The sequence below is a fragment of the Schistocerca nitens genome, chromosome 4, assembly GCF_023898315.1.
Source record: "Schistocerca nitens isolate TAMUIC-IGC-003100 chromosome 4, iqSchNite1.1, whole genome shotgun sequence".
NCBI classification, from domain to species: domain Eukaryota; kingdom Metazoa; phylum Arthropoda; class Insecta; order Orthoptera; family Acrididae; genus Schistocerca; species Schistocerca nitens.
This window is the reverse complement of record NC_064617.1, coordinates 844,944,478-845,174,021: the sequence shown is the minus strand read 5'-3', so window position 1 is coordinate 845,174,021 and position 229,544 is coordinate 844,944,478. Positions and strand designations below refer to the sequence as shown.

The following is a 229,544-nucleotide window of genomic DNA, read 5'->3' as shown; positions in this document are numbered from 1 at the left end:
GCTCTACTGGTACAACTTTCAAAGTCCATTTCTTGTACTCCAGGATAAGCCACAACAGAAGCATAAATTAATTATTTACCACATCAATGATGCTTTTAAAATGTTACAGTATTCTAAAATGTTTGCAAAAATGAATCACAAAACAGGAATGTATCACAATGATAATGTCAGGTGTCATATTTGATAATTGTGTTTGTAATAACACAGCACACTTTCAAATTCTGTGCCTCGATGTTACGTTGATACTTAAAAAATTAACAGACAGTTGATGTTCGAAGTTAGTCTAAAAGACCGAAACTAACCTGATTTGATGCTTATTTCGTGAGATATTTGGCCCGGTCGTGATCGATGGACCACCCTGTATATAATCATTTAGGCATACTCCTGGTGTAACACTCCATTTCTTCAGCAGCAATTTAGGACAAGGGCCACGATAATGTATCACTAGAAAAATATAATTGATTACAATTATTGCTGTTATGGATTTAGTGCGAATATTATGTTAAGAACATTTAATAACCACACACACAACAGTGTGAACAAGTTGAGAACCTAAACAAGAGAACATGAAAATCAAAGGAAAAACAGAGGTCAGAGAATGAACAGGAGTTAGTGATGACATTGCAGCATAAAATGAACTAACGTCCTTATCAGATATAATCACTCCACCCATCCTCTCCACCACCAGTTTCTAATGGTATTTTCTATTGAAATGGACATAGCATCCAGACCACATGACAGGTGCAGGGGTAGGTGATTCTTCCAGTCTGTTGTAGATTAGTCAGTCATTTTGTCTGATGACTAGTGTTGCTTGTCCAGTTTGCAAGTATCAGCGTAGGAGGTGCAAAAGGTTGGTTTAAGGTGATCGTAAATCGTACTTGAGTTACCATTAACATTGATCTTAAATGTCTTCTTGTCTCGATCAAGAACTGTGTAGGGTCCATCATATGGTCACTGCAGAGGCTTGTGAACCATGTCATGTCTAACAAAACTTGGTTATATTTGCAGCAGTAAGCGAATATGAAAGAATGGCGAGTATGTTTCTCCTCAGTGCAATTAGACATAGTTGTATAATGCGCAAACGTAATTTTTGAACAAAAGCTGATTCATTGATGAGGTCGTAAGTCATGTTGCCAAAGAATTCTCTGGGCAACTGGTTGAACATACCAGCTTTGCTGCTATGGCGTTACGAAGGTCATTGACAGAAATGCAGAGAGCCAGTAGGAGAATTGGCAGTGTTTCTGTCCAATGTTATGATTCATGGGATCACAAAAAAAAAATGGCAGAGCAAACGCTCAGTTACACCATTTGCTGCTTGATTATAAGTTGCTATTCCAATGCACTTCATGCCTAACAAAGTAACGAATGATTTGGATAGACATGATTCAAATCTCCTGCATTGGTTGGTAGTGATATAGAGAGGTGCTCTGAATTGAGAAATCCTTGCACGAAAGAATGTGGTGGCGACTGGTTCAGAGGTGACTGGCCACAAGAAAAATGTAAGGCCAATGGGTGAAGCGTTTGATGGCAGTTAGACAGTAGACGTGTCCTTCAGACGGCGATAACGATCCAACAATGTCTATGTACACGTGTTCAAACACTTGTTTCAGTGGAACAAAAGTGCCAAGAGGTGCACTGACGTGACAGGTGATCTTCTCAAGTTAACAAGCCACACAAAGGTGCACAAAAGCCTTGCAGTCTCCGTCCATATTCGGCCACTCAAAAAGCAACTTACCAGGGTCATCCTACTCTATGGACTACAGAGTGGTACACATAATGCAGTGACGAGATTGCCTGATGACGAAACTTCTTTGTCACGAATGGGGGTGCATTTGATGTACAAACATCACAATGCAACATTACATTCAAATGAGGTATCTGGAAGCAACGAAGTTGTAAACCAGTAAGACATACAACTAAATCCTGCAGCATGCTGTCTTGTTGTTGCACCAAGGCGAGTGCTTCATAGTGACTTCATCTGTAATTGTGTTTATGTGGGTGAGAGCATCTGTTGGTGTATTCAGCTCCCCATTAACATGGACAATACATGTAATGAATTGTGCTATGCAGTCTAAGTGTCACAGCTGACACTGAAGTGTTTGTTTGGTTCCCAACAAAAAGCTTAAATTAGCAGCTTGTGATCACTGAAATTAATAAACTATTGGCCATCAAGCATATGCTGGAATATCTTAATGAGAATGAGCTGCATATAACTCACAGTCGAATATTGACCAACTCTTCTGTTATGGAGACAGTTTCTGACTGAAGAAAGCAAAGGGCTGCCAATGCTGATCTATTTAATGTTGAAGCGCAGCACCTATTGCAGCTGCAGATGTATCAACCATCAAAGTGAGAGGTGTTTACAGAACAGGCAGTGCTAAAAGTGCAGCCCTATCTATGGCGGTCTTAACATTGTTAGAGGCAGTTTTTGCTTCGCTATTCCACTGTTATTTGTCACTTGGCTACAGCAAATCTCGTGAGAAGTCATTCAGTGGAATAGAAAGCAGCACGAAATAGTGATAAAAGTTAGCAAAACCAAGAAATCTTCACAACTCACAAACTTTCAGAGGCTCTGGGAAGTAGTCTATGGGTTTCAGTCTACACAGTGGTGGCCAGATTCCTTGGGCATTAATGGTATGCCTGAGGAACTGAACTTCTAATACGCCAAATAAGCACTTTGAAGGACTGATGAGTAAATTATGTGAATGAAGGTGGGTAAAGATTTGCCATAAATGTTCCAGGTGTTCTGTCTCAGAGTTGGACAACACCATAACATAATCAATACAAACACAGCAGAAGTTAACATAATGTGCAATTTTGTTGATAAAAGCTGGAAGATTTGGCCGCATTGCATAATCAGTGTATTCAATTAGGCTGAATGGAGTACAGAGAGCGGTCTTTGGTATGTCTTTCAGAGCAACAGGAATTTAGTATGAAGCACTTGCCAAATCTATTGTTGAGAAGCTGTCTTTACCTTGGATACTAAATGAGAAATCTTCAATGTGTGAAACAGGATACCGATCGGGAATTGTTATAGTAAGTTGCCAGTAATCACCAGATCGGCGCCATACGTTGGTCTTACTTAGAACTATGTGGAGTGGCAATGCCCAGCTGTTGTTTGACAGATGATACATCCCTTGGCCTAGCAAAAAAGAAAATTCTTTCTTCGTGACCTTCAGTTCCTAGGGAGGCGGTTGATGAGGTCTAGCCAGAATCGGTGGTCTTGAGTTCGTTAGAATATGATGGATTGTTGAGTCTTGTGCAGATGCTAGTCAGGGTAGCTGTTGAGTGATCTCCAGAAGCCGCTTAAGGAGTTCAAAATACATAGTATCACCAGTGATCAAACATATGGCAGTGTTGCCTATATAGCGTAAACATCCATGGTTAGCTGAGGTAGTGGTTGTATTAAGAAGGAAGATCCAATGGCAGGCCATAAAATGCTAAACAGTCTGCTCCAAACATGGGGTATTCTACGCCTGCTACAATTAATACCACAAAAACTCAATACTTAAATTCAGAGAGAGTATCACATGACCATATATCCCGATTGTGGAAACATTAGCAGCATCGAGGCAACAGTCATCAGTATTTTAGCAAGGTAGTCGAGAAAATGGGTACACTGATACATCAGCACCTGTGTCCAGTAGAGACTGCAAATTTGTGCAGTGTTTGGTGACTTCCAGGCACATTTCCCATCTCGCATGGGGAACAGCATTTCCGAACTTCTGAGTCAAATCATGTGTGGTACCAGAATATCTCTGCAGCTGAAGCTGAGTCATGATGCTTTGACGAGCAACTGGAACATAGTGTTTGTAGAGCAGCAACATTTGTGGTAATCTTTGCAACTTGTGTTTTTATGAAGGACAGGTAACAGTCTGATTCTTGGCATATGACTGCAGCACATGTGGAAGGATGTATGTTGGCAATATGGTTCACAATATGTGCAACAGTTTCAAGAACATCAGTGCAACTGAATGACAAGTGCACTAACAAACAATCAGAATTTGAAAATATTTTCAATAATCATTTTTAAATGTTGTGGAGAAAATAGGATCTAGATCTTCACTAGAAGAGGCAAGGCTACTAATAGAAGAGGCCATAACTGTGCAGTTTGAAACAACTGTATTTCCACCAACCTCTCCCTCTGAAATTAGTAAAATAATGAACTCACTGAAAAGTAAAAGCTCTTACGGAATTGATGGCATTTCCAGCAAGGTACTTAAAGCTTGTTCCCCACAGATAAGTAGGATTCTCAGCCACGTATGTAATAGCTCTCTGGAGCAGGGTGTTTTCCCCGATAGACTGAAATATACCATTGCAAAACCATTGCATAAAAAGGGGGATACGCCGGATGTCAACAACTACCACCCAATCTCTCTTCTGACAGCCCTATCAAAAATTTTTGAGAAAGTAATGTATTCAAGAGTAGCCTCCCATATTTGTAAAAAATAAAGTACTAACAAAATGTCAGTTTGGTTTTCAGAACGGCTTTTCAACAGAAAATGCTATACACGCTTTCACTGATCAAATATTAAATGCTCTGAATAACTGGACATCACCCATTGGTATTTTTTGTGATCTCTCAAAGGCCTTTGATTGTGTAAATCATGGAATTCTTTTAGATAAGCTAAATCATTATGATTTGAGGGGGGCAGTGCACAAATGGTTTAATTCATACTTAACTGGAAGAATACAGAAAGTTGAAATAAGTGGTTCATGTAATGTTAAAACAACAGCTGATTCCTCAAACTGGGGGGCTATCAAGTACGGGGTCGCACAGGGTTCCGTCTTAGCTCCTTTACTGTTCTTGATATACATTAATGACTTACCATTGCACATTGATGAAGATGCAAAGTTAGTTCTTTTTGCTGATGATACAAGTATAGTAATAACATCCAAAAACCAAGAACTAAGTGATGTAATTGTAAATGATGTTTTTCACAAAATTATTAAGTGGTTCTCAGCAAACGGACTCTCTTTAAATTTTGATAAAACACGGTATATACAGTACTGTACAGTAAATGGCACAACTCCAGTAATAAATATAGACTTTGAACAGAAGTCTGTAGCTAAGGTAGAATTTTCAAAAATTTTAGGTGTGTCCATTGATGAGAGGTTAAAACTGGAAGCAACACACTGATGGTCTGCTGAAACGTCTGAGTTCAGCTACGTATGCAATTAGGGTTATTGCAAATTTTGGTGATAAGAATCTCAGTAAATTAGCTTACAATGCCTACTTTCATTCATTGCTTTCGTATGGCATCATATTCTGGGGTAATTCATCGTAGAGTAGAAAAGTATTCATTGCTCAAAAACGTGTAATCAGAATAATTGCTGAAGCCCACCCACGGTCATCCTGCAGACATCTATTTAAGGATCTAGGGATCCTCACAGTATATATATATTCACTTATGAAATTTGTTGTTAATAATCCAACGTAGTTCAAAAGTAATAGCAGTGTGCATAGCTATAACACCAGGAGAAAGGATGATCTTCACTATGCATGGTTAAATCTGACTTTGGCACAAAAAGGGGTAAATTATGCTGCCACAAAAGTCTTTTGTCACCAATCAAACAGCATCAAAAGCCTGACTGGTAGCCAACCAACATTTAAAAATAAATTAAAAGAATGTCTAGATGACAATTCCTTCTACTCATTGGCTGAATTTTTTGATATAAATTAAGGGAGGGGGAAAAAACCAACTTAACCATTAGTGTCATGCAATATTTTGTGTAATGTAATATCTTGTACAGACATCTTTTATTAACCTGAAATGTTCCACATCATTGCAAAGTGTCGTATTCATGATCTATGGAACAAGTATTAATCTAATCTAATCTAATCTAGTATTTTCTGTGTGTAAGGCAGTAGGTGTAACAACCAGATGTTTCATAGAATATCTTCATTAATAGCATTGCTTCCTTGGGTAAGGCATTGCAGCAGTTATGTAGGGGTTTGATCACCTAAGTCTCTTATGCAGAGTAACTTTTCTAATCGTTTGGCGACTGATTAGTACAATTTTAATGGCAGTGTATTGATAAGTCATTGATGGTGATCCCAAAATGTTCTGGTCATCCGAGGCCATCTCCTCATTGAGAGCAAAGATGACAAAAATATATTTAGTTTTTTCACTGGTAACCTGAGCTGACACAAACTGACTTTCGAGTTGCACAAACCATAGTAGAGGATTTAGTTGCCAGTATGATGGTACTGTTTTAACTGCTATGTGCTTGATGAGTGAGTTTGTAGGCACATCAACTGTAAGCATCTGATTATGCATGACTGTTAATTAAGATTCAGTAAGTGTAAGATGCGAGGTGTGGTTGTTCTGTATTCAGTAACACTGGCTGAAGTGTCAGTACTTACCAAAATGTTGCAGTTTTAGAATGAATACTTCGTTAGCCACATTTAATATACACACATGTAAGAGCACGAAAAACTCAAGATCCAAAGCATGAAACGTTAAAAGAAAAGAAAAAAATAGTAGGTCCAACAATAGACAAAAATCAGTGATAACATTTCAGCATGTAATGAAATCACACTTCATTACAAATGACTGGACCAAGTCAAGGTTAAGTATGAAGCAAACTGCTACAATGAAACTGTGGTTCTCTAAAACGTTTACTAATCAGAACCAAGGCTTTCTAAAACCTTTACGGACTGTATTTCCTGCAATCAAAACGAACACATAATAAAAAAAAGCACCACTCTCACACAACAGACGTAAATACGAATGAGGAAGAAAGGGTTTTTGTTACTTAAACTTTTATGAAGGACGATGGTGTTTTATTATGATTAATCACTTAAACTGGAGAGTGACAGCTTTGTTTATGCACCTACAAACAAAACGGTCAAAGATAAGGGCAGAGACGAAATACCTTCAAAGTTGATGACTGAATCAATATCGGGAAAGTAAATAATTTCATAAAATTATTCATCATTGACCAAGAACAAAACATACACGCACATGCAGGCTGCTTATCACAATATTCAAACATAATTACATATCGCTATGGAAATTTGACCAAAATTAAATTGTATTGTTTCTTGAAATATGTAACATTTCATACACTTTCCATATATAACGGACGTTGAAATTAAATATTTCCACATCTATGTGTCCATATTTAGGATAATGGTGGTCAGATCTACTGTACTGATCTACTGTACTTCCCTGACATTAGCTTTCACAAAACATGTGTGCACACATCAGAAAAATTACGTACAGTATTTCCACATCTGCTATCTCATCATCATAATCTCTTTATTTTACACACCAAAGTAAATTTCATCTCTTTGTAGAGCTTACTTTAATAGGCAACAACATGATAATGCATATATCAGAACGAATGAAATACTGTAATGCTCATCTGAATGAGAAAACAACAATACAGTCTAATCACAAAGGGAAAACAATTTTCCACTGTGTAACAGTAGAAATGACAGTGTTTCGTGCTCTGGCGGTGATAGGCATTCTAATCATATTGCTACGTTATATGAATTCCAAGATGGATGGAGAATTGCTTTCTGTGATGCTTTCATTTTTTACTTGGCTATTTATCAATGTAAGTTATGATGTAAGTTAGATGTGCAACAGTGTTCTAGATTAATTTAATGTTGTAAACAGCTAGCTGTGTGTATTTTAATAAGTTATGCAGACAGTTTATATATGTAATGTTAAGGCCCATTGTGATTGGAAAGTGTGCAAAATCTTACTTATTTCAAGGACTAATACAATTTAACTTTGTTTGACTTTTCATAGAGATATGTAATTACACCTACATCTACATTTATACTCTGCAAATCATATTTAAGTGCCTATCAGAGGGTTCCTCGAACCACCTTCACAATACTCTATTATTCCAATCTCGTATAGGGCGCAGAAACAATGAATACCTATATCTTTCTGTATGAGCTCTGATTTCCCTTATTTTATCGTGTTGATCGTTTCTCCCTATGTAGGTCGGTGTCAACAAAACATTTTCGCATTTGGAGGAGAAAGTTGATGAGAAGATTCCGTCACAACGAAAAACGCCTTTGTTTTAATGATGCCCAGCCCAAATCCAGTATCATTTCATTGATACTCTCTCTGTTATTTCGCGATAATACAAAACATGCTGCCCTTCTTTGAACTTTTTCGATGTACTCCATCAGTCCTATCTGGTAAGGATCCCACATCGTGAAGCAGTATTCCGAAAGAGGATGGACAAGCTTAGTGTAGGCAGTCTCCTTAGTAGATCTATATTTGTGTATTACGATAAATGGCATGTGTGTGTGTGTGTGTGTGTGCGTGTGCGTGTGTGTGTGTGTGTGTGTGTGTGTGTGTGTGTGTGTGTATGTGTGTGTGTGTGTGGTTGTATTGACCTTGATAAATGATGAATAAATTTATGAAATATTTACTACAATCTAATACCTACAGTCGCGACACTCTCTGGTGTGAAAGTTATTACCTTTTGACAGCTGGAGCGACACTAGTGCTCCAAACAGTGGGAAAGAAGCCACATGTGTCATAGGGGTAATGCATATTTGTAATTGTTTTCTTACTTAACTAATAAATAATTGTTATATTTTTCCATTCATTGCATTAGTAATTTTCCAAGAGACATGAATTACTGTGAAATAAATGTAAAACCAGTAGAATTTCACTGATTCCATGACACAAGGTAAAATTATGTATGAAGAAATACTTTTAAATATGTATATAATTCAAACATACTCCACTGATAGCACGATAATATAAACACATGTTTCACTCATGACAAACATATATTTCTGTCCTTGACTGTTCTTATTACAATAGCCAATCCCATTGAGATGTTATGGGGTATAATGATTCGCCCATTCTTATACTTTACTCGTCTTTCTGATTCACGAATGTTTTTTTAAATGTAATTATGATTGCTGCAAAAGTGAATGCCTTGAATATTTTTGCTATTTGTGGCTCATTTGTAGTGACAATAGTGAAATTGATTTCATCTCTGTTGGGAAACATTTTTATTGCTTTTGATGTTTTACTATGATGTCTATGCATTTTTACCTTCAGTTACAAGTGTGGTAGCTTATATGGTCGTTAAATATTATAGGTCTTCCATTCCATACAGGTTTCTTACATCCCATATTTGGCTGTAAGTGTACCAAACAAAACTTTGAGTTGTTGGATAGATATACAACGTCTTTCTGAAGAAAGTAAGGTCTTCTATTGTTTACTAGCAATTTTTGTTATTAAAGCTAAACAACATTCTCGAGTAAATATCTGTACATCACAAAACAATAGCAATAAACCTCTAATGTAACATTTCATACTTCCCAGGGCCCTCAGAAAACAAAACAATGACAAATGTGGTGTAATTTTTAGTTAGTGTTCATTTTTATGGTCTTACATACGCTCCCTATCATAAAACTATGTTACAAATCAATATCAACGATAGTATTTGCTCTCATCCGATATCGTACTCAGAGGTGTCAATTCTTGCTTGTTCGGTGCCTTGGAATCGCAGTGGATAGCAAAAACGAAATGGAGTGTCACGACTGTTATGCTAGACTGTGATATTTACTCATGAGGTATTGATTGTGTCAGCGAGTTAGGAGATGTTTCGCCCCTGTTAGCGCCTGTGGTCTTCATTCCAAAGACTAGTTTGAAGCAGCTCTCCATGCTATTCTATTCTGTGCAAGCATCTTCGTCTCTAAATAACTACTTCAATACACAGCCTTTTGAACTGTGTACCTGTTTTCAGCTCTTGGTCTCATTCATACTACGCACACATCCCTCCATTACTAAAGTGGCGATCCCTTGATGTCTCTGAATGTGTCATGGTAACTGATCCTTTCTTTTAGTCAAAATATTGCACAAATTATTTCTCCTCAGTTCTATTCAGTGGCTTCTCATTGATTAGATCTTGCACCCATTTTTCTGTAGCACCATATTTGAAAAAGATGTTTTCTTCTTGTCTAAACTGTTTATTATCCCTGTTTCACTTCCATACATGGTTCCACTCCATACAGATACTTTCGGAAAAGGTCTCCTGACACTTAAATCTTTATCTGAAGTTAACAATTTTCTCTTCATCAGAAACAATGTTCTTCCTATTGGCAGTCAACATTTTATATCTTCTCTACTTTTACCTAGTGAATAACAAAACTCATCTTCTACATTTAATGTATCGTTTCCTGATCTAATCTTCTCAGCATCATTTAATTTAATTCGACAACATTCAGTTACCCTAGTTTTGTTTTACTTAATGTTCATCTTATAGTCTCCTTTCAAGACACTGTTCATTTCTTCAGAATTTCAAATGGCATATTCCACATGACACTGTCAAAAGCTTTCTCCAAATACACAAACGCTATAAACTTAGGTTTGTCTTTCTTTAACCTGTACTTTAAGATAAATCATAAGGTCAGTATTGTCTCACATGTTACTATATTTCTCCAGAATTCAAACTGATCTTCCCTATGGTTGGTGTCCACCAGTTTTTCCATTTTTCTGTAAATAAGTCGTCAACCTTTGCGTAGCACTATCTCTGAAACTCTCAAAAACCTTTGGTTCTTTCAACTTACACAAATGCCATCTTATTAATTTCCTACCTTTTTTTCAATTTCTTCAGTTTTGATCCCCAGTTCATAAACAAAAAAATGGGTTAAAATCAGGTTCAAAAATCTCGCTTTCTATTATATGATCAATTTCGAATCCTCTGGTGTCACCAGGTCTCGTCCATGTATACAAACTTCTTTTATTAGTCTTAAACCAAGTGTTAGCGATGATTAAATTACGCCCTGTGCAAAATGCTGCCAGGAGGCTTCCTCTTTCATTCCTTTCCCCGCAGTCCATATTCACCTACTATTTTTCCTATCTTGCTCTACCTACTACCGAAATCCATTTCTCCATCACAGTTAGATTTTCCCCTCCATTAACTGTCCAAATAATATCTTTTATCACAACATAAATTGCATCAATCTCTTCACTGCCTTCGGAGCTAGTTGGCATATAAACTTGTACCATTGTGGTGGTGTTGACTCTGTGTCTATCTTGGCTATGATAATGCATTCAGTATACTGTTCATAGTAACTTACCCACATTCCTGATTTCCTGTTCAGTATTAGACCTGATCCTGCATTATACATACTTGATCTTGTATTTACAACCCTGTAGTCACCTGACGAGAAGTCCTGTTCATCCTTCCACCAAACTTCACTAATCTCCACTACATCTAACTTAAGTCTATTCATTTCCCTTTTTAAATTTTGCAACCCAAGATTAATGGATTTAAGAATCCGCACTCTTGATGTGTAGACTGCCAGCCTTGACAACATCCTCTTAACCAGTCCACCTTCAGACTATTTTATCTCCACAATATTTTACCCAAGAGGGTGCCATCATCATCTGACCATACAGTAGAGCTGCATGACCTCAGAAGAATAACGGCTGTTGTTTCCTCTTGCTTTCAGCTGTTTGTGGTGCCACCACAGCAAAGCTATATTGGTTGTTTTTACAAAGCCCTATCCAGACCTTTGCCCTTGCAACCACCGAAAAGACCAATTTGATTAATAACATTATTATACATGAAGTAAACATTGTGAGAATCGATGTAAACATTGCACATTTTTGCACTGCTGATGCATTTTTCCAGGTATTTTAGAATGAAGTTACATTTGTTAAGCGTCATTGATGTGGTAACGAATTAATTTGGCTCTCTATTGTGCTAATACTACGGTACACTAGTCGGATTTACAGCATTTTAACATTGCAGCTATCTGTTGATGCAGACAGACAACAGTGACAATATAATCAGTTGATTTTATTTGACGTTTTTATGATTTTGCGTAATATTTGAAGCAAAGCTCAAGTTCAACAACTACATGTTACTAATGTGTTAATTACAATGTATAAACAATCGTTTGTTTTCAGCTATTTTAAGTTTTATACTCGTTCTAATAACCCATAGTGAACAATACATAGACACAATCAGTCCATAAACTTTTCCTTTAAGTTCCTTTAAGTCATATTTTTTGTGTCATTTTGTAGAATTTAGGAGAGGTTATGTATTTTAGATGGGAAAGCGTTGAAAAGCAAATTTTCGAAAATAATTCGGTTATATTAGAGAAGATCCAAGACGGAGTTTCATTGTGATTGGCTGTTTCATTTTAACGATGGCTGAAATACTAGGCCGTGATAACAGGAGCGAGGTAGTACAATATCCAGTGTGCATGTGTTATCGTAATATTGGGCAAATATAATGGAAGTTATGCAATTTGGTGTTTTCAATACTATGCTGTGATAAATTGCAAGGAAGGGTGATTTTAAATTTCCCACTAGCACAATCAGAATAGCCTATTGGCTTCTGTCTCGGGTTCTTCGGCCGACGTTCATCTAATGATTTTTCTGACGTTTCGCTAGCACGAGTGGCTGGCATTGTCAAAGCTTCACCCTCCATTGCCGGTGGTGAACTGGAGGCGAGCTCGCGGCCGCAGACTATATGTACCTGGCGCGCCAACGTCCGAGGGCTTCTCCGCGGTCATTTCCGGTGCGGTTCTCCTCTTGCTACCTGCGACGGTCGTTCGCTGCAGTACGGGAAGCCAGGATCCGTTTACCTTAAGGCTTTCCTCTTTCTTGTTGAAACTGTTCGCGTGTTTTTGGATTTCTACAGCTTCTCTGAACAAGCGCGTGTGATAGTGCTTCTCTACAGCCAGAACTTCCGTGTCGGCGAATTTTATTACGTGGTCGGTCTCATTCAGTGCGTGCTCTGCCACGGCCGATTTCTCCACCTGCCCCAACCTGCAATGTCGCTTATGCTCTTTGATCCTGGTGTTAATGGATCGACCAGTCATTCCGACATAAACTTTTCCGCATGTGCAAGGTATACGGTATATTCCCGACATTGCAAGTGGGTCTCTTTTCTCCTGCGCTGATCTAAGACACTCTTTGATCTACCTTGTCGGTTTGAAAATCGTCTTTACGCTGTGTTTGCGCAATATACGGCCGATTCTGTCCGTCACTCTGGGAATGTATGGCAGAAAGGCCGTACCCGACATTTCTTTTTCTGGTTCCTTACTTCGCCGAGTGTTTGGCTCTGTTACACTTCTAATGTAATTTGTGGAGTACCCATTGCTCCTCAGAACAGTTTCCAGGTGTTGCATTTCTCGTTTGAGGTGTTGAGGCTCACATATTCGTCCTGCTCTCGTTACGAGCGTACTAATCATGCCTCTTTTCTGGCTCGGGTGGTGGTTTGACAGTTTGTGCAGGTATCGGTCCGTGTGTGTCGGTTTTCGATACACGCTGTGTCCCAGGTTTTCGCCGTCCCTTGTGACCAGCACATCTAGAAATGGCAGTTTCCTGTCCTTTTCTACCTCCATGGTAAATGTTATGTTGGCATGGAGGCTGTTCAAGTGTCTCAGGAATTCACCGAGCTGTTCTTCACCATGGCTCCACACCACGAAAGTATCATCGACGTACCTGTACCACACCTTAGGTTTGCAAGTCGCCGAGTCCAGTGCCTGTGCTTCGAATTGTTCCATGAAGAAGTTGGCCACCACTGGACTGAGAGGACTACCCATGGCGACGCCTTCCAGCTGTTCGTAGAAATCGCCATTCCACGTGAAATAGCTCGTGGTGAGACATGCATGGAAGAGCTTTTTGATGTCTTGCGGGAACATGGAACCGATGTGCTCCAGAGCGTCGCTGAGTGGCACTTTCGTAAATAACGAAACAACATCAAAACTGACCAGGATGTCGTTTGGCGCAAGTTTCAGTTTCTTCAGCTTCTCAATGAAATGTCCTGAGTCCTTAATGTATGTGTCGGTCTTTCCCACGTGTGGCTGGAGCAGAGAGGCCAAGTGTTTCGCCAGTTTATACGTTGGTGAGCCAGGAGCACTAACGATCGGTCTCAGTGGAACGTTGTTCTTATGGATCTTGGGTAATCCATACAGCCGAGGTGGTAGGGCTTCTGTGTTGCGCAGGTTTCTCTGTATGTCCGCCGGCAGAGAAGACGCCTTGATTAATCGATTCGTATTCCGAGTGATACGCTGCGTCGGATCTGCGCTTAGTTTTCGGTACGTCGTCGGATCTAATAGGTCTCGGATCTTTTGCTCATAATCTTCGGTCTTCATTACGACGGTCGCATTCCCCTTATCGGCAGGCAGTACCAATATACTCTTGTCGGCGTTGAGATTCTTAATGGCTTGTACCTCTTCTTTCTTCAGGTTGCAAGCTGGTGGTTTTGCTCGGCGCAGTATCCTGGCTGTTTCAGTGCGTATTTCCTCTGCCCTTTCACAAGGAAGGGTCCGAATGGCTGCTTCGGTGTTGGCAATGATGTCCTCCATAGGTATAGTTCTCGGGATGATAGCGAAATTCCCTCCTTTTTGAAGGACTGACACTTCCTCTTCGGTCAATTGTCGTTCAGTGAGGTTGACCACTGTGTGTGACATGTCGGGAATCGCCTTGTCGGTCTGCTTCCGGCATCTTTCAAACTTTTTCTTTTGCCGCTCGGTGCAGCGCTCGAGTTCGTTCTGCATGCTCCTGTGAGTGATGCTGTCGATCTTGTCCCAGTCGTCTCGATGCATTCTGCTACTTAGTTGATAGAAAATGTCCAGAAGTTCCTGATCCGTTCTTGCCAAGTCTCTCCGTGTTGTATGTATTCGCTCACGAAGAAAAGCTCGTTCCATTCTGTCGTAGATACGATGTGCTTGGGCGGTGGTGAATAGGCGCTTGCATCTCAAGAACTTCGGTGTAGCACATTCATCTCGGCACCGTGACAGAAAGGCGAGAGAGGACATCAGTCGCGCTTTCTTCTTCCGTCGTTGGTCAAGGCGTCGGTACAATCTGCAAGAAGCCAATAGGCAGTTTGTCAACAAGTGGCCACGAAAGCCTTAACAATTTTGTACAATCAGAATACTTCTGCAATCTTGGATTTTGATTGACTGTTTCATATTAATAATACACTGTGAATGACTGGAGACAAGGAAAGGGAGAATAGAAAGGGGGTGTGGCTTCATGATGTCACTAATAAGAATGATGATATCACTGGTGAGCAGTGCTTTTTTCTGCAAAAAAGATGCTGGTACTCACAAGGAAAACGTTATTCCAGCAACTTCCAAACTTACCACATTCTCTGATGTACACTCATCATTTAAAGACTGCTTCTTGCTTCTGCTACCAATTGCAAACTGATGATGATGGAGCCATGAATCTACATATCTGTTAGATTTGGACTGAGAAAGAGAAGGCCCATACCATCATCATTAGCAGAGTGCAGAATTGTCCTTACAAGCGTAGATGATCTAAATGAAGTAACACCAATATTAGTTTGAGAGGAACACCTTTCACATTTGCTAGAAGATATGGGAATTGTGCCCAAAGTGTATTTCAAAGGAATTAGTATACCTGGGAATGCATTTTCTTGAAGATGTTCGCGCAAATCACTGTCTCTCTTTCAGTTATGTGACATTTGTAGGCTAGCTTTATAATGACGGTTTCACCAAATGTCTGATGCTTCCTAGGATTTTTTGGCCAATACTTAGAATCTAAAGTCTTGACACTTCAGATAAATCAGTGTAATCTCCTTGAAGGGGACGCTTTCCAAGAGGTTCTTGCAGACATTTATAAAAATCAGCTGCACTAATTGCAGGTTTGTGTCTTCCATATTGGTGGAGTTCAATGCTTCTGAAGTTCATGGTCTGCTTACTTTTAAGGGAGATGCTCTAGTGTGGACCAGGATTTTCAACACTTTTTCAAAAATGTGGACTGTATTCATTTTTCTCCTGTGTGGCTGCCATGACATTATTTTTCTCAACAGATTCTAAAGACAGTGGTTGGTTTACTTTCTTTTATCTTCTTCTTTTGCCTCCTGAAAGTGATGAACAAAGCCCTGAACCTCTTGCCACACTGCAGAAACGTAAAAGCTAGATCCACCTCAGCAAGTGTTTAATATTCTGCCAATTTGTGTATCTTATTTTCTAGGTGATTATTAACTGTTGTTTCTGGGATTCTCCAGAATGACCATTTTACCATTTGTTGACATCATTTAAATTTTCATTTTCATTTGTTTATTAACAGATTTTGTTCTTTACACACAGCCACTTATTTCTCTTTCAAAAGTCGTTTTTCTACAACAATGTCCAGCATTATGGCCAGTCATAGTCAGAATATTTCTTGTTTTGATCATACGCAGATTCAACCTTTTCTACTTCTTTGGCCTTCCTTTTCTTACTGGTTGGCTCTGAGCACTATGCGACTTAACTTCTGAGGTCATCAGTCGCCTAGAACTCAGAACTAATAAACCTAACTAACCTAAGGACATCACATACATCCATGCCCGAAGCAGGATTCGAACCTGCGACCGTAGCAGTCTCTCGGCTCCAGACTATAGCGCCCAGAACCGCACGGCCACTCCGGCCGGCCCTTTTCTTACTATGCAGCAAAAAGAAAGTATTTACTTTACTTATTTTGAAGAATTATTGGACTAGTTTAAGGTAGACTGACTCAAAATTGATGTGAGCAGCTCACAAACACCTGCTTGTAGCAGTGGAAACAATCGTAGAACAAGAATCAGTGATATAGCAGGTGAGCTGAGTGCAGCTTCCTGTTTCCAATAACAACACATGAAACAAAAAGTGTGGTGCCAACTTAAGAGGAATAAAACTGGAGATTTATTTTAGGGAAGGCAGTCCTACCTATCGTGATATTTATAGTAAATTTGGCTGTATATAAGTCGAATATGCTTTAAAACATGAGAAAGAACGTGCCAGTATTGCATTCCATTGTGAGCTGCCAGAAAAAAGCGCTGCTGATAAGAACTGTGACATCACTGATAAGGAAAGGCATGATTTGACGACTTCACTGATAAGGATAATGGAATCATAACAATTACATCACTGATGAAGGGTGTGCCTTGTGATGTCATGGGTGTTCATATGACGATCATGTGATCACATTCATAAGTTACAGCAGACATTTGAAGGGTAAAGTGTGCTGGAGTCCTCAAAGATATAGTAAGAGCAATTACTACTCATTTCAATGAAAACGTCTGCAGGGATAAGTCAGTATATGACTACTGAGTAAGTTTTTACACTTCACAAACTTTTATTCCTTGTTCGCTATATATATTTACTACTTGCTATGTATTAAAATGTTACTTCAATTGGCATAGGTGTCTAATTAAGTGTGGCATAGAAATAATAAAATAATTCATACCACATGTTACTAAAAAGACAAGTGAACAATTTTTTAAATTATCAACAACGATTTATTGACATGCAATGAAGGAATACCAATCGCCGTTATTTAGGTTTTATTTTTAGGCTACCAGTTTCGACGATACACTACATCATCTTCAGGCCTGGAGTTGGCCAAGGAGCATGTGTGCCCATAATAATCTTTACGAGACCAGTTAAAAATGCTGCTGTATTCTGTAACGCAAAGGTCACTCGATTGTAGCAGGCCTGAAGAAACCGGTAGCCTAAAAATAAAACCTAAATAACGGCGATTGGTATAGTTTCATAGGATATTGACCAGTTGTAGTCCCATACTCCAGACAGAAGATGGAGTTACATTGATGTATTGACATAGTTGGAAGCATCTCCTCACAGTGCATGGCTGTTGACTCGACTGCAAGTTGGTCTGACACCTCAAAGTAATTACACAGCAGTCTTTAATGAACTATGACTGGAGCCCAAACAACAGGTGTAGATGTACTACAACATGTATAACAACTAAAATACTGGATTCAGAATGGCTGGCCAAAATCTCGACCTGCTCTAATAAAGCTAGAGCAGAAATGACAACTGATTGCTGCTCTTTGTCATTTTGAAGGATTTATCCATTTCTCTATGAAAATAACTTGGTTTTATGTTAATTGTGAAGTCTGCTTTTTAATGTGGAAAATCAACTGTCATGTCAGGTTACACATATATTCAAGGGTGGAAGAATCGCAAACTCAAATTATATAAATATGTTCCTGCATAATTCCATCTTTCTATCCACACTTTGATTGTTTAGTAAAACTTTATAATTCCTTCCAAACAGTTTGCAAATAGTGACATGCTCTGCTGTTACTGCTGTTTAAACAGTTGAGCAGTTCCAAAACATTCTTTATATGTAACTTTTACTCAACTATTATAAAATAGTTCATGTGTTTCCCTTCCTAAACAACTACGTAACAAGATGTTTGCTCAGCCACAGTACCCAAGTAAACTATTGTATTGCTTTGAACTGGTGAGTAGATAGAATTGGATACCAAGTCTTTCACATGCATTTGCATCAACTCACCTCTAACTTTTCACTAAGGAACATGTAAGACATGTTGTGTGGTAAGTAGTATAAATGGGTCAATATTCTTTGCTGTAAAATGTTTTCATTGGATATGTGTTATTGGCAGGTTATTCGTCAGGGTTACAAAAACACCGAAATCAAATCTCACCAAACCACCGCTTTTGATTTTCAGCAATAGGTTGATTATTTGTCTACATCTCAATGGAGTAATAAGGTGCATAATGTTTATTTAGCACAAACAAGACTATTGGCTAACTGCTTAAAAGCTTCTTTATCAAACAACAAGAATTGATTTTTACACTCTTTATAAGACTCAGCACATTTATTGTACCAATCGTTGTACATACAACAATCACATTGCAATAAATAATATTAACAAGAGAACTGATTAAATGTATGCTCAGTCCATAAGTATCAGTATTACTTCTTTTCCATTTTTCATAAATACAGTTAATTACTTTATTTCTACATGAGACATTACCTTGCTTCTACCAATTAAACATGTTAGTAGAAACATTAACAATGTTTCTGACAAGTCTTCATTGCCTATAGTTTTACGCAAGGAACAACTCCAACATAAAAGGATATCCAGTGACGTTTTATTTTTTAAAAAAAAGACATTAATACGTCACAGTATTAATTAATGTAAGTGTTGATAAGTGAGAGACTTGATAAATATGTTTAAATTAGCATCTGAGCAATACTGGTTTATGTCATACAACACATATAAATGTACTTGGAATTAATACAAATTTTGATACTAGAATTTTCTAGGAGAATGCCAGGAATTTATTTTGGATTGGCTGTTATTGGTGTCAGGAGAATGAACCTTGACACTGCTTCGACCTGCCATTCGCCACCAGATTGTCAGGAAAATGGTTCCTTGAAAAATGAACAGGGAAGGCCTTCTGGAGTCTCTCTCACATTTGGTTAAAAATGTAGTACATTGTCTTGATGACAGTTCAGGTTTCAAGTACGGCAGGTTGACAACAGCATTGGATCGATAACAGCAGCAAGCTGTTGACATCATGGGGATGGCAACAGGAATACAGATCGGTATACTTTTCAGTGGCTTGTGATGATGATCGTGGTGTACATGCACAACACACATTGTCTCATCCACAGTAAACAACAACAGGGTCCTAGAAGCATTCACAGTCCCATACAGTCACACTATTCTGGTGTGAAAAACTTAAGTACGAAAGTAACTTTTGCATTATATGTCACTGCCAAGTCGTAGCTCGATCACACTCGGTCCATATACAGAAGTAACTACTACAGTAAAGTACAGAAGGTAAGTCAGAGAAACACACAATGAGATGAACAGAAATGACGCTTTCGTTCAAAGACAATAATTACACTGAAGTCACTGTGATTTATTATGTTCCCCTGGACATTGTAAAAGGCAAGGCACGGTTCTTAATAGGCTGTCTGATCAACATGGATGGCAATGTACAGGTATGCTTTGCAGTATACTCCCATGTTGGTCACAAGGTTGATAAGGAGTTCTTGTGTTAGCACATTCCATTTCTCCACCAGTGCAGCTGACAACAGCTGGATGGTCGTTGGTACATGTGGACGTGCAGCAGTACATCTCCCCATCCCACCCAACACATGCTCAATGCAGCTTAAGGTGAGGTAATGGTCAGCCCATTCCAGTCACCAAATAGGCTCTTGTTCCGAGAGTTTCTGCACCTGTACTGTTTGATGCAGTTACACATTGCCACCTACAAAAATGAAATCAGAGGTGAAGGCACTCATGAAAAGACAAATGATAGAGAGGAGTTGAGTGTCACTATGATGTTGGCTGGTGACTATGTGTTCAAATATTTGGACACAATACAACCAAACAACCCTTTTCCCCCAACACCAGAAAGCCTGAATCACCGAAAAATCTTGTTCAGGGACATTCTTGGAAGCACTAAGTGTTCCCACCTCTTGCATATGAGGCCATACGTAATGCACCCAGGAAAATTGTCAAACATGGCTATTTTTATGGTCCAGGTGAAATGGCGTGGTGAGGGATACTGTTTTATGGACATACTGCCTCCAAATCTTTGAACGCAGTACACTAAACAGTCAACGTCGTCTTGAAACTCTACTCCTTCCTGACATTTGTCTTTACAGAAATGCATTCAGTCCTGACTACAATTTTATGGATGACAATGCACAACGGCATTGAATAATGAAGGTGCAGGAGGTTTTGGAATGAGAAGAGATTTGGAAAATGGACTGGCCTGCTCATCCCCCTGCTTTAATTCACATCTAGCACATATGGGATGTGTTAGGGACATACACTGCAGTACATCCACTGGCACCAAAGTCCATACCGCAGTTGTCAATTGTGCTGGTGGAGGAATGGAATGCCCTATGACAAGAGCTCCTTGCCAAGATTGTGGCCAGCCTTGGAGCACATTGCAGAGCATTAATTGATATCTGTGCTGATCATACATCCTACTAAGAGATGCATTCCACTTTTTGTAACGTCCAGAGTTTTGCCTGCAACGCTAACTATACAAGTATCAATTACAATCAATTAATGGTCTCTAAACAATTTTGTAAAATTGCTTTTCTCAAGAAAATACATTTAATTATGAACTAAACCCAACCTAATTGCACCTCTCAAGTGGAAAATGAGTTTTCACCATAATGAGAATTTGTGTTTCATTCTTCAACATAACACCTGTTCTTGCATCATGATCTTTTTTCTGAGGGGTCAGTATCACACTAGCTCATAATTCTCAATTGGGGAAAAAAGGAAAAAAAATTTCAACACAGAACAATGTCACCAATGAAATAAGCCACATGCAAACTGTTAACTACTGGCATCTGCAAATGCTGTTTCTGTCTTTCTTTTTGTATATGAAATATGAGCAGAGAGTGATACTGCCCCCTCCTACCACAGAATATTGGCTCAGAGAGACTGATATGTAGCGTACCCTCAGGTCTAGGTAGCTAAGAGGTGGTAATTTAATTTGATTGCTAGTCTGTGAATGTGGTATAATTTACATATTCATCTGTAGCATAGCCTCGAAGTTTTCTGCTACAAAAGTACAAACCAATACAGATACAACAGAACAGGCTATAAATATGTCCCTTACTTGGCATACACTCCAATTCCATTTTTCTTTTCTGTGCTCATTTCCCAGATAGGATCTTTACTGCTGCTATTTCGATTATGTATAAGCTTCACACTCTCTTCACAACACCTTAGTAAAGAAACTAGTTGTGTGATAGTCACTTTCATAAAGCAAAACAACTAATACATTATTCATATTTATCTTCCCACACTATGCAGTTAATGTTCATTTCACTAAGCATCTTCGAAATATTTCGTCCATAGCTATCAACTAAAACTAGCACTATTCTGTCTTTATAAGTTTTGTCACAGCACTTCATGTTGCCATGGGGAAACGTGCTGTCCTTGTTATTCAGTTTTGTACAATTCCTTTGTACTTGTGTAACTTTCATGGGAGTATTCACAGTATCTAAAGAATCATATCGTTTCCGCTATGTTTGAATTATCGTATGGGTACGTTTATCACGTGAAATCACTTCAAAGCTGTATTTGGTAGACACAGCCGTTGTAAACAGTTGCTGGTATTGTCTCACGAGTGAAATTGGCACAATGCAACAGTTCTTATTTTCATTACCAGTGCCGTCACTAGGCATTTGCACCGTGAGAGATTTTACGACTGTCTCCTAATTACGAACAAACCTTTTTGCTGCTGTAAGTTCCTGTTGAAGCGCATCGGCAGTACTTTCTTCTACTCCAAGAGAAAACTTCTTAACAGCAGTTTCTTGAAGGTCACATGTTTCCATGCCACAGTCACAGGTTTTATTTATCGTGCCTACGATCGCCAAATATGAAATGTGAGCCCACACGTGTGTCATTGCACACAATCTTATATCTGTGTCAACACTTTTGTTGCAACATACACATGAGACATTAAATACATGTTCCTACAGAACGATTTACAACATCTATACACGACATCTGTTCTTTCGTGCTTTCTGAAAACTTCGCATTTTTGAATACCTATACCTTTCCTCCCCAGCTATTAAAGCCATTAAAATGAAACTTCGTACACACATTTAAGATATGACGCAAAAATCTGTGGAACAGTTACTTTCTGAAGTTGTTTTAAACTGAATTACGTACCACATATGAGTAAACGTGAGTAAATTATTTTTCAAGAACTTGGTTCCAAAGAAAACAAATTCCATCAAAAAATATCAGCTTTGAATAGATTTTGATTTTTCTGTGTATGGTAAAGGGAGATATATTCGTCATAAATGTTATTTTGCTAATTACTTTTGTTGTTTATGAAATTAATCTTTTATGAATGCTTGCCTGTTAGGAATCGGACGTAATACAACGGTTTTATACTGTATTTCTTATTTAAATAGTGCCACTGAATAAATTTGGGCACAACTCGACTAGAAGAGGGGATCAGTTGGTAGGACATGTTCTGAGGCATCAAGAGAGCACCAATTTAGTACTGGAGAGCAGCGTGGAGGGTAACAATCATAGAGGGAGACCAACAGATGAATAGACTAAGCAGTTTAAGAGGGATGTAGGTTGCAAAAGTTACTTGGAGATGCAGAAGGTTGCACAGGATATAGTAGCAAGGAGGGCTGCATCAAACTAGTCTCTGGACCTCTGGACTGAAGACCACAACAGCAACAACAACAACGATAATAACTGAATAAATATTGCGGCAGCTTCCAAATGATAAAAAGTATGCAATTTCGTGACATAGGTAAGTAATTTTGTGATGATAGTAATCTAATTTCGTGATATATCGTAATTACGTAATGTCACAACGAATTTATTTGATTACTTCTTTTTTTTACAAACTAACAATACAAATGGTCATGCATTTGAAAATAGTATTCATTATTGTTATAACATACTGCTAGGCATTGTTTCCTATGATGTCTAAATCCTCAAACAGTTGTCGCATATATAAACGTCCTCCTTTGCGCCGGAATGCTGGCAGAGCACGTAGTATGGTGTTAAGCAAAACGAGCATTGGATCCATTTAGCTAAATTCTTTTGCGAATATCATCTGAGTAAAATTTACGGCATGTCCCACAAGGCCAATCATCTTCTGTCTTGTCTTTTTTCCGTGTGGTTTTTGTGATCTCTGATTTCGATGTAGAGGCTTTTAGCTACACTTCTTTGTTCAGACACTTTGCTCCTGTATCTTTTTATATTCTCTTCTGATTCACAGTAGCCCTATTGAATTTTATGGCTACTGTTGGCAGTGTCCACAGATCGTTTTCCATGTCTTGTGCCATAGGCCTATTTTGTGTGGATTTAACAGGCTTATTTCTTAGCTGTGAAGGAGCAACAGCCTCTCCAGAAATAACATTTCTGTTGAAGGTATAAATTCCAGCTTTTCTGAAGGCGTTTTGGATATTCTTCGCTCAAAAACTCTGAATAAATGCAGGATTAAAAATTGTAAGACAGTTGCTTCCGTCCGGCTTATCAGCTGGCTTTCATGTACTGGTCCATTCTTTTGGCTCAGTGAATCTTCAATGATATATACACACCCACCTCAAGTGGCTGCAGCAGATGCGATGTGTGGGCAGGAAATGTCAACAAGAATATTTGATTGGCTTTAGCCACTGCTTTGACATCAGGGTTATGATGTGTCAGAATCCATCACGACAATGAGAGAACGATCAGGAAGGATGTGACCCACAAAAAAGTTGAACAATTTCAAAAACAAGTCACTATTAATCCACCCTCTCGAAGAGAGTTTTACTAATGAATTTGGAAGACTGTCATGGTTTAGCACATCGCTCCACCGAACTCCTTTGAATGTAATCATAGGTGGAATCCATGTTCCATTGGCACAGATGAAGCCTAAAAGTGTATGCGACTCTCCACGGTCTGCATAAGTTATCTTGTAAACTCATTGCTTTTCTACTGGCGTAATGACTTTATTTGCTTTCACGACATAGGACAAACCAGTTTCGTTACAATTCCATAATCAATCAGGCAGGTTCTGAATTTTTAAATCTTCTGCCAATTTCTTTAATTGAGATAGGAAATCACGAATCATCTCTTCATTCGCCATAGAAGCCTGTAAGTGGCAACGTTCTCAGGAGTTTGCAAAGTCAAAGTAAGGTTGTACCTCGTCTTGTAGCTCAACCACCACTACTTGCTGGCACTTCCTTTTCCGGAGTTTAACAAATTTGCATGACCAGCTCGTTTCGCCAATTCGTATGCCACTTTTCTCACCATCGTAACTGCCAACCTGGAAACCAGTTCTTGCATTTTATAATGTAGTTGTATAGTTCTGTCTCAAGATCTGGCGTTAGAGCAAATGGTCTTCCTAATTTAGGAGGATATCGACTGTCTTTCACAATTCTGTTGAAGTAGCCTTTTAATGTGCTCCACGAAAATCCATTTGCTTTGAAACTTGGTATATAGACACATTATTAACTTTCATTAATTCAGCAGTGGCTAGAAGCTGCTGAACAGTATACATGCGGTATTTTGAATGCTCCCTTGGCATGTTGTATGTAAACTGCAATAAATGTAGGCAGGTGAAGCTGTAGAAAGGGCACAACAAGCTTTCAAGGACTTGAAAAAGGTAGGGAAATTTGTAAAGAGAAAGAAAGTTCTGTTGTTAGGTAATTCCCATGGTAGAGGTGTTGGCCAACTACTGCAGGAAAATCTAGGTCCAGAGTACCAGGTCACAAACTTTTACAAGCCTAGTGCAGATCTGGGTCAGGTAACAGAGGATGTAGGTAATTTATGCAAGGATTTCACAAAGGAGGATTCCATGGTTATAGTGGGTGGTATGGGAAATAGCATTGACAGAGACTCTGAATATTCCATAAAGAGTGACCTGAAGAAGATAGCATCAGCAACGAAGCATACGAGTGTGGGATTTGTGTCTGTGTTAAGACGCCATCATAGGCCTCATTTGAACTCTTCCATTGGGAGGGTGAACTTGGAGTTGAAGTGGTTGCTTAGGACGGATATAGGGTCCCATATTGGTTTGATTCCTGGGGATGCTATCGATAGGTGGGACTACACTAGGCATGGCCTTCACCTCAATAGGAAAGAGAAGGGAAAACCGTCTGGGTTGATTACAGAAAACTTAAGGGGGGACACTGTCACAAGTGGTAAAATACCAGTGGTCACAGGTGTCAGAGGGATGCCTTATTTAGGATAGGGAAGGGGGAAAGAAAACGAGTTTTAAGAGAGATTGGCAGACACACTCAGTTTGAGAAAACAGATAAACAGGAGTCAGATTTTAGCATACAGCCACCATTTAAACAATGTTTAACAGAAAGTAATCAGAAACTGCCAGTTCATCTTCGCCAAAGCAGTTATAATCGCATTAGTATGCAATATCAGTTATCTTTATTACACCAGAACGTCCCGGGACTCAGAAATAAAGTTGATGAACTAATCATTTGTATTGATAAAATGAATTTGTCTCACCAAATTGACATAATCTGCCTCTCTGAACATCAAGTGACTACTGGTATAGATATGTTAGACATTTCAGGATTGAAGCTAGCTTCCTACTTCTGCAGAGTAGATATGGATGGAGGAGGAGTTGCCACATTTATTAAAAACTGTCATAAATTCAAGAACATTGACATTAATAAATTCTGTTTAGAGCAACATTTAGAAGCATGTGCAACAGAAGTAGAGTTCCATAACAGATCCTATATAATAATAACTATTTACCGAGCACCTGCAGGAAATTATAATCTATTCTTAGATCATCTAGAAGCTCTTTTGGGTTATTTAACATGAAGAAACAAAGAAATTTTGATTTCTGGTGACTTTAATACAGATTTTCTAATGCAATCTTCCAGTAAACATTCACTGCAGTTAGTAATGTTGTCTTTCAATCTAACTCACACCATAAACTTCCCAACTAGGATCACTAAATGCTCAAGGACAGCCATTGATAAAATTTTTATAGACAAATCAAAGGAACAAAATCATATCATAAAACCTGTAATAAATGGACTGTCAGATCATGACATGCAGCTCCTTGTTTTAGATGTAAATTGTAAGCAGATTATCAAGACTGCTAAATCTGAGTACAGGAGAGTAGTCAATCAACCAAAAATTGAGAGTTTTAGAAAACTGCTCAAAGATATGAACTGGAAGGATGTTTATAGTGCTCATGACATGAACGAAAAATATAACACATTCATGAACAATGTCAGTACCATGTTTGAAAACTGTTTTCCTCTAAAAGTTACTCAAATTAAACAGAAGTCTATAATAAAACCATGGATTACACAAGAATTAAAGATTTCCTGTAAGACAAAAAGGAAAATGTATCTCTGTCAACCAAGAATAGCTCCAATGCTGATGATTTAGCTAAATACAAGGAATACTGTAAAATATTTAAAAAAATAATTCAGACATCTAAACAAATGAACTACAAGAAGAAGATACCAATGTCAGGGAACAAAATAAAAACAATATGAGATATAGTGAAGGAGGAGACTGGTAAAACCAGAAAGGAGCAGGAGCAAATAGCATTAAGGCTAGATGACTCATTAGTAACCGATGGGCATAGTATGGCAAATCTATTTAACAAGTACTTTATATCCATTACTGATAGAATGGGATTGTCTGTATCAGTAAATCATGCCCTTGAATATCTGAAACTAGCCTTTACAAATAGCTTCAGGTACATGAATAGTCACTCACTTCACCAAAAGAAATAACTTCCATAATAAAATCTTTAAAAACAAAGCATTCTAGTGGTTACGATGAAATATCAACCAAGTTAATTAAGGCATGTTCTTGTGAGTTTAGTACAGTTCTAAGTTACTTGTGTAACCAGTCAATTATAACTGGGACATTTCCTGACTGGCTAAAATATGCAGATGTTAAGCCTCCAAGAAAGGGGATAAAGAGATACCATTAAACTACAAACTGATTTCACTTTTGCCAGCATTCTCAAAAATTTTAGAAAAAGTAATGTACAGGCAGCTTCTCAACCATCTGACCACAAATAAAATATTATCAAGAACACAGTTTGGATTTCTGAAGGGTTCTGATATCGAGAAGGCTATTTACACCAACAGTGAAAATGTACTTAATTCATTAAATAACAAATTACAGGCAGCAGGTATTTTCTGTGATTTGTCAAAGGCATTTGATTGTGTGAAGCACAACATCCTTTTAAATAAATTAGAATTCTGTGGTGTCATGGGTAATGCTGCAAAATGGTTCGAGTCATACCTCGCTAACAGGAAACAAAGGGTGTCAGTGCAAGGGACTAGTGAATTAAGTCATCAGTCATCTTCAGAATGGGACGAAATTACATGTGGTGTCCCACAAGGATCCATTGCTTTTTCTTGTGTACATTAATGATCTCTCATCAGTTACACTGCCAGAAGCAGAGTTCGTTTTGTTTGCAGATGACACAAGTATTGCAATAAATAATATGTCGAGTGTATTTCTAGAAATATCTGCTAATTATATTTTCATGGATATTAATAAATGGTTTAAAGCCAACTCACTGACATTAAACTTCGAAAAGACTCACTATACGCAATTCAGAACCTGTAAGAGGTTTCCACCCAGCCTATGCATAAAGTATGAAGAAGAATAGATAGAAGGTGTTGACAGTCTTAAATTCCTGGGATTACAACTTGATAATAAATTCAGTTGGGAGGAGCACACCACAGTAATGCAGAAACGCCTTAACAAATCTGTATATGAAATTCGAGTGTTAGCAGACGTAGGCGACATAAAAATGAAAAAGCTTGCATACTTTGGCTACTTTCATTCCATAATGTCATATGGTATAATATTTTGGGGAAACTCTACAAATCAACCAAAAGTTTTCAGAGTCCAAAACCGTGTAATACATATTATTTGTGGAGTAAATTCACGACCGTCCTGTAGAAACCTCTTCAAAGGACTGGATATACTAACTACTGCCTCTCGGTATATTTACTCCTTAATGAAATTTGTCCTAAATAATATTTCTCTTTTTCCAACAAACAGCTCAGTTCATACATATGATACCAGGAACAAAAATGATCTGCACAAGGACTTGAAAGCACTTACTTTAGTTCAAAAAGGGGTCCACTACTCAGGAACACTTATCTTCAAGCCGGCCGAAGTGGCCGCGCGGTTCTGGCGCTGCAGTCTGGAACCGCGAGACCGCTACGGTCGCAGGTTCGAATCCTGCCTCGGGCATGGATGTGTGTGATGTCCTTAGGTTAGTTAGGTTTAACTAGTTCTAAGTTCTAGGGGACTAATGACCTCAGCAGTTGAGTCCCATAGTGCTCAGAGCCATTTGAACCAACTTATCTTCAATAATTTGCCACCACACATAAAAAATTTAGTTACAAATAAAGATCAGTTTAAAAGGAATCTGAAAGACTTACTAGTGGCCAACTCCTTCTACTCCATTGACGAATTTTTTAATAGAAACAAATTATGTATTGTATATACTCATACCATTAGTATCGTTATTTCAGCTTAAAAAAATAATGTATTGTATATACTCATACTATTAGTATTGTTATTTCAGCTTTAAAAAAAATTGACATGTTCCACATCCACGAGGATCTCCTCAGCACGGATCTATGGAACGAAAAACTAATCTAATCTAATCTAAAGGTAATTTCGTAATATCTCAAAACAGAAATTTCGAAGTACAGACGTGTAGAACACACTATTAGCAATAACTTTGCTTTAGTACACTAAGCTAATATCTCGCTTACAATTCATACAATTGCGCAAAATAAGAGAGCATGTAAAGACACCAATCTGTCGAGTGGAATTTTTTGATTTTCGATTCCCTGTTTCATACGCTGCTCTACAGCCAAGAGATGAGTTAAACAAACAATGGAAAGATAACAAACAATATAAAAAAAGTCGATAAATGGTGGCTTTGTTAATAACACTAACATGGTGGAAAGTTGCAGAATTTAAAATATAAAAACAAGGCGTTGACGATGCGGATGAAAACACAGTAAGTAGACAGGCAAAATTAAAAAAAATATGGTGACAGTCTGGTGTTTGTTCGCACGAGATAAAAAACACAACAGCCATAGTATAATGGCAGTTCGCACCACTGACAGGGGATGCACAGCACTGAGCATTCACTTAAAACAGCACTATAGGCACACAGCGGCAGATGGGTGCAGGGGGAGGACCCGGACTGATGAGGGGGAAAAAGGTGGGGAGGAGGGAAAAGAAAAAAAGGGGGAGCCGATGGAGGAAGAGGACATAGAAAAAGGGAGGGCAGAGCGGACTCGAGAAGGAGTGGGGAAGGCAGTGGAGAGGAAAGCAAAAGGACTCAGGGTAGAGAAGGGAGTCAAAGAAAGGATAGGTGGGGAAGAACAGGATGGAAGGGGGAGAGGGAGCCCAGGAAAAGGACAGAGGGAGGGAGGGGCAGGTGAGGATCAGAGTTAATAGGAGAGACAGATGGAGGAAGAGAGGGCATCATCTGGGAGGGGGAGTTCGTGGAAGCCACGTCGGGAAAAGAGATGAAGGGTGTAAAGGTAGAGGGTAGAGGGGGCACAATGGTGAAGGCGCGGCAGTGGGTGGGGGTTGGAGAGGAGAGGAGCAACCATGGGATGAAGGGGATCAAGGCAGTGGGGGGTGTAGAGGATGCGGATACGTTCTAGGAAAAAGAGCAGATGGGGAAAAGGAATCAGGTCATAGAGGATCTGCATGGGGGATGGGAGGCGTATACAGAAGACAAGGCAGAGTACATGGCGCTCGAGGATCTGGAAGGACTTATAGAATTTAGGTGGTGGATATCCAGGTGGGAATGGCATAACAGTGGATGGGATGGATTAAGGATTTATAGGTGTGGAGGATGGTAGAGGGGTTCAACCCCCATGCCCAGCCAGAGAGGAGTTTAAGGAGTCAGAGGAGGCTGTGGGCTTTGGATTGGATAGAGTGGAGATGAGGGATCCAGGTGAGGTGATGGTCAATGGTGAGGCAAAGGTAGGTGAGGGTGGGCGAGAGGCAGGCAGGACAGGTGCAGATGGTAAGGTAAAAATCAAGAAGCGGGAATGAGCGAGTAGTACAACCTATGAAGATTGCCTGGATCTTGGAAGGATTGATTTTCAGGAGCCACTGGTTACACCATGCGGCAAAAAGATCAAGGTGATTCTAGAGAAGGTGTTTTGACCGTTGAAGGGTAGGAATGAGGGCAAGGAAGGCGGTGTCATCGGCATACTGCAGGAGGCGTACTGGAGGGGCTGGGTTGGGGCATATCTGCCGTGTACAGAAGCTAGAGGAGAGGGGAGAGGAGAGAGCCCTGGTGCACACCTGTGGAGGGGTAACATAGGAGGGGCGTGGGAGAGGAAAGAGGCAGTCAATTGGACATAAATGATAGGAAGGCCGTAGGTCTGGAGTTTAAACAGGAGACCATAATGCCATACAGGGTCGTAGGCATTTTCAAGGTAGAGGGAGACAAAAATGGTGGAGCGATGGGAGTTAAGCTGGAGGGAGAGGATATGAGTGAGGCATAGGAATTGGTCATCAGCAGAGAAGATAAGTTGAAAATCACATTGGGTGCTGGGGAGGATGTGGTGTAGGTGGAGATGGTGATGGATGTGCAGGATAAGGTTGGATTCCAATAGCTTGCCGAACACTGAGGTGAGACATATAGGGCGATAGGAAGAGGCATCAGAGGGAGGCTTGTTGGGTTTGGAGAACATCAAGGTACGGGAGGTTTTCCACAGGTCAGGGTTGAAGCCGGTGGCAAGGATTACATTGTAGGGGGTGGCAAGAACTGCAAGGAAGGAGGGAGGGCAATGTTTGAGATGGCAGTAGGTAATGCAGTCATGGCCGGGAGCAGTGTTGCGTTTAGTGAGGAGTGTGAGGCTGATGTCCTATGTAGTGATGGGAGTTTTAAGTTCAGATGGTGGTGTGTGGCCCAAGTACTGGAAGCTAGGAGCAAGGGTAGGAACAGAGGTATCTGTATGTTCGATGACATCGGGGAAGAGGGAATAAGCAAATTGGGGATCATCTGGAATGGAAACTACTGCGAAAGCAAAGAGAGCTTCACTCCAAGTTTAAACGCAGCCAAAACCTCTCAGACAAACAGAAGCTAAACGATGTCAAAGTTAGCGTAAGCAGGGCTATGCGTGAAGCGTTCAGTGAATTCGAAAGTAAAATTCTATGTACCGACTTGACAGAAAATCCTAGGAAGTTCTGGTCTTACGTTAAATCAGTAAGTGGCTCGAAACAGCATATCCAGACACTCCGGGATGATGATGGCATTGAAACAGAGGATGACACGCGTAAAGCTGAAATACTAAACACCTTTTTCCAAAGCTGTTTCACAGAGGAAGACCGTACTGCAGTTCCTTCTCTAAATCCTCGCACAAACGAAAAAATGGCTGACATCGAAATAAGTGTCCAAGGAATAGAAAAGCAACTGGAATCACTGAACAGAGGAAAGTCCACTGGACCTGACGGGATACCAATTCGATTCTACACAGAGTACGCGAAAGAACTTGCCCCCCTTCTAACAGCCGTGTACCGCAAGTCTCTAGAGGAACAGAGGGTTCCAAATGATTGGAAAAGAGCACAGGTAGTCCCAGTCTTCAAGAAGGGTCGTCGAGCAGATGCGCAAAACTATAGACCTATATCTCTGACGTCGATCTGTTGTAGAATTTTAGAACATGCTTTTTGCTCGAGTATCATATCGTTTTTGGAAACCCAGAATCTACTATGTAGGAATCAACATGGATTCCGAAAACAGCGATCATGTGAGACCCAACTCGCTTTATTTGTTCATGAGACCCAGAAAATATTAGATACAGGCTCCCATGTAGATGCTATTTTTCTTGACTTCCGGAAGGCGTTCGATACAGTTCCGCACTGTCGCCTGATAAACAAAGTAAGAGCCTACGGAATATCAGATCAGCTGTGTGGCTGGATTGAAGAGTTTTTAGCAAACAGAACACAGCATGTTGTTATCAATGGAGAGACGTCTACAGACGTTAAAGTAACCTCTGGCGTGCCACAGGGGAGTGTTATGGGACCATTGCTTTTCACAATATATATAAATGACCTAGAAGATAGTGTCGGAAGTTCCATGCGGCTTTTCGCGGATGATGCTGTAGTATACAGAGAAGTTGCAGCATTAGAAAATTGTAGCGAAATGCAGGAATATCTGCAGCGGATAGGCACTTGGTGCAGGGAGTGGCAACTGTCCCTTAACATAGACAAATGTAATGTATTGCGAATACATAGAAAGAAGGATCCTTTATTGTATGATTATATGATAGCGGAACAAACACTGGTAGCAGTTACTTCTGTAAAATATCTGGGAGTATGCGTGCGGAACGATTTGAAGTGGAATGATCATATAAAATTAATTGTTGGTAAGGCGGGTACCAGGTTGAGATTCATTGGGAGAGTGCTTAGAAAATGTAGTCCATCAACAAAGGAGGTGGCTTACAAAACACTCGTTCGACCTATACTTGAGTATTGCTCATCAGTGTGGGATCCGTACCAGATCGGGTTGATGGAGGAGATAGAGAAGATCCAAAGAAGAGCGGCGCCTTTCGTCACAGGGTTATTTGGTAACCGTGATAGCGTTACGGAGATGTTTAATAAACTCAAGTGGCAGACTCTGCAAGAGAGGCGCTCTGCATCGCGGTGTAGCTTGCTCGCCAGGTTTCGAGAGGGTGCGTTTCTGGATGAGGTATCGAATATATTGCTTCCCCCTACTTATACCTCCCGAGGAGATCACGAATGTAAAATTAGAGAGATTCGAGCGCGCACGGAGGCTTTCAGACAGTCGTTCTTCCCGTGAACCATATGCGACTGGAACAGGAAAGGGAGGTAATGACAGTGGCACGTAAAGTGCCCTCCGCCACACACCGTTGGGTGGCTTGCGGAGTATAAATGTAGATGTAGATGTAGACATTGGATAAGTCGGAGGCAATGTGGTTGGCCTCACTGAGGTCGTCAGGAAAGGGAAGGTCATCAAGAAGGTGAGGGTATTGCCGAGTAGGGTGTTTTTCTAAGAAATTAACTGTTCCCCTTCAGCATTCTCATGCTTAACTTATGCCATGAGCAAATATATATATATATATATATATATATATATATATATATATATATATATATAATTAATCGAATTAATTAGATTATTGTCATGTTTGATTTTTATGAATTTTGAAGCTAATGAATTGTCTTTCACTTTTAATCCACAAATCTCGTAAATTGTAAGTCAGTGGTGGAGTGAACTTACATCGATTCGTGTATTCTCTATGCTGTTGAGATTTACGCAACTTGGTTATATGCTTCTTATTCCACCATGACTACTTCTCATTTTTGACTGGTAATACAATACTTTATCGGACTTCCTCTCCAGATGCAGGCAGCTACAGTGACATGACATTAGCATAATGCGCAGAAGAAAAGAAAACTTTCGTGGTTTTGCACTAAAAATAACGCTTACACTTCATACTTTCATAAAAATTATTATTCAGGTAACATGATGTCTACTACACACGTCTCACAAGAATACGTCTTCTCCCTACGATAACTAAAGACAGAGTCTATCTAAAAAAATTGAATGGAGTTTCCATCATTTGCCATTTGCCTTCCAGCGTAGCAAAATACATCTTTGCTGACGCTTACAGTGGCTGCACTAGTGTTTATTGTCAATGGTAATAATTTTTATCAAACTGTGTCAGGTTTTTCCTTATGTATTTATACGCCGGCAGGAGTGGCTGAGTGGTTCTAGGCGCTACAGTCTGGAACTGCGCGACCGGTTCGAATCCTGCCTCGGGCATGGATGTGTGTGATGACCTTAGGTTAGTTAGGTTTAAGTAGTTCTAAGTTCTAGGGGACTGATGACCTCAGAAGTTAAGTCCCACAGTGCTCAGAGCCATTTGAACCATTTTATCTATCTATACAACTGCCCCCCCCCACTGTGTGGTGACATGAAATGGAGGCGCACAGTGTTTTGAATACACTCGTAGAGCTGAAATTTAAATTTTGCCGAAAGGGGTACAAGACCTTTATTTGTCAGCGTATTTTTCTTTGTATATTGAGTTGGAGATGTCAACTTGTCTTGCTTACACATTATTTTCCAGGAAATACATAACTTACATACAGAATGATAATTCATTAAGTATTTACATGAGAATACTGCAAGAGCGGCTCCTTGTCGTTTTGGCAACATTGTAAGTCTCTGTGCCAATGCTCACAAAATGTATTTGTTATTGAATATTTTATTCTTTTTAATCATTAACCCTGCAAAGAAAGTTGCTGTGACATCTCCTATGGTATCTTACCTTTTTTTAGCTAACACGTTCTGTATGTTTTGTTGTAACGATTTCTTTTAATTCTAGTTACTATGAATATATCCTGATATTGACGCAACTTCGCATGTTGATATAATATTATATTCTTTCGTTCCCTGATAGTAAATATAGTTGTTACGTGTTATTATTTATTTTGAAATTGAGTTTGATAATTGAGTAGCTTCGCATTCCTATTTGATTGCACTGCGAGTTAGCCTGTTCGCTTGCCCAAGGACAATGTCTCTTCCCTAGTACTGACATGCATTGTTGAGCCCTCACAGCTGAGTCGTACACAGCCCCAGTTTGCATTTCACTTCAAGTGAAGCTGTGTTTTTACACTTCCTTCTAGTCAAATGTTTGTCTTTGCTTACAGAACACACACAATAAAATTTTTTACTTATAAAACTATGACATTACTTATAAATATATTTTCTGACAAGAAAACTGCTGTGATATTTGGTCATTACTCGTGAAAAGCCTTTAAGTCTTTGTGAGGGTGAAAACCTTTGTCTCTCCCTGATCTTTCATATACCAACCTATAAGTTCCAGGATAAGGTATTTTAGCAATACTATGTGGCCCTGAGTATATTAATTGCCATTTTTTATTCAGCTTACTGATCTTTGTCGATATTTGGGATGCGTCCTTAAGAGGACTCGTTGCCCTTCGAAAAAATGTGTAACTCGTTTTAAGTTTTTGTTGTATATTCTCTTTCTGCATTCTGCCCTATTCTCCAGTGTAATTACTGCTTGCTTGATTTTATCCTGTAAAGTTAACTCTTTAGTAGATAATTCTGGTATGAGTGATTCCCATTTGTCAGTTTGCTTTGTGTTAAACATCAGTTCATTAGGAGTGAAACCTGTCGAAGAGTGGGGGAGATTGTTTGCTATTTGCATAAATGGAGTCATATATTCAATCCATCATGAATGTTTATTATAAGCGTATGTCCTTATAAAAGTATTGAATTCTTTAAACACCCTCTTCATGGGACTTGCTTCTGGGTGGAAAAAACTTACCAAAATGTGTTTAATGCCCTGTGTATTCATGAATGGTTTCCATTTTCTTTCTACGAAATAGGCTGTGTTGTCTGTTAATATTACTTTGATGCTTATGGCTGTTGTGGTTTTGATAGCATAAAGATTGACATATTTTGTGAAAATATCATAAAGAGCTATTATTTATTTGACACCTCCTTTTGCTCTGGGATATGGCCCTGGTATATCCAGAGAAATCATTTCCAGTGGATCTTTGGTTAGTATGGCGTGTAGTTCTGAAAACTTTGACATATTGGATGGTTTTGTTCTTTGGCAAATGCCACACTTTCTTAGTATTTGTGAAACAAATCGTCGTAAATTAGGAAAGTAATAAAGTTTGGAAATCTTGTCTGTACATTTTGTTACTCCGTAGTGGTGTATGTTTGATAAATTCGTCGATATATTCCTCTGGAAGGCATACACACCAATGGTTAGAAGTTTCGTGCTTCCAGTGAAACAAAACCACTTTGTGTTGCTGATACCATTTACTTACCTTACAGTTTGTATTCTGGTTAACATTTTGTATTACCTTTTTCCACCTATTGTCTTGATGTTGTATCGTTCAAATCTGTTTACAAAATTTTTTATAGTCAGATTTTTGGTGTGTTACTTTGCATCAATAATGTTCAGATTTCTGAATCGTGTTGAGACAGTTCACTGAACTCGTCGAGTCCCTGTGGTAATCTGGATAGTGCATCTGTGATAATATTGAGACTGCCTTTTATGTATATTATTTCAAAATTGAATTCTTGCTGGTACAAACACCATCTTGCTGGTCTTCAGTGTAACAGTTCACATGTTAAGAGAAAAGATAATGATTGGTGATCACAACAGACTTTCCACTTCTGATATGGAATATGATCTTTCTGCCTCTGATACGGTTCTGCTGGAAAAGTTGATGACTTTGGGTACTGTTTCTCCTTCTTATTCTTGTATCTGGAACAAACATGTCCCCAGCCCCTGAGACAAGGCGTCCATGCTTAAACAAAAGTCCTTAGATGTGTCAGGAAGACTCGAAATATTTCCTTATATTAATGCATTTTTAATTTTGGTAAAGTCCTCCTGGCATCTCTCATCCCATACCCAAGGTTTATTCTTTCTCAATAGGTTAAGTAGGGCATCTCTATTCATAAGTTGTTGTGATATAAATTTTCGGAAAAAAGAGTTTCGTCCTAGATATACTTTCAATTGTTTTTTGTTCCTTGGGGTGGGCAATTATGTATGGCATCTAGTTTCTTTGGGTCTGGTAACATACCCTGTTCTGATACGATATGTCCTAAAAATTTTAGTTGTTCTTTGCCAAAGTTAGATTTTTTAAGATTTACTGTTACTTTGTACTCTGTAAATCTCTGAAATACTTTTTACATTATACTGATGTGTTCTGTCAAAATTGATGTAGCTATTAACATATTGTCAACATACATGGTAACTTCACTGAGCATTTCTGGTCCTAAGACCCTGTCCAAAGCTAATATAAATATGCCTGCACTAATGTTTAAGCCAAAGTGTAGAACATGAAATGTATAACTCCTGCCATTGCAGGCAAATTCTGTGTATTTTCTACTCTCCTAATGTAACTTCATTTGACAGTAGGATATTTTTAGATCGAGGGTGCTGAAATATTTGGTGTTATGAAATTTTAGTAACTGTTCATCTAAATTATCTGGTTTTGTACTTACTGGTACTAGGATTTTGTTTATGCCTCTAGCGTCTAAAACTAGTCGTACTGATCCATCAGGTTTGCTAACTGTTAGTATTGGACTGCAATATGGTGAAAATGATGGTTGTATGATTCCCTATTTGCACATCCTATTGATTTCCTGCTTTACTCTTTGTCCACGATATGGAGTAAGACATAATACAAAATGATCGTGAGTATAGACATTAAGTTTATGTTAATAATCTTTGATTACTCCTGGATTCTTATTAAAAACATTTGCATATTTAAAAAGTAAGTCAGAAAGCTCTTGTCGTTGTGTAGTATCTAGAATATTTGATTTGTTCAATTTTTGTTCTACTAATTCCTGGTTAACTTCAGTGTCAGTATCGTGTTTGTCATCATATTTGTTAAAAAAATACACTGTGGGATATAAATACTATACAGTGACATTGGGTTCTGGGTTTACTTTGTCATACCTCTCCAGTGTGGTAATCAGGCTGATAGAAAATCTTTGGTCTTTTACAAACAAATGGCACTTACCATTCATTACCTTTGTCCATTTGAGTTTTATAGGTTATAAATGTGTCCATACCTATCAAGCAGTTGACTATGATTTTGTCTACTATTAAAAAATTACACATCACAGAAAATCGTTCAGTGTGCACGCTGATAAGAGCTTGGTGTTTTACTAATTTCGTTTTGCCACCAGTCGTGGTTTGTACTCTGCAGTTTTGTGTTGGCAGAACAGGAAATTTATTGCGTCTTTTTAATTCAGTGAAAAATGCTTCAGACATTAAATTAGTTGCAGTGTAGTCTGATCTACTTCTGTGCACGGAACAATTTCTGTTAGTTGTACTGTGTGATTGTTTCTCCAGTTTGAATCATTGCTAGCTCACGACATACTTTCTTGAGTGTTCACATGACTGTTGTGAAATGTTGCTGTATTGTGATTTTGTTGGGCAAAGGTTTGCTGTGGTACAACATGCGGCACGTTATTGTTGTTGCCGCGTGCATGCCATTGGTGTGGCTGAATGTTTTTATTTACAAGCGGTGCATAGTTTTGAGAGGAGGGACTGAAATTAGCTTGTGGATGGCAATCGTTCCTGTTATACCGAAAGTTTTGTTTAAATCTCTTGTTCCTGCCATTTCCATTACCACGGTTAATGTATCCTTGCGGTTGCGTGTACCAGCCTTGCTGTATGTTCGTGTCTGGCTTTTTGTATTGACCATTCGAATTATGTTGTTATGGTGTTTGGTTGTCTGATGCCCTTTTTTTATTTTCTGCTCATATATTAGGTCGATTGAATCTAAAATGGATAGAAAATATTCTGTGTCGTGCTCAGGTGTAGTAATTAATTTTTCACGAATGTGTCATGTCAAATGACTTTTTAAAATTTTTGAAACATCAACATGAGAAATAGGATTCGTCCAATAACGTGTTTTATTGAGATACTTCTCAAAATACCTTCACATGCTACCATATTTGCTATTAAAAGGGTCAGGGTTATAAACCTCTAACCTAAGTCTCTCCTGTACAGCTTCTGACCAGTATTTGTCAAGAAATGCCCGTTCAGATTGTAAATATATGGCACAACGCTCAGCTACCTCGGTCGCCCACAAAAGTACATCGCCTTGCGTGTACCCAGCAACAAATCTGATCTTTTGTGTTTCCGTCCAATTTCTAGGGAACACATGTCGAAAAGCACTAATAAAAACAACAGGATTCATCTTCTTACCATCACTCGTAAACATTGGAACTTGACAGTGAATTAATAGACCTTACTCAGCAAATATAGTGGACAAGCTATTTGCATTTTGTGCTGTGTTTACATAGCTATCATAATTATTTGCATTTCTCGTAGGTACTGGTTCTGGTGTTATGCCCTGTAAACTTACACTCTGCGGTCTGTCATTACTACTGGCATTGTTTGTAGGGTTTGCAACGATCTGTGTGCATACATTAGTTTGGTTTGCTGCTCTTTTCTTATGTCTACAGCTTGTGTCTCTGTAACACTTTCCCCTAAGTAGTTGCATATCCTATTCTCTTTAGCTTGCAAATTGGTGTTCACTTTATTGATAACGTCGTTTTACCTTTGCTGTATAATTTCATCTACCTTCACAACCCTTTCCGCCAAGGTACTGGTTTTGTCTAAAGTACCTGTTTTATCTTGTGAAATGACATCAGATAAATTTTCATTAATTTTCTCTCTTTCCTTTTTGGCACAGACTGTTAAGGTGAGTTCATTAATTGCTATTCGTATATTTCCGTAATCCTTATGCAGTTTTTTCACTGCAGTAGAGATGTTCTTTACTGTGGAAGTTAATTGTGTTTGTGTAGCTTCCAGATTTGTGTGTGTGTTTTTAATCGCTTTTATTTGCTACTCTACTGTATCATTCTGCTCGTTAAGAGTGTTTAATTTCTGTTTTATTTCCGTAATGTCGTTGTTTCCTTCTGAAAGTACATCTTGCCTTAGCCTTTTTTCCATGTCTTTAAATTTTACATTCATTTCTCCGTGAAAATTCTTAGTCAAATCACTGATCTGTTGTTTGACGTTATCCTGAAAATGTTTTAAAACTTATTTCTGCTCTTGTTTTATGTTGTTTATGTCTTGTGTGACTATGGTAAGGTTTTGCGACAAACTGTCAAATTTTGTGTATATGTCTGCACACAAATTGGTGTTTGTATTTTTTTATTTCGGTGCTCAAGCTATCGAGTTCTTGAAGTATCGCGGCAAGTGCGCTATTTTGGTTGCTATCTAATGTACTTTGGTTGTTAACAACTGTACTTTGTAAATTGACATTTGGATTTCGTATGATGGGTGACTGTAAAGTGTCTTCAAAAATCATGTTATCCTCGCTTTCTATGTTTTCCTGTGCGAGCAGAATGTTGCTGCTGGAGACACATGATGTAGTTTCATCTATTGTGATCAACATATCATCAAAGTTAGAAGTCTGTGTAAGCTCACTAGCACTTGTTAGTTCGGTTATGTCTATCTCTCAACTACTTAATACTTCTGAGTGGGGAAGAAATGAAGCTGGTATTTCGGATGTTCTGTCTTGTAATTGTATGCCATCTTGGCTCATTACGTTTTCGCCATTGTAAACAATAATGGAAGCTGATTTTTGTGCAATTTTGATTGAATATTAATATTAAAAATTTGAAAAATAGAAAATTGAAATATATTATTTTTGGAAATTTGAACATACGATTTACGTGTAGTCAAGAGTTAATTGGCTACTTTTATGATGCACTAAATGTTGTGGCACAAAAACTTCAAACTTTTCTCTCGCTAATCATTAGATAACATTTTTGAAAAATTCATTGCAATACATTTTGGAATGGAAATTAAGGAAATATATGTCTAATTACTACACGGGACATGCTATCAAGCATAGCAGAGCAAGCGGTTGTGTAGTGGTCCTACTTTTGCTATGATGAAACAAACAGCGTATTTCCTAAATTTTCTGTAAATTCCGGTTTCACTTTTGATTCCCTTTTGAATTGGTTGCTTTATCCACAGAAATTTTTAGTTCTGGTTATTTTGCTTCCAGTTGTGGTGTTGCACATGCAAATTTAAAAATAATTAGTACATGAAAAAAATTTCATACAATGTCATAAACAACTTCGAACAATTTATACAATTGGTTTCATGGCTATCTCAATGTCCTGTCACAGTCGCCAGTTATGCAAATATATATAAAAATATAATTCATCGAATTAATTAGATTCTTGTCATGTTTGATTTTTATGAATTTTGCAACTAATGAATTGTCTTTCACTTTTAATTCACAAATTTCGTAAATTGTAAGTCAGTGGCGGAGTGAACTTACATCGATTCGTGTATTCTCTATGCTGTTGAGATTTACGCAACTTGGTTATATGCTTCTTATTCCACCATGACTACTTCTCATTTTTGACTGTGAATACAATACTTTATCAGACTTCCTCTTCGGATGCAGGCAGCTCCAGTGACATGACATTAGCATAATGCGCGGAAGAAAAGAAAACTTTCGTGGTTTTGCACTAAAAAGAACTCTTACACTTCATACTTTCATAAAAATTATTATTCAGGTAACACGATGTCTACTACACACGTATCACAAGAATACGTCTTCCAGCGTAGCAAAATATATCTTTGCCGACGCATACAGTGGCCGCGCTAGTGTTTATCGTCATTGGTAATAATTTTTATTGCACCGTGTCGGGGCTTTTCCTTGTGTATCTATACAGCCGCACGAGTAATTGCACTGGATTTTTACGTTCACTGTATCACTGACTATAACATACCGTAAAATATATCGCTTACCTTCAATAGTTTCTACGCAGTATCAAGAATACACAGATGATGCAACAACCGCCACAGTATTTCACGAAACAGCACGAAGACTGAGAAAAAGTTTTGTATTGTTGACTTTACGTGTGGTGGAACAGAAACAGGTCATCTGGCGGGAACGACGTATCTACCAAAACACGGGCCAACCCGCTGAGGGATGTCCGCTGCACACAAGCAAAAAATATCACGAAATTACTTATACCACGAAAATATCTTCCTCTATACTCTCTAACATTTTATCCAATCGTTCTTTATAAATTTGCATTTATTTAACATTATCCATCTTCTTGTATTTTCGTATTCATTGCTCTCTCTCTCTCTTAAATACGTTACACAGTATAATTATTGCAAAATAAAATTGCACAATTAAGCACCTTATTTTATTTCAGCTTTTTTTTTTTTTTTTTTAGACACACTTCGCTTATTTCATTTTCGAGAGTTGGTGACATTGATAATGACTGTCCGTATGAACTGCGACATGGTGGCAGATTGTTGCGATTTGATGTAAGTGTTTGGGTACTCATTGCCACTCGCCAATGTTAAAACATCCACGAGAAAGAAAAATAATGGTTTCGTGAAACTTATTTTCCCGATTACTGCTCAATCTCTGTTTATAACTATCAAATACACCATTTGTGAACACTGTAAAATAGTGAATAGGGAAAAAGGTTAAAGAAGAAGCCACAGCAGTACTGATTTGTAGTAACTGAATGACGACAGACGAGAATGATAAATTTCACGTAGCTTTCTAGGAACGAATATACTGCCGATGTAAACCAAGCTGCAGAGTAAAACAAAAACAAAACATAAAAGCTAACGTAACCCTATATTTGACCCTTCAACCCGTGTTTTAGTTTTTTGACATACTTATTAGTACCTCTCGTCTGTGTTGTAAGAGTATGGACCGGCTAATCCCTGAGGGGACAAACAAACATTTGCGCCGAAAAGCTAGGCGACCATAGCAACGAAATGGTATTTTCAGAAGCCGTTGCTACTAACAACACATTATTACGGCAACGCCGTTCTTTTAACAGGTACATTCTGATTAATCGAATACTGTATCCTCTGTAGTAGGTCCTGTAGTTTCAGGTTTTTATTCCTCACTTTTTGACCTACGAACATTAACTTTTGTATCGTATTGTTTCTATCATGATAGATAAACGCAGTGGTATTTTACACTGCCACATACGAGCTTTCTTCACTACTAGTTACGCCCTACTGAAACATTGTGTACCATTCTATGTAGTCCAACCTGAATAGGGGCGGTATCACACTTCTGTGTAGCCAAGATAATACGATCCGTTGTCGATTTTATTTCATTTGTGTGCTCTCCTGTTATTACTGGATGCGGCAGAATGTTGTTTACATAGTTTTGGTTCTTTTCTTTGCAGTTCTTGTCATATTCTAAATTAATATTTTATTTCTTTCTTGTATCCACAGACATAATACTACTGTATGGTTCCCAAATTTTGCGTACGACTCCATTAATTTACTTTTAGCACTTTTGTTTGTTAATACAGTGATAATGATTCCCAGCTATAAAATTAAATAATTCTGTTACATTTACTCAGAAAGAATAGGTTTGTATACAGGAAGTTATTGCTGTATGACTGGTATTATATTACTTAACACTAGCACTTACTCTGTTATGTATGAAAATTCTGGCTATATATCATTGTGCCATTTGCATAAAGTACTACCTGTACTTTTCCTTGTGCATGAATTTCAGTGTTAGTGTTGCTACTAACTTTTATATTCTTATCTGTTTTGTGTGCTGTTTCCAACTATTGCCTCTTCAGATTTCCAAATAAATTCCTTAAAAGGCTGTGTTGATACAATTTGATCATTTAGTTGTACTGCAGAGCACTTCTCACTGAACACATACTCTCTACAAATAATCAGGCACTAATGACTTATAGGAATACTTTATGGAGAAACTCTTAGCTCAACGTTTTTCAATATATAGAATTTGTGAAGAATTTGTCTGAGTTTAAGTCGGTGTTTTGGAGACATATGTGGTAAGTTATTTATACACATTGGCAGTTTTGTGAGAGAGTACCACCCCAATGATGTGCTGTGAAGGCAATGGTAGTGTGCATAAATTGCTTGTATGGCTCATAGTGCTCTAGAGAGGGAGCAGACTTAGAACACTCGTTTTATTTGTTGAAAAGCATGTTGGCACTGTTAGGATCATTCATATTCCACACTTTTCTTGTATAAGTTATCGAGTGATATGGCAATACTGTCAGAATTAGGTATAAATTTGGAATAATAATTAATTTTGCCAAGAAATGATTGAAAGCATTTTAAGGTCGTGAGCACTTGAAGTTTGCCTGGGGCTTTTATATGTTGCTGGGTTGGTAGCCAGACTGAAGATGTGGCACAGTTGTTCCACTTGGTTTCTGATAAATTCACAATTATTTAAAACTTCCTGCCAAATTAAAAGTGTTTGCCAAACTGGTACTCGGATCTGAAAGTTTTCCTTTTACAGGCAAATACTCTACTGACTGAGGTACCAAGTATGACTCATGATCTGTCGTCACAGCTATACCTCTGCCAGTACCTCATATCCTACCTTACAAAGCTGTGAGGACAGGATGTGAGCTATGCTTGGGTAGCGCAATTGGCAGAAAACTTGCCTGTAAAAGGCAAAGGTGTCAAGTTCAAGTCCCAGTCCAGTATGGAATTTTAATCTGCCAGGAAGTTGCATATCAGTGCATACTCTGCTGCAGTATGAAATTTCATTCTGGGCATGCTTACTGAAATTGTATTTTAGTCCATTCGCTGTAACACATTGAAAGGATAAGTAGGTTTGCCTTGCGTTCCCATTTAGCACCTGTCACAATTATATTATCCAAGTATCCTGTGTTCGGAATCTTTTGAGCTGATTTCTAGTGCCCTATTGATTCCAAAAGATAGTCTGCAACTGTTTGTTAAGATGCGAATTCTTAAACACTGGAGTCTTATTGAGCACTGTGGACAGTCCAACAGTTTTGTGTTTTGAAGACGATTGGCTTCACAAATAGGGGATCTCTCTTTGTAACTTACAGGACTTTTCTAGGTCAGTTTATTAAAATGGTGGCAGCTGGAACATATGTAAAAAAGTTTAATGAATATGGTAAACAGTAGAGTTGACCTAGTGAAATTACGTTGTCTCTACATGTTCTATCATATGTTGTTTCGGTTTCCATATAGATCATCACACACCCAGATGGCTGTGCATGTAAAAATTCCAATTCTTGAATGGGGAGATGCACTTGCCAGAATTGAATACACCTGGAAGATTAACAGTGAGGGTGTATGTGCCAGCCAGCATAGATTGATTTTCAGTTAATTTCCCACATCCCACTAGGTGAATACTGGGCTGGTACCCAATGCCTTCTCAGTTGACCATAAATAATTCACAGACATTTAGAAAACTTTCACTCAGTTTCACATGAATAAGACTACATGCAGATAGTTGGGGTACACATTCTGTCCTGGGAAGTAAGGGGGTGGCGGCAGAAAGGGGTCTGACCATCCCTTAAATTTACTGTGCCATATCCGTTAATAACCATGCTGACCCTGTGCTGATGCAGTACAAAGGCACAAGAAAAACAACAATGTCTAGACGTGCCATCAGTAGATCTGTTCAATATTCATAGTGGTGTTCTTGTAGCTGTCTTACAGTGAAAATTAAATCTGCTATGGGCTTTCCTACTCGTAAGTCATGTTGTTTTTGTCTCATCCTTCCTTCTACTTTTGTCTGAATTCATGTGTCTTCCTCAAAGAAGAACCATGGACCTTGCCGTTGGTGGGGAGGCTTGCGTGCCTCAGCGATACAGATGGCCGTACCGTAGGTGCAACCACAACGGAGGGGTATCTGTTGAGAGGCCAGACAAACATGTGGTTCCTGAAGAGGGGCAGCAGCCTTTTCAGTAGTTGCAGGGGCAACAGTCTGGATGATTGACTGATCTGGCCTTGTAACATTAACCAAAACGGCCTTGCTGTGCTGGTACTGCGAACGGCTGAAAGCAAGGGGAAACTACAGCCGTAATTATTCCCGAGGACATGCAGCTTTACATGCAGCTTTACTGTATGATTAAATGATGATGGCGTCCTCTTGGGTAAAATAGTCCCCCATTCGGATCTCCGGGCGGGGACTATTCAAGAGGACGTCGTTATCAGGAGAAAGAAAACTGGCATTCTACGGATCGGAGCGTGGAATGTCAGATCCCTTAATCGGGCAGGTAGGTTAGAAAATTTAAAAAGGGAAATGGATAGGTTCAAGTTAGATATAGTGGGAATTAGTGAAGTTCGGTGGCAGGAGGAACAAGGCTTTTGGTCAGGTGATTACAGGGTTATAAATACAAAATCAAATAGGGGTAATGCAGGAGTAGGTTTAATAATGAATAAAAAAATAGGAGTGCGGGTTAGCTACTACAAACAGCATAGTGAACACATTATTGTGGCCAAGATAGACACAAAGCCCATGCCTACTACAGTAGTACAAGTTTATATGCCAACTAGCTCTGCAGATGATGAAGAAATTGATGAAATGTATGATGAGATAAAAGAAATTATTCAGGTAGTGAAGGGAGACGAAAATTTAATAGTCATGGGTGACTGGAATTCGTCAGTAGGAAAAGGGAGAGAAGGAAACATAGTAGGTGAATATGGATTGGGGGGAAGAAATGAAAGAGAAAGCCGCCTTGTAGAATTTTGCACAGAGCATAACTTAATCATAGCTAACACTTGGTTCAAGAATCATAAAAGAAGGTTGTATACCTGGAAGAATCCTGGAGATACTAATAGGTATCAGATAGATTATATAATGGTAAGACAGAGATTTAGAAACCAGGTTTTAAATTGTAAGACATTTCCAGGGGCAGATGTGGATTCTGACCACAATCTATTGGTTATGAACTGCAGATTGAAACTGAAGAAACTGCAAAAAGGTGGGAATTTAAGGAGATGGGACCTGGATAAACTGAAAGAACCAGTGGTTGTAGAGAGTTTCAGGGAGAGCATAAGGGAACAATTGACAGGAATGGGGGAAAGAAATACAGTAGAAGAAGAATGGGTAGCTCTGAGGGATGAAGTAGTGAAGGCAGCAGAGGATCAAGTAGGTAAAAAGACGAGGGCTAATAGAAATCCTTGGGTAACAGAAGAAATATTGAATTTAATTGATGAAAGGAGGAAATTTAAAAATGCAGTAAATGAAGCAGGCAAAAGGGAATACAAACGTCTCAAAAATGAGATCGACAGAAAGTGCAAAATGGCTAAGCAGGGATGGCTAGAGGACAAATGTAAGGATGTAGACGCTTGTCTCACTAGGGGTAAGATAGATACTGCCTACAGGAAAATTAAAGAGACCTTTGGAGATAAGAGAACCACTTGTATGAATATCAAGAGCTCAGATGGAAACCCAGTTCTAAGCAAAGAAGGGAAAGCATAAAGGTGGAAGGAGTATATAGAGGGTCTATACAAGGGCAATGTACTTGAGGACAATATTATAGAAATGGAAGAGGATGTAGATGAAGATGAAATGGGAGATAAGATACTGCGTGAAGAGTTTGACAGAGCACTGAAAGACCTGAGTCGAAACAATGCCCCGGGAGTAGACAACATTCCATTAGAACTAATGATGGCCTTGGGAGAGCCAGTCATGACAAAACTCTACCATCTGGTGAGCAAGATGTATGAGACAGGCGAAATACCCACAGACTTCAAGAAGAATATAATAATTCCAATCCCAAAGAAAGCAGGTGTTGACAGATGTGAAAATTACCGAACTATCAGTTTAATAAGTCACAGCTGCAAAATACTAAAGCGAATTCTTTACAGACAAATGGAAAAACTGGTAGAAGCGGACCTCGGGGAAGATCAGTTTGGATTCCGTAGAAATGTTGGAACACGTGAGGCAATACTAACCTTACGACTTATCTTAGAAGAAAGATTAAGAAAAGGCAAACCTACGTTTCTAGCATTTGTAGACTTAGAGAAAGCTTTTGACAACGTTAACTGGAATACTCTCTTTCAAATTCTGAAGGTGGCAGGGGTAAAATACAGGGAACGAAAGGCTATTTACAATTTGTACAGAAACCAGATGGCAGTTATAAGAGTCGAGGGGCATGAAAGGGAATCAGTGGTTGGGAAAGGAGTGAGACAGGGTTGTAGCCTCTCCCCGATGTTATTCAATCTGTATATTGAGCAAGCAGTAAAGGAAACAAAAGAAAAATTGGGAGTAGGTATTAAAATTCATGGAGAAGAAGTAAAAACTTTGAGGTTCGCCGATGACATTGTAATTCTGTCAGAGACAGCAAAGGACTTGGAAGAGCAGTTGAACGGAATGGACAGTGTCTTGAAAGGAGGATATAAGATGAACATCAACAAAAGCAAAACGAGGATAATGGAATGTAGTCAAATTAAATCGGGTGATGCTGAGGGGATTAGATTAGGAAATGAGACACTTAAAGTAGTAAAGGAGTTTTGCTATTTAGGGAGTAAAATAACTGACAATGGTCGAAGTAGAGAGGATATAAAATGTAGACTGGCAATGGCAAGGAAATCGTTTCTGAAGAAGAGAAATTTGTTAACATCGAGTATAGATTTAAGTGTCAGGAAGTCGTTTCTGAAAGTATTTGTATGGAATGTAGCCATTTATAGAAGTGAAACGTGGATGATAACCAGTTTGGACAAGAAGAGAATAGAAGCTTTCGAAATGTGGTGCTACAGAAGAATGCTGAAGATAAGGTGGGTAACTAATGAGGAGGTATTGAATAGGATTGGGGAGAAGAGAAGTTTGTGGCACAACTTGACTAGAAGAAGGGATCGGTTGGTAGGACATGTTTTGAGGCATCAAGGGATCACAAATTTAGCATTGGAGGGCAACGTGGAGGGTAAAAATCGTAGAGGGAGGCCAAGAGATCAATACACTAAGTAGATTCAGAAGGATGTAGGTTGCAGTAGGTACTGGGAGATGAAGAAGCTTGCATAGGATAGAGTAGCATGGAGAGCTGCATCAAACCAGTCTCAGGACTGAAGACCACAACAACAACAACAACAACAACAACCTCATATATCTTTGCACAGTGGCTCATCAATGTCATTCCCCAATAGCTTTTTCAGTCTGTTCTATTACCTTCCTCGAAGAGAAGGACAATTATTCCCTTCGTTACTCATCTGGGGTCCTTCTCTCTTTCCACGCAATTTTCATCACTAAATAGAGCTATTTTATCCCCACCTCTGCTGTTGCTATCATGATCTCTACGCTCATCTCATCAAAATCTGATGGCTTCCATCATTCCATCTTTCTCAGTGCATCTTCCAGTTTTATGCAAATTAAATCATTTTCTGTTTGTAGTTCCTTGTCCTCCTCCTTGTTCGGCTTTCCAATTGTGTTCGAGAGATTTTCAAAATACTCCCACCACATGATCTTGAGTTTCTACTGATATTTTACCTCATGGCCACTTTTGTTCACCACTCATCATATCTTTCCATCTCTCACATTTAACCATCCTGTGTAGAACCTATTTTGCACCTTTGATCTCCTCCTCCTTCATTAAAGCCCATTCTTCCATCCACCTTCTTCTCTCTTCTGCCGCCATTCTTTCTACCTCTTTCTTTCTTGTCTGAGACTCTTCTCTTGTCTCTGCTGACCTAGTCTGGAACTGTATCTTGAAGGCTCTATTCTTCTTCAGCACTGTACCTTCCGTTTCTTCATTCTACCATGGCTTTCCCTTCCATCTTTTTTTGTTGCTTGTCCTCTAACATATAACTTTTGTTGCACTTACTGATTTCCTCTTAAATCTGCTTCATTCCTCTTTTACTGTTTTTGGTTCGTCCATTGGGACATTTCCCTCACTATTCCGAGGTAGTCTACCCTATTTTCTTCGTGTTTTAGCCTCTGTAACTTTACACAGCTGTCCTGATTTTCTGTCACTTTGTTAACTTTAGCCCTTCTCAAGTTCGTTATCAGCTGTCAGTGGTTGCTACCCAAGGCCTCTAATGATATTATCTGTACATCTGTGGTGTTTTTGTTCATTCCTCTATTGTAGAGATAGTTAACTACTACTTTCTACTCAAGTCATTACTGTAACAAGTAATCGTGTGACTCTCCTTTTTCTTGAAGCAGGAATCCCTGATCAACAAACCACTTATTTGGCAGAAGTCCAATAGTCTGTCACCTTCCTTGATTTGACTGTCCTAACCATCTGGTCCAAACACACTTTACTACTTTTGTCTTTCTCTTCCAATATGTGTATTGAAATTCCCCGTTATCGTCACAGTCTTTCCTCCAGTCTGTTTCTGCATCCCCTCTTCAAATTATTGCTTTCTGTGACCTGTCCCTTGAGTGATATTTGTGTGTCCATCATCCTGTCACTTATTCTCTTCATTTCTTCTTTTACCCAAGTCTCACTCCATTCCTGATTCGATATAACGGGTAGTCTTTTTCAGTGTCGCCTCCCTTCTTTACACCTAGTTTCTTCCAACCCCAACAAAGCCAGGTGCCTTCTTTCCATCATATGCATCATCTCCTCCATCTCACCAGTCAATGTCCAGATAGTCATTGCCCTAAATTATAATCCATGTTTACAGTTGGGTTGTTATCTACCTATCTATCTATGTATCCTTTCTGAGGCTTATTCCATTCTTGAAAGGAGAGGGATTATCCACTACTGGTTTGTTGGGTCTATTATAGCTTCACCAGGGCAGCACTGGCCATCACTTTTCAGGTTTCCTGTAGGCATCAGGGCACATGCAGTCCCCACTGTACAATTATTTTAATTGGTAGATTTAATATATTTGATTCGTAAAGTAATGTAATGACAAAGCTCAAATGTAGAGATGCATCATGTATCAATTAATTAGATCAAATGGCTGATAAATAAATACCATCTAAAGTGCATGTTAATTACCATGAGTTGACATGACTTCGTCTAATAGCAGTTGAAGATACGCTTGAGTTAGATCAATTTTGGAGAAATATTGACCATGAGATAGTTTTGTCAGTAATTCTTTTGGTTGTGGAATGGGATTGACTTCAGACTTGCACATTTATGGTTATTTTGAAATCACTGCAGACACGGAGGAAATAATCTGCTTTGCCTAAGACTGTTAACAGAGTTGCTGACTGACCAGATGTAATAAGTATTAGGATATCTTGTTCCCTTAAGTGATGTAGCTCACTTTTGAGGTCTTCTTACAATGCTACTAATAGTGGTTGGGGTTGGAGGTAATGAGGTGTTGTGGGAGATTTCAACCAAATTTGAGCTGCGTAATTGTTGACTCACTCTAAGCCTAGTGAAAAGAAAGCAAAAATTTGCTGGATAGTGAATGATACTACTCAGGGCACAGCATAATGTCATCTATTATTTGAAATGAGAAAGCTGTAAAGGTGTTCATCCCAGATATGTTTTGTCTCTTTGGTGAGGGCATAACTAAAATGTAAATGAACAGCTGTCATTTATCTATGACACTTATTGTGCATTCCTTGCAGAACTGGATGTGGTATTTGCTATAGGATGTTAATGTTTATAACGTAGGCTGTAATGGTGGTGAACCAGTCTAGACATAAGCTTCAAAAAATGGTTCAAATGGCTCTGAGCACTATGGGACTCAACATCTGTGGTCATAAGTCCCCTAGAACTTAGAACTACTTAAACCTAACTAACCTAAGGACATCACACACATCCATGCCGGAGGCAGGATTCGAACTTGCGACCGTAACAGTCGCGCGGTTCCTGACTGAGTGCCTAGAACCGCGAGACCACCGCGGCCGGCAGACATAAGCTTCCTCATTTATGATAGAGGCTGTTGTCAGTATGGACAAGAAAATTAATTCACACATTCTTAATTACTAATGGAAGAGATAACTTATGTGCTCATGCCATTAAAGGACTCAGTTGTGGCTGAAGCATGTTTATGCTATTTCGGTGTTCGTGGGACTTATTTAACGCAGCTGTGTCAGACTTTTGTCAATGCCCCTTTTTATTACACCATCCACAGAGTGTTTCTTTTTAGAGGCAGTAACAATGAGGATACTTTGAACAACAGTCTGGACTACCTCAATACGTAGCCCTTTTTGTTGTTATAATGAGGTTGTGAGTATTCCTGTGAAGACTGAGATGTTCACTACTGCTGTATGAGTGCTGTGTGTTCTTTATTATTTGGACATCAGGGTTTGAACCTCAAGTCCAATGAAGAAAACAGACTTCTCATGTCCTGATCATACTTACTGTGGAATGGAGTGCTGTTTTATAGATGATATCAGGTTCATCGAAAGATTTCTGTACTACAGCTGACATTTCAAAAGTTCTTGCAACAGATAACACTTTCTTGATAATACTATTTGCTAGTATAAGTGTCTCTGTCCATAATTCCTGATTACAGCCTCTCATACTAGTGATTCAGCATAGGCTTGTTTACAAGTTACATTTTCACAGCTGAACTGACATTTGCGCATCAGACCATTTAAATCAGCTGCCCATAGGGCATATGATTGATTTGATTTCTTATGACAATGAACTATGTGAGCCTGCCTACATAACATTAGTTTGCTGTCTATAATGCAAAGAGAGTGTACTGTGTTTTTTTGGCAACTCTATACAATCCACGTTGGTGGGAGGATGCATCTGTATGTGATTCTTTTTCTTGTGTCTTTGTCCCACATGAGTGCAGGGTCAATATGATTTTTAATGGGACATGGTTAATTTAAGGGGCGGCAGATGCCTTTCTTGTTGGTAGTTCATTATCACCTGGGACAGAATTGTGTACCCCAACTGTCTGCAATTAGTGTGATTCATGTGAAAGTAAGCGAATGTTATCTAAATGTTTGTGAATCGTGTACCTGAGGGGGGACTTGGGTACCAGCTTGGTATTCATTTACTGGAATGTGGGAAACTGATTAAAAACCATTCTAGAGGGCAGAGCATCCAGGTTTGAGTCCTGGTCCATCTGACAGAACAGACACCACACTCTATTATGATTTAGTGAGGAAACAAAATCTGGTGATTGAAATTTTCAGTCTGCGGTGGAGTGTGTGCTGATACGAAACTTCCGGGCAGATTAAAACTGTGTGCCGGACTGAGATTCGAATTTGGGACCTTTGCATTTCACGAGCAAATGCTCTATGGGAGAGCTACCATGCATGACTGATGACCTGTCCACACCTTCAGTTCTGCCAGTACCTTGTCTCCTATCTTCCAAACTTCACAGAAGCTCTCCTGTGAACCTTGCAGAGCCATCCCTCTTGAAAGAAAGGATATTTCAGAGACATGGCTTAGCCACAGCCTAGGGGATGAAGCTGTGAGGGCAGATCATGAGTTGTGTTTGGACAGCTCAGTTGTTAGAACAGTTGCCCATGAAAGGCAAAGGTCTCAAATTCGAGTCTCAGTCTGGCACACAGTTTTAATCTGCCAGGAAGTTTCATATAAGCGCACACTCTGCTGCAGAGTGAATAGGGGATAAGGTACTCACAGAATTGAAGCTGTGAGGACAGGTCATGAATTGTGCGTGGGTGTCTCAGTCGGTTGAGCACTCACCCGTGTAAGGGAAAGGTCCTGAGTTTGAGTCTCGGTCCAGTATACAGTTTTAATCTGCCAAGAAGTTTGAAGGAATCATGTTTGGCCATCAGGCCTATGGAAATGTTACCTTTTTATGTGTGTGGTGTCTCTTCTGTCAGACATGTCATTGGCATATGACAAGTTGGGAATGTGGGTCAACCGAGGAGCATCTCCTGATGGCCAAGGTGGTTAAGGCATCCATTGTAGGGAAACTGAGCATCCAAGTTTGAGTCCCTGTCTGACATAAATTTTCAACTCGTATCACTGATTAATTTCAATGCCCGAATGTGGTTGCCATCAAAAAAACTTCAGTACAATTAGCAGTAATTTTATTTTCCATGTGGCCTTATTGTCATGTGTTCTGTTATATTTGCGAAGTAGTAAGCTGTTCATCTTGGAAATCACTTTGCTACAGTTTCTTTCCGTCAATATGTTTCTGAACTTTTTGACGTGCAATAAATGAGCAGCCATCACTAAAACATCTGTTTCTGTCATCTAAATTCTGTAAATCACAGGATTTTATTAATGTGATGGCTAGTGGATTATTGGTAATCAACTTAGAAGTTAACTTAGACAAATGAAAACTTTAGGCCACACCATGATGTGTACTAAATGAAATACTTAGGCATGTCACCAAGCCTAGCTCACGTTCCATAGGAGAGGGGTACATGCAGTTTAAAGCAATAGTTTGGAGCTGATTACTGGTCCAGAATACATTCTAATCCTTGAAGAAGAAGGGGAAAAAAATCAATCCCCACTGCTTAATGAGAGAAGCTCTGGGAACTTAGTAGTATTTCATACATCAGACATCAAGCATAACACTAAGCAAACCAGGCAAAAAACTAGTCACCTTCATGAGACATCATGCTGATCCTATGTAACACTGCCTCACTTCAGCAAGGAAGATATTCCACAAGTTTCTTCAGATATGCCATATCCAGCTGAAGCCACTTATTGGTCTTTAGATACTTTAGAGCTATGACACTGTGAGGATGTTGATTTCTATGTTTCAACTTCTGTTCCAGACAGGCACAGATATTTTATATGGAGTTAAATCAGATGATTTACTTGGCCAGTCAAAGAGTAATAGTGTGCCTAAGTGTTTGTCAAACCAGAAATGTGTGAACAGCTCAGTGAAAATGGCTGTCGTCATCTTGGAAGAAGAGAGAGTCAGCAGTATACTTATAATGAAGATATAAAAGAAAAGACAAAACCTGGTCATTGTGAATGTTCAAATAGAAATCTTAGTCCATGTTCTCAATAATGTGTGGGAATGGGCCAAAATCATGGTACTGAAAGATCTCCAATACATCACAGAACCACCTCTTGCCTGACCTGCACCTCCACAAACTGCAGGTTAAATGCCTCATTGGGCTATTGATGAATTCAAAGCCTTGGATCATTTGAAAAGAGACAGAGATTACATTAGATGTACTTTTTGTTCCAGTAGATCCATAGTGAGGAGATCCTCCATGACATAGAACATATCAGAAAAACAAGGATACACGATAAATACGCACAAAGCAAAACAAATGTGCTGATGTACCTTCCACAGATCCCAAGTGAACTGTTCCTCAAGGGTGTGGAATAAATAAAAAAAATCTTAAATCTAGTTTTGTTTGAAAGATAATAAATAACTTGTTGCAAAACACATCAATGTTCAACACACTGAGGTTTGTCTTATGCTATTGTAGTCATGATTCATAAAACAGAAAAATCATTTCACAACATTTATTTACAATCATCAAATTACTATACTGAATTTGTACGAGGGGTGTTTGAAAACTCTGTGCAAAAATAAAAATACTACAGTACTTACATGTTTGAGGTAAACCTTTTTTATTTTTCGACATAGTCTCCTTTTAGACTTATACACTTCGTCCAACGCTGTTCTAATTTGTTGATCCCTTTCAAATAATAGGAATTGTCCAAGTCTGTTAGTTACTGCAATCACCTCCTTGTTTGAATAAAATCTTTGTCCCACCAGCCATTTCTTCAAAGTGGGGAACAAATAGAAGTCTGAGGGAGCCATGTCTGGAGAATAGGGGCGATATGAAACGAGTTGGAATCCTGTTTCCATTAATTTTGCGACCACAACTGCTGAGGTGTGTGCTGCTGCATTGTCGTGATGGAAAAGGACTTTTTTGCGGTCCAACACCGGCGTTTTTCTTGCAGCTCGGTTTTCAAATGGTCCAGTAACAATGAATAATATGCACCTGTTTTAGTTTTACCCTTTTCCAGATAGTCGATGAGGATTATCCCTTGCAAATCCCAAAGAACACTAGCCATAACCTTTCCAGCCGTAGGAATGGTCTTAGCCTTTTTTGGTGCAGATTCTCCCTTGGTAACCCAGTGTTTAGATTGTTGTTTGGCCTCAGGAATATAGTAACGTATCCATGTTTCATCCACAGTGACGAAACAGCACTTTAAGTCCTGCGGATTCTTCCCGAACAGCTGCAAACCATCCTTGCAACACTTCACATGATTCCGTTTTTGGTCAGGCATGAGCAATCGCGGAACCCATCTTCGGATAGCTTTCTCATGTCCAAATGTTTATGCAAAATATTATGTACCCATTCATTCGAGATGCCCACAGCACTAGAAATCTCACGAACCTTAACTCTTCTGTCAGCCACCACCATATCATGGACTTCTTCCATGATTTCTGGAGTCGTAACCTCAACAGGGCGTCCAGAACGTTCAACACCACTTGTGCCCTTATAGCCACTCAGAAAATTTTGAAACCACTTATAAACTGTTCTAATCGAAGGTGTGGAGTCGCTGTCATGTTTCTCAAGCTTCTCTTTAGTCTCCTGAGGCATTTTGCCTTTCATAAAGTAACTTTTAATCACCACACGAAATTCTTTTTCGTCCATTTTCTGACAATCCCTCGAATTCCTTGATTCACACGAATGCCAATCACAAAGAACTAGACCAACATGGCTGAAACTTGGTGTGCATTCTTTTCAAAGATGCTACTAACTAAACATGACCTCGATATGCGCTGGTACTGCCATCTCTTGGACTTTGCCCGGACTTTTCAAATGCCCCTCATATGAAAGTCAGATTGTACTAATACATTATTTGATATTATTAGTAACATATACACACCAGTTGGTTCTGCTAGGAAATTCATTGATGGAATTGGAGTTGGGCATCAATGAATCTTTTAGGTTCCTCTTAAAACTGAACTTTATTAGTAGTCAAACTGTCTGTGGCTGCTGGCAAATTATTGAAACGTGTGTTCCTATGTAATGGACACTTTTCTTGACCATAGTAAGTGACTAAAAGTGGCTGGTACAGTGGGATGTATCATCTGCCATGCCCATTGCAGTGGTTTGCAGAGTGTAGATGTATACATAGATTTGTGAAGATCGTTCTTATTTGCAGTATTAATTCCGTAAACTGAGCTGTTGGTTTGAAAAAGAGCTATATTTTAATGACAAATTTCGTTAAGAAATAAATATATTAGAAAGCAACAGTTATTATTCCTTGTTCCCTAACCAGGCCTCTGCAGAATGTTCTTGAGTTCATACGACAAATAATCCTTATAACACATTTCTGGGCCCAGAAAAATTTAGCATGGGTTGACAAGTTAGCTCAAAAAATAATCGTGTGTGACATTGTGGAATGAAAGTGAGCATAGTATACCAGCTTTTTTATTTTTGTATCACCAATGTTGGGCAGTATTCACATTACAAATATTGGTTTGTTTAGGCACTTCAGCAGATCTGTGGTATGCTCCTCCCAGCTGAATTTATTATGAAGCTGTAATCTCAGGAATTTAACATTACCAACTTCTTCTATCTACTTATAGCCACATTTTAAGCATACACTGGTGGGAGATCTCTTACAAGCACTTAACTGCATGTAGTGACTTTTTTAAAAGTATAGTGACAAAGAATTAACTAAGATGACATAAATGTTTTCTTGGTTTGGTACCGTATCATAATGTATAAAAGTACTGCTTCATCTACATCTACATACATACTCCGCAGTCCACCATACGCTGCGTGGCGGAGGGTACCTCGTACCACAACTAACATCTTCTCTCCCTGTTCCACTCCCAAACAGAACGAGGGAAAAAATGACTGCCTATATGCCTCTGTACGAGCCCTAATCTCTCTTATCTTATCTTTGTGGTCTTTCCATGAAATATAAGTTGGCGGCAGTAAAATTGTACTGCAGTCATCCTCAAATGCTAGTTCTCTAAATTTCTTCAGTAGCAATTCACGAAAAGAATGTCTCCTTTCCTCCAGAGACTCCCACCCGAGTTCCTGAAGCATTTCCGTAACACTCGTGTGATGATCAAACCTACCAGTAACAAATCTAGCAGCTCGCCTCTGAATTGCATCTATGTCCTCCCTCAATCCGACCTGATAGGGATCCCAAACGCTCAAGCAGTACTCAAGAATAGGTCGTATTAGTGTTTTATAAGCGGTTTCCTTTACAGATGAACCATATCTTCCCAAAATTCTACCAATGAACCGAAGACGACTATCTGCCTCCCCCACAACTGCCATTACATGCTTGTCCCACTTCATATTGCTCTGCAATGTTATGCCCAAATATTTAATCGACGTGACTGTGTCAAGCGCTACACTACTAATGGAGTATTCAAACATTACGGGATTCTTTTTCCTATTCATCTGCATTAATTTACATTTATCTATATTTAGAGTTAGCTGCCATTCTTTACACCAATCACAAATCCTGTCCAAGTCATCTTGTATCCTACAGTCACTCAACGACGACACCTTCCCGTACACCACAGCATCATCAGCAAACAGCTACACATTGCTATCCACCCTATCCAAAAGATCATTTATGTAGATAGAAAACAACAGCAGACCTACCACACTTCCCTGGGGCACTCCAGATGATACCCTCACCTCCGATGAACACTCACCATCGAGGACAACGTACTGGGTTCTATTACTTAAGAAGTCTTCGAACCACTCACATATTTGGGAACCAATCCCATATGCTTGTACCTTAGTTAGTAGTCTGCAGTGGGGCACAGAGTCAAACGCTTTCCGGAAGTCAAGGAATATGGCATCCATCTGATACCCTTCATCTATGGTTCGCAAAATATCATGAAAAAAGGGCGAGTTGCATTTCGCTGGAGCGATACTTTCTAAAGCCGCGCTGATGCATGGACAGCAACTTCTCTGTCTCAAGGAATTCATTATATTCGAACTGAGAATATGTTCGAGAATCCTGCAACAAACCGATGTTAAGGATATTAGTCTGTAATTTTGAGGATCTGTCCTTCTTCCCTTCTTATATACAGGTGTCACCTGCGCTTTTTTCTAGTCGCTCGGGACTTTACATTGGGCAAGAGATTTGCGATAAATGCAAGCTAAGTAAGGAGCCAATGCAGTAGAGTACTCTCTGTAAAACCGAATTGGAATCCCATCAGGACCTGGTGATGTATTTATTTTCAACCCATTCAGCTGCTTCACAACCCCAGGGATGTCTATCACTATGTCCTCCATACGGGAATCTGTACAAGACTCAAACAGCGGTATATTTGTACGATCCTCCTGCGTGAAAGATTTTTCAAATGCTAAATTTAAAATTTCAGCTTTTGTTTTGCTGTCTTCCATTGCCAGGCCAGACTGATCAGTGAGTGACTGGATGGAAGCCTTAGACCTGCTTACCGATTTTACGTAAGACCAGAATTTCCTTGGGTTTTCACCAAGATCTTTTGCTAAGGTATGACGATGGTAGTGGTTGTATGCTTCGCACATCACTCTTTTTACAGCAGCACAAATCTCTACTAACTTTTGCCTGTCCTCATTCTCATGATCTTTCTTGTACCGTGAGTGCAACTCTTTGCTTCCTGAGCATTTTCCGAATTGCGCTGTTAAACCGCAGTGGGTCTTTTCCATCCGAAACCCACTTTTTCGGCACATAGTTCTCCAATGCGTGATTTACAATGTGTTTAAAATTTGCCCATAATTGTTCCACGTACATCGTACCGGAAGTAAATGAAATCGATTCATTTACTAAGTGGGATGCTAACGACTGCTTATCTGCTCTTTCTAGTAAGAATACTCTCCTAGCCTTCTTGACCGACTTCTTAACTTTCGTAACCATAGTCGCAATGACAACATCATGATCACTAATCCCTGTCTCAGCACTGACACCGTCGATGAGGTCTGGTCTGTTCGTGGCTACCAGATCTAAAATATTTCCATTACGTGTTGGCTGTTGATTTAGCTGCTCAAGACAGTTTTTGGATAATGTGTTCAAAAGTAATTCACACGATGGCTTGTCTGTACCACCTGTAACGAATCCATAGACATCCCAGTCTGTACTAGGTAGGCTGAAGTCACCTCCGACTAATATAGCATGATCCGGGTATGCCAACTAGCTCTGCAGACGATGAAGAAATTGATGAAATGTGTGACGAGATAAAAGAAATTATTCAGGTAGTGAAGGGAGACGAAAATTTAATAGTCATGGGTGACTGGAATTTGTCAGTAGGAAAAGGGAGAGAAAGAAACATAGTAGGTGAATATGGATTGGGGGGAAGAAATGAAAGAGGAAGCCACCTTGTAGAATTTTGCACAGAGCATAACTTAATCATAGCTAACACTTGGTTCAAGAATCATAAAAGAAGGTTGTATACATGGAAGAATCCTGGAGATACTAGAAGGTATCAGATAGATTATATAATGGTAAGACAGAGATTTAGAAACCAGGTTTTAAATTGTAAGACATTTCCAGGGGCAGATGTGGATTCTGACCACAATCTATTGGTTATGAACTGCAGATTGAAACTGAAGAAACTGCAAAAAGGTGGGAATTTAAGGAGATGGGACCTGGATAAACTGAAAGAACCAGAGGTTGTAGAGAGTTTCAGGGAGAGCATAAGGGAACAATTGACAGGAATGGGGGAAAGAAATACAGTAGAAGAAGAATGGGTAGCTCTGAGGGATGAAGTAGTGAAGGCAGCAGAGGATCAAGTAGGTAAAAAGACGAGGGCTAATAGAAATCCTTGGGTAACAGAAGAAATATTGAATTTAATTGATGAAAGGAGAAAATATAAAAATGCAGTAAATAAAGCAGGCAAAAAGGAATACAAACATCTCAAAAATGAGATCGACAGGAAGTGCAAAGTGGCTAAGCAGGGATGGCTAGAGGACAAATGTAAGGATGTAGACGCTTGTCTCACTAGGGGTAAGATAGATACTGCCTACAGGAAAATTAAAGAGACCTTTGGAGATAAGAGAACCACTTGTATGAATATCAAGAGCTTAGATGGCAACCCGGTTCTAAGCAAAGAAGGGAAGGCAGAAAGGTGGAAGGAGTATATAGAGGGTTTATACAAGGGCGATGTACTTGAGGACAATATTAAGGAAATGGAAGAAGATGTAGATGAAGATGAAATGGGAGATAAGATACTGCGTGAAGAGTTTGACAGGGCACTGAAAGACCTGAGTTGAAACAAGGCCCCGGGAGCAGACAACATTCCATTAGAACTACTGATGGCCTTGGGAGAGCCATTCATGACAAAACTCTACCATCTGGTGAGCAAGATGTATGAGACAGGCGAAATACCCACAGACTTCAAGAAGAATATAATAATTCCAATCCCAAAGAAAGCAGGTGTTGACAGATGTGAAAATTACCGAACTATCAGTTTAATAAGTCACAGCTGCAAAATACTAAAGCGAATTCCTTACAGACGAATGGAAAAACTGGTAGAAGCGGACCTCGAGGAAGATCAGTTTGGATTCCGTAGAAATGTTGGAACACGTGAGGCAATACTAACCTTACGACTTATGTTAGAAGAAAGATTAAGAAAAGGCAAACCTACGTTTCTAGCATTTGTAGACTTAGAGAAAGCTTTTGACCACTTTAACTGGAATACTCTCTTTCAAATTCTGAAGGTGGCAGGGGTAAAATACAAGGAGCGAAAGGGTATTTACAATTTGTACAGAAACCAGATGGCAGTTATAAGAGTCGAGGGGCATGAAAGGGAATCAGTGGTTGGGAAAGGAGTGAGACAGGGTTGTAGCCTCTCCCCGATGTTATTCAATCTGTATATTGAGCAAGCAGTAAAGGAAACAAAAGAAAAATTGGGAGTAGGTATTAAAATTCATGGAGAAGAAGTAAAAACTTTGAGGTTCGCCGATGACATTGTAATTCTGTCAGAGATAGCAAAGGACTTGGAAGAGCAGTTGAACGGAATGGACAGTGTCTTGAAAGGAGGATATAAGATGAACATCAACAAAAGCAAAACGAGGATAATGGAATGTAGTCAAATTAAATCGGGTGATGCTGAGGGGATTAGATTAGGAAATGAGACACTTAAAGTAGTAAAGGAGTTTTGCTATTTAGGGAGTAAAATAACTGATGATGGTCGAAGTAGAGAGGATATAAAATGTAGACTGGAAATGGCAAGGAAGTCTTTTCTGAAGAAGAGAAATTTGTTAACATCGAGTATAGTTTTAAGTGTCAGGAAGTCGTTTCTGAAAGTATTTGTATGGAGTGTAGCCATGTATGGAAGTGAAACATGGACGATAACCAGTTTGGACAAGAAGAGAATAGAAGCTTTCGAAATGTGGTGCTACAGAAGAATGCTGAAGATAAGGTGGGTAACTAATGAGGAGGTATTGAATAGGATTGGGGAGAAGAGAAGTTTGTGGCACAACTTGACTAGAAGAAGGGATCGGTTGGTAGGACATGTTTTGGGGCATCAAGGGATCACAAATTTAGCATTGGAGGGCAGCGTGGAGGGTAAAAATCGTAGAGGGAGACCAAGAGATCAATACACTAAGCAGATTCAGAAGGATGTAGGTTGCAGTAGGTACTGGGAGATGAAGAAGCTTGCACAGGATAGAGTAGCATGGAGAGCTGCATCAAACCAGTCTCAGCACTGAGGACCACAACAACAACAACAACCGGGTACTTCTGCGATACAGAGTGTAGACTCCCTTTGAATGATTCTAGAACATTCACGGTGGAACCTGGTAGCTGGTAATAACACCCAACAATTAACTTTATTTCTCCCAGCCCTGTTAAACGTGTCCAGAATACTTCACAATCACACACTACTTCAACCTCAGTAGACACAATATTTTTGTCAACTACAATGAAGACACCACCTCCTACGGTGTCTAATCTGTGTTTCCGATACACGTTCCAATCCTCACTAAATATTACAGAACTTCCTATCTCAGGGTTCAGCCAGGTCTCAGTCCCAAGAATAATTTGCGCGCAACATGCTTCCTGGAGGGCAGTAAATTCAGGAACTTTATTCCGAACACACTGAAAATGTAGTGCTAATATCTTGATAGCTGAAGTGTCTTTACACTGAGCGCGTCCTGATTTCCCTGCCTGCACGTCGACTGGTGAGTGTTCATCAGGACACCTTGCACTACTGCCTAGCCTAAAAAACCCCCATGTGCATGCCACAAGTACTCTTGCTACCCGGGTAGCCGCTTCCTTTTTGTAGTGCAGCCCTGACCTATCTAAGGGGCGTCCTACAATTCCCCACCCAATAGCGCAAGTCTAGAAATCTGCAGCCAAGACCGTCACAGAGTCGTTGAAGCCTCTGGTTGAGACCCTCCACTCGGCTCCAAACCAAAGGACCCCGATCCACTCTGGGAATGATTCTGCAAATAGAGAGCTCTGCTTGCACCCCGCGTGCGAGGCCAGCGGTCTTCACCAAATCCGCAAGCCGCCTGTACGAACTGAGGATCGCCTCAGAACCCAAGCAACAGGCATCATTGGTGCCAACGTGAGCAACTACTTGCAGACAACTGCACCCCGTACGCTCGATAGCCACAGGCAAGGCCGCCTCCACTTCTTGGATGAGGCCCCCCGGCAGACAAACCAAGTGCATGTTGGAATTCTTTCCAGCCCTGTATGCTATTTCTCTAAGGGGCTCCATCACCAGCCTAATGTTGGAGCTCCCAATAACCAGCAAGCCTTTGCCCCCGTGTGCCTGCTCGGGCCCTGCTGAAGGAGCGGCCAGCTGGCCAGCCTCCACATTGACCCTCTGCCTCGAGCGATGCGAACGCGTTGCAGTCCGCCACTCACCCTGAGGTGAGGGCGGCCACAACGCGCCGGGTACACTAGAAGGTGTCTAGGTGGCTGAGTCATCGGATGCAGCAAGTGACACCTGGGGTGTCTCAAGCGACGTGCCAGACCCTCCGCTGTCGCTGCACCTCAAGGCAACAGCCTGAAGGTGGCTGACCGTGGCCAACAGCACGCTCAGCTGCTCGTGAACCACGGCCAGTTCCTCCTGTGCCTGCACACTGCTGCTGGATGAAAACCAGTGTTTCGACCGTAGTTTCAGCGGTCTTGTTCTGGGTTTACTGGTGCATTCTAGCTATGCAATGTCTCTTATATTTTGTTGTTACTGTTCACTATGCATGTCATTACATCATAATTTTTAAAAGATAGTTCATTTCATTGGTCACTTAAGGAAGAAGGAGAGGGAACTTTATTTTAATAGGTTATTATGGTGGAGGGAGAGCCAACAGTGAATGGCATCAATTCGCCTACTTACAATTTGGCAAAGTACGTAGCTTGCAAATTAAGATGTCTAGTTGGCAAGACAGACTCTTATGTGAAGAACTCGATGCACGTTATAGAACGCCTAATGGGAGAAGCAATTTTACCTATGGACATCATGGTAAGCTTTGACGTGAAGTCACTATTTACGAACGTGCCAAGTAGATGAAACTATTCACATCCATCAGGAACATGTCCTGCCAGACGTATGTGACCCGGAAGCATTTGAAGCAACAGCTCTTGGTTCAGCTCCTTTACATCCATGTTGCTGGTTCAGATATGTGGACAACATGTTCCATGTTCGCTATATGGTGTCATGCTGAAATGGAGCTACACAAGTTTCACAAATATTTGTACAACATGCACAGGAAGATATGGTTCACGCTTGAAGTTAAGGAGAATGGTGCAATTTCATTTCTAGACATTGAAGTATACAGAACAACGGAGGGCACACTGGGGCACAAAGTATATCAAAAGCCTACACATACAGACAGGTATCTGCACGCCCAATCCTACCACCACCCAGCACACAAGAACTCTGTCATCCACTCTTTGGCAATCCGTGCGCAGCGCCTAAGTGATTCTCAAAACATAGCACCAGAACGTAAAAGGCTACACACAATGTTTCTAGGCAATGGCTACAACTATAAGTCGATCCACACAGCCTTGTCGACGAATACAAGTAAGCAAGATAAGCAAGAAATAGACAAACTGCAGCCAACAGTGCGCTTACCTTATGTGAAAAATGTTACTGACCAAATAGGCAAACACCTTTGCTTGATTGGGGTGCAGCCTGTCTTCCATAGTGGTCACAGGATCCAGGACGTGCTTGGCTCCCCTAAGGACATGCATTACACACTGCAGGCGTGTACAAGGTGGAATACGAATGTAGAGAGTCATAGATTGGCGAGACTGGCAGGCCAATAGCAACATGCATTCGGGAACATGAGTGCTATATTCGTCTCAGGCAACACAACAAATCTGCAGTGGCAGAACATCAGCAAGATTGCACAAAAGATAAAAATTCAGCGAAGTCTGTGTGTTGACCAAGCAGCCGGTTATGATAAAATTTGAAATCAAAGAGGCCATTGACGTCCAGCATTTGGTAAACAGGAGCCAACTTCTCATTCGATGGTGAACACCAGTCTTGGCGCATAACACAAGAGCCAAAAGACGACAGAGTTTACACTCTCGCTCCTCTGCAATAACCTATTAAAATAAAGTTCCCTCTCCTTCTTCCTTAAGTAACCAATGAAACAAACTAACTTTGTAAAATTATGACGTAATGGCATGTGCAGTGAGCAGTAAGAACAAAATATAAGGGACACAGCATAGCTAGAATGCACCAGTAGACCCAGAAGAAGGCCACTGCTACTGTGGCCGAAATGTTGGTTTCTATCCAGCAGCATTAGTTTTATACATTATTATACGGTACCATACCTAGAAAACTTTTATCTTGACTGACTCTGGCTGCAGAAGCCTACGCAGTTAAAATCGGCTAGGAGTCATTTATTAATGTTCATGAAAATTTCATTAACCAAACTTTCTAAAACTATACTATATTTGCTATTTATTGCAATGTTTGCATCATCTGCAAACAAAACAAACTTGACATCTGGTAATGTTACAGATGAAAGGTCATTGATATACACAGGAAAAACTAAGGGGTCTTAACATGGGACCTTGAGGAACACTGCATGTAATTTGTTCCCGGTTGGATGATGCCTGATAGCTTAAAACAAGGCCCTTTCCTGATGACACCATTTGTTTCCTGTGGTAGATGTATGATTTGAACCATTTTGCAGCAAAATAATGATCTGTTGGACTACACTGCACACACCTTCAGTTAGATACTGTCCGATTTCCGTGTTTGGACCACTGAAGACATGTAGCTTTGTATACCACTATGAGCAATAGCCTTTTGCCAGATATGTGACTACAAATGTTCATTGCATGTAGTTTTCTTTGCAGTGTGTGGCGACTGGTTAAGATGGATCTGGAGTCATTGACAGCAACAGTTCCTGTCAGGTTGGAAACTGATTGCCACTGACAAGACATGACATTTGTCTCCTATTTGGGTTGGTTGGAATCTTTTTACAACCACTGGTCTTATACATGGCTGTGAGTGGTATACTATTCCTTAGATATGTTGAACAGTCTACTTTGATGCACGCAAAAATCAGGCAACTTCATTCATAGTGTGGTCATGAGCATATCCCAACACTGTATTTCCTTTATGGCATTCTGTCATGTCTCCACTTTGGACCCACCTTACTGTGCTGATTTTGCACAATTAGCTGGAACACACACACACACACACACACACACACACACACACACACCAATTCACTGCCATGACTCATTTCAGCTGTGGAAGGTCAGTGCAACTGCCTGGTACCATTTTTACACCATCTACAGTGCTCCAGAGTGACAAGTGTACTCTTTCATGGGGATTACTAATACGAGGGCTGATCAAAAAGTATCCAACCTTATTTTTAATTGTTGAAACCAATAATGGTATTGGGGCACATTCATACATAGTAGATTTTTTTCGTAAGTACAGAAACAACCAGTTGCTGGCTAGCCATTGACAAGTGAACATGTGTAAGTGGCAGTTGTCAGATTTTGTATTGCGGGTAGAAAGACAGAAAAAGTGGAAAACGTTATTGCATCAAATTTTCTTTTAAACTTGGCAATTCTCAACTTGGAACAATCCGCAAGATTTGACAAGTGTTTGTGGATGAAGCAATGGGTCCCACACAGATGAAGGAGCAGTATAACCACTTCAAAGATGGCCAGTCATCAGTGAAGAGTGAAACATGTTCAGGTTGTTATTGATCAGGTAAGGACCCTTATGATGCAGGATAGACAAATTATGATCAGAGAACGTGCAGATGCGGTTGAAATTAGTACTGGATCCATTCATTCCACTTTAATGAAACATTTGGATCTCAGGAGGATCTCAGCAGAATTTGTGCCAAAGTTGCAACAGTTGAGTAGAAGCAGCTACATTCAGAAATCACACAAGACATACTGGATATTGTGAACAGTACTCTAAACAAAGTGATCACTGGTGACGAGTCCTGGGTGTATTGGTATGATCCAAAAACAAAGTTCCAGTCATTGCAAGGGAAGCATCCATCATCCTGTGAGGGAGGTCTGTAGCAATGTGAAAGTCATGCTGACCATCTGTTTTGACTCCAGAGGCATGGTCCATCAAGAGTACGACCCAGAAGGTACTAATGTCAGTAAGGAGTACTACCAAGGGTTTCTGTGATGCCTTTGTGAAGCAGTGAGACACAAATGGCTGGACTTGTAGGCAGTTGGTAGCTGACAACTTCACTACAATAACACATCCACTCATCATTCTCAATTAATTTGGAGGATTTTGGCCAAATACAACATGACTGTGGTTTGTCAGCCTCCTAGTCCCCTGGCCTAACACCAAGTTAGTTCTGGATTTCCCCTAACCTGAAAAAGACTCTGAAAGGGAACAGATTTCATAACATGAAGACATCATGCTGAATTCAACAGAGCAGCTGTGCACTATACAAAAGAGGCTTTACAGCAATGCTCCCAGCAGTGGAATTAGTATTGGGAAAGGTGTGTAGAAGATGCAGCTATGAGGGTGACGAGTGTCAAACAACTGTATCTGAATAAAGAGTGATTTTATGAATAAAAGTTGAACACTTTTTAAACAGCTCTTGTATTCTGTTCAGTGATATTATGTATAACTTTTTTTTGTTTGTTCAGATGCTAATGTACTAAAACTTTTATGACACTGTTATCCCACTAACAAGCAATCCAAGTCTGCAACAACATCTGATAGAAATCTCATGAACAAATTATATATTGCTATTTGTTATTATTTCCACAGAGTGACGAGGAAAGTAAAGGTCTGCTATGGCCTTACGAGTTGAAACAAAGGGCTTAACACCTAAGAAAAGTCCTGTTGTTTCTATAAGTGAGAACAAAGTGCAACACAAAAGAAAAGTCAAGAGTAAACCAATTGATGGGAAAGAAGTTGTGTGTTTGATTTCTCATGACATGATTCGAGAACTACTTGTCCCAAGTGAGGAATCTGATCAGCATCCAGCTGTGATGAAGAAGAGTGAACTGGAAAATCTGAAAACACATTTGCAGGTTAGCAAATAAGTGTTTTGTGCATGTACGTATGTATGTATGTATTATTATTATTATTCACTTTGATCTGTATCTCCTCATTTTAGACATTGCAAGAAGAACAATTTCTGTTAAAAGTGAACACTGTCATGTTGGCATCTTTTTTATATTTTTTTACCAGAAGTCAGGAAAGTGAAGAAGAATATATTGGCAGCACTGTTACTTTATAACAGTTTTAGTCTCGACTCACTTATTATCATTTTTTCAACATACACTGATCATCAGTTGCATCATATCATCTGAAATTTGCCTTTATCTCAAGAAATTTAAAGATAAATCTTTTTGTAAAGGTCTTTTGTGATGAACATGATATTTTTGGAAGGAGAATTTGGGTGATGTACATTTTTTACAGTGCCACAGTAGTCATTGTACATAATTACAGGTAGACAGAATGAATGGTCAGTAATTTCCTTGAGGAGGTGAAATCCCGCAAGTGCCAACAGGCACATTTAAAAGTGGAAACACTTGTGGAACTCCAGTACTTAGTGATAGCGAATGATAGACAACACCGTGGTACAGAGTACACAACATACTTTATTTTATAGAAAATTGATACATACAAGGATACATGGCATGCAACATTCGAGTCACAGAGCGAAGTGAACTGCTATCATCAACTGTCGGAGATGAGACCACGAGTCATTTTCTCTGGTCATCCATGCTAACATTCCCAAAGAGCCCCCCTTCCCCTCTGCCATCCAGTAGTGCAGAGCACACAGTGCAGAGGCAATGACCAGGGGGCAGAAGCACTGGTGAGGGTAGCCTGGTGCAGGATGTAGAGATGATAGTCACAGAAAAGGGCGGGTGCGTGGATGGCACAGTCTGTGCCACTGAGCATGGAAGGGGGAGGTGGAGAAGATTTATCCCCTGGTATGTGCATGTCAGGTGCATCTGTGAGGGCCACACTGTCTGGAGGGAGTAGGGAAGTTATGGAGATGGGAAGTTGTCCATCATCGGTGAAATGTGCATGCAGAGTTGTGGGATTAATGTTATAATGTAAGGTGAAAACATCTCGGAAACGGTGTACTGGGGTCTTAGTGGGACCGTGCAGTCATCATGGGCCCCTGTGACTACTAGCTCCTTGCCTGTAACTTAAGATCCTTCAGGCGGAAGCAGCAGACGTTGATTAGCATCTGGAAAGGAGGGGATGCAGTCACAGGGGGAGGAGTGTTGGGAGAAGGAGGGAAAGCCACCATGATTGTGGAGTCTGTATCAGGAGGCTCATTTATTAGATACCAGGCAAGTTTCAGTTGGTTGATGGAGACCGTGACTGGCTTGCAGTTAAGCAGAATGTCATAGCTGTTGGGGCCGAATCGGAGAACTCTGTGTAGGCTCGAGAATGGGGCTGGAGCATGGCGTGGACAGTATCGTCGTCATGCAGCATGGTGTAGTCACCTACGGTTAGGTCTTTGGAGACAAAAATTTTTGGAGGGGGGGGGGGGTAGGGAGAAATATAAAGGTTGGCAATGTGAAGCCACACACTGTCAGCCAAGCCAGGAATCAAGGTTGGCATAGGGGGTGGTTGGAAGAGTCGAAATCATCTACATCTACGTTTATACTCCGCAAGCCATGCAATGGTGTGTGGTGGAGGGCACTTTACGTGCCACTGTCTTTACCTCCCTTTCCTGTTCCAGTCGCGTATGGTTCGCGGGAAGAACAACTGCCAGAAAGCCTTCGTGTGCACTTGAATCACTCTAATTTTACATTGGTGATCTCCTTGGGAGGTATAAGTAGGGGGAAGCAATATATTCGATACCTCATCCAGAAACACACCATCTCGAAACCTGGACGGCAAACTACACCGCGATCCAGAGCGCCTCTCTTGCAGAGTCTGCCACTTGAGTTTGCTAAACATCTCTGTAACGCTATCATGCTTACCAAATAACCCTGTGACGAAACGCACTGCTCTTCTTTGGATCTTCTCTATCCCCTCTGTCAACCCGACCTGGTACGAATCCCACACTGATGAGCAATACTCAAGTATTGTTTTGTAAGTCACCTCCTTTGTTGATGGACTACATTTTCTAAGGACTCTCCCAATGAATCTCATCCTGGCACTCGTCTTACCAACAATTAATTTTATATGATCATTCCACTTCAAATCATTCCGTATGCATACTCCCAGATATTTTACAGAAGTAACTGCTACCAGTGTTTGTTCCGCTATCATATAATCATACAATAAAGGATCCTTCTTTCTATGTATTCACAATACATTACATTTGTCTATGTTAAGGGTCAGTTGCCACTCCCTGCACCAAGTGCCTATCTGCTGCAGATCTTCCTGCATTTCGCTGCAATTTTATAATTCTGCAACTTTTCAGTATACTACAGCATCATCCACAAAAAGCTGCATGGAACTTCCGACACTATCTACTAGGTCATTTATATATATTGTGAAAAGCAATGGTCCCATAACACTCCCTTGCGGCACGCCAGAGGTTACTTTAACGTCTGTAGACGTCTCTCCATTGAGAACAACATGCTGTGTTGTTTGCTAAAAGCTCTTCAGTTCAGCCACACAGCTCATCTGATATTCCATAGGCTCTTACTTTGTTTATCAAGTGACAATGCAGAACTGTACCGAACGCCTTCCGGAAGTCAAGGAAAATGGCATCTACCTGGGAGCCTGTATCTAATATCATTGGGGAGGGGTAGAGTCTTGCCTTATAAAATCTTAGCTAGTGAGGCACTAAAGTCTTGTTTATGCTCCTTGTGGGCACCCAGCAGCACCCACAGGAGTGCATCAGACCAGTCATCCCCGTGGCACATAACAGAGGCCTTTAGGGAGTGGTGGTGGCTCTGTAATGGGCAATTCTGCATAGTTTACAGAGTTTGGCGAACAGGCCTGAATTGCCTACCTTGGTCCATGATTATGGAGGCAGGGCAGCCAAAAGACATGAACCAGGTAGACAAGAGAGCTGTGGCAACTGTTTCAGCTGGAATGTCTTGGATGGGGGTAGCCTCTACCCAGCGTGTTACCCAGTCAGCAATGGAGTGGAGGTAGGAGTAGTCGCCAGATGAAAGAAGGGGGGCCAACCAGGTCCACATGCATGTATTGGAACTGTCATTTAAGTATCTGGAAGGTGCCTAGTGGGAGCTGAGGGTGACATCTAGTTTTACATCACTGGCACAGTACACAGGCCCTCATCCACAACTTACAGTCTCACTTAACATGGGGCCAAATGTATCGCTCAGTTTGGGACCAAATGTATTGCTCAGTTATAAGGCAGGTTGTGGGTTTGACACTGGGGTGGGCAAGGTTGTGAAACAGGTCAAAAATAATTCTGTGGAATTGTTGTGGGACAAGTGGGCGTGTGTATACCTGGGTCATGTTGCAGAATACAGGGCAGTTGAACCAGGGATAAATTTTGTGTCAATGATGAGGATGAAGGAGGCATCTGTGGTGTCACCGCTAGACACCACACTTGCTAGGTGGTAGCTTAAATCGGCCGCGGTCCATTAGTACATGTCGGACCCGCATGTCGCCACTGTGTGATCGTAGACCGAGCGCCACCACACGGCAGGTCTCGAGAGACGTACGAGCACTCGCCCCAGTTGTACGGACGACATTGCTAGCGACTACACGTACGAAGCCTTTCTCTCATTTGCCGAGAGACAGTTAGAATAGCCTTCAGCTAAGTCCATGGCTACGACCTAGCAAGGCGCAGTTACCCATATCTGGAGAGAGTCTCACTTGTATTATCAAGAGCAATGTACAACAAGAAATTAAAGTTAAGTATACGAGAAGCTCCGTTCTTTTCTTTATAGCTTTCATCACGTATCCTGTTTCAGACTTAACGCAAGACGGCGTGAGTTGACGTGTGCCCCTTTCGGCTACTTCTCAGTGTGGCGTAGCTAGCTTGTTACGCCACAACAGCATCGTTTAAGAGGTCCTGTAACTGAGTGTCATCCTGCTGAGTCTGCATGAGCTTGTCGAAGTCAATTGTGGCCAAGATGGCGCCAATGCTTGACAAGCAGTCAGCAACTACATTGTCTGCACCTTTCATGTGATGGATGTCCATAGTGAATTCCATGATGTATTCAGGTCACGGTAACGGTGGTGCACTCGTCTTTGGGTGGGCTATAGATGGCGTTGGCGAGGGGCCTGTGGGCTGTGTAAATGAAAAACGGGTGTCCTTCAATATCTTCTATGAAATACTGCATGGCCTCATAAATGGCCAGTCGTTCCTGGTCATAAGCCAACCACTTGCTCTGTGCCTCGGTCAGGTTGTGGGAGGAGAAGCACAATGGTTGACTGGAGCTGTTGACCTCTTGCTGAAGGACAGATCATATCACTACATTGCCTGCATCAGCGGTGATGGACATGGGAGCTTCTGGAACTGGGTGAGCTAAGGTGGTTGCCTGCACCAGATCATCCTTTATGGCTTGGAAGGCATGTTGCATGTCCATGATCCATGTGAGCTTCCTGTGACTCATGGTATCTTTGTCTTTGAGGGCCTGTGTTAAGGGTTCCTGCAGGGCAGTAGATTGGGGCAAGTGATGATGATAGAAATTGACTCTTCCGAGGAAAAGGTGGACTTCGTGGCAGTCGGGTGGTGGCAGCAGGTTACGAATCAGCTCAGTGCACTCTGGTATTTAATGGATGCCAGAAGTGTGGCCCAAGAAGGTGACTTGCACCTGACAGAGTTGACATTTGTAAGAGCTGATCACTACACCATTGACTTTGAGAGTGCTGAGAAGTTGTTGCAAGTGGGCAGAATGTGAGTTAATGTTTGGCGAAAAAATGAGGATATTGTGTGGATATATGTAACAAAAAGAAAATTTAAAAAGTAGGCTGTCTATAAAGCATTGCCAGATCTATGCAGCCATTTTTAGGCCATAAAGCATAAAAAGGAACTCAAACAATCCAAAATGGCAGTCTTGCAAATCTCATCCTTGTACAACGGTATCTACAGATACACTTCTCGCAATCAATTACTTTAGTACTGGCAAGATAGTATGTGAAGTCTTGGATATTAAGGACTGGCAATTTTCCACGATTTTGCCAGCATTCAAGGCACAATAGTCCCCGCAAAATCAGGCCGAGCCATCCTTTTAAGGGACAAGACAGATGGGTGATGCCCAACTGCTATCTGCAGGGCAAACAATGCCAGCTTGTAACAGCTCATCCACCACTGTCTTCACCATGCAGAGGCAGTCAGGGGACCGACGTCTGGGGTGCTGACTACCAGATGGACTGGGTGTAGTATCAACGTGGTGAGCCACACCATTGTTGATGGCTGACAAGATGAAAAGATGATGTGGGGTGGAGGCACTGGTTGAGCATTTGTCAGCATGGGCTGTGTGGAGGTCAGCGTCCCGAAGAGCAGAAATGACATTGGATGTCAGCTGTAGGCTGGAGCTGGGTTGGCTGAGCAAGGCTGCAGATGAATGGCATAGTCAGTGAGCTGTGGAAGTTCGGATGCAACATGGTTGGCAGTGCCATGTGCAGGTTGCAAAACCGTGTGTAAGTGCTGGCTGCACTTGGAAGGTGGGGATATCAGTGGCAGCTGCAAACTGGAGCTGTGCTGTGCGCATGCGAATGTGCTGCATGGTCAGTGAGCTGTGGGTGTTCAGTTGGAGTGTGGCAGGCAGTGCTGAGTGCAGGCACTGACTTGGCATGGACAGTAGCAAACTGTGCAGGCACGAGTGTGTTGTTGGTAAGGCCATTCGGTGCAGGTGCGGGACAGAATGGGAGGCAGCATACTGGGCAGATGCGGACGTGGCACAGCTGGCATTGTTTGGGATGGGTCCAGGGGCGGTGGAAGTGAGCAGCAGCAGCGCAGCCGCAGAGTGGATGACAGCAGTGGTGAAGGAGTGGGCACGGAATAAGTGGCAGGCAATGTACTGACCTGGGTAAACAGTGAGGTGGGCGACATGAGGTGGTGAGTGACAGATGCAGGTCTGCAAGCATAGGCAACAGGTAAGGAACAGAGGTGCTCGAGGGTGGAATGAGCCGCTGCAGATTCTGCCTGTGCTGTTTGGATGCAACTGCATAGGGATGCATTGTGCTATCTGAGACGAGTGAGTGTTTCTTGCATGCTCATATGCTGTTGACAGATGTGTATTAAGCAGTCAGCGCAGTCCACACACTGCTGTATGTATTGTTGCATGGTCATGTCTGAGGGTGAAGGAGCATTGGTGTTGGCATCAATGTGTTGGGGTGGTTGGGGCACATGTACTTTCAGCAGCATGGTCAGGAATTTGCATGCAGTAAGGTTACAACGTGAAAGGCCATCGGACATTAGCACCCAGGACTGGTTCCTTAAAATTGGCGATGATGAATGACCGCATGGAGGGTGTAACAAAGCTGAGCTCTAAAGCCCATGTCTGGATACCCCTACCAGCAATAGGGAAGCCGATAGCAGTTGTCACGTGAAGGCATGAGTCTTCAGATGTAGGCAAGGCAGGCTTGTGAGGTGCTGTGCAGTCCATTTTTGATCAGAAAACATAGTCTGCTGATGTGGTCAAAGAGGTTCAGAGTGACATCAGAAGCTTGCTGGTAGGCAGTGACTTTGTGTGTGTTGAGACAGCTTATGTGTTGTACACATCTAGGGGCACCTCTTGCTGGCTGTGAGATGAGTTTGGGTAGTCACAAGGTTGATGACAGAGTCACATGGTGCTACGGAAGCAGGTATGGTACCAACAGGGGCAAGGCTGCATGTGCAGTGCCGATACACCGGGATTGACAACTGGAGCCAATTTTGTTTTGTAAACACGGGGTGGTGGCCACTGTGATGTCAGCTTCAGGCAGGGCTGCTCGGCAGCTGTTGGTGGCTGCAGGAGGTTATGTGTGTGGCAGAGCAGCATGCATATCCATATGATGGTTGGGAGCTTTGTTGATGCTGTGCTTATCTTGAGAAATGGTGAAAATGCAGTTAGACAGGTACAGATGGTCATTGGGAGACTGGTTACTAGCAATGAGTAAAGTCATCTGCACCTGGGATGGGAGCTTAACAGTCTAGTTCATTCACAGCACCTCATTGGGAATGATGCATGGGTGTGTTTTGCTCCGAGGATGCTGATACAATTCATCCTGTGTATGTTCATTATAAAGTACATGGTGTAGTGGTTCTTCGGGAGTCCAGGAGGGGCATCATAACAGCAGTGTTTTGGCGGTCCTATACTTCTCCATGGGTGGTATGCCAGGAAGACATTGTAGATAACGTCGGCTTGGTTGCCAAGGTGGCTGAGTAGAGTGATGTACTTCATGTCGTCCATCACAGTGACGCTGGAGGCGAACATGCTTTCGACAATTGTGAACCACAGGTGCGGGTTGCAGTAGCGTCAGCTGTGAAGCAGTTGTGTGACAGAAATGTGATTGGAATATGGCCACACAGCACGGGGAGAACTGCGGGTGGGCGGTGGCCGCTAATGCAGGCAGCCGGCCAGACCAGTGGACTGATAGCCTGCTGCGTGGCATGGATGAGGCAGCATGCATATCGGGCGGACACATGTCTGGTGTGTATGATAATGGCCATGACATGATACAGGGGATGGACAAAAATATGGAAGCCCTGCAAGAAATGCATGCTTGAATATAAATGCAGATGCTAGCCACACTTGCAGGTTGCGCTATTGTGTTGGACCATGAATGGCACCTGCGAAATGTCCTCAATATGTTGTTCTGTGTGATTGTGAGTGCATTATGTTGCATTTGTGAACCCTGACAGCACCAAAACAATATGAAGGGAGCTCCATACGTAGGGAATTGCAGAGCAAGCTGGAATCCCAAAACCACTCATAAGTGATGCAGATACGTGTAACGGGAAAACATTGCACCAATGCCATAAAAACCAGGACCATGGAGCAATGGAAGAATGTAATTTGTTTGGTTGAGTCTTGTTTCACACCTTTTTCGACTTCTGGCTGAGTTTCCGTCCCAAGAGTAAAACATAGTGGGGGTTCGGTGCTGATTTGGGCAGCCATACCATGGTATTCCACGAGCCCCACAGTTACTCTGCATGGTCAAATTACTGCCAAGCATTACATGACCATTTTGGCCAATCAGATCCATCCCATGGTACAATGTTTGTTTCCAATGGTGATATTGAATTCCAAGATGACAGATCCCTGTTCACACAGCTCTCATAATCCATGACTGGTTTTCTGAGCCCAAGGATGAGTGATCACTTCTGTGGCCACAGGTTACTAGATTTCAATATTATTGATCCTTTGTGCTCTACTTTTGAGAGAAGGGTGCTTGAAAGAAGGTTGCCCTCCAATTCCATTACCATTACCTGGACTTGCCACTATTTTGCAGGACGAATGGTGTAAGATTCTCTTGAAAACCTCGTTGTACCTGTATTTATCTATTCCAAGATGATTGGAAGCTGTTTTGAATGCCAACAGTTTTCTGCATCATATTATGCATGGTAATGTATTGTGTTTGTAGAGTTTCCTTATTTTTGCACATCCTCCGGTGTCTTCCAAAACTATTTACAGATCTAAAAATTCTTCTGCAGCTCATGGATTGCACTGTTAAAGTGCAGTGTGTTCAGTCTGTACAGCCAAATCTGATATATGATAAACTGAAGAACTGCACTGTATGTGGCAGGATTGTATGATGATAAACTAAACAATCTCTGATAATGGGAAAAGAGAAGTATAGCTATTCCATTGATTCCTCAGTGCTGATGAACCACATTATCTCCAGACTATGCTTGTGTGTTTGCTTATGGATCATAATGATGCAGCCATGTCCCATCACAAGTTGCTGAAGCTTTTCATAAAGTTACATATCCTAATGTTACACTTAAGCAGTCTTTGCATCTACCATACACAGATGTGGTATGTAGAAGCAATCTGCAAAATGGTGAATGAACTACAATTAGAAATTTTCCATAGTTTTGTCCATCAATTATTCAGCATTTTTCCATTACATTTTTAATAGTTTACATGTTAATATTTAATGTGGAACTGCAATTGTTCTTAAACTATTAGAACAACCAAAATGAAATTGAATTGTCAAAGTATATCTTCATTCAGGTGTCTTCTTAAAATTTTTGTGGTTTTCTACAGTGGATTTCAGCACTGCATCCTGCTCAGAATGAACCATCTCTGTTTTTCATTTAGGGTTGTTTACCTTTCATTGTTTGTTCTGACAATGTGTGCAGGCACATGGTCATGTATTTTTAACTAACTTACAGTAACTACACCAGGGGTAGTGGTTTCCATGCATGAAAATAGTGAAAATATCAAGTTGCACAGTGATTTGTATTTCATATTAAGCGTTAAATTCCCCTATAACTAGCTGGGGTAGCCTGCTGTCAGTTCGTAGCAAGACAAAGTCATACTATCTCCAATACATCATTCTTAATAATTAAGTAAGTGGTGTTGAAAGCAGACTTCCTTGATGAATGCTTTACATTCTTATAAGGTTGATATGCCATTCAATAATGATTTTCCTCAGTATACAACAACTTCTCTGCCACATTTGCATAGATGACTTAATCAGGGTGAAGTAACATGAGTTCATATTGTCTTTGTTCTAAGATAGTGCTTCACCCGGAATATATGAGACACTGGAGGAGGTAATGTGGCAGTTAAAAAAAAAAAAAAACAAAAAAACAAAAAAAAAAAACCCAGAGCATTCAAATTAGCAATGAATACATTACATATCTGGCCTATGAAGATGACATTGCGCTATTGACAGGCACACAAGAAGATCTGAAAAGAAGTATCCAGACCTTGGAGATAATGGCAGCAAGAATTTGTCTACAAATTAGCTCTGAAAAGACTGAGTGTATGACCATGGAAGAGAGATCCAAAACTCTCAAGATTTAATTGCGAACCACACCAGGTATAAACATATGAAACAGTTCATATATCTTGGATCAGTTATTACAGAAGTAACATCAACTGAAGCAGAAATAAAAGTATGACTGCAAACGGGGAACAGATGCTATCACTCTCTAGACCCTATATTAAAATATAGAAGTGTCTTTCAACAACTAAAGCTACAATTGTATAAGACATCAATAATGGCAGTAGTACTTTATGGTTCTCAAACCTGGAGCACTTGAAAACAAGACCTTAACCGACTGCTTACATTTGAAAAGAAGGTCCTCAGGAAAATATTTGGACCAGTCCATGATCAGACTCCTGGAGAATGGAGAAGGTGGCATAACACAGAATTAGAAGAGCCGCACAAGGAGCCCAACATCTTGGGAGTGATGAGAAGGAAAAGACTACAATGGGTTGGACATGTAGTTAGAATGGAGGCAACAAGGTGGCCCAAAATTGCAATGGAATGGATTCCGTCAGGCAGCAGACTAGTAGGAAGACGTAGAAAGAGGTGGATCAATGTAGTGAGAGAAGACTTGTTGCAGCTGGGAGTAACGGAAAACTGGTGATAGATAGCAGAAGACAGAGAAAATGGAGAGCTCTAACTGTGGTGGCACGCGGTCCACTGGGCCTAATAGAGTGAATGATAAATGATGATAATTCTTAAATATCAGCCCTTGCTTGATTACCTTATTTTGTACAAAAGTAATCTTGTTCCGTGTAACAGACATTTCTTCTGGCGAACTGGATACTGATTCTGACACCTTAAATAATGAGTATGACAGACCATATCTCAGGCTTACAACAACACCATCTGACAATCTTCAGAACCGATACTTTCTACTTTTCTAGTTTCCATTTCATTGGCAATAGTATGGGTCAGTTCTTTCATATGACAAAATGATTTAATACCTTTATCCGCCAACATTTCTTCCTGTAAGATTAAAAATTACTCTTATCCCACTTCAACAGCTGGGTACTGTGACAACTGCTTTATGTGCCATTGCAGGCTGTTGTCTTACAGCTATGCCAAACAAGCACAGAAGGAAGTGCTTAAGTTTGCCAATTAGTGTGGCTAAAAATGGCTCTGTGCACTATGGGACTTAACTTCTGAGGTCATCAGTCCCCTAGAACTTAGAACTACTTAAACCTAACTAACCTAAGGACATCACACACATCCATGCCCGAGGCAGGATTCGAACCTGGGACCGTAGCAGTCGCGCGGTTCCAGACTGTAGTGCCTAGAACTGCTCGGCCACTCCGGCCGGCTCCAATTAGTGTGGTATGAAGCCACAGAAAGAGTGCAGAATGATTTCACTTCCACCAAAACACATTTTTTGTAAAGACCACAAAGACAGGGTTCATATAGGTAATCATTTTTCACTTGTTCCATTTGGGAATGGAAAGGAAACGACTAACAGTGGTAGAGGTACCCTCTGCCATACACCTTATGAAGGCTTTCAGCGTTCAGCTGTCCAGCTTTGAAGTCGAACCACAGTTGGCTAATAATAGTGATATTTGTGCCCAAAGGGATGGTTGCACAGCTTGTCATGCATGTGTAGATACAAAAGTGGCAATTAGGATGTTCTTACATGGGTGATGCTTTTTATTTTTCACAGTGTTAAATTGTAGCCCCCATGGACTCCACATTTTTATAAAACTGACAGGAGCAATTGCACCTCTAGGATAAGAAACAAGAGCTGCAGCAGGAACAGGTAAAGGAACTGCTCAAATAGAGTGCAGAATTTCTCCGTATGCACACCATGCTAGTGGCAGTCCAGGGATGTGCAAAAAAGCCTTTCCCCTGACACTATTCACTGGCTGTGACAAATGTACTAGGAAGGTGGGAGAATTACCTGTACCAGTTCTTGCTGCAGTACCTGGTAATATGGATAATTGATACAGTCAATAAGGCTGCCTTGTTATTGCCCAGCTGCGCAGAATTGGATGAAATCAGGCATAAGTTGAAGCGCTGTGCCAAGCCTGAGAAACTTAACTTTGAGAAACCCTATAAGTTGCTCATGTTGTATTTTGATCATCAAGTCCATGTGTCAGTGGCACAGTTTAACCAACAATACAAGCTCCCAGGGCAGTCCTATATTGTGGATCGTTGACCTTCAATGCCTCTTGTGCAAGTGTCATTTTGAGTGTCTCCAATGGGCTGGCTACCTCATGCACACTCGCTGATTAAGAATGTGATCATCTGGTTAACACCCAACCCTCAGGTCCAGACTTGAGCACTGGTTTTGTCTGACCCCTCTCTAGCCAAAGTTGCTAAGAATGCAGAATCACAACATGAAGGACATAGTGTTCAACAACTGTCAGGTGGCAAAGTTACATGCACATGGCAAAAAGACCCCAGTCCCCCATGGGTGAGCTAGGTGGCCTTGCCTTCCACTGAGCTTTTGTGTGCTGATACTGTTGGTGATTTGAGTTTAGTAACATCACAGCGCTGCCCATCATCGCTTGTGTTGGGCTCAGCTGGTGTGACTCAGCCGAATTGTTGTAATCCATGCTCATGATGTTTTATGGGTTCTCAGTGTCACTTCCCTTCTATACCAGTTTCCACTCAGTGGGCAAGACATAATCCATGCTTCAGTCGCCGTTTGGTACATATTTGCAGGATTCCCACATTCAAATGCCATGTGTGGGTAATGTCACAAAGTAGGCCATTTGGCAATTGTTTGTGGCAGTTAGTCATGATCATTGAAGGCCCCCAGTGCTGTCACCGGACTGTATCTTGTAAAGGGACCCCCCCCCCCCCTCCCACTCTAGCATTACTTTTCCTCAACAGGTTAATATTATCTCAGCTGTTTTTCTAAAAGAATTTCATATGACTTTGTGCATGACGTGGTATAATTGGGCTAAAATAAATAAAAAGAAATTCCTTTACTTTCGTTACTTTCTGTATGTACAGTTGAAATTATTTTCTTTTAGAAACATTCCAAATTACAAAATATTTGGCACACTTAAAATTTCTATTTTTAATTATGCAATCTGACACTAATTATTATGTTTACTTCTGATGATGATGTTTGGTTTGTAGGGCACTTAACTGTGCAGTCATCAGTGTCCGGACAAAGTCCCGATTTTTTCACAGTCCAATTTTTTTCACAGTCCAATCTAGCCACTGTCATGAATGATGAGGATGATGATGAAATGATGAGGACAACAAAAACACCCAGTCCCCGCTCAGAGAAAATCCCCAACCTGGTCAGGAATCGAACCCGGGACCCCGTGATCCAGAGGTAGCAACACTAGCCAACAGACCACGAACTGCGGACATGTTTACTTCTGGATTCATCTATAAAATAATGATATAAATTGGTGGAGATTCATGTGTCAAGAGAATCTGTAAACCCTTTGCAATATTGTTACCATACAGTGAAGTAGTAGTGGGCAGACATGCCTCTGATGTGATTGGAGATGTTTTATTTTTCAGAAGTACAATGTAATTTTCAGCTTTGTTGAAGTGGAAATTGTAAAGACAGTGTGATATAGAGAAATGTGAGAGAATAAAATTTTGAGTAAAACAAAAAATACATCGCAGGATTATTTCGAAGTTATTACACCAATTGCAACCATGAGAACTTATAATATCAAAAATTTCAGCTTCAAGAATCAGCCCCTAGATGTGAAGAGAAAAGAAGATAAGTAAAAAAAAATTATTGTAATTCGTACTTCTCTCGAAGCTTATTAAAAGAGTTAACCATAAAGACAGTCAACAAATGATGTGAGGGAGGGGTAGATTACAAGTGTTGGTATCGTCCGGGATCAGTTGACTAATACTACTGAAGCTTTGTCTGCTGCAGAAGAAGGGAGAGTGATTTGTGTCATTTGCAGTTTATGTATGAATGGATTTCCGATCATGCGAAGAAAGAAGACTGAGGGCTGCCTAACAAAGTCGTATCAACAGTGATATGTACTACCAACAATGACGGACTGGATCGAATGAAAGAGAACTTTACAGCTACAACCAGGGAGATCAAAAAGGAAAGATAAGTACAAAGTATTTGTGAAATTAATTTATTTGTGAACTCGTGTGCTTGTTAATGAAATGAATAGAGGTGAGGGCAGGTGCAATGTAGAAGTGAAAGCCGTGGGATCCAGTCAGGACATGTTTGAGCCGAGTGAAATCATAGTCAGCAAAGAAACAGTAAAAACTGATATTTTGCAGTTTATTTTGGCAAAGATAGAGGAAGTGAAGACAGATAACAATATCTGACGTAGGTCCTATATACCTATTTTTGCAATGTAAATAGGGAGAGTATATGTCATGTGATGCGAAGAAGATATTAAACAGCATATTTAGTACACGAAACAATTTTTCAGTATTTGATGTGCATGCTAGACGGGAAGTTACCTATCTGTTGGACCATGTAATGAGAAATCTAGAAAGGAAACTGAAAGATGTGGGTGAATCTACTCCCACACTGCTGTATGGGTGTACCCTGCTGGACAGTCAACCTACAAGAGATCATAGGTGCTGGGTAATGTACTCAAGCATCTGTCAACTACATCAGTGTCATGACTGAGATTTATAAATTGTTAACCAAGAATTTATCCTATATGAAGAATTCATGGAACCATTTGCTTAGACAAATCATCACTGATACGGACAGTGTTAATCCACATAAATGTATGTTTTTTCAAGTAGGGACATTAACTTCCCAATAATTGCATAACATGAAATCAGTATGTATTTTCTATTTTTTATCAATTGTAAATGAATCTTCTAGGCCTCTATGTATGTTGGTTAATTTGTATGGACAATTAGCAAATAGTGTGGAAGACATTTACTAGTATAGACAATATAACAAGATGCATACATGTCTGATTTCATACACTGATTTTGGTCCTCAAGTTACTCAATTATGTCATCATTCAAAGCTATTTATGACTCTGATTATCTGTACTTCTCCTGAGTACTGCAATATTGTATCTGATTGAAACCTGAGTTGTGGGCAAACTCATGCTTTAACTCTTGTTTTGGGTATCCCTGGTCATTATGACTGAGTGTGTATACTCAAGGAGAGTGTGCAACTATTGATTGAGGCTAGATGATTCTTTTAATTACTTTTTACATATGATTGAACTTATTGATTGATAATGAACTTTATTCATCCAGAATGAGATTTTCACTCTGCAGCGGAGTGTGCGCTGATATGAAACTTCCTGGCAGATTAAAACTGTGTGTCCGACCAAGTCTCGAACTCGGGACCTTTGCCTTTCGCGGGCAAGTGCTCTACCATCTGAGCTACCGAAGCACAACTCATGCCCGGTCGTCATAGCTTTACTGGCAGAAGTAAAGCTGTGAGGACTGGGCGTGAGTCGTGCTTCAGTAGCTCAGATGGTAGAGCACTTGCCCGCGAAAGGCAAAGGTCCCGAGTTTGAGTCTCGGTCGGGCACACAGTTTTAATCTGCCAGGAAGTTTCAACTTTATAATTTTGTTGTGTCGAAACATTTTTTGCTGGTCTGTACCTGGTGTGTTTTGGATTCATGGGTCAGTTCCCTAATATTTTTTCATTGTTTTGACCTTTCATGAGTTAACATATCCTTAAATACTCTGGTTTATATGACTGATTGATTTTGTGCTTGCTCATCATTGAGTATAATCTTCTGGTCTGTATATATCGTTGTGAGTTTTTTGAGTCGGCCCACTCGTCATACACTTAGGCTCTGAAGTTTTTCTCTTTTCTTTTGAAGGTTTTGAAGGTGTGATTTTGTAGATGTAAACTTGCAATTTGTAATTCTAGTAGATACATTGGCACTGCACTTGTTTCTATAATTTTGTGTTGATATGTTGTACTTTTGACTTTGTATTATTTGTGTTGTGACAGAATGTTTTGCAGATCTGAAAATCTCAATTGCATGTCCTGTTATATGTATAAATTATGACCTGTATAATAGATAGTTTCTTATGTTTTCTGTAATATGTTATGTATCAGATACTTCTATACATCTGTATTCCATCTTTTGGCATTATTTTGTGCACCATTTGACAAACCTGATTGTAAGTCACAAAATATTTTAAACACATTGTTTCCAAATTTTGTGAGGGGGATACTGTAAAGGGATACCCTCTAGCATTACTTTTCCTCAATAGAAGTAGTTGATACCAAAAATATTTTTGACTTTTTAAACAGGTTAATATTATCTCAGCTGTTTTTCTAAAAGAATTTCATATGATTTTGCGCACGATGTGGTGTAATTCAGACTAAAATCCATAAAAAGAAATTACTTTATTTTCGAAGTTACAGTTGATATGTACTAGCTCTGTATGTTGTTGAAATTATTTTCTTTTAGAAACATTTAAAATTACAAAATATTTGGCACACTTAAAATTTCTATTAATAATTACACAATCTGAAACTAATTATTATGTTTACTTCTGGATTCATTTATAAAATAACGATATAAATTGGTGGAGATTCGTTTGTCAAGTGAATCCTTTGGAATACTGTTGTTACCACAGAGTGAAGTAGTAGTGGGCATGCCTCTGATGTGATTGGACATATTTTTATTTTTTGGATGAACAATGTAATTTTCGGCTTTGTTGAAGCGGAACTTGTAAAGACAGTGTGATATGGAGGGGGGGGGGAAAAAAAAAAAAAAAGAAAAACAAAAAAAAAAAAAAACCAGCGCAGGATTACTTCAAAGTTATTACATCAATTGGAACCATGAGAATCTATAATTCAAAAATTTCAGCTTCAAGAATCAGCCCCTAGACCAGAAGAACAGGAGCCAACTACGAGAAAAGAAGATAAGTAAAAAATTTATTGTAAATCTTACTCCTCTTGAAGCTTATTAAAAGAGTTAACCATAAAGACAAGGGGCAATCAACAAATAATCTGAGTGAGGGGTAGATTACACTCTGACACTCCACATGCATTGCCCTTTCAGGTAGACACTGGCGCAATGGTCAGCCCCATTGACAATGACATGTTCACGCTCATGGGCTGGACTACACTAGTGTCCACTACCACAAGCTGTGTCTTACAGTAAAGAGAGTACTCCTTTGAGGGGACAATTCTCCATCTCTGCATGTTGTAAGGAAGTGGAACAGCAACTTATGTTGTTAGCAGTTAATTTACTATTAGTGCAAAATATTTTTGGGTTAGGCACCTTTTCTGTTTTTCCTTCCAGTTAGTTGACAAAGTATGTTTAATGTCTTAATCACTCCCCTTTCTGAACTCTCCCCTATGGTCATACTGTTTGGGAGAAAATTTCGAGGTACGCATCTCACTTAAGATATCAGCAATACCAAAATTTGGTCACCCCTGCATCATTCTCTTCACCATGTGTGATAAGTCAAGGCCGAGTACAGCATTATCAGTACACTATGGACTCGTATCCAAAGGAGGTTTTGGCAAAGTTGTCAGGGGGCAGTATTTTTCACACACCGACTTTGGCAGTGCATACCTGCTGTTGCTTTCTTAGAATTTTTTAATGCTCACCACCCTCTTTGGGCTTTACCAGATTAATTGCTTGCCCTTTGGAATTGCCTCTGCACTATCAACAATATTTGGAGCAGTTGATTCAGGACATTTCCTGTTGCATCAACCACCTTGGTGAAATATGGGGCTCGGGCTCCAGACAAAAGGAGCATCTATGAAATCTGCATGTGCTTTTCCAATGCTGTTTGGAGAATGGTCTTCATTGCATATTTTTCCCTGAATGTGCATTTTTTGTGACAATGGTTAGCAAAGATGGCTTTTTCCCTATGGATGAGTAAGTCAAAGCCGTCATTAACCTGCTGGCACCCAAGAACTTGAAGAAGGTCCCATCCTTTATGGACAAAATTTCTTGTTATATTTATTTCATTCCCCAAGCCACATACATCTACCATCCTCTTACCCAGCTTTGCCAAAATGGTGTCAAATTCATTTTGTCTGTGAACTGTCTATGGACTTTTCAGTACCTCAAGAAGTGTCTGTGCTCCACTCCCTGTTTGGCTTATTTTACAGTTGGTAAATCATTAACCCTGGCCAACAAAGTGTCACAGTATGGCATTAGTGCAGTTGTGTCGCATTGGAACCCAGATGACACTGAGTAGCTCGTTGCTTGCATGTTGAAGACACTTTCTGTGGTGCAATGTAACTACTTTCAGTTGGAAAAGGAGGCACTGGTTATCATTTTTGGCATTAAAAAGTTTCATGGTTTTCTATCTGGAGCAACATTCCTACTCATTACTGAACATGAGCGTCTGGTTTCTGTATTTGGCCTTCACTCTAAGCACCTGAATTGAACTGCCCACTGTTGCAGAGATGAGCCCTCTTCCTTAGTAATTAGTGTTATGACTTAATAGTTGGTGTACTGCCCAGCATGCTTAAGTGGATGCACAATCACAGTCGCTGGCAGGAGCTGATTCAGAGTCCAGTTAATAGCAGGCTCCCATTTTGGCACTGCACAATATCTTGCCGCAGGCACTGCTTGATTTTCCTTCAGTTTCATGAGAAGTCACAGCTGCCATGGCCGCTGAACCTCCTTTTTTGAAAATTGTTTTGGGATGCAGATGGGATACCTTGAGAGCACTCCTTCAGGAACAGATTTAATGTGGCATACGTTCTGGATCAGTTCTATGTTGTCCAGAGGATCTTCATGCTTGCCATATGGGAGCAAAGCTTATGATTGGTTGTCCCTCTGGCTTTGCATTCTAACATACTTCAGTTGTGGCATATGTCACACTGGGGTATGTGTATGGAGGGTTTGGTCCGGCGTCACATCTAATGACCAGCGATCCAGTGCAACACTGAACATTGTGTGTGGGCTTCTGTGTAAGTTTTCCGCTTGGCCAGTTCTGGAGAACCAGTAGGATAGGAAGAATGTCAACTTTGCAGGCCTATTTTTGTGAAGTGTGTGGTTGTAGCTGGTCAGTGCGTTGTCAGACTTCCCTTATGTTACTGTACTGCCATCCATGATGTTGACAGCAGCTGTCCATGTGTTGTCAATCATTTTTGCTGTGAATGGATCTCCTCAGACCCTCATCTCCAACAACAGTCTGCAGTTCATGTCAGGGGAGTTTGCAGATTTATGCATTTGCAATGGTATGCAGCATCTGACTACCATCACATTTCATCCAGCTTCCAACTCAGAAGTGGACATGCAAATGTTCAAAATTCAAATGAAGAAGTCCATGTCTACTTCATTCTGTGATGGGACACCAGTTAATGGCTGCAGTCCAGTGGAATGCTTGAATGCGTGGCAGCCAGGGGTGTTTTGGATTTGTTGCACGCTGAGTCACATGCCCCAGACTGTCACGGCCCACCATGTTTTCCTCACAGGGCTGCTGTTTGGACCTAGTCTGGCAGCAGGGGTGGCAGCTGGGTGTAGTGGTGAATCACAAACATCGGCACTTGTTTGTGGTGGATGTTGGTTGTGAGCAGCTGAGTTCTCATTCTAGTCAGTTGCATCTGTGACCTGTTTGACCCTTGACACCATTGTCTTTAAGCCAGCTGGGCGACAGGGTTGGTCACAGTGTTTTTCCAGTGGGACACTCCTAATATTGGCAGCATGCTCATTCAGCTGCCACTGCCACCCCACAGTGCCTTCCGTCAACCTAAGTAACCCAAGTACCTCTCGTAAGATCTCCCAAAATATTTACGTGCTGCCTCACCAATATGATAGATGTAATAAGCAGTCATCTTATGAGAACCAAAAATCTCCAATCTGGCAACAGGAGGAGTACTATTATCAGTTCTTACAATGGCAATAGAAAACCACATGTTACCATGACTAAGGTATTATTATTAATAGTACCAAAATTAAAGCTATAGCCAACAAATACACGAGGTCCTTCGAGGATAGAGGTAGATGCAACCCCTTGCAGTTTATTTTTTGTGACACCCATACCAGTACCACTCTCTGTTTCCATGTTTATAATACTCATGAAAACAGCACGATGATGCACATGTCAATGATGCTGGTAGCATGGCATGTATCAGTAGCTCCAGTCAGTTCAGTTGCCTGTGCAGCAATCCCGTCCAGACTGGCAGTGAGACCCGCCATCGCACTGCTTACATAGCAAGAAGTAGGGAGTTGGCAGGAATAACTCTCACAACTACCAATGCAGAGACCATGGAATCTGAACCAATGATCTGCTTCCGTCATTTGCCAGTGGATGAGTCCTGCCGTACAGATGCTAGTGTACTCAACCATTGTCCCAGTCTCCGCAATCTTCCACCCTTCTGGCAGAGCCAGCCGTGCTGGCATTGTCTACTTTGGTGGCTGATTTGGCTGATTGCTGCCAGGAAATCTCATGCCCTCTCCATTTTTGTGAAAGTGGTCACGGCAGAAGGTAGGCCATTTTTGGCCCATTGTGGCCTTTCCAGTGAGTCAGACATGAAGATGAATGTAGATGAGCTGGTGTGGACATTACAACAGAATAATTCAGAAGGCTGTAATGGTATGTGCAGACCCAGGTGTTTCCTTATCTGCATCTACATCTGTATTTTGCAAACCACCATGAGGCATATGGCAGAGGATACGTCGCATTGTACCAGTTATTATGGTTTCTTCCTGTTCCATTCATGTATGGAGCACAGAGAAGCATGATTATTTGAATGCCTCTATGCATGCAGTAATTATTCTAATCTGATCTTCATAATCCCTATGTGAGCAATACATGGGGTTGCAGTATATTCCTAGAGTAATTTATTTAAAGGTGTTTCTTGAAACTTTGTTAATAGACTTTCTTGGGATAGTTTATGTCTATCTTCAAGGGTCTCCCAGTTCAGTTCCTTCAGTATCTCTGTGACACTCTCCCATGGATTAAACAAACCTGTGCTGCCCTTCTCTGTATATGTTCAGTATCCCCTGTTAGGCCTCTCTGGTTCAGATCCCACACATTTGAGTAATATTCTAGAACTGGTCATGTGAGTGATTTGTAAGCAATCTCCTTTGTAGTTTGATTGGACTTCCCATCTGCTTGGTGACAGCAATAGGCTTGGTCCAGCAGTTCTTTCATGGATGATGTGAACTACCTTGGGGCTGCCCTTCGCTGCATTGCAATGCTTTGTTTTCTGTGTGCTTAGTTTGTGAGTCACTCATGCTGGTCGTGGTTTTTTTTTCCCCCCATTTGCACATGGTATTCTGTCTCTCTGCTAACCTGTAGATTGACTTGCATGTCAAGTTTTGTTTCCCTTTTCCAGGGTTCAGCTCCCCAGCTTTGTAGCTGAGCCAATTCGGCTAGTATAGTTACATTTGTGCCGACACTGGTGGTTGCATGGCATTATCACACCTATGTGGATACAAAAACTATAATAATTACACATAAAATTTAACATAAAAACCTCGTTTTAAGACTGTGGGAGAGTTGTTATTTTTTAATGGTAATCTCATTGTGTTTAAATTTAATCTTGAATACCAATTACTCAGTGCTAATACAGCTCAGGACCTTCAGTCCATTTCCCAAAATTTCACCACTGTGAAAATCAGTTACTAGTCCAGAGGAAGTAGTGTTACAGTTGTTGTTGTCGTCTTCAGTCCTGAGACTGGTTTGATGCAGCTCTCCATGGTACTCTATCCTGTGCAAGCTTCTTCATCTCCCAGTACCTGCTGCAACCTACATCCTTTTGAATCTGCTTAGTGTATTCATCTCTTGGTCTCCCTCTATGATTTTTACCCTCCACGCTGCCCTCCAATACTAAATTGGTGATCCCTTGATGCCTCAGAACATGTCCTACCCTTCTTCTAGTCAAGTTGTGCCACAAACTCCTCTTCTCCCCAATCCTATTCAATACCTCCTCATTAGTTATGTGATCTACCCATCTAATCTTCAGCATTCTTCTGTAGCACCACGTTTCGAAAGCTTCTATTCTCTTCTTGTCCAAACTATTTATTGGCCATGTTTCACTTCCATACATGGCTACACTCCATACAAATACTTTCAGAAACGTCTTCCTGACACTTAAATCTATACTCGATGTTAACAAATTTCTCTTCTTCAGAAATGCTTTCCTTGCCATTGCCAGTCTACATTTTATATCCTCTCTACTTCGACCATCATCAGTTATTTTGCTCCCCAAATAGCAAAACTCCTTTACTACTTTAAGTGTCTCATTTCCTAATCTAATTCCCTCAGCATCACCCGACTTAATTAGACTACATTCCATTATCCTCATTTTGCTTTTGTTGATGTTCATCTTATATCCCCCTTTCAAGACACTGTCCATTCCGCTCAACTGTTCTTCCAAGTCCTTTGCTGTCTCTGACAGAATTACAATGTCATCGGCAAACCTCAACGTTTTTATTTCTTCTCCATGGACTTTAATACCTACTCCGAATTTTTCTTTTGTTTCCTTTACTGCTTGCTCAATATACAGATTGAATAACATCAGGGACAGGCTACAACTCTGTCTCACTCCCTTCCCAACCGCTGCTTCTCTTTCATGCCGCTCGACTCTTATAACTGCCATCTGGTTTCTGTACAAACTGTAAATAGCCTTTCGCTGCCTGTATTTTACCCCTGCCACCTTTCGAATTTGAAAGAGAGTATTCCAGTCAACATTGTCAAAAGCTTTCTCTAAGTCTACAAATGCTAGAAATGTAGGTTTGCCTTTCCTTAATCTATTTTCTAAGATACGTCGTAGGGTCAGTATTGCCTCACGTGTTCCAACATTTCTGCGGAATCCAAACTGATCTTCACCAAGGTCGGCTTCTACCAGTTTTTCCATTCGCCTGTAAAGAATTCGCGTTAGTATTTTGCAGCTGTGACTTATTAAACTGATAGTTGGGTAATTTTCTCATCTGTCAACACCTGCTTTCTTTGGGATTGGAATTATTATATTCTTCTTGAAGTCTGAGGGTATTTCGCCTGTCTCATACATCTTGCTCACCAGATGGTAGAGTTTTGTCAGGATTGGCTCTCCCAAGGCCGTCAGTAGTTCCAATGGAATGTTGTCTACTCCCGGGGCCTTGTTTCGACTCAGGTCTTTCAGTGCTCTGTCGAACTCTTCACGCAGTATTGTATCTCCCATTTCATCTTCATCTACATCCTCTTCCATTTCCATAATATTGTCCTCAAGTACATTGCCATTGTATAGACCCTCTATATACTCCTTCCACCTTTATGCTTTCCCTTCTTTGCTTAGAACTGGGTTTCCATCTGACAAGTGGCTCTCTTATCTCCAAAGGTCTCTTTAATTTTCCTGTAGGCAGTATCTATCTTATCCCTAGTGAGATACATCCTTACATTTGTCCTCTAGCCATCGCTGCTTAGTCATTTTGCACTTCCTGTCGATCTCATTTTTGAGACGTTTGTATTCCTTTTTGCCTGCTGCATTTACTGCGTTTTTATATTTTCTCCTTTCATCAATTAAATTCAATATTTCTTCTGTTACCCAAGGATTTCTACTAGCCCTCGTCTTTTACCTACTTGATCCTCTGCTGCCTTCACTACTTCATCCCTCAGAGCTACCCATTCTTCTTCTACTGTATTTCTTTCCCCAATTCTGTCAATTGTTCCCTTATGCTCTCCCTGAAACTCTGTACAACCTCTGGTTCTTTCAGTTTATCCAGGTCCCATCTCCTTAAATTCCCACCTTTTTGCAGTTTCTTCAGTTTTAATCTACAGTTCATAACCAATAGATTGTGGTTAGAGTCCACATCTGCCCCTGGAAATGTCTTACAGTTTAAAACCTGGTTCCTAAATCTCTGTCTTACCATTATATAAACTATCTGATACCTTCTAGTATCTCCAGGATTCTTCCATGTATACAACCTTCTTTTATGATTCTTGAACCAAGCGTTAGCTATGATTAAGTTATGCTCTGTGCAAAATTCTACCAGGCAGCTTCCTCTTTCATTTCTCTCCCCCAATCCATATTCACCCACTATGTTTCCTTCTCTCCCTTTTCCTACTCTTGAATTCCAGTCACCCATGACTATTAAATTTTCGTCTCCCTTCACTACCTGAATAATTTCTTTTATCTCATCATACATTTCATCAATTTCTTCATCATCTGCAGAGCTAGTTGGCATATAAACTTATACTACTGTAGTAGACATGGGCTTTGTGTCTATCTTGGCCACAATAATGCGTTCACTATGCTGTTTGTAGTAGCTAACCCGCACTCCTATTTTTTTATTCATTATTAAACCTACTCCTGCATTACGCCTATTTGATTTTGTATTTATAACCCTGTGTTCACCAGACCAGAAGTCTTATTCCTCCTGCCACCGAACTTCACTAATTCCCACTATATCTAACTTTAACCTATCCATTTCCCTTTCTAAATTTTCTAACCTACCTGCCCGATTAAGGGATCCGACATTCCACGCTCCGATCCGTAGAACGCCAGTTTTTTTTCTCCTGATAACGACATCCTCTTGAGTAGTCCTCGCCCGGAGATCCGAATGGGGGACTATTCTACCTCCGGAATATTTTACCCAAGAGGACGCCATCATCATTTAACCATACAGTAAAACTGCATGTCCTCGGGAAAAATTACGGCCGTAGTTTCCCTTTGCTTTCAGCCGTTCGCAGTACCAGCACAGCAAGGCTGTTTTGGTTAATGTTACAAGGCCAGATCAGTCAATCATCCAGACTGTTGCCCCTGCAACTACTGAAAAGGCTGCTGCTCCTCTTCAAGAACCACACGTTTGTCTGGCCTCTCAACAGATACCCCTCCATTGTGGTTGCACCTAAGGTACGGCCATCTGTATCGCTGAGGCACACAAGCCTCCCCACTAACGGCAAGGTCCATGGTTCATGGGGGTAGGAGTGTTACAGTACTGGCTGATTTTATAGCGTGTTTATTTAGTTATTGATTAAAAGTACTGAACAAATGTGACACAATGTGTTATAAAACTGGACTCTGTACAACGTGGCTTTTCATGATGTGGAAGCATAACATGGCAGTTTGTACAGTATTCTTGCAGAGGAATACTTCTGCTGCGATGAAGGAACTGCATGAAAAACACCTCTCTTGGAAGAATGGGCTCAATCAAAAAAGACAGTGTAGGGTAGTCAAGAAAGTAGTGCAGCCCTTTAAAATGTATTTTAAAAGAAGTTCATATAAGAAACACGGGTACAAATATTCTACCACTTCAATATCAGTAGAGATAGATGAAATATTAAGAGACAACCAAGTAAAGAGTTAATAAGAAAAAAACTTGTAGAAAGTAAGTAAGAATGCCACCATGGTCACCAAGCTTCTTGTGGAGAATGCCCATATAATATTATTATCTTTCGATGACTGATCACTGCACTGCTGTCGTTCAGCAGTGGCTTAGTATCATCTGTCAAAATGCAGTGAGAATTGTTGTGCAGATGTTCTCCATTCTCATTTTGCTACTGCTATGATTTTAGATGATCTTCAGCTGTACTGTTATCTATGTCTAGCAACTCATGTTAACTTCTAAAGATAATGAGAATTAACTGGCAAGACTCTATAATATGCAACTGAGAAATCATTCAAATTGTGCAACCATCATGTGGCAGCAGCAGTGGCAAAAAATTGTGTTATTTTTCTAAGAATGATTGAGCTTTATAGTGCCAAACTCCCTCTCATCCTTTTTCTTTCTTTCTTTCTTTTTTTATTTGAGGGAATCATTGTACTTGATAATGGCGTGAAAGGTGAAATGCATATTGTTTGGAGGAAATATACAGTCAAATGAAGTGGTGCAGTACTTCAAAAAATACTGCATGACTGTGGCTTAGTACCATAGACAACTTTTCGCAGCAATATTTTCTGCAGCTTTGTAGGAGGGTATCAGAAAGGTGGATTCCAATCAGATGTTGCTGTTGACAGCAATGCCTTCCTTTCTCTGGCACCATGCATAATGTACAGGAAACATTCCACGTGGGAAAAATATATCCAAAAACAAAGATGATGTGACTTACCAATCGAAAGCGCTGGCAGGTCGATAGACACACAAACATACACACAAAATTCAAGCTTTCGCAACAAACTGTTGCCTCATCAGGAAAGAGGGAAGGAGAGGGAAAGACGAAAGGATGTGGGTTTTAAGGGAGAGGGTAAGGAGTCATTCCAATCCCGGGAGTGGAAAGACTTACCTTAGGGGGAAAAAAGGACGGGTATACACTCGCACACACACACATATCCATCCACACATATACAGACACAAGCAGACATATTTAAAGACAGAGAGTTTGGGCAGAGATGTCAGTTGAGGCGGAAGTGCAGAGACAAAGATGTTGTTGAATGACAGGTGAGGTATGAGTGGCGGCAACTTGAAATTAGCAGAGATTGAGGCCTGGTGGATAACGGGAAGAGAGGATATATTGAAGAGCAAGTTCCCATCTCCGGAGTTCGGATAGGTTGGTGTTGGTGGGAAGTATCCAGATAACCCGGACGGTGTAACACTGTGCCAAGATGTGCTGGCCGTGCACCAAGGCATGTTTAGCCACAGGGTGATCCCCATTACCAACAAACACTGTCTGCCTGTGTCCATTCATGCGAATGGACAGTTTGTTGCTGGTCATTCCCACATAGAATGCATCACAGTGTAGGCAGGTCAGTTTGTAAATCACGTGGGTGCTTTCACACGTGGCTCTGCCTTTGATCGTGTACACCTTCCGGGTTACAGGACTGGAGTAGGTGGTGGTGGGAGGGTGCATGGGACAGGTTTTACATCGGGGGCGGTTACAAGGATAGGAGCCAGAGGGAAGGGAAGGTGGTTTGGGGATTTCATAGGGATGAACTAACAGGTTATGAAGGTTAGGTGGACGGCGGAAAGACACTCTTGGTGGAGTGGGGAGGATTTCATGAAGGATGGATCTCATTTCAGGGCAGGATTTGAGGAAGTCGTATCCCTGCTGGAGAGCCACATTCAGAGTCTGGTCCTGGAAGGTATCCTGTCACAAGTGGGGCACTTTTGTGGTTCTTCTGTGGGAGGTTCTGGGTTTGAGGGGATGAGGAAGTGGCTCTGGTTATTTGCTTCTGTACCAGGTCGGGAGGGTAGTTACGGGATGCGAAAGCTGTTGTCAGGTTGTTGGTGTAATAGTTCAGGGATTCCGGACTGGAGCAGATTCATTTGCCATGAAGACCTAGGCTGTAGGGAAGGGACCGTTTGATGTGGAATGGGTGGCAGCTGTCATAATGCAGGTACTGTTGCTTGTTGGTGGGTTTGGTGTGGACGGACGTGTGAAGCTGGGCATTGGACAGATGGAGGTCAACGTCAAGGAAAGTGGCGTGGGATTTGGAGTAGGACCAGGTGAACCTGATGGAACCAAAGGAGTTGAGGTTGGAGAGGAAATTCTGGAGTTCTTCTTCACTGTGAGTCCAGATCATGAAGATGTCATCAATAAATCTGTACCAAACTTTGGGTTGGCAGGCCTGGGTAACCAAGAAGGCTTCCTCTAGGCGACCCATGAATAGGTTGGCGTACGAGGGGGCCATCCTGGTACCCATGGCTGTTCCCATTAATTGTTGGTATGTCTGGCCTTCAAAGTGAAGAAGTTGTGGGTCAGGATGAAGCTGGCTAAGGTAATGAGGAAAGAGGTTTTAGGTAGGTTGGCAGGTGATCGGCATGAAAGGAAATGCTCCATCGCAGCGAGGCCCTGGACGTGCAGAATATTTGTGTATAAGGAAGTGGCATCAATGGTTAGAAGGATGGTTTCTGGGGGTAACAGATTGGGTAAGGATTCCAGGCGTTCGAGAAAGTGGTTGGTGTCATTGATGAAGGATGGGAGACTGCATGTAATGGGTTGAAGGTGTTGATCTATGTAGGCAGAGATACGTTCTGTGGGGGCTTGGTAACCAGCTACAATGGGGCGGCCTGGATGATTGGGTTTGTGAATTTTGGGAAGAAGGTAGAAGGTGGGGGTGCGGGGTGTCGGTGGGGTCAGGAGGTTGATGGAGTCAGGTGAAAGGTTTTGCAGGGGGCCTAGGGTTCTGAGGATTCCTTGAAGCTCCTCCTGGACATCGGGAATGGGATTACCTTGGCAAACTTTGTATGTGGTGTTTCTGAAAGCTGACACAGTCCCTCAGCCACATACCCCCGACGATCAAGTACCATGGTCGTGGTACCCTTGTCCGCCGGAAGAATGGCGATGGATCGGTCAGCCTTCAGATCACGAATAGCCTGGGCTTCAGCAGTGGTGATGTTGGGAGTAGGATTAAGGTTTTTTTAAGAAGGATTGAGATGAAAGGCTGGAAGTCAGAAATTCCTGGAAGGTTTGGAGAGGGTGATTTTGAGGAAGAGGAGGTGGGTCCCGCTGTGATGGAGGACGGAACTGTTCCAGGCAGGGTTCAATTTGGATAGTGTCCTGGGGAGTTGGATCATTGGGAGTAGGATTAGGATTATTTTTCTTCGTGGCAAAGTGATATTTCCAGCAGAGAGTAAGAGAGTAGGACAGTAAATCTTTGACGAGGGCTGTTTGGTTGAATCTGGGAGTGGGGCTGAAGGTGAGGCCTTTGGATAGGACAGAGGTTTCGGATTGTGAGAGAGGTTTGGAGGAAAGGTTAACTACTGAATTAGGGTGTTGTGGTTCCAGATTGTGTTGATTGGAATTTTGAGGTTTTGGAGGGAGTGGAGCTGGAAGTGGGAGATTGAGTAGATGGGAGAGACTGGGTTTGTGTGCAATGAGAGGAGGTTGAGGTTTGCTGGAAAGGTTGTGAAGGGTGAGTGAGTTGCCTTTCCGGAGGTGGGAAACCAGGAGATTGGATAGTTTTTTGAGGTGGAGGGTGGCATGCTGTTCTAATTTGCGGTTGGCCTGTAGGAGGATGCTCTGAACAACCGGTGTGGATGTGGGAGAGGAAAGATTAAGGACTTTTATTAAGGATAGGAGTTGACGGGTGTGTTCATTGGCTAAGTTGATGTGTAGGTGAAGGATTAGGTGGGTGAGGGCAATGGATTGTTCAGTTTGGAACTGTTGTAGGGACTGATGGAAAGAAGGGTTGCAGCCAGAGATGGGAACTTTAAGTGTGAGGCCTTTGGGGGTAATGTCAAATGTTAGACAAGCCTGAGAAAATAGAATATGGGAGTGTAATCTGGCTAGGGCGAAGGCATGTTTGCGGAGGGAACGTAAATAAAACTTAATGGGGTCGTTGTGGGGGTGTTGTGAGAGTGACATGGTATTAGAAGGTGGAAAGTGTAACATGAGGCTGAAATGAAAATGAAAATAAAAATATATGGGGAGAGATAAAGGTGAACTGGAAAGTTCCCCCTGCAAAACCTTTCACCTGACTCCATCAAACTCCTGACCCCACCGACACCCCGCACCCCCACCTTCTACCTTCTACCTTCTTCCTAAAATTCACAAACCCAATCATCCGGGCCGCCCCATTGTAGCTGGTTACCAAGCCCCCACAGAACGTATCTCTGCCTACATAGATCAACACCTTCAACCCATTACATGCAGTCTCCCATCCTTCATCAATGACACCAACCACTTTCTCGAACGCCTGGAATCCTTACCCAATCTGTTACCCCCAGAAACCATCCTTCTAACCATTGATGCCACTTCCTTATACACAAATATTCTGCACGTCCAGGGCCTCGCTGCGATGGAGCATTTCCTTTCATGCCGATCACCTGCCACCCTACCTAAAACCTCTTTCCTCATTGCCTTAGCCAGCTTCATCCTGACCCACAACTTCTTCACTTTGAAGGCCAGACATACCAACAATTAATGGGAACAGCCATGGGTACCAGGATGGCCCCCTCGTACGCCAACCTATTCATGGGTCGCCTAGAGGAAGCCTTCTTGGTTACCCAGGCCTGCCAACCCAAAGTTTGGTACAGATTTATTGATGACATCTTCATGATCTGTACTCACAGTGAAGAAGAACTCCAGAATTTCCTCTCCAACCTCAACTCCTTTGGTTCCATCAGGTTCACCTGGTCCTACTCCAAATCCCACGCCACTTTCCTTGACGTTGACCTCCATCTGTCCAATGCCCAGCTTCACACGTCCGTCCACATCAAACCCACCAACAAGCAACAGTACCTGCATTATGACAGCTGCCACCCATTCCACATCAAACGGTCCCTTCCCTACAGCCTAGGTCTTCATGGCAAACGAATCTGCTCCAGTCCGGAATCCCTGAACTATTACACCAACAACCTGACAACAGCTTTCGCATCCCGTAACTACCCTCCCGACCTGGTACAGAAGCAAATAACCAGAGCCACTTCCTCATCCCCTCAAACCCAGAACCTCCCACAGAAGAACCACCAAAGTGCCCCACTTGTGACAGGATACTTTCCAGGACTGGACCAGACTCTGAATGTGGCTCTCCAGCAGGGATACGACTTCCTCAAATCCTGCCCTGAAATGAGATCCATCCTTCATGAAATCCTCCCCACTCCACCAAGAGTGTCTTTCCGCCGTCCACCTAACCTTCATAACCTGTTAGTTCATCCCTATGAAATCCCCAAACCACCTTCCCTACCCTCTGGCTCCTATCCTTGTAACCGCCCCCGGTGTAAAACCTGTCCCATGCACCCTCCCACCACCACCTACTCCAGTCCTGTAACCCGGAAGGTGTACACGATCAAAGGCAGAGCCACGTGTGAAAGCACCCACGTGATTTACCAACTGACCTGCCTACACTGTGATGTATTCTATGTGGGAATGACCAGCAACAAACTGTCCATTCTCATGAATGGACACAGGCAGACAGTGTTTGTTGGTAATGAGGATCACCCTGTGGCTAAATATGCCTTGGTGCACAGCCAGCACATCTTGGCACAGTGTTACACCGTCCGGGTTATCTGGATACTTCCCACCAACACCAACCTATCCGAACTCCGGAGATGGGAACTTGCTCTTCAATATATCCTCTCTTCCCGTTACCCACCAGGCCTCAATCTCCGCTAATTTCAAGTTGCCGCCACTCATACCTCACCTGTCATTCAACAACATCTTTGTCTCTGCACTTCCGCCTCGACTGACATCTCTGCCCAAACTCTTTGTCTTTAAATATGTCTGCTTGTGTCTGTATATGTGTGGATGGATATGTGTGTGTGTGCGCGAGTGTATACCCGTCCTTTTTTCCCCCTAAGGTAAGTCTTTCCACTCCCGGGATTGGAATGACTCCTTACCCTCTCCCTTAAAACCCACATCCTTTTGTCTTTCCCTCTCCTTCCCTCTTTCCTGATGAGGCAACAGTTTGTTGCGAAAGCTTGAATTTTGTGTGTATGTTTGTGTGTCTATTGACCTGCCAGCGCTTTCGTAAGGGAGAGGGTAAGGAGTCATTCCCATCCCGGGAGCGGAAAGACTTACCTTAGGGGGAAAAAAGGACAGGTATACACTCGCACACACACACATATACATCCACACATACAGACACAAGCAAATATGTCTGCTTGTGTCTGTATGTGTGGATGGATATGTGTGTGTGTGCGAGTGTATACCTGTCCTTTTTTCCCCCTAAGGTAAGTCTTTCCGCTCCCGGGATTGGAATGACTCCTTACCCTCTCCCTTAAAACCCACATCCTTTCGTCTTTCCCTCTCCTTCCCTCTTTCCTGATGAGGCAACAGTTTGTTGCGAAAGCTTGAATTTTGTGTGTATATTTGTGTTTGTTTGTGTGTCTATCGACCTGCCAGCGCTTTTGTTTGGTAAGTCTCATCATCTTTCTTTTTAGATATATTTTTTCCACGTGGAATGTTTCCCTATGTCAAATAGTGTGTCACCAAGCAATTCTTCTGAATGTAATATGCTAAAAATAGTTGACTTGCAAGTCACTATACTGACGAGCAGAGAGTTCAAACACTGTGTAAAAATGAGTATAGAGGAAAACACAGCGCAACCAGTGCGAACGGCTGACAGACTAAGCACACAGGAAACGGAGCATGTCGTGAGGTGAGGGCCAGATCCGAGATAGTTGATGTTCATGTAAGAACTGCTGGGCCAGGCGTATTGCCACTGGCAAGTAAACACCTGGGTCAGTGACTCTACCCATACAATGTTTCACACACATTCTCCCTGACAATTTTCCGCACTGTTTCATTGTGCTATGCACACCAGCTCACCCGCATCCATTTCAATGTCCATTTGTTGGGGGTATATTAATATTTATATTTTGGCTACTTCCACACCCTAGTGACATGCATACGCAAATAGATCAATAGGAGGTATACAAAAATTGAAAAAAAAATTTCTAAGTGCTCCTCCTCTGAAGTACATATGATATTACAAAGATTGTATTAAAATGACAGTTAAGCTGGAACCATGCTTTATTATGTTTACAGAATAATGACATTATTTAGAAAATTGATTACATTTATTCACCAAGTTTTTTGACTTGTTAGCACCAATTGTGGTACGTTGTTGCTTCCCGTGCATGGGGTCCCGGGTTTGATTCCGGTGGGGTCAGGGATTTTTCCTGTCTCAAGGTGACTAGGTGTTGTGTCGTCTTCATCTTCATCATTCATCCCCATTACGGTCGGAGGAAGGCAATGGCAAACTAGCTCCGCTAGGACCTTGCCTAGTACGGCGGTGCAGTTCTACCGAATTGTCCCCTATGCTCCTCGGAGTATGGGACATCATCATCATCATCATCATCACCACCAATTGTTTCAGATTGTTCCATTCGAAATCATTGCCCCCTTCCATTTGTCATTTAGTTTGTTATCGGTTGATTTGTAGGCATTATAATAATTATAATTACTGTTTTTATTTGTAGTTTTAGTAATTTCTTGTCCTCTATATCAGCTCTTATTTCCCCAATTCTTACTTTTCATTGTGAATTTAATGAAGTATGTGATTGCATGAATCATTAATTTATTTGTTACTTCTAATTAACATAATCTGACAGAGGAAACAGCATTTGGAGGACAAAGAGGAACTGCAGACAAAACTAATGAAAGACAGTGAGATTCGCAAGAAGAAACTCCATAAGTGGGATGAAAAACGCAAACAGAAGCTTAAGCCAGAATTGGTAAGAAAAATGAAACTGATCACTTCATATTAGTTTTAGGAGATTCATTATAGGTGCACTAAACTTATACTTCGATTGTTAGAGAAATGTTACATAGATTCACATTTTATGTATAATGGTTAAAAGTAATCTCTTAGTTCTCGTATTTCCCTATACTGCTTAAAGTTTTTCTGTGGTTTGTGATCTGTAAAATCATTTGCAAATCTACTGTTCATGGATTGTGGACTCAGTGTATCTGAATTTAGCTCCCTTCTTTAAGGTAGTAACTTTCCTCATACATTGTAAAAAAAGAAACAGAATAACTTCATTAATTGTTGATGCTCTATTTGTCTCTTATGTTGTTGTGGACTTGTCAAAGCCTCTTTCATCAATAAACTATTTGTGGCAATGTAATCATTTTATATTGCCTGTAAATCTGGGTGAACGGAGCAGAACTGATTACAACAATGTACTTTGTTATTATATAATGCTAATGTAGCTTGATGCATTAATACTGACCTAGTTAACTTACTTACACTTCAAAGGCCACTTCTAAGCAGTTGCAATAATCCTCAATATATTGCAAGTCAATTTTGGAACACTGTTGACAATGTCTGTCTGATGTCAGTAGTGCTGGATCAGTAATAAAGAATCATAATTTTTTTATTCACCATTGATCATTTTACAATGAATTAGGCTGTGAGGCGGCTGGTAGGAATAATGTTGTTATATAAAATGTTTGAATGTAGAAACACTGCATTTCCCGGCCGATTAACCATATGTGCGGCGGCGGGTGGAATTATGGTTGTTAAATGTTCCTATTATTTATGCTGTCTTTTGCCGTTGTCAACACTGGCTCTCTAACTACAATATTGGCAACCAGAAAGTGATTAGCAAAACATGAAGCCTATAATTAGAATTCCTAGTGCCCACTTCATCTGAGAAACACACTTATAGCTGCAGCTTATAGCTCTGAGAAATTAGGAGATTGTCTGGGATTTATAATCAAAAAATGATTTTCTAAAAATTCTCTGTATTCTGAAAGTCACAGATCAAGAAAAAAGAAAAGAAAATCCACACAATCTAACAGAGCCGTTCAGAGTCTAATGTGCTGATGCAACTATAACTGTCCAAATTAAATGTTTAAATGAATGCCCGCCATAATTTGATGATTAGGTTCATCAAATGCCACGCTAAATAATGGTAGAATGTTTGTCCCGCGGCGGCACGTGAAAATACGACATACGCAAACTGAAAATCGATAATTAAAGTCATCCCAGAATTAACACTTCACTCGAAAATGATTTCATGGTTACGCGTATCCCGAGTAACTTAATACGGCATCCGAGGCTGTTTATAGCAATGATACCGACGCGACGCGACTCCCGACACAGATGGTGTGCTATTCAGTGTCTGGAGAGAACTGGGGCCTTGCTTCCTCTTCCCCCCACCCCCCCACCCCCCCACCCCCTCCACCCCCCGAAGGGGGCGGGCTAGCAGCAGCTTACTACGCTGCTCTACAGCCTACAGACTTTTGTTTAACAAAAGGAAGAAGAAAGAAACAAGGAAAAACAGGCGATAAAATGGTGATTTAAAGTGTAAAATGGCGTAAAAATGCGGAAAGTTAAAACAGAAAGCAAAAGGGGTTGGCAATGTTGATAGAATACACAGGAATTGGACAAGTAACATAGTAGACACACAATTAAAAAACATGGCGACAGTCTGGTTTCTGTTCGCAAGTGATAAAAAAAAAGCACACCCAGCGACAGTATGGTGGCTGTTCGCTACACTTCCCAAAAGACACAACACGGAGCACGCACTGGAAAAAAAACACTGTAAAACACTGCACAAAAAAGGCGGCACAAAGATGGCACTCCCGATCCAAGGCAGATGGGGGGAGGACCTGGAGTAGGGGGAAAAACAAGGAGGGAGGAGAGGAAAAAACGAAAAGGGGGGGGGGGAACCAAGGAGGGAAAGGAGTAATAAAGGGGGAAAAGGGCAGACGCGAGACGGTATGAGAGGAGGCAGAGGAGGGAAATGTCAAAGGACTCGGGGGAGAGAGGGAGGCAAAGAGAGGGGAGGTGTGGAAGAAAGAGGATGGAAGGGGGGAGAGGGAGCCCGGGAAAAGGACAGAGGAAAGGAGGGGGAGTGAGGATCAGAGTTGATAGGAGGGATAAATGGAGGGAGAGAGGGCATCATCTGGGAGGGGGAGTTGATGGAAGCCATCTTGGGAAAGGAGATGTAGGGTGTAGAGATGGAGGGTAGGGGGGACACAACGGTGAAGACGTGGCAGGGGGCGGGGATCAGAGGGGAGAGGAGCAACCAGGGGGTGAGGGATTCAAGACGGCGGGAGGTGTAGAGGATGCGGATATGTTCGAGGAATAGGAGCAGATGGGGGAAAGGAATGAGATCATAGAGGATCCGCGTGGGGGACGGGAGGCGTATACGGAAGGCGAGGCGAAGTGCATGACACTCAAGGATCTGGAGGGACTTATAGAATTTGGGGGGGGGGGGGCAGATATCCAGGCAGGACTGGCATAACAGAGGATGGGACGGATTAAGGATTTGTAAGTGTGGAGGATGGTAGAGGGGTGCAACCCCCATGTCCGTCCGGAGAGGAGTTCGAGGAGTCGGAGGCGGTTGTGGGCTGTGGATTGGATGGAGCGGAGATGAGGGATCCAGGTGAGGTGACGGCCAATGGTGAGGCCAAGGTAGGTGAGGGTGGGGGTGAGGCGGACAGGACGGGCACAGACAGTAAGGGAGAAATCCAGGAGCCGGAAGGAGCGAGTGGTACGACCTACGATGATCGCCTGGGTCTTGGAAGGGTTGAGTTTCAGGAGCCACTGGTTACACCATGCAGCAAAAAGGTCAAGGTGATTCTGGAGAAGGCATTGGGACCGTTGGAGGGTAGGAGCGAGGGCGAGGAATGCGGTGTCATCAGCATATTGCAAGAGGTGTACTGGAGGGGGGGAGGGGGTTGGGGCATATCTGCCGTGTACAGGAGGTAGAGGAGAGGGGAGAGGACAGAGCCCTGGGGCACACCTGCAGAGGGGTAGAAGGTGTGGGAATTTGCATTATGGATGGTAACATAGGAGGGGCGGTGGGAGAGGAAGGAGGCCACCAGACGGATGTAGTTGATAGGAAGGGTGTAGGTGTGGAGTTTAAACAGGAGACCGGGATGCCAGACATGGTCGTAGGCCTTTTCGAGGTCAAGGGAGACAAAAATGGCGGAGCGAAGGGAGTTTAGCTGGAGGGAGAGGAGATGAGTGAGGCGGAGGAGTTGGTCATCAGCAGAGAAGGAAGGTCGAAAGCCACATTGGGTGTTTGGGAGGAGGTGGTTTTGGCGGAGGTGGTGATGGATGCGCCGGGAAAGGATGGATTCCCTTGCTTCCTCTCGCAGCGTTCTTATATATAAAGCCGCGGTGCAGACGGCTAAGGGAATGCCTGATCAAATTGGCTCTCCCGACTAGCCGCTGGGCTAGTAATGCACCACTTCAAGTTACCGAATAAATCATAGCTTCTTTTGCTGATGGCAGATGAAGCTCTCAATTTAAATGCGCATTCAACACACAGGTAAGTAATCATAATAAAAGTTTGACGTGGCTAAGTTAAATATTTTGGGTGAGAGAATTAATTTAATTACACTGCACGCAGTAGACGAGCTCTGAACTTGCCCTTTGGAGATACGCTATCGCTATAGTTTTATAGTTATTCAAATGAAACTTCTCACATCTTTATGGTTATAACGGATCTCCATTCTACTTAAATATAAACATCCTAGCCTTATTTATTAGCCTACTTAATCTATCTTGCTTCCTTAATTTTTAAGACAAAAACCAGAAAATTATGAATTTCAACTAAAATCTTAATTTGTGAGATCCAAAGTACTGTTTATATTAAATTATTATGGAAAAGGAATCTAAATATAAATTTTTAAGTCTCTAGCTCTTTTCTGTTGCGCCAATGATTTTTACAGAAAAACGTCCAAATTTCGAAAATAGTTAAAGTTATCGAACTGATATTCAACACATATTAATTTAGTATTACTCCTGACATGCTAGAACCGTTTCAGATTATTTGCTTGATTTTTAAAGTATTGCGCAACATTTATGACGTCAGAGCTAGTTACAATGGACTAGGCTGGCACACAATGGAAAGACTGCTGTGAATTTACTACGGCGTGAGTAGGCTGCTTCCCTACAAGGCTTCATCATTATAGTAAAATACATGGTGCAGTAATATGTACGGGTACATAATAAAAAAATAAACTAATGTCAGTTAACTATTGTATACATATTAAGCACAGCAATAATAAAATATACTACAGAAAAAATTCTAAGAGCTAGTGTCAGTAAGTTATACAGTAATATAGTATGGTACAAACCCTGTGCAATAATAATTGGATAGGATGTACAGGACACATAATTACACAAAACATAGGAACATAATCATACAAAACATAAAGTCAGTGTGCAACAATACAATAAACTACAGAAATATTTGTTAAATTCTAATATACTCCCCAGGAATCTCAAAGAATTCATTAATATGGTAAAATGGGTGATCTAATAGCCAGCTGTGCCACTCAATTTCAAAAAAATTTTAGATCTGTAGACCAAACATAGATTGGTAATTTATTGAAAATTTTGAGTGGGTTTGCTTTGTTAGAATGTCCAGTTCTTGCTAACCTGTGCCTTGGTATATCTAAATTAGCCTTAGCTCTGGTATTGTGTTCATGAGTCCCTCCCCCCCTTCCCCCCTCCTCCCAGCAACAAATTCTGAATTATTTTTAATCAGACACATATATTTCTTAAAAGACATCATAGTCGCTGTTGACTGTATAAAATATTTATTGTTACTATTGCAATTTTGGCATTATGGCCATTTTCAAGTAACACTGCAAAGTTACATTCTGTCAGAATATAAAACTATCTGACATTAGTACATGTCGTTGTTTTTTCTTTTTTTCTTTATTGTGATTTTGATCACCTTACACAAGGCGGGCTGTCAACAGCAGAGTATGCCGCTCTTCAGCCTTGAGTTTTACAATAAGTAATACATATAGGTGGCACAGAGAATACAATCAAAACGGCGGGCAAAAAATGTAAACACTAAAAAACAAAAAAACATGGAGCCGTTCACGCTGGACGAGAAACATCACTAACACTAGTTGACATGGCGCACATAACATGGATGATGGCGACGGTGCACGTGAACAGTGGTGGCATGACGGCGAACAAACACTAAACACAAACGAAGGCACACACACGAGACACTGATGGCGATGATCTCCGACGCGCGAATGTTCACTGAGCGTGTGTGAGTCCGGGGACCTGCCAAGAGAGGAGGAGGAGGAAGGGGAGTGGGAGAGCAAGAGGGGAGAGCAGAGATGCCATGGGCAGGGGTGATAGGGGGAGGGAGGAAGGGGGAGGGGAAGCCCGGGGGAAGAGGGGAAGCATGTCGTTGTCAAAATGCAGCCTTTTGACTGTGAGAGTCCCACAAGATCCGATGAGTATGACACGTATTACACCGTAATATGTTGTTAAATATATACTGAACTGTTGATGTTACCATTGTGAAGGTCCACATGTTGTCAGTGCACCTGAACTTGTATGTGTGATAGATTATTAGAACGATGGTAACATGCACAGTTCAGTATATATTTAACAACATATGATGTAATAAGTGTTGTACTCATCGGATCTTGTGGGACTCTCACAGTCAAAAGGCTGCATTTTGACAACGACATATACTCATGTCAGATAGTTTTATATTCTGACAGAATGTAACTTTGCAGTGTTACTTGAAAATGGCCATAAGGCCAAAATTGCAATAGTAACAATAAATATTTTATACAGTCAATGGCGATTATGATGTCTTTTAAGAAGTATTATATGACTCTGAATCCTAACCAAGAGAAGTTAATCAGACACATATATGTGTATATTTATAATTGCAACTATTCTGAGACTGGTAAAAAGAGGATGATAGTGTTCCATATGACCTGTTTGCACATTATACATAGGACTTATTTTCTGTATTTTTAAAGTATTCTTGATGTTAGGGGAGATTCCCCATACAATCAGACCATATGGCGTATGTGACTGGAACAGTCCAAAGTATGTCACCCTAAGGTGATACAAGCTCACTAAATCCCTAAGTTTCAAAATGTGGCATGATATCTGAGATATTTTTTCATATACATGATATGTTCCTCCCAGTGGAGTTTGGAGTCAATGTAAATACCTGGTAGCTTTACTGATCCACATTGGTATCAGAAAATGACTATCATATTTCTCCTGCTTCTACTCTTTATTTTTACTATCTGTAGCCAAGTGACTTCCTTTCAGGAACAAGGTCTCCACATAAAGAGTTGGGGTGGACAGATGTAAAGAAGGTCCTACTTAATTTTCTGGCAGATCAAAACCAGACCAAGAATTAAACTTAGGACCTTAGCCTTTCGTGGGCAAGTGCTTTACCAACTGAGCCACCCAAGCATGAATCATGACCCATCTTAACAGCTTCACTTCTGCCAGTACCTTGTTTCAGTCTGGCACACAGTTTTAATCTGCGAAGAAGTTTCATATCAGTGCGCACTCTGCTGCACAGTGAAAATTTCATTCAATATCCTACTAATTTGATGAACATCAAGTTGTCAACTATATTCAGGTGCAGTAATGCCCTTAAAGGAGTTAAAACAATTTTCATTTGAGAAAATCCCCTCTCACATTCGCTAGCAGATATTGGAATACAGTGAATTGTGTTTATCAAAGGCAGTAGAGAAACTGGACACTTCTTTTCTTCTAAAAACTCTTGAAATCCTCTGATTACTTTTCTTTCAGGAAACCTGAGTCAATGATGTAATTTTGTTAGTTCTTTCTCACCAAAAATAACTGCAGGATTGTCATATTAATAAGAAGGATTCATGACTGTAGTGCATGAAGAAATATCATCTTCATCACTTAAAAGCCTATCTTCCATTCAGTTGCATAATCTTTCATAAAATGGTGGTGGGGCAAGGGAACTAGGCCTACTGCTTTTCACTTCCTTTGTGACAAGAAAGGCCCTTGAACTGTAATTGTTTCTTTGCTTTGAGAGGCTCATTTTAATTTGCCTTTCTCTCTTCAAACACTCTGAATTGTGTTTTTATTTATTTTTGGTAGTAGTATGAAGACTGATTTCATGAGCCTGCATTTCTAACCTAGGGTCAGACAACTCCTGTAGTGCATCACAAATAAAACCCAGATCCAAAATAAAGTTAATGCTGATGACTTTCATTAGAAGACCTTCATACATTTTTCCATCTGTGTAGCTGTAGATGTATCACTCTTAGCACTAGCAAAATGTGAAACTAGTGCCTTGTAATTTTTTCAAACAGTTGAAACACTTCTAAATGTAGAGGCAACGCACCAAGTACCCAAGACTCTACCAATTTTGAGAACTAGGGATTCAAGTTCTTCTGCCTATCTTATTAGTTCTCTGGCATTTTTGGGCAACTGATTATAGAGGATGTGGAACTTACTCCAGGAAAGAATTAAAATGATTGATTTGTGAATGAAAATCTTTTCTTATAACATCACCAACAAATAGCCCTAGTTTATAGCTGGCACAATGCCACCATACAATTTGTGGAAAAGTTTGTTTCAGGAATGCAACTGCACCTTCCTTGTTTCCAGCATAAATGCCATGCCTTTACTGGCAATAGAAATGAGATTTTCATTAAAAAAAACTCTTGGTGAAAACCTGATGTCTTTAAATTTTTCAATACGGCATTGAATATACATTCAGCTGTTGTGCATCCTATTTCAGTCAAATCTAGGAAAGTAATAGTTGTTTCTGTCATATCAGGTAGCATTGTTTGAATGTAAATAATCATTAAAGACAATTTTGTTGGACTTTCATCAAGTATCAATAAAATTGTGCTATGTGATTCAGTTACATTTTTGATGGCTCTAGTTTTCATTTCTTCAGCCATATGGGGTCGACAGAAGCGTCTGATCCCACGCGTCGGCTTTGACCCGTGACGTAAGGGTGTTGTCGTGTGTGACGTCATGACGGCACGGAGTTTGGTTTGAGTGTGGCTGTCTCCAGTTCTGTTTTATCTTATTTTATTTACTTTTCTGATCTGTTCATTCTATCTCGTGAGACTTTTTTTTTTTTTTTAATTTAAAAACACTTATTACTTATTTTACTTATCTGTTTCCTCCAATTTCTGTTTTAGTTTATTATATTTATCTTTCTGATCTGTTCATTCTATCCCGTGAGATTTTTTTTTTTTTTAAAGACAAAAAACACTAATCAGCTACTGAAGCATCTTTATCTTCTATGGGTTGCAGGGGTTACGACCCCTGGAGAGGTGGGTGGGTATTCATGCATGGCTGTCTTCACTTACACGTTGTAGCTACGCAAGGTGTCTAAATTTGTTTATATTTAGTTTGCCCCCCACCGAAAACACCCCATTTCCCGCGCTTGTCCCGTTAGTGTCATTAGGCTTCTTGTGGAAAGTGTGTGTGTTTGTTTTTGTTTCCGCCATATTTGTGACGTCATGGGTCAAAGCAGACGGGCGGGATCGGACGCTTCCGTATTTCCGCCATATGACTTAATATGGTAACAAATGCTAACTTGAAATGGAGACTCGTATGACCCATGTCCACTGTATTTGATTTCTGAACATTAATTTCTGACCCAAAATCATTTAATGGTTGAGTTCTTTTGACAACTTTGTAGTTCTGAAAACAATGACTGCTTCTGAATTGTCATTTTCCAGTGCTTTAACACAGATTCCCAAGATTTTTCAGTTGCTGCAGACATATTTTCAAAGCAGGTTTATGGGCTGAGCCTTTTTTGTGTTTAAAGATTTTCTTTTGAGGAGATGTCATCTGGTCTGTTTTGCTTTCTCCAAAGGATGGTACTGAAATTGTTGACTGCCGTCATGAAATATTCATTCCTTGTTTACTTCTTCCTGTCCCCAATGTCCCAACTTTCTTACAACTTTCACACCACAGTTTCCTTTTTTCCCCCCCTTTCAAGTGCTCACTCTTATTACAGAAATCTTCTTTCTGTTCCATTGTCCAACACTCAGAAGGAGTACAGTCTAAACTATTTACAGAAGCAGGCCTGCATGGATGGCACATTTTCAGCACACACAATTTCATTTCCACTCTTTTCCTTACTTCCATTACATCTGCCATTTTCATCATTATTTTCAAACAGCTTAATCTTTTTATTCACTGGTGATAATAATTACTGCATATTCCTATGATTCATTTCAACTTTGAAACACTTTGCCTTTACTTCTTCAACACTGAATACGGAAGTGAACGAACAACAGTATGACATCACTGCATAATAGTGAAAGCAGTACCTTCTGGAAACATATTTTAAAACCCGACTACATGTATTTATTTTCATGGCTCTTAACATTCACATGTGGAATGATTTCAATAATAATGTATAGATCAATATTCTAGTCACGTTTCAAACAGGCAGTGAGGCTGGCTGCCATGACACCTAAAAGGAATACCAACGTACCATTTACAAATGTCCCAGACATAAAAAAAAATCTAATATCATTACCACCTTTTGCTAATAATGTTGTTGATGTGTGATTTTTCTGCCTTTTAATATAAATAAAACTTAGCTCTTTTTCCCCTCTGATGAGACAAAACGTTAAAGGAGATTTACCCCCAAGTGTATCCACAGAAACTCAGCAATGTGTGTAACAGAATTTCAACAAGTGAAATGTCTGTTATTTGGATAAGTGTTGCGTCTTCATTTGGCACATCAACATGCAGGTCCTGTGGTGTGTGTATGCCTAGATCCTCAGTGAACATCAGTGTTTGTCCAATTACCATCATGAGCAGTACGTGTTCTGTGACAGATGTCTGTAGCTGATGATAAAGTTTCTGTTTGCTGTCAGAAATTCAAAATGTCAGCATATCACTAATTACAACAGCAGGTGACAGTGTATATATGGATCTCCAACATATTGAATGAATATATTCTTATTACTGTACTGAGTGATGACATGTACTTCCTAGTCAAGTTCTTTATAAGAACATCATTGCTGAGACATCACTGCTTAGTTGGAATTCAGTTGACCGTTAAAAGCGTGTCTATAATATCTTGGTTGGAACCAGAAGAGTACTGATTCTAGTTACCAACAATGTAATATTTTGGTAGAGTTTGTTTTGTTTACAGGACTGGATCTGCGCATGTCAAGAAGGATGGTCAGTACATCTTCCCTTTTTTGGTGCTCTCTGATTGGTTGTGTTTGAAAACATGGACCATCCTCTCACACTCTCCACTGAATTGCACATGTGAGTGGGAAGAGGGCACGTCATGTGATGCCATTGTGGAAACAGAACAATTGAATCCCTCCATAAATTGCAGCCTATTGTCTCTAAAGAAAACCTGTCTCGAGAAGCTGCAGCAGTCAGTCGCCAGTGCCTGGAGACAGTGGCCATGTATGTGTGAGTTGTGCTTGTGTGAATGTGTGTGTGTGTTTTCTATTTCAGAAGAAGGACTTTCTTGTCCAAAAGCTTAATTGTGTAGCAGTCTTGTTCATTGTGTCTGTGTGTGATTCAGTACCATCTCTATGTGGTGAATAGCAATCTGTCCTATTCATATTGTTGTAATTCTAATGTTTATGTTACATAGATGTTGCCTTTGTCAGAATATAAGCAGCCAATATTGGTCTGTGTAAAGATACATAAATGCTTTGCTTGAACTGTTGGACGAAAGCAGCAGCTGAATAGCAGTCAGCAGTGGTTGCTTGTGCCTGAAAATATATAAATTTTTTCATTTGATATCCCTGAAGGCTCTCCTTTGTGATGATATTTACAGAACATAAACTGTGAATGACTGAATGAATTTGTTTCCTTAGGAGTGCTACCATCTTGGCATTCCCCTTTAACAATGTAGAGAATCTGGATGACCAGGCGGGAATTTAAATTTTATTCCTCTCAAATACAAATAAAATAATTGCATCATATCACTTAGTAGGGCAAGGAGTGAATTACATTTGAAAACAGGAGACCAGGTCCTTGAATTAAATATAAGTTACTCCCAATCTTTAACTAGTCGAGATACAGTTTCGGAACTCAAATAACATTTTATAAAAATGAGTTTGAAATCTCAGATTAGCAGTAATGGACTACATGCAGTCAACAGCTAAAAGATGAGAATGAGACTGTAGAATGTGAATTTTAAAATTTTCCCGGAAAAATGACTGTTCAACAAATTTCGGGCTTGCAGCCGGTCGTCGTTCAATACTTCACACGATATTTCAACTGGGCACCTGCCAGTCATCTTCAGGTGAGCCGTCGAAGACTGGCGATAAAGTTCTCTGCTCCGCAATATATAGCGTACTGTAACTATTCTGCGCATGCGTCGAAAACTTGATAGTTGAACCAACACTGCCCGCCGGCAGCGCCCTCGCTGGTGGAATAGCGGAACTCAGTCGCCCTCTGCGTTGCTGTTTGCCACGGCCGTCGACGCACTCTGTCGTCTTCGATATGAGCAAATCGTGGAGATGATGTGATTCCATGCACTCTCCAGCTGGTAGCCGCTGTCACGGTTTAACAGATTTTCCACCAGTCGTATTTCTACGGATTCTTTAATAATGGAGTCCCAGAAAGACGTTGCTGTAGACAAAATCATTGTTTTCTCATACTCCATTGAATGTCCAGTAGAAATACAATGTTCAGCAATAGCGGACTTGCTTGGCTGCAAAAAGCGGGTGTAACGTTGATGTTCAGTGCAGCGTTCTTTCACGGTGCGTGTGGTTTGACCTATGTAAGCCATACCACATTGGAACGGTATCTTGTAAATTCCGGCCTCTCGTAGTAACAGATTGTCCTTAACTGATCCCACAAGGTCCGCAATCTTCGATGGTGGGCGGAAAACCACTTTTACCTGAAATTTTCGGAGGATTCTTGCTATTTTAAATGAAGTGTTGCCAACGAAAGGAAGAAAAGCTAAAGATTGTTCCGGCATGTTCTCCTCTTTATTCACTTCCTGCTTCTTAGTTTTAACTGCTAGTGCCCTGTTAATCTGCTGGATGGAATACCCATTTTCGCTGAATATTGTCTTTAGATGGGCGAGTTCTTGAGATAAGCTATCTAGATCTGAGACAATATAAGCTCTATGAACAAGCGTTTTAAGCAAACTCATGGTTTGCGATGGGTGATGGCAACTCGATGCTTGCAGGTACAAATCATTATGAGTGGGTTTCCGGTAAACTGAATGCCCTAGAGAACCATCATTCTTCCTTCGAACCAGGACATCCAAGAAAGGCAAACAACCATCTTTCTCTATTTCCATGGTTAACAGGATGTTGCTATGAATGGAGTTGAGGTGATGTAGAAACTCCATTAATTTATGTTCTCCATGAGGCCACACTATGAAAGTGTCATCCACATACTGCCAAAAAACTGTTGGCTTCAGGGCAGCTGATTCAAGCGCTCTCTCTTCAAAGTCATCCATAAAAAGGTTGTCGACCGAAGGAGAGAGGGGGCTACCCATGGCGACACTGTCAGTCTGTTCAAAATATTCTTGATTAAACATAAAATAAGTTGAGGAAAGTGCGTGCCTGAACAAAGCATTGATATCAACAGGAAACATGTTACCAATCAGTGTCAAAGAATCTGCAAGAGGAACTTTTGTAAAAAGTGAGACCACATCAAAACTTACTAGAAGGTCTACACTGCTAAGACGAAGAGCCCCCAGTCTATTGATAAAATCAGCTGAGTTTTGTATGTGATGTGAGCACTTGCCTATGAAAGGTCTCAGTAAGGAAGCGAGATGTTTAGCTAAATCATATGTAGGAGCTCCAATGTTGCTCACTATTGGACGCAGAGGAAGACCCTCTTTATGAATCTTTGGAAGGCCATACAGTCTTGGAGGTACACAACCATGTGGTTTTAACCTCTTGATGGTCTCTTGCGGTAAGGAGGAGGAATTTAATAGTGCTGAAGTTTTTCGTTGCACAACAGTTAAAACTAAGAAGCTGGAAGTGAATAAAGAGGAGAACATGCCGGAAAAATTTTTAGCTTTTCTTCTTTTCGTTGGCAACACTTCGTTTAAAATAGCAAGAATCCTCCGAAAATTTCAGGTAAAAGTGGTTTTCCGCCCACCATCGAAGATTGCGGACCTTGTGGGATCAGTTAAGGACAATCTGTTACTATGAAAGGCCGGAATTTACAAGATACCGTGCCAATGTGGTATGGCTTACATAGGTCAAACCACTCGCACCGTGAAAGAACGCTGCACTGAACATCAACGTTACACCCGCCTTTTGCAGCCAAGCAAGTCCGCTATTGCTGAACATTGTATTTCTACTGGACATTCAATGGAATATGAGAAAACAATGATTTTGTCTACAGCAACGTCTTTCTGGGACTCCATTGTTAAAGAATCCGTAGAAATACGACTGACAGGCTGTACCACCAGCAAGGGCGCTGCCGGCGGGCAGTGTTGGTTCAACTATCAAGTTTTCGACGCAAGCGCAGAATAGTTACAGTATGCTATATATTGCGGAGCGGATAACTTTATCGCCAGTCTGCGACGGCTCACCTGAAGATGACTGGCAGGTGCCCAGTCGAAATATCGTGCGAAGTATTGAACGACGACCGGCTGCAAGCCCAAAATTTGTTTGAAGAGACTGTAGAATGTACAGAGGAAAGGCTAGGAAAGGCAAGCTTTAATATAGATAAGTGGGAAAAAATTAACTGCATTTTTATCATAAAAGTGAGTCAGTGCATGTTTCAGACAGCCATTCATCTGGATAATGGTGTAGCTGGACATGACTATTGAGTTGGTCTAACAAGAAATGTGATTCATCCAACAAGGTGACACATTTCTATTGATCCACAGTCTGGTCTTAATGATCCCATGCCCTCTGCAGCCATGACTGACCACATTGTGGGGACAATGTGTGAAAGCATGTAGGTCTTCTGCTGCACAGCCTCATCTTCAACAGTCTGTGCTGACCAGTGTGCTGTGGAACAGTTGCGACTGCACCAGTATTGTACACTGTCATCATATCTGCCACAAGTCACCACATATCCTGCTTTACAAAGCAGGTAAGTCCTGGCCCTCCACATTGTTTGATGAAGTGTGGACGTCCAAATCCTTATCACCTACACATGATCTCACCATCCTTCAGCTGCTTTCTATAGATGATCATGACAGTAGCTCAATAAGAGCCAACCAGCTTTGCCATTTTTGAAATGCTTTTTCCCAGGTGCTGGACCATAACAATCTGCCTTCTGTCAAAGTCACTTATGTAAGTGGATTTCCTTGCTTGCAGTCCGTATCATTGCTAGAATGATTCCCCATTTGACTCTGCTCCACTTATGTATTTTCCTTACCTCATATACCTGCAATGCCATCAAGTAGCATTCGGTCTTGCAGTGGGCAATGGTCATAATGATCTGTCTCATCAGTGTACGTATTGACACGTAAATGAAAGAATCCCTGGGTCCTTCAGCAGGCTACTATAAGATGTTCAGTTTTCTACTTTTTACCATATTATTATTGTACACTTCTACAGAATAATTACATGTTTTACCTTAGCTGTATTGCACTAGAAGACTATGCTATAGGAAAGCATTAAGTGCAAATATGTAAAGTGTTCTGGAAATCCCACGCACAGGTTAACACAGGAATAAGTTTTTCATAACTGATAAAGGAACTCCTTTATAAGCACCTAATTTTACATATTGAAGTATGTAATTGATTCTGATCAAAGGATTCTTGACTACATTGTATGCAATGTGCAATGTTAAAATATCAGTAAATGTTCTTAATCTGATTCTGAATATGGTAGAAAGTGTGTGTCCATGCAGTTTTAAAGTGGGATGTTCCCTTCTATTCTGTCTCTCTCTCTCTCTCTCTCTCTCTCTCTCTCTCTGTGTGTGTGTGTGTGTGTGTGTGTGTGTGTACTGGTATGGTGTAGCAAGTGTACTATCTGCGACTTTTCAGTTATATTGTATACACTGTTGAGCCAAAACATTATGACCACGTGCTTAATAGCTTGTTTGTCTGCCTTTGGAATGAAATATGTCACTGACTGTTCATGTCAGGAATTCAACAGTTTGTTGGTAGGTTTGCAGAGGTATGTGGCATTAGATGTCTGTGCACAGGTCATGTAATTCATGTAAAGAATGGGCTGCTGATATGTGTACGTTGGTGATTGTACCTGATAGTCACCCAGATGGGTTCTATTGGCCTTACATCAGATGAATTTGGTTGCTGAGAGATCAATGTGAGTTCATTATAATCCTCCTCGAACCACTGCAGCGTGGTTGTGACTCCACGTCATGGATAGTTATACTGCTGAAAGATGACATCACCGTCAGGAAAGACATCAAGCAAAGGGATGCAGGTGGTTCGCAGCTGTCAGCATGTCTTTGATTACTACAAAATGCCCCACATAATCGCAGGAGAATATCTCCCATAACAAAATACTGTGCCCACCAGCCCATGTCTGTGGTGCACTGTATGTTTCGAGCCACTGTTAACCTCAGTAATGGCATTTGGGAGACGGCCATTGACCTTGTGTAGGAAAAATGTGATTCACCTGAAGAGCCAACATGTTTCCATTGATTAATGGTTGAATCTCAATGGTCCCAAGCCCACTGTAGCCATAATTGATGATGTCATGGGGTCAACATGTGAACACGTAGGGATGGTCTGCTGTGGAGCTCCCTGTTCGACAATGTGTGGTGCATGGTGTGCTCCGAAACACTTGTGCATGCACCAGCATTGTGGTCTTTCAGCAGAGATGCCACAGATCACCATCTATCTTACTTTACTTATCAGACAAACCTCCAAACCCCATATTCAGTGAAGAGTCGTGGATGTCCAGCCATTTAGTGCCAAGTGGTAGTTTCACTGTTCTTGTACGTCTCTCCATAGATATTCATGACAGTAGCACATGAATATTCAACTGTTTTCGAGATACTCATTCACAGACTCTGCGTAATAGTAATCAGCCCTTTGTCAAAGTTGCCTGTATCAATGGATTTCCCCATCTGCAGCCCATATTTTCACTAGGGTGATACCTGTCTATGTCTGCTCCACTTACATACTTTTGTCAACATGAAACTTCCTGGCAGATTAAAACTGTGTGCCCGACCGAGACTCGAACTCGGGACCTTTGCCTTTAGCGGGCAAGTGCTCTACCATCTGAGCTACCGAAGCGCAACTCACGCCCGATCCTCACAGCTTTACTTCTGCCAGTATCTCGCCTCCTACCTTCCAAACTTTACAAAAGCTCTCCTGCGTATCTTGCAGAACTAGCACTCCTGAAAGAAAGGATATTGCAGAGACATGGCTTAGCCACAGCCTGGGGTATGTTTCCAGGATGAGATTTTCACTCTGCAGTGGAGCGTGCGCTGATTTGAACATGTTAACATGTCACATGCCCATAGTGCCACGAGGCAGCATCCAGACATTGTTGTAGACAGAGGTAATAATGTTTTGGCTTATCAGTGTAAGGCAATATAAGATCACCTACTAACTAATTATTGAAACTGGGACAAGCAGAGAAGGGCCTGCAGAAATACGGAAGGTGGCTGATGTTCTAATTAGGCAGTTTATTCCAAAAGCACACAAAATTCAATGGTAAGGAAGAAAATTCAGTAAACAGACCTAGATATTGGTGACTCATTGAGTCAAGGAATATGTGTATGTGTATGTGAAGAGTTAAAAGTAATGTAGATATGTTTTAAAACTAAAATGTTGTGTGAATACCAAACATATGTGCTAAGAATTACATTTAGTCTGAATAAGTAATTATCAACAAATACATAAATTACAGGTTGATGGAACTGAGAGCAGACGGGCTTCTCATTTAGCTCAGAGGGCACTAGAAATGAGACTAGAACTGGAAGATGATGTAAAAAAAGCAAATCAGCTTATCCTCAGCACCAAATGCCATGCCATTCGGGATGCTCAAGTGCTGGAGAAGACACTTATGCGGCAAGTTAACATTTTCTTGACAATACCTAAATGAGAGCATAAGCTAAGGATTTAGATAATTGAGTGTCAGGTGGGGTGGCTGGAGGAAGAGGGAGGCAGGAGGCAGGGTGAGGGACAGCCATGTCATACCCAACTCTGCGGCAAACACTGCACAACATTTTGTATTGCTATGCCTACCAACCAGCTGTCCATCAGCATGAATGGCCACTGCCAAATTGTTGTCAAGAACAAAGCTGACCACCTGGTGGCACAAAGTGCAGCTGAGCACCACATGCTCAATCTTAATGGCGAGCCACCTTGATCCTTCCCTCCACCACCAGCTTCTATGATCTACGCAGATGGGAGTTACCTTTACAACCTTACAACATATCTTCTGCTTCTGTAACTGTCCAGGCCTCAGTCTCAGGTAACCAGCTCTCCCCCCACCCTCCAGCCAAACGTTACCCCTCCTATGTGCTGTCACCCCCTCCCAGTTCACATTCCCATGCCACCTTCAGGCTGTGCCATTTCCCACTAGCATCTACAATCATGCCAGAGTGTATACCTGCCAACCCTCCCTCCCACTTTCCCAGCCAGCAAACCATCTGTCTTTCACTGATCTGTAACCACCAACCCCAGTCATTTCCCTGCCTCCCTCTCCCTTCTACTGAGCGCCATGTAAGGGCGTAGCCATTTGTATATATATATATATATGTGTGTGTGTTTGTGTATTTTACTCTAGCTCATCAAAGAATAAACCTGAAAGCTAATAAATTTTCTTTCTTTTGTGTGTGCATATTGACAACTGAACACTTCTGCTTTTTGGTGAGTTGTCTCCTTTAATCCCAAAGTATTTATGTTCTACAAGAACTTTCCTACAATAGTAATTAATTTTTTGTTTGTTTGGAGGTACATGTATACAGTCCTGTTACACACTGAAATTCCCTCTAGTGGCTAGCGTTGCTACCTCTGGATCATGGGGTCTGGAGTTTGATCTCCAGGTCAGGGATTTTCTTCGCCCAGAGACTGGCTGTTTGTGTTGTCCTCATCATCTCATCATCATTTGGGAAGTAGTGAGATTGTAACTGGAAAGATTGAGAACTTATATGGGCACTGATGACCACAATGTTGGGCACCCTACAAACCAACATCGTCATCATCATCTGAAATTCCCACACCACATTATTGTAGTGTGCCACTAGAGGAGCCAAAACGAAATGATGCAGCTCATTGGTAAAATGGAATATCATGCGGTTATTTGTTTTCTACTTTTGAAGGAGATCAACAATCTGTACTGAGTTTGTGGAAGTGCACAGCAACAGTGTGCTAACATGTGACACAGTAGTTAAGTGATGCAGATTCTTACAGTGTGGTCAAACATGTGGAATGACAAAGAATGAAGTCAAAGATATTTCTCTCTGCAGAACCAGGAATGCAAGAGAAGTGGGTACCCTGTTATTTAAAGACCGGTGTGTGACAATGGAGGAGGTAATACAAAAAATGGAAAATCAGTCACGAATCAGTTTTCATCTTGTGTGGTATTTTGATCATGACAGAGGCCACTGGCCGGATTCTGCGACTGCTGAAACACATTGAAAAAGTCCAACAAAGTGAGGCAGCAGCAGAAATGTTGCAGCTGTGTAAGACCAATCCAGGTGACTTCCATAGCCACTAATCGCTGTGGATGTGTCGGGTGCATCACTATGATCCAGAGACAAAGGAGCAAATCAGTAGTTGATTCACCACCACTGAAAAAGGCGAAGATCTGACCTTCACTGGGCAACGTTATGCTGAGTGGTTTGTGGGACTGTCATTATGTGATCTTAACAGGTAATGATGATACTGGGCAAACAGTGGTAGAACCTTAATACTGAACCTCCTGGCAAGTTTATGGGAGGCTGTCAAAACAAGCATCAGAGGAAGTTCTCCAAGGCATGTTTTTTCTGCACAACACTCCCCTAGTTCACTCAACACAGGACACAGTCACACATGCTGCTTCTTTGTGCTTCCAAACTTACCTCGCTCCCTTTATTCTCCTGACATACCACCCAGTGACTTCTTCCTCTTTCCTGATATGAGGAAATCATTGAGTAGCTGGCATTTCCGGAATGGCAGTGGGGTGATTTTGAGTCCCAGCCTGACACACACACACACACACACACACACACACACACACACACATACAGTTTCAATTTGCCAGGAAGCTTAGAAAAAGAATCCACTCTGCTTTACAATAAAAGATTCTAAAAAAGATTCATTATGAATGGAAACTCTTGGTTTTCTGTCTCTCTCTCTCTCTCTTGTTTTCCAGTAAGGTCACTCTTTTGCACACAGTCCATACTTTCTCCATAGCTTGTTGAATCTGTATACAACTAGAAATACATTCCTAGCTGTTCATTTTTGGCCCTCTTTCGTGACCTGTTGAAATACTGAAGACAAGTTTTGGTGTGGCAGATACTAAGCGTATGTGAATTTTGGATCCTGGATTTTCAATTCTAGGTTCCAGAGGTGTGGCAGCTTCCAACCATCAACCAGCCTCTTGGAGGATACAGACAGCCACAGATTGAACACCAGTAGTATACTGAATTTGCTAGTAGATATTGCTGACATTGTGTGTTATTGTTCTCCAAACCCAAAAAGTGTGCGTGTCATGAGGATGACTATGATGAATGTTTCTACTGTGTAGTATTATTTGTCTTTTCTTGTTATGAATAAGTATGGAATGAAACTGAGGAACAAAGTGCAACCTGTTGCCAGCTTAAAGCACACTTTTCGAGAATAGCACTGGCAGGGCCACTAAGCTTTAAGTCCCCATCTAATGTACAGATCACCATCAGTAGATTAAATACCTTCCTCACGTGATGAACTCCAGAATGGTAAAGAATTTAACACAGGACATTCTACATACATACTGCACAAACTACTGTGAAGTGCACAGCAGGTGGTACACTATTTGGTGATCAGGAGCTGTGCAGCACCACTGCTCCTCAACTCCCCAATCACATTTTGATGATGTAAATATCTTTCACTTCCAGGGATTCCTGGTCTCAGTTTCAAATCAGTGCACTCACCATTGGAGAACAGAAATTCATTCTGGAAACAATTCCCTAAGTAACTCCTCTACAATTGCACTATGCTGTAGTCTGAGAAGGTGGGCAGAACATCTGAGAAGTTTGGAAAGTAGGAGAGAGATACTAGTGGAAGTAAAGGTGTGAGGATGGGTTGTGTGTCATGCCTGGATAACTCAGTGTATAGAGCATCTGCTCACAAAAGGCAGAGGTACTCGGTTCATTTTGTGATCTGGCACAGTGTTATAATCTGCCAGGAAGTTTTAAGATTTCTGTTGACTACCTTTAGGTTGAATACTGCCACATCAGATGTTTAATAACCCCAACAATGCAGGCAGATGTATTGAAGTATACTGGTTAATTTTTCATCACTGCCCCTATTTTGTCACAAGGTTTATACATTGTGTGTGCCCAGAGCAGTTGCAATTTTTAATTGTCAATGATAATCTGTACTTTCTTGTGTAAATTAGTTCCACTATTGAAGATGGTGGTTTGATGAACCCCCTGTCAGGCAATTAAGTTTGATTTGAGAGTATGCATGTCGTTTAGGTTATGACTCTTTTTGTTTCTTCCAATATTGGTTTTGAGCTGTGGGAACTAATCCTGTAAAGAACCTTGTAGTAGATGTGAGAATGGAGAGAGAACAAATATGAGAAAATGTGAGCAGCTTTTATACATATTGTTTGGTAGCATGGTGATGCTGGTAGCTCTGTAAGTGTTTAACTTTGCAGTGCACATCACAGCTATTGAGTGAGGGAAAATAAGGGGAACAGAAGAAGAAGGGAGGAATGCATGGTCCAGTGAAGTAACAAAACAGAGAATAGATGCATTTTTAACAACACAGGCTATTTATGAAGATAGAAAAACCTACATATATATTGTTGGACAAAAACATAAGGAGAAATATATGATCTGTACACAGTTGAGATGCAATTTGCATGGCAAAGGTCTCAGTTCATTAATTTGAGTACAGAAACAAACGTATGTTAAGTTCATAAGGAGGAGCCTCCACTAAGATTTACACAAGTTTGAAAGTTCAAGGGAAACACTATATGCCTGTCCCTAGCAGAGGCCACAGGAAATGGTGAGTAAAACTAAAAAAGACATAGTGGCTAGGCACCATCACGCGTGTGGGAAGAGAATTGAACAGGTCTGTCCTTGTGGATGCATGGCACAGGCACAAAGCTGTAAAATATACAGTGTGTTTATCTGTGTCACTGCACATGGGATTAAGGCCCTCCAGAAATCAGGAAGTGGCTCTCCAAAGCAAGTTGGAAAAGCTAAAACTGCTGAATTGCAACTGTTTCTGCTCAGACAGCTATGGCACTCACAAACTGTCTGCCCTAAGCAACACACAAGGCTTACTCACCAGATTTGTCCTCAAATAGTCATTATGTGGTGGCTCTTGGGCCTTCATTGAAAGCTCTGGTTTACAGACAAAAGCACTGGTTCACAAATAAAAGCACTGGTTCACAAATGAAAGGTCAGGTACACAAATGAAAGGAGGACCATTCACGTAGATGCTACATCAGTAATTCAGTTCTAGCACATGCTGAAGAATGCCTGCCTTGCACATGGATGGGAATGGTGGGCAGAAGCCCCAGTTTGGTAGCTTGCAGTAGTGGGGAGAAGGACATTTCTGCTGGTAGATGTTCACTTGGCATGAGCGCAACTGCAAGTGGGGAGTCATCTGCTAGAGCAGACTGCGGGACTCACAGAATTTTATAATTTAGGGAGGCATCACACAGTTCCCACTCCCCCCCTCCCCCCTCCACTGCCCCCTACCCCATGTTGGTGAGAGGACGACATCAGCATAACAATGTCAGATGCAGCTCCAGGTTATCAAACACTAGTGTGGATGTTGTGGCGATGAGTGTTTTGATGATGGCATGGGTGGGTGTCAGGTGAGGTTTGCAGTACCTGACAGCCTGATGTTAACAGCTGGCGTGTTGACAATGGGGTTTGGTAGTGCAGAGTGCAGTAGGAGAAAACAACTGGCCACCACTGGCAGTTGGGGTGGTGTAATGGTTATAGCGGTGATGTGCTGTGCATGGTGGCGGGCAGTAGTCCGGAACACATGATGGGTGACTGGCACGGTGGTGCGCTGGACCACATGGGCAAAGGTGCACTTGTTGAGATGTGACATGGGGCTGCAATTCAGGAAAGAAGCTGCTGCATGGCACAGAGGCAGGTGTGGAGGAGGCGTTGGGCAGTATGAGGAACTACAATGTGCCGCAGTCTCACTTAGTGCGAGTTGGGACTTGGGTACTCGGGCAGGTGGGTCTCAAATGGTTCAAATGGCTCTGAGCACTATGGGACTTAACATCTGAGGTCATCAGTCCCTGAGACTTAGAACTACTTAAACCTAACTAACCTAAGGACATCACACACATCCATGCCCGAGGCAGGATTCGAAGCTGTGACTGTAGCAGCTGTGTTGTTCTGGACTGAAGTACCTAGAACCAATCGGTCACAGCGGCCGGCCCAGGTGGGGCATGTATGGCTAAGCACTATGTGGCCAGCATGTATGGTTTAGTGGTTACTGGAGTATGCAGGTGCCAGAAATTCCTGCTGCTCCTGTTTCTGCCATCTGCCAGATCCCCTAGTGAGAGGCTGACGTGGCAGTGGGGTATGGTGTTGACTCTGAGGTGCTGGTGTGTTTGGAGTCGTGGCAAGGGCTGCAGGCCTGCTGAAGGTGCAGTGTCTGTGAATCCATTGGGTGGCGGCAGTGAGGTGTTGGGCTCAGTGTCAGGTGCCGCATGCTCAGTGTCAGGCTCCATGTGCTTGAAAAGTGGCAGTGGGAGGGAAAGTGTAGGGGAGTGAGATGGCTTGATCTGGATCCCAGGTGCTGGTTGGTGGTTCGGCAACACTGGTGGAGATTGTGTCAAGAGTGGTGCTCATGGTGTTGGGTGTGGCACTGATGTTAGCATCAACAATGACATCATCGGCATTGGAAGTGGGCAGGGAGACCTCAACTGTTGGCAGTGTATGGGCAGTGCAGAGGATGAGCACCTAAGCTGACTTTAACCTGTGAATGGACACAATTGATGGGACATCATGGAGATGCATGGTAAATGTTTTGTCATTTTGTTGTAAAATGATGTGAATACTTGAGTATTGTGGGCAAAGTGGGGACTGGCTGGCATTGATGCATAGCATCACATGAGTGCATGATGCAAGGTTCCGCTTTCCAGTGAACCAATGAAAAGGTGAGGGAACAAATTTTTGGTAACACTAACTATTTATTGAAATAGACAAACTAATATATATTATTTAACAAAAACATGAAGTAGAAGATATAACATGTACACAGTTACTGTGCAATTTGCGCAGCAAAGGTTCTCAGTTCATCAGTACCGGAGAAACAAACACATGTTAAATTCGTAGGTGGGGCCTTCACTAAGATGTGCGGAAGTTTGAAAGTTCAATGTAAACACTAAAAGTTCATCCCTAGCAGAGGCCATAGGAAATGTAACAGTAAAAGGGACACAGTGTGTAGGCACTGTCATGCATGAAGGAATATCCAAAACTGTATGAGAATTGTATGGGATGGTCCACATGGACTTTCGGCACTGGCACAAAGTAGTACAGTGTACAGGGCGTTTACCTGCATCACTGCACATGGGATTAATGGCCTCCAAAAAGTGGAAGGTAGCTCTCTAAAGTGACTTGGGAAAGCTAAAGGAGATGTAGCATGTGAGCCATAAACTGCAGATTTCAACTGGTCCTGCTGGGAAAGCTAAGGCACTCACAAGCTATCTGCCCTAAGCAATGCACAAGGCTGACTCAGCAGATTTGTCACTGAACAGTCATCATGCGGCAGTCCTTGGGTCCTCATTGCTCCACAAACAAAAGCTCTTGTTCAAAAATGAAAGTTCAAATTCACAAATGAAAGATCTAGTTCACAAATGAAAGGAGAAGCATGTGTACGGATGCTGCACCAAGGATTCGTTACCAACAAACACTGAAGAATGCCTGCCTTGCACACAGACAGGAATTCTGGGCAGAAGCCATGTTAGGCAGATTGTGATAGTGGGAGGGGAGAAGCCATTTCTGTTGGTACGTGTCCACAATGACATGGGTGCTTTGGAGAGTGTCTAGATGCAACTGCAAGGGGAGAGTTGCCTGCTACAGCAGACTTTGGGGCTCGTGAAGTTTTAGACTTTAGGGAGCCGCCATAGTAGTTATATTATAGAAGCCCAATTGGAACTCAACAGGCATCTGTGAGCTCCAGCTGAACTTCGAATCCTATAAAATAAAGATTTTTTTTTCTTTTCCTGGTTTGAGCCATTTATATTATGCACCATATCCACAGTACTCCTGTAATCCTTCAATGCTGGATTATTCAGTAACCAGTAATCTATCCCCAATGCTTCAAAGAATGTAATCCCCATGTGTAAAACAGCTTCAAACACCTGAGTACTTTACAAATGAGTTATCATGTTAAATATTTAATATTAAGCATGTATGTCCTTTATGCTTAAAGATGAAAAACCCTAATTATGTTGGTTTCATTAGTTTTGGATTGTTCACCCGGAGACTAATGAAAAAATAAAACACACTGGATGAGTATAGTTAGGGTAATTTGCAATCTGTTTTAACAAAAAGTAGTTTTTCACACATTTCAATGTTTATGACATCAAATCTCCTGAACTGTGAGTAATATAATGATATAATTTTGCATCTTCATTTAGTGGTATATGTGGATACTGTCTGAAAAATGAGTTATGATTAGAGTCAGCAGTAAAGCTGTAATAAATTAAAACATCATGCCTGATGTTTTACTTTACTGCATGAAAACTGAAAATGTGCGGGGCATCAGCGAGAAAAATTTTCAGAAAGGTTTGAAATTATGTGTAAAGTTCATTGGAAGCAGGTAAGTGCTCTCAGTCTCAAATACTTCATGAATACAGTCAGGGTAATTTGTGTGATGTGATTTATGCTCCTTCAAGACATATACACAGTTTCAGAGTTCAATACTTGTATTATTTTGTTAAACTTTAAATATAAGATTATACCTCTTGATGAGTAGATTATGGCAACATTTTAAATTTCTAATAATTATATTAAACACCTAACATCAAATATTTGTTATCCCTGAATGCTGTTAGATAGGCAACCTGCAAATGGGACCAGTGTCCATTGTAGCTATTTAGTAACACAGATGACAGTAGTGTTCTCAATGTACTGTGCCATTTAATATATTTGATATGCCACATATCTAAGTAGGTCATTGTCAGAGACAGGAAAAGAACAATGACAGAACCTTGTAAAATGCCATGTACAGTTATAAAGCAACTACATTTGAATCATTCCATGCAGAAGGGGCCTCAGTCCATTGTACCTAATTTCGAGAAAAAAAAATAAAACCAATCTAGACACTAGAGTTTGAGGTCAAAGCTAAGAGAAAAAATATATGTTGTTTATTGACTGAATATCAAGGTCCTTACAGAGTTTACAGGCATTTAAAGTGTTTTAATTTAGGAAAAAAAGTTTTTTGGTGATGGACTTAAGTCCTTTCTGCATGGACCAAAATAGATTTTCACGCTTTTAGAAGTTTCTTGAGGAAAATATAATGATTCATTTATTACTTTGAGGATATGCTTATAGTTTAGGAATGTGAAATGATCATGAGCATTAGATAAAGCAAAACAACTGGTTTTCAATCAATATTTATTAAGAAAATAAGTGAGAAGAAAAACAATTCAATACATCATTTTGAGTTTCTTTAGTCATCTTGCTCTTAACTTCTAACAACGCCATTTGTGGGCCAGTGTGTCAGTTCGTGGTAGAATTCTTCATGTTCATTCGGTATATAAGGTAGTAATCTAGCAATGTTCTTAATTTTTGCTGCTTTTATTCGAACTTTCCCCATGGGATCTGCACAGTTGGGTGGAAAAGTAGAATGTGACATATGGCCGGGTTGAGACAGACGGAATGTGTGTTTCACAATACCATCAATACACTGGGATGTTATTATACATCCACAGAGTTGGCTACTGTATGAAAAGTGCATCAATGTACTGATTCTGAAATGTACTTTCTGGTCTCATGGTACTGACTTCGGTATGGTTTCTTCTGATATGCAGTTTCTTTTATAAAGAATTGGCCACTAGTTCTTGAAATCCAAGATATCCTCTGTTTTAACTTAACATATTCCAAATTTCACAGATGTGCTACTTTCTATGATCAGTTTGGTTATTTCATGCACATAATATAGTCGATCATGCCTTCTAAGGGTGCGTTTGATTGTTGCAAAATCCCTGTCACAGGGCAGAAAAGAATGATCTCTGACTGGAAAGAATTGCTCGATTTGTTTAAATCAGCCAGTGTCTGTTAAAAATAGAAGCAGCCTTACTAAAGTATGGTTCTTATTCTGCCATGCACAGTTACTGGAATACAAATGTAGTTATGTAATTTCAGCAGGAATGTCCTGCAGAATTATACAAGAAAGACCTCATTACATCCTTTTCTGGCAATTCCCTCATGATAAATGTATATTTTAGCTTTATTTTTCTTGATATCATGAATGCAAAACACATGCACAGGTAAAAAGTTCCCTGGACAAGGATCCCTGGTAACTGAATGTTCTGCATAAAATCTATTGCCAGAGATAGTACATGGTGTTTATCTTTCATTTCAGTTTCCACTTCAAGTTTATTATAGAATTTTTTAGCCCGTCTCTTGTGCACCATCAACTCAGCCACTGCACACCGTTTTGCCACATCATTAATATGGGTATTTCGAATCTTAACTCATAATTCTTCACACAAGCAGCATGCAACTACCTGAGGTTGTCCAAATGACAGGGAGTAGTTTTCATTGAAAAACAAAGCAAATGTCTGGTAGCTACATTTAACGTCAGTATGTTTCTCCTTGAACATTTTATATATCAACTTAATATTGAGTCTTGCATCTAAATACTTAGTTGTTCTCTCACTGTAGTGGCATTCTCTTACTGGGTAGCTATTAATGTGTTCTCTCATGAGTTGTCTAACTTCGGCTGACAAAGCGTTTACACTGGGAGTTTTCCCTCTTTTATCATGTGGTCTCTGATCTGATATAGACAGCTTTCTCAGTCGTTTCACTCTCTAGTCAGTTAAAGCTAGAAGAGCCAGAAATGCTTTGTAACATACCTTCCTTTTGGTGTTACCCACAATGGGGTACATACTTTGTCAACTTGTCAAATTGAATCGTCTTTTCTAGGTTGACGTCACTGGATGTTATGTATGTCTATAAGTGACTGAATATAAACATCTTGTTCATCTTTAGAAGGCAAGTTATGGAGCTGTACTAAAATAGATTCCTTCTCATCTGCACTGATGTCTTGAAAGCACTTGAACCTCTTGCACCTGAAAACATAAAAGAATCCTATGTTGTTGGTGTGGTCTTCAGTCCTGAGACTGGTTTGATGCAGCTCTCCATGCTACTCTATCCTGTGCAAGCTTCTTCATCTCCCAGTACCTACCGCAACCTACATCCTTCTGAATCTGCTTAGTGTATTCATCTCTTGGTCTCCCTCTATGATTTTTACCCTCCACGCTGCCCTCCAATACTAAATTGATGATCCCTTGATGCCTCAGAACATGTCCTACCAACTGATCCCTTCTTCTAGTCAAGTTGTGCCACAAACTTCTCTTCTCCCCAATCCTTTTCAATACTTCCTCATTAGTTATGTGACCTACCCATCTAATCTTCAGCATTCTTCTGTAGCACCACATTTCAAAAGCTTCTATTCTCTTCTTGTCCAAACTATTTATCGTCCATGTTTCACTCCCATACATGGCTACACTCCATACAAATACTTTCAGAAATGACTTCCTGACACTTAAATCTATACTTGATGTTAACAAATTTCTCTTCTTCAGAAATGCTTTCCTTGCGATTGACAGTCTACATTTTATATCCTCCCTACTTCGACCATCATCAGTTATTTTGCTCCCCAAATAGCAAAACTCCTTTACTACTTTAAGTGTCTCATTTCCTAATCTAATTCCCTCAGCATCACCCCAGTTAACTCGACTACATTCCATTATCTTCATTTTGCCTTTGTTGATGTTCATCTTATATCCTCCTTTCAAGACACTATGCATTCCATTCAACTGCTCTTCCAAGTCCTTTGCTGTCTCTGACAGAATTACAATGTCATCGGCGAACCTCAAAGTTTTTATTTCTTCTCCATGGATTTTAATACCTACACCAAATTTTTCTTTTGTTTCCTTCACTGCTTGCTCAATATATAGATTGAATAACATCGGGGAGAGACTACAACCCTGTCTCACTCCCATCCCAACCACTGCTTCCCTTTCATGTCGCTCTACTCTTATAACTGCCATCTGGTTTCTGTACAAATTGTAAATAGCTTTTCGCTCGCTGTATTTTACCCCTGCCACCTTCAGAATTTGAAAGAGAGTATTCCAGTCAATATTGTCAAAAGCTTTCTCTAAGTCTACAAATGCTAGAAACATATGTTTGACTTTCCTTAATCTAGCTTCTAAGATAAGTCGTAGGGTCAGTATTGCCTCACATGTTCCAACATTTTCATGGATTCCAAACTGATCTTCCCTGAGGTTGGCTTCTACTAGTTTTTCCATTCGTCTGTAAAGAATTCGCGTTAGTATTTTGCAGCTGTGACTTATTAAACTGATAGTTCGGTAATTTTCACATCTGTCAACACCTGCTTTCTTTGGGATTGGAATTATTATATTCTTCTTGAAGTCTGAGGGTATTTCACCTGTTTCATACATCTTGCTCACCAGATGGTAGAGTTTTGTCAGGACTGGCTCTCCCAAGGCCGTCAGTAGTTCTAATGGAATGTTGTCTACTCCAGTGGCCTTGTTTCGACTCAGGTCTTTCAGTGCTCTGTCAAACTCTTCACGCAGTATTGTATCTCCCATTTCATCTTCATCTACCTCCTCTTCCATTTCCATAATACAGGGTGATTCAAAAAGAATACCACAACTTTAGGAATTTAAAACTCTGCAACGACAAAAGGCAGAGCTAAGCACTATCTGTCGGCGAATTAAGGGAGCTATAAAGTTTCATTTAGTTGTACATTTGTTCACTTGAGGCGCTGTTGACTAGGCGTCAGCGTCAGTTGATGCTAAGATGGCGACCACTCAACAGAAAGCTTTTTGTGTTATTGAGTACGGCAGAAGTGAATCGACGGCAGTTGTTCAGCGTGCATTTCGAACGAAGTATGGTGTTAAACCTCCTGATAGGTGGTGTATTAAACGTTGGTATAAACAGTTTACAGAGAATGGGTGTTTGTGCAAAGGGAAAAGTTCTGGACGGCCGAGAACGAGTGATGAAAATGTAGCAAGCATCCAGCAAGCATTTGTTCGCAGCCCAGGAAAATCGACTCGCAGAGCTAGCAGAGAGCTGCAAATTCCACAATCAACTTTATGGAGAGTCCTACGAAAAAGGTTAGTTATGAAACCTTATCGTCTGAAATTGGTTCAAGCACTGTCTGCAGCACTTCATCACTGGCCTCCAAGTAGCCCTGATCTTACCCCCTGCGATTTTTTCTTATGGGGGTATGTTAAGGATATGGTGTTTCGGCCACCTCTCCCAGCCACAATTGATGATTTGAAACGAGAAATAACAGCAGCTATTCAAACTGTTACGCCTGATATGCTACAGAGAGTGTGGAACGAGTTGGAGTATCGGGTTGATATTGCTCGTGTGTCTGGAGGGGGCCATATTGAACATCTCTGAACTTGTTTTTGAGTGAAGAAAAAACCTTTTTAAATACTCTTTGTTATGATGTATAACAGAAGGTTATATTATGTTTCTTTCATTAAATACACATTTTTAAAGTTGTGGTATTCTTTTTGAATCACCCTGTATTGTCCTCAAGTACTTCGCCCTTGTATAGACCCTCTATATACTACTTTCACTTTCCTGCTTTCCCTTCTTTGCTTAGAACTGGGTTTCCATCTGAGCTCTTGATGTTCATGCAAGTGGTTCTCTTATCTCCAAAGGTCTCTTTAATTTTCCTGTAGGCAGTATCTATCTTACCCCTAGTGAGATAAACCTCTACATCCTTACATTTGTCCTCTAGCCATCCCTGCTTAGCCATTTTGCATTTCCTGTTGATCTCTTTTTTGAGATGTTTGTATTCCTTTTTGCCTGCTTCATTTACTGCATTTTTATATTTTCTCCTTTCATCAATTAAATTCAATATATCTTCTGTTACCCAAGGATTTCTACTAGCCCTCGTCTTTTTACCTACTTGATCCTCTGCTGCCTTCACTACTTCATCCATCAGAGCTACCCATTCTTCTTCTACTGTATTTCTTTCCCCCATTCCTGTCAATTGTTCCCTTATGCTCTCCCTGAAACTCTGTACAACCTCTGGTTTAGTCAGTTTATCCAGGTCCCATCTCCTTAAATTCCCACCTTTTTGCAGTTTCTTCAGGTTTAATCTACAGATCATAACCAATACATTGTGGTCAGAGTCCACATCTGCCCCTGGAAATGTCTTACAATTTAAAACCTGGTTCCTAAATCTCTGTCTTACCATTATATAATCTATGTGAAACCTGTCAGTATCTCCAGGCTTCTTCCATGTATACAACCTTCTTTTATGATTCTTGAACCAAGTGTTAGCTATGATTAAGTTATGCTCTGTGCAGAATTCTACCAGGCAGCTTCTTCTTTCATTTCTTAGCCCCAATCCATATTCACCTACTACGTATCCTTCTCTCCCTTTTCCTACTACAGAATTCCAGTCACCCATGACTATTAAATTTTCGTCACCCTTCACTATCTGAATAATTTCTTTTATTTCATCATAATTTCTTCAATTTCTTCGTCATCTACAGAGCTAGTTGGCATATAAACTTGTACTACTGTAGTAGGCGTGGGATTCGTATCTGTCTTTGCCACAATAATGCGTTCACTATGCTGTTTGTGGTAGCTTACCCACATTCCTATTTTCCTATTCATTATTAAACCTACTCCTGCATTACCCCTATTTGATTTTGTGTTTATAACCCTGTAGTCACCTGACCAGTAGCCTTGTTCCTCTTGCCACGGAACTTCACTAATTCCCACTATATCTAACTTTAACCTATCCATTTCCCTTTTTAAATTTTCTAACCTACCTGCCCGATTAAGGGATCTGACATTCCACACTCCGATCCGTAGAACACCAGTTTTCTTTCTCCTGATAACGACATCCTCTTGAGTAGTCCCCACCCGGAGATCCGAATGGGGGACTATTTTACCTCCGGAATATTTTACCCAAGAGGACGCCATCATCATTTAACCATACAGTAAAACTGCATGCCCTTGGGAAAAAGTACGGCTGTAGTTTCCCCTTGCTTTCAGCTGTTCGCAGTACCAGCACAGCAAGGCCGTTTTGGTTAGTGTTACAAGGCCAGATCAGTCAATCATCCAGACTGTTGCCCTTGCAACTACTGAAAAGGCTGCTGCCCCTCTTCAGGAACCACACGTTTGTCTGGCCTCTCAACATCTACATCTACATCCATACTCCACAAGCCACCTGACGGTGTGTGGCGGAGGGTATCCTGAGTTCCTCTATCGGTTCTCCCTTCTATTCCAGTCTCGTATTGCTCGTGGAAAGAAGGATTGTCGGTATGCTTCTGTGTGGGTTCTAATCTCTCTGATTTTATCCTCAGATCTCTTCGCGAGATACCCCTCCGTTGTGGTTGCACCTTAGGTACGGCTATCTGTATCGCTGAGGCACGCAAGCCTCCCCACCAACAGCAAGGTCCATGGTTCATGGGGGGAAGAATCCTATATAGAAACATATTCTTAATTGATTGCCATACTAGTAGAGGTGATACCAAAATGTGTGCAGTGAACAAGAGCAGCGTCATGGTCAATCCATAATAAAGTTTAGTCCAAACACTAGTTACTGTGTTCAAAAAACTGTCAGTAACATCCAATATAATTAAAAATTACCTGCAGTCACATCCTGTAATTTTAGCTGGTATGCATTGTCATTTATAGTTAATATACTCTTGGCCTTTTAGCTTTGCTGTTTTTGAAATATTCCTCTTCCATGTTGAAGGATTCCTTTTCCTTTTCTTCTCTTGTCTACTTTCTTCTTGTCGTGATACAGTGGCGCCTTCCAACACTTTCATAAATAAAATTGGAAATATTGCCAACAAACGAATGTGTAGATTAAAAACATACACTTTCAGCTGTTTCCTTCCACCAAATAAGTTGTGCAGCTTAGCCAACATGCCCTACACATTGAAGTTAACATTTCCGTGTGAAGTATCCAACTTCGGAGCTGAAATGCAGTTGCTTAGCAAGAAGGGCTTCAGTCCTGGACTGAATTCCTTTCTGCATATAACTCAAAACAAGAAGCTTCAGTTTGTGTATTTCCAAGCACTGGATGGAATACATTTTTGCTCAGAATGATGAGAACAGCCATAAAGATACGATTTCCATAATCTCATTTTCACAATTTTGTGACTGAAGCCCTTTCTGCATGGAGCGATTCATTTGTTCTATTCATTTGTTCTACTGTCCAACATTATCACTACTCTAAGATAACCTTCTGTTGAGGATACTGTGTGTAAGTGCTATGGCTAAATTCAAACTGGCAATGCCTGAAGTACAAAATAACTAATCATTGTGAAATGTTGGCCATAAAATATACTGATTAGTTTCAGATGGATGATAAAAGAAAAGGATAGTATTGCAGGATGGTAAACAATGACTCGACCATGCTGTTTACAGACAAGTTACAGGAAAAATGCTGGGGAGAAGTTTACAAAGCATACAGTGTAGAAGCAGAATTTAACTGTTTCTTAAACAGCATTTTCAGTCTTGTTTTCCCCTAAAACAGACAAGGTTAAAATTGAACAGAAGCGAGGTTAAGTGATAGATAATTTCTGTGATTAAAGTATCTTGTTTGAGAAGAAGAGACCCATACCTGAATCAGAGTATAATCGTTTGTCAAGAGTTGAAAATCCATGACCACCAGTATTGTAAAATCTACCAGTACATTTTTGAGAAAGTGAAACACATCATCTGTTACTATAGGTTATCCATCTTTAGCTGACTGCAATTTAATTAAAAAGAATTACACCAGATACATTTCACTTTTATGTTTAAAGCTTCGTCTGTGGTTATGGTGTTTCTTTACATATTCTGCTCCCTCCCTCCTTGCTAGTAGCGGTGGGCATCAAAAGGCTTCATTTCTCATGTGCACTTGACAGTTTTTGCCATTCTGCAGTACTTCCTGCCCTGCATTATTTACATTTCACTTTCTTAAACTGTTTAAATTGTTTCCCATTCACATTAAGAAAGTGAAATGTAAATAATTCAGCACAGGAAATACTGCAGAAAGGCAAAAACTGCCAAGTGCAAATGTGAAATGAAGCCTTTCAATGTCAACCACTGCTAGCAAGGAGGGAAGTAGCAGAATATGTAAAGAAACACCAATAACCAAGGAAGATGCTTTAAAAATAAAAGTTAAATTCATCTGGTGTAATTCTTTTAATTAAATTGCAGTCAGCTCAAGACGGATAACCTATATTAACAGATTGTAACAGCTGCTGTGGAAGATGGCCACACAAACAAACATATGATAAAACACATCACTATGCACAAAAATAAAACCATCCAAGAATATGTAAACAACCATTTAAAACATTATCAAACAAGAAACAAAGAAAACTAGTGATACAAATGAAAGTGAGTTCTAGAAAATAGCTTTGATGGAAATGGTAACACTTTCAAATAATTGGTTGCCAAATTCAGTGGTTACTTTGTCACATTGTGAGCAAACATTGCACCAGTAGCTGTAACTGATGCAAAGAAATATAAACTCCATTACAAGATTGTTGACCTGGTGCGACCATTAACTTGCTCTCACATATATCTCTACATATATCTTAAAATGGATTGACAGGTTTAAATGTTGGCCAATGGCAGTTCCACTGAAGAACATCCTTTAGAGAATGTTGCCAGGTAACTCTTCTCATCATGGATTGCATATTTTGGAGTCCAAAAAATCATCACCACTTACAGAAGATGACAGGTTGGTTGTCAGTACTTCACTTACCTGACACGACCATAGGTATGCACCACATCAAAACCACTGGTTGCCATCCAACATCAAACACCATGGTTGAACAGTGGCATCACAACATCAAGGCAACATTAAGAGTCTGACTTTCAAATGACTGGCTTGACAAGTTACTAACTTTTCTAATGGGTCTCTGTGCTTGTGCGACTCCATAATATAACACCACTCCACCAGAGATGACTTAGGGTATGAGAGCTATACTTCCAGTTGATTTTTTTCATTCTACATCATTACTTCACCCCAAAAAGCACATGGCATCACATAATCCAGTAAGTGTTTGACATCATGCTACAACATCTGTCTTCATCTATACTGAATTCCTGACCTGTTCACTTTTATTCATAAGATACACCTTTACAACCTATCTATGATGGGCAGTATCTGGGACATTCACACTCTGAAAAGCACTTTGCTGTTGAAACACCTCATAATCAGATGACTATCTCCATTAACAGACTTAAACCAGACTTTCTGCTGAAGAGTATGAATCCCAGATCACCCATGTCAACATCAAGTAAACAACCAGCTCCAATCATCAAACCTTCATAGTATCGCAACCAAGCCAGAAATCATACATGTTCTGGTCACACAGCGCACTTCCCAAAGAAATATACAAACATTGTCACTGGGGAGGGAGTAGTAAGTGGCTGTAATGGATGCAGTCTTTTGTTTCTGTTTATTGTATCCACTGCAAAATTGCTAAAATATAAGTGCAGTCATTATACCTTTACCTTGTGCTGTACATCTGTTTAGTAAAAGTAGTGCTAAATAAATAGCTGCCATTAACATCACAACACACACATCTGAATTTGGGGTGGTGTTGTGACTGAGAAGCATGGAATTCTGTTGAACAGCATTACATTGTGTTTGGTGATGAAACATGGTTCTACACTACACTGGATGACCATCATTGATAAGCATAGTGGTGAGTTAGAAAGAGATGCCGTTCTTCCAACACTTTTGAGAGGCATGATGGTGCTATTTCTGGTGTCATGGTTAGGGAAACCATTGGATATGACTTTGGGTCATGGGCTTTAATGTTACAGTATTATGTCACAGACATCCTGTGTCCTCCTCATGTGTTACCTCTCTTGCAACAGCATTGTGCTGCCATTTTTTGACAGTACAATGCTTGTCAGCATGTGGCACATATATCTGTGAACTGCGTGTGTGATGTTGAGGTACCCCTTTGGCCAGTAAGATCCCCAGATTGTCCCTGATAGAATATGTTTGGGACCAGCTTGGATGTCAACTCTGTTCCGGACCTAGTATCCAGGATATGAAGAACCAGTTAAACAATTGTGGGCTACTGTTATTTTTATGAGTGTTACTGTTGTCTTCAACTTTGGCTGATTGTTGATAACAAACTGCATTTATGAGTAAGTGTAAGCTAATCCAAGACTGATGTCAGTATGCTGAACTGCTTAAAGAGCTTTCTGCACAATGTTCTAGAATGTACACCATATATTAGTCTTATCACACACTTGTATGGAAAATGCACTTATTTCCTCAGTGGTGAGTCACTCCGGAATATGGTACAATAAGACATTAGGGAATTAAAGTAGAAAAAGTAAGTCAACTTTTTGACATTTTCATCTCCATAATCTGATACTACTCATAATGCAAAAGCTTCAAAGTTTATATGTTTAAGACAGTCTGTAACATGTGACTTCCAGTTCAGGATCTTATCAATATAAACAAAGAAAGATTTAGAATATTATGTTTAATTTACTGATTTACCCTCATGAATTATTTCTAATAGTGTGGTCAGGCCTTGTGTAACACTGAATTGCATGTCTTGTGTTTTGTCTAAATTGAGTGACAGTCTGTTTGAAAAGAGCCAGTTATTACTTTTCGAGATATGTCATTCACATTTTCAAGTGTTGAAACTGCTCCATTTGGTGTGATTATAATACTTGCATCATCTGCAAAAAGAACTATTTCTGCTTCTCGGGTATATGATGGAAGATCATTTTTAAATAACAAGAACAAGAGCGGACCAAATATCGAACCCTTTGGTACACCTGTAATCATTATTCCCCATCCTAAAGATGCTTTTTCACTGTGTACACTCCCTAAGTTTCTTAATACAACACTCTGCATCCATTTAGTTAGAATGAAGCTTCAAAGCCTCTGCTACAATAATATTTGAGCTTCTCTGGGGTAATACTGTGAACTGCTCAACCAAGTGTTTTTGGCAAGTGAAAGAAAATACCATTTGTCAATATTTTGTCACTAAAGCATTATGTTATATTGATTTGTGAATTAAAAAACAGCATGTTCTGTTGGGAGATCCTTTTGAAAACCTAGCTGAGACTGGCTCAGTATTTTATTTTCATAGAGGTGTATTATGGTTCTTGCCTGCATAATTTTGTCCAGTGCCATTGAGAATCTTGTCAGTAGTTATTAATATCTATCTTACTACCTTGTTTGTGAAGGGGTCTGACAATAACTTATTTCATATAATTTATTTCATTCAATTTAAAAAAAAAATCTCCTGTGATAGCAATGAGTTGCATATGCAACTGAATACATTGCATGTATGTGAAGAACAGGATTTCAGTTCTTTATTTGTGAAATTGTAAACTTTGTGAGTTGATCTCCCAAAGATTTTAAAAGGTAAAACTGTTGGGTATGCTGAAGAAACAAGCATACATTTCAGTGCTCCAAACTCTATCTTACCAGATACAGCTCAGATGATGTCTGAATAGACCTATAAGTGGTTCATAGCTAAAAGTTTAATCTTATTGTCACTGCTGAATGGTGTTTGAGAATAGTGTAAAATCTTATAATTTACGTAAGGTTTGAAATCTATTGGGAATTCGTGGATGACCCAGAGTATATTAATGAACTCCTAAGAGTAAGTTAGAAACACCATTTGGTGTAATTTAGTAGTATCAATTTGATTATGCTTCCATTTTTAATTTTTCACATTGTTATCACTGAATACCAGAGGCAAGAATCCATCTTTTCATAAATTCTTTAGTTGAGTAAGATGCTTATGGTAAGTGAAGATTAAAAAATTAAACACTGAGAATATATTTGTAATGAAAGAAAAAACTACAAATGAATTTAATAGATAAATTGCACAATTACATACAAATGGTTCAGTGTATGCTGTAGTCCATTTCTTCTAGTCAGCTGTCATGTATTCAAAGTAACAAAAGGTTGTCAAACTCAAAACTACCTCCAGTCATTTTTTAAGTGTTGTGAGATGTATTAATTGTAATATTTCATTGGAGCAGAATCCTTCAGCCTGCCAAAACCTAGCAATTTTCATTGCTCATGTATCACATTCCTATATGTGCACATATGCACCAGATTCATTTCAGTGGCACAAAATGCATAAAAAGTGTTGCATGACTGCCTTGATGCTGATTGCTCAGTATCTAGTATGCCAGCACAAGTGTGTGTGTGTGTGTGTGTGTGTGTGTTTGTGCAATATAGGGGGGGGGGGGGGGGGGGGGGGGAGAGAGAGAGAGAGAGAGAATTTGTTTACATGTACTTGGTATTCTAGGATTTCTCTATTTATTTGGACAGCATAATGATCATAGTTAATTCTAATTTTACTTAGCATAAATATATGAAGCATTTGTTTAAGTGTATTATTTAATGGTCTGCAAAATTTCTCCCTGCAGGAAGGAGCTAGAAGAGAATGAACTGAAGCTGGACCATATGATGGAACAAGAACGTTTACGAGGATTGAAAGAAGAAGAGCGTCAAAAAGAGAAGAAAGATTGTCAAAAATATGAATATGTACAACAGATTATGAAGCAAATGAAAGATAATGAATCTGAAAGACTTAAAGAAGCAAAATATATAGAAGAGGTAATGAAAACAACACATACATAAAAGAGAACCAAATAAAATACTTTATGTCTACACAGTGATCAAAATTCATGCTTGTTATGAGATTGATACAGCTGACTTGTTTGTGTAGTTAAAAAATGACAAACAGATCAAAACAACTCGAAGGTGTTTTTGTGTATCTTTTGTGTGTGGGCTGAGTGGGGCAGACCTGCAGAGAGGTGGGGCAGGAAGCTGGGCAGGCATAAGAAAATTATTTAATATTTATCTCTTATGAAAACACATAAATACAATTTAGAGAAGAAACTGAGTGGGCATTTTCATGAAGCATTCCAGAGTTACTATATATATTTTACATTTCCTTTTCAGGCTTTTTTTAGCTTAACTACATTGTGTGGTCATAGAATAAATATTTCTGCATCAAACAATGAGTTTTTCTTCCCAGGTGTGGTAAATAGCTTGAGTGCTATAATTTTTTTTTAATGTGTAGGCTGCATGTGCATGCAACATTAACATTATGCCTGAACTCTTTTTGTTGATGTAAAAATACTTGAATTAAATTTGTGATGATAAGTAATATTGAAAAGCAACTTATTAATGTGTACTCATTTTGTTAATATGGGATAACACTGTACATGGTAGAGTAGGATTGCAATAATATTGTGTCTCAATTTGCATGGAATTCTGAGCATCTTTTACAGTCCTATTAAATTTTATCATATCTGATTTCTTAGAGTTACTGTTTTGTAGCCACAGGAGAAATTTCATTTCCTGGATTTGCATTATGCTAATTGCAAGTACTAAATGCACTGCCAGTACAATGTAGCTGGCCAGGACACTATATCTGAGCTGGTGTGTCAATCCCCGAACTCAATGCTGCATTATTTCTTTTATCTGTCCATCAGTTAAGTTGCATTATTTCTCATTTCTTCCTACTTTCTTTCAGCTTTTTGAATGAGGAACTCTCTCACAGTCTATTAAAGCAAGGGTTTTTCTTGTTATTTCTAGTGTGGTTATATCTCCCAACAACTGATTGTCCTTGTAAGATCTGTGTTGATGAAAAGGGGATGCATGCTTCTTTTATTCAATCACGAGTTATCTTCATATGTTCTCAAGTAGTAAAACACTATTTTGTTGATAGTCATCTGCATGTCACAGCTATGCTAGTCATTTGGCATATGGGAAGATAACTTTTTCAACCATCCTTTGAGTACTGCCTTCTGGCTTCCTGTTTCTTGGGAAGATGTATTAGCTGCCAAATAACACTTGACTCTCTTTGCAGATCCTTCTTGAACATTTATTTATCAGCATAACATTTGTTTCTTCACAACGCTTTTACACAATCTGTTACCTCTGCTATTTCCCAGAATGAAGTTGAACAATCTCTTCTCTTTCCTAATTAGTTAACTATATGTGATGCTTCCTCTATTATTGTAGACCTATGGTGGAATTGGGTTACAGATCCATAGAGTTGTATATTTTACACAAATAACATTAGTTATGATCAATTATGGAAAAATATATATTTTCTGAGTAGAAACAACAGAGGCACAAATGGACAGCTTATAAATTGATGCCATAGGATATCTTGTCTGGAAGAAGAGAGGAAATGAGTGGAACAGATGTGACTCAATGGGAAAAACCCTTTGACTTTTCTGGACGTGTTAATACATGCCACTGTTACTGTCCCCAGGTGTTCTGGATGCCCTTATGTGTGCCTTTCATCTTTGCATTAGGTGCTCTAGATATGTATATGTACACCTCCTTGTCACTGCCTTTGTGCTCCTGACTTGTTAACACAGCCAGCTGCTTGGGTCCTTCTGAGCTCCAGATGCAGTAATGCATGAGGCATTTAGTGGCCAGATAGAGCAGCCAAGGAGCTGCATTTCCATCCTGAGTGCTCACCGGGTTTCCATCATTTAACCTATGTTCATTTGCTGCTGCGCTCTTTATGTATTGTGGTTTCCACCTTCATTATTAACAGTGAAAGAAGTAGAAGTAGAAGTGCCAACGTGGTTGTACAGAGGAATAAATCATGTAGATGGTGACAGGCAACTACTCCTGGTACTTGGCATCACTGATAAAAGAAACTTAAGCAGAGTATCAGATGCCTCCATATAAAAACCATTCCAATAGTGTTGCTGGAGAGACTAGTTGGCAAGCTGACATCAGTACATGTTGCTGTAATGCATTCTAAAGGTTGTAAATAAACAAAAGATCTTGATTGAAACTGAAATAATTAAAAATTTAGCTGCATAGTGATTACATCTTGTGACATAACAACAAATGGCTCTCAATTAAAGTTGAGTATCCCACATAGAATATCATAAATATTAATGTGTGCAATGCCACAATATTATTTCTTGATGAGGTATTACATGCTTTTAAGAGAAGTACATCTTTCCAATAGAAAAAAAATTATAGTTATGTCTATATCTCGTTAGACAAAAGTAGCTTAGAGTCTTAATCAAATGCGAATATATCACATCTTTTTGCATGCTGTCATTTGCAAAAAAACCTTGTTTCTTGTTTCAATATCTTGAACCATTTATGAAATATGATGGCTGTTACAACCACGTGATTCGTGTTGCGCATGGACAGAACTCTGTGCACGATGGGTGCATTCTGTTCATAAATACAAAAATCAATATCTTGAGAATATCTTGAGTATATCACTCTGCTCTCACATTTAAATACAATTTTAAAATGTTAGCTATATTTTGTAAGCAGTAATCAGTGTCATAAAATGAACCATACACAAAGTCCTCTCAGCGTATTTTTACCTCTACAAAAATCTTAAAATATTGTGCAATGCTTTATTTGATTGGATGTAGCACTAAGACAAATATGAAAATAAGTTTACTTATTTATTGTGTGAATAAATCATACTTTAAGATGCAAGAGAATCAAATTTTTTCACCAAATAGTTTTCATGATATTGAATGATATGTATTGCATATTGCTGAACAAGTCCACTCAAGCACATCACTGACAGTTTGTGTGACCCACCCATAGAAATAAAAACTAATATCTTGAGAATGGTGGGATATATCAGTCTGCTTTCAGCTTTAAATACAGTTTCAAAATGTTAGATGTCTTTTGTATGCTACAGTTAGTGTTATAAAATGAACCATATGCAAAGTCTACTGTGCAAAAATCTTAAAATTTCATTCAGTGTCTTATTTAATGTGATGCAGCACAGTAACTAAGATGAATAACAAATGGAAGTTCAGCCATTTATTGAGAGAAGATCTCATACTGTAAGATGTGAAAGAATAAAATTTTTCCACCAAATAGTTTTCTTAAAATCGGATGATAATTTTTTTTTAATTGGTGAACCCCTTCTGTGCTCAACAAAGTCACTGACAATTTGTGAATAGAATCAGCAAATTCTGAGCAAATAAGTTATTAGTGTGATTCCTAATGACTACAGACGTATTAGAGTGATATCACTGATAGGGCCATCCTTTCCATGAGTTATTACAGTTGTGAATATAGAACAGCAGCTTTATTGAAGACTAACTATGAAAGAACACTAAGTTATGGAGATGAATACAAAGTGACACACCACTTTTGACATAGGCTTCTAACATCATATTAAAAACTTAGGCACGAAACAGTATTGGCATACCTCTGTGTCTGTTTATGCAATGATTTATTCCCAGAGTTATAAAATGACAAATTTAAGTTGTTATAGGAACTATATTTATTTTCTATAGGGGGCATTAAAACCCAGATCAGCAAACAAAATTGTCATGCACAACACACCAGGAATATTCAACTCACGGGAGCCAGACCATAACGCAGAACCAGTACAAAGATAGCATGCCTGGAACATAGTCTCCCAGCTATGGTAGCAGTGTGACAACAAAGCTGCACTCTCCTTGGAATGCAGAAGGTACATTTGTAGCAGTCAGTGGGTTCATTAAGAACATCAGCCATATCCTTGGCTGAAGGGAGAGAACAGGGTAAGTCTACAGGAAAGGCAATAACTGGTTATGGAAAATAATATTTTTTGTAACTTTGTGATGTCAGTGATGCATATCCCAGTGAATGTTCCCACAGAGCCCATGCCTGCCCCCTTCTCCCCCTCCTCCTTCCTACAGTGTGGAGCACTGGAGGGGAGACAAAAGTGGGATCAGTGACTGCTTCAATGGTGGGTACTGATGTGAATGACTGCTCATGCCATGGCTGGGACTTCCATAGTCATGACCAAATCATTTCTCAAAGTGATGTTGTCCAGATGCGCATGACTAATCGTGCCCTGGCTGGCACTTTCATGAAACACAATTGGATCATCTCTCAAAGTCACAGTGGGTATAGTATGAGTGCTGAACAGGTGGTTTGGCTGAAGCTGATGTGGAAACACCCAGTGTGACCACACAGATGCCGGTGGTATGACCAAAGAGGTGGGAGCAGGGTGTCAATGATGAGGAGAGAGACTTTGATCTGATCAAAGGAATGGAGGGGGATGTGCGGTTGATGTGAGTTTCTAATTTATTTGCTGGAGTGAAAATCAATGGGCGTTATCTGCACAGAAGCCATCCATGACAGAATTGGGACCATTTAGAGCTAGGAATGCAGGGCACCAACGTGTTTTGGATCATTGTTCAAGTTGGTATAGATGAAGATGCAGTCACAGAGTCTGGTGGTGTTGTCGCGAACTTGTGTCAGGAAGAGGTGCTGTAGTTGTCAGTGGTGGGTGAATGCGAATTGCGTGCTTGAAAATGGTTAAAAAAGCATCATAGAGCATCATGAGCCTGTGGTAGCTGTTGTCAAGCACAAAACAGGTAAACATTACCAGTGGAGTCAGTGTTGTCATATGAAAATCAGCTGCAGGCAGCAGTTGAGCTACATGGTGGAGAGTCGTGTGGAAGAGATGTGGCAATGGTGTGCTGTAGAGCTGGAGGGGTGTGCCCAATGATGCCAGCAGCAGGGTAGCTGGATGGCGAGGCAGGGCATGTTGTACTAATATGTGTGCTTTGCTGTGTGTTCAGTGTCAGTGGCAATGTGCATGCTGGGAAGACTGAGGAGTGAGCATTGTTGGATGTTGGGTGGGTGTGACTCATTGGAGTGGGGAGTGAGTATGATTGGATGTTAGGTGGACGTGACTGATTGGTGAGACTGGAGCCCCGCATGTGCTCCCACTCTTGTTGTCATGACAGTTAAGTGACAAGATCATGAGCTGCTTGCACATCTGGGTGAGGGCAGTAGATATATCTTCATTACTTTGCAGGAGCAACATGTGCCTCATGTGGAATGTGTTCAGTGATGCACAGCAGTCAGTGTGGTGTTGGTGAATCACCAAGAGCTCTTCAGCCGAGGAGGCACACTGCTTGGGTGTGTCGATGGTTGTATGATAGTCTTCCTGTTGTTTGTCTTGGTGGCAAAAGTCCTGGGATGCAGCAGCCCTTATTAAAGTACAGGAGTGTGGCTTGTCATATGACCAAGGAGAGGTGGAATTAGCATAAAAAGACTATTGCTAGGTCTGGTTTTGTGCTGTCCTTAACAGAGAATGTCCATGTGAGGTGGCGAGATGGTGATTGTTGTACAGCTTGGGTCATCAATTTGTGCACTGTGATCAATGATCTGGTAGCTTAGTGTGGCTAAAACGTCGTAGGTTAGTCCTTTGTCAATGAGCCGTCAATTAGTAGAGGGTTGATGTCAGAACTTATACCTGCCACAGGTTGTTCATCAGAGGGAATGAGGCAGGCAGCATATTTGAAAACATTATCCTTGGAATTGGGACCAGCAGAGGTGGAAGCTTTGTAGAATGCTCATCAGAGTCCAAGTCGATGAGAAGTTCGGAGATGTTAAGTCGGGTAGCAGTCATTGTAGGTTGAGTGAGAGAAGATTTGCTACTGTGTGGAGCCTTGAAATGATTAGAATAGTCTTCTTGAATACCTGAACTTGTTGCAGGCACTATTGAGTAGTCACAAGACAGGCAACCATTGCACACATTGTTGTCAAATTGGGCTCACTTGGAGAAGGTGATTTGTAGGGCATAGTTACTTAGTGTGATGCAGTTAGGAGTCCCTGTGCAAGTGTAAGCATGGTGGGGTTGGTGGCATGTTACGATAGTGCAGGTGTGATTTGGTAGAAGATGTTTTGCACAGATGTGGGTGCAGTCATGTCAGTGGTATAACGTGGTTGCATGGGTGTGACATGAAGGGTGGTGATCTGTGTAGGGTCAGGTGCAGCATGACTAGCAGTGTTGTGTGTCAGTGAATACAGGGAAGCAAGGATTTGTTGATGTCATGCATTAGTCATCACTTCAGGTGAGCATTGTGAAGTCAGATTTTCTGGTAGTTGGGTGGTGTTGGTCAGACTTGACTGCTGGGTGGAATTAAGCATGGGGAAGCTGGTACCGCAGTGCATGGCCACCAGCACTGTTGCCAGTGGTATGAATGCATCGTTGGTATTTGGTGAAGTGTTCTTGATGTAGTTGTTCATGTGTTGTCCATGAAGACATTGAATTATGGCAAATGTGTTTGAATCCAAGCCAACAGAATACTGTAGTTCAGCAGTTGCAAGATGGATGTGGCAATGTGGCCCCTTAGTAAATTGTTTGTTGTTTTTGATTGTTCAGCTCTAATGTTGTAAGTTGAACCACAGTACTGAAGCACATCACTTGCACAATTGATGTCTATTAACAGTCAGAGAGCCAGCTGAGAAGCATTACACTGTCCATAAAGGAAAACATCAGTGTAATGTGTGAATTTCGGCACATGATGGTTACATGTGCACTTCATTGTTGTAGTGTAGTATCTAGTTCAGTACATATTTGGCATAATTTCAGTCGTTGCGGGTTGCCAATGCAGAAATTGTATGGTGTGGGTACAATATAATTGAGGTATGACATGATACAGAACTATAATAATGCTTTATTGCACAGTAAAAGATATATGTCTGTTCTGCTTTGAAGCTAAGAACACACTGAAGTCTGTGATCAAGTCACAGATATTCCACTTATCATACATCAGTGATGTATATCACAATAGATCAGTGGATGCTGCCACCCCCCCCCCCCCCCCTCAACTACACATGCATACATATATAAATGTATTGTCTCTGTCTGTCATCAACCCCTTCCACACAGGTTGGATGATTTGCAGAACGTAATTGGACATAATGCTAGTTTAAGTGACTGTTAACAACAAATATGGTTTTTTAATAGGTTCACTACACATTAAAAATGACTCATACCACATTCTAGTCTTTATCATAAACATATATGGAACATGTAAGTAAATAACTGAGCAACAAATGAACAAGAGAATATTGTGAAATGAATTCTCCTCCCAATATGACTGAATGACGGAAGTGTAAAATAATGAGAAAATACATTATAGTCTTCAAATCTAATGCAGCTATAGCCAATATGATCATACAAATCAGAATGTTGGAGTTTCAGTCAGAAACAAGATACAGAGAAAAAACAGTGGAAGTGACATTTAGTGTCACAGACATCAAAAGGTGTGTGAGACCTTTATCACAAAGGCAAATCCAAGAACTTTGGACATTCATCTAAAGAACTTTAGAAATGTCAAAAATCTTTTGTAGTGGATGAGGATACTGAGTTGAAAAGAGACAAAATGTAGGAAAATGGAAGTTAGTCTGGAATGTTAATTTGTTAATATCAAAAATATTATTTCCTCAATTTCACTTCCTTCTATTTCACTTTGGAGCTAGTACCTTGGAGAGGTTTGCTGCTTAGTCCTTTATTAATCTTTTCTCTTCAGTCTAAATTGCCACCCTAGCCAAGGCTTCTAACATCTACCAATACAGTGGTACTTTACATAAAGTTGAACCAAATCTTAATAGTAGAAAAAATTTTCTTCATATCTAGTTGGCTGCAAAGGTGAGAAAAATTGTGGGGTACACTTCCAATTCAGTAGACTGTCAGTGTAAGATTATCATGTCTCGACAGTGCCTCATAAAGTGAGGGATTGTGACTCTGTTGATGGTGATCCTTCCATTGGATTGTTGTTGTTGTTGTGGTCTTCAGTCCTGAGACTGGTTTGATGCAGCTCTCCATGCTACTCTACCCTGTGCAAGCCTCTTCATCTCCCAGTACCTACTGCAGCCTACATCCTTCTGAATCTGCTTAGTGTATTCATCTCTTGGTCTCCCTCTACGATTTTTACCCTCCACGCTGCCCTCCAGTACCAAATTGGTGATCCCTTGATGCCTCAGAACATGTCCTACCAACCAATCCCTTCTTCTAGTCAAGTTGTGCCACAAACTCCTCTTCTCCCCAATTCTATTCAATACCTCCTCATTAGTTATGTGATCTACCCATCTAATCTTCAGCATTCTTCTGTAGCACCACATTTCGAAAGCTTCTATTCTCCTCTTGTCTAAACTATTTATTGGCCATGTTTCACTTCCATACATGGCTACACTCCATACAAATACTTTCAGAAACTACTTCCTGACACTTAAATCTATACTCGATGTTAACAAATTTCTCTTCTTCAGAAACGCTTTCCTTGCCATTGCCAGTCTACATTTTATGTCCTCTCTACTTCGACCACCATCAGTTATTTTGCTCCCCACATAGCAAAACTCCTTTACTACTTTAAGTGTCTCATTTCCTAATCTAATTCCCGAAGCATCACCCGATCTAAGTCGACTACATTCCATTATCCTCGTTTTGCTTTTGTTGATGTTCATCTTATACCTTCCTTTCAAGACACTGTCCATTCCGTTCAACTGCTCTTCCAAGTCCTTTGCTGTCTCTGACAGAATTACAATGTCATCGGTGAAACTCAAAGTTTTTATTTCTTCTCCATGGATTTTAATACCTACTCCGAACTTTTCTTTTGTTTCCTTTACTGCTTGCTCAATATACAGATTGAATAGCATCGGGGAGAGGCTACAACCCTGTCTCACTCCCTTCCCAACCACTGCTCCCCTTTCATGTCCCTCGACTAACTGCCATCTGGTTTCTGTACAAATTGTAAATAGCCTTTTGCTCCCTGTATTTTACCCCTGCAACCTTCAGAATTTGAAAGAGAGTATTCCAGTCAACATTGTCAAAAGCTTTCTCTAAGTCTACAAATGCTAGAAACATAGGTTTGCCTTTCCTTAATCTAGCTTCTAAGATAAGTCGTAGGGTCAGTATTGCTTCATGTGTTCCAACATTTCTACGGAATCCAAACTGATCATCCCTGAGGTCGGCTTCTACCAGTTTTTCCATTTGTCTGTAAAGAATACGCATTACTATTTGGCAGCTGTGACTTATTAAACTGATAGTTCGGTAATTTTCACATCTGTCAACACCTGCTTTCTTTGGGATTGGAATTATTATATTCTTCTTGAAGTCTGAGGGAATTTTGGCTGTCTCATACATCTTGCTCACCAGATGGTAGAGTTTTGTCAGGACTGGCTCTCCCATGCTGTCAGTAGTTCTAATGGAATGTTGTCTACTCCCGGGGCCTTGTTTTGACTTCGGTCTTTCAGTGCTCTGTCAAACTCTTCACGCAGTATTGTATCTCCCATTTCATCTTCATCTATCTCCTCTGCCATTTCCATAATATTGTCCTAAAGAACATCACCCCTGTATAGACCCTCTATATACTCCTTCCACCTTTCTGCTTTCCCTTCTTTGCTTAGAACTGGGTTTCCACCTGATTTCTTGATATTCGTGCAAGTGGTTCTCTTTTCTCCAAAGGTCTCTTTAATTTTCCTGTAGGCAGTATCTATCTTACCCCTCATGAAATAAGCCTCTACATCCTTACTTTTGTCTTCTAGCCATCCCTGCTTAGCCATTTTGCACTTCCTGTCGATCTCATTTTTGAGACGTTTGTATTCCTTTTTGCCTGCTTCACTTGCTGCATTTTTATATTTTCTCCTTTCATCAATTAAATTCAGTATCTCTTCTGTTACCCAAGGATTTCTACTAGCCCTCGTCTTTTTACCTACTTGATCCTCTGCTGCCTTCACTACTTCATCCCTCAAAGCTACCCATTCTTCTTCTACTGTATTTCTTTCCTCCATTCCTGTCAATTGTTCCCTTATGCTCTCCCTGAAACTCTGTACAACCTCTGGTTTAGTCAGTTTATCCAGGTCCCATCTCCTTAAATTCCCACCTTTCTGCAGTTTCTCCAGTTTTAATCTACAGTTCATAACCAATAGACTGTGGTTAGAGTCCACATCTGCCCCTGGAAATGTCTTACAATTTAAAACCTGGTTCCTAAATCTCTGTCTTACCATTATATAATATGTCTGAAATGTTCCAGTATCTCCAGGGTTCTTCCATGTATACAACCTTCTTTAATGATTCTTGAACCAAGTGTTAGCTATGATTAAGTTATGCTCTGTGCAAAATTCTACCAGGTGGCTTCCTCTTTCATTTCTTAGCTCCAATCCATATTCACCTACTATGTATCCTTCTCTTCCTTTTACTACTGTCGAATTCCAGTCACCCATGACTATTAAATTTTCATCTCCCTTTACTACCTGAATAATTTCTTTTATCTCATCATACATTTCATCAACTTCTTCATTATCTGCAGAGCTAGTTGGCATCTAAACTTGTACTACTGCAGTAGGCATGGGCTTCGTGTCTCTCTTGGACACAATAATGCGTTCACTATGCTGTTTGTAGTAGCATACCCACACTCCTACTTTTTATTGATTGCATTACCCCTATTTGATTTTGTATTTATTACCCTGTATTCACCTTACCAAAAGTCTTGTTCCTCCTGTCACTGAACTTCACTAATTCCCACTATATCTAACTTTAACCTATCCATTTCCCTTTTTAAATTTTGTAACCTACCTGCCCGATTAAGGGATCTGACATTCCACTCTCCGATCCATAAAACGCCAGTTTTCTTTCTCCTGATAATGATGTCCTCTTGAGCAGTCCCCGCCCGGAGATCCGAATGGGGGACTATTTTACCTCCGGAATATTTTACCCAAGAGGACGCCATCATCATTTAATCACACAGTAAAGCTGCATGCCCTCGGGAAAAATTACGGCTGTAGTTTCCCCTTGCTTTCAGCCATTCGCAGTACCAGCACAGCAAGGCTGTTTTGGTTAGTGTTACAGGGCCAGATCAGTCAATCATCCAGACTGTTGCCCCTGCAACTACTGAAAAGGCTGCTGCCCCTCTTCAGGAACCACACGTTCGTTTGGCCTCTCAACGGATACCCCTCCATTGTGGTTGCACCTACAGTACGGCTATCTGTATCGTTGAGGCACGCAAGCCTCCCCACCAGCGGCAAGGTCCATGGTTCGTGGAGGGGGTCCATTGGATTAGACATTAATTTTGGTGGGCATCTCAGTAGTATTAGGAATAGGGTATATGTTGACACTTGGTTCAATCCCATTATGGTTCATCATCAAAGCACTGCTGTAGTACCACACTTTTTCATGCATTCATCTCAGTGATCTACACAACTGATACATCTTAGATAGTCAAATGTCACACAAGAAATAAGCCAATACATGTGAAGAAAAGGGCAAAAAAAAAGAAAAATCTTTCAAAATAATGAGTTCTTTTTTTGAGCCCTGCATCGAAAAACTTTGAAAGGACCCATCCATCTTCCACATTGCCGTTATTTATAGATGAATGTACATTTATTTCCTCATGGTCATTTGATTTCAGCTTGTTTCAGGTGTATCTTCAAATGATGTTCTGTACTCCATTGCTCTCTTTTACTTAAAAGACTGATGTAACAGGGGTTCCTAAGCTTGTGTTACTCTTTACTGTGACTCAAGTTTTCTCTTGAATGTAGTCTGAATATTCACTTCAAAATAGATTGGTGTTGTTAAATAAATACATTTCATCACTGAATAATGCAAATGTGGAAGATGCATATGTCCTTTTAAATTAGGTGGCTAAGTAGCAGTCCCACAGTTTTTCCCTCGATGTTGTCTCCTCTTTTACTGGATGAAGAATACTTTCTTTCTGAAAGTTATTATTTCTGTGGCTTCATGTTTATCCCCCCATAAGCTGTAATCAAAAACACTATCTCTTGTATCCCAGCTGGAAACAGAAGACATAAATACAGCCAGCAGACATAAACATGAAACTGATCATGGAGGTTGTTGATGGCAACATGGTGGGTGCCTCCAACATGGCTTTGCTTTCTGCACTTTCAGAACATAACTGAGAGGGCACCACTAATCTTCACATGACCTGCAAGCCCCACTAGCAGCACAGTGTGACCTGCATGGATTTGCTCATCCAGGGCTGTATATAAAGTCAGCTGCAGGCAATTTGTATTTGAGTCTCACCATCCTCCAGTTGCCTTATGTTTCATGCACCATTGTTGACATTCCTGTGACCTGGACTCTGTTTACAGCTTTATCATCAAACCAACAAGTGAGTACTGTGCATTAGACTCTGCCTCAGAATGCATCATGGTCTCCAGTTATGGACAAACTGTCTAATTTAGGAATGAGCACTGCCTCTCTGTACTCTGCTCTGGATCGCCGCTGGACTCAGCAGATGATTATGCTGTGTACTGTAGTGAGCATGTAGTAAATACTAGTTGAAGTAGAATGTTGGTGAAAAGCTAAAATGACTTCAGGATGGACCCAGTTTTAGCGAAGCTGTTTGAACAACAATGGCTTTAACTGACACTGATACAATATTGATTATCAGCTCAAGAGGAGAGGCTTCACCAGTTCTTGGAAGAAGTTCTACATGTCACTCAACCATTCAAAGTTATGCAAGTGGTGTCATTCCTGTTCCTTTTCAGAGTCTTTTTCATTATTAAATGGCACGACAGTTCAACATTAGTGCCAATCGCTCCCATATGTGAAGGCTATATCAAAACACGGTGACACTTCAACAGTCCACTTTGCTAGGCAAGCTGTGCGAAGTAGAGATGTTGATGACATCTTGCAGTGGTGTGTCGGAGCAGTAGCGCCCATTTATGCCCACCAGGGCCCCATGTGGCACACATGGATGCCAGCAGTATAAGGCCATAGACAACAGACTCACTTAGACTGCCAAAACAAGTGTTTATGGGCACAGCTATAGAGAATACTTTAAACTGACAACCATTAAATCTCACACTAGAGAATGTTTTCAACAAATACTGGTTATAGGAATGTTTCTCAAAATCTGCACATACTTGTAGTAGAGCACATAGCAGTAGAGAATATTTTTGGGTAGACTCCTTTCCACCTTTTTGGTTTACTATCACTGATAAAATAAGCCTAGTTTTGTACACAAATCCATTTCAGTCGACAGAGACACTGCATAAAGTATTTTCTGCCATAATTTCATTCAGACTGGGATGTGAAACAAACCATACAGCCGATATAACTTCTCATATACAAATTCGTCTTTGGCTGTTCCCCATTTCCTTGTGTCTCAACCCATTCTATTCAGATTAAATGAGGCAGTTAACTCTGAACTAAATCAATTAGAGCAGCAGAGCATTCTCAAACAAATCACTTCAAATCAATGGGAAACACCATTGGTGGTTATAAATGAACCAAATTCGAAACTATGCCTTTATGGAGACTTTAAAGTAACAGTCAGTTCGCAAGTAGTTACTGATGTTTACCCACTTCCACGCCCAAAGAACTCTTAGTCAATGTTTGTGACAGATATTACTTCTAAAAGATTGATCTTTTTGATGCATAACTGCAGATCACATTGTAAAAGGAGTGTCAGTAGCTGTGTTTAATAAAGTTTCAGTTTCTACCAGTTTCACCACTTGCCTTTCAGCATTGCTAGCACACTACCACTGTTCCAACAGAAATCAGAGGATTTGTTGAAAGACATACCATCGTTCATGAACTATTTGGATGGCATTGTCGTCATGAGAGCTAATCTGCAGGAACATTTCAAATCTACACATTTTATTCAAGAAATTGCAGGCAGCTGGACTATGAAGCAACTAGAACAAATTGTTTCAGGCATAACTGGAATATTAGTGGCACATACTAAACAAAAATGGCATCTGTCCAACACAGTATCACTTAGAAGGCACTGACCAAGTGCCAGTACCAAAGAATGGAAAAGAATTGCAATCTTTCAAAGGCTAAGTAAACTATTACGTGAAATTTATTCATATACAGCTACTATTGTCTGTGTATTAACCAGCTGCAAAAGAAGGGGATACAGTTCAAAAGGTCAATAGCCAGCAAAAGGTCCTACAAAAAGCTGAAGGTACATGTATGATCCATCCCATGCCTATCATCATTTGAACGCAGCTGACCACTGATCTTTACAACTGATGCCTCATCCTATGGCTTAGGGATATTATTGCCTCAAAAGAATGCTAAAAAGGTTGAACAATTAATAATGTATGCTTTAAAAACACTAAAATCTGCTCAGAAGAATTATTGCCAGATAGAATCGGAAACCTGAGCCATCATGTACAGCATCTAAAATCTTCACACCTATTTCTAAGGATTGTTGTTCCATCTAATCACTGATCATAATCCCTTACTGGCAATATTTAGGCTGTGCCATGGCAGAGCAGATAGCACAGTGCCTGCAATGATGGGTCTTGCTCCTCAGTCGCTACAACTACAAAATTCATTATAAGCCCACAACAAATTGTCCCATTTGCCCATGGGTCCCAATTTAACATTTGATAGTAAGGAAGAGGCTTGCTTCCAGATCAACTCATCATCCCACTATGCTGTGCTAAACTTTCCAATAACAGGCACCAAGCTAGCCTATGCCACAAGACAAGACTTAACACTTCAGCACATCCTGCTCTGGTTTCATCCATCTCCACAGCTTCCCACTGCTGACCTGAAATTTGAAAAACTGTCTCTCAGTTTTTGATGGAGTTATACTACTAGCTGCAGATTACAATGAACTTTGCATAGTCATTCTCCAGTCATCAAGTTCCCAAATGTTCCACCTTCTTCATTGGAGCCACTGGGTGAACATGGCGTACTGACGGCCATCATGTACACTGGCCACTGACTGATAAAAATTGCAAATACCAGCACATGCTATTATCAGATGTGCTGAGCGTCAAGCAGTTCCATCACAAAAGAGTGCACCATGGGCAGTAGCCCTCAGCTGGTGGTCTAGTGGTTAGCATTGCTACTTCTGGATCACGGGGTCCCGGGTTCGATTCGCGGCTGGGTTGGGGATTCTCTCCACCCGGGTACTGGGCATTTGTGTTGTCCTCATCATCTCATCATCATTTGGGAAGTGGTGAGATTGGAACTGGAAAGATTGGGAACTTGTACAGGTGCTGTTGAGCACTCCACAAACCAACATCATCATCATCATCATCATCATCATCATCATCATGGGCAGCACTACAACAGCTGTCAAACAAGATACACCTAGATTTTGCAAGGTCTTTCCTAAATACAATGTGGTTCATAACGGTGGATGCACCATTGAACTATGCTTATGTGGTCAATATGAGGTTCGCCAACACAGAAGCCAACCTCCAGGTGCTGACAAAAATGTTAGCAATAGAAGGCCTCCCATGCACCATAGTAATGGGCAACAGTACCCAATGTACATCTAAAACCATTCACAGATTTCTGCTCCCAGTATCAGATATTGCTCATGAGGATGAGACCTTTTCACCCAGTATCTAACAGTGAGGCAAAAAGAATGGTGTGCACATTCAAACAACAGATGTCAAAGGCCAGAGAAGCAATGTCAGCAGAGGCAAGGATAATCTGATTTCTTAGCACTTGTAGGATTATGCCAGCAAACAGTCACAGCTATGCTGAATTACTCCATTTCTGACAACCATGCAACACCTACTCTTGCTGTGGGTGTCATCTCAGGAGGGCTCTACTGACAATCACTAACATCAGGGATTCTACATCTGTGTTGTCTCTACTGAGAATAGTGAAGTATGTGCAGATGCAGCCTTGTCGGGGCATGCAGCCACCGCCACGTCACCAAGACTTGTACATCACTGGAGGCAGCTCTTCCTCTTACACCTGAACTTCACCGGGTGCCAACATCAACTGACCTCCTGGCAGCCCCACATCCATCACCACAGACAGTGCAGAGACAACTACTAAAGCACCAGCCCAGGTCCAGCTTGGCTCTCTGGAACTATTCCAGCATTCATGCAGCTTTCAGCCAACATACGGGCAACTTCTGCCTCTTCTCCAAGACGCAGGCATGAGGCCATCCATTATTAGCAATGTGCACAAATTAAAGGGGGAGGAATCTTGTATGCTAGCCAGAAACAGAAGTCACAAATATGGAAGTAGTTCCAGAGACAGATGACATCAACACAAAGGGTGCTGCTGAGGCAAGTGTACAGCCAGTGGACATAAACAGGGAGCTGACTGTTGATGGCAGCATGGAAAGCACCTCTGACTTGATGTTAGTTCCCAGAGCATTGATGCACAGCTGAGAGGGTGCTGCTGCTTGTAATGTGACCTCCGAGCCACGTGGGCAGCACCATTTGACATGGGTGGTTCTACTTGTCCAGGATTGTATATGAGGCCAGCCAGAATCAGCTAAAAGCACTTTGTGTTTGATTCTTGCCATGCTCTGTCTGTCTTAAGTTTCTTACACTTCTTGTTGGCATACCTGTGTCATGGACCTGTTAATGAGGCTTTTTCTTTCTGTCTTTTTTTAAAATCTATATTCTTGTATGGAAATAAGTTTATTCTACTAAAGGAAAGAAAGGGAACAGATGTATAAGAGATAAGAACAAATTATGTTGTTTCCTAAATCGAGATCTACGATTATTGAGTGTTTGGCAGAATGTGAAGAATCAGTTATATATTTTTTATAATCATCTGGCCCACTCCCAACTGCCATCATTTTATCATCCCACTTTTACTGTACTTTGTCTTTACTCTCAAAGTGTTTTCTTTTATCAAGAGGCCATCACCTATGTCAATTTTTTACTACTTGACTGTTGCTTCTTGTCAATTCCTGGTATTTTTAATTTCCTGTTTCATTCAGTATTTTTTGATCTCGTGTGATTCTGAACTTTCAGCGATAAAACACTGCATTTTTTATCAGCTAGTATTTCTTTTATGTTGTTGTTACTGGAAAAGAACTCTAAGTGCAGAAGCTTTGGACCCATTCTCTTCTTCCTTCTTCGAGTGTAGCACACCATTTTAATTCTGCTGACAAAAGCTTGTTTTGGGTGTCTGTTGAAGACAGCTGTTTCTACAGTGACACTAATGGTGACATATAGATCTATTATCCATTATAAGACTCCTTTAGTGTTCATGATAACTGAATTAACTGTTAATATTTTATTAAGTTCCATAAGTTTACATTCTGAAATATTTATCATGTCCATTATAATTATCCGGGCTGTTATGCCATGGTTGGTAGATGAATTCTGTGTCATTTCCCACTGTTTCATCCCCGACTGCGGGAGACATCTTCAAGGGGGTCTGTAACTCGATGGAAGGTCCAACACACCCACTGGCTCACTGTCAGTAGCGAGCCAGTGGGTGTGTTGGACCTTCCATCGAGCTGCAGACCCCCTTGAAGATGTCTCCCACAGTTGGGGATGAAACGTTGGGAACTGACACAGAATTCATCTACTGGCCATGGCATAACAGCCCAAATAATTATAATGGACATGACATTTCCAGCTGTGAAAGTCTACATTTTAGTATGAAATATTTATGCAAATTATTTTTTTATTTAGGAGAGTGAGATGATGAATAAACTGAGAGTTCAAATGCAAATAGAAGAGCAAGAAGCTGTACGCAAAAAAGAAAAAGAACAAGAAAAAATGAAAAAGGGACTCGATGAAGTGAACAGACAATTGTTGGAACTACAAGAGAAAAAACGACTTGAAATCCAAGCACTAGAACTTAGGGTGAGTATAATACTTCCATTTTATTGAATTTAAAGCTTCACAATCTCATGAAATAGAATAGTGAGTTGGTTTCAGTACCTTGAGAAGGAGCTTATGGTTGTGACTTGGTTGGCTGGTTCATTGCAAGGTCACCAGTCCCTTTGTGCAGGGGTAGTTCATCTGGAGTTAGTGACGACCACTAGGAATGTGTTCTGTTTATGAAAATACATAAACACTCCACCTTCAGGCCACAAGTGGTCCATCGGGACCATCCAACTGCCATGTCATCCTCAGCTGAGGATGCAGAGAGGAGGGGCATGTGGTCAGCACACTGCTCTTCCGGTCATGATGGTTTTCTTTGACTGGAGCCACTACTATTCGGTCAAGTAGCTCCTCAGTTGGCACCCCAAAAAATGGCAACAGTGCATGGTGGCCCGAATGGTCACCTATCCAATTGCCGGCCATGCCCAATAGTGCTTAACTTTGGTGATCATATGGGAACCAGTGTATCCACTGCGGTAAGGCTGTTGCCCATTAAAATACATAGGAGTGATAAAATTGAGGCAATGAAGACAATGCTGATGCCAGAACTGAGATAACTCATGGAGATGAATATGTGTAGCACTTTACACAGGCCAGAGTGCATGAGGAGTCTCCCAGTGCTCATCCATGGCGAGAGGAACCCAACACACATTCAACCCTCACCACGCCAATGTGATTAAAAGCAAAGACAGTTACATAGCAAATAATGTCTTCTAGTCAGGAGGTTCAGAACAGTAAAAGTGAGAAAGCTAAAAACATAATGGACTGTAGTTCGGCCACCAGCAATAAAAATAAGATGCTAATGTGGTGTCACCGCCAGACACCACACTTGCTAGGTGGTAGCTTAAATCGGCCGCGGTCCATTAGTACATGTCGGACCCATGTGTCGCCACTGTCGTGATCGCAGACCGAGCGCCACCACACGGCAGGTCTAGAGAGACGGACTAGCACTCGCCCCAGTTGTACGGACGACGTTGCTAGCGACTACACTGACGAAGCTTTTCTCTCATTTGCCGAGAGACAGAATAGCCTTCAGCTAAGTTAATGGCTACGACCTAGCAAGGCGCCATTAACCATTTGTAACGTTGCATGTACCTCAAGATAGAGTCTCACTTGTATCATCCAGAATGCTGTATACCAAAGGACAATATAAAAGTTAAGTGTTCTAGTAGCTACGTTCTTTTCTTTATCACATTCATTACGAATCCTGTTCCAGACTTCGCGCCTGTCGGCGTGTGTGTACGCGTGCCCCTTTCGGCTACTTCATTGTGGACTGGCTGCCTTAACAGTCCACTACAGCTAAGACTAGAGAAAGTTGAGGTGGGGGATGACAGCTGTGACTTTTGCATAATTGGTCATCATGCTGGTGGGATGCAGGCGTTCATATTTTTTTCTTGCCTCAGAAATGACAGATGACAGAGTGATTTTTATTTTTGTATTTTCTTTTCATTTTTAAGTACTGGGCAAACCAGTGAATGTGGAGCATGATGTTCAGTACAAATCGCACACAAAAATGGTTATTCACAAGGATGACCTTCATGGACTGATTATCTGCAGTTTTTTTTCATTTTGTGTCTACTGTGCAGGGGGGACAACATATGAACAAAGTGTAAACACCGGGAACACCTCATGGGTTGCGGGACATAAGGTTTCACATCACACCTATACACCATAGCTTTAAAGGCGGTAGGATGTCAAATGGGCTGACGTGGAGCAGACCACTGGACATTTTAATTTCCACTGTCTATTCTTTTAAACTTTGTCAGCATGACCAGGAAGGATTCAAGATTCACACTCGTAGCAGAGGAAGTACAAAAACATAACAAAATATTTTTTTTTACATATGAAATTTCATCATTTTTTCACTTACTATTAGCTGCATTTGTTGCTATAGGTACACTTTCCTTCATAAATAACAGAGATTCTTCAGTGAATTTTGCATAGCATGCAAACCATACTTACAGGTGTACAAAACTCTAGAATTTATTTAATTTATGAAAAAAATGAATGAACTGTTACATTTTAAACTTCATGTTTAGAAAAAACTCAAATTTTTTAGTTAATTATCTCAGTTTTTACCACAGCTTTTGATGTATTTGGAAAATTCTAGAGTTTCATACACCTGTAAGTATGGTTTGTATGCTGTGCAAAATTCACCAAAGAATCTCTGTTACTTACGAAGAAAAGTGTACCTATAGCAACAAATGCAGCCAATAGTAAGTGAAAAAAAAAATTATTTTGTTATGTTTTTGAACTTCCCGTGCTATGAGTGAATTGTGAATCCTTCCTGTTTGTGTGGACAAAGTTATATGAATTTATATGTAAATGTATTAAAAACAAAGATTCCATGACTTACCAAACGGGAAAGCGCTGGTAGATAGACACAATAAAAAAACACACAAACACACACGCAAAATTTCAAGCTTTCACAACCAACGGTTGCTTCGTCAGGAAAGAGGGAAGGAGAGGGATAGACGAAAGGATGTGGGTTTTAAGGGAGAGGGTAAGGAGTCATTCCAATCCCGGGAGCGGAAAGACTTACCTTAGAGGGAAAAAAGGACAGGTACACACTCGCACACACACACATATCCCACATATGGAAAGTAAAATGTCTTGTGGTGCCTCTCCTGCTCCAAGTCAGCCCATTTGATGTCCTACCACCTTAACTTTTTCTGGAAGGATATTGCCTTCAAAGGCTAAGGTGAAAGTGCCTGTATCTGTGTGGTTATTCTATGGAACTTCTTGTATGCATGGAAAAATGTAGATCTCACTGTTCAAGATTATTTCATAGCTTCTCACCTGTCTGGAGTGTAAAGTATCTGTGAAAGATAACTCTTTGCACCATATTCAAAATTTTATGTGGGGTAATAGTGACCCAGCAATTCACATGCCTGAAGAGCTTGAGACTGTGGATCAGAGGATTCCTTAACCATTGGTGATCTACTAAGCATTTTCCCCAATAAGTCAACTTTATCAAATATGTCTTCTGTGTTGTCCACAAAATATAATGGTTTTCTATCAAAAAAGTACCTCCATCTGTTCTAGTACACACCAGGTATTGAGTAAATAGGATATGTGTGTGTGTGTGTGCAAGTGTATACCTGTCCTTTTTTCCCCCTAAGGTAAGTCTTTCCGCTCCCGGGATTGGAATGACTCCTTACTCTCTCCCTTAAAACCCACATCCTTTTGTCTATCCCTCTCCTTCCCTCTTTCCTGACAAAGCAACCGTTGGTTGCGAAAGCTTGAAATTTTGCGTGTGTGTTTGTGTGTTTTTTTATTGTGTCTATCTACCAGCGCTTTCCCATTTGGTAAGTCATGGAATCTTTGTTTTTAATATATTTTTCCCATGTGGAATGTTTCTTTCTATTTTATTTATATGTAAATGTATAGACAGTGGAAAGTAAAATGTCTTGTGGCACCTCTCCTGCTCCAAGTCAGCCCATTTGATGTCCTACCACCTTAACTTTTTCTGGAAGGATATTGCCTTCAAAGGCTAAGGCGAAAGTGCCTGTATCTGTGTGGTTATTCTATGGAACTTCTTGTATGCATGGAAAAATGTAGATCTCACTGTTCAAGATTATTTCATAGCTTCTCACCTGTCTGGAGTGTAAAGTATCTGTGAAAGATAACTCTTTGCACCATATTCAAAATTTTATGTGGGGTAATAGTGACCCAGCAATTCACTTGCCTGAAGAGCTTGAGACCGTGGATCAGAGGAGTCCTTAACCATTGGTGATCTACTAAGCATTTTCCCCAATAAGTCAACTTTATCAAATATGTCTTCTGTGTTGTCCACAAAATATAATGGTTTTCTATCAAAAAAGTACCTCCATCTGTTCTAGTACACACCAGGTATTGAGTAAACTGTTTTGGTCCCAATTGTCTGGCTTGTCTCTCTTCCTATGGGGTAGCCAGCATAGTAAAACCAGTAGGATTGTAACTGTCTGTGTTGAAGTATCTATGCATATCTCTTAAGATGGCTGACTTGGAACAGCCATTGTGTTGGTTCAGTTTGATACATTTCATGTGACAAACAATCACCTGATGCCACCTGCTCTGATCAACAGCGCTCTCAACATGCGCCACATAGCCACAGTAAAGGTCATCTGGCACAATGGCTGTTGCTGGGAGTTCTGACATCCCAGAAAGATGGCTTCTACTCCTTGGCATGTGTGGGAAGCTAGCAGCTCAGGCATCATAAGTGCGATTCCTCTGTTGTCAGGAGACTTGGAAGGGTTCATAATGACACCACCATGTTGGATTGGCCACTGCATTGGCTTTTAAGTGCATATATGTGTCTACACAGTTATTGAGCACAGAGCATCATCAACACTGTGGACAGTAAGTGCTACAGAAAATATTTTAAAAATGGAGGTCAGACTTGGAAGGGGCCAAAATTACTTCAGCTGAAAAGTAATGTAAGGAAAATGAATGAAGATGTTGACAAAAAGAAGCAGAACCTAGGGAAATAGCTGAATCAACATCAGAGGCTGTCACCATGAGAAAGAAGAAGAAGTAAGGATAGCTTGAGATGGAATATTGCAGTCCATGAAAGGAAGTAGGTGCTGTGGTAGTTTGCAACCTTGTGCTTACTGCACATGTACTCTCGAAAAAGTCATCACTTGATTTTCTGCCAAAAATTTACAAACTGCTCAGCGTCTACAGATTTGAATCTACATTAAGGGGAACGGAAAGCCAAGCATCTTATTTACAAAAAAATCTGACATCAGAAATTTTTGTGTTGTATAAGCCAGAAATAACATACCTGCTAAAACTGCCCTCTACATTATTATTCAGTTTCTGTTCATGTAAGTATATTGATGCTTATTGCTTATAAACTCTTATCTGTAATAAAATTTGTGGCTGTTGCAACAACCTGAAGGATACATGTGACTGAAATGAATTTCATTGTTTAGGTAATATGTAACAATATACAATGTACTGAGATTGGGGAATTGTATGCAGTCTCTGACTGGTAGAGTTCAGTGTAGTATGAAAGCCACATGTGCTGTAGTTACTGTAGTTACTGTGTGTAAACATTGTGGCACAGAATAAACAATAGCTTGGAAATACTCTCAAGCAATTACTCTGTATGTAATTTATATGTGAGTCCACAGAGTATCAATAGATTTGCTGAAGGACCATGATTAACATATTGATAATCAACGTTGCCCCTGACTTGCATGATGGAGAAGATGGCAGGCAAATATGCAGTACAATAAAGCTGTGGTACCTGGTATTCATGAAAGAAGACTTGTACATTGCTCGTCTAACGTGACTGGCATTACCATCCTGATGCATGGCACATGAAGTTACCTGAATGAGGAAGTATCCTGGGCTCTAAAACCTATCTGATCTGGCACTCACGATACAGATTGTGCTTAGTGTATTGGTTTTGAGCTTGCACATTATGTCCATAATCGTTGTGTGCCCACAATTGTAGAACAAGTTGATACAGGACTTGTTTGAATACATTACATTTTTTCCTCAGAGTACCAGCAATGATATTAATGTGTTGATTGCAGACTGAGGCATTTATTGTTTCTAGAAAAAACAAGCTGATACAGTGGAATGTGAACTGCTAGTTTCTTTGAAGAGGCCTCTGCAAGATTATGCTATCTACTTTCAAATTATTCTTACTAATCATTTTTGCAGAATAAATATTTTATTAATATTTTTACATTACTCCTGGGAAATCTTTTAAGACAAGAATAAACAAATGTCAAGGAAATATCTTACACCTTCATGTGACTGACAACACAACTGACATAGTTTTGTTAGCTTTGCACCTAAAAAACAAAGTTTTTGAATCTCTTATTATATTGCATTACCATTTTTCCAGTAAATTAGCAACATGTTCATTTTGTTCCTGTTTACTGTTAATTTTCACACTGAGAAATTTTGTATGTAACATTTTATTTAACTGTAAAACACACTTGCGCTAGTGCGATATTAAGCACATTAACCTCAGTGTGCCATTGTTAATTGCAGTGCTGTTGTCACAGGGTACAGTGAATGACCATTGGAAAATAAAATCTCTAGTTTTCAAAAGTTTGTAGCAGGTCTTTCACTGGCTTCAAGAAGCAAAAAGGAAATAGAAAATGATAAAATGAAAAAATGCATGGTGTCATAAAATAGAAAGACGTTTTAAATCAGTCAAGGAGTGTAATTGCTAAGATTTAAATGTCAAACAACTGATGATGAGCTGCAGGTAGTTCATGGATTACCAGTCAGAAAGTACACACAGAATAAAAGGAAACATATCAGAACATATGCTTTTCAAAGAATTTTCTCCTGTCTTCCCATCTTCTTATGATCCATATTTTCATCCTAGTTTTATCACTTATTTACCTTTAAAATATATCTTAATCCAGTGAATTTTTAAAGTTTTATGCTTTTATTAAAAATCTCTCATTTACATTCATTATGAAGTAGAGAGACTGTAACACTGAATCAGTATGGTGAGGTCATTGTAACGTGACACATATAATAATGCTTATTTATTCAGAAAACAATTTCTCTTTTTACACAATGCTGCATACATGAATTGAGTAGAAAGAGGGAGAAACAGAAACAGCAGTAGGTAAGTATAAAATGGATAAAAAATGTGAAAAACACATTTAGTAATGACAGCAAAACCTAATGCGAATGAATAGAGAAGGAGTATTGTGAAAAGGATAGTTGCTACTCACCATACAGCAGAGATGCTGAGTCGCAAATAGGCACAACAAAAAGACTGTGAGAAGTTGAGCTTTTGGCCAACAAGCCATTCGTCGGAAATAGACAAAACACACACACACACACACACACACACACACACACACACACACACACACACACACACACACACACATGATAACAGTTTCTGGCTGCTGTTGGCCACACTGTGAGCAATAGTGCATGATGGGAGAGGCTACTGGGTGGTGGGGGTAAGGAGGGGGCTGGGGTGAAGAGGGGGAGGGATAGCAGGGTAGGGTGGGGGCTGGTAAAGCACTGCTTATGAGAGCATATAGGGATGAGCTGGAGAGAGGGTAGGACAGCTAGGTACAGTCAGGAGGTTAGACAGAAGGCAGGGAGGGGGGAGTGTAGTGGCAAAGGAGAGAAGTAAAAAGACAGTCAGTGCATTGGTGGAATAGAAGGCTGTGTAGATATGGAATGGTAACAGGGAAAAGGCTAGATGTGTAAGGACATTGACTAACAAAGGTTGAGGCTAGGAGGGTTACGGGAACATAGGATATTTTGCAGGGAGAGGTCCCACCTGTGCAATTCAGAAAAGCTGGTGTTGGTGGGAAGGATCCAGATGGCACAGGTCACGAAGCAGTCATTGAAATGAACATCATGTTGGGTGGCATGCTCAGCAAGGGGGTGGTCCAGCTGTTTCTTGGCCACAGTTTGTCGGTGGCTATTCATGCAGACAGACAGCTTGTTGGTTCTCATGCCCACTTTGAATGCAGCACAGTGGTGGCAGCTTAGCTTGTAGATCACATGACTGGTTTGGGGGTGATGCTTGTGACTGGACTGGAGTAGATGGTGATGGGAGGATGTATGGGGCAGGTCTTGCATCGAGGCCTGTTACAGGGAAATGAGCCATGAGGTGAGGGATTGGGAGCAGCGGTTATGTAGGGAAGGACGAGGATATTGAGTAGGTTCAGTGGCAGGTGGAATGCCAGTGTGGGAGGGGTGGTAAAGATAATGGATAGGAAATTCCTCATTTCAGGGTACAACAAGAGGTAGTTGAAACCTTGGCAGACAATGTGTTTCAGCTGCTCCAGTCCTGGTGATATTGAGTCATGAGGGGAATGCTACTCTGTGGCTGGACGGTGGGACTTTGGGAGGTGGTGGGTGACTGGAAAGATGAGACACTTGGTATATTTCAAGAGGGACCACTCGTCACTGTAGATGTGATGGCCATGGGTGGCTAGGGTGTATGGAAGGGTCTTCTTGGTGTGGAATGGGTGGCAGCTGTTGAAGTGGAGGTATTGCTGGTGGTTGGTAGGTTTACATTGAGGAACATGGCTTGTTGGGTTGAATAGGACCAGATGAAGCAAATGGGGGAGAAGGTTTCCAGATCATGAAAATGACATCAGTGAATCTGAACCAGGTGAGTGGTTTGGAATTCTGGCGTTTAGGAAGGAATCCTCTATGTGGCCCATGAATAGGTTGGCATACGGTGGTGCCATGCAGGTGCCCACAGCCACACCTTGGACTGGTATGTACACTACTGGCCATTAAAATTGCTACACCACGAAGATGACGTGCTACAGATGCGAAATTTAACCGACAGGAAGAAGATGCTGTGATATGCAAATGATTAGCTTTTCAGAGCATTCACACAAGGTTGGCGCTGGTGGCAACACCTAAAATGTGCTGAAATGAGGAAAGTTTCCAGCCAATTTCTCATACACAAACAGCAGTTGACCGGTGTTGCCTGGTGAAATGTTGTTGTGATGCCTCGTGTAAGGAGGAGAAATGCCTACCATCACTTTTCCGACTTTGATAAAGGTCGGATTGTAGCCTGTCGCGATTGTGGTTTATCGTATCGCGACATTGCTGCTCATGTTGGTCGAGATCCAATGACTGTTAGCAGAATATGGAATTGGTGGGTTCAAGAGGGTAATACGGAACGCCGTGCTGGATCCTAACGGCTTCATATCACTAGCAGTCGAGATGACAGGCATCTTATCTGCATGGCTGTAACGGATCGTGCAGCCACGTCTCAATCCCAGAGTCAACAGATGTGGACGTTTGCAAGATGACAACCATCTGCACGAACAGTTCGACGATGTTTGCAGCAGCATGGACTATCAGCTCGGAGACCATGGCTGCGGTTACCGTTGACGCTGCATCGCAGACAGGAGTGCCCTGCGATGGTGTATTCAATGATGAACCTGGGTGCACCTATGTCAAAACGTCATTTTTTCGGGTGAATCCAGGTTCTGTTTACAGCATCGTGATGGTCGCATCCATGTTTGGCGACATCACGGTGAACGCACATTGGAAGCGTGTATTCGTCATCGCCATACTGGCGTATCACCCGGCGTGATGGTATGGGGTGCCATTGGTTACACATCTCAGTCACCTCTTGTTCGCATTGATGGCACTTTGAGCAGTGGACGTTACATTTCAGATGTGTTACAACCCGTGGCTCTACCCTTCATTCGATCCCTGCGAAACCCTACATTTCAACAGGATAATGCATGACTGCACATTGCAGGTCCTGTACGGCCCTTTCTGGATACAGAAAATGTTCAACTGCTGCCCTGGCCAGCACATTCTCCAGATCTCTCACCAATTGAAAACGTCTGGTCAATGGTGGCTGAGCAACTGGCTCATCACAATATTCCAGTCACTACTCTTGGTGAACTGTGGTATCGTGTTGAAGCTGCATGGGCAGCTGTACCTGTACACACCATCCAAGCTCTGCTTGACTCAATGCCCAGGTGTATCAAGGCCGTTATTACGGGCAGAGGTGGTTGTTCTGGGTACTGATTTCTCAGGATCTATACACCCAAATTGAGTGAAAATGTAATCACATGTCAGTTCTAGTACAATATATTTGTCCAATGAATACCCATTTATCATCTGCATTTCTTCTTGGTGTAGCAAATTTAATGGCCAGTAGTGTAGGTAATGCCTTCAAAGGAGAAGTCATTGTGAGTGAGGGGATTATTGGTCGTGGTGACTATGAAGGAAGCTGTAGGTTTGGAATCCATTGGTTGTTGGGAAAGGTAGTGTTCATTGTTGGTAAGGTCATGGGCATAAGGGATGTTAATGTAAAGGGAGGTGGCATCAATAGTGACAAGCAGGGCATCGTATGGTAAAGGAACAGGAAATGTGGCAAATAAGTGGAGGAAATGGTTGTTATATATTATATAGGAGGGTAATAAGTTGAAGTTGTTGGTTTACGAGAGCAGAGATTCTGTCACCAGGAGCACATTAACTGACCGCAATGGGGCATCCTGGTTGGTTGGGTTTATGGACTCTAGGAAGCATGTAGAAGGTAGTGGTATGAGGAGCAGTAGGCTTAAGGAGAGAGATGGAATCCAAGGAGAGATTGTGGGATGGACCTAAGGATTTGAGGAGAGACTGGAAATCCTGCTGGATTTCTGAAATTGGGTCACTGTAGCAAGGTTTCTATATGCATGAATCTGACAGCTGGCAGAGTCCTTCTGCCAGGTAATCCTTGCAACAGTGGTGGAGCCTTTGTCAGCATGTAGGATTATAAATTTGGGATCAGTTTTTAGGTGGTGGATTGTGGTCCCCTCTGCCGATGTAAGATTAGTTTGCTTGTTGAGGGATTTGGGGAATGATAGGTAGGGTTGGGGGCAAAAAAGTGTTTCCACTGTAGGAACTGGAAGAAGGAGAGAAAGTCTGTAACAAGTCTTGCATGGTTGAATTTGGGAGTGGGACAAAAAGTGAGGCCTTTGCAAAGGACTGATATTTCTGTGGGGCTAAGGCTTATGGAGGAAAGGTTCATGACTGTGTTTCAGTTCTGTTTAAATTATGGATTCTGTATGGTGGTAGGAGGGAGTTTTAGAGGATGGGATAAATGTAGTAGGTCTGGAAGACAGGGTGTGTCAGCTATGAGGGGACATGGGGAAGGCTTGGAGGTTGTTGTGGAGATGGTGGATAATAGTAGTCCAAGGCAGGAGTAGCAAGTGAACAGGGTGGAGACTTTTTTGAGGTCATGTTATGCATGTTGCTCTAGTTCCTGGAGGGCAAGAGTTTCAGTGTGTGATGTGGGATCCAGGAACTCAGGATTTTGCAGATGGAGAGGAGGTATTGCAAGGAGGTTTGGGCCTGATTGATAAGGTTTTGCAGGACTATGTTGGTGAGGGTTAAGGAATGGCATAGTCTGAACAGATGGAGGTCATTGTGGAAGGAAGGGTGGCAGGCAGAGATGGGTAATTTGATTTTTGCATTGTTTGAATAGAGGAGGAAAATTTTCAAACAAAAAGAAAACAACTAAGAATGAAAGTGAAGTGTTGGGAGCAATGGCATATGTATAAACTGGGCACTGTATTTGTTACAGGCAGTGAATGTAGTGCAGTGGCACACTTAAAATGGTCTACCTTACTACTAACATTGAAAGTACTCAACTTAGTTGACTCTGCAGAAACATGCATGCATTTAACTGTATGATGATACTTTAGGATTAAAGGGGACCACTCACCGAAAAGCAGAAGAATTGAGTCGTCAATAGGCACACACAAAAGAAGGAAAACTTGCTAGCTTTTGTAGTCATCCTTTGGTGAGCTAGAGTACACAAACACACACACTCTCACACACATATACCTGTGCCCCTACATTTTGCTGGCTAGACTGACAGTGCCAGTGCTATTTTGTGGCAACTAAGGCTAGATGTGGTGGGGGCAGTGTCACATGGGATGGCTGAGGGAGGTGGGAGGCAGAGAGAGGGATTGGACATGGACGGCTAGCAGCTCAGAGGGAAGTGGCTGGTTTGCTGGCTAGTAATGCGAGAAGGAGTGGTGGCAGGTATAATTTTTGTGGCCGGTGGGAAGCAGCACATGCTGAAGGCTACATGGAGGCATGAATTGGAGGGGTTGACAGGATGGAGGATGGGGAAACTCTTGGGTGGAGGATGCATGGACAGTGGATTACATGAGAATGAGACCAGGAAAATTACGGGAGTTGAGGATGTGTTCAGAGAAGATGGCGGTGGTGGGAAGGATCCAGATGATTTGGGTTGAAAAACAGCCATTAAAATTGAACTTGCTGTGCTCAGCTGCATGTTGTGCAACCAAGTGGTCAGACAGTGGCCATTCATCCTTGTGGACAGCTGGTTGGTAGTCCTATTAACATAAAAGGCTGTGCAATGTTTGCAACAGAGTTGGTGTATGAAATGGCTGCTTTCACAGGCGGCCTGGCCTCTGATGGTGTAGGATAAGCCTTTAGGAGTTGGACTGGCATAGAAGGTGCTGGGTGGGTGGATGTGAGTCCTGCCTCTCAGTCTACTACAGCCCAGAATGAGAGGTAATCAATGCCTCAGCAAAGGATGTGGTTTGGTTGTTCCAGTTAGGGTGATATTGTGAGATGAAGGGGAGGGGAGATTCTTCTTTGTAGCTGATTCTTGGGGGTGGAAAGAGGATTTGGGGTTGTGTGAGGATATGGCTTGAGAGAGACACATTCTACCCAAGGTCCTTCCCTCCACTCCTAAAGTGGTGTTTCATCACCCACCCAACACACTCAAAATAGTAGTCCAACCCTCTGCCACTTACACTCCCAGCCCAAGGTGCTGCCCAACCCACTACCCAGCAACTCCTACTCTAGTCCTGCCACAAGCTTATCGTACCCCATCGGAGGCTGGGCCATCTGTGAAAGAAGCCAACTCTGCTGCAAACATGGCACAGCCTTTTATGTTGGTTTGACTACCAACCAGCTCTCCACGAGAATGAATGGCCACCACCAAACTGTTGTCAAGGAAAAAGTTGACTTTCTGGTGGCACAACATGCAGATGAGCACAAGATGGTAAATTTAATGGCTGCTTCACAACCCGAGTCATCTGGATCCTTCCCTCCACCACCTGCTTCCCTGAACTATGCAGATGAGGGTTATCTTCACAACACATCTTACACTCCTGTAATCATTATGCACTCAATCTCAGGTAAGCTACTGTCCTAGCATCTTCACCCAACAGTTTCCCCTTTCCAATTCATGTCCACTTGTAGCCCTCATCGTGTGCTGTTTCATGCCAGCCACCAAAACTATACCTACCATCGCTCCTTCATTCCTAACCAGCAAACCAGCCTCCCTCCAAGCCGCTAGCCACCAATCCCCAGTCCCTCTCCTTACATCCCATCTTCTCACTCACCCAATCCAACACTATCCCCACCACAACCAGCCCCATCTTCCGCAAAATAGCATTAGCAATGTCAGTGTAGCTGGCACCATGTAGGAGCGCAGGTCTGTGTGTATGTGTGTGTGTGTGTGTGTGTGTGTGTGTGTGTGTATTTGCTTACTCCAGCTTGTCAAAGGATAACTCTGAAAGCTAGCAAGTTTTCCTTCTTCTTTGTGTGCCTATTGACGATTCAACACTTCTGCTATTTGGTGAGTGATCTGCTTTAATCCTAAAGCATTTGCATTCTGCAAGAACTTTCCTACCTTTAACTGTATGATGATGTGAAAGTGAGCTAATTTTACCAGGTCCGTATGAAGCTGGTAAATGAATGAAAGTCCTCGCATTACGGCATTTGTTCTGTATTGTCACTTTGTACACACACTTTTGCTGCCACATCCATCCTGTCATACAGTTCCAGAAATGAACAAACAAAAATAAACAGAGTTCACACAAATTTTTTCACATTTATGGCACAGTGTCTCTCTCTCTCTCTCTAGTAGCCAGTTTAAAAGTTTTCTGTCAGACATGCTACCAAAAGAACTGCACTGTCCACCAGTTAATACTGAAAGGACTACAGTTTTCATTGGTTAATAAACAGTTCACAAAAAACACTGTTTGATAGCTCAAATATTATGCAGATCATGAAAGTTCACATGGAATTTATGATCCTCCTGAAGAAAGCCTCATTTCTCTCTAAAAAATGTGATACTTTTGTCGGTGTTCTCTGTGACTTATCATAAAATTTCATCAATAAACCAAATTCTACAAAAAATTACTGTTACTCATTCTCAATGCAAATATCTAGAGCTGTGTGTCAGAGCTGTCCATAGACTCCTCCCAACTCTCACGTGAAATTCCTCTCCCAGTACCAAAGTGCTCAAAAGATCTATTCTCTGACTGGCTGAACGCCACAGTAGTCAATCAACTTCCAATTTGAATTCAGATAACCCAGTACTCTCTCTCTCCTTAGACTAACCCCTGTTCTGAAATCAGTTTAGATGGAATTACATAATGACACTTTACCAAAAAAAGCAAATAAAATAAATTGTTTGAAGGGTGAAGTAAGCTTTATGTTTAGACAATACTGAAAACTAGTTATTTTACAATTAGAATTTTCCCCCATGTACATGACTGATGTCAGAACTGCACATTCAGATTCCTAGACTGTCTCACACTTAGTTATTCACTATTTCAGTGATTTCTTATCCATATACATGCTGCATTCATTTGCTCATTCACTCAGACAGCATAACAGATCACAAAAATAAAATTAAACACACTACTTTTTGTAAGATGAAACCATTGCATAATTTATTCCGTTAAATAAAATATTGTTTAATTATTTATTTTGTTGACTAAGTGTTGAGCTTAAGTTATCATCTGAAATACTTTCAGAAAACATAGTAAAAGTGTCTGAATGTTGAATGAAATAGAGAGTTATGAATTTGTAGTTTCCTAGGTAGTTTTAAATATTTCCAAAATTACTTTGGATAAGACATTGAGACTTGTAAAACAGTTCAGTATTTTTATTTTGAAAGGCCCTATGAAATTTCATGTTGATTGGTGCCTAGAACAGGTCTGTATTAATTGTGTGGTTGGTGAGTAATTTAGTCGATATGCAAAGCGTATGAATGAACCTAGGCTTGCAACAGTCAGTAAGCACAAAATGACAAATGGCATGCTCCTTAGTGAGGGAACACATTTCACAGGGCATCAGAAATGACTCTTACAGCTTTCTAACCGTCAATGCATATCACTACACCACAACAAATTATTGACTGTCTACAAAGTAAAGAAAGCAAAAAATGTATAGAAAGCTTTTTTTGGATGTAGGAACATGAAGAAAGGTGGTGAAATAAGACCTTGCACAGTCACTCACACAATGTTTGATAGTATACACAATGGTTGAAATTGGAACAATGCTGTAATTGTTTTAACCTTCAAGAAAGAGAGGAGGGAATATAGAACGGTTTATAAGCCCATGATTCTGTTAGTGGTATACAAGATTTATACAAAAATCCTTATTAATCATGAAGGAAAGTAGTTTTAGACTTTAACCAGGGAAAAGAACATGCTGGCTTCAGAAGCAGGTGTAGCACAATCAACTAAATATGTCAATGAAGTTGTAAAAAGAAGCAGGGAATATACTTACCATGTTTTATGGGTTTATGGAGTATGAGAAAGTGTTTGACAGTCAAAATAAAATCTGTATTGGCAACACTTGAGAACTAAGAAGTACAAGCTACTTATATAGGTTTGTGGAAGAGTATATCGAACAAAGTAGCAGCTCCTCTTCAATTAAGCAGCGAGAGTGAAAATTTCAGAATTTAGAAAGTATTTGCTTCAAATCTAGAATAGCTTTGGCAAAGGATGGTGAAACTGAACAGAAAAAATATGGAAGTACCCATGAAATTAATTGCAGTAGGACCAAAATAACATGCAGCATTGGGATATTGATTCCACACCAGGAAAGTTTCAGTTATTTGTGAAAAATCTTGATACAGTGTTAGAATTATAAAATACTTCGAAAAACAAAAGCCAAAAGCTTGTAAGATATTAATAGAACTACAAACAGAATTACAACAGTTTGTTCTAACTTAATGAGTCGTGTTTTTAGTGATGTATGTAACATATAACTAACAATGGGAACTTTTCAGGTAAGTTAAGCTATGCCATTTTTAATCTTTTTTTATAAAGCAGCATCATTTTTCAGTCTAGTCTGTAAAGTAATGTGTGTAAGAGGAGTGTCACATTCAAATAGGCATAATTTACGTAGTAAATCACAGTTTTTGGTCCTAGATGCATCTGTGTACCAAGGTAAAAGTACTGTAAACGTCATCATTGCAGGAACAGCTCAGCATAGTGTAATTGTGCTGCTCTTCCATTACATTTGGTGAATCCAAACAGAAGATGCTTTTGATCATATCTTCAATAGCAAACCTTTCCATATTGCTATGTAACACTGTCAACATAGAACCAACACTGCTGTCATGTGTCTCAGTGCAACTGGTTAGTTTTGGGTTTAGATCCTCCTAATAAAGAGGTGTTAACTGATCCCTGTGTTGTTAAGGGACTATTTTATCCCTTAAAGCTATTTTCATTAATCAAGTATGTCAACAGTTGAAACCATTATTAACCAACATAATACTGCACTTGCTTAGCATAGGCATCCACAAAAAGGAGGGGGAGAGGGGGGGAGTAAGAATGGGCACTAAGACATTTATTCATTACAGTACTCTTATACATTTCTGGAAATGATGGCGTGTGTTCTGGCAGACTTCAGATGTAGGTGACTGTAGCATAATGAGGACAATCACATTGAGAAATATTATGACTTTAGCAATAACAGCACAACTTATGTTTGTTTGGTTGTTACACTGTTCATGTATTCATGGGAAATTAAACAGTTTCCTTTGCTGCAGTTGTTTGTGCTGACCCAATTTCAGTGCAGATACCAACCACTGAAGTATACCGCTGACAAAGAGTCCACAAACATTTTTTGTGTTGATTCACACTTTAAAAAATCTCTAACAAATGTATGATGTCCCGGTGAGCCCCAAAGGAGCAGTCCAGCAGTCCTGTGGTATAATAAGTTTTCCATGTCTCCTATAAAATTTATCTCTTGTAGCATGACACGCATCCCAACTTGCCAAGTCAGTTATATAGAAAATGGCGAATATAGAGTCTTTACTACCAAATTTTAGGGAAAGAGTGCTAATACAAACAGTTGGCTTGATACATTTTGCAGATCACAAAACTGTTATAATTAGTCATATTCAAGAAACAGTAACAAAATAAATTTTGAGCAATATTTTGTGAATACATTTTTGTGAAACAACTTATTTTACAGAAATTCTTAGTGCTAAGAAATGCAATAATTATGCTGCTCTTTGTTTTAGAATGATTAATGTATCTATAATTATTGTATCAATATGTTACACTCTGATGTTTCATATGTTTTAAGCAGTGACCATTAAAAACAAAATTTTTTGCAGGTTCAGGAATACTTATGCCGAAAGGCGGCTCAACATAGGTCTCGTCAACAAGAGCAAGAGAAGTTAAGACTGGCAAAAGAACAGGAACTGGCCCGTTTACGTTCTTTGCAAGAACGGCAACAAGACTTGCAAGAAAAAATGGAAGAAATATATGCACAGCGAGTACAAGATGAGGTAATTTATAAATACAGTTCATAAAATACCAGATGACAATAAGAAGAGACAGTTAGACTAGGACTGATACTCCCACATGAAGCAGCAAACACTGTTGAATCTCTAGCTTTAGAATATTTAAACATACAAAAAGAGGAGATAGAAGAAATTGATGAACATTACTACTGCTTTGTTCACATATGATGTAGTGATTGTATTTTTGCTGTTGTGACAACAGATTAACTTTGTACTCTGAAGTTTTAATCTTGTGACTGGAAAGCTATAGAGAGAACACCCACTCAACTTAGAGACAAGTCAATGAAAATGGAAGTTATTACTGCTGAGCTTTTGAACTCACACCCTTCTTCAGAATAGAGGCTTGTCTTCACAGACATATATACTTCAGATGAGAGGCATAACTCATTTGCAGGAGTTGGCAGTGAAGTATTTTGTTCTGAGAAATAAGCACACTGGACAAGAAATTAGTCACCCTCTGGAAGAATCATGCCAATACCATGTAACACCCTCTCCAACCTACATAGTAGCTTTAATCTGAGTAGGGAGGGACTCCACAAGTTTCTTCAGGTATGCCATATTTAGCTGAAGCTACTCATTGATTACTAGACCCAATAGAGCTACAAAATTGCAGGGGTATTGAATGCTATGTTTCACCTGTTGCTCTGTATAGTCTCAGGCATTTCCTATGGGAATAAGACTGAGTGATTTAGCAGGGCAATTCGGGTGTGATGGTGTTCGTGAGTGTGCATCAAACTGGGAATACGTGTATTCTGCTCTGTGATATAGCTGTCATCATCTTGTAAGACTCTGAGTGTCCACAGTAGACTTATGAAGGTGTGGAAGAAAGTGCAACATTTGGTCATTGAGAATGTTGAACTAAACATCCTGATTCATGTTCTCTCTGTCTTGAATCAGTGGGTCACAGTCATGACAAGAAAAACACCACAAAACTACCTTTAGGCCGAATTACGTCCTCACACTGCCAGCTAAATGCCTCCTTGGGCCATTGGTGGACTTGATACCTTGCATCATTTGAAAATAGGTGAAACTATGATATGTTTGATCACTCTAGACATGTACCGTCAGGCACTGTCAAATTTCTGTGTTGTTTGGTCCATTGTGGACGAACAACTTTTTGTGCCACTGTGAGAAATGGCCTTTTGAGATGTGCCCTATTCTGAATATGTACTGCATGCATTTCCCTTCAAGATGTTTGCTGGGAAGCTGACTAACACGCTCCTGCATTCTCTGACATCGGCAATGCCTTTCTGGCATGAAACTGACTGTCATTACAAGGTGTAAGACTCTTCTCCGAGATGTTGGCTAGGATCTTTTTGTGGCACTGTTCATAAGCCATGTTACATGGCTGCAAGTGATACACCATTCCTTATAGACATATTGGACAACCACATTGATGACACAACTAGCATTGCCATGAAACTAAATATAAGAACTAAAGAAAAATTAAGAAATCATGTATGTTACTTAACAGGAAACATTCTATCAAAAACTGACAACATTCATACAGCGTACATTGTGTCATAGATGAATAAAGAAATCAATCAGTCAGACATCAAAATCTTGGACATAGGCATGTCTAAAAATGATTGCTACTTTCTACCAGCGTGTCATATCTTCATATTGACCCATATTACTGAACTGATTCCATACAACCAACTGGCACATAAACACCATTTGAATGGCTTATGAAAATGAAACAGGCGAAAAGGAATGCAAATGTCTCAAAAATGAGATCCACAGAAAGTGCAAAATGGCTAAGTGGGAATGGCTAGAGGACAGATGTAAGGATGTAGAAGCATGTATCACAAGGGGTAAGATAGATACTATCTACAGGAAAATTAAAGAGACCCTTGGAGGAAAGAGAACCACCTGCATGACTATCAAGAGGAAAACCCAACCCAAGCAAAGAAGGGAAACCAGAAAGGTGGAAGGAATATATAGAGGGTCTATACAAGAGTGATGTACTTCAGGGCAATATTATGGAAATGGAAGGGGGCATAGATGAAGATGGAATAGGAGATATGATACTGCATGAAGAATTTGACAAAGTCCTGAAAGACTTAAGTCAAAACAAGGCCTCAGGAGTAGACAACATTCCATTAGTACTACTGATAGCCTTGGGAAAGCCAGCCATGACAAAACTCTTCCATCTGGTGGGCAAGCTCTATGAGACAGGCAAAATACCCTCAGACTTCAAGAAGATTATAATAATTCCAATCCCAAAGAAAGCAGGTGTTGATAGGTGTGAAAATTACCGAACTATCAGTTTAATAAGTCATGGTTGTAAAATACTAACTCAAATTCATTACAGATGAATGGAAAAACTGGTAGAAGCCGACCTAGGGTAGATCAGTGTGGATTCCATAGAAATGTTGGAACATACGAGGCAATAGTGCCCCTATGACTTATCTTAGAAGATAGGTTAAGGAAAGGCAAATCTACGTTTTTAGCATACATAGACTTAGAGAAAGCTTTTGACAATGTTGAATGGAATACTCTGTTTCAAAGTCTGAAGACAGCAAGACGGCAATGATAAAATACAGGGAGCAAAAGGCTATTTACAATTCATACAGAAACCAGATAGCAGTCATAAGAGGCGAGGGGCATGAAAGGGAAGCAGTAGTTGAGAAGGGAGTGAGACAGCGTTATAGCCTATCTGCAATGTTATTCAATCTGTATATTGAGCAAGCAGTAAATGAAACAAAAGAAAAATTTGGAGTAGGAATTAAAATCCATGGAGAAGAAATAAAAACTTTGAGGTTTGCCGACGGCATTGTACTTCTGTCAGAGATAGCAAAGGACCTGGAAGAGCAGCTGAACAGAATGGACAATATCTTGAAAGGAGGATATAAGATGAACATCAACAAAAGCAAAATGAGGATAATGGAATGTAGTTGAATTAAATCAGGTGATGCTGAGGGAATTAGATTAAGAAATGAGACACTTAAAGTTGTAAATCAGTTTTGCTATTTGGGGAGCGAAATAACTGATGATGGTCAGAGTAGAAAGGATATAAAATGTAGACTGGCAATGGCAAGAAAAGTGTTTCTGAAGAAGAGAAATTTATTAACATCAAATATAGAGTTAAGTGTAAGGAAGTTTTTCTGAATGAATTTGTATGGAGTGTAGCTATGTATGGAAGTGAAACATGGATAATAAACAGCTTAGACAAGAAAAGAATAGAAACTTTCAAAATGTGGTGCCATACAAGAATGCTGAAGACTAGATGGTTAGATCATGTAACTAATGAGGAGGTACTCACAGAATTGGGGAGAAGAGAAATTTGTGGCACAACTTGATTAGAAGAAGGGATCGGTCACTAGGACACATTCTGGGGCATCAAGGGATCACCAATTTAGTGCTGGAGGGAAGCGAAGAGGGTGAAATCGTAGAGGGAGACCAAGAGATGAATACGCTAAGCAGATTCCGAAGGATGTAGGTTGCAGTAGTTTTTCGGAGATGAAGAGGCTTGCACTGGATAGAGTAGCATGGAGAGCTGCTTCAAACCTGTCACTGGACTGAAGACCACAGCAACAACAACGAAAAGGCTGACATGCAGACTGACGTCCTTGCACACAATGCCAAATGTGCAAAACTTGCACGCCATACAACGCCACCATGCGGAATGTGTGCAAATGTCACATGCTGCTTTCTATAATTAATGCTACTTAACATAATTCCACTTTTATTCAGGGTGATTATTGTTATATCCTAGCCAGTAATGCCACCCGAGCCCGCTGCCAAAAGGTTGGCAGCATCAAAGTCTGGACGCCGTCCGCATAAGCAGCGCCAGCGAGACAGGAAATCGCCGCAAGTCTGCGCGCGCCACCGCTGGCTTCTGGTTTCTTAAGCGCTGGAGTCGCGAGCGCTAGGACAGTTCTGTATTTGCCGCTCAGTTGTATACTCGCCACCGAATTGTGTACTTGCTAGTCAGTTGTGTGTTCATCGCAGCAGTGTTGTTGTTTGTCGTCAGCCGACGCTGACCTAGCCGCTCCGACTCGAACTAGACAGATTTCTGTAGACACGGAGTTCACTACTGTGTTCCTGTATCTTCGTTAATAAAGATAAGTACCGACTTTTATTTAATCAGAGTGTTTGGGTTTTCATCTTTCTGTTCACTGTTCCAGCAGACCGGTCGGCCCGCTATTAAAAGTGTGGCGGTGACTTCGTAAGCTGTTTCTACAGCGAATTGTTTGTCGCTACGAACGCTGCCACAAAAATTATAATTAAAGTTCCAGTTTGAAAACACTGTAAAAAAGAATCATTGTTCAGGCTGACATGAAATTTCAACTGAATGAAAAAATGAAATGATCGTATGGCATTGTTGGCCGGGAGGCCCCATGAGGGAGAGTTCGGCTGCCGTATTGCAAGTTCTTTTTTTTAATTGACACCACTTCAGCAACTTGTGGGTCAATGATGATGAAAATGATGATGAAGGACACACAACACCCAGTCCCCTGCTGGGAATAAAACCCAGACTCCCTGCGTGGTGGGCGGAAACGATACTGCTACGCTACGGAGGCGGACTTCAACTGAATGTTATTGAAGAACTGGGAAATGAAACTTCCTGGCAGATTAAAACTGTGTGCCGGACCAAGACTTGAACTCAGGACCTTGCCTGTCGCGGACAAGTGCTCTACCAACTGAGCTACCCAAGTATGACTCACACCCCATCCTCACAGCTTTACTTCCACCAGTACCTCGTCTCCTACTTTCCAAACTTCACAGAAGCTCTCCTGTGAACCTTACAGAACTAGCACTCCTGGAAGAAAGGATATCGCGGAGACATGGCTTAGCCACAGCCTGGGGGATGTTTCCAGAATGAGATTTTCACTCTGCAGTGGAGTGTGCACTGATATGAAACTCCTGGCAGATTAAAACAGTTTTATGTGATCCTTGTTGTGGGATGCATGTGTCATTTTCCATGACATCCCAAATCCTCATCACAACTCTCTCCAACACTCTCTCAACAAAATATGAGGGGGTGCTGGAAAGTACTGCCCCCAAATTTTGAATGTGAAAACACTTAAGGCTTTTTAAATAAAACAAACATTATTAAAATCTTTCTTCATCATGTCTACATAGTTATTTCCCAAGATAGTTACCCTGCCAGTGAACACATTTCTGCCAATAAGACATCAGTTTGTAGCTACTGTCACTGCAGAATGGTTGACTTTGTTGACAGAGCCATAAACTCACCTCTGCTTGCACTGCTTCATCACTACCAAAGTGAAGTCATCAAAGATGTTCTTTAAGTTTTATAAAAATATGAAAATCAGATGGGTCCAAGATAGGATAGTATGAAGCAAGATTGATGACAGTGAACCCAAGGCACTGGATTGTTGCTGATGTCACATTGCTCATATGTGGTCTGGCATTGTCAGTGTGGAAACATGCAAGAAATTGACTGCGTCAGCCATCAAAACCGCTCAAACCACCAGACAAAGGAACAGCAGTGGCAAAGGCCACTGCAGCATACAGGCTGATGGGTTTATTCTTTGAAGCAAATTGATGCCACTTGTACAGATAGGAACTGCGCCCTAAACTGAATCCACAGACAACCAGATTGTCGTACTTGAAGTCTCAGAAGACGTGTCAACTGCAATCACCAGTGGTGCATCACATGCAAGGGGACGCCAAGTGCAACCACCAGTGCTGCATCACATGCAAGGGGAACCAAACTGCCTCCAGTTCCAATCCATTATAGAGGAGAGTACATGGTGCTTTACCATCCCATCAAACAGAATCGCCAACTCCTTCTTTGTCAGATATGCAGGAAAGGATCTCTACAAGATTTTCCTACACATTGCTGAAGATCATGCTGTTGTAACTGGCTTCCTTATCAACAGTGTCTGCCTCCGGTAGCTGAGTGGTCAGTGTGACAGACTGTCAATCCTAAGGGCCCGGTTCGATTCCCGGCTGGGTCGGAGATTTTCTCCGCTCAGGGACAGGGTGTTGTGTTGTCCTAATCATCATCATTTCATCCCCATTAACACGCAAGTTGCCGAAGTGGCGTCAAATCGCACCCATTTCATCCCCATTAACACGCAAGTTGCCGAAATGGCGTCAAATCGCACCTGGTGAACGGTCTACCTGACAGGAGGCCCTCGTCACACGACATTTACATTTTACCAACAGTAACTTCAGTTTCTACTCATATGCATTGGCTCCCAAGAAACCTATCAAGGTCATATTCAGAGGCTTCCCAAACTCCCTTGACCTCTGCTACATCCTGTATGAAGTAGTTAACACAAGATACAATGAGCAGTCAGTGTCCCACATGAAATCACCATGGATACACAAAAAGATAATCGTGATTCTCATCATTGTTCCTGACAGTAGAGAACAGGAAAATCTATAGTGTCACATCTGTGTGTACCTACTGAGTGACAGTGGAAGGCCTAACACCAAGCACCACCATCACAGTAAGAGGACTATGTCACTCGTCATTGTGCCATACCTCCTCAATGTGTCAAGTGTGATGGGGAGCACCATATCAATGAATGTGCCTTGACCTCTGCATACAGAAGCCCATCTGCACCCACTGTGATGGTGATCATGTCACCAGCTACCATGGATGTCCAAACCACTTTCTTCTCTCTCTCCCCCCCCCCCCCCCCTCTCTCTCTCTCCCTTTTTTTTTTTTTTTTTTTTTTTTTTTAAGTCTTCTGACTGGCTTGATGTGGCCCTCCACGAATTTCTTTCCTATGCCAACCTCTTCATCTCAGAGTAGCACTTGCAACCTATGTCCTCAATTATTTGCTGGATGTATTCTAGTCTCTGTCTTCCTCTACAGCTTTTGCCCTCTACAGCTCCCTCTAGTACCAGGGAAGTCATTCCCTGATGTCTTAACAGATTTCCTATCATCTTGTCCCTTCTCCTTGTCAATGTTTTCCACATATTTCTTTCTGCTCCGATTCTGTGCAGAACCTCCTCATTCCTTACCTTATCAGTCCATCTAATTTTCAACAATTGTTTATAGCACCACATTTCAAATGCTTCAATTCTCTTCTGTTCCAGTTTTCCCACTGTCCATGTTTCACTACCATACATTGCTGTGCTCCAAACATTCTTAGAAATTTCTCTCTCTAATAAATAAATGTCACGTGACTAGGGCCACCCATTGGGTAGACCGTTCGCCGGGTGCAAGTCTTTCGATTTGATGCCACTTCGGTGACTTGCATGTCGACTCTCTCTAATTAAGGCCTTTGTTTGATATTAGTAGACTTCTCTTGGCTAGGAATGCCATTTTTTGCCAGTGCTAGTCTGCTTTTGATTCTTCCTTGCTCTGTCCATCATTGCTGCCTAGGTAGCAGAATTCCTTAACTTCATCTACTTCATTACCATCAATCCTTATGTTAAGTTTCTCGCTGTTCTCATTTGTGCTACTTCTCTTTACTTTCAGCTTTCTTCGAGTTACTCTCAATCCATATTCTGTACTCATTAGACTGTTCATTCCATTCAGCAGATCATGTAATTCTTCTTCACTTTCACTCAGGATAGCAACATCATCAGCAAATTGTATCAGTGATATCCTTTGGCCTTGAATTTTAATTCCACTCCTGAGCGCTTCTTGTATTCCCATAATTTCTTTTTCACTGTACAGATTGAACAGGAGAGGCAAAAACTATGTCCCTGTCTTTCAACCTTTTAATCCAACTTCATTCTTGGTCGTCTACTCTTATTATTCCCTCTTGGCTCTTGTACACGTTGTATATTACACATCTCTCCTTATAGTTTACCCCTATTTTTTTCAGAATTTTGAACATCTTGCACCATTTGACATTGTCAAATGATTTTTTTCCAGGTCAACAAATGCTGTGAACATGTCTTGATTTTTCTTTAGTCTTCCTTTCATTATCAGCTGCAATATCAGAATTGCCTCTCTGGTGCCTTTACCTTTCCTAAAGCCGAACTCATCATCATCTAATGTATTGTCAATCCTCTTTTCCATTCTTCTGTATATTATTCTTGTCAGCAACTTGGATGCATGAGCTGTTAAGCTGTTATACTGATTGTGCAAGGGTTATTTCTTTTAATAAGCAACACGAAGCTCATGAACTATCATGAGGTCAGTCTAGTGCTGCTGATGCCTTCTGCAATGCCCCACTCAGAGAGTGGCTGTGCAACTGGGAATGCATGTTGAGTGCAACAAAACATGACGTGCACTTTCCAAGTGTAGATGCAGACCACGGCTCAATGCACAAACCAGTGCCAATGGTGCACCATGCTATCGCAACCCCCATCAAGAGCACTAATTAGCTAATGCAGCATCCAAGCAGTGCTGCTAGAGGAACACCTTGGAGCACTACAGCCACCAGTGCCTCAATAGAACATTTTCTTGCCGCCACTCTTACGATGTATGTTGGGCACCCTGTGAGAGCACATGCAAAAACTCACTAGCATGAAATGTTAACTTCTGTAGATGATCAGCACTGCAGTCAAGACTGGCATTGAGGCCACCTACCAACATAAAAATCAGCAGCCCACCTTGGTCTTTGAACACAGTGGACTTGCAATTGTCGTTTGGAACGCCAATGGTATCCATCTGCATCAAAGCGAATTCCAACAATTTTTAGGTGGATGAAAGGATGTATGTATGGCTCATCTCAAAAGTGAATATTAAACCAGGCATCAATGTCAGAGTACCCAACTGGTGCTACTACTGGTCTGGTCATCCTAAAGTCAGTGGTGGAACTACAGTTTACATTTGTTCCATGTTATGCCATGGTCTTCTACATCTGTCAGCACTCATGACTGTTGAAGCAACTGCATTTGCTCTTGACACTGCACAGGGTTGCATTGCATCACCTTTAAAACCGGATTACAACTGCTGAGAACACTGGAGACTGGAGACTTCAAGCCATTGCTGTCCCTTGCAAGGAAGTCTTTCCGGGAATGTGATTTCAACGTGAAGCACGCCACTTGGATTCCAGGATCACCAGTACCAGTGGCAGTTAGTACTGGATGCCATCAAGAATCACGACATGGTGATGCAGGGGCTGTGCCAACCCACCATTTATCCCAGCTAAGGACAACCTAATATAATTGACAATGGAATCTTCAAACTAGTACTGCATCACATACATGCAAAGGTAGACAGTGTGATATCTTCCAACCATGTACCTTGTTCTGTCTAGAAGTTTACCTAACCTGGACTCCAAAACATGGGATTCCACCAGGAAGACAGACTGGGACAGTTACATGGTGCAGCTGGCAGCTGAATTACCACAAGTACCCAATCCAGGTGATGTAGAATCAAGAAAGCTCTATACTTGGATGCCACTTGGAATGACACACACAGATCAAATTTTTGTCTGTTACTTTCAAAGCACCTAATAGAGGCCATTGCAGAAAGGAACAGAATATGACATAATTATCAGCACAACCAGAATTCTGCAACAAAAAGGCTTTTAAATAGCATGCAGTGAGATGCCAAAAAAGAACTAGAAGAGCATTGTAACTAAGCAAGGGTAGACAGGATTACTGCACTATGCATCGATGATGGAACTGCTTGGCAAGGTACCAAACATTTTGTGTGGTAAACTCTTCACATGCTACCTCTTCAAGTGGGCAATGAAGTGATCATTGAACTGAATGTGAAAGCAGAAGGTCTAGCTGATGTATGCAGTGACACATTCACATTCATTGATAATCTTTGGGTGACAACTAGATCGCCATAGTCAACAACTGTCTCCCACCCTTCCTTGCTGCCAAAGAAGAAGAAGACAACATTGGACCAATCACAGCCAATGAGGTCCACCAGCAACTCAACTTTCTCAATACACAGAAGTCAAGGGAAGCTGACGTCATCAACACAACATGTTGAAGCTGATGCTGCAACTAAACACATATCTGGAATCTTCAGCTCTGTCAAAGAGACTGGAATTTACCCAAAAGCCTGGAAGCATGCAGAGATAGTTGCCATTCCAAAGCCTCGTGAGGCTGCATGAACTCCCAAAAGCTACAGACCCATCAGCTTGCTGCCAGCACTATCGAAAGTTTTCAAGAGGGCCTATCTGTATTGCCTGCTCCAACATACTGAAGATGAAGACATTCCTCTTGATGTCCAGTATGGTTTTCATCATGGACATTCCACCATTCACCAGCTCCTTCGTCTGGTTGAAGAGGCCATGGAAGCAACAGACCACTCACAGTACTTTGGAGACCTTCTGCTGAATGTCCTACAAGCAGTTGACTCTGTATAGCATTAGGGTTTTCTGTACAAGCTCTTCTTGCTGGGACTCCCAACATCATATGTGCAGCTGATACACAGCAGCCTCCAAGACCACACATTACATGCATGAGCTGGGTCTATTATCTCCATGTAATCCAGGCTGGCATCACCCAAGACTCCATGCTCGGCCTGTCTGTCTATCCTATATACGTACAGTGGACCTACCATGGACTACGTGAGTACAATTAGTGCTGTATGTTTATGATGCAGTGCTATATAAAAGAGTGGCAGCATACATCTGGTGCATTGGCAGCTTCAAATGATTGTTGACAACCTAAACAGTTGTCCAACAACATGGTGACCAGAAATGTGGTGAACTGTGACAGCTTAACAGTGACAGCTTAACAGTGACAAGGTTCACCCTCACACACAATCCGAGGCACTTAGTGCAAATGCAATTTCAAAAGAAATGTGCATCTACTGGTGGCAGAGGAAAGAAGACCCAACAATCTCTAAAGGCACTCACAGAAGTCAGGGAAAGAAGAAGACAACCACATGTCAACTGAAGGCAAAGCACTTCATGCTCTTACTTCACACAACACAGGGCACAGGGAGTCCTGTCTGTTTGGGGAGTGGTGGTGATATGTTGCTGGTAGAGGAGTTGTAACAGCAGAATGAGTCACTCAGGAGAGCTCAGTGACTTCAAATGTGGACTAGTCATTGAATGTCACCTGAGCAAAAAATCCATCATGGACATTTCAGCCCTTCTAAAGCTGCCCACATCGACTGTTGTTGGATGTGGTTTTGAAGTGGAAATGTGAAGAACAAACACAGCTAAACCAAGACCAGACAGACCTCATGTACTGATGGACAGGGACCGTCAATCATTGGGAGGGTGATTAAAAAAAGTTGCATGAAATCTGCGGAATGAATTACTCATGAGTTCCAAAGTGCTACCGGTGATCAAGCAAGGACAGTGACTGTTCGTAGAGAATTAAAAACAATGGTGTACGCTGGTCAAGCAGCTCCTCATAAGAAACATATTTCTGTAGTTCATTGGTAAGCAACGTTTGAGGTGTTGTGAAGAGCAATGCCACTGGACAAATGGTTGACTGGAAATGAGTGATTTGGAGTGATGAATCGTGCTGTACCTTGTGACAGCCCCAATGGAAGGGCTTGAGTTTGACGAATGCTAGGAGAACATGACCTATCATGTTAGTGCCAACAGTAAATATGGAGGAGATGGTGTTACTGCATGAGGGTTTTTCAAGGTTAGGATGTAGTACGCTTATTTCGCTTAAGAAAATGCTAAACTCAGAAGAATATGAACAAATTTTACAGCATTGTGTACTGCTACAGTAAAGGAATAGTTTGGATATGATGACTGTTTGTATCAGCACGACAATCACCCTGTCATAAAGCAGCATCTGTGAGGCAATGGTTTGTGGACAATAACAACCCTGAAAAGGACTGGCCTGCACAGAATCCTAAAGTAAAGCCAATGGGCCCTTAGGGATGAATAATTAGAACATTGTTTTCATTCCAGGCCCCAGTGTCCAACATCAGTATCTTAACACTCAATGGGACACCTTTGGGGTGAGTTAGAACATTGTTTCCATTCCAGACCCCAATGTCCAACATCACTATCTTATCTGAGTTCAGCTCTTGAGGAAGAATTGGCTGCCGTTCCTCCACAGACATTCAGACACCTCACTGAAAATGTCTCGAGCAGAGTTCAAGCTGTCATCAAAGCAAAGGATGTACATGCCCCATATTAATGTCCATCAATAGCTGTCTAGATACTTTTGATCAGATAGTGTATTTTGCTAGGCCATATTGTGTCCTTTGAAAAGTAATTCTCCTGGCTTAGTCAATCCTGGCCTTTTTCGTTGTTTCTTATGTCGAGTCATATTTTTGGTTTCCTAACACTTTGTTTCCTATATTTTTTCAGTTTAGAGTGTGGGAATCTTCATGTCTTCCATTTCTTTTTTTAATCTACTCCTATAGCTTACAGATATGTTTCTTCTGTGATAATCATGACTAACAAGGTTTGTTTTTGGCGGCCTCAAAATGCTAGATGGAACGTGAGTGGCGTCGAAGAGAGCTAGAGGCTGTCCGCAAGAAAGCACAGACAGATGAGGAGCTTAAGAAAGCACTTGCTGAGCAAGTAAAAGAGAGACAGCGCATTCAAGCACTGGAGATTGCAAGGGAAAAGCAGGAATTTGAGAAAGTGCAGAAGATACAGGAGCAGCTCGCAGAAAAGGAAAGACAGGAGCAACTGAAGAGATTACAGGTAAGAACATAAGACCGTAACAAAAAAAACAAAACAGGCATTCAGAGAATGTATGTTTCTCCTTGCGGGCAGTTATAATTGTGATTTTGAGCTCAGTATACTCCAAGTGGGAGAGAGTTATTGCTGTGAATGTGGCCTGTGATATATGTCCTTTAACACATACATAAGCTTCCTGGAAGGGAGGCTTGCATCCATTACTCATGTCTGTAACAATGTTCATTGTAAACAAAATCTGATTTGGAGAACACCCACAACTGTGAATCATGAGAACTGAATTAAAAATCTGCTGCAGTTGTAGCTAACATTCTCTTTTTCTTTCACGGGTAGTTTTGGAGACTTTACAGCTCCATAATCAGGTGCCTCCCAATGAATTGTTAAGTCATGAGCCCAGTTCATACAGTTCATCGAGTGGCACCTGATAATGGAGCTGTAAAGCCTCCGAAACTACACCGAAGAGGGGGGGGAGGGGGGGGGGAGTAAATTAGCTACAATTACCATAAACAAATACATTTATGGTTAAAACCCCAAAATAAAATACTGTACCATATTACTGCCAGATCTGCAATGAGAAAAGTTTGTAAGTTGAATATCACTATTTCTAGTTTATTTTTCAAACACAAGTTTAAAGTTATTAACCTGTTGAAGTAACACACACTCAAAATTGCACTTCTTTCTCCAATTTAATTATTGGACATACAATTTTAGCTGTTATTTCAGATTAGCTGACATAAAGATAAATGTCCTAAATAAATAGGTAGCAGTCAAAAAATTCTCTTGTAACCATTCAAATCAATCTAAACAAAATATATTACATGCATGGACCACAAGGAAATACCAGATAATTCCAAGAACACCTGAATCTCCTTAATAATGTGCAGTACAAGTCTCATAATCAGAATAGTAAATCTTCACAAAAGGAAAATCTTTATGTAACAGTCACTGCCATTCTAACTACATGCATATCCCTATGCCTACAATACCATCTAAATCTACAGCTATACTCTGCAAACCACTGTTGAACGCATGGTAGAGGGTATATCCTACTGTACCAGTTATTAGGGTTTCTTGCAGTTCCATTCACATAGGCAGCATGGGAAGAAAGATTGTTTGAAGGCCTCTGTGTGTGCAGTAATTATTCTAATCTTATCCTCAAGATCCCTATGTGAGTGACACATAGGAGGTTGTAATATATCGGTATTCCTAGAGTCATCATTTAAAGCCAGTTCTTGAAAATTTGTTTTGATAGACTTTCTTGGGATAGTTAATAGCTGTTTTCAAGAATCTTCCCATTCAGTTCCTTCAGTATCTCTGTGACTCACCACAGATTAAACAAACCTGTGACCATTCATGCTGCCCTTCTCTGTACACGTTCAGTATCCCCTGCTGGTCCAATTTGGTACAGGTCCCACACGTTTGAGCAGTATTCTGGAACTGGTCACACTGGTGATTTATTAGCAATCTCCTTTGTAGACCAATTGCACTTCCCCAGTATTCTACTAATAAACCAAAGTCTATGACCCGCTTTAGCCACGACTGAACCTATGTGATCATTCCATTTAATATCGCTACCAAGTGTTACACTCCAGTATTTGTATGAGTTGGGCGATTCCAATAGTGACTCATTTATATTATAGTCAAAGGATACTACATTTTTTCATTGTGTGAAGTGCACAATACTACATTTTTGAACATTTAAAGGAAGTTGCCAATTTTTGCACCACTTGGAAACCGTATCGAGACCTGACTGAATATTTCTGCAGTTTATTTCAGACAGTACTTCATTATAGATAACTGTATCATCTGCAAAAAGTCTGAGGTTCCTATTAATGTTAGTCGCAAGGTCATTAATATACATTGTGAACAGCTAGGGTCCCAACAAACTTACCTGGGGCACACCTGAACTTACGTCTGTATCTGATGGTGAGTGTCTACGCGGGGTAACATGCTGCATCCTCCCTAACAAAAAGTTCCCAATCCAGTCAAAAATTTCACTTGATATGCCATATGATTGTACTTTTGACAATAAGCGTAGATGTGGTACTGAGTTAAATGCTTGTTGGAAATTTATCTGCCTGCCATGATCCAAAACTTTGAAGTGCATCATGCGGGAAAAGTGCCAGTTGGGTTTCACAAGGTCATTGGTTTCAGAATCCATGCTGGTTGGCATTGAGGAAGTCATTCTGTTCGAGGTACCTTATTATGTTTGAGCTCTGAATATGTTCTAAGATTCTACAACAGATCGATGTCAAGGATATTGGGCAGCAGTTTTGTCAATCACTTCTACTACCATTCCTGTAGACGGGTGTAATGTGCTATTTCCAAGAACTGGGTACGGTTTTTCCAAGAACTGAGCACGGTTTTTTGTCTGAGGATTCTACAATAGATTATAGTTAGAAGAGGGGCTAGCTCAGCTGAGAATTCAGGATAGAATCTGACAGGTATTCCATCAGGCCCTGGAGCATTGTTCAATTTTAATGATTTCGGAGCATTTTTGAATTTTAATTATTTCAACTGTTTTGCAACACCACTGACCCTAATACTTATTTCATTTATCTTTCTGGTGGTACGAGGATTAAATTGGGGCAACTCTCCTGGGTTTTCTCTTGTAAAGGAACATTTGAAAATGGAATTGAGCCTTTCAGTTTTGGCTTTGCTATCCTCAATTTCTGTCCCTGTCTCATTCACTAGGGCTGCACACTAACTTTGATGTCACTAACATCCTTTACATATGGGGTTCTGTGAAATATCATTTGACAATATTCTATTATGCTAGAAGGCATCACGCGTTGCTCTCTTGACAGCCAGTCAGAACCTCTCCATCTATAGCCCTATGCTTTGTTCTAACCTATTATGCAGTAATCTCTGTTTCTTAAGAGTGACCATAAGCCATGGAGATTTCCTCCCATTATGAACTGTTCTACTGTGTACATATCTATCTAGTGCATACTAAAATATTCTTTAAATTTCAGGGGCTATTCAGCAATGTGTACTCATATTTATGAAATGTATTATTTTACTTCCACATTGAGAAAATGTCTAATGAAAAAAGGATTTAATTAATTTAAGCACTAACTGATGCTATTGATATTGATTTTTGAACTATCAAATGAGAAGTATAGTAAGTGTTGCTAAGGCTGCATTCGTGTCATCGACAATGATCACCAGATGCTGTCACCAGAGGTCGCCTGATTACATTGGCCAACAATTTGGTTATGATGCATCTGATCTCCTTCATCAGTTTTTGGTGGAATCAACAAGGTTAGGTTAGCTTAGAATTATTCTGTGAAAGGGGCTAGAATCTATTTTAACATCATTAAGCAGGATGGATGCTTGAAGATGAGTGCTTCATTGTGGCTTTTACTATTAAAGTGATACCAAATGTGTGTGAATGAGCTAATCCAGTGGTTGTCAGATTTTTTTGGTCAAGAGCTAATACTGACATCATGGGGCAACACCTCAGGCTTCGTAGATACTGATCTCATTATTAATTGGTATGCTACATAAATTGGTGTGTTATGGGCTACCAACAGACTAACTATGGTAAGAGCACTAAAAGTTGGACAGTGGCCCCCAGAAATGGACCATAAAAAGTCGGAACAATTTGGAGCAGTTCCTATTGACTGTTCCCTATTTCAGATTGCTGCCACCCTCACTGACCCAAAAGCTGTGACACTGTAATTACCTGGCAAAATGTTGTGTTTTCCATGTTGTAGCGGTTCTGCCTGCTTTATTTATTCCTTTGTTGCCCTTGGTGTCAACGTACTGCATTGCTACATTGGCTGAAAAATGGGGTTTGTAATTTGGACACTGACTGCGGTAAATAATGTAGCTGACAGGTGGACAGTCGGGTTTCACAGATGTTTACTTTCACTTTTCACAACCCCCCATATACACATTTAATGTGGCCAGTGCACTATTGTTTAACTTTCCATAAGCCTCATTAATAGTTTGCAGGTGAACATCCACATACTGCTACAATAGTTTCCTGTTGAACATCTGCAAGCAGTAAAAACATAACCACATAGTTCACAGTTCTTGAAGAATAATCAGGTACGCATGGAGCAGACACTGTCACTGTTTTAACATATGGCCTAATTGTTTAAGACTTATTACACTGTTAAGTTGAAGCATTGTTGTTGTTCTAACCAGCACAGGTTACTCGTCTGAAACTCGGACATGGACTGACTGAATTGTGACCAAAAATTGGGCCCTTATATATCATCACAATAATAGGTGCTGAAACTACACATTGTTCGAAGTTTAATTTACAGAAATTACAATTAAAACTTAACTCATTTGATTGACTGAATACATAGAAAAATTGGTTCTTTTTAACAGTTTCTTCTACTACAAGGGTTAAGCTGAATTATGAAATTAACATATATAGTTAAACAAACAATACTTTTGACAAAACTGTTAATTACTTTGGAATTAATGAAGGGCTGGTTTTGCTAACATGTTTTCGAATAGAGCTAAATAGATCATTTAGGAATACTATTTGTTGTTCCTCCAAATGTTTATAATTAGTACAGAATTTATAGTTGTTTATATCTCAACAGTAGAATTTAAGTTATGAAACAATTACTGATTTCATCCTATAATGAAAGATACGAACTAGTAATAGTTGAAATAAATTGTAGAATCAATTACATACATAAACTAAGCACAACATTAGATCTGGTGTTATATTATTTAAAACTGAGGGCCAACCTTTCTCTTTTATGAAAATGCAGATTATACTCAAGTATGTTAATAGTAATCAGTTAAAAGTGAAAAAAAAATTAAGGAGGCAGATGACAAAACATGAGGGGAAGTAAAAATACCCAGCTTGTTTCGTCACATCACCCCCTCATTGGACTGACCAGACAGATATTGCAAATAGCCAACTGGACAATTCAATGACCACGAGTGACTCCAGAAATTGGGTTTAAAATCTACACACAGAAAAATACATGAGACATCTTATCAAAAACTACAGTACATATGTTTTTTTTCAAATTTATACATATGTGAACTGGCCATATGAAAATCCCCATACAAAATAATTACATACTGTGTATTGTTGTACAGTATCACAAACTATCCACAAATTATACTTTTAACAAAAATTACAGATCTTCATCATATGTGATGTCCTTTTTTGTTAAGCAAAGATTACATTTTAAAATATATATCACTTTGTACAAGTCCTGTCTTGCTAAACAAAATAAATCCTAATGGGTTGCAATAGACAGAAAATTTCACATGCTCAATGTTTAGTCATTTTCACAAGCACTTTCACTTTTTCAATGAGCTTTTACAAATTTTCTCACCAAGTTATCCATGCCTTCAACAGGTCCAAGTGGCAGTTAGTAAGGAAATGCACTGCTATCACTTCCCTTGGAGGTGGTTCTCATCTGCTACAGTACATGAAAAAAGAGACAAAATATTCCACTTAAGTCTAAAAAAAGTTTAACACTACATCATAAATAAATACATTACATAGTTCTCATAACATTAAAATAATTACCACTAAAATTAGTATGAAAGGTAGTGACTAGAAAAAAATTTTAAAATCAAGTGCACATTACACTACCAGAACATTACTCTTAGTCATAACTGTCTGAAACTGGTTAAACTTGAAAGATCTGGGTCTCTTTTCCATTTTCAAAATATCAAAAACTCAAGATGTGCAGTAGCATAGATATACTAATCATTAGGCTATGAAAAAAGAACAGAGTCACCATTACATAACTTGATTACTATTCAAATCAAGATCAAGGGTATGGAAGCTGTATCTAATCATTGCCCCACTTCTCTACTCCACTCTGAGCTCTACTCTCTGTGGTGTCACCGCTAGACACCACACTTGCTAGGTGGTAACTTAAATCGGCCGCGGTCCTGTAGTACATGTCGGACCCGCGTGTCGCCACTGTGTAATCGCAATCCTAGCGCCACCACATGGCAGGTCACAAGACACGGACATGACCTCGCCCCAGTTGTACGGACGACATAGCTTGCGACCAGACCTACCAAGTCTTCCTCTCATTTGCCGAGAGACTGATAGAATAGCCTTCAGCTTATTCCATAGCTACTACCTAGCAAGGCGCCATTTGTATCAGTGCTTATAGCTTACTACTATTCAAGAGATGTATTCTAACAAGAGAATAAAGTTAAGTATATTATTCCAGCTACGTACTGTTCTTCTTATTCATTAATAAGTCTCATGTTCCAGTACTTCACGCCCGTCTGCGTTAGTTTAGCGTGCACTTTCAGCCACTTCATTCTACAAGGTGTTGGCCCAGCTGCCGACACATCACATGGCGACGAGAGAAAGTGTTTTTTCTGCTTTGGACTGATTTGTTCTTTTTCCCTTTTTGTGCTCTGATTTGCTTGTGTCATGGCTTCGCCACAATCTCCAGATGTACTGTCCGAATTTTTTCGCTTGCAGAATCAGCAGACGCAGGCGTTATTGGAATCCCTTGGACAGCTCGTCCAGGGTCAACGTGCGCTGCAAACCGATGCGGCAGCCGCCGCTTCTTCGCTACCGCAGCCACACAACGCTGTCGCACCGCCATTTAGGCCCTTTGAGGCCGAGTGCGAAACCTGGACTGAGTGGGCCAGCCAGTTCCAGTTTCATCTCGCCGCGTACAGAATACAAGGTACAGAGCGGCAGCCGTTTTTGCTTTCTTGTGTCGGTGTGTCTACCTACCGTGTGATAGTGAAATTGTTTCCCCGACGCGACGTAGCAACTCTGACCTACGAGGAAATTTTGTCGGCTTTAGATGCCTATTTCAAAGAAACAGTAAATGTAGTTGCAAAACGGTATACGTTCTTTCGTACAAAACGTACGGCCGGTCAGACTAATAGGGAGTGGGTTGCAACTTTGCAAGGCCTTACTAGAGACTGCGCGTTTGCCTGTGAATGTGGCCTCCCATATTCCGATACAATGGTGCGTGATGCAATAGCACAGAACGTTTCTGATGTTCGCATACGGGAACAGATTTTGAAACTCGTAAATCCCTCCCTTCAACAAGTGATAGACATATTGGATAGGCAAGACACACTTGACTTTGCTCAGGACTCATTTGAAACTTCGCCAGCAGTGTGTCACATTAATCAGCCCGCCGGGCCCGCTGCACGGGACGCTAAGCGGCCCTCGCGCCCGTCGCAGCCGCGCTCGCAAACATGTGCGCCACGTAAGCAAGCAACTGCAGTGAAATCATGCCCGCGGTGTGCAACTAGACATTCGCGTGAAAATTGCCCGTCACGCCAAGCTATTTGCTTTTACTGTCAAAAGAAAGGACATGTACAAAGTGTTTGCCAGAAAAAGCTTAGATCAGACAATCGCAATAATTCCAGGCCTTTTGCTTCGCGCCGGAATCGCACCCAGGACAATCAGGCTCGTGGACCTTCGCCCATGGACATTAATGTAGTTCATTCCCACCCGTCCAGTGACACTTTAGCTAACAGTGACTGTGTTCGTCCCACCCAAAGTGTGTGTCGACGTCGCAGGAAATCCCGTCAAGTCGCAAGTGCTTCTGTACCTGTATCAGTTCAAATTGCACGTGACAGTCGCTCTTGTCGTCAGCAGGACAATAAACTTTTTGTGGACTTAGACTTTGAAGGCAAAGTGATCCCATTCCAGCTCGATACCGGAGCTGCAGTTTCATTGATTAATCACGAAACGTACAAACAACTGGGCGCCCCGCCATTGCGTGCCGCAAATGTTAAGTTAACTAGTTACTCAGGACAGCAGATCCCTGTGTTAGGACAGTGCAGCCTTCTTGCAACATACAAGGGACAAACAAAACTTGTGTCATTTTACGTTCTTCGTTCTTCTAGTGCAGTGAACTTGTTTGGTTTAGATTTATTTCAATTGTTTAATTTGTCTATAGTAAATCAGGTACTATCAGTGCATCAGACTGTGCCTTCCGCCAGTGTTTCTAGTCTTTGTGAAGAATTTGCAGACATTTTTGCACCGGGCCTTGGTTGCGCTAAGAACTATGAAGCACATTTGGAATTGAAAGACAACGCGCAACCGAAATTTTTCAGAGCGCGCAATGTTCCCCACGCATTGCGTGATGAGGTCGCAAGAACATTGCACGATTTAGAATCTCAAGGTGTAATTGAACGTGTGCAGGCTTCTCTCTGGGCCTCACCCTTAGTAATTTTGCCAAAACCTTCCGGAAAACTGAGACTTTGTGTGGACTTCAAGGCCACTGTGAATCCACAACTTGTGACTGCTACTTTTCCTTTGCCCCGCCCGGAAGATCTTTTTGACAAACTGTGCCCGGGAAAATATTTTTCAAAATTGGACCTAGCAGATGCGTACTTGCAGATACCTGTGGACGAAGACTCCCAGCGCGTCTTGGTGGTAAACACGCATCTTGGCTTGTATCGCTTCAAAAGACTGCCATTCGGGTGTGCATCCGCCCCTGCATTGTTTCAGCAATATTTACAAACTATTTGTGCGTCGGTCCCTACTGCTGCGAACTATCTGGACGATATTGTGATCTCAGGACAGACAGAAGCAGAACATTTGCAAAATCTCCGCACATTATTTCAGGTATTGCGTCAGAATGGTCTTCGCTTGAGGAAGGACAAATGTGTTTTTTTTGCTCGGGACTTACCCTACCTGGGGCATGTCATAAATGCCCAAGGTATACATCCGAGTCCAGAGCACCTCCGTGCCATACAGGACTTACCTGCTCCGCAGAATTTGAAACAGCTACAGAGTGTGTTGGGTAAAATAAATTATTATCATAAATTTTTGCGCAATGCTTCTTCCATTTCAGCTCCGCTTCATCGCTTACGCCGTAAAGGTGTTCCGTTCGTCTGGACGACGGAATGCGAACGCGCCTTTCGCCAGTTGAAATCGGCGTTACTTTCAAATACTTGCCTTACGCCATTCGATCCCCGAAAACCCCTTTTGTTGATGGTAGATGCATCGGATTTCGGGATCGGTGCTGTGCTTGCGCACAAAGATGGCTCGCATGATCGCCCTATTGCCTTTGCGTCCAAATTGCTCTCATCTGCGCAAAGAAATTATTCACAAATCGAGAAAGAAGCTTTAGCTCTCGTGTTTGGTGTTACCAAGTTCCATGACTTCTTGTATGGTCGTCACTTTACAATCATCACGGACCACAAACCTTTGACATCGCTTTTTCATCCGAACAAGCCTGTACCTCCGCGTACAGCGCAGAAATTCATTCGCTGGTCTCTTTTCCTCTCGCAGTACCGCTACGATATCTTGTATCGGTCCACTGCTAAGCACGGCAACGCTGATGCGTTGTCCCGTTTGCCTGTTGCTGAGGATAAGGCATTCGATTCTTCCGAACTTGCTTGCATGTTCATTGATTCGGAAACCGATGACGTGGTCGACTCGTTTCCGATTGATTTTCGTCGTGTAGCTACAGCCACAGCTGCTGACCCTGTCCTTGCTACTGTTTTGCGTTTTGTTGCTACGCAATGGCCCTTGTCAAAGTCACGGATCGAGGATCCTTTGGTTCGCCGTTTTTTTGCTCACAAGGAGAGACTTTTTGTACGACGTGGTGTTTTGTTGTTGCGTTCCGATAATGATCAGTCCCGAGTCGTGGTCCCACGTTCGTTACAGTCCTCTGTCTTAAAGCTTCTTCACCAAGGACATTGGGGTATAGTGCGAACGAAACAACTTGCTCGTCAGCACTGTACTTGGTTCGGAATCGATGCTGCGATTACGAATATGTGCTCCTCTTGCGTGGCGTGTGCCGAACACCAATCCGCACCGCCGCGGAAATTCTTTGCATGGCCGAAAGCCACTTCCCCTTGGCAACGCTTGCACATCGATTTTGCTGGTCCATTCTGGAATGCTCGATGGTTGGTTGTGGTCGATGCTTTCAGTAATTTTCCTTTTGTTGTCCGGATGTCTTCCACGACGTCTTCTGCCACAATCCAAGCCTTGTCTGCTATCTTTTGCATTGAGGGTCTTCCGCAGACTATTGTTTCCGACAATGGCCCACAATTCCTGTCCGCAGAATTTCAGTCATTCTGCAAGGCCAATGGTATTCAACATCTGACATCCGCGCCGTTTTCGCCTCAGTCCAACGGTGCCGCGGAACGATTGGTCCGGACTTTCAAGTCCCAGATGTTGAAATTGAAAGAATCGCATTCTCGGGAGGACGCTTTGTTACTCTTTTTGTCTTCGTATCGCTCTCAGCCCCGCGATGGTCGCTCGCCGGCTGAATTGCTCCATGGTCGTCCTCATCGTACCCTGATATCTTTGCTGCATCCGCCGCATCAGGTTCCTGTGCAGCGGCAGACTCCTGCTTTTGCTCCTGGCGACGTTGTCTATTATCGCACCTATCGCGGTTCACGGCGTTGGCTCGCAGGGCGCATTCTTCGCTGCCTCGGCCGCGCGATGTATTTGGTTTTGGGGGCCTCTGGTGAGGTGCGTCGGCATCTCAATCAGCTGCGCCTCTGTCGTCGCCTGGGTTCTGCCGCTCCCCGTCTGCTTTCAGCGACGGAGCCGTCAGGTCAGCGCCTTGGGGACACACCTACTGGCTCGCCTCATCCCCAGGTGTTACCGACGCTGCCTTCCATTTTGCCTCATGGCGTCGCGCCGCCGCCGCAGCCGCCGCCGGCGCCGCCCGCATCGGACGCTTCGCTGCAGCCGCCTGGCGTCTCCCTGGGTCACGCGCCGCCGCTCGCTTCCCGGGCCCAGCCGTCCTCCGCCATGGACCTCTTGCCCGCTCCGGACCAGATGTCGTCGTCGCGCGTCGGCTTCCCCGACGCAATGGAGGTCGACCCTTCGGCCCCTCCGCTGTCATTACGTGCGCATCCACCGCATGTTGACGTGCACCCTGGACTAGGTTTTCAGGCGTTTCCTGGCTCCCCTCGGACCGAATGGCCGGGTGCGGGTGGCACAGCCTCGCCTGTTGTTAGGCTCCCCACCTCATCGCATACGTCAACATGGGGTCCTCCCCACGGCGGGCGGAAGCCTTATCTCACGACCGTTCGCCGATTTGCGGGGGAGGAATGTGGTGTCACCGCTAGACACCACACTTGCTAGGTGGTAACTTAAATCGGCCGCGGTCCTGTAGTACATGTCGGACCCGCGTGTCGCCACTGTGTAATCGCAATCCTAGCGCCACCACATGGCAGGTCACAAGACACGGACATGACCTCGCCCCAGTTGTACGGACGACATAGCTTGCGACCAGACCTACCAAGTCTTCCTCTCATTTGCCGAGAGACTGATAGAATAGCCTTCAGCTTATTCCATAGCTACTACCTAGCAAGGCGCCATTTGTATCAGTGCTTATAGCTTACTACTATTCAAGAGATGTATTCTAACAAGAGAATAAAGTTAAGTATATTATTCCAGCTACGTACTGTTCTTCTTATTCATTAATAAGTCTCATGTTCCAGTACTTCACGCCCGTCTGCGTTAGTTTAGCGTGCACTTTCAGCCACTTCATTCTACAAGGTGTTGGCCCAGCTGCCGACACATCACTCTCATTCAACCAGAAAATTAAATTCTCACAAAACCACAAAATGTTATCAAATAGTTGACCTGTCAGAATATTCACATCAGTCTAGCACCACCGTTATCAGTTAATCAGCAAAATTACTTTTCATCATCCCAGTATTACCACTTTAAGCTCATAATAGAAGTTTTCAGATAACCTATAGATCGGATGATGCAGCATCATATGACTTGTAAATACTGCTCTTTCTGTTAATCTCTCATTCCAGCTGCAGTGTCATGAATTGCACAATATAAACAGTACTCAATGTTGCCTAGTTCAAAATTAGATCATCAGTACAGTTACACAACATTTGTTTGTATGCAGCCATCTTTTTCATTAATCATGTCTGTCAGTTCCATTATTTTACTTACATTTCTTATCTTGGTAACTAGTGGAGTGCATACTCAAAAAATATCCCTACTGCAGAGACAGGCTCCCTAACCATTAAGACCTTAACATTATTCATTATTTTATTATTTCATTATTGCTTCATTATCTAATAAATAAACACCTGCTCTGCTTATCTAATGCAAAACTGACTCTACCGAAAAAAAACTCCACAGTAACCGATCCTTATGCTAAGGCAAACTTAATTCTCATTACCAATCAGATAAAATCATCACTTAGACAAACTATCATTTCACTGTATTCTAGCCTGAAGGGAGATATACATACAAGTCTTGCTAATACATTCCACTCACATTACTCCAGGCAACAATGTTTAAAAGTTGTAATTCCTTAATGTTAGAAAAGGCTGTACCATGACACACAACTATAGGTAGATAGTTATCTCCATATACTGATTGCACTGAACACAAACACTTCTATTATACCCCAATTAATATTAATACCTAGTATTTAAGAAGGTTTAGACTGCATATTGCTGCTGCACCCATGAGCTGATTACTTCAGGTGTTAATTACCCTCCATATATGTTGACAGCTTTCATTTCCAGTTTACCTTACCCCTTTGTTCGACAGAAATTCTTTGATCATGTTACCAACTAACTTTTTTCCGTCCCCCTATGACTCCATTACTTATAAGTAACACAACACAATATAAATAGACATATAGATAACGCTAAAGAAAACTTTTATAACATATTTCTATTCTAAAGTATGCTACTGCACAAAATCACATGATAGTCGAAGACAGAATGTTTGTGATTCACTTATAAAATACGGGTAGGATAGGAGAAGAGTTTGACTGCCCCAGGAAACGTGAAAAATGAGACAGACAGCTGGGGTAAGCATTATCGCCACATAATAAATCCAACACAGAATGCTGAACCCCCTACTTGCTAATTGCACAAGAAATTAGTCCCAAATTTACATCAATGCTGAGATTTAGAATTACCAACAAATTGCATTCCAACAGCTGTCCTGCCAATTTTACAGTTAATGGTACCTCTTGTTTCACAGTCTTTGATATCTTATCAGTAGCACCAATAATTTTTATTCCATAAACATGCATCACTACTATACCCTCTTTGTTCTTAATAGATTCAAAAAATGCCTGTGAAATGCCATTCAAATCACTACCATTGTCCAATACACACTTAACATGTATACCTTGTGCACTTGCTGTTGTTACAGGGTGCCACACTTCCTTTTTACTTACCATGTGATCTTGTTCATACAACAAATCCTCATTAATCTTTTCCCAGTCAAATGACAGATAGCATGGTTCTCTTCCTCATTACCATTCTCAAACTCCAACTCTTCACTAGGCCTAATATTATCCTCCTTTATTCTTTCTTTAAGTAACATATTGCCCTCATTATCATTTACAAATTTAAATACCCCATTCTCATCACTAATGGATTCATCATTGCTATCATCATTACAACTACTGTCAGAGTCAGACCCACTGTAACTTTCTCTATGCTTTAGATTTTGTACCACTTCCACGTTTTTCTCCATTTCAGTCAATTTTGAATCTACACTCCTGGAAATTGAAATAAGAACACCGTGAATTCATTGTCCCAGGAAGGGGAAACTTTATTGACACATTCCTGGGGTCAGATACATCACATGATCACACTGACAGAACCACAGGCACATAGACACAGGCAACAGAGCATGCACAATGTCGGCACTAGTACAGTATATATCCACCTTTCGCAGCAATGCAGGCTGCTATTCTCCCATGGAGACGATCGTAGAGATGCTGGATGTAGTCCTGTGGAACGGCTTGCCATGCCATTTCCACCTGGCGCCTCAGTTGGACCAGCGTTCATGCTGGACGTGCAGACCGCGTGAGACGACGCTTCATCCAGTCCCAAATATGCTCAATGGGGGACAGATCCGGAGATCTTGCTGGCCAGGGTAGTTGACTTACACCTTCTAGAGCACGTTGGGTGGCACGGGATACATGCGGACGTGCATTGTCCTGTTGGAACAGCAAGTTCCCTTGCCGGTCTAGGAATGGTAGAACGATGGGTTCGATGACGGTTTGGATGTACCGTGCACTATTCAGTGTCCCCTCGACGATCACCAGTGGTGTACGGCCAGTGTAGGAGATCGCTCCCCACACCATGATGCCGGGTGTTGGCCCTGTGTGCCTCGGTCGTATGCAGTCCTGATTGTGGCGCTCCCCTGCACGGCGCCAAACACGCATACGACCATCATTGGCACCAAGGCAGAAGCGACTCTCATCGCTGAAGACGACACGTCTCCATTCGTCCCTCCATTCACGCCTGTCGCGACACCACTGGAGGCGGGCTGCACGATGTTGGGGCGTGAGCGGAAGACGGCCTAACGGTGTGCGGGACCGTAGCCCAGCTTCATGGAGACGGTTGGGAATGGTCCCCGCCGATACCCCAGGAGCAACAGTGTCCCTAATTTGCTGGGAAGTGGCGGTGCGGTCCCCTACGGCACTGCGTAGGATCCTACGGTCTTGGCGTGCATCCGTGCGTCGCTGCGGTCCGGTCCCAGGTCGACGGGCACGTGCACCTTCCGCCGACCACTGGCGACAACATCGATGTACTGTGGAGATCTCACGCCCCACGTGTTGAGCAATTCAGCGGTACGTCCACCCGGCCTCCCGCATGCCCACTATACGCCCTCGCTCAAAGTCCGTCAACTGCACATACGGTTCACGTCCACGCTGTCGCGGCATGCTACCAGTGTTAAAGACTGCGATGGAGCTCCGTATGCCATGGCAAACTGGCTGACACTGACGGCGGCGGTGCACAAATGCTGCACAGCTAGCGCCATTCGACGGCCAACACCGCGGTTCCTGGTGTGTCCGCTGTGCCGTGCGTGTGATCATTGCTTGTACAGCCCTCTCGCAGTGTCCGGAGCAAGTATGGTTGGTCAGACACACCGGTGTCAATGTGTTCTTTTTTCCATTTCCAGGAGTGTACATTTTCACTTAATTTTTCCTACCACTACTGCACACTTGGCTACTACCTCAGTTTCTAAATCATTTTTAATCTTATCGATTTGATTCTCAAGTTTAACCCTTTTTTCAGCACATTGTTTCTTGGAAACCTCCACCTTCATACTATTGTCTTCACAAAGCTTCTCTCTCTTTTCCACACATTTATGACTCAATGTTAATTTCTCATTAGTATTATCAGCATCCAATGTCTTATTTAATTCTAAAAGATTAAAGCTGACTACCTGAATCTCCTTTTTAATTTCTTTTTTCAGTTCATCCTTTAAGCTAACCATGTCAGTTCTAATGCTATCAGTTTCCTTTCCCACCCTACATATGAGGGGCGTTTGAAAAGTCCCTGCAAAAATAAAAACTACTTACGTGTTTGCAGCAAACCTTTTTTATTTTTCGACTTAGTCTCCTTGTAGACCTATACACTTCATCCAATGATGTTCTAATTTGTTGATCCCTTTTAAATAATAGGAATTGTCCAAGTTTGCAAAATAGCCATTAGTTGCTGCAATCACTTCCTCGTTTGAATAAAATCTTTGTCCTGCCAGCCATATCTACAAATTGGGGAACAAATAGTAGTCCAAGGGAGCCAAGTCTGGAGAATAGGGGGGATGTGAAACGAGTTGGAAGCCTATTTCCATTAATTTTGCGACCACAACTGCTGGTGCCTTGTCATGATGGAAAAGGACTTTTTTGCGGTTCAATCGCAGGTGTTTTTGTTGCAGCTTGATTTTCAAATGGTCCAATAACAATGAATAATATGCAGCTGTAATAGTTTTATCCTTTTCCAGACAGTCAATGAGGATTATCCCTTGCGAATTCCAAATGACAGCTGCCATAACCTATCTGGCCAAAGGAATGGTCTTCGCCTTTTTTGGTGCAGATTCTCCCTTGGTAACCCATTGTTTAGATTGTTGTTTGGTCTCAGTAGTAATGTATCCATATTTCATCCACAGTGACAAAACGGCACTTAAAGTCCTACGGATTCTTCTACAACTCTACATCTACATCCATACTCTGCAAGCCACCTGATGGTGTGTGGCAGAGGGTACTTTGAGTACCTCTATCGGTTCTCCCTTCTATTCCAGTCTCATATTGTTCATGGAAAGAAAGATTGTCGGTATGCCTCTGTGTGGGCTCTAAATTCTCTGATTTTATCCTCATGGTTTCTTCGCGAGATATACGTAGGAGGGAGCAATATAATGCTTGACTCCTCAGTGAAGGTATGTTCTCAAAACTTCTACAAAAGCCCATACCGAGCTACTGAGCGTCTCTCTTGCAGAGTCTTCCTCTGGAGTTTATCTATTATCTCCGTAATTTACTAAATGATCCTGTAACGAAGCGCGCTGCTCTCCATTGGATCTTCTCTATCTCTTCTACCAACCCTATCTGGTTCTTCCTGAACAGCTGCAAACCGTCCATGCAACACTTCACACGAGTCTGTTTTTGGTCAAGCGTGAGCAATCATGGAACCCATCTTGCAGATAGCTTTCTCACGTCCAAATGCTTATGAAAAATATTATGTACCCATTCATTTGAGATGCCCACAGCACTAGCAATCTCACGCACCTTAACTCTTCTGTCATCCATCACCATATCATGGATTTTATCAATGATTTCTGGAGTTGTAAACTCCACAGGGTATCCGGAACATTCAGCATCACTTGTGCCCATATGGCCACTCCAAAACTTTTGAAACCACTTATAAACTGTTCTAATCGAAGGATCACAGTCACCGTAATGTTTATCAAGCTTCTCTTTAGTCTCCTGAGGCGCTTTGCCTTTCATAAACTAATGTTTAATCAGCACACGAAATTCTTTTTCGTCCATTTTTTGACAATCACTTGACTTCCTTGATTCACACGAATGCCAAAAACAAATAAATAGACCAATATGGCTGAAACTTGGTGTGAATTCTTTCCAAAGATGCTACTAACTAAACATGACCTTGATACGTGCCGGTAGTGCCATCTCTCGGACTTTCCAAGGACTTTTAAAACGCCCCTCGTATACTACTCATAATTTGCCTTAACATCGTTTCCAAGTTTCCGTCCGCCATAAACTGTTGCCCTTGCTGACTTTCTCTACTAGATTCCTCCTCCTTAACCTTAATGGCTTCATCTACTTCAGTTCTGTTTTCGTCCATTTTGCTCTTTACAATAGGACATTCGTCCCCATCCTTCATAGTTACATTCATGTCTGATAACTATTATGGTCTACAGAACACATCGCACTTACATCCTTGCATTCATTTAACAACTTTACCTCTACATCTTTGTCCTCTGTCGCACAGTCTTGTCCATTAAGGTCACTCATTATGTATGTATTAATGCAACAGCTTTTGCTATGAAATTACCGTATTCTCATTCACTCTTCTTCTGCTGCTGCTATTGTTGTTGTCATCTGGATCTGCAAGGCTGCGGGAACTTTTAATTCTCTTGGCAAGGCGTCTTGTTTATCTCATCAGCTGTGTCTACCTGCGTGCTGATTGGTTGCTCCTGTACTCAATGGCTGCTGCAATAGAACCTGCTCGCTGATTGGCTGCTGTCCTACTGTGGCCATGAAATGCAAGTGGTGATTGGCTGTAGCATCTCTTCCATTTAAAACTGTGAACTGCTCGAGTCCACACTTCACTGTCAAATGTCATGAGTTCTAGTTTATTGTGCCCACATACAATAGTCCTCATGTCGGGTCACCATATGTAGCAGTTCTGCCTGCTTTATTTTTTCTTTTGTTGTCCTCGGTGTTGATGTACTGTGTTGCTACACTGGCTGAAAAATGGGGTTCGTAATTTGGACACTGACTACGGTAAAAAATGTAGCCCACAGGTATACAGTTGCATTTCACAAAAGTTTACTTTCACTTTTTACAACCCCACCCCCCCTCCCCCCATAGACACATTTAATATGGCCAGTGCACTATTTTTTAACTTTCCACAAGCGTCATTAATAGTTTGCAGGTGAACATCCACATACTGCTACAAAGTTTCCTGTTGAACATCTACGAGCAGTAAAAACATAACCACATAATTCACAGTTCTTTCAGAATAATCAGGTATGTATGGAGCAGACGCTGTCACTACTTTAACACACGGCCTATTGATGTAACACTTATTTCACTGTTAAGTTGATGCATTGTTGTCATTCTAACCAACACAGGTTCCTCATCTGAAACTCGGCCGTGGACTGACTGACTCATGACCAAAAATTGGGGCCTTGTATATCATCACAGTAGTAGGTGCTGAAACTACACATTGTTTGAAGTTTAATTTACAGAAATTTCAATTAAAACATAACTCATTCGATTAACTGAATACATAGAAAAATTGGTTCCTTTTAAAAATTTCTTCTAAGCTGAATTATTTGTTTAAATCATGAAATTAACATATATAGTTAAGCAAACAATACTTTTGACAAAACTGTTAATTACTTTGGAATTAATGAAAGGCTGGTTTTGCTAACATGTTTTCGAATACAGCTAAATAGATCATTTAGGAATACTATTTGTTGTTCCTCCAAATGTTTATAATTAGTACAGAATTTATATTTGTTTGTATGTCAACAATAGAATTTAAGTTACGAAACAATTACTGATGTCAACCTATAGTGAAAGATACTAACTTGTAATAGTCAAAATAAATTATAGAATCAGTTACATACATAAACTAAGCACAACATTAGATCAATCAATTACATACATAAACTAAGCACAACGTTAGATCTGGTGTTATATTCTTTAAAACTGAGGGCCAACCTTTCTCTTTTATGAATATGCAGATAATACTCATATATGTCAAAAGTAATTAGTTAAAAGCGATAAAATGAATGTAAGGAGGCAGATGACAAAACAAGAGGGGAGATAAAAATATCCCAACTTGCTTTGTCACAGTGTGAGCGAATGACTGATTTATTAATAACAGTAACTGTACTTATATTTAAATGTTTTATGCAGTATGAGACATAATCACCAATGTTAGATCTGGGGGTTTGTATTTGCGTCAGTGAGTTGCTGAGTGATGGTGGGTTCTTTTGTTTGTTCTTGTGCCATGCATTCTTAGTCATATTGTAGGGAGATTGCAAAAGGTTGTGAGAAATAACCGGTCATGATATTATCATCTCCATGCACGTATTGAATGTTGGCTGTGTACTGGCCGATAAGATGCAAGTGACAGAAACATCAAGGCTTCGCGTCGGCAGATGAATCGCAAATGGCATCAACCAAGGTCTTACGATCTGTAAATAGTGTTACATGGTGACTTCCATTTTCTTGACTGAAATAACTAACAGCAGAGTAAACTGCAAGCAACTTGTGGTTGAATGCTGACCATTTTCACTGTGTGGTCAAGAGTTTCTTGGAGAAAAATCGAAGTTGTTGTGGCACACCATTAACAGTCTGTTGCGGTGTTGCTTGCATCTGAATGTTGGCTGTGTCAGTTGCACATCTGGTTGTGGTGTGCCAACGTTACAACCTGAAACTCACAATTTTTGCATGGTGAAATGATTCCATCATTTCTGGCATTGAAAGTAATTTCCTTTTACTTTGTTTGTGTTTGCCTTTGTAGGTGTTTGTTAGTGGGATCTGTAACTTGACTGTCTACAGGAGCTTTCAACATAGAAGTTGAGAATCCTGAGGAATTGTCATAGGCCATGGTATGTTTCCGGGCGAGGAAGGGCATATGTTCAGTTGTCAGTTTGATGCCAGCAGTGTTAAGAGTGTGCCTGATGAAGGTAACTTCTATCCGCTGAAGTTGTGATTTTGTCTTGTTGATGACCACTCTGCCTCATGCAACATGGCCAGAATTTGTTCTAGGTGCTGTGAGTGCTTGTCCACAGAATGTGAGATGATGAGTATGTTATCAAGATGTATACAGGTTGTCCCAGCTATCTTGTCCACCCAAAATATCTCTGGAACAATAACAGCTATTGGAAAACGACTTTCACCGGTATCAATGTAGGGCTGGGGCCCATGAATGTACATATTTGGAAACATTCTAAAACCAAAGCATATGTGTTTTTTAACACAAACTTATGTTTTTTTAAATGGACCTCCTATATTTTTTCTTCAGCAATCCATAGCATGACAAAGCACATACACAATGGTGTTGATTGCATCACAATATTCCCATTACATCCCGAGATATTGAGACACGAAGTTGACGCTTGAAACACCCGACATGCCTGAGGCTCAGGTGTGAACCCCATGCTGCCTGTAATCGCAATGTGATGGACATGTGTAATCACACCTCCATACTTATCAAGAGGTCCGAAACGAATAATACGGTCTGCTGCCATCAACTCTCATAAGCACATAATGGTTTCCCTCTTGCAAGTTTTACATATCTACGTACACAATATGAACCAGTACCGATCGGTGTACACCCGTCAGGTTGTCTTATTTATCCTGCACACCCAAAATAAGGTTTATCTAATGCGTTAAATGACCCATTGTGCCTGTCGCGCAGGGCCTGGCTCTACCTAGTCAAGTGTCCAACGTAGTTCCCACTACTGCCACAGTTACCACTTCGCCTTGTTTATGATTTGCGACCCATGCAAACTCCTGTACTCCACCACCCTCCGAGCATCCCATTTGTTGTTGATTTGGCATGCAGTACACCGCTTGCCAGTGTAGTCATGCATCAGAGTAATTTAGTGACGGCACGGAGGTAGTACACATTGTGAATAAACGTTGTGTTGTGGAACTTATACTGTACAGTATAATGTACACACATGAAGATATGGTAGAAATGCTGCTGATCTATGGAGAATGTACATTGACGGGAAATACGTTATGAGATTGCTTGTTTGTTGATAGTACTGTTAGCGAAAATTATGATTATTAAGTTAATATGTCTGTTTTCTACCCTACTCTACATACCTGTACTGTACCCCGTTGTAGGTGGACGAAATGCTGTTCAGGCAGAACGACTGTACAGAAGACGATTCCCTGACAAGCCATCACCTTCGCGCCGGATGTTTGGTCATCTCACATCTCGTCTACGTGAAACGGGAAGCTTAAATTCAAGACCTCGACATCGTCCTAGAACACGCACAGATGAACGTGCTGAAGTTGCTGTGCTCGCTACCATAGCTGTGAATCCTCAAATCAGCACATGTCAAATTGAATGTGAAGTTGGTGTGTCGAAATCAAGTGCACAGCTTATTCTTAAACGTCATAAATTTCATCCTTACCATGTTCATTTACACCAGGATCTTCATGGAAATGACTTCCACAATAGGGTAACATTTTGTCGGTGGGCTCAGCAAAAACTTCTGACTAATCCAAATTTTTTTGCAGATGTTCTCTTTACTGACGAGGCATCATTCTCCAACAAAGGAATTGTCAATATGAAGAATATGCATTATTGGTCTGCAGACAATCCAAAATGGCTCCATCAGGCAGAGCATCAATGTCAATGGAAAGTTAATGTTTGGTGTGGGATTATTGGAGATACCATTATCGGACCTTTCTTTATAAATGGCATCCAAAATGGCAGACAATACTCCAGATTTATACGACACAATCTTCCTGTTCTCTTGGACACCATACCTCTGAACCGGAGAATGGTCGTGTGGTATAAGCATGATGGATGCCCTGCACATAACGCCTTATGAGCACGACGACTTCTGAACCGTAAGTTCCCTGGTAGGTGGATTGGACGAGGTGGCCCAGTTAGGTGGCCTGCCCGATCTCCGGACCTTACACTGCTGGATTATTTTCTTTGGGGAGCAGTGAAGGATGCTGTTTACCAACATGAACCAACAACACCAGAGGACATGAAGCAACGCATTATTGATGCTTGTACAGCCATCAAAGAGGAAACAGTAGCACGAAGTAGGGCATCCTTCATCAGCAGAGTGACCCTATGTATGCAAGCCAATGGGCATCACTTTGAGCATGAGATGTGAACACTATGTTTAGTATGTAGTGCTGGTATCACAGTGGAAGTTTCTACAAAGGGCCATTTTACCCAGTGATGTTAAGAAACATTTGTTTGCAACAATTTGTCATTTAACGCATTAGATAAACATAACATTGATAATTATGTGATAATAAAACTAATTGTAATCAAAATATCCACGGGTGTACTGCCGGTCTACAGTGTCCAACGGGCACAATATTTCGGCGATCATACATGTCGCCATCATCAGGTGAACTGACGGACTGAGCTCCTGTGAACGTGCCGGCACGGAGATCCATACACTATGGCTGCTCAGGGGGAACTGGGTTCGGTCGCGGCGGCGGCCGATTTAAATACCCTCCGCCTGCGGCGCGCTCACTCCGCCGTCTGCGCCACGTGCCACCGTCGCGCAGTGGAACAGATTGCGACGGCGTCTGAGATGACGTTGGTGTGATGGCTCTGTCCGCCGTGGTCGTCACAACTATACATTTGCTCGATTTACTCTTGATTAACCCAATCGCTGGTTCCCAAGCCTTGCTAAGATTATAGCCACAGTCGCGGTTTATGAGGTCGTCATTGGTGCGAATTTCGATGGCCTCTCTAACAACGCTGTCCCAGTATCTCGACGTCTATACCAGAATCCTCGTGTGTTCATACTCCATAGCGTGATTTTCCGAGAAACAATGTTCAGCGACCGCCGACTTTAAATCGGCCGCCGCCGTGACCGAACCCAGTTCCCCCTGAGCAGCCATAGTGTACGGATCTCCGTGCTGGCACGTTCACAGGAGCTCAGTCCGTCAGTTCACCTGATGATGGCGACATGTATGATCGCCGAAATATTGTGCCCGTTGGACACTGTAGACCGGCAGTACACCCGTGGATATTTTGATTATCAAATACGCTGGGAGAAACTCAAGAATCACATAAAACTAATTGGTTAAACATGTTTACATTCATCTTCTATGTGCTATCTGAACTTCCCAAATCAAAACATTTTTACCTAAACAACGGTAAAACTTTTAGTCCACTTGCTCGTTTCACTAAAACCATCAACATGACTTTTACTATTACAGGTGAATGATTAACTGTCACTTGCGCTAGATCTACAGTAAAGTAAAGTTTTAACATTGAATGGCATTACCTTTTTAGTAACGGATTAACGATAAGCGAAGTTAACTTTGTGACTAACGTTGTGGTACACAGATATGTTACAGAACCGCATCACCCCTAGCCTATGGGATAAATACCTGCTGGAATGTATGCATGTCAATCACATTGCGATTACGGGCAGCATGGGGTTCACGCCTGAGCCTCAGGACGTGCGCTAGCAGTGCATGTCGGGTGTTTCAAGCGTCAACTTCGTGTCTCAATATCTCGGGATGTAATGGGAATATTGCGATGCAATCAACACCATTGTGTATGTGCTTTGTCATGCTATGGATTACAGAAGAAAAAATATAGGTGGTCCATTTAAAAAAACATAAGTTTGTGTTAAAAAACACATATGCTTTGGTTTTAGAATGTTTCCAAATATGTACATTCATGGGCCCCAGCCCTACATTGATACCGGTGAAAGTCGTTTTCCAATAGCTGTTATTGTTCCAGAGATATTTTGGGTGGACAAGATAGCTGGGACACCCTGTATAGTGGAAGGGGAAGCACAATAGGAGACTGTCAGTGAACCGCTGCCAAGTCTGTGGAGCATTTTAAGCCTGTATGGCTTAAAGGGATACTCGAACAGTCCAAAAGTAATTATAATGGCAGTGTTTTGGATGTTGTCAGGGAGGACCACATTTGTAGGTAGGCATGCTTGCAATCGATCGTACTGAAAATTGTAGCACCTGCGAGAGCATGCATAGTGTGCATGCTGGGAATGGGGTAGCTGTCATGTGCTGTTCGAGAATTCAGGGCCATGTAATTGCCACACAGTCAGGCATACTCAAACAGTCCGAACAGAGTTATAATGGCAGTGTTCCAGGTGTCGTTGGGGTGCATCAGTATTTGTAGGTAAGCATGCCTGTTATCGATCATACTGAAAATTGTAGTGTCTCTGAGGGCATGCATAAAGTCCTGTATGCTGTGAATGGGGTAGCTGTCATGTGCTGTTCAGGAATTGACTTCCCTGTAATCGCCACACCATATGGTAGAGCAGTTTTTCTTAAAAAAGGGACTTGATTCTGGAGGCTCCGGGACTATCTGCAGGTTGAGCAATTTCTGTTGAGGGAGTTTGGTAACAGTGGCTTTGGCAAGTTGTAGATCTGCTGGGGCCAACTGTCATGGTTTATGTCAAACTGGGGATCCATCTGTGGTTATTATGCACTGTGTGGTTCCGTCATGAACAGTACTGGCTTATGCGCATATGCGTGGGGTGGTCAGGTGCACTATTAACAGACACTGTGTGCTGTAGTTTACTGCCCTTGGGATGGCTGTTGGTGACTGGCAGCATCTGTGTTGGTGCAGTGTGTGTTGGAGGGGGAGGGACATGCCCATGTGAGGGTGGCAGGTCCGTATCCAGTTGTTTGTTGTCTCCCATGTGGATATACTTGTGTGCTGCTCCTAGGTCTGCAACAGCAGCAGTGATGTGACATTGAAGCTCATCTTTTCCGTACAGAGTGATTACGTCTGCACATTGCAAGTGGTGTGCATTGCAAATGGTAAAGTGTCAATATGTGTGGAGAATGTCCCCTGAAAATTTGACGTATTTGCAGGGAATGTCATGGATGGTGTGATCAAGGGGGAGTGCGATGGGTGCCAGTTGTGGAAGCAAGGAAGAGGTAGAGATAGCTTGCACCTATTCATCTGAGATGTGAATGAGTGTGGACTGTAAGACATTGGCGGAGGGCCAGTGGTGTTGTAAAAAGACAGTTTTGATGACTGGTTCTACCACATCAGTAACTAGGGAGATCCATGAACACTGGAGTGTGTCTGACAAGTGTACAGTGTGTGTGAAAGTGCCATATACCCAAGTGTTGGAGTCGTTGGCAGCCTGGAGCATGTGGGTGGCTGTAGGCTCAAAATACGGAGTGGAGGAGTGCAGACACAAACTAACATTGGAATCCATGTGTACTAGTAGATATGGATTTGATGCTTTGTCCAAGGTGAAGAGATGTCCATGAGTAACATCTGAGGCATGTGTGTGTGTGTGTTTTAGTTATTTTGGTGCGTAGGAGGCAACATGGTGAGGTGTTGCAGGCCAGAGCACTGACTGTGACCCACTCATGGAGTTTAGGTACCCATAAGGGTCCTGACATTTGCGTGCAGTGTCACTGAATTACATATGATACTTGCAGGGAGCAAGACATGGAGCCTGTGTGGGTTGCGTGACACTGTTGCTGTGGTAGCTTTGGGCATTGGTGTGCATTATTCCACAGTTGGCAGAGTTTGCTGTGACATGCCATGATTGTGACCCTTTGTGTCTGGGTGGCTGCATTCATGCTACATTGGGGTGTGGAGTCTGCTGTGCGTGTCGCTGAGTCAAATCTTGGGGCACCGTTACTTTTTGCCTATGATGAATGACAGTGAAAATTCTGTCAGCCATAACCAAGAGCTGTCTGATCGGTTCTGCCTCATTTGTTATAATGGAAATTCGTAGGTCTGTCAATGGCTTGATGAACCACAGGGCACACAGCATGGCATCCAATGTAAGAGCTGGTTCGACTGAGTTGCAGAGATGGCGATAGAGATATGATGGTGTATTGTTGCTCAGTTGATCTCATACATGACCTCTTGAAGTTGCTGCTCTGGAATGTGGGATTGCCTCTGTAGTAGCACCACCTTGGCTGTCTTGAATCTGTTCTCCAACAGAGGTAAGTTGATGACATTGTAAATTAGTTAAGAGTGGCCCGCCAGGTGGCTGATCAGATGGATATATTCAATTGGTCGTTGAAAATGTCGACTGTCTGAAAAATGCATGTGAAGACCATGAACTACAAGCTCGGATTGTTGGCACTGAAAAGTGGTAGTTTGAGCTGAACACCACCGCTACATGTAAATTTACTGATGGTCGCACTATGTCCGTGAAGTGTGTGAGGCAGGATGGCTGCCGACTGTTCATGCATAGTTAGTTGTTGCTTGGCAAATTGGAATGCTGAAATGCATCGCGTGGTTAGGAAGATGCTGCTGATGTGAACATGGTGGTACAGAGATAATTAGAATTGAGAAGGCACTCGAAGGAATCTGTGTAATTCCCTGGATTTAAGTCAGTGGATCATTATATGCCGTCATTGTTGATGTGGCATTGTACTGCTGTTGGCTAGTGGTAACGGAAATGGATAATTCACGTAGTCTGTTTTCACAGTCAGGTTTACACACTGTCCTCGCCAATTCTGTACTATATTCTTGTGGGCAGCATCCATTGATGCAAGTATGGTACCCGATGATGAGGTGTAAGATGGCCACATTGTTACTGCACAGTAAGCATGATTGAGTTCAGAGATGAATTTGCATGTATTTGCAGTTGATGCAGGATCACCAATGTAGGAATTGGATACTACAGTGGTAGTAAGCCATCAATAGAGACAACATACACCCATACATACACAAATACTCTTTATTAAACAGGGCACTAGTACAGGGCGTCTAGCCAGTCACATTGTCCAGCTTGCAGTGAATATACGTTGTACCATCCCATAGAGCTTCCACACCGCTCTTGCCAAAGATGTTCAGTCACTCTAGGATGAATGTCCCCACAACATTTAACGTGGAAGTGCTGGGCAGTTAGAAAATTTTGCTAATAATGTGTGCAGTAGGTAAAAAAGATTGAATGCCCCTGATCTAGGCCTAAAATTTACGGTACAGATGTCACCTGTGTTGCAGATGGCATGTGGCGTAAATTATAAACATGAGATAAAATGGCTAAATAGCCACAAACCATGCATAATGTAGTATAAGGTAACATTCAGTAAATTATTATTATATTTTTAAGCTGTTTGAAACTTGTTGTTTCCAATAAAGTAACAATTTGAGATCAAAGATTTGGAGACATATCACTGATACTATCTTTCTCTTCTGTAGGGTGCCACAAACTACTTCTGTCTTGTACTAAACTTAAACATTTCTCAGAATTCATTATTTGCATGTGGGAATGTTGGCGGATTCGACCAAAGAAAAGAAACTGGTTTGAATTCCATCAACCATCATCCAGTCTTTGTATTTGGGTGCTGGAATTGGTTGCACTGAGACTGCACACATATTTGTGTACTGATTTGAAAAGATTGGTCAATGTCGGTCATCGGTGGAATACCACAGTTTCGGTGGCAGTGTGATTGCAGCCTGAAGCAAGCCATCTGAGTTGACTCTTATTAGCTCCATTGATATAACAAAGAAAAATCATAAACTTGAAATAACATTTTAGGACACAAACTGCTTAATTCATATACACACTGAAATTGACCACTTGAACAGGGTGCCTTTACTCTCAAGAAGTGGGAAGAGTGAAGGGCCCTGCACATGCATCAATTTATTGGCCAACCAACCGATAAACTTTGCTGCCAACCCCTACACGACCCAACCAACAGCACACAGTGATCATAACACTACTCTGTTTCTATTGCTGGCTGCCTGTTGTTTGTGTTCGGTTCGTTGGGGTTTGTTGCTTGAGATTCTGCTTATTGTAAGAAAGATGCAAAAATGTGGATTTGCCTCAACTGTTTTAGAACTGACAACGCCTGAAAAAAGTGAGAGAAAGCTGTGGGAAAAGAAATGGCTTACTCAAAGGAAGAAATGCACTCATACTTGGATCTGACAATTTCTGAAATGATTTAAGAATGGACGAGAAATGCTTTCCTGAGAAGCCCAAGGAGAGGTGCAGGTGCTGGGTACAGAATCTCGTTTTTGATAGACCATTCATATGCTGGTTTTCTGTTTGTCAGTAGTGTTACACAAATGGCATCTGGAAATGAGCTATCCAGTTTCTCATTTAGTCAGCACAATGGCTCTTTCCACACAAACAGTCACTCAGTTTGGATAAGTCAAAATTTTTAAAAGTCAGGATGTAATCCGACAATGCAAGCACATTTTAAAAACTGTTTGTTTACATGGGAGTGAAAGTCGAGTGTGGAAGAGGAAATCTGGAAGCTACAGCCGCGTCTTCAGAATCAGTATTGGAATGTTTACGTGACCAACCAGAAGCATTATTGGGAAATCAATTAATGAAATCCAGTTTTTTTGAGCCCTTTGTAAACGTAGTGATATTTTAGCTTAGTGGTCATAACTGCAAATAAATATCAATCCTGGTTCTTACTGCATATGACTGGCAACAGTCAGGTCGGTATCCTGCCGGTGTCTGGGGCATCTCCAGACATGTCTTTGCTGGTCGTTATGGCTCAGTTCAAAAGAGGATTCATCAGTGAAGGCAGTTTTAGTCCAGTCAATAAGACTTCAGGCGACAGGACCTCTCTGGTTGTCATCTGCGGCACGCATACAGCAAATCAGTGCTCAGTGATATTCTGCACCCCATATTGTTGCCATTTGTGGCAAGCTATCCTGGGCTTATATTTAAGTAAGATAATGCCCACCCGCAAACAGCAACAGTTTCTACTGCTTCTTATTGTGCTTGACAAACCCTATCTTGGCCAGCATGGTTGCTGGATCCCTTCCCAACTGAGAACATTTGGAACATTATGGGCAGAGCCCTTGAACCATTTCAGGGTTTTGACGATCTAATGCTCCACTTGGACAGAATTTGGCATGATATCCCTCAGGATTACATCTAACAACTCTGTCAATCAATGCCAAGCAGAGTAATTGCTTGCATAAGGGCCAGAAGGGGTGGACCAACATGTTGTTGAGTTACTCGGTTTGTGAAGTTCTTTCTGTTGGATAAATTATTTAATTGGATCGATAAAAATCTACTCACCAAGCAGCAGCAGAACACACACATAAAAGACTATTGTAATTGGCAAGCTAGTGGCTCCTTCTTTAGGCAGAAGGGTTGAAGGGGAAGGAAGACGGGCGAAGGAAATGGACTGGAGATATCTAGGAAAAGGGGTAGATTTCGGGAAAATCACCCAGAACTGCAGGTCAGGGGAGACTTACCATACAGGATGAGAAAGAAAGACTGATTGTTGGGGACTACATCGTTAAAGGTGAAAGACAGGGTAATATGCAGGCAGAGATTACTGCTTAAACATCATGCATGAAAGTGTGAAAAGCTAACTGCATTGTACATAACAGAGGTGGGAGGGAGAAACAGAGTGAAGTAACAGAAGTGGCAGGGGGAAACAGAGTTAAGCTACGTGCAGTATGCTGTAATGTTTGAATACAGTTTTGGTAATGCGCTGTTTGATAAAGTCACAGTGATTAAATATCTAGGCATAATGTTGCAAACCGGAGTGAAATGGAATGATCATGTAGGGGAGGTGAATAGTCGACTGCAGTTTATTGGGAGAAATCTAGGAAAGTGTCACTCACCTATAAAGGAGACTTCATATGTAACACAAGTGTGATCCATTCTTGAGTATTGCTTGAGTGTTTGGGATCCCCACCAGATCAGATTAAAGGAAGACATCAAAGCAACTCAGAGGGATGGTGCTAGATTTGTTACTGGTAGAATTGATCAAAATGCGAGTCTTATGGAAATGCTCCATGAATGCAAATGAGAATCCCTGGAGGAAAGACGACATTCTTTTTGAGGAATGCTGCTGAGAAAATTGAGAGAATTGGAATTTTCGACTGACTGCAGAATGATTCTACTGCTGCCAACATATGTTTTGCTTATGAACAGCGAAGATAAGATAAAAGAAATTAGAGCTCGTACATATGCGTATAGACAGTTGTTTTTCCCTTGCCCCATTTGCGAGTGGAACAGGAAAGGGAATGATGGTAGTGGTACAAGGTATTCTCCTCTATCCTTCTTATGGTCGCTTATAACTAGTAGTGGTATAAGGTGCCACCACCATGCACTTTATGGTGGTGTGTGGAGTATATGTGTAGATGTAACTGCAGAGTTGTCAAAACATCAATTGCTTGTACTAATAAATGCAATAATGTACCAGTTGGTTGTAACAGACATACTGTTGGTTGTAACAGACATACTTAATTTCACCACGGTAAGTAAAATGATGTAAAAAAAAATCGCAGCACCAGGAAGGAACTGAGCGACATAAATGAAAGCTGGTAGGCATGTTTTTACATCTGAAAGATAATGTATATTCAAATGTCGTGCCATTCACATAAGAGTGGAGCTAGTAGTGCCATTATGAGGATGGAATTCAGGTTTGCTTTAAATATACACTGTAAGGGTCATGAATATTACTTACCTTTGAGACTGGACGTGGTGAGTTCATGCTACTCAAGAATGCCTTTAAGGCAACAAAGACACCATTATCAACACATCACCGAGTTTCAATGATGTCATATAATAAGGCTAGGAGAATTTGGATGTTCCTTCTGCAATATTATGGGAAGACTTGGCAGGACTTGTAGCCACTGTACATGATTGCCGGCAGCAGTGCTCACAGGAATGTAGAGTCGGAAGAAGACCGGGCTCCAGATAGTCATGTGGCGCTACTGAAAGGGAAAATAACCTTGTTCAGTGTATGGCTCTGGCACATAGTCCTGCATCTGCAGTAGCAATTTGAGCAGCAGTTGGCACCTCAGTGACACAACAAACTGTTACAAATCGGTTATGTCAAGGGTAGGTCTGAGCCAGATGCCCTGTAACATGCATTTCACTGATCGCAAACCCCACCATTTGTGACTTCAGTGGTGTCAAGTGAAATGTATTTGGAGGAGGAGATTAGTGTTTAATGTCTTGTTGACAATGTGGTCATTAAAGACAGAGCATAAGCTCAGATTAGGCAAGGAAGGGGAATAAAATCGGCTGTGCCCTTTCAAAGGAACCATCCCAACATTTGCTTGTATAGATCCAGGAAAATCACAGAAAACCTAAATCACGATGGCTAGATGACAGGAGTTTGAACCGTCATCCTCCTGACCCCAAGTCCAGTGTGCTAACCACAATGCCACCTCACTCGTTGAGCTCATTGGAGGGCCAGGTCGAGGTCTACTGTGTTTTTTCATGAAACCTGGTTCTCCCTCGGTGACAGTGATGGCCGTATGTTGATTAGAAGGAGGTGAGTTATGGGCCTCTGCTGACTGGACCTGTTGTACTGCAATTCATGCACAGCAGCAGGATAATACCACATACCACTGTTGTAATTGAACACGCTATACAGAGTTCGATATCTTGCCTTGGTCTGCTTGATTACCAGATCTGTCTACAATCAAGCACATATGGGACATCACTGACGAGAACTCGAGTATCATCCACAACCAGTATTAACCATTCCTGTATTGATCGACCAAGTGCACAGGCATGGAACTCCATCCATATATTGACATCTGACACCTGTACAACACAATGCATGCACATTTGCATGCTTGCATTCAACATTCTGGCAGTTACACCTGTTATTAATGTACCATTTGCAATGGGTTATCTTGCACTTACATTGACCTGTGATCTTGCGATGTTAATCACTTACAAATATTACCTAGACAAATGTATTCCTGAAATTTCATTACTCTACATTAATTATCTTATGGTGTTGTGTTTTGTTTTGTCTTTGCATTTTAGTGTTTCATCAAAAACAGAAAACTTTCTGAGTTTGATACATACCTAAAAATCTTTTAGTAAACATAAAACAATTTAAGGTAATCTTGCGAAACCATAATCAGGATGATTAGGCATGGATTGCAGCCTCGTTAATTCTTGCTGTGACCACTGCAGTGAACAGCATGGTTGGACAAAACGAGGCAAATTTGGACTTCCTCATTTCTCAACCAATTACAAGAAAGCATGCAGTTACTTATTAACTTTTGCTTCTGATGATTGCACCTACATGTTGACAGAGAAGTGTTAATTGTGAGCAGAGCTACAGCTGCTTTTCATTTTTCTGTGTAGTCTACTGTTTGGTTGACACTTAAAGTAGAATTTAACTCTTCATAAACTTTTATTACTTGTAGGATCTTGAGGCACACAGAAAAGCCATATTGCAGCAGATGAGAGAGAAAGAGATACAACGTGTTCGGGATAGAGAGAAAATGTACCAAGAGGCTTTAGAACAGCATAAAGAAAGAACTCTTCATGACGAAAATGTGAAGAATGTTATGTGTAAAAAGATACACAATCTAAGGTAACACACCCTGATTACTTTGTGTGTGTTTGTTTCCAGAAGCAATTTTTAAAATGTTTCCTTATATGAAGTTGTATCTTTGTTTCAGGCATCAGAAAGTTCCAGAACGCTACATTAAGGAGATTGAACGGGCACTCAAGATTAAACCATAATCACTGGTACTCCAAACTGGATATTGAGCAGTGATGAAGGTCACTTAATCTATCTTCCACTATTAAACTGCTACCAAAACCAGGGAGCAATGCAGTTTCTATACATATTATAGTATTTGATTTGTCCTTACAAATAATGAACACGGACCGATATTGTAATTAAGAGATGCACGTTTTATATCAAACAATAGTTATTACAATGCACACATTTCATAACTTGAATTGTTTGATGTAGTAATTATAGTTTTTCATATATGCTTAAGAGTTTGTCTAAGATGTATTTTTTCTATTACTTTGATTAAGGGGTATCATGTGTGTGCAGCTAGTTCTTAAATTTTAGGGGTAATTGGAAACCCAGTGACATTTAAACAGTAATTTTTTACTATAAAATTCAATTATATCTGGAAACTGGAAATATCCAGATATTAAAAAATAAAATAAAAGAATATCTGCATGGAAATTATTTTTAATTCTAATATTACGATGGTGAATTTCAGTGCCATTGTTATGGTACAATCAGGTGGTGGAACCATTTTTGACTTAAAATAGACTATTGCTTAAGACTGTTGCATTGTAACAATGATCAAGTACAAATCTGAAAGCAGGGTAGTAAGTGAAGTACAACACTTTACACTGAAAGGACATTTATTATGGACACCAACACATGGACAGAACAGGACTGCCTACTGGATGTTGAGTGCTGCTATTTGTAGAAATACTGAATATTCCAGAAAATGCAGACATTGCAAACATAATACATTTTCAGAACCTTATAGAAATGTTAAATACAAAATAACAAATATTTACCAATGACCAAACCTGAAATGGTGACATGCAGCATGGAAACCAGTGATGCTAACCACTACTAGATTAGATGTACTTTTTGTTGCATTAGATCCATAGTGACTAGGTCCTCCAGGATGTAGAACATGTCAGAAAAGTAGGAGTACACAATAAATATTTATAAAGAAAAATAACTATTCTAATTTACCTTGCGCAATTCCTAAGTGAAATCATCTTCATGGATATGGAGTAAAAAAAAAAAAATCTTAAACATATTTTCATTTAAAAGGTAGTAAATATCTTGTCACAGAATGTGTATACATTCAGTGCACTAAGATGAACATGATAGTTTGTAGACTATAGTAGACATGTATCATCAAATAGAAAAATCATTTCGTGACACTCATTTAGAATGATAGCATTACTACACTGATTTTGTAGAGCAGTCAGATTGTACATAATACTCACATTGTTTGACATTGTGCATTAGTAACATTTATGCATCCATTGGTTATACTGAGAAATTCATCAGTGGAGTGGAAGGAGTTGGCCACCAATAAATCCTTTAGGCTGCTCGTGAACTGAAATTTGTTAGCAGGTAAGGTTTTTGTGGCTGCTGGCAAGATATTGAAAATATGTTTTCCTGAATAATGGTCACTTTCTGGATTAAAGCAATTGACTTTCAATCTTTCTGATGACTACTCTTATTTCCAGTATTGATTCCATGAACTGAGCTGCTGGTCTGAAAAAAGAGATATAGTTTTAATAACATATTACATTAAGGAAAAAATACATTTGGAAGCAGTAGTTAGTATTCCTACTTCCCTAAACAGGCCTCTGCAGGTTGTTCTTGAGTTCACACCATAAATAATTCTTATTACACGTTTTTGGACTGATAATACTTTAGCTTGGCTTGATGAATTATCCCAAAAAATAATTGAATGAAAATAAGCATAATATGCTAGCTTTGCAATTTTATATCACCTGTGTCTGCCAACATTCACATTGCAAATAGAGATTTGTGTAGGCACTTCAGCAGTTATGTGGTATTCTCCTCCAAGCATAATTTATTATCAACATGTAATGCCATGAATTTAATACTGTCAGCTTCTGTTTTCTGCTTGTTATCATATTTTAGGCAGTTACTGGTGGGAAACCTCTTAAAGTTCAAGTTCTAAAGAGCATATAGTGTTTTTTTCAAACTTTAGTGACAAAGAATTTGCTAAGAACCATTTACTAATGTGCACAAAATGCCATTATCCTACCTTTCTAAGGCTATACTTGATTTGCTATTTATTGCAATGTTTGGATCATCTGCAAACAAAACAGATTTGGCATCTTGTAATGTCACAAACGAAAAGCTATTGACCTACTGAAGAAAAAGGCAGGGCCCTAAGGTGCAACCTTGTGGGACACTGCAATGTAATTAATTTCGACTTGGATGATGCCTGATAGCCTAATATATGCTGTGTTTTATTGAGAATCTGTGTTTCCTCTCAGAAATACAGGATTTGAACCATTTTGTAGCATTTTGTGTTATACCAGAATATTCTAATTTAATTAAAAGGATATTCTTATTTACTCAGTCAGATTCATTTGACAGATCACAAAATACACCAGTAGCCTGTAATTTATTGTTTAATGAATTGAGCACATTTTCACTGTATGTGTAGATAGCTTTCTCAATATTGGAACCCTTTATAAATCTGAGCTGTGAGTTTGACAATATAATTTATCAGACATTCAAAAACCTGAATGTATATAACCCTACCTGAAATTCTGAGACTGCTAGCAAAAATGAAACAGGAAGTAAATTTGATGGTCTGTCTTTATCTCTTTTCGTAAACAAAGGCTTAACTTCAGTACATTTCAACTATTAAGGAAATCGTCCAGTGGTAAATGACTGGTTACACAGATAATATGTTATTAAATGCAAAAGCACACTCTCTAATTAACTTTGTTGATATTTTATCATAACCACTGGAGTTTTTTGATTTTAAAAATTTTATGGTGGACGTTACATCTACTGGTGTAGTGAGGGTCATATTCATATTACTGAAGTTATTTTTTAATGACTGGTCTGAGATATTCCATGGCAGCATCTACTGAACCTGATGACCACAGCTTTGTTGTAACAGCTCTGAAATGCTTGCTGAAAAGTTATGTGACATTGCACACATCTGTTATCAATGTATCATTTACTGTTAATGCTATCTGCACTTCTGCTACCAACATTCCCCTCCTTCAATATATCCCATATTGTCTTTATTTTGTTATCTAATGTGATTTCTCATGATGCATTAGCTCTGATGTTTGTATTACTGTCTTTTAACATTTTGCAATATGTCTTGCAATGAGCTACAGCATCAACACCAGATTTTTTTCTAACTGAATGATACAGTTTCCTTTTTGTTTTACAAAATATCTTTCTTCCTTGGGTTATCAGTTGCCTATTTGTAGACTTTGGTATAATCTGTGCTAGTTTTGGAGGAAACAGTATTAAGACAAGATAAGGACTTTTTTTTTAATAAAAGTGTTGTATTATTAATCCATGCCATGTGCTCTGTACACATCACTCCAGTTCATATCTTTGAGGGGCTTCTTAAAATAATCAATTTTTTTCTCGTTCCACAAAATTTTGGGAGAACTGCTGGATGTTTGTAACTTGTTGCCACAATATTTTATCACAGAGTCTTCTGGCCATCTTCAGGTGATACTGCCAAAAACTCCCTAGGGTCCTACAAGATCTGAACTCCATAGACGAAAACGTAAAATTCACTATGGAGTTGGAGAAGGAGAGTTGCCTGCTGTTTTCATGGTGCGACTTAAGAGCTATGGCACACTTGGTCATTCGGTATACAGAAAGTCCACTCACACTGACCTTTACTTGCAAGCCGCTAGTTGCCACCATCTGGCACAAACGGTGGGTGTTTTGAAGGCATCGATTCACTGAGCCCACGTCATCTCTGACACCGATAGTTTAGAAATGGAACTGGAGCACCTGCAGACTGTATTTCTGAAGAATGGGTATTCGTCCCAGCAAGTGGATAGAACACTGCAGACCTGTAAACGAAGGAGCAAAGAAGAGGAAGAGGCCTTTAAAATGACTGCCTATTTACCATATATTGGTAATATTTCAGCACAAATAGGCAGAATACTAAGAAAATGTAAAGTGAAAGCAATCTTTCGCCCTCCTGGAAAAATTTCATCGCTGTTGTGATCTGCCAAAGATGACCTAGAGCTGTGAAAGGCAGGTGTTTACAGGATTCCATGTGAATGCGACAAATCTTATATATGGCATACAACGCGTACTGTGCAGGATCGCATTGTGGAACAGCAGCAGCATACTCACCTTCTTCAGCCTTGTAAGTCTGCTATCACCGAACACTGTATTTCCACTAGTCATGTCATGAATTACAATGAGACAAAAATTGTGGCCCATACATCTAACTTTTGGAGTTCTATTATTAATGAATCCATGGAAATATGGCTGTCTGACAGTGAGTCTCTTATTAATCGTGACGGCGGTTTCCTATTGAATTCGGCACGGACTCCAATCATACATCCAGCAGTACTCCCAAAATTTTGTGGAACAATATGTACACCAGGAAAGTTTTAAATCTCACAATTTTTTCTTACTGACTACTCTCTTGAGCTCAGATATAGTAGATTTCATATCCTGTTCAGTACTAACATTTGACAAAAGAAACTGCATGCCACAATCTGAAAGTTCATTCAGCTTTGGTTTTGTAAAATAAATTTATTTATTAGGCTGTTTTAGAAAGATATTAACAGTGGTTGTTTGTGAGTAATTAGCTACCTTATTTGGGAAGAGTACGGCAGACATTAAATCAAATAATAGTGTTACTAACAGTTATAAATTTACTGAGAGTTTTTAAGGAAATCTACATTAAAATTACGAGCAACCACTATTTCAGTTTATTTTTTTACTGTTTGATAGGCCAGTAGAGCTTCAAGGTGATTTATGAACATATTAAAGTCACCTGCAGGTGCTCAGTATATACTTACTATTATGAAAGATTCATTATTAAATTGTACTTATTTTGCACATTGTATTGTATTGTATTGTATTGTATGGAACTGGGGACCTAGAAACGATGGAGAGGCTTCGTCCCCGCCATAGCCCTCAGTGGTTCACAACCCCACAACAGACTGCAGCAGTCCACTCACCTCACCGCCGCCCCACACCAAACCCAGGGTTATTGTGCAGTTCGGCCCCCAGTGGAACCCCCCCCCCCCCCCCCCAAGGAACATCTCACACCACATGAGTGTACCCCAATGTTTGCATGGTAGAGTACTTATTGTGTATGCGTACGTGGAGATAGTGTTCGCGCAGCAATTGCCGACAATGTAACTGAGGCGGAAAAAGGGGAACCAGCGTGCATTCACTGAGGCAGAAGGAAAACCGCCTTAAAAACCATCCACAGGCTGGCCGGCACACTGGACCTCGACACTAATCCACTGGGCAGATTCGTGCCGGGGACTATCACGCCTTCCCGCCCGGAAAGCAGTGCATTAGAGCACACAGCTAACCGGGTGGGCTCTTTTGCACATAGTTCCATATGCTGTGCTGGGCAAAATTTGTGAATGTCTGTGTTCTTAAATTTTTGACAACTCCTGATACATGTGGTCACTTCTCCTGTCTCCATTTCTGCTCCACAAAAGTGAAAGCCTAACCTAAATTATGTAACACTTAACACAGCTGTACCAGTGGTCACATGATGTTCAGAGAGCATATTGTGCCAACTGGTTTTGATGACTCCAATTCATCTATGCAGATAAGTAGTTCATTCATACAGTTTCTTGGCCCTCAGATATTTTGATGGAATAAAGATAGCTGGTGTTTCATGTTGACTGAGATAAAATTGGATGGAAATAAAGTTTTTGCTGACTGCCGAAAATTTTTAACCAGCAACTATCTGTGCTGATGCAATCTGGCAAAATTATGTTTTTTAGTGTCATCCTATAGCTGAAGATTTGTTTCAATCCTAACATGTTTTAAAATTTTATTATTTTCTGTTCTTTTCCTGCTTTTACCCAGCCAGTTTACGTTTCCTTTTCCTGTTGTGATGAAGGCCCGATAGTATAATTCCTACGGCCCTGCATCTGGCATAAGCAGCAATTCCAATGCCAAGTTAACTCTTCTGACAGAAGAGATCAAATGAGGTCAGTCATTGCATCTCAGAACAGTTACAAACTCAACACTGGTATGTTTGATGTAATCTTTACCAGGTCACACTCTACATTGCACCCAGCATCTCTGTTAGTACTATTGCCCAACCCATTCACTGTAATCATGGTGATGTCTATAAGTGAAGCTAAATCATCTGTCACCTTCTCCAGACCAGCACTGGGTTTAAAAGAACTAGTGATCTGATCTCCACACTGCATGCAGCATTGCTCCTTTTCCTGACATGCTCACTGTACCCAGCTACAGCAACCTATATCTAGATCTTGTCAATGGTCCTCTTTATGGCGGCACTGGGAGGTGGTCATATTGTCACATCCTCTTCAAAAAGTGTACTGAGAGATAAATGGTCGCAGAATAGGAAAGCAACTACAATAGCTTAGTACTGGAAAGGTATCAGGACCAGATGAGATACCTGTATGATTTTACAAAGATTATGCGAAAGAACTTGGTTCCCTTCTAGTAGCAGTTTATTGTAGATCGCTGGAGCAACAAAAGGTACCTAGCGATAGGAAAATAGTGTGTATCATTCCCATCTTCATGATGGGCAGCAGGACAGATGCACACGGTTACAGAGTTATACAGTTGACGTTAAACTGTTGTAGAATTATGGAACATATTTTATGCTCAAGAATTATAAGGCTTTTGGAGAACGAAAAATCTCCTCTATGAAAATGGACATGAATTCCGCAAGCAGAGATCTTACAAAATTCAGCTCACTCTATTCCTCTATAAGATCCACAACGCTATAGACAATGGCGCTCAGTTGATGCCGTGTTAATTGACTTCAGGAAGGGATACGAAACCATCTTGCAATGCTGTTTAGTGAAAAAACGAGCTTCTCGAGTATCGGACCAGATTTGCGACTGGATTCAGGAATTCCCTGCAGGTAGAACTCAACACGTCGCACTTAGCTGAATAAAATCTGTAGATGTAAAGGAAATTTCCGGAGTATCCCAAGGAAGTGTGGTAGGACTGTTATTGTTTACAATGTATGTAAACGATATAGCAGAAAGCGTCGGATGCTCTTTAATACTGTTTGCGGATGATATGGTTGACTATAACAAAGTAGGTACACCCTGACCTGCAGAGGATTCATGAATGGTGCAGGTTTTACCAGTTGACCCTGAACGCAAATACATGTGACATTTTTCGCATACATAGGAAAAGATAGCTACTGCTGTATAACTACACTATTGAAGAGAAACTGCTGGAAGCACAATCAACTATAAAATATCTAGGAGCAACTATCAAGATCAGCCGAGCGGTCTTGGCGCTGCAGTCACGAACTGTGCGGCTGGTCCCGGCGGAGGTTCGAGTCCTCCCTCGGGCATGGGTGTGTGTGTGTTTGTCCTTAGGGTAATTTAGGTTAAGTAGTGTGTAAGCTTAGGGACTGATGACCTTAGTAGTCAAGTCCCATAAGATTTCACACACATTTCATTTCAACTATCAAGAGTGATCTTAAGTGGAACGACCACATAAAACAAAAGTAGGAAAAGAGGATGCCAGATTGAGATTCATAGGAAGAATCTTAAGGAAATGTAACTCATTCGGTAAAGAAGTGGCGTGCAAGGCTCTTGTTCGACCAATTATTAAATAGTGTTCATCGATATGTGATCCCTGCCTGGTAGGCTTGATACAAGAGACAGAAAAGATCCAACGAATAGCGGCGCGTTTCGTCACGCGATCGTTAAAGCAGTGCGAAGAATTACCAAGATGCTCAGCGAACTCCAGCGGCAGGCGTTACAGAGAGGTTTACTGTCTGGGAAGAGTCGGACAATATATTAGCTTCTCTCATATATATCTCACGTAATGACCATGACGGAAAAATTCGAGAAATTAGAACCAATACCGTTGCTTAGCTCAATCATACTTCCCACGCGCCATACGCGAATGGAACAAGGTAAGGGGGATCAGTTGGTGGTACCAGAAGTACCCTCCGACACACCATTAGGTGGCTCACGGAGTATGATGTAGATATAGATATAGATGATGAGTACCGAAGGCAACCCCTCCCGTCGAAGCTTCGCTGTCGCTGAGCTGGCCTTAAATTTCCTTGAACTAGAAAGTCCATCACGGATATGCGCCTCAGGACTATAATAGTGCTTCATACGGTGGACATGAAAGACGTTTCTGCGTTTCGACCTTCTTGATGAAGGTCCATAGCCGTAGACGTCGTTTGTGACGTCTGATAAGCGATATAGGATAGGATATGGCCCAAAGTAGCGCTTCAGTGACAGTCAAACTTTCTGCACAGGTGTGAAAATGATACTAAGTCTCCTGGCCTGAATCTCACTGCTTATGCGAGCCAGCTGTCTTGCTTCGTTGATCCTGGTGATGAGATGTTTCACGTACTCATTCCGAGTGTCGTCCGGATGAAACATGAACACTATATCGATTGTTTCGCTCTTGCGGCCGAGGTGCAGAAAGACAGATGTGAAGCCGGTAGTGTCTTGTTTCGCTCTGTGACGTGCGAATATCTGGCAGACAGAATTTTATAACAGTGTCTCCATTCAAGGTAAGTGTCGTATTAAAGTGTTCTGTGAGACAATTCACCTGTGGACGGTAGGAAGTTTTCATCCTGTGGGCGATGACGTAAAATGAAATTACCTCTGATACGAGTCCCGATTGGGAAACTTCTTAACGATCAGAGATCATATATGGGCTTCTCCGTGCCTCAGAATGAAGTCTTCTGCTAGAGTCCTTGTAATTTCCAGACCTTTGGCAGTAGGCACAGCTTGGGTGACAGCGTAGCAGGGGACATAGTGGGTACATAATCCGTCGATTACCGTTTGTCGACGTCGTAAACTTCCCCAAGAGGTCGATTCCAATCCAATGGAATGGCGCTGCTGCAGGCGGAGTTGGTATCGGAAGCCCTGGAGGTAATTGTGGTACGTGCTTCCATCACTGGAATTCCTTAAAATAGGTCACGTAGTGCCTCACGTATTGGTAGAAGCGCGGCCAGTGGTATCTGCGTCTGATTCTATCTAAGGTCTTTACGAATCCCAGGTAGCCAGAAGTTGGAGCGTCGTAGTAATACTTCAGGAGAGCTGGCCGTAGATGAGCTGGGATGAAGAGCAAACATTTCTGTCCCGTTGGATTTTCCTTTGGTCGGTTCCTCCTCCTTCAAAGCTTCTATGGTTTTCAGCAGTCTTGGATCTTCCCTCTGTTCAACAGCAATGTCATTTAATGAAGCGATGACTGAGCCATCGTCCACGCTGCTTGTTCCACCAAATTATTCTTTTGAAAGTCAGTCGGCATCCTTGCGTTTGTGCCCGCTTTTGTGTACGATCCTGACATCGTGCTCTTGAAGCCTCAGTGCCCATCTTTTCAGTCTCCCAATGGATCTTTCAGTGTAGACAGCAAGCACAGAGAATGAGTTGGCAAATTAATATGACCGGATCTTGTTGATGGTCAAACAATGGCAAGACACTCTTTCTCAGCTACTGAGTAGTTCATCGCGGACTTGCAGAGTGCTCTGAAAACACAAGCTGTTACCTTTTCAGTACCTTCGTGAATTTGCACTAGAACTGCAACATGAAGTTCTGTCTTGGCACTCTCGTCATATAATGCTAGAACTGGAGAAAATATTTGGGCCTCCTTAAGGACATGGAAAGATCTTTCTTGCAATTCGTTCCAAGTAATTTGAAGTCTTACTGAAGAAGTTCATGCAAAGGCTGTGCCTTGGTACAGAAACTCTTTATGATCGGCTATAGTATGAGTACATCCTGAGACATCTTCTCACATCACGAATGTGGTGAGGAGTCGCTAAATCTGTGACCGCTCTTATTTTCTCGGGATCGGGACGGATTCCACTGTCATTAAGTATGTCCCCCAAGATTTTTATTTCTTGGACGACGAAGAGGCACATTTTCGGAATCAGGGGTGGGGGTAGGGGGTAGGGGGGAGGTGGGGCTGCGGTCTGAACACACTTCAACGTGAGGCTTAGATGTTTTTTAGATGTGTCTGAAAAACGGCAGTGTTAGCCAGGTAGCAGACACGCCGTCCATTTAAGGATCCGAAACACTTTGTCCAGCATACGCTGATAATGACTGGAGCGTTACATAGTCCAAACGGTACAACTTTGTACTCATAAAGGCCATTAGGTGTTATGAAGGCAGTCTTTTTCAGGTCAATCTCGTGTTGCGAGTAGCCTATTTGCATGTCCATAGTTGAGAAATACGTTGCTCCTTTCCAGCGGTCTAGGGTGTCAACAATGAGCGGGAATATGTACTCATCACTTTTATGTTTTTGTTCAGTCGTCAGTAGTCGACACAAAAAAATTTATGTCCCTCCTTCTTCAGAGGGCCCACAGGAAAGGACCAAGGACTCTCTGAAGGTACAGTGAAGTCATCTTGCAGCATCATTTCCACTTCCTCCCGAATGGTGCGTCGTTCAGCCAGCGACATCGTATACAACTACTGGGTGATTCATGGATGATTCTCAGTGCTGACAGTGTTTTACCTTGGGCCGCTTGATCTGTTTTTTCCTCACACTGAATGTGAAAGCATTCGAAAATTGGTACAGAACAGCTATTACTCGTCGGCGTTGTTCGTTGGTCACGCCACATCCTGTTCGGAGTTCGATAGTAACTCCCTCTCCTGCGTTGTCCGCAGTGGTAGCAGAACACGATTCTTTGCCAATCGCACTGAGATGTTGTAATATTAGTAATTTTCGCCTCACAAACATTAATATACGCTCAGTAGTAAACGCCTGATGGCCTAAAGTTATCGAACAATTGTAAAGTAAAAGAAATGAACCACCGAATAGCAGCGACAGAATCTATTATTCTTTATCTTTGCCGTTCTTGCGCGGTGCCAGTAAATCTCTATGTACATGTATCGATTAATGGTGTAAAAAAGAATTCTGTTGTTTCAAGACAAAGGAGGCTTTTGGCGCCTCACTTTTTACTGTTTGTATTCCATGAGAGGCGGACGCGGACTTGCTGCGTTCCGCAACTGTATTTTATATTCTATGTGAAAATATTGAGGGAAAATGCTAAATGTTATTTTTTTCAATCAGAAAGCATGTAGTTTCTTGTGACTGATTACGAACAGACAGCATCAAGAGGACATTTTGACTGTTATGAATAAAGTATTTAACCACTATGGTCATCTATTGTAATTTAATATGAAAAGGTACGTAGCATTAAAAAAAGTGTGTTACATGTAAGTGTGCTTATTTTAGTAAATTAACCTTGATTATTTCCATCTCCTCATTCAATCAATTGATAATTAATTTGTGTTAGTTCATCACCAGAAATTACGATCACGCTGATGGGCCGAACGCAACATGAGGCAGGAGGAACATTATCGTTTTCCTATTATTTCTGAGCCAATTTTTTTAAATTGTGTAGTGTTGCATTTCTTTTAAAGTCCATAAATCTTCTGGTCCCTTAGTGTTGATCCGGGTATGACTACATCGCGAATATAAAAATGCACAGAAATGATAATGTTTCTCTCATTCAGGTATTTAATGCTCAACGTATGTTATTATAATAGTGTAATCAATCCCTGATTCTGTTGCCAAGTGGCCCACCAAAACATTCATTTTCCGACATTTTTTTTTAAAAATATAAAATAACAATTCTTTTTCTTTTTGCCCCCCCCCCCCCCCCCCCCCCCCCCCAAGAGCAACACTACAATGTCCACTCGGGACTGGTTCAGCTGTTCCTAAGCACATACGGGAGCTATTCGGGAAGTAAGGTCCGATCGACCGCGAAATGGAAACCACAGTTAAAACTCGACGAAACCTTTCGTAGATGTGTTGGACAGTGTCTGTAGTATGCCCGTCGATCGCGTCAC

At 41.0% G+C, this 229,544-nt stretch overlaps 1 protein-coding gene across 3 annotated transcripts; it reads left to right on the top strand.

Moving 5' to 3' along the window:
* The first annotated feature begins 42,030 nt into the window (after nt 1-42,030).
* LOC126253278 (cilia- and flagella-associated protein 45-like) lies at nt 42,031-218,115 on the top strand. 3 transcript variants are annotated; one of them, XM_049954498.1, is made up of 10 exons: nt 42,031-42,092; nt 67,545-67,810; nt 100,367-100,489; nt 117,294-117,454; nt 138,211-138,400; nt 155,969-156,142; nt 173,019-173,192; nt 185,465-185,680; nt 217,427-217,596; nt 217,685-218,115. In XM_049954498.1, the coding sequence occupies exons 2-10, from the start codon at nt 67,571-67,573 to the stop codon at nt 217,746-217,748; spliced, it is 1,512 nt and encodes a 503-aa protein (XP_049810455.1). In that variant the 5' UTR covers nt 42,031-42,092; nt 67,545-67,570; the 3' UTR covers nt 217,749-218,115. The 3 variants fall into 3 exon arrangements, with proteins under 3 accessions (XP_049810455.1, XP_049810456.1, XP_049810457.1); XM_049954499.1 differs by having other exon boundaries at nt 117,294-117,458; nt 138,215-138,400; XM_049954500.1 differs by lacking the exon at nt 185,465-185,680.
* The last annotated feature ends 11,429 nt before the right edge of the window (nt 218,116-229,544 follow it).

Coding starts and splice junctions, on each gene's coding strand:
- LOC126253278 (XM_049954498.1), top strand. CDS start 67,571: ATGGCCTTACGAGTTGAAACAAAGGGCTTAACACCTAAGAAAAGTCCT. Junction 67,811..100,366: donor ATCTGAAAACACATTTGCAG/GTTAGCAAATAA, acceptor ATAATCTGACAG/AGGAAACAGCATTTGGAGGA. Junction 138,401..155,968: donor AAGCAAAATATATAGAAGAG/GTAATGAAAACA, acceptor TTTTTTATTTAG/GAGAGTGAGATGATGAATAA.